The sequence below is a fragment of the Suncus etruscus genome, chromosome 6, assembly GCF_024139225.1.
Source record: "Suncus etruscus isolate mSunEtr1 chromosome 6, mSunEtr1.pri.cur, whole genome shotgun sequence".
Taxonomy (NCBI): Eukaryota; Metazoa; Chordata; class Mammalia; order Eulipotyphla; family Soricidae; genus Suncus; species Suncus etruscus.
In genome coordinates, this window is record NC_064853.1 from 49,313,225 (window position 1) to 49,574,284 (window position 261,060).

General features: G+C 46.2%; 4 protein-coding genes, 2 non-coding genes and 1 pseudogene across 11 annotated transcripts; 3 read left to right on the top strand and 4 right to left on the bottom strand.

The window, feature by feature from the left end:
* Positions 1–2,851: 2,851 nt before the first annotated feature.
* On the bottom strand, positions 2,852–28,277 carry PPP1R8 (protein phosphatase 1 regulatory subunit 8). 4 transcript variants are annotated; one of them, XM_049774919.1, is made up of 7 exons: positions 28,126–28,277; positions 26,398–26,458; positions 18,731–18,806; positions 16,843–17,063; positions 12,584–12,728; positions 7,634–7,698; positions 2,852–3,214 (listed from the first exon to the last, which is right to left on the bottom strand). In XM_049774919.1, the coding sequence occupies exons 1-7, from the start codon at positions 28,179–28,181 to the stop codon at positions 2,861–2,863; spliced, it is 978 nt and encodes a 325-aa protein (XP_049630876.1). In that variant the 5' UTR covers positions 28,182–28,277; the 3' UTR covers positions 2,852–2,860. The 4 variants fall into 4 exon arrangements, with proteins under 4 accessions (XP_049630876.1, XP_049630875.1, XP_049630879.1 ...); XM_049774918.1 differs by having other exon boundaries at positions 18,731–18,884; XM_049774922.1 differs by lacking the exons at positions 12,584–12,728; positions 16,843–17,063; positions 18,731–18,806 and having other exon boundaries at positions 28,126–28,155.
* On the bottom strand, positions 24,307–24,471 carry LOC126012666 (small Cajal body-specific RNA 1). The gene has a single exon (XR_007497095.1). It is a non-coding gene; the product is annotated as a small Cajal body-specific RNA 1 (non-coding RNA).
* Positions 28,278–34,805: 6,528 nt separating the features above from the next.
* STX12 (syntaxin 12) lies at positions 34,806–85,236 on the bottom strand. The gene is made up of 9 exons (XM_049774994.1): positions 85,035–85,236; positions 65,648–65,717; positions 64,479–64,578; positions 53,684–53,821; positions 49,807–49,850; positions 46,982–47,087; positions 41,126–41,198; positions 39,414–39,496; positions 34,806–36,243 (listed from the first exon to the last, which is right to left on the bottom strand). The coding sequence occupies exons 1-9, from the start codon at positions 85,150–85,152 to the stop codon at positions 36,151–36,153; spliced, it is 825 nt and encodes a 274-aa protein (XP_049630951.1). The 5' UTR covers positions 85,153–85,236; the 3' UTR covers positions 34,806–36,150.
* A 13,834-nt stretch (positions 85,237–99,070) lies between these two features.
* Positions 99,071–136,171, bottom strand: FAM76A (family with sequence similarity 76 member A). Of its 3 annotated transcripts, none has more exons than XM_049774970.1 (10): positions 135,968–136,171; positions 134,513–134,577; positions 128,750–128,804; positions 127,064–127,216; positions 119,213–119,370; positions 117,574–117,660; positions 108,383–108,478; positions 107,444–107,579; positions 102,637–102,738; positions 99,071–100,704 (listed from the first exon to the last, which is right to left on the bottom strand). In XM_049774970.1, the coding sequence occupies exons 1-10, from the start codon at positions 136,046–136,048 to the stop codon at positions 100,618–100,620; spliced, it is 1,020 nt and encodes a 339-aa protein (XP_049630927.1). In that variant the 5' UTR covers positions 136,049–136,171; the 3' UTR covers positions 99,071–100,617. The 3 variants fall into 3 exon arrangements, with proteins under 3 accessions (XP_049630927.1, XP_049630925.1, XP_049630926.1); XM_049774969.1 differs by lacking the exon at positions 99,071–100,704 and adding an exon at positions 104,264–104,292 and having other exon boundaries at positions 102,643–102,738; positions 135,968–136,170; XM_049774968.1 differs by lacking the exon at positions 108,383–108,478 and having other exon boundaries at positions 135,968–136,170.
* Positions 109,781–109,913, top strand: LOC126012539 (small nucleolar RNA SNORA51). The gene has a single exon (XR_007496997.1). It is a non-coding gene; the product is annotated as a small nucleolar RNA SNORA51 (small nucleolar RNA).
* LOC126011240 (serine/threonine-protein kinase pim-3-like) lies at positions 110,944–111,803 on the top strand (annotated as a pseudogene).
* Positions 136,172–215,519: 79,348 nt separating the features above from the next.
* Positions 215,520–227,422, top strand: FGR (FGR proto-oncogene, Src family tyrosine kinase). Its single transcript, XM_049775178.1, has 11 exons — positions 215,520–215,730; positions 216,327–216,429; positions 217,171–217,269; positions 223,249–223,352; positions 223,559–223,708; positions 224,275–224,430; positions 224,516–224,695; positions 224,986–225,062; positions 225,226–225,379; positions 226,538–226,669; positions 226,768–227,422. Exons 1-11 carry the CDS (start codon positions 215,520–215,522, stop codon positions 226,974–226,976), a joined length of 1,575 nt encoding a protein of 524 aa, XP_049631135.1. The 3' UTR covers positions 226,977–227,422.
* Positions 227,423–261,060: the final 33,638 nt, after the last annotated feature.

Consider the following 261,060-nt stretch of genomic DNA (forward strand, 5'->3'; position numbering starts at 1 on the left):
ACACTGGAAATCAATCCTGGGTCTGGTCCATCCCAGAGTTGACCACATACAAGGCAAACGCCCTACCGCTGTGCTGTATCTCCAGTCCCAGAATATCCTCTCGAGCTTTTTGAGACCTTTCACTCTGACACTCAAAACTCTGAATCCAATAATGTCTGGTATAAATCTTATTGGGAATGATTTTATGTAGTCTAGACCTAAATCCTTTTATTCCTTCCACAGGGGCAGTGCTCAGTAGACATTTGCCTTGGAGGTGTGAATGTCTTGAGTTCTATTCCTGGCATCAAAAGGTGTGATTGTGGGATTGTCAGGAAGTACAGGGGCTGAGGAGATTCTTCAAAGGTTTGCTGCATACAAGGATTTACCAACCACCTCTTTAGCCCCTAGAAAGTTAAAAAAATATTGTGGGGCCAGTCCTGGTGCTGCTAGGTCAAGAGCCATCGAACCTAAAATCTAGCCATGCTGCAGGGTCTTTCAGTGCTGATGATCAAGATGGGTTTGGAACTTCCAAGGCATGTAACTCTACCACGTGAGCCATATTCCTAGCTTGGGAAACGCAGAACATCTAGGGGGTGGCCAGAGCACAGCAGGTAGGTCCTTATATGTGGCCAACTAGGGTTCATCCCCAACATCCTATATGGTCCCCTGTGTCCACCAGAAGTGAACCCTTAGCACAGCTGGATTATGTCCCCCACCCTAAAAATAATCTAGGTTAACAATAAACAGAACTGGGGACAGAGTGGTGGTGCAAGCGGTAGGGCGTTCACCTTAAGCGCGCTAGGACGAACCGCAGTTTGATGCCCCACGTCCCATATGTTCCCCCAAGCCAGGAGTGATTTCTGAGCGCATAGCCAGGAGTAACACCTCAGCGTCATTGGTGTGGCCCAAAAACCAACCAAACAAACAACAAACAGAACCACAGCCTGCTGAGTAAGGTCACATATGACCTGAGCACACAGCTTTTACCCCAACTCATCCTAGAGATTTTAAGTTTGAACAAATCCAGAATCTGGATTTGTTCTTTTTTGGTTAAAACTTCAACTTCAATTCCGTGCCCCCAACCCCTTTAAGCCACACCTGTAGACGATTGGGGGTTGCTCCTGGCAGTGCTTGAGGACTGCATGGTGCTCAAATCTGAGCCTCCTTCAAGTAATGCTTTGAATTTAGTCTCGTTTCATTCCGGACTTCGGGACAGTGGGTTAACAGGAAACTTGGTCTCAGAGATTTTGACAAAAGAAAGTCAAGAGGAATCTCCTAGTGAGAGCTGTGACTGGTATCTGTTCCTCTGTACGCTGTTCTGCTGCTCTAGGAACATAAGGGGTTTGGACCCAGTGGGCATTGCAATCATAAAGCCACCTATATATGTCTCACCATGCACGAAGTGCACTTAGCACATTAGAGCAAGACATGGCCATTTTATCCAAACTGGCTGAATTTCCTTCAAAGATGACTTGTTTGCTATAGGGTCACCTGAGCTTTAAGAGCAAGTGCACGTAGATGTTACTAAGGTGGGTAACAGACTTACCTCACACCTACCCCAGGACAAATGCTCTAAGCCCAGGCTCCTTTTCTTAGGTTCATGGTTCTGTTCTGATGAAGGGCAACTGATACCTCTTAACCCACTTTGCTTTGTGAGACGCTTTAGTCAGGGGACTGAAATCTCTAATTAGAATTTCCTCATTTACCAGGGGCATGTTTATTTGTGGTAGAAAATGGGGACAGAATATTACCTCTCGAGCCCAACAGCAGCACCTCTGATAGATCACACCCCAACAGCTGCTGTGATGGAGACTGAATGAGACACCCAAATGACAAAAGTTACGTTTAATTTACAATGTAATAAAGGTTACAGGTAAAAAGCTACACATAAAGCTTGAAAAGGCCTATTACACAAATGTACAAATCTCTGTACAAATCTCACGATGGTTCCTACCTTGGTCTCCTGTGTTTGTCAGCCAGGTCTACTCCTGGAGCTCTGTAGAATGAGTTCCTGGCTGAGGGGAAAGAGCCTCCACGACACATCTAAAAGTTTCCTCTTAGAGACATCAGTCACTGGCAGAGTAATTTTTTTTTCCTTTTTAATTAGAATTTCTCTAACTGGTCCTATCCTTAAAATAAATCGCCTTCACAGCATACTTGAAAAAAGATGATATGCCTTAGAGAATAGAGGACAGTATTCTGAAATCAAATGAGAACCTCGGCAAATAGAGTACTTACGTTTGACAAGAAAAACAGGTAAGTTCAAACAACAAGTTCAAAACTATCAACCTGTGTCCACGGTACTGGTCACAGGAGGAAAACCAAAATGTTCTCATTCCAACAGAAAGGACAAAGGAGAAAAGCCTAACTATTGGACCTCAAAACCACTGATCCAGGAAAATATTTTTGAGTTTTAAATCTTGAATCTAAATCCACTTTTTGATCCACTCAGGATCCATGGTGACAATATGCTTCCTGAAACTTGCAGGGAGAGCAAATACAGATAAGACTTGATGCTCCTGTGACAGGATGAACTTCAACCTGAGGGCCTGGAGTCTCTTCTCAGGGTATATGACTTTAACTTAAATGATGCTAGGAAGGACAAAAGAAATGGGAGGTAAAGGGGGCCTGGCAAGAGCTAGGGCAGTCTATTTCAAAGGCTATAGGAAACGTTTCTCTACACTGAAGTGTTCCGGTCAATTCAGGATATTTCAACCCCATCCCATTTTTAATAGTACATGGTTAGGATCCCAGGAGACTTTCTGAAAGACAATACTGCACACATGGAAAATGTTTCTCCCTAGTTCATTAGCTCCCCCTTCACCCTTCACCTTTCCACCCCATTCCCACCCAACCCCACCCCTCCCCAAGAACAAAAATATCAAATCAGTAAGGAAGGTGTTGGCTTCTTGCCCGGCCAGGCCTCCTTTGCATATTTCTTCTTCTTGGGTTCGTTGACAGTTTCAGGGTTGTAGACGGCAGGGTTTGGTGCAGGGTTCATGGTCACTGCTGATGGCACAACTGGAGTTAGGTCCACATCAGGGGCAAGGTTGGGGTATGGCATGGGCAAACCACCGATGAGCGCTGTCCCATGTATGCCATGCGGCTGGGAGCCGGCTTCACTGTGTGTAGGGGGCAGGCCCCCGTAGAGTCCGCCGCTGAATGCAAAGTTCTGCATGCGCCTACCCCCTGTTTCTTCCAGGCCCAGAGAGCCAGGGCCTTCCACCCGCTTCTTCTGTGGTTCACAAGGAGAGGAGAAGCACAAGAGTAAGTAACATTAGCTTTTTCTATACTAGACCTACAAAATATCAGGGAAAGTCCCTGAACTTGGTTCATTTTCCAGACAAACTATTTCGTTGACCTGAAATGTCAGGATTTTTTTTTTTTTTTGGTTTTTGAGCCACATCAGGCGGTGCTCAGGGGTTACTCCTGGCTATGTGCTCAGAATATATATAGCTCCTGGCAGGCACGGGGGGCCATATGGGATACCGGGATTTGAGCCAACCACCTTTGGTCCTGGATCGGCTGCTTGCAAGGCAAACACCGCTGTGCTATCTCTCCAGGCTCGAAATGTCAGGATTTGAGGAGACCCGATAAGCAACTGTCTAGCCAAAGGGTCTCAAACACTGCTCCAGGTAACTGTTTACCATAACATCAAGAAAAATGACGACAGTACTTATGCTTTGTCTTTCATAAACAAAGCATTATCTGGTTTGTTTACTTTAGGATGTGAAGATAATAACAGGTAGTAGTACCTGGTACTTAAATTTCTTCTTTTAGGGGCCGGGAAGGTGGCGCTAGAGATAAGTTGTCTGCCTTGTAAGCGCTACCAAGGAACGGACCGCGGTTCGATCCCCCGGCGTCCCATATGGTCCCCCCAAGCCAGGGGTGATTTCTGAGCACATAGCCAGGAGTAACCCTTGAGCGTCAAACGGGTGTGGCCCAAAAAAACAAACAAAAAAAAAATTTCTTCTTTTAGTATTTGGGCCAGACCTGATGAATATTGGGAGCTATTCTCATCAGTGCTTGGGGGACCATATGCAATGTTGGGGCATAACTGGGGTTACTCCTAGCTCTATGCTCAGAAATTGCTCCTGACAGGCTTGGGGACTATATGGGATGCCAGGATTTGAACCACCATCCTTCTGCATACAAGGCAAACGCCCTACCTCCATGCTATCTCTCCGGTCCCAGCAATAATGTTTTTTATTAAAAAATTTATTTTGGCTTCACTTGGCTCTGCAGTCAAGGATTACTCCTAGAGTGCTCAAGGGACCATACAGAAAGTTAGGGATTGAATTCAGAGTCAGCCACATGTAAGGTCAGTGACCTACTTGATATTTTATCTTTTCAGCTCTTCAGAAATAACTCTTGGTCATACTTGGGAGACCATATCAAGTGTCCAGATTGAACCAGGATTGGTCACATGGAAGACTGAACTTAGATTGGTCACCTTAACTCTTGTGTTTGCCTTGTACCTGTGTGATCTGTTGGGTTTGGTCCCAACATTACATAAGGTCCCCCAAATCCCAGCAAGAACAATCCTGGGCATTACAGAATATAGCTAAAAAACCAAAAACAAAAAGAAAATAAGATCCAAACAAAATAAACCACAACACTATTCAAAGAGCAAAATAACCTATAGGAACTAATTTAATGGTGGCCTTTTTTGTTGTTTTTTGTTTTGGTTTTTGGATCACACCCAGCAACTCTCAGGGGTTATTCCTGGCTATGCGCTCAGAAATCGTTGGGGCGGGGCTGGAGAGATAGCATGGAGGTAAAGCATTTGCCCTGCATGCAGAAGGTCAGTAGTTCGAATCCCGGCATCCCATCTGGTCCCCTGAGCCTGCCAGGAGCGACTTCTGAGCATAGAGCCAGGAGTAACCCCTGAGCGCGACCGGGTGTGACCAAAAAAAAAAAAATCATTAGGGGTGGGGGCGCGGAGAGATAGCATAGAGGTAGGGTGTTTGCCTTGCATGAAGAAGAATGGTTAGAATCCTGGCATCCTATATGGTACCCCGAGCCTGACAGGAGCGATTTCTGAGCGTAGAGCCAGGAGTAATGCCTGAGCGCTACTGGGTGTGACCCACCCCTCCCCAAAGAAAAAGAAAAAGAAAAAAAACTCATTCCTGGAAGGCTCAGGGGACCACATGTGATGTCAAATTCGAACCACTGTCCTGGGTTGGCTGTGTGCAAGACAAATGTCCTACCACTGTGCTATCTCTCCGGCCCCTAATGGTGGCCTTTTAAGAAGAAATGACTATAAAAATATATGAAGGAAACTTCTGGGGAGATGGAAACTTTTTTTTTTTTTTTGGCAGGGAGGGGTTTGGGTTATACCAATGGTGCTCAGGGGTTACTCCTGGCTCTATGCTCAAAATTGCTTCTGGCAGGCTTGGGGACTATATGGGATGCCGGGAATCGAACAGGAGTCTATCTGGGGTTGGCAGTGTGTAAGGCAAATGCCCTACCACTATGCTATAGCTCTGGCCCCTGGAAACTTTTGAGATGCGGGAGTAAGATGCACTCCTGGTGATGTTCATGGAGCTATGTGGTATCCTTTGATTCAAGAAAATAACTATCTCAAAAAGAAAAAAGAAAGGGCCCAGAGAGATAGCACAGCGGCGTTTGCCTTGCAAGCAGCCGATCCAGGACCAAAGGTGGTTGGTTCAAATCCCGGTGTCCCATATGGTCCCCCGTGCCTGCCAGGAGCTATTTCTGAGCAGACAGCCAGGAGTAACCCCTAAGCACTGCCGGGTGTGACCCAAAAACCAAAAACCAAAAAAAGAAAAAATCTATCTCTCAACTGATTAGTTCCAGGTACAAGTTAAGGGAAGTGTGTAGGAGAAGAAGAAAAAAAGGAAAGGAAAGATCACACCATTTCAAGGGTCTCTTAATCTTTTTTTAGGGGGTGGAAGAGATAGTTTGGGGTGCTCCTGGCTATACTCAGGATTCACTTCTAGAGGTGGTTAGGGACCACATGAGGAACTGGGGATGAAATCCAGGTTAATCTGATGTAAAGCAAAAGCCTTACCTGCTATACTATCTTTCTGGGCCCAATAGTCTCTTTTGGATAAACTACACCATCCAGGTAGGTTTACTATATGCTGAGTAATCAGAAATATCTTGTTTGTTTGTTTTCCTGGCCATGTCCGGCTGCACTCAGAAATCACTCCTAGCTTGGGGGACCATATGGGATACCAAGGATCTAACCTGTCTCCATCCTGGGTCAGCTGATTGCAAGGCAAATGTCCTACCACTATGTTACCACTCCAGCCAACTAGAAATATCTTTATCGTCAATCATTTGGTATTTCAACATTTCTAATCTTTAAACCTAATCTAGAACCAGGCTGGTTTTTCACTTTGTGCCATAGAAGGCAGAGGTGCCAATGCAGAAACCAACCCGGGCTCTTTGTTGCAGAGTATCTTATTTTGAGTCAGAAGGGAAAGGAAAGGGCTGGAGTATTAGTACAGCAGGTAAAGCACTTGACTTGCATGTGTTGATTCCCTAGCACCTACATAGAACCCCTAGCATTGCCAGGAATGAGCCCTGAGTATTGCTGTAAAAAGCTTTGAAAACAAAAACCGCATAAAAGTTAAAGGTGAGTGTCTCCCTGTACGCTACTGGGAAAACAGCTCATGGACACATCACAAAATAATTTATATGAAGCATCAAATTGGTACTCTGTGGTCTTCATATGATACTCTGAGATTCTCTAGAGAGGTGGATAAAATATTTAGAGGATATAAAATGAGAAGTAAGAGAGGTCCATTTTTAATTTAAAAACTTTTTTTTTTTTATTTTTGTGGCTCAGGGGACCATATAGAATGCTGGGGATCAAACTTGGTATGGCTACAAACAAGGCAAAGGCTCTACTCACTCGCTATACTATCTATAGCTCTGGCCCTTAAAAAAGGTTTTGTTTGGGAGGCTATATTTGGCAATATTCAAGGGCTACTACTACTGGCTCTCTGAGGAACAAACCTGAACCATCTATATAAAAAAGCATGTACTCCATGGTGGCACTACAGGTAAGGCAACTGCCTTGCAAGCGCTAGCCTAGGATGGACCACGGTTCGATCCCCCGGTGTCCTATATGGTTCCCCCAAGCCAGGAGCGACTTCTGAGCACATAACCAGGAGTGACCCCGAATGTCAAACAGGTGCCCCCCCCCAAAAAAGAAAAAAAAAGTGCACGTACTTAAGCCCATGGAGTTATTGCTCCAGTTCAAGAGTGGTTTTGTTTTTTGTGCCACACCCAGCAATGCTCAGGGCTTATACTACAGGTTCTACTTATACTCAAGAATTACTCCTGCAGGTGCTCAGACCATATAGAATGCAGGGGATCAGATCCATCATGTGAAAGGCAAGATCCCTATTGTGGTACTATCGCTCAGGCTCCAACACCATCGCTATTATTATTTTTACCCCCACACTCTTTTTGGTTTTAGGGCCACACCCAGCGGTACTCAGGTATTACTCCTGACTCTGGCTCAGAAATCACTACTGGCAGGCTTAACCACATAGGATGCTTGGGATTAAGCCCAGGTTGGCCTTATGCAAGGCAAATGCCCTACCCACTGTGCTATCACTCTGGTCCTGAAAAACCCAGTATTATGATATATCAAATATTGTTACAATATCCTTCCTACCTTCACTGGGACCACTGCTGTCTGTACCATATTTCGGAAGCGACCAACTGAAGGATCCACATCCTCTGCAAAAAAAAAAAAATACATGAAAAGATTAGACTGGCTCTGTACTGGGAGGAATTACTGATTAGGACTCACTGTGAATCAGAGTAATCAGAGCTCACATGAAACAGCAAAGAACAGAGAGCCCTTTGGGAAACCCTTATCATCTGAAGAGATTAGTATTACGACTATGAACATGTAACTGTTAAGGAAACACATAGGTCTGGAGGAGTGAAGAATCTAATCTGGCTGTGTCACTTTAGAGGACACAGAACCTGTGTTCAAGCAGCCAGACTGTGCCTGTGCTCAGGATTGCAGTGCATGCTACCTTTTCCAAGCTACCCCATTTTATCTATTTCCTTCTTTCCAGGGGATTACAAAAAATAAAAATGTAGAAATTATCCATTCTGTTAGTGGTAAAACCGTGTGACATGCAAGGAAGTCATACACCACACACCTTGATAAACACCACTTGCTCATTAGCAAGTATCAGAATTAAGATTTAGACCCAGAGCTTTCAAATTATTAATATAATTTTTTGATCTGAACAATTGTACACAACCAAGCAAAAACACATTATTGTGTCCTGAAAATATTTGAATCTAGTTTCATTCACTCTATAAAGATTAGGGGCTGGAGAGATAGCATGGAGGCAAAACGTTTGTCTTGCATGCAGAAGGCCAGTGGTTTAAATCCTGGCATCCCATATGGTCCCCAAAGCCTGCCGGGGGCGAATTTCTGAGCATAGAGCCAGGAGTAACCCCTGAGCGTCCCCAGGTATGACCCCAAAACCAAAAGAAAAAAAAAAGATTAAGAAAAATGCTTGCAGTCACTCACAAGTCTCATGTATTAGCAGTCATCAGGCACAGAAACAAAGAACAGGATCCTGCCCTGTCTCTTGCCTCTAAGGAGCTCATAGTGGTAAAGGAAATAGGCTAGAGCACAATGAAGATAAGTGCAAAACTGTTCCAGGAACACAATAGGGTCAAAAGGGCTGGATTACCCATGTAAATTTTTTTTTTTTTTTTGGTGGGGGGGGTTAAAGATGGGGTGGGAGTACATTACCTCAGTGGTACTTATGGGGTTGGTTACTCATGGCTGTGCTCAGGGGTCACTGCTGGTGATGGTAAAGTACTATATAGTGTTGGGGATCAAACTGGGGTTTGCTGCATGTAAGGCAAATGCTTTAACCACTGTACTGGCCTCTCTTTGGCCCAGTTTTCTTTCTAACGTCTGGGTGTGGAAAAACAGATAAGCACAGACTTATTACTAGGAAAAAATAATAAACTAGTCTCACTCATCTTTTTTTTTTCTTTTTTTTTTTTTGTAGTTTTTGGGTCACACCCGGCAGTGCTCAGGGGTTTTTCCTGGCTCCGTGCTCAGAAATTGCTCCTGGCATGCACGGGGGACCATATGGGATGCCAGGATTCGAACCGATGACCTTCTGCATGAAAGGTAAATGCCTTACCTCCATGCTATCTCTCCGGCCCCGTCTCACTCATCTTAATGTAATGCTAAGAAATATAGTATCTTCCCAAAATGAATGGTTCATCTTACTTTGAATCCACAAGGGCAGCTGCTGAATCCACAAGGGCAGCTGCTAAAGAATGACTAATATTGTACTAGAGAGAATACAGTAGGGAGGGCACTGGTCTTGCAAGTGACTGACCCAGGATGGATCCCTGACATAACATATGGTCATGAGAATCTCACCCCAAAAGTGATTCCTGAGCACAGTCAGGAGTTAACCCTTAACATAGCTAGGTGTGGCCCCCAAACCAAATCAAACAAACATTATGGAGTGGGGGGATAGCCGGCCCCAAATCCAAAACAAACTAAAAGAATCACCATAGAAAACTATATAGGGTGCTAGAGATTGAACCCCGATTCAAGGCAAGCACTCTACCTGCTCTGGCTTCAGTCCTAAAATTCTTAGTAGGTTTCTAGGCTCAGAAATAAGGGGCCCGAGTGATAGCACAGCGGTAGGGTGCAGGTGCTTGCCTTGCACGTGGCTGATCCAGGATGGACAGTGATTTGATTACCCGCATCCCATATGGTCCCCCGAGCCTTCCAGGAGCGATTTCTGAGTGCAGAGCCTGGAGTAACCCCTGAGAGCTGCTGGGTGTGCCCCCCCCCCAAAGGAAAAAAAAAAGTAAGAAATGAACTTACTCTGAGGAGTAAGCCATTCCCATAAACACACCATCAGAAAGAAAACTGTTACTCCTTAGAATAAATGCCTTGCTGGAGAGATAGCATGGAGGTAAGGCGTTTGCCTTTCATGCAGAAGAACGGTGGTTCGAATCCCGGCATCCCATTTGGTCCCCCGTGCCTGCCAGGGGCTATTTCTGAGCATAGAGCTAGGAGTAATCCCTGAGCACTGCCGAGTGTGACCCCCCCACCCAAAAAAAATGGATAAATGCCTTGAGGGCCAAAGTGATAGCATAGCAGTAAGGCACTTGCCTTGCATGCTGCTGATCCGGTTCAATCTCTGGCATCTCATAAGTTCCTCCAAGACTGCCAAGGGCAATTTCTGAGCGCAGAGCCAGGAATAACCTGGAGTGTTGCCAGGTGTGACACAAGCCCATCCCAACCCCCCACCCAAATAAAAGCCTTGATCTTATCACAGGATCCTTTTAATTCTCCTTTTTTTTTTTGCTTTATGGACCACGCCCTGTGATGCTCAGGGGTTATTCCTGGCTCTGCACTCAGAAATTGCTCCTGGCTAGGGGAACCATATGGGACACTGGAGATCAAAACCAAGGTCCGTCCTGGATTGGTTGTGTGCAAGGCAAATGCCCTACCATTGTGCTATTGCTCCGGTCCATAATTCACCTAGCAGCACTTAAGGGCCACTCCTGGCTCTACACTCAGAAATCACCCCCAGCAAGCTCGGGGACCATATGGGATGCCAGGATTCGAATCACCATCCTTCTGCACGCAAGGCAAATGCCTTACCTCCATGCTATCTCTCCGGCCCCCCTAATTCTCCATCTAAATAAAAGTTAAGTACTGGTTGTTTGTGATACAAGGGTTCAAAACCCAGGTCTCAAAACATTTAAAGAAAGTACTCAGTTGCTAAGCTGAGTACTTGTGCCATCTGCAAGTACTATGACAATTCTGACAGTCCTTCTCTAAGGGGTCCATGATGAGAAAGGGCCTAATTTAGAGTACATCATTATTGCTTTCTATGCTGAGCCACATACCACCTACTCAATGGCTCTAATTCTTCCACTCTTCCCTCCCTAAGGTCAGCCTGTGGCCATGCCTTCTCCAATCTTTGCTCCCTGATATATAGTCCTGAAATTCCCAGTATTCAGGGAATCACTTTCCATAGATGCACATCTCCTCCCTCACGACAGCGTAACACATTTCAGGATTAACATACCTGGATGAGTTCTGCTCAGAGCCAGACTGGTTGGGGTTACTGTCCTGAATTGTCTGTGAATGTGATCTGAAACTGCACTTGATTAGTTTTCAAATCCCCCTGAGGACTCAGACTTCATTTCCAATTAACTAATGTTTTTCAATCTTTATTCCCCTTGCCTTTCTTATGAGCTATTGCTGGAGCAGATCCCCATTTGAATAATTGATATTCTGAATCTAAAGTCAGGACTGAAAATCATTCTCACTGCATTTCAATTTGGGAAATAAAAGCAACTTGTCAGTCAGGGATCTTGTGTTTTATCCATTAAGGCTTATTTTCAATGAAGATTTTTAAAATCCCAATTCTATTTTGTGGTTTTACCTTGCTGACATTTCCATAAAAACACTAAGTTACTTTCTTATAGAGGGGAAAGGAGTGGCAGGCTAGCCAATATTTTTATTGTTGTGTTTTTGGGCCACTTCTGGCATTGTTCAGGGACTATCCCCAGCTTTGTGCTCAGGGGTTACTACAGGTAGTACTGAGGGCCATATATGATGATGGGGATCAAACCAAATCCTCTTGCAAACAAATGCACTCCAGTTCACTGTGCTCTCTCTCCAGTCCCTCCCCTACCTTCAGACTTACTAATCTCACTCAAAACCCCCAAGACAGTGATGTTCCATTTTGAGATAGAGACTTTGAGGTAAAGTACTTATACTTAAACCTCCCTATGCAATAACATGCTAGGTTAATGGGAGAACTACAGCTTTGGCCAATAGAAAGAACAGTCTTTACTTTAATTCTTCTTCCTCAAGAAGGACCCCAAGGCACAGTGGTCTGTACCTTCCTAGATGGCAGTGAGGATAATGCCTGCCCCAGGTGCTTTCTAAGTCAGGTCCTTTCTCAACATGGACCTCTTAGAGAAGGACTGCCAGAATTGCCAGTACTTGCAGGTGGCACAAGACTACACTCAGGCAAGAATTTTAAGCTGTTTATTGGATCTATTTGTTCACAGAGTGTCTGGGGGTACTCTACTATTGCAAACTTGAGGTTGAAGCAATAGTAAAGCAGTTAGGGCATTTGTCTAGCACATGGCTAACCATGTTCAAATCCCAAGCATCCTATATGGTCCTCGAAACCCACTAGGAGTGATTCTTGAGCACAGAGCCAGGAGTAAGTCCTGTGCACAGTTGGGTGTGGCTCCAAAACAAACAAGCAAACAAAATAAACTGTCCCCACTCAGTTTAGCATCTGTTATCCTATATCAAGTTAGGAAACATGACAACTGACCTGCAGGTTTTATATACCAATATCCAAGGCCATATCATTTTCATATTAAGAAACTTGAGGACTCTGGAGCCAGAGTGACAGCACAGTAGGTAGGGCGTATGTATTGCGCATGGTCGACCCACGCTGGATCCTTGGCATCCCATATGATACCCCAAACCTGCCATAAGTGATTTCTGAACATAGAGCAAGGAGTAACCCCCGAGCACTGCCAGGTGTGGCCCTTAAACAAAAAACAAACTTGAGGACTGTCTCACCTGGATTGATGATCTCATCATCCTCACTGAAAGTCACCCTGGAGTTCTTCCTCTTCCTCTTTGGTCTCTGAATATCCAGATTTCCCTCCTCAATAGTGAGGGTGGAAATCCGCTTGTTGTGGGCAGTGTTGAATTCTGTCAGGTTCTAAGCCAAGGTTCACACAGGAAAGACGGCAATCAGTACACGAGTAATTTGGAGTATTTAGAATACTAAATAAAGGAGAGGAAAGCATTTGGGACTAATTTTGATCCCCAAAGGCTGATGGGATTCTCTTCTGAATTCAGGAGAGTATTTTCCCTAGTCTGATACTAACACGTTTCACTTGAAAGGATGTGGAATATACACCCTGACTGCTGGGGCATTCAAGAGTTCCATGAGGAGGTGAAGAGTGAGAACAAATCTGTGCAAATATCACTAAATGTTTATTTTGAGAGTAGGGAATGGGAAGGTTGAACTCTACAGGCAGTGCTTAAAATTAACAAAGCCAGGGGCCCAAACAGATCTATGTCCAGCAGTGCATAGGGAACCTTGTGGTCCTGAATTCAAAATTAGGGTGTGTGGGAAATGTGCTCTAATTTTTGGAGCTATCTCCTGCCTGTTTGTTTGTTTATTTATTTATTTATTTATTTATTTATTTTTAAAGAAACACTATCATATCTTCATGCTCAAAATTAAGGACATGTAATGTGGAAGGTATTGCAAGAACTGTTTTTTCTTTTGTTTTGTTTGGCCATACTTGGTTATGCACAGGGGTTACTGCTGGTTTTGTGCTCAGAAATAGCTCCTGGCTTTGGGGGACCATATGGGACGATGGGAATCCAGGTCCGTGCAAGCGTGCAAGGAAAACCCCTATCACTGTGCTATTGCTCCAGCCTCTGAAGAACTGTTTTCAAGTAACAAAATAGAGTGCTATGAGAAAGGTCAATGAATAGTTTCTTTTATAGCAGCTCTTTCCTTTAAAACTTGCAATACACTTAATAGTCAGCACTAGAATTTTCTTATTCTTCCATCCTTATGTCTAGCCCCATTTCTTTTCATAACCAACCGTCCGTCCATTCAGGGGTCCTCAAACTTTTTAAACAGGGGGCCAGTTCACTGTCCCTCAGACCATTGGAGGGTCTGACTATAGTAAAAACAAAACTTATGAACGCTTTTTTTGTTTGTTTGTTTGTTTGTTTTTTGGGCCACACCCATTTGACGCTCAGGGGTTACTCCTGGCTATGCGCTCAGAAATTGCCCCTGGCTTGGGGGGACCATATGGGACACCGGGGGATCAAACCGCGGTCCGTCCTACGCTAGTGCTGCAAGGCAGACACCTTACCTCTAGCGCCACCTTCCCGGCCCCATGAACGAATTCTTATGCACACTGCATATATCTTATTTTGCAATGAAGAAACAAAACAGATACAAATACAATATGTGGCCCACGGGCCATAGTTTGAGGACCACTGATTAACTTGGCCTCAGCACTATTGTCAGCCTGTACCCTGTTCCTGCCAGCCTGTTCCCAACCTCCCAAACTTACTGCAATCTGCACTGCAACTTGAGGCCACACAAAAATCCAGATAAGAACTGAGGGTCAGAACCTATACTAAAAAATAAGGAAACATTGTGGCAGTCTGGAGAAATGAAGAAGGACAGCTACTAAGATACTGGCTATAAGAATACTTCTATACAAAGAAAATTTCCATTTTGTAGCTAAGGTGCATGTGGGGGAGTGATTAGGGTGCTAAGTATGTGTATGTGTGTATAAAAATACTTTTGTACAAAAATGTAGCTTCAATTTTGGGAGGTGTGTGTGTTGAAAAAGGGTCACTGGGGCTGGAGAGATAGCATGGAGGTAAGACATTTGCCTTGCATGCAGAAGGACAGTGGTTCGAATCCTGACATCCCATATGGTCCCCTGTGCCTGCTAAGCACAGAGCCAGGAGTAACCCTTGAGTGCTGCCAGGTGTGACTCAAAAACCAAAAAAAAAAGGATCACACCTGGCAGTACTCAGGAATCACTCCTAAAAGTAACCAGGGTCGACTGCATAAAAGGCAAACAAACAGTGTAACTCCTGTACTATCTAATTCCACAAAAACAACTTTTTTTTGGGGGGAGGGGGGGTTGGATCACACCCAGCAGCGCCCAAGGGTTACACCTGGCTCTGCACTCAGAAATCGCTCCTGGCAGGCTCGGGGGACCATATCGGATGCTGGGATTCGAACCACCGTTCTTCTTCATGCAAGGCAAATGCCTACCTCCATGCTATTTCTCCGGCCCCACAAAACAACTTCTTATTGTGTTCACGTTCCTAAGGGCTAAGAAACAGCCTAGGTGTAAAGAATAGTAAATGTAGCTGAATAAAAGTAGGGTCAGTGGCAGACAGAGCACTTAACTCCTATGTATGAGTACCTGGGTCCAACTATCAATTACTCTTTCTTCCCAACAACAAAAAAAATGGGGCTAGGGAGATTCCTCAAAAGGTTGGAGTTCAAGGTTCCAGAGTCCCCTGAGCAATGCCAGATGACATCCTTCTCCCCAAAAGAGAATAATAAATGGGGCCGGAGAGATAGCATGAAAGTAGGGCATTTGTCTTGCATGCAGAAGGATTGTGGTTCATCCCATATGGCCAGCATCCCATTTGGCCCCCCCCAGTCTGCCAGGAGCGATTTCTGAGCGTAGAGCCAGGAGAAGCCCCTGAGTGCTGCCAGGTGTGACCCAAAAACCACAAGAAAAAAAAGAAAAAAAAAAAAGAGAGAGAATAGTAAATGCCTGCTGGCAATTAAGGACATGTTTGCATACCTAAATAACCTAGTCATAGCAGTGCAGTGAGACATGTGAAGGACTGCAGTCAAATCACAAACTACCAGGGGACAGTCTCTTGAAAAGTAAAATTATAACACTTAGAAACAAAGTCTTGGGGGCAGAGCAATAGCATAGCAGACAAGGCTTTGCCTTGCATGTGGCTGACCTGGGTTAGACACCTGACATCCCAAATGGCCCCCAAGCCTGCAAGGAGTTAACTTCTGAGTGCAGAGCCAGGAGTAACCCCTAACCGCCACCGGGTGTGGCCCAAAACCAAAAAAAGAAACAGTCTTGGCTTAGGGGCTGAGCACTTAATTTCCATTAGTGAGGTTCAATATCAATACTTAACACTGTAAAAACAAAAACAAAAACAAAATCAAGGCCGGTGTGGTGGCGCAAGGGGTAAGGCATCTGCCTTGCCCGCACTAGCCTAGGATGGACCAGGGTTTAATCCCCCAGCGTACAATATGGTCCCCCAAGCCAGGAGCGATTTCTGAGCACATAGCCAGGAGTAACCCCTGAGCATCACCTGGTGTGGCCCAAAACCCAAAAAACCAAAACCAAAATCATCCTCAGAAATCTGGTGCAAGTTATGGCTTTCATGACAGTGAGGCAAAAGACAAAAGCAGTTTAAGTCTATTGAAAAAAATCCCGTGCTGTTCAAATAGAATTTTTTGTTTTGGACCACACCCAGTGACGCTCAGGGATTACTTCTGGCTATATGCTCAGAAATCACTCCTGGCTTGGGAGACCATCTGAGATGCCGGGGATGGAACCAAAGTCCGTCCTGGATCAGCAGCAAGCAAAGCAAATGCCCTATGTCTATGCTATCACTCCGGCCCCTCAAACAGAATTTTTAAAAGCTATGTACAATCAGGGGTCAGAGAGATAGCACAGGGATGGACCTGGGTTCAATTTCTGGCATTCCATATGGTCCCCCGAGCCTTCCAGGAGCGATTTCTGAGTGCAGAGTCAAGAGTCAGGAGTAATCCTAAAGTGTCGCCAGGTGTGGCCCCAAAACCAAAAACCAAAAAAAAAAAAAAAAAAAAAAAGAAAAGCTATGTACAATCAATGAAAGCCCAATTCAACTTTCTGGAATATGGAAGTGCTCTCAGCTTGTGCTACATGGTGGCTACTAGTCCTGTATGATTGTCAGGAACCAGAACTTTAGTTAATGGCCATTACACTGAAAACTGTAAGACTAGAAAAATCTAATTTTAAGACTTGGCTTAACACCAGTGAAGGTATACAAGATAACCACGAGAGCCTACTGGCAGAAGACTCTGTCCTTGTTAAACCTGGTTATAAATAACCAAAGCACACAGTATGACTCTAGGTTATGCATTAAACAACTAGCCAAACCTTACTTTGTAAAGGCCTGGTAATAAGCCTCTATTGTTAAGTCATGGCATTTCAAGCTACATAGCACAGAACTGAGTCACAAAAGACAAAATGACAAGGAATTACATCAAGCTCGGTTTCCTCCTCTGGGAGCCCCAGTAAGCCCTTGAGTTCATCATCCTCTCCACCCATCTTCTCATCTCCTTTCACAGCCGATGGCAATGTCTGAGGCTTCTCTCGTAGAGTGTATGCCCTTGTGGAGGCGCCAAACGAGACCGTGGAATCGATGGGAATTTGCTGAGGTTTGTGAGGTTCCAATCGAATGTGACCCAAGAAAGTGCCGTGTGCTGAGAATAACCAAATCAGAAATGTAAGGGAAAAAAATGAATAAAAATAAAACCACCAACCTGAGTCGTAGAAGGAAGAGCAGCTCCTCCTAGCACATCAGTTTTGACTTTTAAAATGAAAATGGCACTGGGTCCACTTTGCATCACTTGTCATAGGTAACAATAAAAAGAAAAACTCTTTCACTGAGTCTTGAATCTCTTCAGTGGATTTCTTACACATCTTCAGACCTGCTGTTACCCCAAATAACAATACCACTGCTTGCTCTCTGCTGCCAGACAGGCTTGGCTCCAATCTGGGTCCAGCAGGAATGGCTTCAATCCAGCAATAGCCATGCTCCCCAAGGCAGGAGATAGGTATTGCTGAGGTCTGACCTCTCGAGCCCCAAGTCTAAGGAACATAGGCCTCGTGACAGTTATGCTGTACAACAAAGGACGTTGGCCGAAACTGGTGCAATATCAATGTCAAGGCAAGCCAAAATTCTACTGGAGATTCTGAATATTTTTCCATGTCTGCATTCTGCATGTTATGAAATGGAGAAAAAAAGATGAGATAAATTTGAAAGTAAGTATTTGTGAGACATAGCTCTCTGAAACCAATATATAAGCAGATAAAGATGGTGGTGTGTACATATATGTGTGAGTACTCAGAAGGGTAAGGAATTGCCTAGACAGCATAACCCTTTTTGTTATAACACTATTTTTGTTTCGTTTTCTTTTTTATTTTTGGGTCACATCTGGTAGTGCTCAGGGGTTACTTTTGGCTCTGTGCTCAGAAAATGCCCCTGGCAGGCTGGGGGACCATACAGGATGCCAGGAATTGAACCACCGTCTGTTCTGGGTTGGCCTTGTGCAAGGCAAACACACTATTGCTGTGCTATCTCTCCGGCCCCTACACTGTATTTATTGTACATGGGCAAAATGATCAGATTTTTCAGAACTCACTGCAGTCAAAACTTAATTATGTGGTTTATCTTTGGCAAAGTTGGATATTATTAGTATATACTTACAAAAATTAAAATTGATCAATATTAGTAGTCAAGACAAAATGATAGGTGGGATTATATAGAAATTAATTTTGGCTAAAACAAGTATTTAAAAATTAGGCTTATACCACCACTCAACCACATTAATGGAGCTAATCACAGCTTTTGTTTAAACTGGGTCACAATTCATCATACTCCTATAATCATTTGAATACTCACAATTCTTAGTTATGGGATATCAATTTTGTTCTGTGTATATTGAACTCACCCCAGGAAAGTGCTCCCTGATACCCTCTTCTTTCCCTAGTCAATAATTACTTCAGGGGCTGGAGAGATAGCATAGCGGTAGTGCACTTGCCTTGCATGCGGCTGACTCGGGCAGCATACCCAGCATCCCATATGGTCCTCCAGCCTGCCAGGGGCAATTTCTGAGTGCGGAGCTAGAAGTAAATCCTGAATGCCACTGGGTGTGGCCCAAAATCTAATCAATCAATCAATCAAGTTAAAAAATTACTTCAAGAAAATAGGAGATAATCATGTGAACTGAGAAAAGTTGACTTAAAATCAAATGTAAACTTCCTTTGATAATAATAAAACATGGTTTCAAAACTGAGGAACCTAAAGAGCATTTTCACATTGCCCAAAAGGGAATGTGTGAAACAGGATGGAATGTGAGTTACTTACTACTGTTGAGATCTATTAGGAAAACTCTCTTCAGATGCTTGTGGTAGACCAAGGCAGCGTGGACCCGAGAGCAAGACTGGTGATCAATGGTAAAGTCACACAAATCAGGGTTTCTCCCAAATAAGTAATACTTCTTCTCATCAATGATCAGTTTCTAAATAAACAAATTAAGTATTATTTAAGTCTTATTTCAATAGTTTACCAAAAATTCTTTAATCTAATGAGTGATCTCAAGCATAATATTTTTTGCCAATAGACTGGAATGATAGCACAATAGGCAGGGCATTTGCCTTGCATGCATCCAATGCAGGTTCGATCTCCAGCATCCTATATGGACCCCTGAGCCTGCTAGCGTAATTCCTGAGTGCAGAGCCAGGAAGTAACCCCTGAATACCGCTGTGTGTGGCCCAAAAACAAATTTCTTGCCAGCATAAAAGAACTAACTAGTTTCCATTATTTTTTAGAATAGAGACCAGAATACTAACACCTGGGATGATGGTAGTAATTAATCTCTCAAATATAGCAGTCAAAGTTTAGTGCTGGTGTAAGAATCTTTCCTCATTAGATAAAAGTAGTCTGCAAGAGTGATTGCCTTTTTTCCTTTTGAAATTTAAGATTTCACTGGATAGGGGGCCTCGGAGAGATAGCACAGCAGAAGGGCATTTGCCTTGCATGCAGCCAACCAAAGGGGCCAGGTTCAATTTCTGGCATCCCATATGGTTCCCCCAGCCTTTCAGGGGTGATTTCTTTTTTTTTTTTTTTTTTTTTTTGGTTTTTGGGCCACACCCAGTAACGCTCAGGGGTTACTCCTGGCTATGCACTCAGAAGTTGCTCCTGGCTTGGGGGACCATATGGGACACCGGGGGATCGAACCGTGGTCCGTCCAAGACTAGCGCAGGCAAGGCAGGCACCTTACCTTTAGCGCCACCGCCCGGCCCCTCAGGGGTGATTTCTAAGTGAAGAGCCAGGAGTAAGCCCTTTGCTGGGTATGGCCCAAAGACCAATCAATCAATAAAGTTAAAAAAAAAAAAAAAAAGAATTTTAGGAGCCGGAGAGATAGTATGGAGGTAAGGCGTTTGCCTTGCATGCAGAAGAAAGGTGGTTCAAATTCCAGTACCCCATATGGTCCCACGAGCCTGCCAAGAACGATTTCTGAGCGTAGAGCCAGGAGTAACCTCTGAGTGCTGCCGAGTGTGACCCAAAAACCAAAACCAAAAAAAGGAATATAAACTTGAGAGCACTTTATCTAGTATGTGTGTTGTAATACTCCATGGAATGAACGTTGCCGGGTGTGACCCAAAAAAAACAAAACAATTTCACTGGATCTTAATATGGGTAGGAGGAAGGGCTTGGGACTACTCCCCACTCTGATTTAAAGGACCACTCTGTGGTACTAGGGAGACCATGTGACACTAGGGATCAAGCTGGAATCAACATAGGCATGACAGTCCCTGCACTATTTGTCCAATCCCCAAATCTTAAAGTTTAAGTAGAAAACTAGAAGCATAAAGTATTTCTATAAATAATGCTGCTTCTGAAAAAATAAACTGCAAAATTATGACTTGGCTAGGAAATGAAGATAATATTTGCACCTATCTATATTCTAGCCATGCTGCCATAGCCCCAAAGTATTCCCAGAAATGGATTTACACTAGACATTGTATGAATCTCTTATTTTGTCATTATTTTTTGTTTTAGGGGGCCATACCAGGTGATACTCAGGACTTCAAGTTTTGCACAGGGATCACTCCTGGCAGGGCTTAGAAGAATATAGGGTTATCAGGCACTGAATCTGAGTCAGCCCCACGCAAGAATAGTACAGCTGTACCTGATGTCATAAATCCTTTGCTACACAGTGGTTGCAGATATGGCCATTGTAGATGAAAGAATTCCAGTGAACTAATATTAAATTCTAAAAGTCTATAATCTTGGGACCAAAGTGACAGTACAGCAAGCAGGGAGTTTGTCTTGCAGGTGGCCAACCCAGATTCTATCCCTGGCATCCCATATAGTGCCCCATACACCACCAGAAGTCATTTTTTTTGTTTTTTGTTTTGGTGGGCCACATCAGGTGATGCTCAGGGGTTATTCCTGACATGCGCTCAGAAATTGCTCCTGGCTTGGGGAACCATATGGGACACCGGGGATCGAACCCAGGTCCGTCCTGGGTCAGTTGCTTGCAAGGCAAACGCTCCACTGCTGCACTACTGCTCTGGCCCCAGAAGTAATTTCTGAGTGCTGGCTGTGACCAAAAACAAAAAGCAAAACAAAACAAATGAAAAGTCTATAACATGATCACTTTTTGTTGGTTTTGTTTGTTTTTGGGGTCACACCTGGGGCACTCAGGAGTTACTCCCAGCTCTGTACTCAGAAATCGCTCCTGACAGGCATGAGAAACCATATGGAATGTCGGGATTCGAACCACCATCTGTCCTGGATCATCTGCTTGCAAGGTAAATGCCCTACCACTGTGCTATCTCTCCGGCCCCAACATGATCACCTTTACTCATTTGGGTATGTTAAATTTTTTCCTTTGTACACATAAGGTTGCATTAAGCTCCAGCACAATTTACACTATAATCCTATTAGAATTTCATCAATCTGTAGAAAAGACAATCAAGTTAATATGGCACCAATCATGAGGCTTATATTGCATTCCTGGTTGTATCAGACATCTCACCTATGCTTTAGTATTTCCCTTGTAAAACCAAAAACAAGCCTTGTGCACAGGAAATAATAACAACTGTTACACTAAAGAGCCACACATCAGCTATGAATTTATGCTATTTTTTTCCTCTTCACAAGCTCTCCGGAAGGTAGCTAGGTTGGCACATCATTCTTATCTTTATAGATTATAAAATTGAGGTGGGATAGCATGGAGAGATAGCATGGAGGTAAGGCATTTGCCTTTCATGCAGGAGGTCATTGGCTCGAATCCCGGCGTCCCATATGGTCCCCCCGTGCCTACCAGGAGCAATTTCTGAGCATGGAGCCAGGAATAACCCCTGAGCACTGCCGGGTGTGACCCAAAAAACACAAAAATAAATAAATAAATAAATAAAATTGAGGTGGCATAAACAAATTAAACTATTCAAATTTATACAGCTACTTATGTGTAAACTGGATTGGCAAGCCAACTCTGTCTGATTTCAGAGCCCTGATCTTTTAATCATTACATGGCAAGAAACATTTCATTTTTTGGTGATGCACAGGATTAAACCCAGAGCCTCACACATGGAAGACAAAGGTTATACCACTTAACTATATACCCTGGCCTCTAATTTTTTCTTTTTTTTTTTTGATTTTTGTGTCACACCTGGCAGCGCTCAGGGGTTAGACCTGGCTCTACGCTCAGAAATCTCTCCTGGTAGGCTCGGGGGACCATATGAGATGCTGGGATTTGAACCATGCAAGGCAAACACCTTACCTCTATGCTATCTCTCTGGCCCCATAATTTTTATTTAAACAATCACTTTCCTTGTTATTTTCAAGTTCCTGTCAAGTTTAGCCTTAAGGCTCAATTAAATTAATCCAGTGTAGGTATGTGGGTCACCCCTGGAAAACTCTATCAGAGCCCATCTCTGTTGGCAAAAGATTGTTCCAGGTCAATACCACTAGGAAGCACCAAGATTTAATAGCTTGATGGTTTAGACGATCATCCCCATGTCTGCGTAGATTCAAGGTTTTGTTTGTTTTTGGACCATGCCTATTTTGATTAATTAGATCTGGCTTAGCACTCTAGGATCACACTAAGTAGAGTGAAGAACAGGATGTTTAGAATACAACGCAGGTCTGGCCATATGCAAGGCCATGGCCTTGGCCCTACCCTCTGTAATAGCACTATGGCCCTAGATCCAAATGTTAAAACTTGAATTAAAAGTAAGACATACGGGGCCCGAAGAGATAGCACAGCGGCGTTTGCCTTGCAAGCAGCCGATCCAGGACCAAAGGTGGTTGGTTTGAATCCCGGTGTCCCATATGGTCCCCTGTGCCTGCCAGGAGCTATTTCTGAGCAGACAGCCAGGAGTAGCCCCTGAGCACCGCCGGGTGTGGCCCAAAAACAAAAAATACAAAAAAACAAAACAAAAAAAAAAGTAAGACATACTTGGTCTGAGATATGGCTCTGGTAGCGTGCCTGACTTGCATGAGAGACTTTCCATTAAATCTTCAAGGGAAAAAGGAGACATGCTTTATAACTGAGAAAGCTCTGAAAAACCAGCATCTTGTCTCTCCAGGTAATAATCTATGCAAGCTGACTCTCATTGCCATTTTATATTAATAGTAATAATATGATGTTCCCACTTAGTTAAATTTGCAAACAAGAGAATTTAGGAATTGTCTCGAGGAAGACAATACAACTGACCTTTGAACCGTGCAGAAGTTAGGGACACCAATCTGCAGAAGGTGGCTGAAAATCTTTATTTAACATCGACTCCTCCAAAATTTAATAGCTTGGGGCCGGAGAGATAGCATAGAGGTAGGGTGTTTGCCTTGCATGTCCAACCCAGGATGGACCTGAGTTAAGATTCCAGGGATCTTATATGGTCCCCAGAGCCCGCCAGGAGCAATTTCTGAGCACAGAGCCAGGAGTAACCCCAGAATACTGTCGGGTGTTACCCAAAAACAAAACAAATCCCCCCCCAAACACAAAATTTAATAGCTTGGTCTAACAAGAAGTCTTATCAATAACACAGTAGATTAACACATGTTTTTATACTATGTTTTATATGCTCTACTTTGTTTGCATCATACTGACACCAAACCTACCAGTATTTAGGGGCTAAATACTTGGGGAAATCATGTGGTGCTGAGCATTAAACTCAAACCTCCAATTATGCAAAATTCAGTCAGTTGAGCCCCTCTAACTGTTATTTTACATTAAAATAGAAAAAAAGAACAATTTTTTTTTTTTAGTTTTTGGGTCACACTTGGTGGCACTCAAGGGTTACTCCTGGCTCTGCACTCAAGAATCACTTCTGGCAGGTTAAGGGACCATATGGGATGCCAGGGATAGAACCTGGGTTGGCCATATGCAGGCAATTGCCCTACCCACTGTGCTATCGCTCCCACTCCAGAATATGTTTAGAAAACCATGAGCAAACTGAAGACTACTAGTATAAAAATGAACAAACTTCAGGCATTAGGTGGCAAAGTTATACAGAGATTTAAGTGTTTGGAAAGAAAAAGGACAAAAATGGGACTTCAAACTGAATATATACATTCACTATGAAAGGCATGTCAATTATAGAGAGATTAAAACAGAAAAGTGAGGGGCCGGGCGGTGGCGCTGGAGGTAAGGTGTCTGCCTTGCCTGCGCTAGCCTAGGACGGACCGAGGTTCGATCCCCCGGCGTCCCATATGGTCCCCCAAGAAGCCAGGAGCAACTTCTGAGCGCATAGCCAGGAGTAACCCCTGAGCGTCACAGGGTGTGGCCCAAAAACAAACAAACAAAAAAAAAACAGAAAAGTGCATACAGAATTGTTCCATAATACCCTTCTTCTATCCAACTGCATAAAATAACACATTTCTCTTTTGTTACCAAAATCATGATTTAACTATGACTAGTACTGCTAGCCAGTTGTACCTGTGAGTTATAACTCAGTGTGTGTCTTTACACACTGGGCTTAAATGACTCATGGCTTTTGTTTTAATATTGCACTTCTTAAACCCAGCTATCACATCACATCACAAGCCTTTCATCAAGGCTAGGACATAGATAGCTCGGCTAGTATCAAGTGCTACCTACTTAAATCCTTAAAATAAAGCAATCTCAGGTCTATTTGTCTTAGAAATAATAAAGTGATATCTAGAGAACTATAACTTTGACAACTGTGGCAACTCAGCACACCCAGAACACTGAAAGACAAGAGGACATTATCCATTAATGAAAACCAGTAATTAGCAAGATGTTAGAAGCACTTTTTGAAAATACAAATTATTCACAACAGAATATCTTCTGTTGTGTAAGGCTAGGCTAGGCAAGTTTTCCATCATATGCTTCAGATTTACCAAATTGCAACAAAATGATGCCTGTAGTTCTTCAAAGTTTCAAATCATTTTGCAACAGTATTTTATATCTATAAAATAGACAGAGTAAAAAGGGTTTTACAAACATTTTAGCCAAATCATTTCCTTTAATAATCTTGTAAACCTAAGTTTTATAAAGTTTAAAAATGAAAAATTAATGACAAATCTACAGTGAACAAGAAACAACTTATGACTTACGTTTTACACATTTACAGAACATCTATTTCACAAATATCTTTTCAATGGAGTCAAGAGAGGAATCTGATGTTTCTACTATATCTAACAAAATATCACGGTTCTCAATAATAATGGGATTGTAAATGTGGATTCTGAGTAAATGAAGTTTAGTCCAAGACACAAAAATCATAATCATAGTAGCTTAATCTTAGTTTTGGGGAAGAAAAACAAGAAACAGAACAGTCGAACAGCTATTCAAATTTCATTCTCTTAATTTTCTATGGATGTTCATTCTCCTTTATAGTACTGATTTTAATCATAATCGTTTAATTTTGGGGGTGGGTCCATGCCTGGCGATGATCAGGGGTTACTACTGGCTCTGTATTCAGGAATTACTTCTGGCAGGCTCAGGGAACCATATGAAATCAAGCCTGGGTTGGCTGCATACCAGGCAAGCACCTTACCCAGGGCACTATCTCTTAGGCTGCTAACCATGTAATTTTTTTTTTGTTTGTTTGTTTGTTTGTTTGGTCACACCTGGCAGTGCTCAGGGGTTACTCCTGGCTCTGTGCTCAGCAATCGCCCCTGGCAGGCACAGGGGACCATATGGGATGCCGGGATTCGAACCACCATCCTTCTGCATGAAAGGCAAATGCCTTACCACTGTGTTATCTCTTCAGCTGAATTTGCATAAATGTAACTTAAAAGATAAATTCACTCTTTTTTTTGTGTGTGTGTGTGTGGTTTTTGGGTCACACCCGGTTGTGCTCAGGGGTTATTCCTGGCTCCAGGCTCAGAAATTGCTCCTGGCAGGCACGGGGGACCATATGGGTCGCCAGGATTCGAACCGATGACCTCCTGCATGAAAGGCAAACGCCTTACCTCCATGCTATCTCTCCGGCCCCGATAAATTCACTCTTTAACACCCACTTTCTTTTTGAATTATTGCAGTTTGTGTACTTCACACAAGTTCATGTACTCAGAGGGAAATTGACCAAGTTACAGGAATTTCAGTGTGATGGGTAGACCCAGGGCCTATTAAAATTCCTCATTTGAGGAGCCGGGTGATAGAACAGAAGGAAGGGAGTTTGCCTTGCACGCAGCTGACCTGAGTTCTATCCCTGGCATCCCATATGTCCCCCAAGCCGGCCAGGAGTAATTCCTGAGCACAAAGCCAGGAGTAACCCTTGTGCACAGCTGAATATGACCCATAAAAACCAAAGCAAACAAGACTCTCCATTTGAAAGGTGAGGAGGGAAGTCACAAAACACTGTGTGAGGGAGATACGAGGCAGCTACAAGACTTGAATGCATAATATCATCATGAGCTTTTAATAGAAAAATATAAGGATCAACGAAAGTGGCACTGATAGAAAACAAAGCACAAGAGGGGGTGGAAAAGTGAGTCACTGGCAAAAATCTTTAGTGTCATGGGGAAAAAAAGGAAGACATGTATTTCCGTACCTCAATGAGTTTGTCTCCTTTGACTACATCCAGATGTAAACCAGGTGGGGGCTTACCTGCCCTGAAAATTAAGAGCAGAAAGAAGCATTAAGAATAAGTTCATAAATGCCATTTACAATCCCTGCCCCATTCACAATTGCAGATCTATTAGTCTATAATTAGGTTCATGTTCAAGTAGAGATGTCACCTACTTTTCCTATTATAACAGCTACTTTCTCCCTTTGACACTCATTTCTCCAATGACTCACTTGCTCTCAAACTGATTTTAGTGACTGGATTTAGAGAAGAACCAAAGATGCCTGGTCTTTCAACACCGGAGACTACTGAGCTCAGAGAGAAAGCAGTAAGTGTGTACTTTAACCTGTGAGGTCTGGTCATATGGAGACAAAATCAAAGAAACCACTAATAATGTATACTACTACTACTACCACTACTAAGTTAGTAGAGTAAGTGCTAGGAATCATCCATCAGTTTCATCACAGAGGAAGCACTGCAGTCTTGAGACAAAATCAGATGTGCGTAATCAGGCAAGAAATATATAAATCCGGGGCCGGAGAGATAGCATGGAGGTAGGGCGTTTGCCTTGCATGCAGAAATGGTAGTTCGAATCCAAGTATCCCATATGGTCCCCAGTGCCTGCCAGGAGCGATTTCTGAGCTTAGAGCCAGGACTAACCCCTGAGCGCCGCTGGGTGTGACTCTCCCCTCAGAAAAAAAAAAAAAAAAAAGAAAAAAGAAATATATAAATCTATGCCCACCAAAGCAAGTACTAAACAAATACGAGAACTGGCTACCTTGAGCGAGTCTTTCTACAATCTCGTTCCCTACTACCACCCCACTGACAGGGAAACATATGTAAAAGAGTGAGTGCCTTCCACGGTGCAAGAACCATGGCAACGTGAGGAAATGGCAAGGACCTCAGATTCTTCCAACTCTACCATGCTGCTGCTGGTCAAACTCCCGCGAGGCCATGCATGCAGCCAGGGCACGCAGAGGGACAGAGTTGACAAGATGCATCAAATGCAGAGCCCCACATTCCAGACGACTCGTGGTCGGGTACTGTGCGTACTTGGGAGAGACCAGGGTAGCCCCAGTTCGGAGTGAGTATGCAACCCATGCACCCGCCCCCCTCTTCCCGAGCAACCCCCAAAACTCCTCCAAGGCCGGAAGGCCCGTTTTGGCGGGGGGGGGGCAGCGATGCAACGCCCCCCAAGTCGCTCAGGTGCCGGCGAATAGATAAAAGCAAGGCTGCAGCAGCCCGCGTGCCCTTGAGGGCTCCGGGGAAGGAGAGCAGCGGCGACCCGGGGGCCCCGAGGTCGGGCTCCAGCCCCTCGGCCTCCCGCCACCTCGGGAGCCAGGACGCAGAGGCGGGCCGGGGGGCGGGAACGCGGCTCGTGCGCTGCCCGGAAGGACCCGGGGGCCAGGCGCGATGCAGTCCGCGAGCGAGCACCCCGCACTCCGGGCGGAGTTGCAGCAAGTACGGGCCCGGGCCCCCGACGGCGCCCCCGAGCCCCTCGCGCCGTGGAAGCCCCTCAGCGCCTGGGCCCGGCTGCGCCGCGCTCCGGCTCCCCCACACGCCGCCCGGCCCGCCGGCCAGCGCTCGCTCCATCCGCCCGGCGCTGCACTCACTCCCTTCGGCTCGCCGAGAGCGAAGAGCCGCCCGCGCCGCCCGCCTCGTGCAGGCCGCGCCGCTCCCGCCCCGCTCCGGCCCGGCCCGCCCGCCACTCACCAGGTCGGGCAGTCGAACAGCGGGAGGCTGGAGCCGGAGTTCGCGGCTGCCGCCATCTTGCGTCTCCCCCGCCCATTTGGCGCGCCCGGGGCACGCCGGGAAGCTGGAGGACCGCGGCCGGGGCAGCGGCGGACTCCCGGCAGCCCCTGCGGCGTGCGTGCGCCGCTCTCGGACACGCGCGCATGCGCACGCGCGCGTCCGGGGCTCGGCGCTGGAAAAGTTCCTCGGAAGGGCTCGGTGGGGTTCAACTCGAGCCTGCCACGTCCCAGGCAATCGCGACGACTCGGCCCCTTCTCGGGGAGGACTTTGGGAGCTCACGGTCCACCTGAGCTTCCTCCAGCTTTCCCCTGGCGTCCTTTCGCAAATGCAAACATACCCCTAGCGTGGTTTCTCAGAGCTCTCAAGCTGCTCAGTCTCATCACCCTAATGTTTTGGGCCACACCCGTTGACGCTCAGGGGTTCCTCCAGGCTATGTGCTCAGAAATCGCTCCTGGCTTGGGGGGACCCTAAGGGACGCCTGGGGATCGAGCCGTGGTCCGGCCTAGGTTAGAAAGTTCCACTTTCTAGGGGGAACTCCAGAGAGCCCATAATTCCTGATTACAATCTGGGCCTCGAGGGCTTTCAGTGGTCCTCAAACTATGGCCCGCGGGCCACATATTGTATTTGTATCTGTTTTGTTTCTTCATTGCAAAATAAGATATGCAGTGTGCATAAGAATTCGTTCATAAGTTTTGTTTTTACTAGAGTCAGACCCTCCAGTGGTCTGAGGGACAGTGAACTGGCCCCGTTTAAAAAGTTTGAGGACCCCTGGTTGAACCAGTATTGTCTGGGCAGCTGCCCATCACCCATTCGGTTTATGACAACTGGGCAGGCTGGAAGCGGGTGGATCCCATCAACAGTTCAGTCACTGTGCGTGATTGACGGCTCATCAAGTTGACTCCTGGGGAGTTTACTTTCGACCACGCAGGGCCACCTCCCCATGAAAGAGGCTGCGCACACAGAAGTGACTTCATCTCTAGATCGCCACTAGAGACGTTTCACTCGGATCCTCTCAGGCATTGCACACAACACTCGGAATCTGTAGAAGATTCGCTTAGAACAGTTGGTGAGTAAATTCAAACCAATCCTTAGGATTCCAAAGGTCGTCCTTATTTTACCACCACTGTCCCCCCCTCCTTTTTTTTTCTTTTTGGCCTTACCCGTCGCTCAGGGATTACTCCAGGCTCCACCTTAGAAATCGCTCCTGGGGCCCGGAGAGATTTGCAAGCAGGCGATCCAGGACCAAAGGTGGTTGGTTCGAATCCCGGTGTCCCATATGGTCCCCCGTGCCTGCCAGGAGCTATTTCTGAGCAGACAGCCAGGAGTAACCCCTGAGCACCGCCGGGTGTGGCCCAAAAACCAAAAACCAAAAAAAAAAAAAAAAAAAAAAATCGCTCTTGGTAGGCTGTGGGGAGGGAGAGAACTACTATATGGGATGCTGGGTCCATCCCAGGTCGGCCAAGTGCAAAGCGGCGTGCTAAATTTTACTAACAAACATCCATCTGATGCCGAATTATTTCTTTCGTTTTTGCAGGAAATGTAGATGATCTGACTTGCAGTTTTCTAAAAAATAAACTAATTGTAAAATTAACATTCACCCAGAATCAGCATTGCACAGATAAGGAATCCAGGACTTCAAGATTTTGCCCTTTGGCATTTTTTTCCAAGACTCAACACTGAGCCACAGTTTAGTGAGTTGGATTTTAGTATCAAGTCTTTCTTTTGGTTTTGGGTCACACCTGGTGGCGCTCAGGGGTTACGCCTGGCTCTGTGCTCAAAAATCACTCCTGACAGGCTCTGAGGGCCTTATGGGATGCTGGGATTCGAAACACCGTCCGTCCTGGATTGGCTACTTGCAAGGCAAACGCCCTACCGCTATGCTATCTTTCCTGCCTTTAGTATCATGTATTAAGGACAGAGAATCATCTTTAGTAATTAAGCTTTTTTCAGAAACTGTAAATTCCACTCAGCAAGGATGTTTTGGCTTTGGGGCAGTGCTCAGGGGTTACTCAGGGCTATGCGCTCAGAAACCGCTATGAAGGCTGGGGGATAGCCCCGGTTGGGAGGGACGGACATGTAAGGCAAACACCCTAATCACTTGTGCACTGGCCCCAAGATGTTAATTGATCAGATAACTTACCAAATGGCTGTTAACTTCTTCCTTTTGTCTAACTCCAAAGAAAAAGTATGCTGACAAGAATTTTCCTATTTTTGGTTTTAAGAAAACAGGCCAGGGGCTGGAGAGATAGCACAGCAGTAGGACGTTTGCTTTGCATGCAGCCAACCTGAGAGGGACCTAGTTCGATTCCCAGCATCCCATATGGTCCCCCAGCCTGCCAGAGGCGATTTCTGAGTGCAGAGTAAGGAGTAACCCCAGAACAGCGCTGGGTATGACAACCAACCAATCAATAAATAAAGTTTAAAAAAAAATAGAAAGAAAACAGGCCAAAACAGATTGGCGCCCTCCTTTGCATAAGGACATGGTTCTAGAGATGAAATCAGATACTAAAGCCTCTAGGAGGCTGAAGAAATAGTAACAAAAATAGGAAGCTTGCCTTGCATCTGAACAGAACTCAGTCCTCAGCACTCCCATAATGATCCCGTCCCCTGCCATGAGTGATCCCAAAAGCCAGGAGTGATCCCAAGAGCCAGGAGTAAGCCCTAAGCAAAGCTGGCACAAAACAAAAGCAAAAACAAGTTTAGAGCTTGGGGTCGGAGCGGGGCACAAGTGGTAGGGCATTTGCCTTGCACAGGCTAACAACCTAGGACCGACCGCAGTTCGATCACCCAACGTCCCTTATGGTCCCTCAAGCCAGGAGCAATTTGTGAGCATATAGCCAGGAGAAACCCCTGAGCATTATGGTGTGGCCAAAAAGAAAAAAAAAAGTTTAGAGTCTAACAGAAAATACAGATTACTTTCATCTACAGAGACTAGGCCTTTGAGGTTCCATGTCCCTTTCAGACCTGAGGTGGTACTGAAGACCTCTCCAGCCTTCTATGACTAGTTTATCAACTTTACTTTTATCTGCTCTTGTGTATCCATTACCCACTCCCTTCTAGCGCCCATCCAAGAAATTTTAAAACTATATTCTTACCCTGTGTCCAGTCAGCTGATAGACTGGACTCTGATGTAGTACAGGTTACACATACCTAGGGCTTATAAAGCAAAATGCTCTTTGTTTGGGCACCAATGATGTCAGTATAACCCAGTAAAGTGAAGTGCAGCAGCGTAGGTGTTAGTCTTGAGATGGGAAGGTGCTTTTGGGTTTTACTCTTAGCAAAGTTATTTTTGTTTGTTTTTGGGCCACATCCTGTGGCACTTGGGTTATTCTTGGCAGGCTTGGTGGACCATATGGCATGCCAAGGATCAAACGTGAGTTGGCTGTATGCAAGGCAGACACCCTACCCACTATGCTATCTCTCTGGCCCCAAAGGTTAATTGCTTTTCTTTCTTTTTTTTCTTTTTTTGATTTTTGGGTCACACCCGGTGGCATTCAGGGGTTACTCCTGGCTCTATGCTCAGAAATCGCTCCTGGCAGGCTCGGGGGACCATATGGGATGCCGAGATTCGAACCACCGTCCTGCATGCAAGGCAAATGCCTTGCCTCCATGCTATCTCTCTGTCCCTCCTTTCTTTTTTTTTCTTGCTTTGTTGGGCCACACCTGGTGATGCTCAGGGGTTACTCTTTAGGGGCTATATGCTCAGAAATCACTCCTGGCTTGGGGGATCATATGGGACATGTTGGGGGGGGGGGGGAATCGAACTGCAGTCTGTCCTAGGTTAGCACATGCAAGGCAAATGCCCTACCACTTGTGCCACTGCTCTGGCCCAAAGGTTAATTTCTTTTTTTTCTTTTTTTGATTTTTGGGCCACACCCGGCGGTGCTCAGGGACCATAGGGGATGCCAGGATTCGAACCAACCACCTTTGGTCCTGAATCAGCTGCTTACAAGGCAAACGCCGCTGTGCTATCTCTCCGGCCCCAAAGGTTAATTTCTTAAAGACTTTTTTTAGAATGATGTTGTAAGACTCTTGAAATACCTTTAAGTGATCAAATGAAGACAACCAATTTTGTGTTTTTGTACTTGTAGTACAAGCAGGAGTCAGAGAAAGGAATAAAGTAGTTAACAAGATGCTGGTAGAAAATTGGGTAGAAACTGACGTTACTCTAAATATTTAGGGAAAGCGTCATCAAAGGGATGGGTTATGATATTATAGTTGAAATCTGAGTGCTTTTGATTAAATCTTGGCTTGCCTTAGACATTCCTAAATTTGTGCCCATGGGCAGGTTACTTACTGTGACTCGGTTTCCTAATCCATAAAAAGCAAACAAGATGGGGCCAGAATGATAGCACAATGGTAGGGCTTTTGCCTTACACGCGGCTGACCCAGGACTGACCTCGGTTTGACGACCAGCATCCCATACGGTCCCCACAGCCTGCTAGGAGCAATTTCTGACCACAGAGCCAGTAGTAACATAAGTGCCACCAGGTGTGGTGCCTACCCTCCCTCCTATTTCAAGTTTTCTATTTCTTTTTTGTTTTGTTTTGTTTTTGGGTCATACCCGGTGATGCTCAGGGATTACTCCTGGCTCCAGGCTCAGAAATCGCCCCCAGCAGGCACAGGGGACCATATGGGATGCCGGGATTCAAACCACGGTCCTTCTGCATGAAAGGCAAATGCCTTATCTCCATGCTATCTCTCCGGCCCCAAGTTTTCTATTTCTATTTCATGTTTTGCCAGCTTTAGTTGGGGAGGGGGTTGTTTGGGGGCCACGCCCAGCAAGTGCTCAGGCTTACTCCTGGCCCTGTTCTCAGGGATTACTCCTGGCAGGCTCAGGAGACCCAATGAGGCATTGGAATCGAACCCAGATCAGCTTTATGTAAGGCACATGCCCTATCTATTGTACTATTGCTCTGGCCCCAAGTGTTGATCCTGAACACAGCACTAGCAATGTGCTGCTAGTAGAGACTCTTAGGTGCTCTGTTGTGTATGTAAACATTTTATGGGATTATTATGTTACTGACCATACCCTGATCAGTGTGACCTGGCATTCTGCCCCCTCTCTACGGTGGTACCTGATTCTGCTTCCACCATTGGGTGGTACCTGATTCTGGGGGATAAAAACAAGGGTCTGTGGAAGGCGAGAGGCTTTTGGCTGGAACTGATGCTGAGGCTTTGGATTTCAGTCTTGTCCACCAAATAAAGCTAATATTTCCACAAGCCTGACTGTCTGTGAGCTGTTTACCCGCCGTTTCACCTCAGAACCGCCGGTAGACGCTTGCTCCGAGCTGGAGGGAAAAGACCTCATCCTCCATCCGTCCATCAGTCAACCTCTTCAGGGGCTGACTTGCAACAGGGAATCATACCAGTGATGCTTGGGGTGGGATGCACACAGTGATGCTCAGAGGTTACTTCAAACTCTGCACTCAGAAATAGCTCCTAGTGATGTACAGGGCTAGGATGCTGGAACTCAAACTTGGCTTGGATGCATGCTGTACTTTCGCTCCCCTCACCTCAAGTATTTTTTTTTTTTTTTGGGCCACACCCTGTGACGCTCAGGGGTTACTCCTGGCTATGAGCTCAGAAGTTGCTCCTGGCTTCTTGGGGGACCATATGGGACGCCAGGGGATCGAACCGCGGTCCGTCCTAGGCTAGCGCAGGCAAGGCAGGCACCTTACCTCCAGTGCCACCGCCCGGCCCCCTCAAGTATTTTTTAAGTAGCTGATAGAAGACATGTAGTAGATCAGGGTTTCACAAGGGTGAACAAAGCACAGATAAGATTCTGTGAACAAATTTATTAGGTCCATCTAGAAGAAAAATCTCTTGCCAACTACCACAATTCCTAGTCCATTGAAATTCTAATTCACATTTGCTCCCAATGGCTACTTTATGATCACTACATCACACAGAACAGAATTGTGGTAGATTTTACCCAAATGGAATAGTTTCTCACAATTAAGACATTTTTGTGGGCCCGGAGAGATAGCACAGCAAGGCGTTTGCCTTGCAAGCAGCCGATCCAGGACCAAAGGTGGTTGGTTCGAATCCCGGTGTCCCATGTGGTCCCCCGTGCCTGCCAGGAGCTATTTCTGAGCAGACAGCCAGGAGTAACCCCTGAGCACCGCCGGGTGTGGCCCAAAAACAAACAAACAAAAAGACATTTTTGTTTCCTAGAGTACTACAAAAGACATATCCAAGTATAGCTGTAATTTGGAGCTGAAGAAACAGTGCTCATAAACCAAGGAATCAGTCCTGATGCTACTTTAGGGAAGAGTAATACCCAAGGGGGCCGGAGAGATAAATAAATGAGTTAGGTGAGTAAGGTGCTCGCTCACCTTGCATGTAGCCAAACCAGGCACAATCCCTGGCACCTCTTGAGGCCCACCAAGAGTGATCTCAGAACATAAAGCCAGAAGTAGCCCCTGAGCCCTGCTATTTTTGTGCCTCCCCTACAACAAAACAGAGTAATACCCAAATCACTCCATTCAAGTCAAGTATGAAGCAGCACCTCTTCTACTCCCAAACTATTTTCACCTCTTCTCCAGTTTTCATGCAGTCTCAATTTTTCTCAAGACAGTTATTATAGTACCTAATAACTATTACATTTGGATGTTAACTGATAAAAAACTCACTACCAAAGCTTTTAAAAATGTTTATTTATATGAAGTAGGTAGAATAGTGCCAGAAACTTAAGCACTGGGATCCTTCTGTCCCTATTGTTCACATTAGTTAAGTACAAGAAGATTAAGTAACATTAAAGAAAGTAGAAAAAACTTATTCAGGGTAGTTAAATCACTAAGACTGAACTGACAATTTTTGCCAGCTTCACATTTAAGTGAAAGCCTAATAAATTTACATTTCCTTTAGTTGTTCTAGATCTGTGAAAAGGGAAGTGGACAACATTTATATTGCAAGACAACAATATTTACTGAAACATTTCTTTGTCTAAGACTATGCTTGTTCATAAATTAGGATAGGTCTACCATCAGTCACCAAACAATTATTTACAAAAAATGAACCTGTTCTTTGCTTTATCACCAGGTTCACACCACTAAATTTTACACCAACTTAGTGTGGTTTTCTAAATCTTTCTGCCATCAAATTCCCAGTAACCCTTATAGAGTCGGGTGCAGTGTCTGACAGCAATATTCATCATTCACCAGGAATGTAGAACCACAAGTGAAAAAAAAAATTAATTCATTCCAAGCAATTCTGATTTGCTTTCCAAAAGCATGCTTCATCTAATTCTTCCTTTCTATAGAGATAGGTGGAAGACAAACCCCACTCACAGAATATTATAGTGTTAACTAAATTAACCTCCTTAAAAAGTGAAAAGATGGCTTAGTGTATATGGACAAACTGCTAGATGGCACTAGCAAATAAACTTTAAACCCAGATTAACAGATACCACCAACAACTGACCACCTCAAATAGATACTTCTGGGTCACATGTGCAATATTTTCCTCAAATACACTGCAAAATATTTTAAAGCAGTTAGGCTTCTTATATATTCAAATCCAAGTGTTAAATAATAAAAAACTACTGGGTGCGTTATTATACAGTTTCTGACAGACTCCAATATGGTGGATGTCAGTAGGTAACTATTTCAGTTGCTAGTATGGTTAATCTGTATATACATAAAGACAGTATTACAAGACTGGAGTGTCACCTATCAAAACAACATCTAGGATGGAATTCTTAGCAAACACTTGGGATGAAGGGCAATTAGGATACCAGAGAAAGCAAATTTCACATAAATTAATTCCTAATTTGAGAAATCAATAAAATTATACATAAATTGATAAATACTGTCTCCATAGTTCACTAATTCCAAGGAATAATTAGTAGTTAGTTTCTAACTAAATTATTACAGGACATTCTGGAGTATGCTCTTTTCTTGTGATCAGATTGTTCTGGCAAGACTCCAACCCGCATTTACCCTCAAAAACAGCTTCGCAGGAGAAGGCTCTGAGGAAAACACTTCATTTATAAACTAGATACAAAATAAGTGCCAGGATTGTAAGCGTCACTGTCAGGACAAGCACCAGGATACAGATCTTCTTGCGGGATTTTTTCTGAGAAGAGAAATATGTAAACAGGACACTCAGGAAATGAGTAAAATCTTATACCTAAGACTTCAACAAGAGGGTTTCATATAATACATATGTATGTGTATATATATACACTATAGAATATATGAAAAATATATATGAAAAAAATGAAAATATATATAAAATTTATATGCAAATATATAATTGAATATAATTTCATTTATATATGATATTATTATATAGAATGTTACATATATATGAAAAAACATACATAGTTCTCTCTGCAAATCAAAATGAACTCTACCTATGAAGGATTATGCAGGGGCTGGGGAGATAGCACAAAGGTAAGGCATTTGCCTTGCATGTGGCCCAACCCAGGATGAACCGGGTTCAATTCCCAGCATCACTCACACACACACACACACACACACACACACACACACACACACACACACACACACACTTACTTCCTGGCATCCCATATGGTCCCCCAAGCCTGCCAGGAGTCACACACACATACACACACACACACACACACCACCAGCAGTCACACACACATACACACACACACACTTACTCCCTGGCATCCCATATGGTCCCCCAAGCCTGCCAGGGGTGATTTCTGAGTGCAGAGCAAGGATTAACTCCTGAGAGCTGCTAAGTGTGGCCCAAAAAACAAACAAGAAAAGATACATTGCCATATCATTCTTAGAGGCAGGAGAGATAACACAGTGGTGGGGTATTTTCTTGCATGCGGCCAACCCGAGAGGGACCTGGTTTGATTCCCAGCATCCCATATGGTTCCCCAGCCAGCAAGGGGTGATTTCCAAGTGCAGAGCCAGAAGTGGCTCCTGAGCTCTGCTGGGTATGGCCCCAAAAGCAATCGATCACTCAATCAATAAATAAAGTTTTTAAAAAAGATTATGCAGACTTTCTCCACCCCAAAATCTCAAGTTACCTAATTTTAGCTTCCCAATATTTGTATATGTTATTTAAATAAAAGTTGTATGCCTATAATAAACTTACGCTTGTTGTAAAAAATAGAGACAAGCAGAAAGAAAACACCCACAGATAAAATGGCTGAGTTTTTTTAATTGTATTTCTTTCTTTTCAGTTTTTGATTTTTGGGCTATACCCAGTGGCACTCAGGGGTTACTCCTGGCGCTGCACTTAGAAATCACTCCTGGGATGGGCCCGGAGAGATAGCACAGCGGCGTTTGCCTGGCAAGCAGCCGATCCAGGACCAAAGGTGGTTGATTCGAATCCCGGTGTCCCATATGGTCCCTGTGCCTGCCAGGAGCTATTTCTGAGCAGATAACCAGGAGTAACCCCTGAGCACTGACAGGTGTGGCCCAAAAAAACAAACAAACAAAAACAGAAATCACTCCTGGGGTCTGGAGCAATAGCACAACGGTAGGGCATTTGCCTTGCATGCGGCAGACCTGGGATGATTCCTTATTAGATTCCCAGCATCCCATATAGTTCCCCATAATGCCAGAAATGATTTCTGGGTGCAGAGCCAAGAGTAACCCCTGAGCACTCCTGGTTTGGCCCAAAAATAAAATAAAATAAAATAAAAAAATCACTCCTGACAGGTTCAAGGGACTATATGGGATGCCAGGGATCGAACTCAGGTCAGTCTTGAATCAGCAGCATGTGAGGCAAATGCCCTACGCTGTGCTATCACTCGGCCCTATATTTCTTTTTTATCTTTTTTTTTTTTTTGGGTCACACCCAGCAGCGCCCAGGGGTTACTCCTGGCTTCATGCTCAGAAATCGCTCCTGGCAGGCTCGGGGGACCATATGGGACGCCGGGATTCGAACCGATGACCTTCTGCATGAAAGGCAAACGCCTTACCCTCCATGCTATCTCTCCGGCCCCTCTTTTTTATCTTTTATCTATGCAGGATTTGATATAACTGGGCTTATCATTTTTTTACTTTTCCTCACTTAATTTTATGATGTTTTATAATAAATTTCTCAGAAAGCTCTTTTAATTCCTACATAACAATAAGTGGATGTAGAACACTTTATTCTTTATTAACTGACACTATGTCACTGTTTTAAAAAGTAAACAATACTATCGTGTACAAAGTTCTTAAAGAACATTCCCAGTCTATAAGAAATTATAGTCGGGACCGGTGAGGTGGCGCTAGAGGTTAAGGTGTCTGCCTAGCAAGCGCTAGCCAAAGAAGGACCGCGATTCGATCCCCTGGTCCCATATGGTTCCCCAAGCCAGGGGCAATTTCTGAGCGCTTAGCCAGGAGTAACCCCTGAGCATCAAATGGGTGTGGCCCAAAAAAACAAAAGAAAAAAAGAAATTATAGTCATCCTAAAAATTGTAAAATAACTGACATGCTATTTATTTCTGAAAAGCCATGCCATATCACCAAGAGGCAATAGGAATAAGCTTTCATAATACATGTATATTGAAATAAAGATCCAGATCAGAGTAACAAAACTGAGTACAACTAATGCAGAAGAATATCACTTTATAGAAAATAGGATGATGGGAGCCAGGAAGGTGGCACTAGAGGCAAGGTGTCTGCCTTGCAAGCGCTAGCATAGGACGGACAGTGGTTCGATCCCCCGGCATCCCATATGGTCCCCCCAAGCCAGGGGCGATTTCTGAGTGCATAGCCAGGAGTAACCCCTGAGCGTCAAACGGGTGTGGCCCAAAAACCAAAAAAAAAAAAAAGAAAAGAAAAAAAAGAAATAGGATGATGAACATTGACAAAGATAGGTAACCCCAAATGATAAGCACCTATTTACTTGTAAATAGCAATAGGAGTTGATTATATCTCTCCCCACTATTGTTTTTTTTTTTTTTCGGCCACACCCGTTAGATGCTTAGGGGTTACTCCTGGCTATGCGCTCAGAAATTGCCCCTGGCTTGGGGGGACCATATGGGACACCGGGGGATCGAACCGTGGTCCTTTCCTTGGCTAGTGCTTGCAAGGCAGACACCTTACCTCTAGCGCCACCTCGCCGGCCCCTCTCCCCACTATTGTATAGTCAACATAAAGTCCTACTTTGTACATTATATGTACATTTGTATCTCATCCTGAAACAAATTTTAGCTATTTAGGATATAAAATTAGCTCAAGTTTGCAGATGTTCTCAATGTGCCGGTGTGGTCTGATGGCCCATAATGTGTGCAACATAGACTGATTTCCTGTGTTAATTGCTTTTACCTGATAATATGCAGCTCGTTGTAACTGGTCAGTGGCTCTTTCTACATGAACTTCTGAGCTTTCCACATTGGCTTCTATACTATCTGCAATAAAAGGACAGTAGATATTTTACTGCACTTAGCTAATTCAAGGCTGCAAAGTAGATATGGAAAGTTAGGGTTCTGGTTTCACCACCAACATTTCAAATATCCAGGCATGAAATAAAAGTTACTAATTTTTTAAAGTTAACTCTTTTCTCTGGAAATAAACACTGAACATTAGGAGTAAAAGGTTAGAGAGTTTATGAAAGGTTATCTAGAGCTACTCCTAGATTTCTACATGAGAGAGGGGGTACTGCTCCTGGCTATGCTTGGGGAACTGTGTGGGGTTGGGGAAGATAGTTTAAGGGGCTGGAACAATGACTTTGTTGGGTTTTTTTTGGGGGGGGGCTACACCCGTTTGATGCTCAGGGGTTACTCCTGGCTAAGCTCTCAGAAATTGCCCCTGGCTTGGGGGGGACCATGTGGAACACCGGGGATCGAACCGCGGTCCTTCCTTGGCTAGCGCTTGCAAGGCAGACACCTTACCTCTAGCGCCACCTCACCGGCCCCGGAACAATGACTTTGTAAATGGGACCCCTGGGTTTGATTCTTGATACTACATGGTTCCCCAAACACTTGCTAGGAGTGCCTTTTCTCAAAAGAATGCACTACACTTATGGAGCAGGAAAAAAATGAATATATAAAAAATGTATGTACCTACATACATGAAAAGTGGGCGCAAAAATAAAGCAAATGGGGTTGGAGGGGTGTTTCCATGCTTTGCAAGCAAGAAGTCCAGGTTACATCTCTTCCAAGCAAAGCTGAGAAATACCAAGCCTCTCCCCATCACAGATCTAGGAGTAGCCACTGAGCACTATTACCATGTGTGGCCCCAAAATATACACAGTAGAATATGCAACTCTAAAAAGAACGAATATGAATACTATGCAGCTCTACAAAGAACAAAATCATGCAAATTTTCACAACATGGATGAAATTAGAGGATATCATGCTGAGTGAAGTCATTCAGAAGGAAAGGGAGGATACAGAATATTTCTCTCATATACGGGCAAAGATTGCCACAAAGGGCAAAAGGCAACACATAGAACAGATCCACATACTGAATATTTGTTGGGGTCTTTTGGAAGGAAGATGTGTGCACCAGTGATGAGTGTGGTGTTGGGATTACGTACACGAGAAACTGTCATTAACAGTATTGCATATCACAAAAAATAAAAAAATAAAGTTAAAATTCTGAGCAAAGGTTATAAAAGAGATCCTTGTAGTACTTTTACAACTTTAAATTTGAATTTTTTTCCAAATAAAAAGTTTTAAGTGTTATTTTTACCCTAATTCTATAAATTTTGGGGGATAAAATGTGGGAAGCTACGCTATGAAGCCAAAACATACCAAAAACCTACTGCAAGTTAATGGACTGAGTATTCATGGAGGTCTCAATAGGTCTGGGGCCAGAGAGACAGAACGACGCAGGTTCTCCAGTACCATATATCTTGCTCGAACCCTGTCAGATGTTCTTTCTGAGCAATTATATTGATGATTATAAGTTGGTTGTTCAGAAAAATACATTTTATTTTAATGTCATTCACTTCTAAATCCCTAACATCCTTCCGACTTCTTTGCTTTAAAACGCTATTAACTCACCTTGATGTTAAAGGTATAAATAATACATACCAATCAGATCTCCCTGGTCATGGATCATCATGGCCAAATCTTTAAATATCTGATTGACATCCAAAATGTCAGCCTAAGGAATAAAAGAAACCAGAGAGATTAAGCAACAGTTAAAAAAATACTTTCTCTAATTACAGAAAGTTCTGGGTATTACAATGTAACAATGTGTTTAGTCTTATAAATCATGCTTTCTATATAACAAAAAAAATTACATTTTTTACTAATTCTAACCACATCCAGGTGACTCCTAGAGTTTGTTAACTACACAGGTCCTCAATTTTACTGAGTAAACTCGTAAAAGATCCTTGTAAAAATCCTCGACCTTTGAAATGTAGACAATGAAGGAGAACAGGTTAGAGCAGCTGCTTTACATGCAAAATGGTCAGATTTGACCTCTGGCACTGAATACAGCTGGTTCCTAAACACCACTAAGAACACCCCCTGATCAAAGAGCATTCTGGGCATGAACTCCAAAATAAAATAAAATGTGAAGAACAATGAAAGGACCTATCTCATCGACTTTTTAAGAAATATTACAAAGGGGGCTGGAGAGATAGCTTGGAGGTAAAGGCATTTGCCTCGCATGCAGAAGGTCAGTGGTTCGAATCCTAGTGACCCATATGGTCCCCTGAGCCTGCCAGGAGCGATTTCTGAGCGTAGAGCCAGGAGTAGCTCCTGAGCACTGCTGGATGTGACCCAAAAACAAAACAAAACAAAAAAAGAAATATTACACAAATACGAGGCCGGAGCGATAGCACAGTAGTAGGTCATTTGCCTTGCATGCAGCCAACCCAGGACAGACCTAGGTTCGCTCCCTGGTATCCCATAGCCACCGAGCCTTCCAGGAGTGATTTCTGAGCAAAGAACCAGGAGTAACCCCTGAGCACCACTGGGTATGGAAGGAGGGAGGGAGGGAGGGAGGGAGGGAGGGAGGGAGGGAGGGAAGGAAGGAAGGAAGGAAGGAAGGAAGGAAGGAAGGAAGGAAGGAAGGAAGGAAGGAAGGAAGGAAGGAAGGAAGGAAGGAAGGAAGGAAGGGAGGAAGGGAGGGAGGAAGGAAGGGAGGGAGGGAGGGAGGGAGGGAGGGAGGGAGGGAGGGGAGGGGAGGGAGGGAAGGGAGGGGAGGGAGGGGAGGGAGGGAGGGAAGGGAGGGAGGAAGGGAAGGAAAGAGGGAGGGAGGGAGGGAGGAAGGAAGGAAGGAGGGAGGGGAGGGAAGAAGTGAGGACTAAACGGGCCGGAGTGGTGGTGCAGTGGTAGGGCGTCTGCTTTGCAAATGCTAACCTAGGACAGACCGAGCTTAGATCCCCGGCATTCCATATGGTGCCCCCAAGCCAGGATCTATTTCTGAGCACATAACCAGGAGTATGCACCCCCCAAAAAAAAGAAATACTAAACAAATATATTTAAAGTTCTTAAGAACTGTGTTAGTTATTACCAACTATTTTTTTTTTTGGGATGGGGCCGGGAAGGTGGCGCTAGAGGTAAGGTGTCTGCCTTGCAAGCGCTTTCGTAGGACGGACCGTGGTTCGATCCCCTGGTGTCCCATATGGTCCCCCAAAGCCAGAGGCAATTTCTGAGCGCGTAGCCAGGAGTAACCCCTGAGCGTCAAACGGGTGTGGCCCAAAAACCAAAAAAAAAAAAAAAAAATAGATCACACTCCTGGTGGTGCTCAGAGTACTGTATAGGATTGTCAGGGATTAATCCCTGGTAAACTGCGTGCAAGGCAAGCACCTCATCCACTGAAATATCTCGGTGGCCTCTTATCAATTACCATTTAACTTAGTTGATACTCATAACAACTCAAAAAATAATTTTATTCCATTCACAGAGAGGAAAAGAGGGTTCAGAGTGATAGCACAAAATGTTATCCTTGCACTTGGGTTTGATCCCTGGCATCCCTTATGGTTCCCTAAGCCTGTCAGAAAAAAAAAAGAGGCTTCCATAGAAAATGACTAATAGGGACCAGAGAGATAGCATGGAGGTAAGGCGTTTGCCTTTCATGCAGAAGGACGTGGTTCAAATCCTGGCATCCCATATGGTCCCCTGTGCCTGCCAGGAGCGATTTCTGAGCCTGGAGCCAGGAGTAACCCCTGAGCACTTCTGGGTGTGACCCAAAAACCAAAAAAAAAAAAAGACTAATAAATGGAAATGGAATAGAAAATCTTGCAAAAGAGGAAGGACTTGTGTTATCTTCTACAGGGGGGAGGGAAAAAAAAAAAGAGAATATTTTACAGGGGGCCCGGAGAGATAGCACAGCGGTGTTTGCCTTGCAAGCAGCCGATCCAGGACCAAAGGTGGTTGGTTCGAATCCCGGTGTCCCATATGGTCCCCCGTGCCTGCCAGGAGCTATTTCTGAGCAGACAGCCAGGAGTCACCCCTGAGCACCGCCGGGTCTGGCCCAAAAACCAAAAAAAAAAAAAAAAGAATATTTTACAGGGAACATAAGGACCAAAGCAAAAGCACAATGGGCAGGGTTTTGCCTTGCATGTGGCTGACCTGGGTTCAATCCCTGGCATCCCTTATGGTCCCCCAAGACTGCCAGGAGTAATTTCTGAGCACAGAGCCAGAAGTATCCCGAGTGCTACCAGGTATGGCCCAAAAACAAACAAACAAAACCCCCCAATATTTTACTGGGAACAAAGTAATAGTACAGTAGGCAGGGTGCTTGCCTTGCACACAGTTGACCTAAATTCAATCTCTGGCACCCCATATAGTCCCTAGAGCCCAACAGTGATCCCTGAGAACAGCACCAAGAGTATTCCTTGAGCACTGCCAATAGTGGCCCAAAAACAAAACCAATAATTTTTTTTTTCTTTTTGGGCCACACCTGGTGATGTTCAGGGGTTACTCCTGGATATGTGCTACCATATGGGACGCTGGAGGATCGAACTGAGGTCCATCCTAGGTTAGCCAAGTATAAGGCAAATGCCCTATCGCTTAAGCCACTGCTTCAGCCCCCCAAATCAATAATTTTTACAGGTACTGTGCAAAGTTAAAAGTTGGAAATTAGGGGCCGGAGAGAGAACATGGAGGTCGGACATTTGCCTTAAAAAAATGTTGGAAATTCAAGTGATAAAAGACAAGAGACCTCTTGTCCAACCCATAATCTCAAAATCTGTTCTATTGAGGTGCTACCTACAATTTAGGATTATTTTTGGAGTCCACAAAAATAGGAGGAAGTCTTCTGGCCTGCCTTTATTCCAGGCTATCTAAATATTAAAAAGTGACTCTATAGGACCCCTCCTAACCTAGAAGTTAGCCTTGAGATTTAGGGACAAAGTCTTACATATTTCTTTTTTCTTTTTCTTTTTTTTTTTTTGTCTTTGGGACACACCCGGCAGCACTCAGGTTACTCCTGGCTCTACACTCAGAAAACACTCCTAGCAGGCTCAGGGGACCATATGGAATGCTGGGATTCGAACCACTGTCCTTCTGTATGCAAGGCAAATGCATTACCTTCATGCTATCTCTCTGGCCCCTTACATATTTCTTTTTTTTTTTTTTTTTTTTTTTTGGTTTTTCGGGCCATACCCATTTGATGCTCGGGGGTTACTCCTGGCTAAGCGCTCAGAAATTGCCCCTGGCTTGGGGGGACAATATGGGATGCTGGGGGATCGAACCGAGGTCCTTCCTTGGCTAGCGTTTGCAAGGCAGACACCTTACCTCTAGCGCCACCTCATCGGCCCCATATTTCTTAATTTCTTTAAATTTATAATAATATACGTGTAACAAATTTTGTTTATAAATTACATTTAGAAGATTTGGAATGATGACCAAGAGATAACTCAATAGGCTGGTTGTATGCTTTGCCTATGGGAGAATTAAGTTTTGATCCCCAGCTTCACATGATATCCAAGCACAGCCTAGATTCCTATGCACTGTGCCAGAAGTAACCCCTGTTCTGGCAGGTGTGACGCCAAGACAAAAGATAAAAAGAACAACAAAAAGACAGAATGGCTTCACGATTTTATGTCTTCCTTGCACAGAGGTCATGGAAATGATAAAGAATGACCTCAGTCTTTTTGTTATTCTTTATTCTTTTGCTACTATCGTGAGACAGTCTTATTTTCTTTTTTCTTTTTTTTCCCCCACCCCTCCAGACAGTCTTATTTTTTTTTATTTTTCTTTCTTTGTTTTGGGACCATGTCTGGTTTGGTTCCCAGAGGAGACCATGTGGCAACAAGGATCAAAATCAAGTCTCCCTCATGAAAGAAAGCACAGACTTCAGCCCTCTGAGTCATCTTGCTGGACCTGATGTGATATGACGGTCTTTTTTCGTTTTGTTTTGGGGCCACACCTGGTGGTGCCCAGGTGTTACTTCTGGCTCTGCGCTAAGGCATTATTATTGGTGGTGCACAGGGACCATAAGAATACCAGGGTCGAACCCAGGTTGGTCCTGTGCAAAGCAAATGCCAGACCTGCTGTGCTACTACTCAGTCCACTGATAAGACAGTCTTTTTGTTTGTTTGTTTATGGGCCACACCCAGCAGCACTCAGGGGTTACTCTGGCTCTGCGCTTAGAAATCACTCCTGGGGGGCCCAGAGAGATAGCACAGCAAGGCGTTTGCCTTGCAAGCAGCCGACCCAGGACCAAAGGTGGTTGGTTCGAATCCTGGTGTCCCATATGGTCCCCCGTGCCTGCCAGGAGCTATTTCTGAGCAGACAGCCAGGAGTAACCCCTGAGCACCACCGGGTGTGGCCCAAAAACCAAAAAAGAAAAAAAAAAAAAATCACTCCTGGCAGGGGCTGGAGAGATAGCATGGAGGTGAAGCATTTGCCTAGCATGCAGAAAGACACTGCTCGAATCCTGGCATCCATATGGTCCCCTGAGCCTGCCAGGAGGATTTCTGAGCATAGAGCCAGAAGTAACCCCTGAGTGCTGCTGGTGTGATCCAAAAAGGAAAAACAAATAAAACCAACAGAAATCACTCCTGGCAGGCTCAAGGACCATAGGATGCCAGGAATTGAACCTGGGTCAGTAGGATTAACATCATTAAAATGGCAATACTCCCCAAATCATTGCACAGATGCAATCCCCCTAAGGATACCCATGACTTTTCTCAAAGAAGTGTACCAAACACTCCTCAAATTCATTTGGAACAATAAATACCCAGGAATAGCCAGAGTAACCCTTGGCAAAAGGAATACGGGAGGCATTACTTTCCCCAATTTTAAACTGTACTACAAAGCAATAGTTATCAAAACAGCATGGTATTGGAATAAAGACAGACCCTCAGATTAGTGAAATAAACTTGAGTATTCAGAAAATGTTCCCCAGAGATACACTCAATTAATCTGTTTTTTTTTTTTGGGGGGGGGGTCACACGGCAGCACTCAGGGGTTACTCCTGGCTCTACACTGTGCTATCTCTCCGGGCCCCTGATTAGACAATCTTAATGAGCAATCTTTAAGCCCCAAATCTTCCCATAAAGGCTACATAAAATATGGTGATAGAGGAAACGATTAGAGTATTACTGAACACACAGCCAGTATCCTCACAGGTCAAATTCACTGTAACTACATTGATACATAATTGGCAAGTTATAGCAAAACTTATTTCATGTTTTTCCTTTTTTTTTTGGTTTTTGGTTTTTGGTTTTTGGGCCACACCCGGCGGTGCTCAGGGGTTACTCCTGGCTGTCTGCTCAGAAATAGCTCCTGGCAGGCACGGGGGACCGTATGGGACACCGGGATTCGAACCAACCACCTTTGGTCCTGGATCGGCTGCTTGCAAGGCAAACGCTGCTGTGCTATCTCTCCGGGCCCTATTTCATGTTTTTCCATAGTCACTGAGAGAAAACCCAGATGAATTAGAGTTGCAAATATACTGAGTCAAAGATAAAATGACCTAGCTCTCACCTCCAGCTGCCGAATTGCCGTTTCCCGCTCTTTAATAAGTTCCAGATCCTCCTCAGTGATGGCCACTTCATCCTCCTGGCTCTGCATCTGGTTCCAGTCCTCATGGCTGCATGGAGACAAGCACAATAGTTTACTCCTCCTCTGTAATGTATATACAAGGAACAGCTCTATCCTGCTACTAGTAGAGAGGATCCTGTATTTCTCCCAGGGCCCCAACTCCACTGATATCAATACAAAGTCTCTCAGGGCCACATTCTTCATACCCAGAGGCAAAGAAACTAGATGAGTTAATTTTACTCTCAATGAAACAAAATTTGCTTTGCTTTCATGGGAAATGTAAGATTGTAAAGAATGAGACTCCTGATCTTTCCTATCAGGGGACACTCAGCAATTTTGCCAGCACTTGTTAGAAAAGGAAAGAGCACAGAAATCTAAAAAGGTTGAGGTAGAAATATCTTTGTCAAGGTACTCTCAGAACTAGATGCCATGTGGCATCTTGGGAAATAAGTGGGTGGTGGACTAGTATTCAAGTCAATGCTTCAACCATTAGTCCAACAAAATCACATGTCTTGGTCTCCAAGAGTATCCTTAATGTTATACTTTTTGTTGTTGTTTTTTGTTTTTGGGTCACACCTGGCAGCGCTCAGGGGTTACTCCTGGCTCCATGCTCAGAAATGGCTCCTGGCAAGCCCAGGGAACAATGTGGGATGCCACGATTCGAACCAATGACCTTCTGAATGAAAGGCAAACACCTTACCTCCATGCTACACCTCTCTGGTCCCTTAACGTTATACTTTTGAGTTAAACATTTCTTAGCAGAAAAACAAAACCAAAAAACTAGTATAATATTGTAACTCTTCCTTATAGGTGCCATACTTGGAAGAAAGGTACACTACATATTATATGAGACATCAGTACTTTAATTCTCAGTTTTAAATATTTGTCCAACATATACATCATCTCCACAATACTTAACAAATATTCTCCATGTGATAGACATAGAAAACGGCCCGGAGAGATAGCACAGCGGTGTTTGCCTTGCAAGCAGCCGATCAAGGACTAAGGTGGTTGGTTCGAATCCCGGTGTCCCATATGATCCCCCTGTGCCTGCCAGGAGCTATTTCTGAGCAGACAGCCAGGACTAACCCCTGAGCACTGCCGGGTGTGGCCCAAAAACTAAAAAAAAAAAAAAAAAAAAAAAAAAAAAAAGAAAACTGAATAATGGGCCAGAGTGATGCAACAGAGTTAGGCCATTTGCCTTGTACATGGCCGACCCAGGACGAGACCCAGGTTCAATCCCCGGCATTCCATATGGTCACTCAAGCCTGCTAGGAGCAATTTCTGAGTGCAAAGCAAGAAATAAACCCAGAGTGTTGCCAGTATGGTCCAAAACAAAACCAAAAAAAAAAAAAAAAGAGAGAGAGAGAGAGAAAGAAAAATGAATAAGCTATGGTGGTGGGTATGCTGTAGTAGCACTTGAAGCATTAACAATTTTGTAGGGGCCAGTGAGGTGGCGCTAGAGGTAAGGTAAGGTGTCTGCCTTGCAAGCGCTAGCCAAGGAAGGACCGCGGTTCGATCCCCTGGCGTCCCATATGGTCCCCCCAAGCTGGGGCAATTTCTGAGCGCTTAGCAGGAGTAACCCCTGAGCATCAAACGGGTGTGGCCTGAAGAAAAAAAAAAATTTTGTAAATCACGGCATCTAGGGGCCCGAGAGATAGCAATGAGGTAAGGCGTTTGCCTTGCATGCAGAAGGATGGTGGTTCGAATCCCGGCATCCCATATGGTCCCCCGAACCTGCCAGGAGCGATTTCTGAGTAGAGAGCCATGAGTAACCCCTGAGCACTGCCGGGTGTGACCCAAAAAACAAAACATAAATAAATAAATAAATAAATAAAAATAAATAAATAAATAAATAAAATCATGGCATCTAAATGAAAATAACTATGATAACTGTTAGACCTTTGATGTGCTCTTGGCTCTGCACTCAAAATTTACTCCTGGGGAACAGAGTGATAGCACAGCAGGTAGGGCGTTTGTCTTGCATGCTGTGACCCAGGTTCGATCCGCAGAATCCCATATGGTCATCGAGCCAACTTCTGAGGGCAGAGCCAGGAGTAACCCAAGCACCACTGGGAGTGGCCCAAAAACAAACAAACAAAAAAAAACCCTCCAAAAAAAAAGTAAAGAAAAAATTCTCCTTGTCATGAGCATGACTACCATATGAGATCCTGGAGAGTGAACCCAGGTTGGCCACGTACAAAGCAATCAGTTACCATTGCTCTAGCCCAAAAGAGCTTTTGCTTTTAAATTTTACTTGGTGGTTTATATTTTTTAACCTAGACATCTCTTTGTTTTTCTTTTTACTCTTCAAAAATTTATTTTTCTTTTGGTTTTTGGGCCACACCTGGCAGCACTCAGGGGTTACTCCTGGTTCTGCAGTCAGAAATCATTCCTGGCAAGCTTGGGGGACTATATGGGATGCTGGGGATCGAACCCAGGCCTGTCTTTGTGTGGAAGGCAAGCGTCCTATCTCTGTGTTATCACTCCGGACCCTACTCTTCAATTTTTGGTTTGTTTCTTTGTTTTTTGTTTTTGGGCCAGACGCTCAGGGGCTACTCCTGGCTATGCACTCAGAAATCCCTGGCTTGGGGTACCAGGGGATCAAACCGAGGTCTGTCCTACGCTAGCATGGGCAAGGCAGACGTCTTACTGCTTGCGCCACCGCTCTGGCCCCATACCCTTCAATTTCTTAAAACAGAAACTAGGTATAAAGTCTAAAATCCCATTTCCAACTCTCCAGCAAATTTTCTGAATAGCTTCATTACCTGTCAAATGAAACGAGCTGCTCCTCTCTTTGCCTCTCCTCTGCCTAGAAAACAGATTATTATTGCTCTGGTTAGCCACAAACATCTCTCCTCTTTCTTCTTACGCGCACACACACACACCCATCTGCACACACACAACACACACACACACACATACACACACACACACATCTGCTCCCATTATCTGGTGCCAGATAATCTTATTTTTGCATTTTACTCAGTTTTTGTGGTGATGAAAATCAAACCCATGGCACGTACTCTACCACTGAACCAAAGTCAACCTCCAATAGTATTTAGCACTGGCCATCCAGCTCAACAAGGAAATGGGAATGAAGTACTTGAAAGCACATCTTTCAAGTAGGAGAGAGGGGAAATAATAATGATGAGCTATTATTATAAAGTCTGAATGAAAAGACTGGAGAGACTGTACAGTGGGCAGAGCATTTGCCCTGTAAGCAGTCAACCTGGGTCAATTCCTAGCATTACATATGGTCCAAGCCCCCACCCCCACCCCCACTAAAAAAATAAGAAAATAAATTTTAGAACATATAAAAAATGATTTTGGTAATGGACATTTATAGCATATTTAGCACTAAAGCAAGCAACTCATCTAAAAATAAATTTTAAAAATTCAAGCAGGCCAGGGAGATAGTAGAGTGTAAGCACTTGTGCTGCTGCATGTGGCCAACGCTGGTTCAAATCCCCAGCAGCACATACTATCCACCCAAGCACTAACAGGAGTCAATGCTGAACACAGAGCCAAGAATAGCCCTCCCTGAGCACTGCCAGGTGTGGCCCCCAAACAAAAGTCAGTCAAGCATAAACAGCTGGAAATAACTCACAAATACCCATGATTATGGAACAACAATCTCCTACTCAAAATAACATTGCTGAGAATCACTATTCTGGTTTGTTTTTGTTTTGCAGAAATACCTAGCAATGCTCAGAGGCTACTCCTGGCTCAGTGCTTGGGGATTACTCAAAATAGGTCATTCTTTTTTTTTTTTCTTTTTTTTAAATAGGTCATTCTTGTCATTTTTATTGAGTTCATTTATTTTTGAGATACTGGAAATTAAATCTATGGCCTCACACTCAATGCAAAGTAAGTGCTCTTCTGCAGAATTATATATGTCTTTATTCCTTTTTCAGTATTTATTTTTTTTTTTTGAGGGGTGAGAGATTTGGGTCACACCAGCAGTGGTCAGGACTTTTACTCCTGGCTCTATCATTTCTGATAGACTGAGGACCATATGGGATATCAAGCATCAAACCCAGGTTTGACACCCAAACCTATTGTACTATTGTTCTGGCCCCTTTTGGGGTACTTTTAAAATAGTGATATGTAGGGGCTGGAGAGTACAGTGATTAAGGCTAATCGCTGTATCACTGCATGCAGCAGACCCAGGTTTAATCCCCAGCATCCCATATGGTTCCTCAAGCAGTGGAAGAGGTGATTCCTGAGTGCAAAGCCAAGAATAATCCCTGAGAATTGCTATGTGTGGCAAAAAAACAAACAAAAAAAAATCGTGGCCTGTAGGGGCCAGATAGTATAGCAGGTAGAGCATATACCTTGCATGTGCCAATCCAGGTTTAATCCTAAGCATGTGGTATGTTTCCCAAGCACTGCCAGAAGTAATCCATTCAGTGCAGAGCCAGGAGCACCACTTGGTGTGGCCCCAAGATAAAACCAAAAAATCATCTGTAGCTTTTTTGGGGGAACTGACATGATAGCACAGTAATAGCTCATATGCGGCTGACCTGGGTTTGAGGGTTTGATCCCTGACATCCTATATGGTCCCCAGAGTTTGCCAGGAGTGATTTCTGAGTGCAGAGCCAGAAGTAACCCCCGAGTACCGTTGGGTGTGGCCCCAAAACAAAACAAAAATTATAATTATCTTTTTTTTTTTTTTTTTTTTCGTTTTTGGGTCACACCTGGCAGCACTCAGGGGTTACTCCTGGCTCTACGCTCAGAAATCGCTCCTGGCAGGCTCGGAGGACCATATGGGATGCTGGGTTTTGAACCACCGACCTTCTGCATGCAAGGCAAACACCTTACCGCCATGCTATCTCTCCAGCTTCTATATGTATCTTTTAAAATAAATTTTGAATTTGATTTAAATAAAACTATACTTTTGTGCTTTGATGAGATCACTCTGGATTGTAACAGATCTGTGATGGCTGAAAAAAAAGTTTGTTCATTTCCTTTGCAGAATGAGATAGTATGTGATATTTCAGTATATACTTCAATGTATTTTCTTTTACTTTAATTTTATTGGCAGTGCTGGGGATAGAACCCAGGTCTCACGCATACTTTATATTACTGAGTCATTTTATCAGCTCTATCTTTTCTCCCTGATAGATATTTGAATATTCTCAATTTTTGTGTATCATAAACACTAAATGTTCTTTTATATGTATGTTGAGACACAAATATAGCACAGAACTTCTTGGTCACACGACATATATGTGTTTTTTTTGTTTGTTTGTTTGGTTGGTTGGTTTTTGGGCCACACCCAGTAACGCTCAGGGGTTACTCCTGGCTATGCGCTCAGAAGTTGCTCCTGGCTTCTTGGGGGACCATATGGGATGCCGGGGGAATCGAACCGCGGTCCGTCCTAGGCTAGCGCAGGCAAGGCAGGCACCTAACCTTTAGCGCCACCGCCCGGCCCGATATATGTGTGTTTTGAAAATACAACTAACTTGTTTCTTAAGGACTGTCCTAATCCATACTAATGTCAAGCAGAAAAGTTCCCATGGCCGAATTCCCTTTCTTCCCCAATGCTTACTGTGCCAATGCAAAAAAAAAAAAAGTGGGTGGAACGCCAAACCCTACCACTCCAGCACCCATACTTTTTCTTGTTTTGTTTTGATTTGTTCGTTTTTGACATTATTTTCCTTCTCTTTTTTCTTCCACTTTTCTCATTCTTTTTCACTCTTGTGGTTATTATTTAGAGATTTATTTTTATTTGCCGGGTCCATTTTTTTTCTTTTTTCTTCCATTTTTCTTTTCTTTTTTTTTTCTCTCTCTCCTTTCTTTTTTTGGTAGTTGTCACCAAATTTTTTTCTCCCCTTTTCCTTATCCTTTTTATCTTCAATGACAGTGGAATAGATACTCAATCCACAACAAGCTGTAAAGTGGAGACCAGTTGCACTAGCATACTGGGGGGTAGAGGAGGGAGATATGGGATGCATACTGGGAACAGGGGCGGAGGGAGGACAGCACTGGTGGTGGGAATGCCCCTCATTCATTGTCACTATGTACCATAAATGATGCAGTGAAAGATTTGTAATGCACTTTGGTCACAATAAAAATTGAAAAAAAAAAGTTCCCATGGCCACATACAGCAATACTTGGGGAATCATATAAAACTGGGGATTGAACCTGGGCCTCCAGCATGCAAAGTACTGTTCTAGTACTTTTAAGCCATCTTCCCTCCTACACCCATATACTCCAATGAATCCAGGACCTTGAACATGCAAGCCATGTGCTCTACCTCTGAGTCACATTCCTATTTCATTTTTTTTTCACATAGCTTATAACACTATGTTTTTCCTACAGCAGTTAATGACTATGTTTATTATTGGGGAAAAGTAAACAAAGGTTAATTAATAAAAAAAAAACCCTAGCAAAGGGGGCTGAAAAAACAGCACATCGATAGGACATTTGCCTTTCACACAGCCAACCAAAGACAGACCCTAGTTCAATTCCCAGCGTCCCATCTGGTCCCCCAAGCCTGCCAGGAGCAATTTCTGAGCATAGAGCCAGGACCAACCCTGAGCACTGTTCAGTGTGGCCCCAAATCAAAAACAAACAAAAACCTGGCAAAAAAAAAAACCACCCTGAAATGGCAATGATTTCTTTTGAAAATAAACTTACAGAAAGGCGAGATCCAGCTCTTGCTCTGGCAATACTCTCTTTTTCCTTTTCAGATACTCTTCTCTGTACAGCCTGGAAACTGTTTAAGGCTGCAGAGAAGTCATTCATAAGGCGTTCCTTCTGAAGTTTCTGCTGGCGCTAAAAAAAAAAATTTTTTAATTAAATAAGAAATTGACATTTCGTATTACCCCAGATTCATATGGCTTTAATTCCTATTTAAAAAATTATACCTTCAAGATTCCCAACTAAGGTAAGTACTATGAAATACACTCATTAATAAATTTGTTCTTTGTTAACTCTAATCCTTGGGTCAGTACTATAAGCCAAAAATTTTTTCTTACTATATTCTGACAAATCTGGGAAATAGGTGTGGTGCCATTTACCTTGCACAATAATCTCTGAATTGCAGGGGCCTTCAATTCAGAATTTTGGTTCCCAGGAATATCTAAATAAACAGACTAAATACCTTTGTACTCAGATTAAGCACAGAAATTATTTGAGTTTTATTTTTATCCTAAAATGTTAAAACTGGGTTTATCTATACTGGCACAAAGCTGTCCTGAAAAATCATAAATTCTCTATCATATAGCAAGATTTAAAATCTTCAAAAATCCTGGGCTGGAGTGATAGCACAGTGGATAGTTTGCCTTGCATGTGGCTGACCCAGTTTCTATCCCCAGCATCTCAGATTGTCCTCTGAGCCTGCCAGGAATAATTTCTGAGTGCAGTGTCATGAGTAACCCCTGTACCCCACTAGGTATGGTCCTTTCCAAAAAAAGAGGGAGGGAGGGAGGGAGGGAGGGAGAGAAAGAAAAGAAAGAAAGGAAAGAAAGAAAGAAAGAAAGAAAGAAAGAAAGAAAGAAAGAAAGAAAGAAAGAAAGAAAGAGAGAGAGAGAGAGAGAGAGAGAGAGAGAGAGAGAGAAAGAAAGAAAGAAAGAAAGAAAGAAAGAAAGAAAGAAAGAAAGAAAGAAAGAAAGAAAGAAAGAAAGAAAGAAAGAAAGAAAGAAAGAAAGAAAGAAAGAAAGAAAGAAAGAAAGAAAGAAAGAAAGGGAAAGGAAAGAAAAGAAAAGGAAAGGAAAGAAAAGAAAAGAAAAGAAAAGAAAAGAAAAGAAAAGAAAAGAAAAGAAAAGAAAAGAAAAGAAAAGAAGAAAGAAAGGGGAAAAATCTGGAAAGGGTATGTGGTATCTATCTTCACTGAGCTTACTGATCCTGTATCTCAAAAGTACATTAAGTTGTACTTAGTGAAAACACAAAAACGTAAAATCTCCTGACTTCAAGTAACTTAATAACCTACTTGTAGATAAAGGATTAATTATTAACAGCAGCAGCATTATAAGTAATTGTCACAGCCAATCTGTACCACTGGAATACAGAAGCATGAGTAAAGAGAACTTAGGTGGTCATTAAAGCAAGCCTTCAACAGGAAGTGAGCACTGAAGGAAGAGTAGATGGCATTCTCTAGGAACTAATCAGAAGGAAGGGAAAAGGAAATTGGGCAAGGAAACAGTGTAAGGCAACGAAGAAGAGCCGAAATTTGAAGAGCATCTATTAGAAAATGTCTGGCTAAACCATGAGGTTTTCGATGATGATAACTAAAAGATAAAATTGACAAGACTGGGAAGGGGTGAACTATAGGTTTTCAATGACAAGCAAATGAGGTAATATTAGGATTATCTCCAAGAAATAAAAGACAATGAAGAATTCTTTTGTTTTTTTTTTTTTTTTTGGTTTTGGTTTTTGGGTCACACCCGGCAGCGCTCAGGGGTTACTCCTGGCTTTATGCACAGAATTGCTCCTGGCAGGCTCCGGGGACCATATGGGATGCCGGGATTCAAACCACCGTTCTTTTTTGCATGAAAGGCAAACGCCTTACCTCCATGCTATCTCTCCGGCCCCAATGAAGAATTCTTGCAGGAATATAATCAGTACAAAATGACAACTCTGAGAAATTAGTCTGTGATAGTATACAAGATACTATGAAATAAGCAAGAAAGACTACTACAATAGTCTTCGACTTCAGGTTAAGACAATGTGATATGGTATCAGTGATGGGAACATAAAGAAATTAATTTAAGACACATTATTACAAGGACTGTGTGTAAAAGAGGGGCAAAATAAATTAATGGTCCAAATTGGTAGTATTTCAAGTTAGGCACTTCCTTGCCTAGCACACAGCCCACCCAGATTCAAACCTCAGCTCTATAATTGTCCTGAGCTCTGAGTACAGATATAGAATAAGCCCTAAGAACAAACCATGTGTGGTCCCCAAAACACCTAAAAAACACTCCCCCAATCAAGAATGACTTCAACTTCAAAAAATCAGGAAATGATGGTAATACTGTAACAAATCTTAGATGAGAAACCTTTATCCTCCTGGGATTATAATATTTGTATAAGTAAAATTAGAGCTATAAGAATATCATTCCACCAATATCATTATGAAAAACATCTCTCAAGTGTATTATGATCAGGGCCAGAGAGATAGTAGGGTGACTAAGACACTTGCTTTGTGCACAGCCAAGCCAGGTTTAATCCCCAGTGCCTCACTTGGCCTCCCAGTCCCACCAAGAATGATCCCCAAGTATAGACATGGAAGCCCTGGGCAGGGAAGGCCAGGTAAGGCACACAAACCCTCAAAAAAAAAAAATAATTAATAGGGGCCAGAGCAATAGCACAGCAGTAGGGCTTTTGCCTTGCATGTGGCTGACCCAGTACAGACCAAGGTTTGATCCCTGGCAATCCATATGGTTCCCCGAGCCTGCCAGGATTACTTTCTGATTCAGAGCCAGGTATAGCCCCAAAACAAAAACAAATTAATATACCTACCTAATCACCATCAAAGTGGCTAAGACCCTCACCCACTGTCTTTGTGTTACTTGCAGTCCAGCTCCTTATTCTTCCTCCACCTCCATCCCCAACCCCCTGCTTGGTGAGCTCAGTTTTGTAATCCAAGATCAAGGGTTGTCACCATTCAGTACTGAATATTCTAAATGGATAACTCTTTTGTGTATTTGTGGTGGCACACCTCTAGTACTCAGGACTTATTCCTGGCTCTGCAATCAGAGTTCAAGGATTGTATGGGATGTCAGAGGTTGAACAGGCAGGTCAGTCATGTGCAAAGCAAGCACTCTACCACCCTCTCCAGCACCAAAAAGGCCAACTTTTTAATAAAAATGCACTTTGTCAATCAACTTACTTGGGTGAAACAAAGATTTCAGTATAGACATGTTAAAATTTTAGATTATGCCATTATATTCAAGAGATGTCAGAATAGAAATAGACAATATTTCTATTAGACAGTGAGCTGTGGACTTAAAGAGGTGAGAAACCTGTCCTGCATATAGTCAGCTTAGGTTCGATCCCTGACAACTAATATCACCTCCCAAATACCTCAAAAAACTATTGTTGAGCACAAAGCTAAGAGTAAGCCTTGAACACAATTCAAAAAAAAAAAAAAAAACTAATACTACCCACCAAAAAAAGGTTTCACAGAAATAATTAGCAGAAAGAGATATAAAGAGAAAGGAAACTCAAGAAAACTGGTCAAGAAAGCCAGTAGAACTCCTAAGGTTTCAAGCACTGAGTAAGGAAATCAGGCTAAAAAGCAGAGCCCTGGGGCCAGAGAGATAGTACAGCAGTAGGGCATTTGCCTTGCACGCAGCAAACCTAGGACAAACAGTGGTTCGAATCCTGGCATCCCATATGATCCCCTGTGCCTGCTAGGAGTGATTTCTGAGCGCAGAGCCAGAAGAAATGCCTAAGTGCTCCTGGGTGTGACCCAAAAACCAAAAACCAAAAATAAATAAAGCAAAGCCACGGGCCGGAGAGAGCACGGAGATAGGGCATTTGCCTTGCATGCAGAAGGACAGTGGTTCGAATCCTGGCGTCCCAAATGGTACCCCAAGCTTGCCAGGAGCGATTTCTGAGTGTAGAGCCAGGAGTAACCCCTGAACGCTACCGGGTGTGACCCAAAAACCAAAAAAAAAAAGGAGAGTCATGAAGCACATCCACTTTTAAGACACAGGGGAGCCAAAGATAGTCTAATGAGCAAGGTGCTTTACTGTATGCATTTAACCTGAATTTGAATTCCAGCACCACATATGGGACTTTGGGCATAGCCAGGAGTAACCCCCTGAGCACAGAGCCCTAAACATACCCTAGTGTAAGTCAAAATCTGAAAAACTTAAAAAAACTTAAAAAAAAAAAGGATACAAAATAAAAGGGAGGGGCCGGGCAGTGGCCTAAAGGTAAGGTGCCTGCCTTGCCTGCGCTAGCCTTGGACGAACCGCGATTCGATCCCCTGGTGTCCCATATGGTCCCCCAAGCCAGGAGCAACTTCTGAGCACATAGCCAGGAGTAACCCCTGAGCGTTACCGGGTGTGGCCCAAAAACCAAAAAAAATAAAAAATAAATAAAATAAAATAAAAGGGAGTTAAAATTCAATCTAAGAAAACAAATAATAAGTTAGTAAAAGACTGCCACATTAAGTAGAGAATAAAATTTGATGGTGGAAAGAATAAAGTTTCTATGAAGATAATATGGGTTAAGAGTACATTTGAGGGCCCAGAGAGATAGCACAGTGGTGTTTGCCTCGCAAGCAGCCGATCCAGGACCAAAGGTGGTTGGTTCAAATCCCGGTGTCCCATAGAGTCCCCCGGGCCTGCCAGGAGCTATTTCTGAGCAGACAGCCAGGAGTAACCCTTGAGCACCACCAGGTGTGGCCCCCCCCCCCCAAAAAAAAGAGTACCACATGAGGGGCTGGCATGGTGGCACTAGAGATCAGGTATCTGCCTTGCCAGCGCTAGCCTAGGACGGACTGCGGTTTGATCCCCGCCCCCCACCCGGCCGTCCCATATGGTCTCCCAAGCCAGGAGCGACTTCTTAGCGCATAGCCAGAGTAAACCCTGAGCGTCACTGGATGTGACCCAAAAACAAAACAAAACAAACAAACAAAAAAAAGAGTACCATATGAGGGGGCCCAGAATTCTCCAAATGTCGGAGAATAAAGAAGCCGGGTCAGCTACATGCAAGGTAAGTGCTCTACCTGCTATACTATCACTCTAGTCCCAGAATAAAAACTTAAAAAGAGCTGGAGAAGGGGCCGGAGAGCTAGCATAGTGGTAGGGCGTTCACCTTGCACAAGGCCAACCCAGGACAGACAGTGGTTTGGTTCCTAGCATCCCATATGGTCCCGGAGCCTGCCAGGAGAGATTTCTGAGCACAGAGCCAGGAATAAACACTGAGCGATTCGAGGTGTGACCCAAAAACAAAAACAAACAAACAAAAAAAGGATTGGAGAGACAGTGCAGGCAAAGTGCTTATCTTACATGTAGTGACTTAGATTCAATTCCCAGCATCTCATATAGTCCCCTGATCATTGACAGAAGCAATTCGTGAGTATAGGACTAGGAATAGTTCCTGAGCATTGCCAGATATGGCGGCCAAACAAAAAAAATTTTTAAATAAGAGGCCGGCAAGGTGGCGCTGGAGGTAAGGTGTCTGCCTTGCAAGTGCTAGCCAAGGAAGGACTGCGGTTCGATCCCCCGGCGTCCCATATGGTCCCCCCAAGCCAGGGGCAATTTCTGAGCGCTTAGCCAGGAGTAACCCTTGAGCATTGTCAAATGTGTGTGGCCCGAAAAAAGAAAGTTTTTAAATAAATAAAAATCAAAAGGGGGGTGGTAGTCAGGGGAACATGTAATTCAGAGATCCCACATATTTGAGCCCATTCCTTTCAAATAGATTTTTGTTTTGTTTTGTTTTGCTTCTGTAGTAACTCAAACCCCAGCAGATTTAGACTATATACAAAAACCTATAAAAAGTTCAAAAACAGTTCCTCACTGAAAACAGTACATAAGGATGAAAAACTGAAAGTTGAATGTACAACTTGATGTATAAAACAGATGAAGAGTTGAAGAGGAAAAGAGCACAATATTAGAAAGAGAATCAAGAATTATATTTCACAAAAGACATCTTGATATCTATTTCATGTTACTAATGATCTAAGATCATGGAAGTTGGAATAAGCATACATAATCTAAAAATAACTTTTTTCCCTTTTTCTTGGATTTTTGTTTAGGCCACACCCGGTGATGCTCAGGGTTACTCCCGACTTGGCGCTCAGAAATCACTCCTGGCTCCGGGGAACCATATGGGATGCCAGGGATCGAATCCCAGTCCATCCTGAGTCAGCCACATGCAAGGCAAATGCTCTACCACTGTGCTATCTCTCCACTTCCCCAAAATAACCTTTATTTGATTCTGGAATACATTAGATGCATTTCTTGGTCGCTGATTTAACTTTCTATTTATATTTTGCTTAGGTTACTATTTAACATCTTAAGTACTTTCAATAATATTTGATTCACTTAAGACTCCTTTTTTAGTACTATTATCTATGAGTATACTCTCGAAGTGCACTTCTGGGAGGAGAAAGGGGGTGAACTGGAAATAATTATCAAACATTCCATCATAAAGGGAAAATAGCATATAACTGAAATACAAGCATGAGAATAATGAAAACAGTACATCTATGGAAACTAAGACACATTTATGCCATGATTACTTTAGAGCAGGATAACAAACCACCTAGTACCCTGTTCTTACGACTACATTAAGAAAAGATATTGCGGGGCCGGAGAGATAGCATGGAGGTAAGGCATTTTTGCCTTTCATGCCTAAGGTCATTGGTTCAAATCCCGGCATCCCTTATGGTCCCCACCGAACCTGCCAGGAGTGAGCGTGGAGACAGGAGTTACCCCTGAGCGTTGCTGGGTGTGACTCAAAAAAAAAAAAGAAAAGACATTGTGGGGCCAGAGCAATAGCGCAGCTGTACAATTTGCCTTGCACGTGGCTGATCCAGGATGGATCTTGATTCGATCCCTGGCGTCCCATATGGCCCCCCGAGCCAGGAATGATTTCTAAGCATAGCCAGGAGTAACCCCTGAGCGTCACTGGGTGTGGCCCAAATAAAAAAAAAAAAAAGAAAGAAAAAAGAGAAAAGAAAAGACATGGCATAACCCCATGACCCCACTGTATAGGAAAAGGGCAGGGGGCCGGGCGGTGGCGCTGGAGGTAAGGTGCCTGCCTTGCCTGCGCTAGCCTAGGACGGACCGCGGTTCGATCCCCCGGCGTCCCATATGGTCCCCCAAGAAGCCAGGAGCAACTTCTGAGCGCATAGCCAGGAGTAACCGCGGTTCGATCCCCCGGCGTCCCATATGGTCCCCCAAGAAGCCAGGAGCAACTTCTGAGCGCATAGCCAGGAGTAACCCCTGAGCGTCACAGGGTGTGGCCCAAAAACCAAAAAAAAAAAAAAAAAAAAAAAAAAAGAAAAGGGCAGAGAAAAAAAACCTCAAGGGGAAAGCAGATTAAAAGGAAGTAATAAAGGGCAGGAGTTTGGAGGATCCTAGTACATTGGGAGTGTAAAAAAATAGTACAGCTAAATATCCAAATTAGAGCCAACGCACTGAAAACAAGAGATCAAAACTAAAAAACTAACCAAACTAAAAAATCTGCCTGTTAGGGCCAAAGAGATAGCATGGAGGTAAGGCATTTGCCTTGCATGCAGAAGAATGGTGCTTCGAATCCCAGCATCCCATATGGTCCCCAGAGCCTGCCAGGAGCCATTTCTGAGCGTAGAGCCAGGAGTAGTCCCCTGAGCACTGCTGGGTGTGACCCAAAAACCAAAAAAAAAAAAAAAAAAAAAAAATCTGCCTGTCAAGGTGGCAGGCTGAGGATTGGGAGGGTTGGGGTATAAAACTGGGAACCCGGGCCCGGAGAGATAGCACAGCGGCGTTTGCCTTGCAAGCAGCCAATCCAGGACCTAAGGTGGTTGGTTCAAATCCCGGTGTCCCATATGGTCCCCCGTGCCTGCCAGGAGCTATTTCTGAGCAGACAGCCAGGAGTCACCCCTGAGCACCGCCGGGTGTGGCCCAAAAACCAAAAAAATAAATAAATAAGTAAATAAAATAAAATAAAATAAAATAAAATAAAACTGAGAACCCTGTGGAGGGAAAAAACACTGGTGGTGGGATTGATGATGGAGCGTACTATGTATAAAATCCAACTATAAATAATTTTGTAAATCATAGGACTTTAATCAAATTTAAAAAGAAGGGCCAGAGTGATAGCACAGTGGCAGGGTGTTTACCTTGCACATAGCCAACCCAGGACAGACATGAATTTGATTCCCAACATCCCATATGATCCCCTGAGCCTGCCAGGAGCTATTTCTGAGCTCCGCTGGGTGAAACCCAAAAACAAAACAAACAAACAAACAAAAATAGTCGTAATAATAAAAATAAGGTAAGGTGTTGCCTTGCCAGCGCTAGCCTAGGATGAACCATGGTTCGATCTCTCAGCATCCCATATGGTCTCCCAAACCAGGAGCAATTTCTGAGCTCATAGCCAGGAGTAACCCTGAGTGTCATTGGGTGTGGCCCAAAAAACAAAAAACAAAAATAAAATAAAATAAAATAAAATTTAGGGGCTGGAGCAGTGGCACAAGCAGTAAGGCATTTGCCTTGTATGCACTGACCTAGAACAGACTATGGTTTGATCCCCCAGCATCCCATATGGTCTCCCAAGCCAGGAGTGATTTCTTTTTTTTTTTTTTTTTTTTTGGTTTTTGGGCCACACCCGTTTTGATGCTCAGGAGGTTACTCCTGGCTATGCGCTCAGAAATTGTCCCTGGCTTGGGGGGACCATATGGGACACAGGGGATCGAACCGCGGTCTGTCCTACGCTAGCGCTTGCAAGGCAGACACCTTACCTCTAGCGCCACCTTCCCGGCCCCGCCAGGAGTGATTTCTGAGTGCATTGCCAGGAGTAACCCCTGAGCGTCACCAGATGTGGCCCAAAAACCAAAATGATGATAATAATAAAAATAAAATAAAAATTTAAAGGAAATGAATAAGAGGAGTTGGAGTGATAGCACAGTGGGTAGGACATTTTGTTTGCATGTGACCAACCCATGCTTGATCCTTGGCATTCCCTATGGTCCCCTGAGCCTTTCAGGAGTGATTTCTGAGTCCAGAGGCCCAGAAACAAAACAAAAACAAAAATTAAAAAAAAAAAAAAAGAAAGAAAAAATATTTTTAAAAAAGGGCATGGTGTATTAAGAAACAACACATGCCAGGAAAAAAAAATGTTTTAAAAGCTTTAAAGGGTCACTACATAAAATGACGTAAGGGCCCGAAGAGATAACACAGTGGCGTTTGCCTTGCAAGCAGACAATCCAGGACCAAAGGTGGTTGGTTCGAATCCCGGTGTCCTATATGGTAACCCATGCCTGCCAGGAGCTATTTCTGAGCAGACAGCCAGGAGTAACCCCTGAGTACCGCCGGGTGTGACCCAAAAACCAAATAAATAAATAAATAAATAAATAAATAAATAAATAAATAAATAAATAAATAAATAAAAAATGACTTAAGAGCAATCTTTTTTCTGTTTCTGGACCACACCTGGTGGAGCTCAGAGATTACTATGGCTCAATGCTCAGAATCACTCCTGGCAGGCTCAGGGGACTGTATGGGGTACAGGGGAGTGATCCAGGTTGGCCACATACAAGGCAAGAACCCTACCCACTGTGCTATCGCTCCGTCCCCAACAAAAGAAATCTTTTTGTCTATTTTTGGGTCACATTCAGCAATGCTCAGGGGTTTCTACTGGACTTGCAGTCACGAATTATTCTTAGTGGAGCTTGGGGACTTTATGGGATATAGAATCAAATCCAGGTTGGTTATGTACAAGTGTCCTAGCAGCTATATTACAAGATAAATACTTTGTTTTGTTGTTGTTTTTTTGGCCACACTCAGGGGTTACTCCTGGCTATACGCTCAGAAATCGCTTCTAGCTTAGAGGACAACACGGGTGCCGAGGGATCGAACTGCGGTCCATCCTAGTCTAGCTCTGGCAAGGCAGATGCCTTACTGGTTCCATGCCACTGCTCCAGGCCGAGATAAATAATTTTCTTGAGCATTTCCTTAAACTGATTTATGAAAGTGATTGTAAAATATAAATGATGTAAAAGGAAAATATTTATATTAAGTAATAAATATACAACAAATGAGGACCAAGCATAAAAACAAAGCTTCTGGACAAACTCTAGAGATGTAACATTAAAATTCTTCTTCAGTAGAGACCATCTTATTAACATATTAATAATGTTATTACTGGGGCTGGAGAGATAGCACAGCGGCTGACCCAGGACCAACTATGGTTCGAATTCCAGCATCCCATATGGTCCCCATGCCTGCCAGGAGCAATTTCTGAGTGCAGAGCCAGGAGTAATCCCTGAGCGCCACCAGGTGTGGCCCAAAAAAACAAAACAAAAAATAATGTTATTACTACAACAGTTGCAGCCACCACATATTGATTAACTACCAAATACAAGGTACTTTGCTTGATATAATACATACATTTTGTTTATTTTCATAACAAACACTTATCTCCACTTTCGATAGAGAATGTAGTTCAAAGAAGGTCTATACAGGGGTCTCAAACTCGAGGCCTGCGGGCCACAAATGGCTCTCCATACAACATTTTGTGGCCCTGCCCTAGAGGAATCTTTTTGTTTTGTTTTGTTTTGTTTTGTTTTAGTTGTTTGGGTCACACACACCCCAATGTTCAAGGCTTACTACTGACTTTGCACTCAAGGATCACCCCGACTTTGCCTCCTGCGGCCCCCAGGTAAATTGAGTTTGAGACCCTGATCTAGAACCAAAGTTCTTTTTTTTTAAACACTGTTTCCATTAAAGCAAGTCCTTTTCTACTAAAAACAAACTCATAAAATACGAACCTGTTCTGAAGTAGATAAGGGAAGGGGCAAAGACCCCAGTTCCTTTAATAATTCATTTGTATCTTTGGCAAGCTGATTTGTAGAATGCTGTAACTGTTGCCTAAAAGAGAAAAGTTATGTTTCAGATTATTCTCACTATTTGAGAGTTACTATCACTGGGGCCTGAGGGTAAACAGAATATAGGGCATTGCCTTGCATAGGTTCAATGCCTGGTACCCACTATGGTCCCCTGAGCCAGCCAGGAACAACTTCTAAGTGCAGAGCCAGAGTAACCCTTGAGCCTGGTAATGTGATGAATCAATCAAGAGCCTGAATATCCCAGAGAGAAAATATATTTAGGGCTTTTTCCCATCTCCCTGAAAAATGTTCAAAGTAGTAAGCCATTCTCTTACTTTACAATGCTAGGACAGAAAACAAAAAACATTATAGAAGGTGGATAATTTTAAAATTTAAATAGAGGGCCCAGAGAGATAGCATAGCGGCGTTTGCCTTGCAAGCAGCCGATCCAGGACCAAAGGTGGTTGGTTCGAATCCCGGTGTCCCATAAGGTCCCCCGTGCCTGCCAGGAGCTATTTCTGAGCAGACAGCCAGAGTAACCCCTGAGCACCGCCGGGTGTGGCCCAAAACCAAAAAAAAAAAAAAAAAATAGAACTAAAATATGCAGACATGAATTCAAAAAGTATGTAATTAAAGTATGTAGCAGAAGTTCCTTCTATCAGCCCACTTGCTCTCCCTCAAGCTCCATTAGGACATTCCACACAAAATTTTCTAGTACATGTAATATAGTTATAAATCTAACTAGAGTAGTTGAGTTCTGAGGTTACCAGAGTCCTCTGCAAACAGGAGGTTCATTTAGGCAAAAGAAAGAATACACTTTAAAAGTGGTTGTTTCCCCCTCACTATTTCCATATATTATTCTTCTTAACTGCTCCAGGTAAGAAGCAGCAGGCTTCAGGACTTGGACAGGTAGCATCAATCACAATTTATTCATCTGTTTTGTGGCCCTTCTTCCATATCCAGCTATTTCCTCATGATTCACTACCCTCCCATTCTGTCTTCACAGGTCTGAAACAAAATCTGCCATACAGCCAGGATTTTAATGTGCATCCTCAAAGAGTCCTCACAAAACCCAACCTTGTTTAGATTCTCACAGATTCTCCCATACTCACAGATTTTCCTGTAGCTTGCTTGAGTCCTGTTTAGTTCCTAGTTGGCTCATCAAATTCTTTATCTGAGCAGCTAGAGGGAGAGAAAAACAAATAATTCTTTGAAAACACAGAAGAAACAAATACATTAATCATGAGCACCCCACTCCTCAAATCTCTGGTCTCTTGTCATTCTCTAAGTATGTGTGGGGCCGGAGCAATAGCACAGAGGTAGAGCATTTGCCTTGCACTCAGGCGACCCAAGACAGATCCAGATTATTCCCAGGCAGGAGCCTGCCAGGAGCAATTTCTGACACAAAGCCAGAAATAACTCCTGAGTGCTACCGGATGTGGCTCAAAAAAAAAAAAAAAAAAAAAAACACAAATAAATACATACATACAACTAACAGAAAGTGTGCTATCGGCCAACAAGGCAGAACAGTGGGTAAGGCTCTTGCCTTGCACATAGCAACATAGGTTCGATCCTTGGCATCCTATATGGTCCCCAGTGTGGCCATAAAAAAAAAAAAAAAAAAAAGAAAGAAAGAAAGAAAAAAAAAGGGCCAGAGAGATAGCATGGAGGTAGGGCATTTGCTTTGCATGCAGAAGGACGGTGGTTCAAATCCCGGCATCCCATATGGTCCCCTGAGTCTGCCAGGAGCAATTTCTGAGCATAGAGCCAGGTGTAACCCCTGAGTACTGCTGGGTGTGACCCAAAAAAAAAAAAAAAAAGAACAAGAAAGTGTGCTATTACAAATCTTGGCATATACATTCCATTCTGAAATTAATTACAAAGTACCTTCCTCTTATAGAATATGTCACTAAGCAGAGAGCAGTGGTTTTATTCATTACTCCCCCAAAATTCCCAAATATTTCTAGATTTCTCATAGTATTGCTTAACCTTTTCATAACCTTTGGAAGGGTCTTAATCTCAAATTCATAAAATAACATATGCAATAATATTTCTAAAGCAAACGTTTTTTTTAGAAAGAATCTGTATGTCTACAATAACAAGTTATAACTGATTAAACAGCTCTAAGTGCCAGGTACACTATTTTCAGTTTTGTGTACATTTTATTTGGGGGTGGTGGGGCAGGGTACACCCAGCAGTGCTTAGGGCTTACCCCTGGCTCTGCACTATGGAATCAGTCCTTGGCATTGCATATGGGAAACTAAGGATCAAACGCAGGTAAGCTGAGTGCAAGGCAAGCACCCTCCTTACTATACTACCACTCTGGCTCAGTAACTTCATTTTCAAGTGAGAAAATACTTTTACTAAAATACTTATATAAGGCTACACAATAAATAGGGGAAAGTCTTCAATCCCAGGTACAACAGACTCAAGTACCAGTGTTTGTATTTTTTTTTTCAAGTATATTCAGGTAACTTGCACGACTTTCCTATATATTTCTAAGATGTCTAAACACTGCTTTAATCCCTAGTCATGAACTAGGAAAGTCAAAAGCTCAGAGGAGTTGATTTTCTATCAGTAAGAAACTTCCCACTAAATTCTTCCTGCCTGGGAATCTTGAGAGTACCACTAGTTTGTGAATAGGAAGAGTCCTTGGTTTCCTTTGGTTTCTAGTTCCCTTTTCTGGTTTGCAGTAGCATAAGAGACACAATCATTCACCTATCATTGATCTGTAGATTGGAATTATGTTCTATGATTTAAAGAAATATGCTTGCTTGCTTTTTAAGAGCATTTACTGTCTTCGACAAGTAGCTGGAGTAAAGGTTGGAATGAGGAAACAGCAGGTTAAAAAAAAAAGAAAAGAAAAGAAAAGGGCCCGGAGAGATAGCACAGTGGCGTTTGCCTTGCAAGCAGCCAATCCAGGACCAAAGGTAGTTGGTTCGAATCCCAGTGTCCCATATGGTCCCCGGTGCCTGCCAGGAGCTAAGCTATTTCTGAGCAGACAGCCAGGAGTAACCCCTGAGCAACGCTGGGTGTGGCCAAAAAACCAAAAAAAAAAAAAAAAAAAAAAAAAAAAAACCAGCAGGTAGGGCTCTTGCTTTTTCTAGAGGTTTCATTTTATAGTTGATTAAATTCTTGGACATTGGGGATTCCTCATCACTGGAAATTCTGAGATGGTTAGAGGTTGAGACAGAAAGTTCCAACTCTGAGAGAGCACAGTGGTAGGGCATTTGCCTTGCACATGGCCAAACCAGGACATAGGGTGGTTTGATTCCAGGCATCCTATATGGTCCAAGCCTGCCAGGAGCGATTTCTGAGTGCAGAGCCAGGAGTAACCCCTTAGTGCTGCCAGGTGTGACCAAAAACCAATACAAAACAAACAAACAAAAAATCCAACTCGGTAATCACTAGGTAAAGCCTCCTGATAACCAGCCTCCATCCTTAGCTGGGACTCTAGTTACTTTCTATTCTTAGGTAATCCAGGGATTTGAGATCGGGAATTGTGAATGAAGGTCAGAAATATATGTGAGAAAAAAAATATATATATATATACACATATATTTTGGGGGGGGTGGAAGGGGGCCACACCTGGCAGTGCTCAGTTTGCTTCTGGCTCTGCACTCAGAAATCTCTCCTGGACCATACGGGATGGCAGGGATTGAAACTGGGTCAGTCACATGCAAGGCAAATGTCCTACTTGCTTTGCTATCACTCCGGCCCCAAGAAATTTATTTTAATTTAACTAAAAATGTATTTCAGTTATCTGAATGATCAACTACATTTTCTTTCTAAATCACAATATTTCAACTTCTTCTGAGTAGTCACCTGCAATGAGGAGGCTTGTTTTTTGCTTGTTTTGGTGTTTGGACCATGTTTCAGTTGCTTAAAGGCTGCTGCTCCTGGCTCAGTGCTCAGGAGTTCCTTTTGGCAGTGTTTAGGGAAATTTATAGTGCCAGGGATCAAACTTAGGCCTCCTATATACAAAGCATACACTTTAGTCCATACTTTAGCCATGTATTTTTTTACTGATCAATTTGGGATTATGATCAAGATTTGACTCTGACGCCAAAATTTTAAGGTGCACTATAAAAGACAATCTGTTTTTAAAATTCAAAAACCTGAATTTGGGGCCAGAGAGGGTAGCACTAGAGGTAAGGCATCTGCCTTGCAAGTGTTAGCCTAGGACGGACCACAGTTCAATACCCCAGTGTCCTATATGGTCCCCCACAACATAGCGAGGAGTAACCCCTGATCGTCAAATGGGTGTGCCCCCCCAAAGAAAACAAAAAAAAAAAAATCAAAAACCTGAATTTAACCTTGAATTAAAATTCAAGCATTATTTGCATGTATATAATCTAATGTACATAAATGCTATATGTTTTTCTCATCTTCCACTAAGTCAGTTGGCAGTGTGATATTCCATAAGTGAATTATTTTTTTGTTTTGTTTTTGGGTCACACCTGGCAGTGTTCAGGGGTTACTCCTGGCTCTATGCTCAGAAATCGCTCCTGGCAGGCTCGGGGGACCATATGGGATGCTGGGATTCGAACCACTGTCCTTCTGCATGTAAGGCAAACACCCTACATCCATGCTATCTCTCCGGCCCATCCATAAGTGAAATTTTGGCATTAATCTTGAAAGGACAGAAAAGACCCTCAAGGAAAATTTTCCCTTTTGGGGGAGCACACCCAAAAGTGCTCAGAGCTTACTCTTAAATCTATGCTCAGGGATCACTTCCAACAGTGCTCTAAGAATTATATGCCATGTCATGGATCAAACCCAAGTTGTCTCCATACAAAGCAAGAGCCTTACCTGTTGTACTCTGATTCCAGAAAATAGATCTCTCTTTGATTTTTTTTTTTTTTTTTTTTTGGTTTTTGGGCCACACCCAGTGAACTCAGGGGTTACTCCTGGCTTGGTGCTCAGAACTCACTCATGGTTCGGGGAACCATATGGGATGCCAGGGGATCGAACCGCAGTCCATCCTAGGTTAGCGTGTGCAAGGCAAACGGCAAATGCCCTACTGCTTGCGCCACCGTTCCAGCCCTGTATGATCTCTTGAAGTTTTTGTGAAACTTGAAGATAATTATCTTTCTTCTGGACAAGAGTAATCTTTTATTGTGTTCTCTCCAACTACTTTTTGTTTGGAGCCACACCTGCAGTGCTCAGGGGTTATTCCTGGTTTTGCACTCAGGGACCACTCTGGGTAGGATCAAGAACATATGAGATGCCGGGGATTAAATCTGGGTCAGACAGTAAAAGTAGGAGCCTGACCTGCTGTTTTCTCATTCCGACCTTTACTCCAACTACTTGTCAAAGACAGTAAATGCTCTTAAAAAGCAAGCAAGCATATTTCTTTAAATCATAGAACATAATTCCAATCTACAGATCAATGACAGGTGAATGATTGTGTCTCTTATGCAACTGCAAACCAGAAAAGGGAACTAGAAACCAAAGGAAACCAAGGACTCTTCCTATTCACAAACTAGTGGTACTCTCAAGATTCCCAGGCAGGAAGAATTTAGTGGGAAGTTTCTTACTGATAGAAAATCAACTCCTCTGGGCTTCTGACTTTCTTAGTTCATGACTAAGGATTAAAGCAGTGTTTAGACATCTTAGAAATATATAGGAAAGTCATGCAAGTTACCTGAACTATGACTAATATACTTGAAAAAACATCCAAAGGACAGGGTTCAGGGAGCTTCTATGCTGATGTACACCTCAGATGATAAACATGACCTGACTGGAAGGCTTCAGGCCTTGTCCTATGCAGCAATCCTCTCTGGCTGTTCCTGAGTAGCTTCCTTCATTTAGAAAAAAAAAAAAAATAGTAGTGTACTAATAAAATGGATTTCCTGCTGTTATAACCAATTAATAGAACCCAAGGAGAGGTCAGAAACCTTTGACTTGTGGGCACTTGTTCAGAAAACAATCAGGGCTTTAAAAGGCAACAACAATGGAACCAAGAGACTCAAAGTTTAATCATTGAAACTTAAAATGGGCCTGTTATACTGGCAGGCTGGGAGACCAAGAATGGCATGGGATGCACTTGGAGAACATTGGTGGAAGGAGGTGGACACTGGTGGTGGGATTGGCCCTGATTCACTGTGTCTGAAACCCAACAATGAAGGACTTTGTAAATCACAATGGTTTCAATAAAATAAAATAAAAACAATCAGGGTTTTCAAACAGTATTGAAGTAGGCATGGGGAGCAGTTTGTTTTTTCTTTTAAATCGTAGTAATATCTTATTTTTAGATCTTATTTTCTTTTGGTTTGGGCCACACCCGGCAGCGCTCAGGAATAACTCCTGATTGCACTCAGAAATCACTCCTGGCAGGCTCAGGGTACCATATGGGATGACAGAGATTGAACCTGTGTCCATCCCAGATCCTCTGTATGCAAACGCCCTACTGCTGTACTATTGCTCTGGCCCCTTATTTTATTTTTAATAAAATAACTTCTATAATTGAATCACCATGAGATACACAGTTACAAAGTTTTCATGATTGAGTTTCAGTCATACAATGTCCAACACCCTTCACCAATGCCCTTTCCCCACTATCAGTGTTCCTGGTTTCCCTCCTGTCCTTCCTCTGCTCACCTCTGTAGCAGACATTTTTTCTTCTCTTTTGTTTTTGAGCCACACCCATCGGTACTCAGGGTTAGGTTACTCCAAGCTCTGCACTCAGAAATCACTCCTAGCATGCAAAGGGGACCATATGGGATGCCAGGGATCAAACCCAGGTTGCAATTGGCATCTTAAGAGAAGCAAAAAAGGGATTGTCTTAGCACAAATTCAACCCTTAACCTCTGGGATCAGATATATTTTGGGGAGTTCAGATTGAGGTAAATTGCAGAAAATTCAGCTGCTACCTAGAAAACATAAAAAAAAAAATTCTATCCAGAAAAAACTCACATATCTGACACAGAATTGTATAATTAGGAGCTGAAGTGATAGTAAAATGGATAAGGTGCTTGCTTGCCTTGCATTTGGCCAACCCGAATTCAGTCCTTAGCATCCCAGATGGTCTCCCCTCAATCCCCGCTCCAAGCACTGCCAGGAGTAATTCCTGAGGTGCTGAGTGCAGAGTCAGGAGTAATTTCTGAGCAATGCCAGGTGTGGACCCCCCACAAATTGCATGATTAGTTTCGATACTGATGTCAACCAATTATCTGTACTAATATTAGAGAGTACTTTTTCCTTTATACTTGACAAGCATTATTTTACTTGATCCCATCAGCCCTTTACTTATTTGGAAACAATACCCTACAGTACTCAAGGCAATTCCTGGGTCTGTGCTTAGGAGTAACCCCTGGTGCAACTGGGGACCATATGTGTACAGGGATCAAATCAGGGCCTGCCGTAACAAAACAACAACCTGACCAGCCCCTAACCTCCCAATATTACAGATGGGTACATTGAGGCTCATCACTATGTCATGGGAAACAACTGCTCTAAAAAAAATAAATAAATAAATCCATACATTTTGGGACTAGTGACTTAGTACAGCAGGTAGGGTAGTTTGCCCTGCATATGGCAGACTTAAATTTGATCCCCAGCACCGCATATGGTTGAGCAAAGAGCTAAGAGTAAACCTTGAGTACCAATTGGGTTTGTCACAGAAATAAAACAAAACAAATATTTTTTTTCAAAACAATTTTTTTGTTTGTTTTTATTTTTTGGGCCACACCCAGTGACACTCAGGGGTTACTCCTGGCTATGCGCTCAGAAGTCGCTCCTGGCTTGGGGGACCATATGCCGGGGGTTCGATGCCGGGGGATCAAACCGCAGTCCATCCTAGGCTAGCGCTGGCAAGGCAGACACCTTACCTCTAACGCCACCATGCCCACCCCAAAACAAATTTTTTTTAATGAAATGAGAAACTGACTGGTTATGAGCAATGTCACTGCTAATTCCAATAGTTCTATTCTTTGCACTTATCAAGTTATCTCAAGGCAGAAACTTAAAGGAAGTCCCAGTTCCCAGAGTTCCTCCACTTAGCCACACCTTGCTAATCAGCTGCCGCCCAGACTAAATAGCTCTCTGCTCCAGATAGGCCAAAGTCCTTGATCCAACCTGCTCTATTCCACAACTCTCTCCCACTTTGTTTTTTGGTTTTTGTTTTGGTGGCACTCAGTGATTATTTCTTTGAGTTTTGGTTTTTTTTTTTGGGGGGGGGGGCATACCCAAGGACGCTCAGAGATTACTCCTGGCTCTGCACTCTGAAAACACTAGCAGCAGGCTCGGGGGATCATATAGGATGCCACGGATAAAACCCAGGTAGACTGTGTACAAGGCAAATGCCCTACCTGCTGTGCTATCACTCCAGCCCCCTCAGGGGTTACTTCTGGCTCAGCACTCAGAAATCACTTCTGGCAGGCTTGGGGGACCTTTTGGGATGCCAGAGATAGAATCTGGGTTGGCTGCATGCAAGGCAAGTGCTGTACCCACTATGCTAATCACTCAGGCCCTCCCTCTCACTTTCAGGAAAGTCTATCCACTGGAATACAGCAGAATGCCAGGTACTCAAGGGATATATGTGTTGATTTCCCTTTTATAGCATGACATTTTCTGGGGCTTTTTTTGTTTTTTTGTTTTGTTTTGTTTTGTTTTTATTTTTAGGTCGCACCTGGCAGTTCTCAGGGTTATTCCTGGCTCTACACTCAGAAATCACTCCTGACAGGCTCAGGGGACCATATGAGATGCTGGGATTCGAACCACCATCCTTCTGCATGCAAGGCAAACAACCTACCCCCATGCTATCTCTCCGGCCCCCTAGCATGACATTTTCTATAAGGCAGGAATAATAATTTTTGTGTGTGTGGTTTTTGGGTCACACCCGGCAGTGCTCAGGGGTTTTTCCTGGTTCCGTGCTCAGAAATCGCTCCTGGCAGGCACAGGGGACCATATGGGATGCCGGGTTTTGAACCGATGACCTTCTGCATGAAAGGTAAATGCCTTATCTCCATGCTATCTCTCCAGCCCCGAATAATAATTTCTTTAAACGAGAAATAATGAGACCAAAATTTTAAGTCAGATTTGGCCACTAATTAGATAAAGGGTACTTGGCAAGTTCATTTTGCTACTTGTTTCTTTGCTGTTTATGACATAATTATTAACACACACACATATATATATTGAGTACTTACTGTTTTCATAAAACTATTTGTAGATGGCTTTTTTCTCATTAAATCTAGCTATCTGAAGATTAATTATGATGTAAATTATATGATGACAAATAAAGGTCAATCTCAAAAAAGGTCAAGGTAAAATACTTCATCTTATTCCTATGGAAAGGAACTGACAACTCTAGAGATGTCAAAGGCTAGGTTATTAATACATTACAATACAGTCAATATTATTTACAATGAAGATTTTTATAGAATATGAAATATGAAACCAATCAAGGTCAACTGGTTTTTTATTGTTTTATTTTTTATAATTTTTATTTTGACAAGGTCAAAAATTTGTGTGGAATGGTAATGAAGATCAATGCAAGGAAGAAGGTCTTTAAAGGGTAACTTTCTAGCTTAGAACTAGAATCTATCCAAGCCACCATCAACTTCTCCTAAACTTTTTGGAGGGTGCCTCACCTGGCAGTATTCAGGACTTACTTCTGGTTCTATGCTCAAAAAATAAAATCACTGGGCCAGAGAGATAGCACAGCGGTAGCGTGTTTGCCTTGCAAGCGCTGACCCAGGACCAATGGTGGTTCGAATCCCGGCATACCATATGGTCCCCGTGCCTGCCAGGAGTGATTTCTGAGCAGAGAGCCAGGAGTAACCAATGAGCATTGCCAGGTGTGGCCCCAAAAAAAAACAAATAAATAAATAAAATCACTGCTGGAATGTTCAATGGACCAGGGGTCTAAATTGGGTTGGTTGTATGAAACTTAAGTAGCCCAGCTATTGTACTATCTCTCCAGAGCCTAAATTCTTGAATAATAATAGTTTCCTAGGCCTAAGATGCTGCTAGTGGTATAGTACATGTCTCAATTAACAATCTTTATTTAACATTTAAGAATCTTCTATTAAAAGGGGGCCATAGAGAAGTACAATATAGAGTCCTTGCCCTGTATGTAGTCGACCTTGGTCAGATCCCCAGCATCCTCAACCCCTTCAGGAGTGATCCCTAAATGCAGACAGAAATATCCCAATTTATGGGGCCAGCGAGGTGTCTGCCTTGCAAGCGTTTGATTCCCCGGCGTCCTATATGGTCCCCCCAAGCCTGGGGCAATTTCTGAGCGCTTAGCCAGGAGTAACCCCTGAGCATCAAATGGGTGTGGCCGGAAAAACCAAAAAAAGAAATATCCCAATTTAACAGAATGGACATAACAAGAGTTTACTAAAGCTTCTACTATGGCGTTTTTGTTTGTTTGTTTTTGTGGTTTTTGGGTCACACCCGGCAGTGCTCAGGGGAAACTCCTGGCTCCATGCTCAGAAATTGCTCCTGGCAGGCACGGGGGACCATATGGGACCATATGGGATTCGAACCGATGACCTTCTGCATGAAAGGCAAACGCCTTACCTACATGCTATCTCTCCGGCCCCCTGCTATGGTATTAATGACTTCATTGGTGATATAATAATTTTCACAAATGAGGGGCCAGAGAGATAGCATGGAGGTAGGGCATTTGCCTTGCATGCAGAAGGATGGTGGCTCGAATCCCGGCATCCCATAGCCCCTCGAGCCTGCCAGGAGCGATTTCTGAGCATAAAGCTAGGAGTAACCCCTGAGTGCCACCAAAAATACCCAAATAATAATAATAATAATAATAATAATAATAATAATAATAATAATAATAAATTTTCACAAATGAGCTTACTACTGTACCTTTTCTTTTTCCTTTCTTATTTTCCTTTCTTTTCTTTTTTTGTTTTTTTTTTTTTTTGTTTTTGGGCCACACCCAACAGTGCTCAGGGGTTACTCCTGGCTGTCTGCTCAGAAATAGCTCCTGGCAGGCACGGGGGACCATATGGGACACCGGGATCCGAACCAACCACCTTTGGTCCTGGATCGCCTGCTTGCAAGGCAAACGCCGCTGTGCTATCTCTCCGTCCCCTCCTTTCTTATTTTCTACTCTTCCATTTTATCTTTTATTTCCTTTTTTCTTTTTTTCCCCCAACAAATTTGTTTTCACTTATCTGGAAACAAATGTATTATGAAGGCACATAAGAGTGAGAGCAAAGTGGGTAAGGGCATTTGTCTTGCACGCAGACAACCTGGGTTTGATCCCAGGCATCCCATCAGGTTCTTAAGCAGATTGCAGAGAGCAATTTCTGAGTGCAGAGCCAGGAGTAACCTCTGAGCACCACCAGGTGTGACCCAAAAATTAAGAAAAAATTACCCCACCCAAATGTATTATGATCAAATATGTCAACTATGTGATACATTTTAAGTACATTAAAAAATGCATGTGTGTGTATTCAACACAGAAATTATTTATGCCAAATGAAAAAAATAATACTTATGTGGCGATTATAACAATTAAGTCAGTTCAGTGTCTTGGGCTTACTCTTTTTATATAGATTTAATGAAAACAGTATACTCATTAAAATTTAATAAATAAAATTTATTAATTTAATAATTATATGTAAGTCATAATAAGGTCATAATTCACAATAATATTAACAATATTTTACTGTTACAATAGTAAAACAGACAGTAAATTGACAGTGTGTACTAAAAGTAAGAGGCACAATCTACCCTTTACTCGTATCAATCACAGAACATAGTAATGGTTAAGAACACTAACTCTGAATGAAGACTGCCTATCCATTTGTGGTTCTACGTTCTAGATACACCATCTTGAACCAATGGCTCCACTTTTGTAAATTTCCTTACCTAAAAACACAGAATAATAAGAGAACCCTCATACTGGTTGTGAAGATGAAATGATGTAATATAAAGCTAAATTTAGAACAGTGCCTGGCTCTAAAGAGCAATTATGGATAGCTATTATCAAACTCCAAAACCAAAAAATGTAATCTCAGTAATGATAAAATCAATTAAGTACATACTGAATGCCAAGTGCATATCCACTGCTGTGTCAGGCACTGTAACTAAAGAATAATGTAAAATGCATGGCATCTCTATTCTTACAAAAATAACAGAACAGTTGGGAATAAAAGGTCAAATAATAGGGGACTGGAGAGATAGCACAGCAGTAGGGCATTTGCCTTAGATGCAGAAGGATGGTAGTTCGAATCCCAGCATCCCATATGGTCCCCCGAGCCTGCCAGGAGCGATTTCTGAGCATAGAGCCAGGAGTAACCCGAGTGCTGCCGGGTATGACCCAAAACCCAAAATCCCCCCCAAAAGTCAAATAATAATCAACTAATACAAATAAATAACAAGGAGGCTGGAGTAATAGCACAGCAGTAGGGTGTTTGCCTTGCACATGGCCAACCCTGGACAGACCCCAGTTTGATTCCCTGCATCCTAGGTGGTTCCCCAAGTCTGTCAGGAGTGACTTCTGAGTGCAGAGCCAGGAGTAACCCCTGAGCATTGCCAGCTATGGCTCCAAAAAAAAAAGGGATAGTACAATAGGTAAGGTGCTTGCCTTGCACACAACGAACCCAGGTTCAATCTCTGGCACCCCATATGGTCTTCCTAAGCATAGAACCAGAGTAATGAGTAGCAACAGGTATAGCCCCCCCCAAAAAAATTCTGATATAGCAGAAATAGCGGGTCATCAGGCTCTGAATAGGAAAGCATCAAAATAAAAGCATTATTTTAAATATACTGCTGATAGTACTATGAGGATGAACTGGAATGAGGGTGTGACATCAGAGATACTGAGAGTATGTTGCTAGAATAGCGATGTTGAGGTAGAGAAGACTTAATAGGGTGGCAATGAAATTCTAAGTAAGAGGCAAATATAGGGAAGTGTGTGGTGTGGCGGGAAAAAAAAAGAGGCAAATATAACTTACACAGAATACAAAGGACTTCAGGGTAATCAGTTTTAAAGGTTCTATTTTTTCTTTTTGATTTTGGGCCACACCCGGTGATGCTTAGGGGTTACTCTTGGCTATGCGCTCAGAAATCGCTCCTGGCTTGGGAGACCATCATGGGACACCGGGAGATTGAACCAAGGTTCATTCTGTCAGACTCGTGCAAGGCAAATGCCTTACCACTGCATCACCACACTGGCCTCAGTTTTAAAGGTTCTTTTCTCAGTAAAAAAAAAAAAATTCTACCAATAAATGTGGGGGGGCCCTCTGGAGAAAAGTGTAAAGAAGCTTAATTTCTTTTATTTTATATAAAATCTTTATTTAAGTACCATGATCACAAGCATGATTGTAGTTGTTTCAGTCATAAAAAGTTTAATATTTTAGGGGCCGGAGAGATAGCATGGAGGTAAGGCGTTTGCCTTTCATGCAGGAGGTCATCGGTTCAAATCCCGGCACCCCATATGGTCCCCTGTGCCTGCCAGGAGCAATTTCTGAGCCTGGAGCCAGAAATAACCCCTGAGCACTGCCAGGTGTGACCCAAAAACCACAAAAAAAAAAAAAAGTTTAATATTTTGCTTGCCTTACATATGGCAGACCCGGACTCTGCATGGCGCCCTGATCACCACCAGCAGTGACCCCTGAGCACACTAAATGTAGCTCAAAAAAAAAAAAAAAAAAGAAGTAAAAGTTAAAAAAAAATAGGGCCCGAAGAGATAGCACAGCGGTGTTTGCCTTGCAAGCAGCCAATCCAGAACCAAAGGTGGTTGGTTCGAATCCCGGTGTCCCATATGGTCCCCCGTGCCTGCCAGGAGCTATTTCTGAGCAGACAGCCAGCCAGGAGTAACCCCTGAGCAACACCGGGTGTGGCCCAAAAAATATATAAATAAATAAAATTTAAAAAAAAATAAAAAATAAAAATAAAAAAAATAAAAAAAGTTAAAAAAATAAAATAAGTTGGGCTAGAGTGATAGCACAGCTGTAGGGTGTTTGCCTTGCACGCAGCTGACCCAGTACGGATCTGGGTTCGATCCCCAATGTCCCATATGATCCCCTGAGCTAGGAGCAATTTCTGAGCGCATAGCCAGGAGTAACCCCTGAGCATCACTGGGTGTGGCTCAAAAACCAAGTTAGTAATATTAAATAATGTTAAATAATATTAAAGAATAGAAATAGCGTTATTTAATAGTTTCAATTTTAACTTGACGTCTAGGTATTTTTGTGTGTTTGTGTGTGTTTGGGTCACATCTGATGGTGCTCAGAGGTTACTCCTGGCTCTGTGCTCAGAAATTGCTCCTGGCAGACATGGGGGACCATATGGGATGCCAGGATTTGAACCACTGTCCCTCCTGGATCGCTGCTTGCAAGGCAAGGTCCTACTGCTGTGTTATGTCTCTGATCCCTGAAGTCTAGGGTTTTTATTATATCTGCCTCAGCAACAGTTGCCTAGATCCTTTGTTCCATAATAGGCAGAAACAAGTATTTGTTCTGTGCCCCACACAAACTATGACAAGCCTTTGTACTGGGCATTCAACCTTAGCTGTTCCTGTAACAACCCACACAGCCTGCTGTATTTCAGTCTGATATGCTCATCAACTCTCCTATCTATAGCTGAACAACTGAAAAAGAAAAAAGAAAATAAAGAATAGTTATTCTGGGCTAGGGAGATAGCTTAAAGAGCTCCAGTTTATGCTTTGCATCCTGGAGTTCAAGGTTCTGGAACTGCAAGGTTCTTTCCCCACAGCACCTTCAGAAGTGACCCAAGTATTGAGCTGGAATTGCCCCTAGGCACTGCTGGTGGTGGTCAACAAAACAAAAAGAATATGTACTTCCTCAATCTTGCATTTGGTACAGGCTCATACAAGGCTATATGAATGTAGGTATATGCTCGCCATGTCTTTAAAAGATTTGAAGGGGGCCAGAGTGACAGCAAAGCAAGTAGGGTGTAAAAATAGAGAAGAAAAAAAAATAGCAGGCAGAGTGTTTGCCTTGTACATGGCTGATGGGGATTTGATCTGCAGCATCCCATATGGTCCTGAACCTGCCAGGGGTGATTTCTGAGCACAGAGCCAGGAGTAACACTAGTGCTGCCGCGCATGACCCAGAAACCAAAAAAGAAAATTTTTTTTTTTTTTTTTTTTTTTTGGTTTTTGGGCCACACCCATTTGACGCTCAGGGGTTACTCCTGGCTATGTGCTCAGAAATCGCCCCTGGCTTGGGGGGACCATATGGGACGCCGGGGGATCGAACCGCGGTCCGTTCCTTGGTAGCGCTTACAAGGCAGACACCTTATCTCTAGCGCCACCTTCCCGGCCCCAAAAAAGAAAAATTTAATTAAAAAAATATATTAAGGGGCCGGGCGGTGGCGCTGGAGGTAAGGTGCCTGCCTTGCCTGCGCTAGCCTAGGACGGACCGCGGTTCGATCCCCCAGCGTCCCATATGGTCCCCCAAGAAGCCAGGAGCAACTTCTGAGCACATAGCCAGGAGTAACCCCTGAGCGTCACAGGGTGTGGCCCAAAAAAAAAAAAAAAAAAAAAATATATATATATATATATATATATATATATATGGGCCCGGAGAGATAGCACAGCGGCGTTTGCCTTGCAAGCAGCCGATCCAGGACCAAAGGTGGTTGGTTCGAATCCCGGTGTCCCATATGGTCCCCTGTGCCTGCCAGGAGCTATTTCTGAGCAGACAGCCAGGAGAAACCCCTGAGCACCGCCGGGTGTGGCCCAAAAACCAAAATAAATAAATAAATAAATAAAATTATATATATATATATTTGAGGGACCAAAGTGATAGTGCAGTAAGTAGGGTGTTTGCCTTGCACAAGGAAGACCTAGGTTTGATTCTGGCATTGGATTAAGGTCCCAAACCCACCAGGACTGATTCTTGAGTGCAGAGCCTGGAGTTAATGCTGCACGCAGTTGGGTATAACCCCAAAATAAAACAAAACAAAAAAGATTTGAAGGGATCAACACTACCTAATAACTGAATAGGAGCAATGCCATCCTACTGATTTCACACTCCCAGTTTCTCACCAAACAATTCAAGGGGAAAATTCTAATTCACAATGATAAGAGTCAGAGAATGGGTAGGTACCATATAGAATAAAGAAGAATAATCCTAAGACAGTAGCAAACCTTCATTCAAACCTAGACACAACTTATTAAGCATAAGGATACCACTAGATATGATTCTGAGCTATCTTCCTCCTTTTTTTTTTTTTTTTTTTTTTTTTTTTGGTTTTTGGGCCACACCCAGTGACGCTCAGGGGTTACTCCTGGCTATGTGCTCAGAAGTCGCTCCTGGCGTGGGGGACCATATGGGATGCCAGGGGATCGAACCACGGTCCGTCCAAGGCTAGCGCAGGTAAGGCAGGCACCTTACCTCTAGCGCCACCGCCCGGCCCCATGAGCTATCTTCCTAACCTCATTTCCTACTATGCTCCTTTCATTGCAGTTGGTCATACCAGTCTCCTAGCTATTCAGTGAACACACCAACATCTTTGTTCTTGCTTGTACCTCTGCTTAGGCCTTCCCCAAATTAACTGACACAGCTTTACCTCTTCCATCATTGAGGATCTGCTCAAACATTACCTTTTCTTTTTTTCTTTTTTTTGTTTTTTGTTTTTTTGGGTCACACCCGGCGGTGCTCAGGGGTTACTCCTGGCTGTCTGCTCAGAAATAGCTCCTGGCAGGCACGGGGGACCATATGGGACACCGGGATTCGAACCAACCACCTTTGGTCCTGGATCGGCTGCTTGCAAGGCAAACGCCGCTGTGCTATCTCTCTGGGCCCAAACATTACCTTTTCAAGGTTTTCCATGACCAACTCCAGTACACCTACACTCCTTTTCATACTCTTGATCCTGCTTCATTTTTCTTCAGCACTTATTACTCCAATTTTTAGATATGTGTATCTGTGTACATTACATATGTAAACACATGTACACACCTATACAAAAACACATACACACTAAAGAGGTGGGGGTTTGTCTGTCTTGTTCATCACTGCAGGTACTTAAAGATCTGTTGAACAGTGAGTGAAGTCATCATGCAAATGAATTGACATGTACTAGAAATATAAAGATGTAAAGATATGCTCCTTTATTTCCAGAAAACTAACCATCTAGAAAAGAAAAATATCACAAGAACAAGTGAACTCAGTTTCAGGGATTCCTAAGGAAAGTAATAAGCAAATACCAGATCACCACTAGGCAAATGCCCTACCCACTGCGCTATTGCTCCAGCCCTAGAACTATCATTTATTAACTAGGTAATTATTTAAGACTGATTTTCAGACTTTTCTTTAATCCACAAAATGAAAATTACATTTGTAATTCCTTCACTAAGTTCTAATAAAACTAATGTGTGAGATTCTTTTATGTCTAGCAAACAGTACCAAAACGTTAGTAACATTATAAATAATTGACTCCAATAATTCTTTGATCCCAATATCCAATCAATAACTAAATCTTTTTTGTTTTGTTTTGTTTTCTGGTCACACCACGCTCAGAAATCTGCTCCTGGCAGGCTCGGAGGACCCATATATGGGATGCTGGGAATCAAACCCAGGTCTGTCATCAGTTGGCCCCGTGCAAGAGACTGGCCCACTGGGCTATCTCTCCAGCTCAATAACTAAATCTTTTTTTTTTTTTTTTTTTTTTTTTTTGCTTTTTGGGTCACACCCGGCAGTGCTCAGGGGTTACTCCTGGCTCTATGCTCAGAAATTGCTCCTGGCAGACTCGGGGGACCATATGGGATACAGGGATTTGAACCACTGTCCTAATGCATGCAAGGCAAACGACCCCCCTTTTTGTTAAACAACTAAATCTTAATTCTATCATTAAAGAAACTTATACCAGGGGCCGGAGAGATAGCATGAAGGTAAGGCATTTGCCTCGCATGCAGAAGGTTGATGGTTCGAATCCTGGCACCCCATATGGTTCCCTGAGCTTGCCAGAAAAGATTTCTGAGTGCAGAGCCAGGAGTAACCCCTGAGCACTGCTGGGTATGACCCAAAAATCAAAAACCAAAAAAAGAAAAAAAAAGGAAACTTACATCAGTTCTTTCATCTTTATTTTTAGTCCCTACCTGGTGCCTCTATTCTACTCCCTTCCAATTCAATTTTCATATTATTAAAATAATATTAAAAATAAGATAGGCTAGTGGGTAATATTCTTTGCCTTGCAAATAGCAAACCCAGATTTAACCCCTAGTCCTAGTCCTAAATACTACCAGAAGTGATCCCAAGCACGACCAGATGTGGCCCATAAAAAAAAAAAAAAAAAAAAAAAAAAAGGCGAAGAGAGGAGAATAAATCCAAACCCCCTTAATTTATCATTAAAGCCCTTTACATCTGAGTTCTAACTTAGTTTGTCTTTTATTTCCTTTGCTCAGGAGGCCCAGAGCCCTCCCATCATTATTGGCCGATAGGCCTGTGCTTCCATGTCCAATAACTACTTAGCCCTAGGTTAAGTACATCAGTGCTTGGAGAGCCACCGGGTCCTATCACCTAGTGGTATGTGAGAAACCATGTTGTGTCAGGAATTAAACAGCAGCCTACTATATATAAGAGATACACCTTGGGGCCGGGAAGGTGGCGCTAGAGGTAAGGTGTCTGCCTTACAAGCGCTAGCGTAGGACGGACCACGGTTCGATCCCCGGCGTCCCATATGGTCTCCCCAAGCCAGGGGCGATTTCTGAGCACATAGCCAGGAGTAACCCCTGAGCGTCAAACGGGTGTGGCCCAAAAACCAAAAAAAAAGTATAAAAAAAAAAAAAAAGAGATACACCTTAATCCCTGTATTATCTTTCTGGCCCCCTAATCTAGTTTTTCAACCCTATTTTATGGATGCCACCATTCTTACCTAGTTAATTTACCTTTTCTTCATGTTTTGGACCACACACAACTATGCTCAAGGATTGCTCTCATTAGTATTCAGGCTTCCATGCAGAGCAAGGGGATGGAACCAAGGCCTCTGAATTACAAAGCATGCACCTGAGCCCTCAGAGTTATCTCCCCAGACCCTATTCTATTTCTTTTGTTGTTCTGGGGAAGGGGGAGGAGGCACACATGGTGATGCTTAGGGCTTACACCTGGCTTTGCAGATAGGGATTGTTCCTGGCAGTGTTCAGGGAACCATATAGAGTGCCAAGGATCAAACCCAGGTCAGTCATGTGCAAAGCCTGCCTGCCCCAATGTATTATCTCTCCGGGCCCCCTACTCTACTTTTAAAATTACACCTCATGTTTTCCCACCATCAATTTCATTCACTTTTAAATATGCTCTTCCCAGGCAGAAGCGGTAGGGCGCTTGCCTTGCATGTGACCAACCAGGACAGACCCAGTTGGATCCCTGGCATCCAATATGGTCCCTTGAGCCAGGTGTGACCTAAACCACTACCCCCAAAATGCTCTTCTCTTATTATCAAGCAGTTCAAACCCAAGCCTGACAGCTGAGCTGAATATGCTAGAGACCATGCCTTCATGCAAGGGATCAAACCTGATTTCAAGCGCAAGACCATCGCCCTACCCAACAGAGTACTATCAATACTTACTAATGGTACAACCAAGCCCACAAATATTCCAATCATAAACAAGGCTGATTCTTTCACCATTCTTCCAGGTAAAACTGCTGTCAACCTGTTTCTAAGGCTCTGAGCGAATTGTCAGGCACAAGAAAGCGGCTGTATTTGACTCACTCTACTATGGTCTCCCTCCGAACCGAATGCTAGGGGGGAAAGAGTTTTAAGACAAGCAATGGCATTTGGAATTCCAAGGACTCTTCGGTGACTTTTCTGCTTGGTGACCGATGCCAAGTCCTTGAACTTCACTAAATATGCGATTTGTTTTTTTCATCAGAGTAACTTAAAAAGCCTCATCAACCGTAAACATTTTTTTTTAAATACATCACAAAATAATGGGAACAGGAAAACGTGTGCGTGACTTCTCTCCGATGAAACGAAAATGATGTCACCCGTCCAAGACCAATCATGGCAGGTGGATGACAGAACTTCATTCCAGGAAGAGCAGGGAGCGAGGGGGTGAGGGAGTGCCTGGAGTCGCCCCAAAAAAACACAAGCCAGCACTCACCACCACTTCCCGTAATTGAAAATCGCTGACTTCCAAAAGGGCCCGGAGACGGAGCCGACTGAAGCCCCCAAAAAGGGAGTCACCAGGTCTGGGCCCCAAAGTGGCCAGAGAAAGAGTCCAGCAGCGACGTGGGTGGGAGGGAGGGAAGCAGGCGAAATGACAGGCCAGACCGGCCGACCCGCGCGCCTGGGCCATCGCTCCCCGGCCCTCCTCCCACGGGGGGCCGTAGGTCGGGTCGTCGGGGGTGACCCCAACACTCCCCAGAAGCAAAAACTCGAGCTTGATTGAGCTTGGCCGCGGAGCCGGCGTCTGGGGGGTGGCGGATTTGGGGGTGGAAGCCAGGCCTGCCCTGCCTTGCATTGCCCTGTCGGCTCCGGGTCAGCCTCAGGTAAGCGCCCCTCCTTCGGGCCCGTTTCGGGGACCCCCTCCCCGGCCCACCCCCAACTCACTGGCTTGGCTGATCCTCTGGATGTTGCCGCTGCATGTCTGGATGATGCTGTTGAAGTCCCGGAGCGGCGGCCCCGATGGACTCGGATTGCGATACAAGTCCAAAGGACCGTAAGACATGATGGAGAGCGGCGACAAACTCGCACTGTCGGGAAGCAGCGGCCACACCGGACCGGACCAGACCCCTTCAAGACCGGCCGAGGAACCGGGAAGAGAAAGGGCGGGGCAGGAGCGGAGGATGCGCGCGCACCGGCTCCGCCCACCGCGCGCGCGCACCGCGCATGCGTCAGTCCCCGCCCTGTTTTACATCGCGCAGGCGCGGCCCGACCTCCGGAGGGCAACTGTAGCTAAGAGACTGGACGCCCCGGGCGGCGCGGAAAGGGGCGGGGCGATGACGTCATGGTGTTGGGGTTCAGTTAGGAAGAGTTGGAGTGGTAGGGTGGGGCAGCTGGCCCCTGTTTCTCGGCTGGGCTCAGTGACTCGCGGCAGGCAGGAGTTTTTCTATTAGCGTGAAACTGTACCGAATAGGGGCCGGTGCGGTGGAGCAAGGGGTGAGGCGTCTGTCTGCCTGGCCCGCGCTAGCCTAGGACTGACCGCTGTTCGGTTCCCCCCCAGGAGCGATTTCTGAGCGCATAGACAGAAGGAACCCCTGAGCGTCACTGGGTGTGGCCCCAAAACTATAAATAAAAATGAAAAGAAAAAAAAATTGTACCGAATGATCTCAGCCCTGACTTCCTTTTCAGTTCTGTTCTGAGAATTCAGGCCCCAAATAGGGAAGTGTATTCGACCACCTTGAAACTTCAAATTTGTAGTTTCTCACTAGGGAAATTTTTTGTAGTGTTCCCAGAGAAAGTTTATGGTTTACAAAATCCTATCATCTCTCCTTCCACTCCTAATTTAAACAAAATGATATTGATCTTTATTAAGCATGTTCTATGTGTGACTTCCTACAGTTTGCTTGTTAGCACTTTCAGAAGCAAGGATATTCTAGCTATATGTCTTGCCTGCAGAATAGATATGAAATATATATATATTTTTTTTTAATATGGAAGTAAAGTAATTCGGAGAAGTAAATATCGTAAATTTAAAAAGCAAGTCTTGGGGGCCGGTGAGGTGGCGCTAGAGGTAAGGTGTCTGCCTTGCAAGCGCTAGCCAAGGAAGGACCGCTGTTCGATCCCCCGGCGTCCCATATGGTCCCCCAAGCCAGGGGCAATCTCTGAGAACTTAGCCAAAAGTAACCCCTGAGCATCAAATGGGTGTGGCCCAAAAACCAAAAAAAAGAAAAAAAAGAAAAAAAAAGAAATAAAAAAAAATAAAAAGCAAGTCTTGTTTTTGGAGGCCACACCCAAGTGGTGCTCAGAGATTATTTCTGAAGGGAGGGATGGGGGACCATTGTGGGTGCCAGGATCGAAATCTACTTTACTCTATGCAAGAAAAACACTCTATCCACTGAACTACGATTCCAATACCCCTAGAAAGTAAAACTTTAAAGTCTTTTACAGATTAGCAGTTATGGAGGTTCATCTCTTATTTTCCCTAGAAACCATTCTCATAGTCCCAAATTCATTCTCTACTGAAACCCTTGTCAAAAACCCTCTTCCTCTCTGTTCCAAATTAGAATTTCTTGGAGAACTAGAATCTCAAAATGTAAGAAAGCATTTCCTTAAGTAACATGGAATGTATGTTGTCAGTGTTCCTATAAGGGACTTCTTTGTGAGTTTACAATAAAAGGAGAGACAGAGGCAGGATTTTGTTAGAAGAGAAAAATAGGAAGAGGTGAAGGGGAACTGACTTGCTCGGAATGGATATCCACCCCAGCCTGACCCTAGACCCTAGCCTGCTTTTGAAACTCCAGAGAATAAATTGTTGCCTGGGGGAGGGGAACCCAAATGGACAATAAACTACATCATCCAGCCCTAGAATTTTTGTGGACTAACTTTATTTTTTGTTGGCGCATTTGTAAGATTATAAATTATTATTATTATTATTATTATTATTATTGAAATAAACAGATGACATTTATTCTTTTTTTTTCTTTTTTTGGTTTTTGGGTCCCAGCAGCGCTCAGGGGCCACTCCTGGCTCTATAGTCAGAAATTGCTCCTGGCAGGCTCGGGGGACCATATGGGATGCCGAGATTCGAACCACCTCCTTCTGCACGCAAGGCAAATGCCTTACCTTCATGCTATCTCTCCAGCCCCAACAGATGACATTTATCTCATTCTTATACTCATTCTGACCATAAAAACCCAGACTAAATTATGAATAACAACAAGGGGAAGAATAGAGTGGGGGTATGTAAATGAATTAGAATTAACAAAGTCATTGGTGAAGGATCTTGGGCACTTTGGTGGTGGTGAGATGTGATAACTGTATGCATCAAAACCACAAATGTTATAACTACTGTAAAAATTGGGGCCAGAGAGATAGCACAGCGATAGGGCATTTGCCTTGCACGCAGCCGATCCAGGACAGATGGTGGTTTGAATCCCAGCATCCCATATGGTCCCCCATGTCTACCAGGAGTGATTTCTGAGTGCAGAGCAGGAGGAACCCCTGAGTACCACCAGATATAACTAAAAAAAGTAAACAAAAAACACTATTGTAAAAATAAAATTGATTCATGGGGCCGGAGAGATAGCACAGCGGCATTTGCCTTGCAAGCAGCCGACCCAGGACCTAAAGTGGTTGGTTCGAATCCCGGTGTCCCATATGGTCCCCTGTGCCTGCCAGGAGCTATTTCTGAGCAGATAGCCAGGAGTAACCCCTGAGCACCGCTGGGTGTGGCCCCCCAAAAAAAAATTTATTCAGTTGGGGAAAATGTCTGGGCCAGAGGGATAGCTCAGTAGTTTGGAACACATGCTCTTCTGAGCAAGAGCAACTCCCAAATACAGGATCCAGAATGCCCCCTACCCAAGAAAATTTTAAAACCTACCATTGCTGGGGCCGGGCGGTGGCGCAAGAGGTAAGGTGCCTGCCTTACCTGCGCTAGCCTTGGACAGGACCGCGGTTCGATCCCCCGGCGTCCCATATGGTCCCCCAAGCCAGGAGCGACTTCTGAGCACATGGCCAGGAGTAACCCCTGAGCGTCACAGGGTGTGGCCCAAAAACCAAAAAAAAAAAAAAAAACCTACCATTGCTGGTCAATAAGTCAGAGCACATGCTTTGCAGCAAAGCTGTCCCTCAGCACAGAACTGTGAGTAGCCCCAGCACTGCAGGATGTGAACCCAAAAAATCAAACCACAAAAGGCTATTTCTTAGAATCAATAGTTTTCCAATATTTTTTGTCTGGGGATCACAGTGCTCAGGGCTCACTCCTGGCTTAGCACTCAGGTGTCACTCCTGTAGGGTCAGGGAAACCATATAGGGTGCTAGGAATTGAACATGGGTCAACCACATGTAAGACAAGTATCCTGCCCACTGTACAATCGCTCCAGCCTCAGTTTTGTCATTCTTATAGCAAGTTATGTAAATTTTACTTTGGGGGCACCCACACAGTTGCTAAGAGTTCTCTCCCAATGGCTCTGGTGATCCCTCTAAGTTTGGTCCTATACTTTTTCACCTAAGTAGCCTTAAGTGTGTCTATTTATGAAACCTAAAGTTCAGTAAAGGTATTTTTCTTCTAAGGATTGAAGACATAGGGTTGTGTTATTTTATTTATGTCATTCATAGCAGTGCTTATATTAGATTATCAAACAAGTCATGATATTGATACATAATTATTTTATTTGGGTTTTTTTTTTTGGCGGTAGCACTCAGGGGTTACTCCTGGCTCTGTGCTCGGAAATCACTCCAGGGGGCTCAGGGGAACATATGGGATGCCGGAAATCAAACCTGGGTCTGTCCCGGATCTGCCACATACAAGGCAAATTCCCTACTGCTGTGCTATCTCTTCAGGCCTCATGATGCATAATTTTTTAAAATACCATTTCTAAAATTCCTACCCAGGCAATGTGAACACATTTTCGTAAATATTATTGCTAATAATAAGCACATCTGATAAAGCCTACCATTGTCTGACAAAGTTGGGATCATGCCATAAAGGAGACTGCATGCCAAAGTAATGATGGGGCATCTTGCCATGCAAAAAAAGAGATGAGTATTAAAAAAATGAGGGGAAAGATGGAGTGTTGGAGAATTTAAAAGAAGCCCAATTCTAATAGCTTCAAGCACACAAGACTGTGTGAGACTGTATGCAAAAGATTAGTATCTGGCCTGAACTAATAAGAGGATTCAGGGTCCTGTTTCCTGGGAAACGACAACATGAAGATAAATGTGGAATGTTGTATCCTTATCTAAATTTTTGCACCTGGATTGGAAACTTAGGCTACTTTCCTGTATTAAATTAATTCAGTTCCTCCCTCCAGGCAAGAGTGGAATGTTATAATCCTACTGATCTTTCAAAAGGCAAATTTTCTGAAAATCTGTGATTTTTTAGACATTAGTTTCTCAGCATTGTCTTTTGTAAATGACAGAGCAATTTTCATGGTTCACATCCATGAAGGTAATTCATTTCTTGGTAACAGGAAGACTTGTGTTTTCTAGATTTTTTGGATACCTGTTACATGTTATTCAGCTACTAAGTTGAAGAGTAATGAATCATAACCTATGAGCCAGCAATTCTCATAAGTATATACTTAATTATATACTGAACTGATATAAATGCATATATTACAAATACCAGGCACAGGAATGTTCATATCCACATTTTAATGACTAAACAACATTGTTCTGTGTTAATTTTGCTTTATTTTGTTTGGGGGCTATAACCAGCACTCAAGTGCTCTCTCTCAGGGATAACTCCCAGAAGTGCTCAGTGCCAGGGATCAAATCTAGGCCTCTCACATGAAAAACATGCTTTGCATGCCTCGAGTTACTTCTCTGACCCTCTGTATTAATTGGGGGGGTATTTTGTGTGTTTGTTTTCTTGTTTTTGGTTTGGTTTTGTTTTGGGGCCATATCTAGGCTTACTTCTGGCTCTGCACTCAGGAATTATTTCTGTAAAGGCCCAGGTGACCATATGGGATGCAGGAAGTTTAACCCAGGTCAGCCACCAGCTGCTTGCAAAGCAAGTGCCCTACTTGCTGTAGTACTGCACTGGCCCCTACAACAACTTAATTTTATTTTTGTTTTTTAGTCACAGCCGGTGGTGCCCAAGGCCTACTCCTGGCTCTGTGGTCTGAATTGCTCCTGACAGACTCAGGGAGTCATATGGGACCAAATCACCATTGGTCATGAATTGGCTGCGTGCAAGGCAAACACCCTACCATTGTGCTATATTTCTGGCCCCGTAACAACTTAACTTTTATCAAATGAACTGGCATGTAATAAAATATGAAGATATTAGCATAAATGGAATTAATTTTACAGTTTTATATTTCCATGTCACAATCACCCAGACCAAATGAAGAACATCATAGAAAGTTTCCTTAAACTATGCTCCCAGAGCCAAAGAGAGCATATTTAGGTGCTTGCCTTGGGTGCTCACTTGTTGCTCCTAGCACTCAGAGACTCAGGAATCACTTCAGGTGAGCTTGGGGTACCATGTAGGATGCTGGGGATCAAACCTGGCTGTATCAGCCATGTGGTAGGCAAGTACCCAATGTACTGTCTCTCTAGTCTAATACTTGAAGTCTTTTTTTGTTTGTTTGTTTGTTTGTTTGGTTGGTTGGTTTTTGGGCCACACCCGTTTGATGCTCAGGGGTCACTCCTGGCTAAGTGCTCAGAAATTGCCCGTGGCTTGGGGGGACCATATGGGACGCCGGGGGATCGAACTGCGGTCTGTCCTATGGTAGCGCTTGCAAGGTAGACACCTTACCTCTGGCGCCACCTTCCCGGCCCCTGTTTGTTTGTTTTTTGGGTCACACCCGGAAGTGCTCAGGGGTTACTCCTGGCTCTATGCTCAGAAATCGCTCCTGGCCGGCACGGGGGACCATATGGGACGCCAGGATTCGAACCACGGACCTTCTGCATGAAAGGCAAACACCTTACCTCCATGCTATCTCTCTGGCTCCTAATACTTGAAGTCTTAAGCCAACCAGAAGTCAACCTTGAGGCCCTTGTGCTATATATGCAAGGAGGGGTCTCAGGTAGGGTCTCCAGTCAAACTTCACTAAACTTGCAGGGATCCCAGAACTGCTGCTAGATAAACAAGTATAGAGAGCCTTCAGAAAGATAATTCCAGCTCCATCAACCATCCTCAACTTTGGGTGTGGGAGATAATACAGGGACTAAGGTGATCCTGGTTTGATCACAACACTCACATGGTCTGTCCTGAGTACCGTCAAGAGTCACTCCTGAGCACGAGGAAGAGTACCTGAGCAGCACTGGTATACCCATAAAATAAAAGTACATTCAACTTTTGAGTCTTCCCAAGGTAAGACCCTGAATTTCTGAAACAAAGATCATTCTTCCTCAGTGACTACCAAATTGTGTGTGTGTGTATGGTGAAGCAAGCTATTTTTTTTGGGGGGGTGGGGGGAGGTCACACCCAGCAGTGCTCAGGGGCTACTCCTGGCTCTATGCTCAGAAATTGCTCCTGGCGAGGAAGGCTGCAGCTGGACCCAGAAGATCCCACATGCCAGGATTACTGCTCCTCTTCTACTGGCATGGCTGGGAATCTGGACAGACAGCTGGCCAGTGGCCTCCTGGGCTGACCACTTAGTCCAGGAGACGGAGATCCCCCCCATGCCAAACTGATCTTCAGGGCCACGTCTGGCAACTGGGCTCTGGGGGGAGGGGGGAGGAGGGAAACTCCTCCTGTATTCATATTGGACCCCCTGCAGCGGTGTCTTTTCTTACTCATTTTCATAACCACGCGGGCGCAAATATACTTTTTAAGCATTATCTAAAAAATGTTCTTTATTCTAGACGGTTCCTAGGAAAGGAAACGGAATACCAAAGATTTGGAGGATAACACTCAAATAGATCTTTAAAGTCATCAGTCTTTATGGACGTGACTTTCCGTACTGACTCCAAGCCAAAATCACAAACAATTCATATATATATATTGTATATAGCCCCTGTCATGTATTGCCTCTCCCCTACCCTGTGTCTCCTCTATCGCCTCATTTTTCAATCCTGATCCGTTATCTTCCCCTAATTTAACCCTCTTTAGCCTCAGTTCCTAACTCGGTAGGCACCAAGATTGACCTCCTACCCCAACAGACCACCTTCCAGCTCCTCAGTGAAAGACACCCTCTGGGTCCCCATTCTCATGCATTGGCAAAGAACTACAACCAGCACACCTGCTGACTCATGCTTGATGGCCCCTCTCACCCCCACCAAATTGTGAACTGTTGCACGATACAGGAATTGGCCTCAGCAAAACTCCCAGCTCAAAGACACTATATGGTCTCGTAATGCAGCAAAGCATCTCTCAAACTCAATTCCAAGGCCTGTAAATCGAAATGTACCTTGGCTTTTACTCCCCACAAGAATATATCAAAAAAGGGCCCGGAGAGATAGCACAGCGGCGTTTGCCTTGCAAGCAGCCAATCCAGGACCAAAGGTGGTTGGTTCGAATCCCGGTGTCCCATATGGTCCCCTGTGCCTGCCAGGAGCTATTTCTGAGCAGACAGCCAGGAGTAACCCCTGAGCACCGCCAAAAACAAAACAAAACAAAACGAAACAAAACAAAAAAGAATATATCAAAAGACTTAATTGGGAGTCTTAAATTGCCTATGGAAGCTCAATACCTGTATAACAATACATCTTAAGATGTGTATTTCTAAATATACAAGTAGCCTCCTCCACCACTTTGAATACCTTTTCTTTTTAACTCAGTTTTATTTATTTGTTCTTTTTTAATATATACATTTTTTTCTCTATCCTTACCATTTTTGGTGTTGCTTGGTACAAAAAGCCTTGACTGGGATAAAAGCTCAGAACAAAACCAGACGACAGAGACTGTGTGTGCAGCCTGTCATCCTTACCCAGAATAGCACCAGCAACACAGTATTACACCATACGTTTTTGTATGGGCACAGTAAAAAAAGGGGGAAACCATAGACACAGAAACAAGATCTTATCTTCTAGGGATAAAAACTCACTTTTTTTTTGTTGTTGTTGTTGTTTTTGGTTTTTGGGCCACCGGCGGTGCTCAGGGGTTACTCCTGGCTGTCTGCTCAGAAATAGCTCCTGGCAGGCATGGGGGACCATATGGGACACCAGGATTCAAACCAACCACCTTAGGTCCTGGATTGGCTGATTGCAAGGCAAACCCCGCTGTGCTATTTCTCCGGGCCCAGAACTCACTTTTTATAGCAGAAGGGTGCCTCCCATCCTGAACATGTGTCATGTGGATACAACCAGTCTCCAGGAGATTGGACAGTGTTAGTCCAATCCGAAACCCCAGATCCCGATGTAGAAATGATACAGCTCTGGGCAATACCACTAGGAACTAAGCTCCATTGGGAGATTTATAACACTACTCTGGCACCAACTTGTGCCAGTTTTGATATGACAACGAGGAAAGGAAAACTTGACCTAAGACCAGGCTGTCCTATCACATCACCTAACACTAAATGGAAATCAGAAGAGATATCGTCCTTTGAACTGTGAAAAATAAGAGCACCAACAACAGAAAACTGACTTTGACAACCGTGACTGAACAGAGCCTACCTTGGGACTAATAAGGAAAACCCTACCCTAGGCTGTAGTCCAGGACACATAAAAAACAACAACAACAACAAGATGTCTTATTGCAGAGGTCCAACTTGGACAACAAAGACTGAGCAGAACCTTTGGATCCATAATATCCTAGGCTTCGGCTTAGGGACTGAACGAAAACAGGGAGCAAGTGTTATAGAAGACTGAACACCACAACAACAATGGATAGAAACCTCTAGAACCTAGAGACTCTATCCTAGACCCTGCCCTATAACCTGTGCAAATACCAAGATCACTAGCTACAGTGGCTTGATTTTCTCACACACAACTGAGAGGAAACTTTCCTGGCATCACAAAAAAGCCTTTGGGAAGGAGTTAATGAGTATATATGGAGCCAGGGGTTGATCCCATGATTGTATGCTTCAAGGATGGAGAAACCCTGAATCTCCTAGGCCACAGGAATTCCCTTTCTTCCCCAATGCTTACTGTGCCTATGCAAAAAAAAAAAAAAAAGGGGGGGGGAACGCCAAACCCTACCACTCCAGCACCCATACTTTTTCTTGTTTTGATTTGTTAGTTTTTGACTTAATTTTCCTTCTCTTTTTCTTCCACTTTTCTCATTCTTTTTCACTCTTGTGGTTATTATTTAGAGATTTTTATTTTTATTTGCCGGGTCCATTTTTTTTTCTTTTTTCTTCCATTTTTCTTTTCTTTTTCTCTCTCTCTCTTCATTCTTTTTTTGGTAGTTGTCACCAAATTTTTTTCTCCCCTTTTTCTTATCCTTTTTATCTTCAATGACGGTGGAATAGATGCTCAATCCACAACAAGCTGTAAAGTGGAGACCAGTTGCACTAGCATACTGGGGGGTAGAGGAGGGAGATATGGGAGCATACTGGGAACAGGGGCGGAGGGAGGACAGCACTGGTGGTGGGAATGCCCCTCATTCATTGTCACTATGTACCATAAATGATGCAGTGAAAGATTTGTAATGCACTTTGGTCACAATAAAAAAAAGGGGGAGGCTGGAGAGATAGCATGGAGGTAAGGCGTTAAGGTCATCGGTTCAAATCCCGGCGTCCCATATGTTCCCTCGTGCCTGCCAGGAGTGATTTCTGAGCACGGAGCCAGGAAAAACCCCTGAGCACTGCCGGGTGTGATCCAAAAACCACAAAAAAAAAAAAAAAAAAAAAAAAAAAGAAATTGCTCCTGGCAGGCTCTGGGGACTATATGGGATGCCGGGATTTGAACCACCATCCTTCTGCATGCAAGGCAAACACCCTACCGCTGTGCTACTCTCTGGCCCCAGCAAGTTAATTTTTATTGAATCTTATTTAGAAAGATGTGAGAGGAGAGAGAACAATTTTGAGAGAGCACAGGCTTCTCAAGTGAAATAAACAAAGAAATATGGAGATAAGCAAGATTTAAAAATAATAAAAGAGATAATAAAAAGATAATAAAAAATTATTTTTTGCTTGCTTTTTGGGTCACACTCAGCAGCACTCAGGGGCTACTCCTGGCTCTCTGCTCAGAAATCGCTCCTGGCAGGCTCGGGGGACCATATGGGACACCGGGATTTGAACCGATGACCTTCTGCGTGAAAGGTAAACGCCTTTTTTTTTTTTTTTGATCAACAGTGTCTATAGGCATATCAAATGGTCGTTTTGTATTTGGTTTTGCTTTTAGTTTAGGGGTGATATCCATCCAGTGGTGCTCAAAACTTACCACTCAATTTGTGCTCAAGGATCATTCCTGGTAGGACTTGAGATCCATATACATGCTGTACTAGGGATCAAACCCTGGTTGGTCATATACAGGGGCAAGTACCTTACTGGCTGTATTCTCTGGCCCCACACAATCCCCTTTTCGGCAATTATTTTTAGTTCACTGAAATTATAAAATAAGTATTATATCAAAAAACTGGAAATAACTAGTGTTAGCATAAATATGGTTAAAAAGGAAAAACTCTTGGTGGGAATGTTTGGTTCAGCCTCAATGGTAAACAGTACAGAGAATTCTCAAATAAGTTACAACATCTGTATGATGATGCACTGATTTCACTTCTTGGCATCTAGCCCCACCACAAAATCATTAAGTTGCAAACAAAAATTTTTTGCACATTAGGGCCTGATAAATAGTACAGCACAGCAGATAAGGTGCTTGCCTTACATATACCTGTCCTGAGCTGGATCCCCACAACTGAACAGTCTCCTGAGCCCAAGTAGGAATTATTTCTTAGAACAAAATCAAGAATAAGCCCTGAGCACAGTCTGATCTTCACAAGCCCCACTGAAATAAAAAACAACTGGAGAACCATGAAGATAGTTACAGTGGTTAGAGAATGTTTAGGAGTTCCAGCTGGGTTTGATCTCCACCTTATATCTCCAAGCATCACCAGGTGATCCCTGGCATCCTCTGACCCTGGCATTGAACCTTTTGGATTGGCTAAGTGTTGGTGGAAGTGCCCTCGAGCATTATGAGAGGCCCAAAATGAAAATCCTTCTGGCATCATAGTTTCAAATTAACACACTGCCCTTGCTGAGATGGCATCTGAAAAACCTTTCAGGCCAAGGATATGCAGCTAATTCGAGATCAATTTCTAGCACTGTGCATGGCCTTCTAAGCACTCCAAGGAGTAAGTCTTGAGCACCACCAGATATAGCCAAAAAACAAAAACAAAAACCAAAACAGAAAAAAAAAACTCCATAATCCTTCATTTATACCTTATGGAAATTTATCCTGTGTATTGACAATGTTAAGTATAAAATTAAGGAAGTGAAACTGTCTAATTGTCAAACACTTAAGCAAACTTTCTTTTTTAATTTTTCGGGCCACACCTGTTTGATGCTCAGGGGTTACTCCTGGCTAAGTGCTCAGAAATTGCACCTGGCTTGGGGGGACCATATGGGACGCCGGGGGATTGAACCGAGGTCCTGATCCTTGGCTAGCACTTGCAAGGCAGACACCTTACCTCTAGCGCCACCTCGCTGGCCCCTAAGCAAACTTTTTTTTTTTTTTTTTTTTTTTTTTTTTGGTTTTTGGGCCACACCCTGTGACGCTCAGGGGTTACTCCTGGCTATGCGCTCAGAAGTTGCTCCTGGCTTCTTGGGGGACCATATGGGACGCCGGGGGATCGAACCACGGTCCGTCCTAGGCTAGCGCAGGCAAGGCAGGCACCTTACCTCCAGCACCACCGCCCGGCCCCACAAACTCTTAAATAACAAAGCAAGCACGTAAATAAAATCCCAAAAGAATGTATTATTCTGTGATGGGCACAAGACTATTAACAGAGCTAACATAATTTAAAACTTTTTTGGTTCTGGAATATACCTGGAGGTGCTCAGAGTTTATTTACTCTGTATTCAGGGGTCACTCCTGACAGTTTTTTTTTTTTTTGTTTTTTTTTGGTTTTTGGGCCACACCTGGTGACGCTCAGGGGTTACTCCTGGCTATGCGCTCAGAAGTTGCTCCTGGCTTGGGGGACCATATGGGACACCGGGGGATCGAACCTCGGTCCGTCCTAGGCTAGCGCAGGCAAGGCAGGCACCTTACCTCTAGCGCCACCGCCTGGCCCCACTCCTGACAGTTTTTAAGAAATTAAATGCTGGACTAGAGTGAGAGCACAGCAGTAGGGCATTTGTCTTGCATGCAGCAATCCATGGATGGGTATGGGTGCGATTCTTGGAATCCCATATGGTCCCTGAACCTGCAGGAGCAATTTCTGAGTGTAGAGCTAGAAGTAACCCGAGAGCTGCTGGGTGTGGCTCAAAAAAATAAATTATATGCTATATGCAGTATTGGGGATTGAGCCAGGATTGGTCATGTGCAAGGCAAAAACCTTAACCCATGCACTCTTGCTGTAGGCCCTAAATTTTTTTTTTTTTTTTTGCCACACCTGGTGACGCTCAGGAGATATGCCTGGCTATTTGCTCAGAAATCGCTCCTGGCTTGGGAGACCATATAGGATGCTGGGGGATATAACCGCGTCAGTCCTAGGCTACCATGGGTCAGGCAGATGCCTTACAGCTTGCGCCACCACTCTGGCCCAGAGGCCCTAAATTTTTTTTATTTTTTTATATTTTACTTTTTTTTGATTTTTGGATCATACCCAGCAGCACTCAGGGGTTACTCCTGGCTCTCTGCTCATAACATATCATATGGTATGCCGGGAATCAAACCGGGATCTGTCCAGGGTTGGCAGTGTGTGAGGCAAACACTCTACCGCTATGCTATTGCTCAGGCCCCCTTAAATTTTTTCTAAATGTTCCCCTTCCCTTGTTGTCTGAGGTGATTGAGGGTGTGTGTGTGTGTGTGTGTGTGTGTGTGTGTGTGTGACACACTTGACTGGTGGTTGTACACTTCAGGAGCAGCACTCTCACAAATATGGCCGTCATCAATCACAGATCACACTATCTTGTGAGTCCAGGCTCCAAATGGCAGAGCTGCTATGATCATACATGCATGAGGGATGGAACTTATGACCTTACTTAGTCTCACACTTGCAAGACAAGCACTCTAGTGCTCAGTATTCCCAGGCCTGAGCTATTATGAATTTAGGTGGAGGAGCACACTTTGACCAGTGTTCAGGAGCAACAACTTGTTCTGTGCTTGGCAGGTCAATTCTGTTGGTATCCAGGGGGACTGTTTGATGGCAGGAATCAAACCTGCGTCTTATAAATGCACTGTTGCCTGCTGGGCTGTCTCTCTATTCTTTATTCTTATAATTTTTTATGTATATAAGACACTTTTTCAGTTTGGAGAGAATAGTGAGAATATCTATTTATGAATCAGCAAGAAAGAGCTGAAAAATCCATCTGAGATATGACTCAGTGGTAAGGCACTGGTAAAACAAAAGAAAGAAAAGAAACCAACAGTTATACTTGAGTCAATATGAATTTTTATTAACACACATTTGTCAAAGTCTGTACAAACCAAAACATTCCTTATTTTAAAATATCCATTATTACAAACATACAAATAAACAAAAGGTGTTACCAAAAGTTAACTACTCAATTTCATGGTAAAATGGTGTCATGATTTTTAAAAACCAAAATTTTAAGACAGGCTTTAGACTTCCCTTTTTGGAATTTGCAGAAAGTTAGAAAATATGTGGATTTTCTTTATATTAAATGCCAAGACATTAAAAAAAGATACAGTATAAAACTAAATGTTTTTATTTTGTTGCTTTGTGTAACAGATATCTCATCTTTAAAATAAAAAAAAAGACTGTCATTTTTTTTCAATCTTCCCCCCATAGTCAATGTAAATGTATCCAAAAAATAGTCTGACATTTTATCTTTACCTAAAAGTTATTCATTCAAAAAATTACAAAACTATTTAGCACTGCTATTTCCCTTGCTTAGAAGGAAAAATTATACTCCACACTAGAGGGTTATATAAGCAACATGGTCCACTGTTTTTCTTATCAGAAGCCATCCATTTACATATCTTTATTCATTTATGTGCCTGGGTCCATTTGTGAAACTGCATTATAAATTATAAGCACTTGCTTTTAATAAATATATATCAAGTTAAAAACCACTGCTTCAAATTATTTTGTAGACTTAAGTACAAATTTCATCTGTCTTCATAATTACATCTAACTTTACCGTGCTGAATAGTTTCAAGGTAATTGGTTATTCTCTGTTTTGTGGCACACTACGTACCTCCCTATTTATTTTTAAAATATCACACTGGGGATACCTGAGAGTATGGCTTAGTAATGCCAACTTATCCCCTTTCCTAGAAAAGTAAATCCACATGCCTACTGAATCAAGAAGGGAAATGGAGCATTAAACAACTTGCAATTGAGCACACTCTTGTTCTGGACCTGTTTTCGGTATCTTTCCATTAAAGTCTAGGAGTGTATAGGTTGGAGTGGGTGAAGAGAAAAAAACAGTAATATCATTTCTCCCAATCAAACGCAGTCCATACCTGAGAAGCTCATATTGACCCCATATCCTATTAATGTCAACATTATTCCATTGTGAATCTGCTTCTACAAAATAAATCTTTGACAATGATTCATTATGACAACTCATATAAACAACGGTACTTTTAAAAAAAGGCAGTGTAAGTATTTAAAATCAATGACATAACCAGGAAAGGGGTGACAGGAGGGAAGTGTCCAGTACAACCTGGACAACCTTTCTATCTGCCTTTACTTAAAAGACAGACTCTTCGAATTTTGCTACCTCCCTTAAGTATTTTCTTAAATGCTCTTCCAAGGAATCCTCCAAAAGGCACTTAACTCCATACTTACGCACTGAATTATTTTCACCTTACCAATCGGTTTTAAGACTCCAAGGTAAGAAGAAAAAGATCTGGTTCTTTACTAAAAACTACTGAGCAGGATTTTTTTTTAGTGGCATAATTTTTACAAGAACAACAAGCTAGGCTACTATTATTTCTTTATCAAGAAAAAAATTTTGTTTTTGTTTTGTTTTTTAAATAAATAAAATTCTGGTTATACATAGTACAAAGTTCATACATAATATACCTGGAAAAAAACCCAAAAATATACCCTGAAGCGAAAGATATACTGAAGAGAGAAAGCCTCTACCACTATACCAAACTTAAGATGGCAGTTTTCAAAGTTCAAAGGGTGGCAGTGACATGTAATGAATGCCAAACCCTTTGCTCGTGGGAGTGGCAGGACACAATGATCAATACACACAAAAAAATCTTGCTGCACATAGCATTGAGCAGTGAGTGATCCGCATTTAAAAAAGTAGTACCAAAGAAAGACTAAGAGAGAGGGGGAGAAGAGTGAAATTTAAACTCCAAACATCCAAGCATGCAGTCATAATATAGCACAAACCAGGTTTGTTTCCATTCAGTCCATTGCAATCACACAAAGAAGAATAATTATAATAAAATAGAGATTTCTTAAGAAACCTTGCAATTCCCAGAGAACAGCCAGGTCACCAAACCTAACCCAGGAATCCACTGCTTTTGCTGAGAGCTTCCTTGTAATCTCTCATGGAGAGGTTATAGTCCCTGACTTTTCCGACTTCTTGCTCTTGGACAAGGCAGCTGCCTGCTTCAGGAGCTCTCGATTTTTGGCCTAAAAAGAAAAAAATCAGAAAGGTGTTTTAAGGGACAGAGATATAGCACAGCCGGTAAGCTTACTTTGCATGCAGGTTCGATCTGACACCCAATATGGTCCCTTCAACACCACCTAGAGTGATTCCTGAGTGCAGTGCCAGAAGTAACCTAGCATTCCTGGGTATGGTCTCAAAACAAAACAAAAAAGGTGTCTTAATAGGGCAGGACATATTTTTGTTTATTTTATTTTAAATTTTTTGTTTTTGGGCCACACCCAGTGATGCTCAGGGGTTATTCCTGGCTATGCATTCAGAAATCGCTCTTTGAGGGTTGGAGAGATAGCATGGAGGTAGGGTGTTTGCTTTGCATGCAGAAGGATGGTGGTTCGAATTTCTGCATCCTATATGGTCCCCTGAGCGCTGCTGGATGTGACCCAAAAACCAAAAGAATAAGAAAAAGTAATCACTCTTTGGCTTGGGGGACCAGATGAGGGACACAGGGATTCGAACCACTGTCCGTCCTGGATCAGCTTTATGTAAGGCGAACACCTACTGCTGTGCTATCGCTCTGGTCCCAGGATATATATTTTACACAGATACTAATGTCAAGAAGAAGTAAATATTGAGGCTAGAGCAATAGTACAGGACTATTAGTAATAGTAATAGGACTATTGCCTTGTACATGGCCAACCAGGATTCGAAACCCAGCATCCCATATGGTCTCTCAAACACTGGCAGGAATAATTACTGACTACAAAACCAAAAGTGCATTGGTAGATGTGCCTTCCCCACCTCACCCCCCGAAGTTGAAACACCCCCCCCCCTTCACACATACACAAAAGAAGTGAGTGACTAGGGGCCGAAGCCATAGCAGCATAGGTAGGACGTTTGCCTTACACATAGCCGTCTGGAGTTCAATCCCTGGCATCCCATATGGTCATCCGAGCCTGCCAAGAGTGACCTGAGCGCAGAATCAGGAGTAACCCCTGAGTACAGCTAGGTGTGGCCCAAAATTTAAAAATAAAAGTAATTTCTTAGAGGCAGAATACAAAAGTTCTTATCTAGACCTGGTTCAGGGGGAAAGTTGACCTCAATCTCCTGGATTCACTGTTATAAAAGAATACTTTATGCAACAACAAAAAAAACCATGAAGTGCTTTAATATGCTGGATAGAATTTATACTTATTCAAAAAAATTAAAGAAGACTGGAGTGATAGCACAACAGTGGGGCATTTGTCTTGCACACAGCCAACCTGGGACAGGATGGACCCGGGTTCAATTCCCAGCATCCCATATGGTTCCCTGAGCCTGCCAGGAGCAATTTATGAGTGCAGATTCAGGAGTAACCAGGTGTGTCCCCAAAACAAAAACAAATCAAAGAAGTTATTTATACATTCCATTATTTTTTGGAGAAAAATATCAAAAAGTATCCAAGAGTAAAAGAAGTGGGTAGGCAGTTGGCTCAAAGAGCTGGATTCCATGTTTTGCATATAAGAGGCCTAAATTTGATCCCTGGCTCTATATGGCCTGCTGAGCACCCCTGGAAATAACTATTACACCCAGCTTTTGGGTGTGGCACCTAAACAAAATAAGTAAAAAAGTAAAAAAAAAAAAAACTAAAGACAACTTTAAGGTGGATTAATAAAATAAATAAAATGAAGGGCCGGAGCAATTGCACAGTGGAAGGGCATTTGCCTTGCACTCGGCCTACCCAGTACAGACCTGGGTTTGATTCCTGGCATCTCATATGGTCCCCTGAGCCTGCCAGGAACAATTTCTGAGTGCAGAGCCAGGAATAACCCAAGTAACATTGGGTGTGGCCCAAAAACCAAAACAGAAAAAAAAAAAAAAAAAGAAAAGAAAAGGAGATTTGTTAATAATTTAAGAAATCTAAGAGATGATCACTTAAAATACAGTTAATTACATCATGGTTACCACATAAAATAAGTCACCTGCAACTGTTCTGTAACTTCTTTGTGGGTTTTCTCCATCTGATTCATTTTTGCTCTCATCTGAGATTCTTGGTATTGAAAATCAGCCTTCAACTCTGTAATCTGAGGGGGAATAAAAGGCAAAATAAGGAGACAGAGGAAGTAGTTCTCCAAGTGTTGTAATACATGCTTTCATGCCAAAGGCCCAGGTTCAACCCACAACACAAGGACCCCTGAGCATCACTGGAAGTAATCTCCAAGCAATGATTCAGGAGGATCCAGCTGAGTGTGGCCCAACACCACTCCCTGTTACCCTGTCCAAAAAAAAAAAGGCATGGAGGAGTTGGCCCCAAAAGACAAGAAGACATTTCAGCACCAGAGAGCTAGTAAATTAGTTCCCCAAATTATTGAACTCCAGGACATTCACAAGTACCCATGCCCAAATCAAAACCAGAGAAATTCTGCCTTCTGGTTTTATTTATTTTTTTTAAAAGATTTTCCCAAATTTACAGGTAAACCTGAAGTACTTCTGGTTAGAAAATAGCTTTCAGGCACCATATTCTCAGCAGGCCACCTCCACATTTCCTGAGCTACCTACTCTTCCAACCCTCCTGATGATGTTAAACTCCCAGAGTTAACATTCGAGGTTACAGAGATCTTTCTATATTTGGAAGTAGTTTGGGGGGGTACCAGGGATTGAACCTGGGCCAACCCAATGTAAGGCAAGCGCATGCAAGGCAACCTACTGTACTATTGCTCCAGCCCATGTTTTACAAAAATTCTTTTTGTGCCATTCCTTTATTATCCAAGGAAATATACTGGGGCTATTTGCATGAATCATATAGTACATTGGAAAGAGTATTAGTTTCTTCTCAAGACGAGTTTAGGGTGAGGGGCCAGAGTGTGGTGCAAGCAGTAGGGCATTTGCCTTGCATGCACTGACCTAGGATGAGCCGTGGTTCAATCTCCTGGCATCCCATATAATCCCCCAAGCCAGGAGTGATTTCTGAGCGCATAGCCAGGAATAACCCCTGAATGTCACCAGGTGTGGTCCAAAAACCAAAAACCAAAAATCAAAAAAAAGAAGAGCTTAGGATGGCTGGAGACAATATAGTAGGTAAGGCACTTGCCTTGCAGGCAGGCAGCAGACCTGGGTTTAATCCCCAGCATCGATGGCATCCCCAGCACAACCAAGAGTAATTCCTGAATGGAGAGTCAGGAGTAACTGAGTTCTGCCAACGTGGCCCCAAAACAAACCAAAAAATTTCACTTAATGGAAAAAACAAACAGAAACCAAAATATCATTGTATCGTAGAAAGTAAAATAGAAAGACTTGGGTTTATAGCTTTATTTTGCCATTTTCTAACTGTGTAATTGGTACACATCTTTCTGTTTTGGGGTTCCACTTGGCCGTGGAGGTTACTCCTGGCTCAACACTCGGGAATTTTCCTGGTGGTACCCATGGGACCATATGGAATGCAGAAGATCAAACCTGAGTTGACTGCATGCAAGGCAAGCATCGTACCCACTATACTCTCTCTCCAATCCCATTTAATTTCTGAGTCTATTTCCTCATCTATAAAATAGAAATTAGATGGCAAGATTGCATGCAAAAAATAGAAATATCTCTTAATGGCACAGTACTTGCCTTGCATGTGTGAAGGTTTGGGGTCAATTCTTGGCACCACACACATATACACAAAAAGAATACTGGGTCAGAGAGACAGTACAGAGGTAAGGTATTTGCCTTGCATGTGGTTACCTCCAGTTCCATCCTCAGCACTGCATATGATCTGCTGAGTACTGCAAGGGTCACTCCTGAACAGAGAGCCAGAAGTAGCCCCTGAACCTGGTGACTGTGCCTCACCTCCCTGCCCACCCCCAAAAAATAAGAAAGAGGAAAAAATAAAAGAGAGAGCAAGAGCAAGATACTTGAATGTGGGGCTGGAGAACTAGTACAGTGGGTTAGGTGCTTGCCTTGCATGCAGCTGACCTGGGTTTGATGCCCCTGAACACCTCCAGGAGTGATCCCTGAGCACAGAACCAGGAGTAAGCTCTGAGCATAGCTGGTTGTGGCCCAAGAACAAACAAAAATACTTCAATGTTATATCCTCATAGCTGACCAGAGTGAATTTACAACATCTGACTTTGGCATAAAACAACATATAACTTTCAGGGAAAAGACATTTAGGGAAAGAGATAAAAATCCTAAGAGGAAAAATATCAGAGGTACTCTTCATCAATGGAATAATGATAATTCCCTCCTCATAGGACTTTGAAGATACTAAAATTAGAATAATCAAGCACATAGAAAGCATCCAATAAAAATATTAGCTATTATGGGGGGCCAGAGAGATAGTACAGCAGGAAGGATGCTTGCCTTATACGTGGCAGATTCAGATGTGACCCAGACATTCCATATGGTCCCTTGACACTACCAGGAGTAATTACTAAGTTCAGAGCCCCTGACCACCATTGAATGTGGGCCAAAAACAAACAAGAAGAATTAGTTATTATGGTGGCCAGAATCATAGAACAGTAGATAGGGCACTTGGCTTGCATGAAGTCAAACTAGTTCAGTTCCTTAGCACCACGAGAAGTGATTCCGAGTACAAAATCTGGAGTGATCACTGAGCATTGCTGGGTGTGCTTCCTACCCAAATGAGCTAATAATGGTATTACTATATTAAAGAAAAATATTTCAGATAATTTCTAAGAATACAAATATAATAAATAGATAATGAATCAGAGTAAGATGTAAAAAGTACCCATAGAGAGGAAGAATGACTCTTACATAAGAATAAGATCAGGGGGCCCAGAGAGATAGCACAGTGGCGTTTGCCTTGCAAGCAGCCGATCCAGGACCAAAGGTGGTTGGTTCGAATCCTGGTGTCCCATATGGTCCCCCATGCCTGCCAGAAGCTATTTCTGAGCAGACAGCCAGGAGTAACCCCTGAGCACCGCCGGGTGTGGCCCAAAAACCAAAAAAAAAAAAAAAAAAAAAAAAAAAAAAGAGATGAACAAGTTTAGAGAATAGTCACTCAGAACTTCAGTTGTCAGCAATGGAAGCAAAGTGACCTATGAATCATGGAGGAAGGCTGACCTAAAATATTATCCAGGGAGGAAGGTGACCTGGCCTACATACCTTGAATATTATTGTCCATGAACATGGCTACATCAATAATAAAGATGGAGACATCTAGTTCTCTTAGCTTGCGATCATTAAATATTCCAATTACAAAACAACCTCTTGGGGCTGGAGCAATAGTATAGCGGTAGGGTGTTTGCCTTGCACGTAGCCAATACCTGACCGGATTCCCAGCATCCCATATGGTCCCCTGAGCCTGCCAGGGGCAACTCCTGAGCACAAAGCCAGGAGTAATACGAATGCCGCCGCTGGGTGTGACCCCAAAACAAAAACAAAACAAAACAGAACAAAAAAACCTCTTGTCTCCATTCCATGCTCACTTAGAACCTTCTTAAAACAGTTTCCCAAGGTCAAAAAGAGTAAGAAAGGTAGTATTAAATGACTGGTATTATTGAGCTATATGACTCAAAATAAGAGGTGGATAGTATGGGGTTGGAGAGAGAGAGGGTAAGTACGGTACATGTTTGCTTTCCTTGTGGCTGACAAGGTTCAATCCCAGCACCCCAACTTCAACTCCCACCAAGAGTAATTCCTGAGCAGAGTTAGGAGTAAGCCCTGAAGACTACTAGGTGTGGCCCAAAATAAATGAAGTAGATAGGGGTAGATAGTACATCTGGTAGGGCATTTGCTTTGCACATGGCCAATTGGATTTGATACCTGGCATCCTCTTTGGTCCCCTGAGCCTGCCAGGAGTAATTTCTGAGCACAGAATCAGGAGTAGCCCCTAAGAACTGCTGGGTGTGGTCCAAAACCCAACTCCCTCGAAAAAAAAGGTATACAATGACTTTTTGCGGGGAGACCACACCTAGTGGCTCTCAGAAGTTACTCCTGGCTCTTTGCTCAGAAATTGCTTGTGGTAAGCTCAGGGAACCATATGGAATGCTGGGGATTGAACCATGTGCAAGGCAAATGCCCTACCTACTGTGCTATCTCTCCAGCCTCTCACAATGACATTTGGGGGGGGGGGGGTTTGGGCCACACCCGGCGGTGCTCAGGGGTTACTCCTGGCTATCTGCTCAGAAATAGCTCCCACAGGATCGCTTGAGTCCAGGAGTTCTGGGCTGCAGTGCGCTATGCCGATCGGGTGTCCGCACTAAGTTCGGCATCAATATGGTGACCCCCCGGGAGCGGGGGACCACCAGGTTGCCTAAGGAGGGGCGAACCGGCCCAGGTCGGAAACGGAGCAGGTCAAAGCTCCCGTGCTGATCAGTAGTGGGATCGCGCCTGTGAATAGCCACTGCACTCCAGCCTGGGCAACATAGCGAGACCCTGTCTCTAAGAAAAAGCAGATAAAAAAAAAAAAAAAAAAAAGAAATAGCTCCTGGCAGGCACAGGGGACCATATGGGACACCGGGATTCGAACCAACCACCTTTGGTCCTGGATCGGCTGCTTGCAAGGCAAACGCTGCTGTGCTATCTCTCTGGGCCCTCACAATGACATTTTAAACAAAATCTATGTAAGCTTGGTTAATGAGGAGTCTTCCACTGAGAAGTGAAAGTTCCATCCAAGTGCTAAGAAAAATCAAGTTTCTAAATTCATTTGGCTGAGATTGGTTCATCATACTATACCCACCAGTGATCTTGGAAAGCCTCTCTGCAGGCTTTCCCACCCTTGCCAATGGATTTCACTTTCAAATAATTAATGGTTTAGTACTCAAAAACATATGCCACGGATTATACCTTCTTTTCTTTCTCCAAAATCATTTGATCCTTTTGATGTAGCATCTTCTTCAAAGTAGCTACTTCTTCCTTTAATTGGGCAATGATGACAAAGTGGTCAGTGCCTGGTGAATCCAGAGCTAGGTCTGGAGAAAAGCTGTGGGAGAAATGGCCAGAAAAAAAATCTTAGTTTATATATCATACAAAATTTTCACCTTAGTTTAGATATACAAACTTTTTTAGCCTTGGAGTATACTTGATTACAAATTCATGGGCAGTAGCAACTATATGAATTCCCACATCTAGCATAATACCCCCCAATAACTCCAAACTCAACAGCATTTTCTAAATTGCACTTGGGGGGCCATGATTGGTCTGTCTCAGGTTGAGGATCCCCCCCTTTTTTGCTTGTTTTTGGACCATACCTGTCTGTGCTCAGGGCTTACTCCTGGCTTTGTGCTCAGGGATCACTTCTAGCAGGCTTAAGGAACCAAACAAGATACCAGAGACTGAACCTGGGTTAGCTGCAAGCGAGGCAAGCACTCTATTCCCTGTACTATCTCTCTAGCCCCAAATTTTCAATTATTTCCCACCCCATGTCCAGATTCCCAATTATAAATAACTAAAACTCATATTTTTATGGTACTCTAGCAAGAATCTGGATAAATGATCAACTCTAAGCTCATTCACTTTTCTTTTGGTAGGGTGGGGAATCAAACTCAAGGTCCCACACATGCAAAGCAAGTGTTCTATCATTGAGCTACATCCCCAAGTCTTCACTCATTTTCTTTCAAACTCCCCATAAAGCTGGTCTTTTAGCTCTTTGTTTTCCACTTCGAAGCACTATGATGTAGTGCAATTTCTAAGAAGCTGCTGCATTCCATCCCAAGAGCAGTCAGTGCTTTCAAAAATGGTAAAAAAGAGGGACCAGAGAGATAATACAGCAGTTAGGGCACTTGCCTTGCACGCGGCTGACCTGGGTTCGATCCCCGGCACCCCATATGGTCCCCCGAGCCTGGCAGGAGTGATCCCTGAGCACAGAGCCAGGAGTAAGTCCTGAGCAGCACCGGGTGTGAACAACCAAAAAAAAAAGAGGCAAAAAGAAGATGAAATTAATAGAAAGTCAACTTTCCTTATACTACAACTGATCTATTGACTGATTATTTTCAATACTAGAAATTCTGTTTGTGACACTTTAGTTAGGAAAGAAATAGATGGCAAATTCCAAAAACACATCACAACTTGCATTTTAATAGGTTTCAGTAGTCCTCCCACTAATAGTATCTGAGCACTTCATTTTGTCAAAGTGCTAACTGAACTCTGTACTTTAAATGAGTCTCAACTGTTACCATTTTCAGGAATTCTAAAAATCCCTGAAACTGAATGTACAATTCTGTGTGTATGTCCAATGGATGGTTTTGAAAGTAAGGATCCAATTTCAGGGCCGGAGCGGTGGCGCTAGAGGTAAGGTGTCTGCCTTGCAGGCGCTAGCCTAGGACCGACCAAGGTTCGATCCCCCCACATCCCATATGGTCCCCCTCCCCCAAGCCAGGAGCAATTTCTGAGCATCAAAAGGGTGTGCCCCCCCAAAAAATAAAATAAAGGTTGGAAAGAAAAAACCAATTTCACTGGTAAGTCAGAAGTGCCTTAGTCTCAAAACAAGGTGATCAATCAGTAATAGAGAGTAGAGGGTTAAATCCCATCTTTCTCTACAGTTTCTTAAAGGAGCACTTTTTTTTTTTTCCAGAAAAATCTTTAAAGTAAAACTCGGAAACAGTGACTAAGATATCAAGATTGCCACAAAATGAGAGAAACTATTCACTCAATACCCATCTGATAAGGGGTTAATTTCTAAGAAATATAAGGTACTGGTACAGCTTAAAAAATAAACTAGGGGCCGGGCGGTGGCGCTAAAGGTAAGGTGCCTGCCTTGCCTGCGCTAACCTTGGACGGACCGCGGTTCGATCCCCCGGCGTCCCATATGGTCCCCCCCAAGCCAGGGGCGATTTCTGAGCACATAGCCAGGAGTAACCCCTGAGCGTCAAACGGGTGTGGCCCAAAAACCAAAAAAAAAAAAAAAAAAAAAAAGAAGAGCACATGAAAAAATGCTTCACAACATTAATCATCAGGGAGATTTAAATCAAAGCAATAATGAGATATCATCTCATACCACAGAGACTGGCACACATCAAAAAAGAGCAAGAACAAAACTAAATAAATAAATATTTATAAACAGGCCAGTGTGGGATGGGGAGGGAGGACACTTGGGATATTGGTGATGGGAATGTTGCACTGGTGAAGTGTTTTTTTTTTTTTTAACATATATCAAAAAAATCAAAGAAAAAAAAGAAAAGATAAGGCCTCCCAATGCTTACCACAGACTGTGTTCTTTACACTGACTGTATAGAAAGAGGAGGTACAGTAAATGCTCCCCATATACACCTCAGACCAGGCCCTTCGCCTGGTCTGTATTATGAATGGAGGGACTAAATAAATAAATAAATAAATAAATGGGGGGAAAAAAAGAACAAGAACAACCAGTGCTGGCACAGATGCAAGGAGAAAGGAATGATCGTTCACTGCTATTTGGAGTATTGATTGGTCCAGTCCTTTTGGAAAACAATACGGATATTCCTCAAAACTAGAAATTGAGGTTCCATATGACCCAGCAATACTGCTCATAGGAATATATACAAAGGGCCCAAAAACACAATGCAGAAAAGCCCTCTGCACTCCTATCTTCATTGGAGCACTGATCACAATAACTGGAATCTGGAAACAACCCAAGTGCCTGAGAACAGATGAGTGAATAAAGAACTAGGAACTATGCAGCTGTTAGGAAAATATGAAGTCATGAAATTTGCTTAAACATGTATGGATAGTGAGAGTATTATATTGACTGAAATAAGAGGGAAGATAGACAAAGAATGATCAAACTCATTTGTGGGATATATAAAAAAAAGAAAGTATGGCAATCATATCGAGAGACAATAGAGATGAGGGCCAGGAGGACCCGTCCATGGTAGGAAGCATGCCACAAATAGCAGAGAAGTGCAATTAGAGCAGAGAAGGGACCCCTATGACAATGATCGTTGGAAATGATCACTCTGGACAAGAACTGGCTGCTCAAAGGAGATAGTGATATGCATGATACCCCTTCAATAACAATATTGCAAACCAGTGACTAAAAAGAAAGGAATAAAAAGAAGAAAAATGTCTGCCACAGGCAGGAAGGAGGGAGGGCTTTGAGGAGGGCACTGGTGGCATTGGCAATGGGGACATTGGTGGTTGGAAAGGGGCACTGGTGAAGAATGTTGTACGTTGTTATGACTGAAACTCAATCATGAACAACTTTGCAATTGTGTATCTCATACTGATTCAATTAAAGAATTCATAAAACAATGCGGTGTGTGCAGCGCGTAGGGCGCGTCCATGTGGGGCTCGGCCCGGGGCCATCATGGGCACTGCAGGGAGGGAGGGGAGGCGTGGTTGGTCGGTCTGTGCGCTCCAAGGCGAGAGCGATGTTGCTCTCCAAGTTCGGGTCCCTGGCGCACCTGTGCGGGCCGGGCGGCGTGGACCACCTCCCGGGGAAGCTCCTGCAGCCAGCCAAGGCGGACAAGGAGAGCTTCGAGAAGCTGTACCAGGCGGGCGCCGTGCTGGGCAGCGGTGGGTTTCGACAGCGTCTACGCGGGCAGCCGTCTGGCCGACGGGCTCCCGGTGGCCGTGAAGGACGTGGTGAGGGACCGGGTCACCGAGTGGAGCAGCCTCGGCGGCGCGGCGGTGCCCCTCGAGTGGTCCTGCTGCGCAAGGTGGGCGCGGGCGGCGCGCGGCGTCATCCGCCTGCTGGACTGGCTCGAGCGGCCCAGGCTGGCCCAGGACCTCTTCGACTTCATCACGAGCCCCTGGCGCGCCGCTTCTTCGCGCAGGTGCTGGACGCCGTGCGCCACTGCCACGCCTGCGGGGTGGTGCGCCGCGACATCCAGGACGAGAACCTGCCGGTGGACCCGCGCTCCGGCCAGCTCAAGCTCATCCACTCGGCTCGGGCGCGCTCCTCAAGGACGCGGTCTACACGGACTTTGACGGCACGCGCGTGGACAGCCCCCCAGAGTGGATCCGCTACGCCGCTACCACGGGCGCTCGGCCAGTGTGGTTCCTGGGAGTGCTGCTGGGGACATCCCCTTCGAGCAGGACGACGAGATCCTCCGGGGCCGCCTTCTTCCGGAGGAGGGTCTGTCTCACTCGACTGCCGGCGTCCGTCAGAGCGGCCCACCCCTGGATGCTAGGGGCCGAGGCCGGCACCCCCGACAGCTGCCTGCTGCGGCTCTGCGCCCTGGACCCTGATGACGCGGCCAGCATCACCTCCAGAAGCGAGAGCTTGTGAGGGGCCGGCCGGCCTGCCCAGTGCCTTTCCTCACGCCGCTCCTGGGCCGTGGTCTGAGCTCGCCTCGTCCAAAGACCCTCCTGCCCACCCATCTCCCGCTCCTGTGCTGCTGCTGAGGGGGTCCTGGCCTGTCGTCATGGACTCCCAGGCGCCCCAGTGCCCTCCTCCTCCCGGGAGACTTCCGGGCGTGCACAAGCAATGCAACCAGGACTGCCCACACACCCGACCTGGCTGAGTCCTTATTTATGGTGTGACCCCAGGAGGGCCCGGCCTGCTGGACTATTTATTGTTTATTTGTTGAGGTCCCTCCCCCAGTGGCCTGGCCGCCTCCCTGGATGTGACGGGCGGGTGGCTTTGGGGAGGGTCGTGTCCTGCTGCTCCGGGGAGATGGACTTGTATAGTGGCTAATTTAAGGGGAGTGGGCCCTCTGCGCCCCACGGATGGGTTTTAAATTATTGCTCTTGTACAGTTCGCCTGTGGGTTCTGGAGGTGGGGTGGGCTGGGGTAGGGTGGGGCAGGGGGAGTCTCAGGCCTTTAACTTATTCTCACAGTTGCATTTTGGGGGCCTTCTGTGAACCCACGGACAGGGTGGGGGGGTCTTTTGAGTTTCAAGTCCAATGTCGAGATCCTATTTTTTTATAGAGGCATTTCAATTACATTTGTTTTGTACATTAAAAAAAAAAAAGACGTTAGAAAATAACCAGAAGAGGCCGAAGCGATAGCATAGCAGTAGGGCATTTGCCTTGCATGCAGCTGCCCAGGATAGACCTGGGTTCGATTTCTGATGTCCCATATGGTTCCCCAAGCCAGGAGCAATTTCTTTTTTTAAGCTATGTATTTATTTATTTATTTATTTATTTATTTATTTATTTATTTGGGTTTTTTGGTCACACCTGGCCATGCACTCAGGGGTTACTCCTGGCTCTGCTCAGAAATCGCTCCTGGCAAGCTCAGGGGACCATATGGGATGCCAGGAATTGAACCAGGTCCTTCCTGGGTCGGCCGCATGCTTGGCAAATGCCTTACCGCTATGTTATTTCTAAGCGCAAAGCCAGGAGTAACCCCTGAGTGTTACTGGGTGTGGCCCCAAAACAAAACAAACAAACAAACAAACAAACAAAAAAACCAGAAAACCACCACCAAAAATTCTTAGGGTTTTAAAGGGACTGTAGTGGGATTAAAGCACTTGCATTTTGACAACCTTAATTCAATCCCTGACACTACATATGGTTCTCTGAACACTGACGGGTCATTTCTTAGCACAGAACCAGCAGCTGCTCATAACTATCATCACGTATGGTCCAAACTCTCTACCCAAATAAATAAAAATAAAACAAAACAAGAACTTGATGTTCCTAAGTAGACACTGGAATATTTATATCTTTCTTTTTTTTTTTTATATCTTTCTTATATCAATTTAGCAACTACCATCGTTCCTCCTTTCTACATATTAAACCACATATAATAACCCAGCATTTCTCTGTACAGGTAGAAGATGCAAACAGCAGTTAAATCATGGGATACTCTTAGTTACCAAACACTTTTACGACTAGATTGGGATGAACAATTGAACAAATTCTTTCATAACCAATGAATATGCATAATTCTGAGTAACAAAAATAAATGCAAAAAATATAAAAAGCAGCATGAGAAAATACTGAATAGTTGTATCATTGTCTCCACTGGTTTAAATGCCTATTAAGGTATTGTCTTCATTCAACCTAGAGTCTATTTAAACTCAAAAGTGATGAAGAAATATACTAATAGGCTAATATAAATACTATTTTCCTGTTCTCCAAAATCCTAATGTTCTGCTCTACTACTTGAGAGGACATTCTTCTTATATTAGTAGTTGTTCACAATACCAGTGGTGTCTGTCCTATGTCTGATATCTCTAATTTCTTTTTCTTTCTTTCTTTTATTTATTTATTTATTTATTTTTTGGTTTTTGGGCCACCCCCGGCAGCACCCAAGGGACCATATGGGATGCCAGGATTTGAACCACTGTTGGTCCTGGGTTGGCCGCTTGCAAGGCCAACACCCTATCATTGTGCTATCTCTCTGGCCCTGATATCTCTAATTTTTTTTTTTTTTGGGTCACACCCGGCGGTGCTCAGGGGTTACTCCTGGCTGTCTGCTCAGAAATAGCTCCTGGCAGGCACGGGGGACCATATGGGACACCAGGATTTGAACCAACCACCTTTGGTCCTGGATCGGCTGCTTGCAAGGCAAACGCCGCTGTGCTATCTCTCGGGGCCAATATCTCTAATTTCTTTTCTTTTCTTTTTCTTTTTGGTTTTTAGGTCACACCCAGCAGCGCTCAGGGTTTACTCCTGGCTCTAAGCTCAGAAATCACTCCCAGCAGGTTCGAGGGACCATATGGGATGCCGAGATTCAAACCACCAAGCTTCTGCATGCAAAGCAAATGCCTTACTTCCATGCTATCTCTCTGGCCCCCATATCTCTAATTTCTAAGAACTGCTAAACATCTGAAAATAAAAAGCATATAGGCTATCAAGGCAGAAAATTATATCAAGGACCTGCGCAATAGCACAACGGTAGGACATTTGCCTTGCACGCAGCTGACCCAGGACAGACCTCGGTTCAATTCCTGGCATCCCATGTGGTCCCCAGCCTGCCAGGGGCGATTTCTGAGCATAAAGCCAGGAGTAACCTCTGAGCACCACCAGATGTGGCCCAAAAACTAAAACAAAACAAAACAAATTACATCAAGTCTCTTTCCAGATATCTCCAATGACAGGAACTCATTGCTTCTTATCTTTTCCAAAAGGTTTTAATGTTAAGAGCCTCTTGAGGACAGAAATATTGTTAAGAAACTTGTCTTAATTAGATTTGTCAACTCAGATTTGATCCCTTGTACTTCATTAAGGTTCCCTGAGCACCACCAAGAGTGTCCCCTGAACAGAGAACCAGGATAGCCCCTGAGCATCACTAGGTGTGGCCTTTGTTCCATCCCAAAGAACAACAACCTTGCATGGGGGGCTAGAGAGATAACAGTGGTAGGGCATTTGCCTTGCAAGCAGCCGACCCAGGACTGACAGCGGCTCAAATCCTGGCATCCCATAGGTCCCCTGAGCCTGCCAGAAGCGATTTCTGAGTGCAGAGCTAGGAGTGGCCCCTGAGTGCTGCCAGGTGTGACCCAAAAAGAAACAAAAGAGAACAACCTTGCATGAGCAAACTACAACTGCCTATTATTTCTATTCATAACTCTTGGGTCTGCCCTCAAAAGCCACATAAAGCAATAGCATAGTGGGTAGGGCATTTGCCTTACATGCAACCTGGGTTCAATTCCCAGCATCCCATGTGGTATCTCAAGTACCACCAGGTAGGGGCTGGAGTGATAGCACAGTGGGAGGGCATATGACTTGCACACAGCCAGCCCAGGTTCGATTCCCAGCATCCCATATGGTCTCCCGAGACTGCCAGGAGTGATTTCTGAGCACAAAACCAGGAGTGAACCCTGAGATCCTCTGGGAGTGGCCAAAAAACAACAACAAAAACCAAGTGTCACCAGGTATGGCCCAAAACCCAAAAAAAAAAAACAAAACAAAAAAAAAAAACATTTTTTAAATAAAAAAAATGTAACTGGATGGGCCTAGAGTGATTTAGTACAGGGGGTAGGGTACTTGCCTTGAATGCCACCAACCCAGGTTTAATACTAAGCATCCCATATGTTCTCAGAGCTTGACAGAGTGATTCTCCCACAAAGGCAGGATGCAGGGAGGGTAATTGGGAGGGTTAGAAGGGAAACAAGGGACATTGGTGATAGGAAAAGTGCACTGGTAAAGTTGTTGTACATTGTATAAGTAAATTCAACCAGTAACAATCTTGTAACTATGAATTCAATCAGTAACAATCTTGTAACTGTGTATCTCATGGTGATTCAATTGAAGAACTTACTTATTTAAAAAAAAAATTAAAGGTGTCGGAGTGGTGGCACAAGTGGTAAGGAATCTGCCTTGCCCAAGCTAGCCTAGGAAGGACCCCAGTTCGATCCATGGTGACCCATATGGTCCCCCACGCCAGGAGCGATTTCTGAGCACATAGGCAGGAATAACCCAAGTGTCACCAGGTGTGGCCCAAAAACAAACAAACAAACAAACAAACAAATAAATAACAAAGACAAAAACACCCTGCCACTGTGCTATTCCTCTGGTTTCCTATTGTGCTTTCCTTTTTTTTAAAACTTTATTTGTTTTTGGGTCAGACCCAGTGACACTCAGGTTATTCCTGGTTCTGTGCTCAGAAATCACTCCTGGCAGGCTCAGAGGACCATATGGAACACCGTCAGTCCTAGATCAGCTGAGTGCAAGGCAAACTCCCTACTGCTGTGCTATCTCTCTGGCCCCTATTTATTTATCTATTAATTGATTGATTGTTCTTGGGCTACTCCCAACAACAGCACTCAGGGGCTATTTCTGGCATTGAAGAAAACAATCATCACTTATGACTGAATAAAATAAAGTATGCTGAATAAAAAGCTTGGTTTTTGTCTTGATGTGTTCATGGTAATGGAGAGTAAAACTAGTGGTAGCCAATGAAAGGTAAACTTTGAGAACATTTTAAACTAAAGGATATGAATGAAGTCTTCTGAACACAACATGGATCATAAATAGCACAAAGAGTAAAGATGCACCTTAATGCTTTAGCTCTTGGCTTAGGCTTTATATTCAGAAAAGTTCTTCAGAAAGTAGTTGTTGAAGGATTATGAACACTAGCAGAGTTTGAGGAGAGAATGAATACCTTATTCACTTTCTTCAGAATGGCAAGATTCGCTGCTCAGAAAATAGTAATGCTGACTAGAAAGATTGTCTTTATGACAGCTTTTTCTCTCATGTAATCTCTATAGTTAAACAAAGCATTTTCAGAAAATTTAATTCAAGAAGGATAAAGCCAATGGTTAACAGTTTCTTTTTAGGTACCTTGAGTCTGAAATAAAGTTAATAAAATAGGTGAAAGAAAAGAGTCAACTTAATAGATGCTTTGAAACCCCTTTAAATAAATAAAAGTCAGCTCTAGCAAGCAAGTCTGCTCCTATATCAAACACTGGCTTGTAGGGAGAACTGAGTATGTAAGGAGTTCTCAGAATGGAGATGATTCCAATAATTTGGGGGAGTGTGTCAGATGGTCTCACTTCAGGATACCTAGGCCTGGAGAAACAGGAAAATGATTGGCCCCAAGACTCTTTTTGGGAAGCAGCCCACTGCACCAACACGGATGGGACATTCTGGATATTAGGACAAAGCAGCTCATAAGAGGAAGCATCGCTGAGAAGGAGAGAGGAAGCGAGGAATAAAAATATGCAAGTAGACAGACTTAAATGAAACAAAATATTTAAATGCATCTCATTCCTCCTGACCCAGTGTCTGCATGGGCAGACTTTCAGAAATCCAACTTGTATCTGCTTTGCATATGATGACCGATTCAGTCCTGCTTAGAGAAGACTACAAAGATCACAATGAAAGTATCTAGTTCTTTACTTTGAATTAATACAAGGGAGTTATCAGTAGACTGCAGAAATTCAATTGCTCTTAACTCCAGTTATATATCATCTTTTAATGACAATATTAGATTATAAATTATCAGTACTGTTTGTTTATATCAAGTGGCTAATGTAATGACCATAAGAGGTTTATTGACAATCACAGACTAGCTCCAAGATATACCCTAAAATAGATTCCAATTTCAGGAACTGTTTGAATTTCACACAGAACCACACACACAAACACACACTTTCCAGCTGATTTACCTGTCTCCATTGGTCGTGATTGATTCAAACTTGGATTTTTTCTTTGGGATTTCATTTTGAATCGAAGATGTAGAAAGTGTTTTCTGGCTTTTAAATGGCAAAAACAGGAAATATTAGAAGTCACATATAAATAAACTACAATAAAGCCTATCAATAAGAATAACACAATATTCAAGTTCCTCTAATGCAAGAACTAGTAATTCTTGAAGTCAGAAAGTGAATAAAGAATTTAAGCACGTGCCTTGCATCCTACCAACCCTTGTTTGCATATAGTCTCCAAAGAAGAGCCAGGAATAGCTCCTGGGCATTACTGTGTGTGTGGCCCCATCCCTTGCCCCAAATTAATAGTTTTTGTGCAGTGCTGGGAAAGATATATGGGTCTTACATATGGAAGGTAAATTCTTCTTCCTTTTTTTTTTTTTTGTTGTTGTTTTTTGTTTTTGGGTCACACCTGTTCCTTTCTGATTTATTAAGAATTAAGGAGGGGGGCCGGAGAGATAGCATAGAGGTAAGGCATTTGCCTTTCATGCAGAAGGATGGTGACTCGAATCCCGGCAGCCCATATGGTCCCCTGTGCCTGCCAGGGACGATTTCTGAGCATAGAGCCAGGAATAACCCCTGAGTGCTGCCGGGTGTGACCCAAAAACCAAAAACCAAAAAAAAAAAAAAAAAAAAAAAAAAAAGAATTAAGGAGAAAAGAAAGAAAAAAAACAGGAACAGCTATAAAGGCCATATAATACAAAGGTGAAGACACTTGCCTAGCATGTGGTGGACCCCAGTTCTAAAAGGATTTTTGGGAGGGAAGGAGTACCTGGCAGTATTCAGGGATCACTCCTGAAGGGGCTCAGGTGATCATATAGGGTGCTAAGAAGTGTACCCAGGTTGGCCCGTGCAAGGCAGCATTCTATTCACTGTACTATTGCTCCAGTTCCTGAAAGAATATATATTTTTTACTGGATCCTACATAGAGTATCTAAAAACTTCCTGGATAATGTGCATAAAAATAAACAACACTCTGGCACTATAGAGATAGTACAGGGGGTAAGGTGCTTGGGCTTAATCTCAAGCACTGCATATAGTCCCCCAAGCAACTGCAGGAATAATACAGGAGCACAGAGCCAAATCATCACCCATTCTAATGGTGAGTGGAATGTTACATTGTGAAACTGGAGTTAGTTCCACGAACTTTCAAAAAACACAATGAAATATATATCATAAAATTCTTATGCCTCCCAGAAGTTTCTCTGGCACTGTAAGATACATAAATTATAAAATATGATAAAAGGGATTCTGCCTACAGACTAGTAACAAGAGCAAAAGAAATAGAAATATTTATACTCGGGCCCGGAGAGATAGCACAGCGGCGTTTGCCTTGCAAGCAGCCGATCCAGGACCAAAGGTGGTTGGTTCGAATCCCGGTGTCCCATATGGTCCCCCGTGCCTGCCAGGAGCTATTTCTGAGCAGACAGCCAGGAGTAACCCCTGAGCACTGCCGGGTGTGACCCAAAAACCAAAAAAAAAAAAAAAAAAAAAAAAAAAAAAAAAAGAAATATTTATACTCAATGGCATCTCCCATGGCTAACTGTGAGTTACATCTAACTTCTGGCCTCTAGTTCTGCCATATGTATCTAGAGTTTACCTGTTATAATGACCTCCGCCACTCAGTCGGCTATACTGCTCCTTCTCCTGGTGGCTGGCACGGGAAGAGCTGCTCAAGTGTTTTCTTTGCTCTTTGGTTTTCTGAAGGACCCGTTTATATGAAAGTGTGCACAGCCAGCACAGCAATTTCCCATCAACCTGAAGGGTGAAGAGACAAAGATAAAGAAAAGGGAACTTAGTGCAGTTGGGTATCTACTTAACAAGGCAAGAATTTTTTTTTGTTTGTTTTTTGTTTTGGGGCCACACCAGGCTGCACTCAGGGGTTATTCCTGACTCCTGGCTCTGCATTCAGAAATCGCTCCTAGCAGGCTTGGGGAACCATATGGGATGCTGGGGATCAAACCTGGGTAGATCCCGGCCTGGCCACAAGAAAGGCAAACATCCTATGGCTGTGCTATCACTCTGACCCCAAGGCAGGGGTCTCAAACTCGAGGCCCACGAGCCATTTCCGGCCCTCCGTACAACATTTTGTGGCCCTGCCCTAGAGGAATCTTTTTTTGTTGTTTTGTTTTGTTTTAGTTGTTTGGGTCACACCCCCCAATATTCAAGGCTTACTACTGACTTTGCACTCAAGAATCACCCCGACTTTGCCTCCTGCTGCCCCCAGGTAAAATGAGTTTGAGACCCCCTACCCCAAGGCAAGAATTTAAAGACAACATGGGGCTGGATCGATAGCATAGTGATAAAGTAGGGCGTTTGCCTTGCATGCAGCCAAACCTGGACTGACCCGGTTCAATTCTCGGCATATTGTCAACGGAGGCTGCTAGGAGTGATTTCTTAGTGCTGAGCACCACCAGGTATGACTCAAAAAACAAAGTAAAATAAAATAAAAATAAAGACACAATGCATGATACTTAGATTAAAAAAAAACTGCTTAATAAAAATGAGCTGCTTGAAGGGAGAAATAGAGAAACAGTATAGCAGATAAGGGTCTTGCACATAGTCATATACATAGCCTATTTGGTTCAACCCCCAGTGCCACATACAGTCCCTCCCTAAGGACCATCAGGAGTGATCCCTGAACACCGAGCCAAGAATAACCCCTGAGGGGCTGGAGAAACAGGGCATTGTGCCTTATACTTGGATTTGATCACCAGCATCCCAACCCCTGCCAGGAGTGATCCCTGCGCAGAATCAGGGTAAATCCTGAGCATCACTGGGTGCTGCCCCTACCCTGCCACCACCAAAAAAGGAATAACCTGAGCACCGATAGGTGTGGACCCAAAACAAATAAAATAAAAACGAACTATTAGGGCCTAGAAAGATGGTTCCATAGGTGGTGTGCATGCTTTGCCTGAAGAATGCCTGGTGGGTTCAATCCTTCGAAATGCATGTTCATACCCAAGTACCATCAGGGTAACCCCTGAGCACAGTCAGTAGTTTTCACTCAACACTACTGTGTGTGACCCCAAAATAAAATATGAACTAATTTGAAAATGTTTGGGTCAAATTGGGCTCATGCAGGAAAAACAAGCCCTGTCCCTTATTGCTAATTTTATGTTATCATTTTGTTTTGTTTTCTTCAATTTAACACACAGAGCAGAGAGAAATTCCCATAAGAATTTTAAGACACAAATATCTCCATGGTGCTCATTAAGGAAAATTCATCAGGGAGAAGGCAGAAAGTGAAATATAATTTTCATTTGTTTTATTACATTATAAATGCTCACAAATTAATATGCTGGATATCTTTTCTTAGATGGAAAAAGCATTCCTAGAATCTCATGGGAAAATAGCTTCCAGGAGCCCAGTCATTGCTGGTGGACTGGTGGTAGCCTGAAATGGCAGTACATTTGTAGTTAGAAAAAGTTGATCCCTTGGACAGAAGCAGCTTGCACTGGGGAGTAGGATACCAAAGCCCTGAAAGCAGAATGTGGTTTCCACCATCCAGTGAAACTGGGGTATCCCTGTGATGCACTTAGATTACAAAAAAACTTGTGTGATAGTCTAGTATAGTGACAGAACTGATAGAAATTAATCAGGTTAAAAAAAAAAAAAAAGACCAACTATAACTAAAGTGTGCAAAAGTTTCACCGGGATCTTGAGAATGACTGGAGTTAGATAGACTGGTATGCCTGGAACCCAGAGTCTGTCTTATGCCAATAAACTTCTGGGGTGAGGCCTTTTTGTAATCAGGTCAAGGACTTTTTTTCCATTTTCTCCATTTTTCTGGACCTATGCAAACATTGGCGATTGCCACTATCACACCTTTACTATATTTTTTTTTTACTCTTTCTTTAAGGAAAAAAATACAACTTACTGAACTTAAAAACAAATTACTGTAGTAGAATGCCTGTCTTGAATACAGGTAGGGGATGGGAAGGGGGGAGGGGGTAATGTTGCATTGGTGAAGGGGGGTGTTCTGGTTATGACTGTAACCCAAATATGATCATGTTACTTAAATAAAATAATGTATTTAATGAAAAATTTTTTTTAAAAAAAGAAGAAATTACTCAGGTTAGGGATGAAGTGTGCTGGTATCTCATGGAATTTTCTCATCTTTAGATATCTTGGGTCATATCCAGTGATGCTCATGAGCTACCCCAACTCAGTGCTCAGGAATGCTTTGGAAAGTACTCTAGGAACCATGTAGTGTTGAAGATCAAACCTAAGAAGTCCTCATGCAAATCAAGTACACCAGTCCTTAAGTTAACTCCCTGGCCACCTAGTTTTCATCTTTTTTTTTTTTTTTTTTTGGTTTTTGGGCCACATCCGGCAGTGCTCAGGGGTTACTCCTGCTCAGAAATAGCTCCTGGCAGGCACGGGGGACCATATAGGACACCGGGATTTGCACCAACCACCTTTGGTCCTGCTTGCAAGGCAAACGCCGCTGTGCTATCTCTCCGGGCCCTAGTTTTCATCTTTTATCCCTGAAATTAGTCCCACTGTCTTTTATTAATTGTTGTGGGAGCCATATTGACAACTGGGAATCCAGGACACTCCATGTGGTATTAGGAGCCACCAGAGTGACATCAGTGTTCTCGGAAGAGCATAAGGGATCAAATTCAAGGTCTTAGAGAGCATCTGCTCTACCACATTCTTGGAGCTTAACCTTGAAATTAGATCTTGGGCCTAGAGTACAGCTGGTTGAATACTTGCCTTGCATGCTGCCAACCCAGGTTTCCCTGGCATCTTATATGGTCCCTTGTACCCCACCAGGATTAATTCCTGTGCACAGAGCCAGGAGAAACTCCTGATCACTGCTGGGTAAAGCCTCCCTCCAAATAAAAAAAAATTTACGGGGCAAGAGAGATAGCGTGGAGGTAAGGTATTTGCCTTGCATGCAGGACGGTGGTTCAAATCCCGGCATCCCATATGATCCCCTGAGTCTGCCAGGAGTGATTTCTGAGTGAAGAGCCAGAAGTAACCCCTCAGTGCTGCCGGTTGTGACCCAAAAACCAAAAAAAATAAAATAAAAAATAAAAAAATTTACATCTTTTGTTCCATCTTTAATGTAAGTAATACATATATCATCATTTACATTTTGGGGGAGCATACCAGAAACACTAAGGGGTTATTTCTAGCTTGGTGTTGGGAATCACTCCCAGTGGTACCTGCAGGATAATAAGGTGCCAGATATTGAATCTGGGCCTCTGGCATAAAACCACATTCTCCAGGGATTAGAATGACTATACAGTAGGGAGGGCACTTGTCTTATACATGGCTGACCTTGATTCATTCCCTAGAATCCCACATTGTCCCCTACATACTACCAGGTGTAGTGCAGAGACTAGTAAGTCCTGAGTATTGCCAGATGTGCCCTCCCCAAACATCCAAAAAAAAGAAAAAAAGAAGCATGTACTCCAGATTGAGCTAGCTCTCTGGCCCCACCAATCTTTTATCTAAAAAGAAATTTTAAGTTTTGGGGCCTCAGCTGGTAATGCTTGGGGGACATGTGGCACCAGGAACTGAAACCAAGTCTCCCACAGGCAAAGCATGCTGTTCTAGTCCTTTGAACCCTAAAATATTCATATCTTATTACCATAAAACTCTTTGCAATCTTCCAAATCCATTAGCCTATCCTCCACAATCCATTAAGTAGTCCATTATTCTGAATCTATATACTTAATCCTCTGCATACACACAGGTATTGCTATTTTCTTTTTTGCTATTCTTTTTTTTTTTTTTTTTGGTTTTTCGGGCCACACCCGTTTGATGTTCAGGGGTTACTCCTGGCTAAGTGCTCAGAAATTGCCCCTGGCTTGTGGGGGGACCACATGGGACGACGGGAGATGGAACCGCGGTCACGATCTTTCCTTGGCTAGCGCTTGCAAGGCAGATACCTTACCTCAAGCGCCACCTCGCCGGCCCCAATCCCAACATTTTTTTTGTGTGTGTGGTTTTTGGGTCACACCTAGCAGTGCTCCTGACTCCATGCTCAGAAATCGCTCCTGGCAGGCACGGGGGACCATATGGGACTCCGGGATTCGAACTGATGACCTTCTGCATGAAAGGCAAATGCCTTACCTCCATGCTATCTCTCCGGCCCTATTTTTATTTCTTACAACTGTAAAAACCAGCAAATGATCTCCCTTCTTCCAGTTGTAGACCTTTATAAACTATTGCTATGCAACCACATAGTTGCAAAGAGAGCTTTCTAAATGTAAATCGAATCATCTCCCCTCTTCTTAAACCAATTATTTTTCACTTTCATATAAAATCCACATCTTTTATCATGACCTATAATGACTTAAATGTAACTTCTACTTTCATCTGTAATTTCATTCCTTTTCTCTTTTCTTTGTTCACTCTGCCATCTCTCTATTCTTCCCATGTGCCAAACTCATGATTGCATTTAAGGATTTCAAGGCTGATTTGTCTTCTGGGAAATTTTGCCTACCAGAGCTTTCTTCCATTAAATGGCTCCTTTTCATTATTCTAATTCCAGCTCAAATATTATCCTCTTGGAGGATCTCCTGATTTGAACCTCCAATCAAAATAGACCTTCCCAGTCATTCTGTACCATGTAGTTGTTTCTTTAGAGCACTTACACATGTCTTATTTATTTGTTTGACTGACTCTTGTTCAACCCCCAGTACCACATGATATCCAGAGCACTGCAGGAAGTAGAACTGGCAACTCCTGCACATAATAACTAGGGTGATCTGGATAATCCCCAGCTCCAGAGCCCAAGCAATATTGCATCCTTAGGTCCTTGCATTTCCCTGAACTACCTGCCCACTTGGCCAAGAATCACCAGCAGCAACCCCCAAAAATAAAATAACGAAAAACAAACAAAAAAGAATTGTAAGAAAGAAGGAACTTAATAACTTCTAACATAATCCATTAAGTCCATTTAATGAACTACATTGTATGCTAAATTCAAAATTAAAAGTTTCCTGGGCCAGAGAGATAGCATGGAGTTAGGGCATCTGCCTTGCATGCAGAAGGATGGTGGTTTGAATCTCAGCATCCCATTTGGTCCCCCGAGCGATTTCTGAGTGTAGAACCAGAAGTAATCCCTGAGTGCAGCCGGGTATGACTCAAAAACTAAAACAAAATGAAACTAAAGTTTCTTACTCCTATTCTTTTTTTTTTTTTTTGGTTTTTGGGTCACACCTGGCAGCGCTCAGGGGCTACTCCTGGCTCTATGCTCAGAAATTGCCCCCAGCAGGCTCCCGGGACCATATGGGATGCTGGGATTCGAAACACCGTCCTTCTGCATGCAAGGCAAACGCCCAACCTCCATACTACCTCCGGCCCTCTTACTCCTATTCTCAATCAAATGTCTTTGTCATTGAGAAGTAGCCAGTTATTCCCATTGGAAAGATGAAACTGATGCATATTGGAGGTTCCTATTTTGTCCAGGATCAGTTAGCTAACCCAAAGTGAGATGGGACTAAGGTCTGTGGAACTACAAAGTTTATGTTCCTACTATTATTATATGCTATTTCATCATTATTAATTTAACTTCTCCTATATATTAAATTTGGGAAAGAGGTGCCTGGCTGGCAGGAGCATTTTGGTCACTAGAAATCTATGCTCTAGCAATGCAAATTAATGAATTTGATGACATATATCAGCTCTTTAGAACTTTAATATCTCTGAAAAAAAAACTCTGAAAACTGAAAAAATTCTGTACGGAACTTTTTCCATTCAAAAAATACTTACTGGGCCGGGCGGTGGCGCTGGAGGTAAGGTGCCTGCCTTGCCTGCGCTAGCCTAGGACGGACCGCGGTTCGATCCCCCGGTGTCCCATATGGTCCCCTAAGAAGCCAGGAGCAACTTCTGAGCGCATAGCCAGGAGTAACCCCTGAGCGTCACAGGGTGTGGCCCAAAAACCAAAAAAAAAAACAAAAAAAAAAAACAAAAACTTACTGAGCACCTACTCTGTGCCAAATTTCTGAAATTACAATGGAAAATAAGGTGGAAAATTCTAGTGGGAGTAGATCAATATATAAACATGTAAAATAAAATCATAAGACTGCATACTTGGGAAGCAATAAACAGGATAATATGCTAAAGAAGGACAGAGAAACTAGTGAAAGAAGGTCTCTGAGAGGATGTGAGAATGAACATGAGGAAGCAGTTTATACTTTATCTATTTGATAAAAGGTTAGTTAGCACAAAAGTGGCAATGAAACTAGACTTTCTGAAGTATAGGAAAGTGGCTAATTTGGCTGGAACAATGTGAGAGGTGGGGAGGTGACGGAAGATGAGATTGAGTCAGGCAGTCAGGCAATGGCTTTGACAACAACCATGAAGGTTTGGGGCTGGAGAGATAGCATGGAGGTAGGGCGATTGTCTTGCATGCAGAAGGACGACGGTTAGAATCCTGCCATCCCATATGGTTTCCCGTGCCTGCCAGGGGCGATTTCTGAGCTTACAGCAAGGAGTAACCTCTGAGCGTTACCGGGTGTGACCCAAACCCCTGCCCTGCTCCAAAAGAAAAAAGGAAAAAACAAAACAAAACAAAACAAAACAAGGATGGTGGTTCGAGCCTGCCAGAAGCAATTTCTGAGCGTAGAGCCAGGAGTAACCTCTGAGTGCTGCCAAGTGTGACCCAAAAATCAAAAAAAAAAAACAAAAACAAAAACTAAATCTAAATCTAAGTTACTTTGATCCCACCAAGATATTATTTCACACAATTTGTGTTATCTTCTTCTGATTTACTGTAAATCACAGTACCTCAATCATAAAAAAAGATTTTAGGACCAGAGCAATAGCACGATGGGTAAGGCATTTGCTTTGCCAACCCGGGTTTGATCCCTGGCATCCTATATGGTCTCGAGAGCCTGCCAGAAGTTATTCTGAGCACAGAGACTGAGTGTGTGGCTCTGGGTTTGGTCAAAAATTTTTTAGAGTTAGACCAATAGTACAGCAAGTAGGGCCTTGAAAGGCTGACCTAGGTTCAATCCCTGGCATCCCATAAGGTCTCTGGGCCTGCCAGAAATAATTCCTGAATATGGAACAGTAGTAACCCTTATACACTACTAGGTATAGCCCCCAAACCAAGAATTTTTGTTTTGTTTTGGACCACACCTGGAAGCACTTAGGGGTTACTCAGGCTCTGAACTCAGAAATTGCTCCTGACAGGCTTCGGGACGTAAGGGATGCTGGAGATCAAACCCAGGTCAGTTTCGGTTTGGCCAAATGCAAGGCAAACACCCTACCCATTGTACTATCGCTCCAGTCCCCCCAAAAGAAAATTTAAAAGCTATTCAAAAGCCAAAAATTATTGGTAGGATATATACTACAGTGATACAGTAAGATAAAGTATGGTAAAGACTGCTTTATTAGTGGGAGTTAAGTACAAGTCAATAAATGTTAATTCACAAAGGACTCAGAATTAAAGAAAAATGAACAAAATAAAAACTACACAAAGATTTACCTTCTTTCTGTCATCTTTCCTGTCAAATGCACACTGCTGCTTGCACTGTTCACAAGAATATGGTGGTCCATATTTCTTTTCTGAATTAGTACAGCGCTGGCATTTGTTACCTATAAATGCTGCAATAATGTTGCAATACTGACAAGGTTTGGGCTTAAAGAGAAAAAAAATGGACACATTATTATAAAATAGTTTTTAGAATAAAAGTACATTTAAATCATTTTGCAGAGTCAAGGATTAAACCTAGGGCCTCATACATGGAAAGCAAACACTCTTCCACTGGCTACATCCCCAATCTTCAAAGTACACTTTCTTTTTTTTTTTTTTTTTGGTGGTTTTTTGGGTCACACCCGGCAGTGCTCAGGGGAAACTCCTGGCTCCATGCTCAGAAATTGCTCCTGGCAGGCACGGGGGACCATATGAGAAGCCGGATTCTAACTGATGACCTTCTGCATGAAAGGCAAACGCCTTACCTTCATGCTATTTCTCCAGCCCCCAAAGTGCACTTTCTAAAGTAATGATTTCTAATATCTAGTCTATTAATCAGGGAATTAACATGGTGAATTCCATAAATTAACTTTTACATTGAGTAAATGAATCCATAATACCATAATACCATGTAAACGTTTTCCTTTACAGGACTATTAATTTAAAATTAAGAAAACAACAAAAATCGGGGCCGGAGAGATAGCATGGAGGTAAGGCATTTGCCTTTCATGCAGGAGGTCATCGGTTCGAATCCCGGTGCCCCATATGGTCCGTGCCTGCCAGGAGCAATTTCTGAGCCTGGAGCCAGGAATAACCCCTGAGCACTGCCGGGTGTGACCCCCAAAAACCACCAAAAAAACAAAAAAAAACAACAAAAAAAAAAACAAAAAACAATCTGTATATATTGATGCAAGAAGTTTAAGAGCACTTGTCTTGCATGTGGCTAATATGCATCCAAGCACAACATTACACTTGAGCACTCCTGAATACATAGCCAGGAACTTCTCTGAATACTGCCAGGAAGGATATTCTCAAAAAAAGAAAAAAAAAATCTTGGTGTCGGAGTAATAGCACAGCAGAGGTCATTTGCCTTGCAGACTGCCGACCTGGGACGGACCCCATATGGTCCCTCAAACCTGCCAGGAGCAATTTATGAGTGCAGACCCAGGAGTAACCCACTGAAAGCTGCTGGGGATGGCCTCAAAACAACAACAACAACAACAACAACAACAACAAAATAACAAACCTCTAAAACGAACAAAAAATAAAATGAACAGAGATAGCTCAACTGAGCATAAGCGTTACATTCAGGAGCACCAGATTCAAACTCTAGCACTACATAATCCCCTGAGTATCCCAAAAATGCTTTCCCAAGTATGGACAAAAAAAGAAAACAAAACAAAATGAAGAGTTAACTGGTATAAATAAAGATGTCAGCCTACTGGATTAATCTTTCCCTCCTTTACGTATACAGAATGGTTACTCAAGTGTCTCAAGAAAAATTTAACAATCTTTCCATAAATGCAGAATTCCCAAATACTAGAAATCAGCTAAATTTTAAAGGTAAAATACTAGGGAAATTAGCTAAAATGTACGGATTTCTAATTAGCATAGTAAAATATTATAATTATACTAATTATACTTATATTAATAACTCCAAAAGAGCTAAACTCATTGGGAAAACGAAGCCCTACTTACCGTTCCATATAACTGCACATTCTGAGCACATTTCTTGCATATTGTATTGGTTTTACTGTTAAGAAAGAGACGAAAATGTTTATAAGAAAAAACCTATTTTACTTAGAACATCTGAAAGCTGATTTTCTCATGGCTAAGTGCTGATATAAAATATTGTCTATTACTTCATTAACTTAGTTGAGTTTATGGCAAATAATCTTAATCACTTTGTGGTTTTTAGTTTGTTAGTACACAAAAAGTTGGAAAGTGTGTTACTTCTGATTATGACACCTTTAAGACTTACTAAGCAAAATAATCAGATAAAGAGCTCACCAAAGAAGACAGAAATGGACTATCAGAAAACAATTATTAGGGGCCGGGTAGGTGGCGCTGGAGGTAAGGTGTCTGCCTTGCAAGCGCTAGCCAAGGAAGGACCGCGGTTCGATCCCCCGGTGTCCCATATGGTCCCCCGTGCCTGCCAGGAGCTATTTCTGAGCAGACAGCCAGGAGTAACCCCTGAGCACTGCTGGGTGTGGCCCAAAAACCAATAATAATAATAATAATAATAATAATAATAATAGCTGAGAAATTTGAAGTGTGGCATAGAGTAAATGTATTAGAAATATAAAATCAAAGTACAGCAAGTGCTTACCCTGCAGGAAGCCAACCCAGGTTTGATCCCCGGCAACCCATATAGTCCCCCGAACATCGCCAGGAGTAATTCCTTAGTGTAGAGCCAGTAGTAACCCATGAGCATCACCAGATATGGCCCAAAAACAAAAACAAAATAATGAAGCAAGCAAGCAAACAAACAGGAAACAAAACTTCAAAGTAAAAAACAAAAAAATGCTCAAAGTAGAAAACATTTCCACTAAAATAAAATATTCCAGGGTTGGAGCAATAGCACAGTGGGTAGGGCATTTGTCTTGTATGCGGTGGACTGGGTTAGACTCCCGGCATCCCTTATGGTCTCCCAAGCCTGTCAGGAGTAACCCCTGAGCGCTGCCAGGTATGGCATCCCCAAAAAACCTCCAACAAAATAACTCTCAGACAACCTGTAATTTTTTTTTGTTTGTTTTTGGCCAACCTGTGGCGCTCAGGGGTTACTCATGGCTCTGCGCTCAGAAATCACTCTTGGCAGGCTCTGGGGACCATATGGGATGCCTGGGACCGAACCCAGGTCCATTCCGGGTCACCAGATGTAAGACAAATTCCCTATTGCTGTGCTATCACTCCGGTCCCAACGTCTAAAAGAGCATTATGAAAGAGATAGCTAAAAAGAGTTAGCATCAGTAATTCTGAGACATTAAACATTTTGGTTTATGTATAGATTAATAAACAATATGTATATTTGCATATATATGCACAGACACACACACATCTTAGAAACATATGACAATGGACCAGAGCACTTGCCCATCAATGCGTTATAAAAGGAAAATATATTATCTGTGTATTCTACTTGAGTTTATTCTGAAACACAGCCAATTTAAGATTCTAAGGGACTAGATAGTATAGCAGGGAAGGCACTTGCCTTACACATGGGTGACCTGGGTACCATTCCAGAAAACCCAAATGGTCCCTCCGACTCTGCCAGGAATAATTCTTGAGCTCAGCCAGGTATGGCCCCAAAACAAAATTAATCAAAACAAAACAGAAAATACACCGGTGAATGGATTAATGTAGGAACATTTATTCCTGAAACTCAATCATGAATAACTTAATAATATGAAAAACTTTGTAACTCATAGTAATCCTATTTAAAACAAACAAAACAGAAAACAAAGGACTGGAAAGATAATACAGCTGGTAGGATGCTTGCCTTGCATACGCCCAACCTGAATTCTATCCCTGGCACTGCATATGGTCCCCTCAAGCCCCTCCAGGAATGATCATCTCTAAGCAGAGAGTCAGGAGTAATGAGTACTACTAAAAGTGGGTCCCCCTCCTCCAAGAAAAACAAAAAACATGAAGAGGGTTGGAAAGAGTAGTGGATAGGTACTTGCCTTGCATGCAGCCAAGCTGAGTTTGACCACCAATACTCCTATGGTTCCCTCAAACCCCACAGCACAGAGCTAGAAGCCCTGAGTAGAGCCTAATGCAACCCAAATGCCTCCTTTAAAATAAAAATAGAAGGGGCCGGTGAGGTGGTGCTAGAGGTAAAGTGTTTGCCTTGTAAGCGCTAGCCAAGGAAGGACCTTGGTTCGATCCCCCGGCGTCCCATATGGTCCCCCCAAGCCAGGGGCAATTTCTGAGCGCTTAGCCAGGAGTAACCCCTGAGCATCAAATGGGTGTGGCCCCCCCAATATAAATAAAAATAAAACAACATGTTTGTTTATAATCATGGTGCTTAAATGAAAATATTATTTTAAAAAATAGAAAATATGAAGAACTGTTTTGTTGTGGTTTTGTTTTGTTTTGTTTTGCCACACCCAAAGGTGTTCAGGGGTTATTCTTGTCTCTATACTTAGGAATTTCTCCTAGTGGGCTAAGGAGTATTGAATAACTGAGATGGACCTGGTTGGATATGTGCAAGGCAAGTGCCCTCTCCCACTGTACTCTCTCTCCATGCCCGAAAAAGTCTGTTGTTTTTTTCTTTTGGGGGGGGGGGGTTGGGCCACACCTGGTGCCACTCAGGGATTACTTCTGGCTCTGCACTCAGAAATTACTCCTGGCTTGGGGAACTATATGGGATGCAGGGATTCAAACCACCGTCTGTCCTGGATCAGCTACGTGTAAAATAAACACCCTACTACTGTGCTATGGCTCCGGCCCCTGAAAAATTCTGTTTCTATAATCCAAATTGAGTTAGTTTTAATGTGTGATATAAAATGACATTAAAACATTGTATCACACATATAAACACAAAAAGATGGATCATAGGCTTAAATGTAAAGCCAAAAAAGAGTTCTGAAAGTATATTCTGTATGTTTCTGATCATATGAAGTTCTAAAACAGTAAATCTAATCTATGGTGGGAGGTGGAGACAGTACAGCAGATAGGGAGCTTTATATTGTACATTACTGACCTTGGTCCCATCCCCAGCACCCTATGTGGTGGTGCCCTGTGTAATTCCTTATTCAAGAGCCAAGAGTAACCCCAAAGCATCTCTGGTTGTGGTCCAAAAACAAACCAAAAAAGTAATCTATGATGGAAAGAAAAACCAAAACAGTGACTGGGATAAATGATGGGTTGGAAACTAACTGGGATGCAACATTAAAAGACTGGGAACATTTTATACTTTACAAGGGCTTGGAATTACACAGAGTTTAATTTATTTATTTATTTTAAAACTTTATTTATTGGTTGTTGGGCCACACCCAGCGATGCTCAGGAGTTCTGCATTCAGAAATTAGGGGCCAAAGTGGTGGCACAAGCAGTAGGGTGTTTGCCTTGCATGTGCTAACCTAGGACAGACAATGGTTCGATCCCCTGGCATCCCATATTGTCCCCCAAGCCAAGAGCGATTTCTGAGCACATAGCCAGGAGTAACTGCTGAGTGTCCCTGGGTGTGGCCCCAAAAGCAAAAAAAAAAAAAAAGAAAAAAAAGAAATCACCCCTGACATTCTGGGGGACCACATGGGTACAGGGTATCAAACCAGGTCCCTTCCGGGCCGACTGCATGCAAACACCCTACCACTGTGCTATCACTCTGGCCCCTACACAGAGTTTTGCAATGCTTGTAAAACTCATCAAATTATAGAGGCCAAAGTGGTAGCACAGTGGTAGAGCATTTGCCTTGCACATGACTGACCCAGGACTGACCTGGATTCAATCTTCGGTGTCCCATATGGTCCCCTGAGCCAGGAGCAATTTCTGAGCACATAGCCAGGAATAACCCCTGAGCATCACCGGGTGTGCCCCCCCCAAAACAAAAAACAAATAAAAGTAAAACAAATAAGAAACACTCATCAAATTATATACTTAAAATCTGAGCATTTTACTACATAAATTTTTTTTTTTTTTTTTTTGCTTTTGGGCCACACCTGGTGGCATTTAGGGATTACTCCTGGCTCTGTGCTCAGAAATTGCTCCCTGCAGGCTCAGAGGACTACATGTGATAACAGGGATTGAACCCACGTAGGCCAAATGCAAACACTACCCACTGACCCACTGTGCTACTGCGCCAGCCCCTCCTATGTGAAATTTTACTCATCTTTTTGTTTTGTTTTTCTGGCCATACCCTGTATGCACTGGGGCTATAACCAGTACAGTGCGCCAGAATGCTCCTGAAGTACCTAGCACTGAACCCTGGGCTGCCACATGCAAAGCATATGTTCTAACCTGTAGAATCATTTCCCCTGCAGAAGCATTTTACTCTTTTTTTTTTTTTTTGCATTTTACTCTTAAGACCTGCAATATACTAAATGTTAGTTGATATACATGTAAAAGTGTTCAGTGTGAAGTATATTGATGTTCACAATTTAAAATGCATTAAATGAAGCCAGAAAGAGTTAAGCAGAAGGGTGTGTGCATTACATTAGGCTGGCCAGGGTTTGATCCCCAGTAGCCCATATGGTCCCCCAGCACTACTAGGATTGATCCCTAAGTGCAGAGCTAAGGGTAACCCCTGAGCATCGCTGGGTGTGGTCCAAATAAATATATAAATAAATAAATGGCATCAAAAAAACCTTGAGAAAAAGTAAAGTGACTTAAAGCACTTGCTCAACAAGCAAATGGTCATGAGTTCAAATGTTCAATGTCCCACACATATCAAGTTTGATCTTTATAGCTCTGCTGTCTTTGATCCCTCACTACCAAAAGCAGTTTGTGATTGCATCATAGGCAGGTGTGTGCGACCCAGGACCAGAGAGATAACAGTCACTTGCCTTGCATGTGGCTAACCTGGGTTTGATCTCTTGTACCATATATGGTCAGTACCCTGAGCACAACCAGGAGTGAGTGATCTCTGAGCAGTTAGGTGTGGCCTAAAATTACAGACAGGGGCCGGAGTGATAGCACATTGGTCGGGCATTTTACTTGTACACAGCCAACCTGGGAACCTGGGTTCAATCCCTGGCATCCCATATGGTCCAACGAGCCTGTCAGGAGTGATTTTTGAACACAGAGCCAGGAGTAACCCGTGAGCATTGCCGAGAACGATTTCTGAACACAGAGCCAAGAGTAACCCGTGAGCATTGCGGGTGTGGCCCCAAAATAAAACAAAACAAAGAAACCAAAATTACAGACAAACATTAAATGTGTCTAGGGTAAACCAAAACTTTAACAGGATTGTAACATTTTCTTTTCTTTTTTCTTTTTGGGCCATACCCAGTGACATTCAGGGGTTACTCCTGGCTAAACATTCAGAAACTGCTCCTGGCTTGGGGGACCATATGGGACACCAGGGGATCGAACCACAGTCCACCCTAGGTTAGCCGTGTACAAGGAAAATAAATGCCCTACCACTTGTGCCATTGTTCCGGCCCCTGGCTCTGCACTCAGAAATAACTCCTGGTAGCCTGGTGGTGGAGGAGACAGACGAACCATTTGAGATGCCAGGATTGAAACCATGCCAGTCGCATGCAAGGCAAATGCATTGCCTGCTGTGGTATACTCTGGCCCCAAACAAAATAAAAAATTTTAAGAGGCGATATTGTTTTTGGGTCACACCTGGCAGTGCTCAGGGGTTACTCCTGGCTCTATGCTCAGAAATTGAATTCGAACCGATGACCTTCTACATGAAAGGCAAACACCTTACCTCCATGCTATCTCTCCGGCCCCAAGAGGCGATATCTTAATAATATCTTAATAGTATCTTTCGTGGGCAACAAAAACTATTACCTCTCCTGCTGGTACTCAGTCCTGCAGTAGGTGCACTTCACAACAGGGTGTGCAATCCGACATTCCTAAAATGAAAGAAGATTGCTTTAAAAGGCAGTCAGAAATGGATATTGCTTTCAGCAGGAGACAGAGGCCTGGAAGATCTGAAAAAATTCTGGGCCTAATTTTTTCCCCTTTGTAATAGTGACATCACTATCCTGCATTGATAGAGTTCAGTAAAAATGAATATGAACCTAGTTATTGATTGCAACAAAATTTGTATGAATAAGCCTTTGGGAATCAGAATCCTTAAATACTAATCCATGTTTGGTTCTTGTCACTGTATAATTTTTTAACCAAGTTCACTTAGGAAATGAAAATGTTGATTAAGGGACCAGAGGGATAGTGCAGTGGGTAGAACATTTGTCTTGCATGCAGCTGACCCAGGTTCAATCTCTGGCATCCCATATGGCCCTCTGATCATGCCAGGAGTAATTTATGAGTGCAGAACCAGAAGTAACCCCTGAGTGCTGGTGGGTGTGGCCCAAACAAAAAAAAAACACAAACAAAACAAAAAGTAGGTTGAAATCTATTATTACTTACGTATCTAAAATTTCCTTAATGGATGAGTATGTGCATAAATATGTATTCATAATGTTTAAGGCCCAAAATTACAGTCTGACACCCGATAAAGAATGAGAGACATGATCATTTGAGGAAACAGTGACATCCACATGGAACACAAACTGGATCATCTTGAGACTGTCTCCACACCACTTTCAAGGAGCTTGGTGACTCATTCACTTCAATAGGTGAAGCAGGATGAAGTGACTTAAAAATAAAAAGGAGAACTTGGACCTGGGTGGTATCTTGTGGGGGGTGGAGAAACCTGGTCGACAACTGACTAGGGTGAGGAGCGAAGGTCCCCCCAACTGGATACTGAAAAAAATCATCCTTTGCCTACAAGGATACTGGACCCTAGATCATGGGGGTGGGGGTGGGGATTTCTTCTAAGGCTCCCCGTGGGCTGCAAATGGTTCGCGAGTTCGACTCTCACCACGAGCCCCCAACTCAAGAGGAGTTCAGCTCCAGCGGGTTCCGGGTCCCCCCTCGATCCGAAAAATGCACCCGCACGGTGCATCATCAGGTGCAAAGCAAGCGAGCGAGCAAGCAAGCAGGGGGACTAGCAGTTCCCCACCCTCCGTAATCCCGGGTCCGAGAACAACCCCCCCCCCCCGCGGTTGCTAAGCACCAGGCCACGCCAGATAGCCAGCCCAGAGGTGCTAGGACTGGGAGGTCCGGAAACACCCCCACGTTGCAGGCCGGGCCTAGAATATGGCTCCTTCCCTGGGCGGACCTGCCTGCCACGCCCTACCCTGGAGGGGGACCCTCATTGGGCGTTTCCGGATCCCCGCGAGCGCGGGGTCGCGCGCTTCCCAGGCCCCGATATCCAGGCCGCCACCCCAGCCCGCGCACCTTGCACAGCTGCTGCCCCTGAGACAGCGCCTCGAAGGGGAAGCGCTGGTGGCACTTGGTGCAGGCGTAGAGCGCCGCCATGTCCAGCCAGGGCCGCGCAGGCCGGCCCGCCGCGTTAGCTGTCAGACAGTCGGAGGTACAACCCAGCGATTGCGGCGGCGGCAGAGGCTGAGGGCAGCGGCAGGCGGGCGGGCGGACGGGCAGGCGGGCGGGCGGACGGGCAGGCGGGCGGGCCCGGTAGGTAGCTAGGTAGGTACAGACGGGCGTCCCACCAGGACGGACGCGGTGGCTGTGGGTGCCCGTTCATTGGTTCATTTCTACGTCCATCAAGATCAAGGGGCGGGACTACGGAGCTCCCGACGACGTTGATTGGTTCCCGACCGGAGGACGCCGCTTATGACGTGCCAGGCCTGGATTATGTAAAGCGCAGTCACGCGGGGGCGCCCTCGGAAGACACAAGGTCTCCCGCCCGGTAACTACGCGACGCTCAGGCTCCGCCCACTGAGAGTCTTTTGTTCCCGCCCTTGCCCCGCCTTTCCACACTTCCGGGGCCGCCGGAACTCTCGCGATACTTCCGCGGCGTTGTGAGGGCTCGGTTACCATGGAGCTGCCTTCTGGGAAAGGGAGGGGCTGTGTATGTGTGGAGCGGAGTGTTTTTGAACTTGAACTTGGCCTCCAGCCTAGCCCTAAAAAAAAAAAAAAAAATCGGGTGGTCTAGTGGGTGCTTGTGAGAGACGCTCGCTCCATTACCGGAGAGGGAACAAACGAAACCATTTAGAGAAGTGGTTTCTACTGTGGTCTGAGCTCTTAGGAGAAGGGAGAGCAGAGTACTCTTGGTCTTTAAGCACTAGAGAGAGAAATGTGGTGGAAAATGAGTGCTAGAGTGATGACAGCGGCACATGTGTGTTGCAGTTCCATGCACATGATGCCAGAGCACATGTTGGCCACATCTCCCCTCTTGAGATGTGGACTTTCATGCTAAACTGTTTTCAGGCTGTGTTGTGCCTTTGAAGAAGCCCATTCTCTCTCTCTCTCTCTTTCTCTCTCTCTCTCTCTCTCTCTCTCTCTCTCTCTCTCTCTCTCTCTCTCTCTCTCTCGTGTATTATTACTCTTTCTTATCCTCTTTCCCTCCCCTGTCTCATAATTTCCAAATAAAAACGATTATTACCTTAAAAAAAAAGTGATGACAGTCCCTCAGGTAGAGAGAAGACTGACGTGGGATGCAGTTGGCCTGAGGTTTAGACTCTAACTTCTTTCTGGACCGCCCTCCTTGGTGTTTCTTGACAAAGTCAGGCTCCAGAGACTCTGCTGCACCCTTCAGCTTCCTGCCTGATACCTATAGCCTGTGCAAGGAAATATAGGCTTCTTGATGCTTTGGCAAAGCTTCCTGTAAAACGGACCTGTCCAAGTCTCTGCACTATAGTTGATAGCTCTTGAGCTTAGATTACATTTGTCTCTGCCAGCCACCTGTGCAGTTCGAATTGCAGTTTTAAATTTTTTTTAACTTTATTTGTTGAGTAATTGATTAATAGGTTGTTGGGCCATACTCAGCAGTGCTCAGAGGTACTCCTGGCTCTGCACTCAGAAATCTGACCCTGGCAGGCTGAAGGACCATATGGGTGCCAGGAATCGAACCGGGTTTTTGCCAGGTCAGCCACATGCAAGGCAAATGCCCTACCACTGTGTTATCTCTCTGTCCTGCAGGGTTTTTTTTCTTTTTCTTTCTTTTTTTTTTTTTTTTTGGTGGTTTTGGGTCACACCCGGCAGTGCTCAGGGGTTATTCCTGGCTCCAGGCTCAGAAATTGCTCCTGGCAGGCACGGGGGACCATATGGGATGCAGGGATTCGAACTGATGACCTCTTGCATGAAAGGCAAACGCCTTACCTCCGTGCTATCTCTCCGGCCCCAATCCGTCCAGCAGGTTTTTTTTTTTTTAATAGTTGAGAGCACCTTGATTCCTGTACCAACATACTTTGTTTAGTCAGAAATCAAAAGACATCCTCTCTTTCTGGATTAGCCTAAAAATGTCTGTCAACAAAGGTCTGGGTTCTGAAGTCAGGAAACTTAGGTCCAAAGTCACTGTTCAACATCTACTAGCTATGCAGCCTTGAACTTCTGAGCTTTTCAGATTGTCATTTCCTATCACCACTGAACTTCTTAGTACCTCACTTCCTCAATTGTACAACTGAGTTGTTGTGAGGATCAAAATAGTACATGAAGAGTAAGAGAGGAAAATGCTTGAGGGAAAAGAAAAATGTATTGGCACTAAATATAAGTGGTAGTTGTATCAACTTATTAATGTACCGATGAATTAATATATTAATTAATATACCACTGAATTATGCACTGTTTTTGTTATGTTTTGTTTATGAACCACATATGGTGGGGCTCCAGACTTACACCTGGCTCTACTTTCTGGGATCACTCCTGGTAGGATTGGGCTACCATTTGGGATACCAGTGAGCAAACCCAGGTTGGTCACATGCAAGGCGAAAACCCAATGCACTATATTATTTCTCCCACTTCAATAGAATCTTTCATTTTTAAGTGATTAATTATATATGAATTTGGAGTGGGGCACACCCAGCAATACTCAGGGGTTACTCCTGGCTCTGCACTCAGTAATTACTCCTTGTAGGACTTATAGTCTATATGGAGGGCTGGGGGTCAAACCCAGGTCTACCACATGCAAAACAAGTGCCTTACCTGCTGTACTATATCCCCAGCCACAATATTTTATGGATTTTACTCAAATTATTAAAACAAATTTAGGTTTAGGGACTAAACTCCCATTTTGAATTCCTGTGATGTCAATTATAAATTATATGCTCTGAGCATATTAAAACAAATGAGTGCCAGAGAGATAGCACAGTGGTAGGGTATTTGCCTTGCATGTGGCCGACCCAGGACAGACCCGGGTTCGAATTCGGCATTCCATATGGTCCCCTGAGCCTGCCAAGAGCAATTACTGAGCCCAGAGCGGGGAATAACTCGAGTGCTGCCGGATGTGGCCCAACCCCCCCCCCCAAATAAAAGTAAATAAATGGGACTAGAGAGATAGTACAGTGGGGAGGATACTTGCTTTGCATGTAGTTAACATGGGGTTAATGGTCCCCTGAGATCTTCTAGGAGTGATTCTTTTGTTTTGGGGCCACATCTGGTGACACTCAGTGCAGGGTAATTCCATCCAATATGTCAATCATATTTTTATTTCCTGTATAAGAATCTGTAGAAGGTTCATAGCAATAGTATTGAAGTATTGCCTTGCATGCTGTTGACCCAGATTCAGTTCTCAGCCCTCTACACAGTTTCCTGAGTCTGCCAGGAGTGATCCCTGAGTGCAGAATCAGGAATAAGCCCTGAGCACTGCTGCTCTACCTTTATAATCTCCTCAGTATCTCTGTAGGAATAGAGACCAGGCACAACCTCCTGTGTGTATTCAGAGGAGATGATACCTCACATGTGTAGCACTGCACAAGCCAGCATCCACTTCATGACTTGTCAAGTGAGTTGCTTTGTTACATGGATGGCAGTTCCATATAGCACAGTGAGGGTCTATGTTATTTATACAAAGCCATAAGGCAGGTTACATAGGATGCTTCTGTGAGAGGTGGGTGGTAAGCACAGAAATTTCAGCTCCTATAAAGCTGCCTGGATCTGGTTGGTGAAAATCCATGAGTGAAGAGGCAACAATGGAAGTGGATACAGTGGCAGCAGCACTTAACACAGCACTCTCGCCAGTATTGCTGGACAAAAACACACTGATATCATGGCAACAATGACATGAGCTGCAGAACCAGTTTCTCTCAGGTTCTCTCCAGATTTATAATGCAGATGCCATCACCTTTCCTTACAGATGTACACTGTTTCATTTGGAAGTCAAAGTTGTGCCACTAAGTGGACTGCTGAGAGGAAACTGAAGACCGCCTCCTCCTTCATCAGAGGCTCTGCGCATTGTCAAAGCTTCCCTTTAAGTACAAAGGGAACATACATACAATAATACATACAATAATGCTATATGGATCCTGCTTTGGGTAGTGCAGAGGACTGTTTTCTTTTCCTTTTTTTTTTTTTTTTTTGCCACACCTGGTGGTGCTCAGGGGTTACTCCTAGCTCTAAACTCAGAAACCACTCCTGACAGGCTCAGGGAACCATATAGGATGCCAGGGATTGAACCTGGATCCATCCCAGCTCAGTTGCATGCAAGGCCAATGCCCTACCACTTTGCTATGGCTCCAGCACCTAAGTTTTGGATTTTTTTTTGGGGGGGGGGAATGGGTCACACCTGGCAGTGCTCAAGGGCTACTCCTGGCTATATGCTCAGAAATTGCTCAATCATATGGAATGTCAGGATTCGAACCACAGTCCTTCTGCTTGCAAGGCAAATGCCCTACATCCATGCTATCTCTCCGGCCCTAAATTTTGAATTTTTTTTGGTTACATTCCACAGTGCTTTGAGGTTACTCCTGTTCTGTAATTAAGAATCAACCTGGGCCCGGAGAGATAGCACAGCAAGCAGCCGATCCAGGACCAAAGGTGGTTGGTTCAAATCCCGGTGTCCCATATGGTCCCCCGTGCCTGCCAGGAGCTATTTCTGAGCAGACAGCCAGGAGTAAACTCTGAGCAACGCCGGGTGTGGCCCAAAAACCAAAAAATAAAATAAAATAAAATAAAATAAAAATAAAAGAATCAACCTGCATACCCTGAGGTACCAAGGATTAAACTGAGGCCTCTTGCATATGTTTCTGTGTGAATTAAACAATATTGCTCACCTTCCTGTTTTCCAAAAAATAACAGTCATATATGTCAGGGCTTTCTCTTGGCTCTGCATTCAGGGATCACTCTATCACTTATGACAATGCACAGGGTACTATATAGTGCTAAGTATTGAACCAGGTCAGCTACATATAAGGTTGCCTGCTGTACTATCTATCTCTATTCTAGGCTCCCTTTTGTTTTGTTTTGTTTTGTTTTTGTTTTTGTTTTTGTTTTTAGGCCACACCCCGCAGTGCTCAGGGGTTACTCCTGGCTGTCTGCTCAGAAATAGCTCCTGGCAGGCATGAGGGACCATATGGGACACTGGGATTCGAACCAACCACTTTTGGTCCTGGATCGGCTGCTTGCGAGGCAAATGCCGCTGTGCTAGCTCTCTGGGCCCCAGGCTCCCATTTTAAAAATGATTATTTGCTATGCCCATTTTCTGGGCCAGAGTGATAGCACAGCGGTAGGGTGTTTGTTTTGCATGCAGCTGACCTGGGGCAGACTCGGGTTTGATTCCTGGAATCCCATATGGTTCCCTGAGCCTGCCAACAGCGATTTCTGAGTGCAGAGCCAGGAGTGTGTGGCCCAAAAAACAAAGAAACCCCCCAAACATAAAGCCAGAAGTAGTACTTGAACACCTGTTCTTGAGCACCCAAAATAAACATGAAGAAACAAAAATCAAAAAAGCCAAATAGAAGGGCCCTGAGTGATAGCACAGTAGGTAGACCACTTACCTTGCAAGTGGCTAATCTGGGTTCAATCCCATATGGTTTCTTTGAACACTACCAAAAGTGATTTCTTAGTACAAAGCCAGAAAACATTCTGATCATAGCTGGGTTGACCCAAAAACCAAAAAATAATAAATAAAATGGAAAAACTAGGAGGTTCTGTGGATAAAAAGGTATGTTTCAGGCATAGAGAAACAAGTTGAGTTGGGGAGAAGGCTGAGGGAACCTGCCAGGTAAGGAAGTCAGAGATATATATTCTTTTTTGTTTGTTTGGTTTTGGTTTTTGGGTCACACCCTACAGCGCTCAGGAGTTACTCCTGGCTCTACGCTCAGAAATTGCTCCTGGCAGGCTTGGGGGACCATATAGGATACCCAGAGAAATATATTCTAAGGAGATGCCAAGACCTGAAGACTCAGTCACCTGATTTAGCCAAGGACATTCTGGGCAGAAGGAAAGCAAAGCCTTGGAAGTAGAATAGTGCTTGGCATGTTTAAAAAACAGAGGAGAGACCATAAAGCTGGGACTGAGTTGAGCAGAAAGTGAGGGAAGAGGCTGGCTTCATGTAGGGTCTATATGTGTGTAGAGACAAAAGTCTGTTATTGATTGTCCTCTGGATTCATCTGATATTGCACACACTGTGATGCCAGAATCACAACAATAGTTCTGGGGATCACATACAGTCATGTCAAGTGACCCAAAAAAATTGAAGTCAGGTCCTCATACAGGCTAGAAAGGTGCTTTACCATTGAGTCACAGCTCCAGGCTCTTAAGAGTTCTATTTTAGGGCCGGAGCAATAGCACAATAGTAGGGCATTTGCCTTGCACACGGCCGAACTGGGTTCGATTCCTGGCATCCCATATGGCCCCCATAGCCTGCCAGGAGCAATTTCTGAGCACAGAGCCAGGAGTAACCCCTAAGCATTGCCGGGTGTGCCCTCCCCCCAAAAATACCAAAATTAAAAAAAAAGGGTTCAGGGCCGGAGTGGTAGCACATCGGTAGAGCATTTGCCTTGCAAGTAGCTGACCCAGAGTGGACACATGTTCAATTTCCGGCATCCCATATGGTCTCCTGAGCCAGGAGCAATTTCTGAGCAAAGAGACAGGAGTAACCCCTAAGCACCACTGGGTGTGGCCCAAAAACAAAAATAAGGAAAAGAGTTCTATTTTACTTACTAGCTTTTAGGTCAAACCTAATGGTATTCAGGGGCTATTCCCAGCTCTGTAACCCAAAGATCACTCCCAAAGATGGTTTAGGGACCACGGTGTACCAGAGATTTGAACCAGGCCTCCCACTTGCAATGTATGCACTCAGTCTGTTGCGTTAACTCTCTGGTTCCAAAAGTTTTATTTATTTATTTATTTATTTATTTATTTATTTATTTATTTATTTATACATGCAAGGTAAACAAAATGCTTACCTCCATGCTATCTCTTCGGCCCCCAAGAGTTTTATTTTTATTTATTAAAATTTTGGGTTTTTTTGTTTTGTTTTTGTTACCTCCTGTAATACTTAGGCAGGGGTCTCAAACTCAATTTACCTGGGGGCCGCAGGAGGCAAAATCGGGGTGATTCTTGAGTGCAAAGTCAGTAGTAAGCCTTGAACATTGGGGGTGTGTGACCCAAACAACTAAAACAAAACAAAACAAAAAAAGATTCCTCTAGGGCAGGACCACAAAATGTTGTACGGAGGGCCGCAAAGCCGCAAGTTTGAGACCCCTGACTTAGAGTTTATTCCTGCCTCTGTGCTCAGGAATCACTCCTGGTCAACACTGGGTATCAAAAGTGAATTGGCCACATGCAGGGAAGCACCATATTGACTATTATTTATCTGTCCCTGATTCATCCAGTATTTTATTTTATCTTTGTTTTTGTTTTTGGTTTCTGACCACACTCAACTGTGTTCAGGGCTCACTCCTGACTCTGCACTTAGGATCTAGGCAGGCTTGAAGGATTTCATGGGGTGTTTGAGATTGAACCAAGGTCAGCTATGTACAAGGAAGTGCATTACCACTAAACTATATTTCCAACCCCTCAGTCACATTTTAAAAAATCTTTCTGGCTGAAGCGACAAACAATGAGAAGGCTAACAGGGAGACCAGTGAGAAGACCATTGGTGCCTCTGACCAGAACTAGGAAGGAAAAGGTAGAAATAGTGAAAGATGGCCAAATTAGGGAAGTTTGGGGAGAGCTTTGGTAAGGGGAAATGGTTGGTGGTACTCACCTCTACCAAGGTAGCTTCTGGCAGTGCTTGGGGGACCAGGTGATACCAGGGATTGAACCTAAATTAGCACTGCAACTAAACAGATGTGTGGGTACCAGGAGGTGAACCCTGGTACCATATACAAACACCCAAGCAATATTTGAGGAGCACTGTAAACAGGACATGCACAAACTCTACATCTAAGTGAATGTACTTCCTACCAGCATTGTGCAAGCACTGAAACTAAAGGTCCAAACCCTGTGAACCCACCACTAGATTTGCAAGCATCACAGCCAGCCATGTGCAACCCCCAGCCATCACAACAGCAATAACAAAGGGAAGGAAATTGGGGAAAGTGCATAAATTTAACTGCCACCTATAACAATGGAGTGGGTTGCCTTTAGAAAGGAAAGAAGTGACCAGCTGTGTTAGAAGCTGCTAAAAGCTTTGGCAGGGAGCATTGTTCAGTGAACCCCGAAAGAGTGGTTTCACTGGGTTGGCATAAGAAAAAGGTGGACTGGGATGGATTAAAGCAGCATAGGGGGCTGGAGAGAGAATGGGAAAATCATTTAAAGAAATTGGAAACAGCAATCAGATGCTGTGGGAGCCAGGGAAGGTTTTCCTTTGGTTCAGGTGATTTTCAAATGGAGGTCATTACAGTGAAAGGAAAAATTGATGATGCAGGAGAATGAGAAGAAATTTGCAGGGACAAAGTCTTTGAGTAGGTGAGTAGGGACTAGATCCTGCATATAAGTTGAAAGCTGACTGTGGTAGTGGCAGCAGGAATAATTTAAGGTTGCCCCCACACATTCCCCAGGGAGTATGTCATGTCTGCTCTGCTCTAGGCCATTGGAGTAAAAGGTCATTTACTCTCCCTGTGCCCCTCAAGCAGAAAGATTCATGTTCTTTGGGGCTAGATTGATAGTATAGGGAATAAGGCATTTGCCTTGTACTTGACACATAGGTGGCATCCTGGGTACTGTATAAGGTCCCCAGCACTGCAAGGAGTGACCCCTGAGCTCAGGGTCCAGAATAGTCCTTGAGCAGAAAAAAAAGAATAAAATAAATAACACCATCAAACAAAAAGATACACAGACATTTAGTGGCTTAAATAAGATGCCTACTTTCCACCATTTTTTTTTTTTTTTTGCCACATCTAGAGATGCTCAGAGGCTATACCTAGTCCTGTGTTTGGGGTCACTCAGGAGACTATGTAGTGCCAGTGATTGAACTAGGGGGCCACATGCATTAACCCTTTTGTTATCTCTCCAGCTTCAAATGGAAGGGTTTCTGGGAAGAAGGGTTTGGACTACACCCAGTGGTGCAGGTGTTGCTGAAGATCATGCACTTAAGCTAGTGCCTTCACTCGTATACTATATCACTCTAACTCTGTTTTGTTTTTTGTTTTTGTTTATTTTGGGTCACACCTGGTGACACTCAGGGTTTACTCCTGGCTCTACGCTCAGAAATCATTCCTGGCAGGCACAGGGGACCATGTGGAATGTCGAGATCTGAACCATTGTCCTGGATTGGCTGCATGCAAGGCAAATGCCCTACTGTTGTGCTATCTCTCCGGCCCATCACTCTGACTCTTATTTTGCCCCAAACATAATTTGTATTGAGCTCAATGTTTATTTCCTTCCAAAATTCATGTGTAGACTGAATCCTCAATCTGAGAGATTAGGATCAATTGGGAACTTTGAGAAATGGAAGACTAAGCCCTCACAAATGGGATCTGTGTCATAGCAGAGCAATAGAGCATAGAATTTGCTTGTGTGAAGCACTGAGTTCAGTTTCTAACACGAAAAAAATGAACTCATAAAGGTTCTAGTGAGTACCTTTCTGACCTTCACTGTATGAGAACACAGTGGTAAATCAGGAGCAAGAAAGCAGATCTTCGGAGCTGGAGAGACAGGACAGTAAAAAGGCATTTGCTTTTATTTGGGAGAGGACTTGAGTCACACCTTACAGCACTAGCTGGTGTGGGCAATGGCTGCTATGACCCCCAGCATCTCAATAAAACACTAACGAAAAGAATCTCTTGGGCTGGAGCAGTGGCACAAGTGGTAGGGTGTTTGCCTTGCATGCGCTAACCTAGGATGGACCGTAGTTCGATCCCCTGGCGTCCCATATGGTCCCCCAAGTCAGGAGCAATTTTTGAGTGCATAGCCAGCCTCTGAGTATCATCGGGTATGGCCCCAAAACAAAACAAAGAATCCCTTTATGGGCCAGAGCCATGGCACAGCAGTAGGGCATTTGCCTTGCACGTGGCTGACCTAGGACAGACCGGATCACCTAGATTCCCCTGGTGTCTCATATGGTCCCCCAAGCCAGGAGCAATTTCTGAGCACATAGCCAGGAATAACTCCTGAGTATCACCAGGTATGGCCAAAACAAAACAAAACAAAAAGAAAAATAACAGAATCTCTTTAATGGCATGAATATAATTAATTCTTTATGATAAAGTTCATATAAAAATACTTATACATGGGGCCGGGAAGGTGGCGCTACAGGTTAGGTGTCTGCCTTGCAAGCGGATGGACCGTGGTTTGATCCCCCGGTGTCCCATATGGTCCCCCCAAGCCAGGGGTGATTTCTGAGCGCATAGCCAGGAGTAACCCTGAGTGTCAAACGGGTGTGGCCCAAAAACCAAAAAAAAAAAAAAAAAAACTTATACTTGGGCCAGAGAGATAGCATGGAGCTAAGGCGCTTGCTTTTCATGCAGGAGGTCATCGATTCAAATCCTGGCGTCCCATATGGTCCCCCATGCCTGCCAGGAGCAATTTCTGAGCCTGGAGCCAGGAATAACCCAAAAACCACAAAAAATAAAAATTAAAAAATTAAAAATAAAAATACTTATACTTGTTGCCCAGTGTTCACTTTCCTGCTCTTTTAGTATCAGTTACAAATTGGGAGTAATTGAGTTTTCCTAATGTCCTTAACATTCATATAGGGTAACTAAGTAATGTTTTCCAACTTAACAAGATTTACTATTTATCTGTGTATAAATATAGGTCTAGGTGTAACTTTCAAAACAAAGTATCAAATATTTTTACATTTTCTTTTATTTTGGGGGGGCTTTTGGGCCACACCCTGTGATGCTCAGAAGTCCCTCCTGGCTATACACTCATAAATTGCTCCTGGCTTGGGGGACCACATGGGACCCTGGGGAATCAAACCGTGGTTCGTTGTCCTATGTCAACACCCTACTGGTTGTGCCACCTTTCTGGCCCTTTTTTTACATTTTCATTTGAAGTAATACTGTATATATGTACAATATATACAACATATAAGGTGAATAAATATCACAATCACCATATCCTTTATTATGATCTCCACCATAAGTCTTATTTTCTTGTTTTTTTTTGGGGGGGGGGCCACATCCATTTGACGCTCAGGGGTTACTTCTGGCTATGAGCTCAGAAATTGCTCCTGGCTTGGGGGGACCATATGGGACACCGGGGGATCGAACTGCAAGGCAGACACCTTACCTCTAGCGCCACCTTCCCGGCCCCCATAAGTCTTATTTTCTTCTCCACCAAACAACTGACTTCATATGAAGACTTCTCAGAAAATGAACAGGAGCCAGAGCACTGGTGCAAGCAATAATGCTTTTGCCTTGCACGCACTAACCTAAGACAGACCTCGGTTTGATCCCCCGGAGTCCCATATAGTCCCCCAAAGGCAAGGAGTGATTTTTGAGCACATAGCCAGGAGTAAACCCTGAGCGTCACCAGGTGTGGGCCCCCCACAAAACAACAACAACAACAACAAAAGAACAGAGATTCCATAGGACTCATCAATTTCGCTTTTTGGCATTTATCTCAAGGGCCAGAAACATTAGTTTATAAATATTTTTTCACTTCACATTCACTAAAGCACTATTCACAGTAGCCTAAATCTGGAAACAATCCAAGCAACCCAGAACAGATTCCTGGATAAAGAAGCTCTGATAAATATGCACAATGGAATACTACTCAATTATAAGCAATGATGAAATCATGCAGTTGACAGCTATGTAGATGGAACTAGAGAATATCATGGAAGAAGTCAAAGAGGGAAGAATAAATAAAATAATTATTCCACTCATAGAGTATAAAAAAACACAGTGGTCTGGAGATTACAATCAGGTAAGGCATTTGCCTTGTACACAGCTTATCTAGGTGTGATTTTCTGTGCCTTAGATGGTTCCTCGAGCCTGCCAGGACTGATCCTTGAGCTTAGAGCCAGGAATAAATCCTGAACACTACTGGGTATGTCCTAAAAAAAAAAAAAAAAAAAAGAACACCATAGTAAGGGAATTAAAAAATGATCAATGACGACAGAGTCCATAAAATTGAGTTTGCGAAAGTAAGGGGAAGGGATCTGTAGATAGTGGGGAAGGGAAATTAGTAATGGGATATTAGATGTGGTCTAGCAGCATTGTATGCCTGAAATATTAATGTTAACAGTATTGTGAAGCACCATGTCTAAAAAATTATTGGGGAACACCCAATGGTAGTCAGAGCCACTCTGGGCAGTACTTGGGAATTCGAAATGCTGATTATGAAACCCAAGGCTCTCATATAAAGCATGTTTGTACCATGTCCCTCATCTTAAATTTTGTTGTTTGATAGACTTCAGTCATATAAATACTATAGGTCAAGACCAGAGATATGGCTTGATGGTAAGGCCCTGGGTCCAATCCCTGCACAACATAGCCTCAGAGCGCTGTCAAGTCAAGAGACAAAAATCAAAATTGTGATTATGAAAAAGTGATTTTTGTGGTGTTAGTAATTATGGTGAAATAAAGTGAGGAAAAACATATGCTAGGTATCAATGCCTTTTAGCCAAAGAATGTCTCCAACATACCTGGAGTGAAGCAAGTAGGTTCTTTGCCGATTGCCATGAAAAAACCACTAGGAATTAGGTTCGATCCCCCAGTGTCTCAAATGGTCCTCCCAGCCAGGAGTGATTTCTGAGCGCATAGCCAGGAGCATCGTCTGAGTGTCACCGGTGTGGCCCAAAAACCAAAAAAATAAAATAAAATAAAATAAAATAAAATAAAATAAAAGAGGAAGATGAGCATAGGAGAAAAAGTATTAGTGGGATGTAGCAGCAAATCATTGAAGCTAAGGGAGATTGTTTGATATGAGTGGTTGAGAAAGGGGCCTTACTGTCATCTACACTTAGACAAAATAGTCTCGGCTTTTCTGGCAAGTTTGTATTCTGTGAGATCATTTATGTTAAATAACAAGGCCTATTTTTTTTGTTTTGTTTTGTTTTTGGGTCACAGTCGGCAGCGCTCAGGGGTTACTCCTGGCTCCACACTCAGAAATCGCTCCTGGCAGGCTCTGGGGACCATATGGGATGCCAGGATTCAAACCAATGACCTTCTGCATGAAAGGCAAACGTCTTACCTTCATGCTATCTCTCCGGCCCCAACAAGGCCTATTTTAAGAGCTAGGCCATCTACTTTTTCTTCTTATTAGGTGTAATAGATCTGTAATCATGGATTGATTATGAAAATATTTTTGGGGGGCCGGAGAGATGGCGCTAGAGGTAGGGTGTCTGCCTTGCAAGCGCTAGCCAAGGAAGGACTTCGGTTCAATCCCCCCGGCATCCCATATGGTCCCCCAAGCCTGGGGCAATTTCTGAGCACTTAGCCAGGAGTATTCCCTGAGCATCAAATGGGTGTGGCCCGAAAAACCAAAAAAAAAAAAAATTTTTTTTTATTTCACATACCAAAATTTTTAGTCTATCAACTGGAGAAAGTGTAGTCATAATACAGAAGGTAGGGCAAAATTTGCCTTGCACATGGCTAGCCTGGGTTCAATCCCCAGAGCCCTATATAATGCCCCAAGGCTCCACAAAAAGTGTTCCCTGAGAGCAGAGCAGAGCTGGGAATAACACTACTGGAATGTGGCTCAAAAATACGAAAACAAGCAAACAAACAAAACATTAAGTTGGGGCCCTGAGTGATAGCATAGCAGGTAGAACACTCTTGCCTTGCACACACCCCAACCCTGATTCAATCCCCACCACCTCATATGGTCCCCCAGCACCACCAGGAGTAATTTCTGAGCACAAGTCCAGAAGTAATCTCTGACTACTGCAGAGTGTGGTCCCCCTCAAAAAAAAAAAAAATTAAATTGGAGATCTAGAGAGTTAGTACAGTGAATATTAACTCTTGCCTGTATTCAGCCAATTTGGGCTTTCAGGAATGAGCCCTGATCAAAGAGCCAGGAGTAATCCCTGAGCAGATGTACCTCCCCCCGCCAAAAAAATTTATATGGAGCCAGAGAGATAGTATAGAGATTCAGGTACTTGCCTTCATGTAGCTGACCCAATTTGATCCTTGCCACCACATTGTCTCCTAATCACCGCAGAGCAGCGAGTAACTCCTGAATATTGAGCTGGGAGTGGCCCCTGAACACTGCTAATTGTGGTCCCAAAACAAAGGCAAAAGTTAAATTCCTAGCACCTTCATGAATGGTCCTTGAGCATAGAACAAGGAGTAGCCTCCAATCATCACCAGGTGCTGGTGCTCCACCTGGAGGTGCACCATCCAGTGGTGCTCAGGCCTTGCTTCTTGCTCTGCAGTTAGGAATTACTCCTGGAATGCTTTGGGAACCATATAGGAACCTGGGGATTAAACATGGGTTAGCCACAAGCAAGGCAAATGGTCTCCCTGCTGTACTATCATTCCAGCCCTATTCCAGCCATTTTAATTCTTAAACTGCTCTATGTGGTTAACTGCTTACTTAAAAAGTTAATTTGGGTCAGACAGTATGGTGGTTCTAATATCTTTTCACTGATCTGATTCTTCCCTCACTGATGTAAGGCAGTGGCTCAGCAAAAGTCCCTCTACCTACCTCCTCTCCCCTCCATCCTCAGTTTTTTTCAACTGCAGGATTGGAGGCATGTTGATAAAGGCCATCAGAGGTCCCTGCTAATTACCGCCAAAGTGGGAGGCTTAGGAGTGAGGAGAGATCAGTGTGAGATATAGTTAGTTTATCCTCATGAGTTCTGATTCATCTTCACACAAGCTAGTTTAATCTTCCTCTCTACCACTCATATCCATCTTTCATAGCTGACCCGATAGCTTCCAGTCCAACATCAGCTGCATAAGTTACAAGTCTTTGTCTATAAACCACATAACCTGCATCTAATCTTCAAATCCTACTCCTAAAATGGCACACAGATCCTTAAAAAAACACACAGTCTCTTCAGTCCTCATGGTCTTCTGCTTTTACAGAACACTGACATTCCCAGATATGGCAATTGACTTCAAAATGGTCCCTTTGCTTTTTGTTTCTGCCCTCCTTGGTAAACCGGAATGATTCTGTTCAAGGTCACTTCTCAGATCCCTCCAATAGCTTCCCATCTCTTTCTAAGCAAATGCCAGAATTGGCACTTGAACTGGGCCAGATTCAATGTTCATGTTTCCCAGAAGTCCACATCCTTCCTTGCCACTTCTCCAGACATTACTGGCTGCTTCTGCATCATCAGTATGTGCTATTTTTTGGCACGAACCCCATTAAGCCTGCTAGAGTGGGAACTGCAGCAGCTTTGGCACTCTCCTCTGACCCAACTGGACCTATGAAGACTCTGGTTTCCCCAGCAACAGCCCAGTGGAACAAATTAACACACTTCCAAAGTGCAGGCTGCTAAGACCCTATTGGCGCCCATGAGACTAGACAATGAAAAATTGCTGACAGATAAATTCCTCACCCTTCTTCCTTATTATCAACTCTCCCAAGATATAGTGGTCTATATGACCTCGCTGAAGAGATTCCATGACTGAGCAACTGACTTTGACTTTTGTGGGACTCCGGCCAGCTAAGTAATGTGTCAGCTTGTATTTCTTTCCTTCCTTTTCTACTTCATTTCTCTTCCCCCCTCACTTTTGCTTCCTTGGGATTGCTATCTCCAAGAAAGCATTAGCATTCAGCCTTTGATTCAGGCTCCATTTTCCAGGGAAGCTAGATTAGTATTTAGTCCCAAAAGAAGTTCTTAAAACAGTGTTTCATGGGCTAGAGAGACAATGCAAGAGGTAAGGTACTTGTCTTGTTTACAACTACAACTATTGCAACCCTGGTTTGAATTACCTGCACTACCTAAGATCCCCTGAGCACCACAAGGGGTCACCCCTGAACACAGAGGCAGGAATAACCTCCAAACACTGCTAGGTATGGCCTCAAATAGCAAAATCAAACAGGTTTTCGGGGGCCAGGGAGAGAGCTCGGAGGACTGGAGTATATGTTTTGCATGTGTAAGTTCTGAGTTTTATTGAGTACCACGGGTGTGACCCAAAAACATAACAAAAACAAAAATATCCAGATTTTCATGATGTGACTTTTGTGTTTAGATGTTTCATGTGTGTGAAGGCAAAAGAAACTCATGGTTAGTAATAGGTGGAGGGATATAACCTTGGCTCTTAGAAGGCATCACCATCAACGCATTCACTTGTGAGAGTTGAAAGTGTATCTCAGGGCCTGGAGAGATAGCACAGCGGCATTTGCCTTGCAAGCAGCCTATCCAGGACCAAAGGTGGTTGGTTCGAATCCCGGTGTCCCATATGGTCCCCTGTGCCTGCCAGGAGCTATTTCTGAGCAGACAGCCAGGAGTAACCCCTGAGCACTGCCAGGTGTGGCCCAAAAACCAAAAAAAAAGTGTATCTCAGTGGTACACAGAGAGCATGACATAAATATCTAAGGCCCTGAGTTTGTTCCTAACACCAAATGAAACTTTCTTGTGGGGAAAAAATTAGGCAGAAAAAAAAATGAGACAGAAAATCATATCTAGCATCAGGGAGGTTGAGTTGCAAAGGATTCTAAATACACAGTTTCAGTCTTTGTTAGCATCAAGGTCCTGCTAATCAAAGAAATACATTGAGACCTGTGAAAGGGTCAGTAGGGAAGACAAATCTAAGACTCTAGCTCAGGATTGAAGAGTTAGCACAGTGGGTAGAAGCTTGCTTTGTACACGGCCAACTTGGGTTCCACCATCAGCACTATATATGGCTATTGAGCACTGCCAAGAGTGATCCTTGAGGGGGTCAGCAATAACACAAAGGGTAGGGCATTTGCCTTGTACACAACTGACCTGGGTTCAACCCCCCAGCATCCAATATGGTCCCCCAAACCTGCCCTGAGTGATTTCAGAGTACAGAACCAGGAGTTACTCCTGAGCTCCGCGGGTTTGATTCCCCCATTCCAAAAAGAAAAAGAGTGATCCCTTCGCCAAAGCCAGGAGAAAGCTCAAGTATAGTTGGGTGTAACCCAAACAACAGTTCCACTCACCAAAAAAGAATCATTAGCTCATAAATTCTCCCAAGTTCTTCTGCATGTGGCAGTAATCCCTTGTTAAAGGACAGTCTACATTTTTGGGCCTCTGCTGTGATCTCGCACAAAGCAGGTACTTCCTCAGCTGTTGTTTTCTCTTTAAGACATGCTTACCTAATTACAGTTCCTAACACATCTGGCAGAGGAAATGAGGTCCTTACCTGGAGTGATAAGCTTGACATCAATAGAATCTAAAGACCTGGCTCATGGAGGTGACCTTGGGGATCAGGAGATATGTGTGGCTGACATGGAATCTTGTCTAAGATGATGATCCACCAACTCAGAAATCAATACCCCCCCCATTTCTCTCTCTCTTTCTTTCTCCTTTTCTCTCATGGCTGCGGGAGGTTTGGCCACATCCAGTGGTGCTCAGGTTTTGCTACTACTCTAATTATGAAACTACAGGCAGGGATTAGAGAACTATATGCAATGCTGGAATGAAACCAGGATTGTATGTATATAAGGCAAGCACCTTACTCTCTAGGCCATCAGACTTAGATGCTCATGTAAGGATGTCTAGAGCTGATCTCTGACAGATAGTTTCCAGAGAACAACACCCTCAACTCCTTCCCTCCCTCTGTGTAGATGTCAACTCATCATATCAGAAGACCAGTCTATGTCTCGACACCCCCTCCCACCCTGCGCCAGTCTGGACTGGCTTTATAACTTGCCTTAACTAATAACATGGTAGAAGCAATATGCTTCTAATTCCAGATAGAGCCTTGAAGAATCAGCTTCTGTTTTCTGCCTCTTGGATACCAGCCATCATGGAAGAAACAGCCATACTGAGACCCTCATACTGTGAGGAAATGAGGATACAATCACATGGAGACCCTCTGGCTGAAAGAACGTGAGAGCTGCCGTGTGGAGACTCCATATTGAGAAAGAAGGATGCCCAGCTAGCCCCCAGGTTTTCTGCTAGTCCCAGCTGAGGTGCCTTGTGTATAAGGGAAAGAGACGTCTTGGACATCTCACCTCCTGTAAGCTCCACATGAAGTAGTCAAACTCCCAAACCTCCATAGAAGAATGGCGAGAAACAATTAATTTCTGTTGTTTTAAAACATTATGTTGTGGGTGGTTTCTGCTCTGCAGTAGGTCAGTAAATGATGGTCTTCATAGCTTGCAAGAATAGTTTCTTAAAGCAGGGTGGCCTACAATGAGTAAGGTCAAAAAACTAGAACTGGGGGCCAGAGAGACAGCACAGCAGTAGGGCATTTGCCTTGCATGCAGATGGATGGTGGTTCAAATCCCGGCATCTTATATGGTACCCTGAGCCTGCCGGGGCAATTTCTGAGCATAGAGCCAGGAATAGCCCCGGAGTGCTGCCGTGTGTGACCCCCCCAATAAACAACCCAAAAAAAACAAAAAGAAAAGAAACTAGAACTGCCATGGAGAAGTGTTTAAGAGATCTGAGTTGATAGAAAAAGGACCCTCAGATCCGAGAACTTAGCATCCAACTGTGCTTTCTAGGAAGTCCCAGAGGACATTCTTTTCAAGATGATAGGTTTTGTCAGGCAATAAGAAACTCACAGATGAAGCCAAAGAGATAGCATGGAGGTAGGGCGTTTGCCTTGCATGCAGAAGGATGGTGGTCCGAATCCTGGCATCCCATATGGTCCCCCGAGCCTGCCAGGAGCGGTTTCTGAGCATAGAGCTAGGAGTAACCCCTGAGTGCTGCCAGGTATGACTCAAAAAACAAACAAACAAAAACAAACAAAAGAAAGAAACTCACAGGAAAAAAAAAACTCACAGATAAAGGGCTGGGAAATCCTGGAGGCTTGTGGGTTTGGGTTTAACTTTTGGTAGTTTGGGTTAACATAAGATACACTACTGTAGAACTGGAATCCCTAATATCAACAGTAATTTGGGGCTCTCAGAATGTGAGACATAACATCCAAGCCAAGTGAAACTGCTGTTCTGAGCAGCAAGATCAGAATAAGTGGATACTTAAACCTGCTGGATTCTTTTTCTTTTTTTTAAAGGAGAAGAAACTACTTTTTTTTAATATTCTTTTTTTTTTTTTTTTTTTGGTTTTTGGGCCACACCCGGTGGTGCTCAGGGGTTACTCCTGGCTGTCTGCTCAGAAATAGTTCCTGGCAGGCACAGGGGACCATATGGGACACGGAGATTCGAACCAACTACTTTTGGTCCTGGATCAGCTGCTTGGAAGGCAAACGCCACTGTGCTATCTCTCCGGCCCTTTTTTTAATAGTCTTATTATTATTTGTTTTGTTTTGTTTTTGGGCCACACCCGGCGTTGTTCAGGGGTTACTCCTGCTGTCTGCTCAGAAATAGCTCCTGGCAGGCACGGGGGACCATATGGGACACCGGGATTCGAACCTTTGGTCCTGAATCAGCTGCTTGCAAGGCAAACGCCACTGTGCTCTCTCCGGGCCCAATATTCTTATTTTTTACTTTTATTTTTATTTATTTATTTTTTGATTTTTGGGTCACACCTGGCAGTGCTCAGGGATTACTCCTGGCTCTATGCTCAGAAATCGCTCCTGACAGGCTTGGGGAATCATATGGGATGCTGGGATTCGAACCACCGTCCTTCTGCATGCAAGGCAAATGCCTTACCTCCATGCTATCTCTCCAGCCCCAAGAAACTACTTTTTATTTACCTCATTTTGGAGGGGGTGGTGTAGAGGCACACCTGGCAGTGCTCACTCCTGAAGGGGCCACAGTGAACTATATGTGGTGCTGTGAAACTAACAGCCGTGCGTAAGGAAAGTGCCCTACCAACTATACTACGTCTCATGCCCTAGACAGCTGGACTCGATGGTGAGTTGATTATGTAGATGGGATAGGTGCACAACTGACTAGGTGACTTGAATTTTATACTAAAATTTAAAAATCAGGGGCTAGAGATATAGTACAGGAAGTAAGGGAAATCCCTTGCATGCAGTGTTTCTGCCACAACGCTGATTTGATTCCTGAAACTCATATGGTCTCCCAAGCACCATCAGGAATAATTTTTAAGTGCAGAGCTAGGAGTAAGCCAGGAACATCATTGGGTGTGAAGAAAAGAAGAAAGAAAAAATAAGTAATTCTAGGAGACTATAGAGATATTATAAGGCTTCGAGGTACATACTTTGCATGTGTGGGACTTCAATTTTATTCATTGATACTGCACGTCTCCCATCCTCAGAATTTCCAATGTATTTCTGGTGATTCCTGAGCATCACTGGTGGTCCTGGTGGTCTTTGGCACTGCAAGACCATTAAATCGAGTAACACACACACACACACACATACACACACACACACACACACACACACACACCTTTAGATCCCAGATGTGGCTCAGGTGCAGAAAATATGTCTAACATGTTCATGGTTCCCTTTATGGTTCCAGATACCCTAGCGCTGTTGGGTGTGGTCCAGATTAAAAAGAAAAAATCTGGGATTGGAGAAATAGTACAGGGACTTTCTTTGCATGTGGCCATATGGTTCCCTGAGCACTGCAGGAGTGTGATTCCTGAGTACAGAGCCAGAAGTAAGTTCTGCCAGTTGTGGATCATAAATAAGCAAACAAAAAGGAAAAATGAAAGGAAGAATAAAAAAAAAGACAGCCTTATGTGATTATATATATTAAATATATTTTCAATATTTTCCAAAAGAAATCTGTTGTCATTTTCAGGAATAACTGCATGAGATAATAGAGAAAATTCAGAATTTTCTAACATTGTTAAAGATCTGCAGTCTGAGCTGAGGTGCCAGAAACTGAGATACAGAATCTTTCCTGATGAGAGCAGAGCCTAAAGTAGTATATGGGATTGAGTTTAATTGTAGTTGGTCCTATAGAAACTGGAAGAATTTTCCCATTGACTCCCTGTGTGCAATAAAGGCTACTATTAATAGCAGTAAGGGAAGAACCAAGCCAAAACTCTTGAAGCTATTTGTTATCAGGGTTCTCCAAAAAAAGAAAACCGAATGAGTGTATATATGTACAGGTATATATATATATGATTTATTTTAAGATATTACCTTGGAGCAGAGAGATAGTACAGCTGGTAAGGTGCTTGCCTTGCACACAGTTGGTCCAGGTTTGATTCCTGGCACCACATATGTTCCCCCAATCTCTACCAGAAGTAATCCCTGAACACAGAGACAGGAATAAGTCCTGGCATAGCCAGGTGTGCCCCCCTCACCTCCTCTGGAAAAGGATATTTCCTCAGATAATTGTGGAGATCAACATGTTCATGCTCTATAGGAGAGGCCAGTAAGTGGCAAATTCTTTTTTTTTTTTTTTTTTTTTTTGGGCCACACCTGGTGGTGCTCAGGGGTTACTCTGGCTGTCTGCTCAGAAATAGCTCCTGGCAGGCACGGGGAACCATATGGGACACCAGGATTCGAACCAACCACCTTAGGTCCTGGATCGGCTGCTTGCAAGGCAAACACCGCTGTGCTATCTCTCCGGGCCCGTAAGTGGCAAATTCTAAAGTGAATTTATAAGCTGATTTATAAGCTGAATTCCCTTTCTGAAGTCAGTCATTTTTTCTGAAGGCTTTTAACCCATTGCTTGAGGCCCACCCACATGATGGATGTTCATCTGCTTTATTTAAATCTATTGATTTAAATGTAGATATCATATAAAAACAACCTTCACGGCAGTATCTACATTAGTATTTGACCAATATCTGGGTACTGAAGCTTTGTCAAGTTAACACATTACAACAAACCATCAACCTGTCCTACAGTATTATTGGTGTATTTGCCTGAAGTTTTGTTCCCTGTCATTTACTCACTCTGTTCCCTGGCCTTCAGAAAGACAGATGATCCATGGTGTTTGATGGATAGATCACTGTAAATTTAATCCCATGATAGTTCCAATCAAAGCTGTTCCACTGGGTGAGGTACATTTTATTGCTTGTTTTTTGGGTCACACCTGGTAGTGAACTACTGGCAGCTCAGTGCTTGAGGGTTGTTCCCCAAGTTGTTCAGGAAATCGTGCAATATTGGAGATCAAAACTGGACTTCCCACATATAAGCATGCATTCCAGCCCACTGAGCCATCTCTCCAGCCTCTGGATGAAGTATCTTTACTGGAGCATATCAACAACCCCTAGTACTTGTGTGCTTTTTTGTTTGTTTGTTTATTTGTTTGTTTTTGGGCCACATCTGTTGACGCTCAGGGGTTACTCCTGGCCAGAAATCGCTCCTGGCTTGGGAGACCATATGGGATGCCAGGGGAATTGAAGCACAGTTCGTCCTATGTTAGCACAGGCAAGGCAGATGCCTTACCGTTTGCGCCACTGCTCTGGCCCCATTGTGTGCTTATTGATCTAGAAAAATCTTTCTTTTCAATACTGTGAGAAGAAATAATCACAATATCACAATGAAAGCACCTTCAGGGGCCGGAGAGATAGCATGGAGGTAAGGCATTTGCCTTTGATGCAGAAGGTCATTGGTTCAAATCCCGGCATCCCATATGGTCCCCCGAGCCTGCCAGGAGTGATTTCTGAGTCTGGAGCCAGGAGTAACCCCTGAGCGCTGCCGGGTGTGACCAAACACCAAAAGAAAAAGAAAAAAGAAAAAAGAAAGCACTTTCATTCTTTTTCCTAAAGGCTTTTTTTAACTTTTCATCTTTTGTTTGTTTGTTTAGTTGTCACATGGGGTGGCGCTCAGGGGTTCCTCCTGGTTCTGCACTTAGAAGTCGCTCCTGCAAAAAAAAAAAGGGGGGGGGCGGCTAGGTGGCGCTAGAGGTAAGGTGTCTGCCTTGCAAGCGCGGTTCGATCCCCTGGCTTCCCATATGGTTCCCCCAAGCCAGGGGCAATTTCTGAGTGCTTAGCCAGGAGTAACCCGGCCCAAAACAAAACAAAACAAAACAAAACAAATCAAAACAAAAAAGAAGTCGCTCCGGCAGGCTCAGGGGACCATAGGGGACGTCGGGATTCAAACCTCTTTCTGTCTGTCTGTTTGGGTCAACTGTGTACAGGGCAGGCACCTTAACCTTTAGACCATTAATTACCCTTTGTGCTTTGTTAACTTTTCAACTGTGTTAGAATGTAATTTTTTTGTTTGTTTTGGGGTCATACCTGGCTATACTCAAGGTTTACTCCTGACTCTGAGCTCAGGGAGCACTCCTGGTAGATTCAGGGAATCCTATGGGATGCCAGAGATCAACCTGGGCCCAGCCAATGCAAATCAAATGTCTTACCACTGTCTGTCTCTCTGGCTTCATAACCTTCATTCTTCTATGTAATATAAGGATTGAACATGGTAATGGTACAAGAACTGGAGAGAAATGGTGTGTGTAGAACACTAAGAGCAGGCCTGGCACAAGGACATACTCATAAAAGGTTGGCCTAATTCTTTTTTTTTTTTTTTTTGTTTTTGGTTTTTGGGTCACACCCAGTGGTGCTCAGGGGTTACTCCTGGCTGTCTGCTCAGAAATAGCTCCTGGCAGGCATGGGGACCATATGGGACACCGGGATTCGAACCAACCACCTTAGGTCCTGGATTGGCTGCTTGCAAGGCAAACGCCGCTGTGCTATCTCTCCGGGCCCTGGCCTAATTCTTATTAATTCAACTGTAATTTGGTGTGCACCAAACTTGCCATCTTTGCTCTTCTATCCCGGGAGCCAAGATTCCCATTCCAGAGAGGCTAATGCCAGTATTGTGCCCTAATTGGGACTGCCTGGTCTAATGAATAGTCCAAAACTTTGGGATCTTCTGTTTTTGTATCTCTAACCCATAGTTGAAAACAGTGGCACTTACTTCATGAAGTGGTTATGGTAAAAATTACCTTGGGCTGGACCGGAGAGATAGCATGGAGGTAGGGTGCTTGCCTTGCATGCAGAAGGACGGTGGTTTGAATCCCGGCATCCCCCGGGCCTGCCAGGAGCGATTTCTGAGCGTAGAGCCAGGAGTAACCCCTGAGCGTTGCTGGGTGTGACCCACAAAAACAAAACAAATCAAAAATTACCTTGGGCCCTAACGTACATAGTCCAAGCTCCAAAACTGAGAGGCTATATGTTTGCTTTCTGTAACAGGACAATACACCAAGCTGGCAAAGATAACAGCAGAGGTGAGTTGGGCACTAACAAAAGTTAACAAAAGTTTCCTATTTTGTAGTAAGATGAAAAGAGCCCAGGTTTTGGTTTCTGATAATCTTGGATGTGTATCTAGGTCACACAATTTGCTGTGTGAACATGGAAAAGCCCCTCTGTACTTGATTTCTGAAAAGGGAGTTGAGTTGATCAGAGGCTACTGTTTAGTTCCTGTAAATGTTCAATGCATTTGTAAGCTACTTTCAAGAAAATTGTGAGACCAAAGAAATAGTACAATAGAGTGTTTGCCTTGCAGGTGGCCACTTCATATCCGATCTCTATTGAACTGCCACGAGTGATCCCTAAGCAAAGACCCAGGAGTAAGCCCTGAACACAACAAGTTTTGGCTCCCACCAACCCTCAACTTCTAGGTGGCAGGCACTGTTCTAAAAGCTAGGGACAGGGGCCGGAGCGATGGCGCTAGAGGTAAGGGTCTGCCTTGCAAGCACTAACCTAGGATGGACTGCGGTTCTATCCCCTTGCCAATCCCCCGGTGTCCCATATGGTCTCCCCAAGCCAGGAGCTATTTCTGAGCGCATAGCCAGGAGTAACCCCAAGTGTCAATGGGTGTGACCCAAAAACAAAACAAAAACAAAACAAAACAAGAAAACAATAAAAGCTAGGGACAGAATTGCGACCTGCTTCAAAACTCACAAAAAGCGACACTCTGAAAGAGGGGGTTCACACAATTCCAGAGAATGGTAAACTGAGACCTCGAGAAGGGCTCACATTTTGTTTAGTCACCTGGCCAGACAAGTGATGACACTCTCCATCATTCATGGGGTGTCTGCCAGGTGCCAGAGCCTCCTAGGAGAAATTCCTTGGCTGAGTTCTCACAACAGTCAAGGGAAGCAGGAACATCCCCAATACCAGGAAATGGAAATCCAGCTAGGTGCAAAGTACTACGAGATTGCTCATGGGCTCATTCTGTCTTGCAAGCAAAAAACAACCTTCAGGTGTAGATTGACAAAAGGCTCTGAGGACTAGCTCTCTATCTGGCCATAGGTGACCAAACTTGGGCGCAGCGCCCACAAGCGGGAAGAGGTGGGATTGCTCTGCTCTTGCTACCTGCTCCACACAGGAAGCCAGATAAGGGAGTAAGGGAGTGAGGAAGATTGGGGAAAAGCAACTGAGGGCTCAGGGTCCCTGGTGTAGAGATCCAAGAGTTCCTCGGAGACAATTCTTGGAGCCAGTCTCATATTCAAGGATGGAGCCCCACTGATGCTTCAGCCCAGTCAAATCAGCAACGTTTTCTCACCTGTTCATGTGGTCTCATCCATCATCTGACAATCTGTGGATCTGCTTTATGAAAGCCAAAAAGGCAAAGAAAAGTGTTGGAGAAACCCAAGTACCTCTCCCAGCCTCATCTTAACTTACATTTCTTTCCTTGGGGGAAATGGAATTTGGGCCACACCTGGTGGTATCTTTGCTCCTGGGTCACTCACTTCCAAGTGCTAAGGAAACCAAGAGGTGACTGTGGGCTAAATCTATCTATCTATCTATCTATCTATCTATCTATCTATCTATCTATCTATCTATCTATCTATCTATCTATCTATCTATCTATCATCAATAGCAAGTGCCTTATACCCTGTTTTCCTTTCTCTTTCTACCTCCCTTCCTTTCTTCTCTCTCTCTCTCTCTTTTTTTTTGTTTTTTGTTTTTTGGGTCACACCCGGCAGTGCTAAGGGGTTACTCCTGGCTTTAGGCTCAGAAATCGCTCCTGGCAGACTCAGGGGACCATATAGAATGCCGGGATTCGAACCACCGTCCTTCTGCATGCAAGGCAAATGCCCTGCCTCTCCATGCTATCTCTCCGGCCCCCTTTCTACTTCCCTTCCTCTCTTTCTCTCTTTCTTTCTCTCTTCCTTCTTTCCTTCCTTCCTTTCTGCTTTTTTTTTTTTTTTTTTTTTTTTTTTTTTTTTTGGTCTTTGGGTTACACCCAGCAGCACCCAGGGGCTACTCCTGGCTCTATGCTCAGAAATCGCTCCTGGCAGGCTCGGGGGACCTTGTGGGATGCCGGGATTTGAACCATCATCCTTCTGCATGCAAGGCAAATGCCCTATCTCCATACTATCTCTCAGGCCCCTTTTTCTGCCCCTTGTTTTTTTGGAAGGTGGGGTGGACCATCCCTGGTAGTACTCAAGGTTTACTCCTGGCTCTGTGATCAGAGGTCCCTTCTGGTGGTGTTCTGTGAACTATGTACAGTGCTGGGGATCAAACCAGGGTCAGCTGAATGCAAAACTTACCTTATCTTCTGTACTCTCTCTCTCTCTCTGGTCTTCCAGCTTGTATTTCTTATTTATTTATTTTTGGTTTTTGGGTCACACACGGCAGCGCTCAGGGGTTACTCCTGGCTCTATGCTCAGAAATCACTCCTGGCAGGCTCGGGGGACCATATGGGATGCCGGGATTTGAACCACCATCCTTCTGTATGCAAGGCAAATGCCTTACCTCCATGCTATCTCTCCAGCACCCAGCTTGCATTTCTTAAACACTATGACCCTTTTAAAATGATCCTTCCAAGTGAGGAATACAACTCAAAGAGCTGGGGCACATGCCTGGCATGCAGAGGGTCCTAGATTTGATCCTTAGAACCACATGACTCTCAAACCTTGCTAGGAGGTTCCCCTAAGAAAGAACAACAGGGGCCAGAGAGATAGCATAGTGGTAGGGAGTTTGCCTTGCAAGCAGCCTACCCAGGAGCAAAGGTGGTTCAAATCCCGCCACCCATTTGGTCCCCCGTGCCCACCAGGAGCAATTTCTGATCAGAGAGCCAGGAGTAACCCCCGAGCACTACTGGGTGTGTGTCCCCAAAAAAGAAAGAAAGAAAGAACAACAACTATATTTTAAATGTGCACTCATCTCTCTCTCTCTCTCTCTCTCTCTCTCTCTCTCTCTCTCTCTCTCTCTCTCTCTCTCTCATTTCCCCTCCACAATCCTTGAGCCAAATGGCACCCTGATAAATTTTTCCATCTGTCTTTCTAAAAGCTCTCAATTCTTCTCCCCATCTTCTCTCAATTCTGAGTAACAAACCCCCCAAAGAATAGGGAACTAGTACAGCAGGTAGGGCACCTGTCTTGCATGTAGCTGCTCTAGGTCGGACTCCCGAGCATCATATATGATCCCCCAAACACCACCAGAAGTAATCCTGAGTGCAGAGCCAGGAGTAAACCCTGAGCACCACCTGGAGTAGTTAAAAACAAAAAATAAGGGGCCGGAGAGATAGCATGGAGGTAAGGTGTTTGCCTTTCATGCAGGAGGTCATCAGTTCGAATCCCGGTGTCCCATATGGTCCCCCAGGCCTGCCAGGAGCAATTTCTAAGCCTGGAGCCAGGAATAACCCCTGAGCACTGCCGGGTGTGTCCCAAAAACCACAAAAACAAACAAACAAACAAACAAAAAACCCTTAAAGAACAGAGAGCCCTTCTTGGGAATAGAGAGAAGCCTGCGTCAGGCCACAGCTTCATGGGAAGAGAACAGGGGTGCATTTCCTCTTCCTGGTACAGGGCTGGGACAGAATGAAGTGAGATTGTCCCTGCCAAGCCCAGGTCTCCTGCTCCATTAAGGGAGTTGTCATCAGTATTATTAATGACACAATGTATTTCTTGCTACAAGAAGTGAATGAGCTATTATTTTGGTCTTTGTCATCTCTGAACCACATCTTTGATTTGAGATGGCATATTGGGGGTGGGTAGATAGGTTCACTTGGCAGAAGTCCCATCACCCCTCAGGGCTACCTCCATCTGGAAAAGGAGATGTTGGACTTTGTCAATGGTTTCCAGATGCTTGAGTTCTCAGGCACATTGCCTGCCCCAAGAGATCTGGTTGGATCCGCTTTACCAGGACTGTCAGTGGCAGAATCCTGGTGACCAACACAAGGGTGGCTATAGTGTACACAAACAGTGGACAGTGTAAACAGTGGAAGAGGGGCTGGGGGAGCACAGTCAGCTGAGTTCATGCTTTGCATGCAGGAAGTCTTGGTTTGATCTCTAGCACTGCATAGTTCCCTCCTTTCCTCCAAGTGACTATCAGGAGTTGCCTTTGAGCACTACCAGTTGAAGGCACAAATGAGAAGGAAAACAGGAATCTGTTCTTCCAGCTTTCCTTCTCCTCATTGTAATTCAGAGTTTTTATATTTATCAGCAGCCTGGATTAAACTACAGAATTGCCTTGTCTATCTATCTGTCTGTCTGTCTATCTGTCTGTCTGTCTGTCTGTCTGTCTATCTCTCTTTTTCTCTGTCCCTAGGGGTTGGAAAGATAGTCCAGGGTTTAGGGTACTTGCCTAGTACTGTAACCTACCCTGGTTTGATCCTGACAGTGATGTAGTCTCCTGGGTATTGACAGTGGTCACTCCTGAGCACAGAGCCAGGGATAGCCCCTGAGTATTGCCGGATGTGGCCCAACACACACATTCCCTCCTGCAAAACAGCAACAACAACATTTTTCTTGGCCAGAGCGAGAGCTAATACATGCTTTGAATGACAGAGGCCTGAGTTTGATTCCCAGAACTGCATGGCTCTCTGAGCACTGGGGTGAGCAGCTCCTGAGCTGAATCAATCCCTGATCATTAAGTGTGCAACCCTCGCCACCCCCACTTATCCCAAATCCCCAACAACAAAGCATTCTTCCAAGAGTCTTCCTCTCTGTGGAGCCCACCAGGATCTGGCTGTGGTCCGGAGCTATGCGGCCTCCAGCACACCCACTCTCAGCTCACAGCTTCTGGAACACAGCCAGTTGGTTCCATCTCTGGGCCTGAGCTATTCCCATGGCCTAGAATGTCCTTGTGACACTCCCGTTCCACTGCGACCTCCCTTCCTCCGGGACTCCTGCCCAGAACCTCCTCCTTGGCGACCCAGCCTGAGGGCTCGGCCTCCATTTCACAGGCCGCCTAGGGAGACTGAGCTGTTTGTTCTCAGCCAGAGAAGCTTCCAGCTACTTCTCTGCTGAGGCAGAGCTCCATTCTCTGGAGATCTCCCTCAGAGGCAGATGGTGAAGCTGGTCATGCTTCAGGGAAAAGGTGTGGGCAGAGTCTGGGGGAGCTCACAAGGTCCCTCTACTGAAAGCTCTGGGGACAGGGTGGGCAATTCACGCCTGGAGCCATGGGGAGGCTGGTACAGGGAGGTGCGGAGTGCAAAAGCACTGGATAATAAAGACAGGGTCAGCCCCAGTGAATCTTGGGGTGGGGAGCCCCAGAGGCAGCTGTTCACCAGGACCAGATAGCTGATCTCATCCCCTTTGCTATTGTCTCAAGGTCCAATGCCACCTCCACAGATGGCAACTGTCTGCTTGACTCCTCGCTTAGAACACTACAGCAGTGCCACGGGGACCTTGCCTCGTGGCAAGGAAGCCAGAGGCCCTGGGACTCACTGTACACCCAGCATTGTTTCCATAGCATGGGGACTCCTCATGGAGGTATTCCCTGTACCTTCTTCCTGTAACTCTTCTTCCAAGGCCACAGGGATCCCCTGTACTTCCAGCACTGCCTCCATGGCTATGCTCGAGCATAGATGCTTACTGAGACGCCAATGGAACAGGCACTGCACAAGTCCCAGCATATACCCTCTGCTCACAGCATCTCCTCTGACATTTCTCCCCAACTTGTCTGAAGGGTTTGGCACACCCAGGGACATTAGTGTGGATCTCTCAACCTCTTCAGGAGGGCATTCAAATGTTTAGTCTTCCCCCACAGGACTCAAGAGAGGTTTGATAGACAGAATCTGGGGTCATTTTCTTCCCTTCTGCCTGTCTCCTCACCCTCTCCAATTTCACCTACCTCTATATGAATCTGCAGAGTAGCTTCAGCCTAGTCCCCAACTCAGGGACTCACCTGTGTTCTCAGTCCTGCTTAAACCTTGCCCACTCCTTTTGCTTCATGTACTCAGTCTTCTCTTCTGTATGCTAAGGAGGATAATAAACCTTGGGCAGATTTCTAGGGATAAAAGCTAGCACCCTGCCTGACCCTTAAAAGTCAGTCATGGAAAGCAGAGGAAATGGCTTGTCCAGCAGCCATGAGGGGCTGGAGTGATAGTACAGTGGGTATGTTGCTTGTTTTGCATGTGGCCAACCAAGCAATGGTCAAGCAAGGTTTGATCCTGAGTGCAGAATCAGAAGTAATCCCTGAACACCATCAGATGTGACAGGGGAAGAGAAAGAGGGAGAGGAGGAGGAAGAGGAGGAAGGGGAGGTGGAGGCGTGGGGCCACATCCAGTGGTGCTCTGGGTTTACTCCTGGCTCTGCACTCAGGAATTATTCCTGGTAGGCTTGGGGGACCATATGGAATGCTGAGAATTGAACCCAGGTGCTGTGTGCAAGGTAAACACCCTACCCACTGTATGATAGATAGCTCCTGCCCCGGACTTTATTTTTGGAAGCTGCCAAAAGCCACTTTGTGGTGCCAACTTTGGTGACTAAGGTGGGTGATATGTGGAGATGCCATGTTTGGTCACAAAGGAGGGTGGCTCAAAGCCAGAAGGCGGTTCCACATTCTGGGACCACACCCTGAGATGCATCCCGAAATAGATCCCATCTGCGGCTGACTTAGTGGAAAACAAGGCTGTGGTCCAATAGGGTCCTCCTGGCCGCAAATCCTAGTCTTGAATTGAAGAGGGGGAAAATTGGACTCTCATCTAGTCCCATAAAGCCTCTCAAAAGTGTTCAAGTTATATGTGTTCTGTTCTTTAACAACAAATTTTTCGTTTAGGAATTTCTCTCTCTTTTTTTTTTTTTTTTTTTTTGCCACACCCAGCGACTCTAGGGACTTACTCCTGGCTCTGCACTTTGGAATCACTCTTGGCTGGACTTGGGGGACAAAATCAGTGCCCTTATTAAACCTTGGCTGCATGCAAGTTGAGCTCTCTACCTGTGCTATCTCTTCAGTCCCCAAATTTCTCCCATTCTCTCAGGGCCTCCTGGCCCCCCAAATTGCAGGGCAAGTCGCACCATTCCACGATGTAACCACCAGGTGGCAGGACAGTCCCACACTAAGATCAAGCTGACGCTGAGTTGCTCCGTAGATTCCCCACAGCCCTCGCTGGGGCAAGCCCCATGAGCAAGCTAGAGACAAATGCAGGAACTCCTGAGTCCTACAGGAGGGATTCTCCCAAGAATCCCTGCCCCTTCCTCTCCTTTCCTATGTCTAGCAGTGTTGGGATCACAAAATCCCTGAACACAAGACTCAGAATTTTGTATTCAGTTCTCACCTTCAGGATCCAGGAATTTCTGGAAATGAGCCTAAGGGATTTGAGGAAATTAGACAATGACTCCACACACTCATTTTTTTGGCTGGGTGGTAGTGTGATGGTCAGAACAGGACATCCCTGGGCCCAGCCTTGAAAGGGAACCCAGGCCTAGAGAGGAGGACCTGGATCAGCAGTTGCTGCAAGGGAGGTGAGACTGACAGGCCTGTGGCTTCCTGTGAAGAACTGAAGAGCCACTTCCTTTAAGCAGATGGCTGGGGGGAGGGGCAGAAGATTAGGGAACATGGGCTTCCTTCTTAAGAGTGGGAGGGAGCCCCAGGAAGCACCCACGAGAAGGATCCTTGCAGCCTTCTTGTTCCCTTCCCTCTGGGTGTCCACATTGCTGACAGCATGAACAGGTGGGGGGTCATACCCTTCCTGGGTTCTGTGAGGCCTTGGAGAGTCCAGTCAAGTTCTGGGCTGTTCATCTATGTCAGGTCAGGAAAAGAAATGGAGTCTTAGGTTTGAGGATGTGGTTCAAAGGAAAAGCAGATGCCTAACATGCTTGAGACCTGGGTTCCAGCCCAGCACCACAAGCAAAATGGAGCATTGGTTACTCCAAGAAGCATACCCAAGCACCCAGCCCCAAGTCCAAGAGACGCTGCTGCAAGGACTGGGTATCAAATATCCGCCCCTTGTTCCCACTTCGGGCATAAGCTCTTCGGGCATAAGCTCCTCGTGCAGCGGCCAGTGGCCAGAGTCTGGCAGGGAACCAGTGGCCCAGGGCTCCAGTTGTATGTGGGAATGGTTCCATGGGAAAGTTTATCCCAAATCATTCTCCCTGAATTTATTTACTGGACTGACCCTTCCCCAATAGCCAGACAAAGGGAATGTTAATCTCACCATGATGAATAAGGACAAGAGCCAAATTGGCTCAAATTTACTGCTTTTGTTTTATTCAGACACTTTTTTTTTTTTTTTTTTTTTGGTCTTAGGTGCTGCTCTGTCCCCCACCCTCACTCAGTAGAGAAGCAGATTCTTCAAGGCAAGTTAGAGCAAAACCTGCTCTCAGGCCCGGCACCATAGCACGGTTCTGCCAAGATCACCTCATTTCCTCTGGGGAGTGGACAGCCCATTCCTCCCTCTTTGAAGATAGACATGGAAGGACAGAATACCTGTAGCTCACCTAGGTCTCCTGTGGTTCAGTTACTCCAGGTGAACTGGGTCACCAGAGGAAGGAGTGGTATTCATGCAGACAATGTCTTTTCTTTTTTTTTGGTTTTTGGATGGTGCTCAGGGATTACTCCTGGCTCTGCGTTCTCAGAAATTGCTCCTGGCAGGCTTGAGGGATCATATGGAATGCCAGGAATTGAACCCGGGTCTGTCCCAGGTCGGCTGCATGCAAGGCAAATACCTGCCGCTGTGCTATTGCTTCAGCCCCTTCTTTTTTTTTTCTTTTTTTTCTTTTTTTTTTTGTTTTTGTTTTTTGGGTCACACCCAGCAGCACTCAGGGGTTACTACTGGCTTTATGCTCAGAAATTGCTCCTGCAAGCTCGGGGGACCATATGGGATGGCAGGATTCGAACCACCGATGTTCTGCATGCAAGGCAAACGCCTTACCTACATGCTATCTCTCTGACCCTATTTTATTTGGTTTTGGTTTATGAGTCACACCCGGTAGTGCTCAGGGGTTACTACTGGCTCTACACTCAGAAATCACTCCTGGCAGGCTCAGGGGGACCATATGGGATGCCGGGATTCGAACCATGTCCTTCTGCATGAAAGGCAAATGCCCTACCTCCATGCTATCTCTCCGACCCTATTTTTTGTTTTTATTTTTGGATTTTGGGCCACACCCGGTGGTGCTCAGGGGTTACTCCTGACTGCTCAGAAATAGCTCCTGGCAGGCACGGGGGACCATATGGGACACTGGGATTCGAACCAACCACCTTTGGTCCTGATCGGCTGCTTGCAAGGCAAATGCTGCTGTGCTATCTCTCCGGGCCCTCTATTATTTTTTTATTAATATTTTTTCTCCTCATCTAATTTCTTAGAACTTTGCAGCACAAACCCCAGTTTTTCCCATGAGGCAAAGGCACCCTGATCATGAAGTTATACAGGCAGATATCTTCCAGGTTTCCCTACCTAGCAGCTTTCTAATGATAAGCTTTCTCCCCTCTTGGGTCCCTACTCATAAGTAGCTACCTCAGAGAAGAACCCCCCCCCCCCACTAACCTTCTTGTTCATCTTGACTACAATGATCTCCAAACTTACCTATACCTGGAAATTGCCTGGGGCTTCAAAACAGACCTGATTCTCACCCATAGAGATCAAGGTTTAATTGGTCTGGGGTGCAGCCTGGGCTTTGGAATGTTATTTTTAAAAATCTCCAGATGATTCTAATGTGCAGACAAGTGTGGGAACCGCGGTGCTGGCACATCATGCTCATTTTCTGGGTAGGGCCTGTGAAGCAATGAGGTCGAGGTCACTCTGAGAAGCACATCTGAGAGCTCAGCTACAACTTCCCAAGTACAATCCCAAATGCCCAGATCCAAAGTTTTAAATACATTACTCATTTCATTCTTTCAACTATCCTCTTAAGCACACATGATCCATCTCATTTTACAAATGGAGCACCCAGGACAGAGAGAGATTAAATTACTTCCCTAAAGAAAACATCAAGTGATGGTACCAGGATTTGGACCCACATTCTGTCTAGGACAGTGTCTAGTATTCAGAGAGGGATCTTTAAATTAGTGCCCAACAAAGAACTTCATCTTACCCTTCCACACCATCATCCTCCCCCAACTGGTAATTCAGACAGCCAAACAGCCAGACAGCCAGCATCTTCTCATGATTTGAAGGAGGTTGCACACTTCTCCCCACCCATTGGCCCTCTTCTCATCATTCAACTTCCTACCCTAAGGCTTGGAGATTGCCTACTGAGATCCTCCTAATGGGTTTCTCTGTGTCCACTTTTGTTTATAGTCCACACTGAGCCAGGGAGATCTTAAAATAAGATAGATCAAATAACACTCCCCAGGTTTCCCAGAGGCTACCCACCACACTTAGAATAAAATTCTTCGAACCGGAGAGATGGCATGAAGGTAAGGCATTTGCCTTTCATGCAGGAGGTCATCGGTTCGAATCCTGGAGTCCCATATGGTCCCCCGTGCCTGCCAGGAGCAATTTCTGAGACTGGAGCCAGGAATAACCCCTGAGCACTGCCGGGTGTGACCCAAAAACCACAAAAAAAAAAAAAAAAAAAAGGAATAAAATTCTTCTTGAACCAGAAAGCTAGCAGAGGGGTTAAGGTACTTGCCTAGCACATAGCCAACCAGGTTCAATCTCAACATTACATACAGATCCTGGAGCATCACCCGAAATGATTCCTGAGTAGAGAGCCAGAAGCCCTGAACACCGCCGGGTGTGGTCCAAAAACAAAACAAAACAAAATCAAAGTCTGAAATAATCTGCTTCCCTAAACCTCCAGAGTCCATCTTGCTTTGCTTCTCCTCCCCCAGCTCTTCCCATCCCCACACTGGCCTCATTTTCCTTCCCAGAACCCTCCAGTGCCTGCCAACCTCAAGGCCTTTCCATGGCCTCTTCCCTCTGCCTGGAACGCTTTTGTTGCTTCAGGAGTCAGCTCAAATGTAACTGCTCCAGAGACCTGAGCCCCCAATCTAAATTAAACACTCCGTTTTTCCTGCAGCCTGTACCTTATGTTCCCAGAATTGATCACGATTGTAATAAAAGCAGGATTGGTGTAAGCATTTGTTACTGTCAGACTTCCTCACTAGACTCTGAGCTCCCTGAGTGCAAACACGGGGTTCATTAGTATTTCTCTCCAGCACCCAGCTCGGCACCTGACACACAATAGGGGGCTGCCCAATTGCTTGGGCTGCATGGATGGACAGACAGGTGAATGAATGGGCGGATGAGGAGCGATGAAGTGAATTAATACGTTAGAAAAGGAGGGACCTAGTCACCCTACCTATAGTTCTCCAGAACAATTAAAATGTGCGTGGTGGTTCGAGAGGGATTTATTGTCACCCTTCCAGAAGACAAGCAACACTACTGCACCCCCATGGCCTTTCCCAGGCAAGGCCATGGGGCGGGGCTTCTGGGACTGTGGCGTGACGTCACTAAAGGGCGTGGCCCAAAGCCTCCTCCCGCTTTGTGATTGGCGGGCGCGGGCGGTGACCACGCCCAGCGCCACTGCCGTCGGAGTTGACCGGGCGGCTGGAATACCATGCGTAGGAGTGGGGCTGGAGAGAGAGTACAGCGGTAGGGCGTTTGTTTGCCTTGCATGCAGAAAGACGGTGGTTCGAATCCCGGCGTCCCATATGGTCCCCCGAGCCTGCCAGGAGCGATTTCTGAGCGTAGAGCCAGGAGGAACCCCTGAGCGCTGCCGGGTGTGACCCAAAAACCAAAAAAATAAAAGAAGGCGTGGGAGTCGGGCTAGGGGCCCTGGTGGGCCCTGCATGTTGTCGTAGCGTTTGGCCAGGCTCAGGTCATTCTACTGGTAGATGAGATGAGATGGGATGGTGGAGGGGACGCGCGCTGTGGCTGGAGTGCGACCAAACCGGGCCCCTCACCGAGCGCAGCTATTTCGAGTCTCTGACCTCAGCGAGGAAAGTCCCAGAGACACTGTCCGGCCCTCCTTCTCACACTCCTGGACTTGCTCCGCCTCTTCCCCAAACCCCAAACTCAGACCTGGGGGAACCGAGGAGGTGTGTGCGTGCAAAGCTGGTTTCTAGCGGTCCTCGAGACCAGAGTCCTATCTTCTGCTCATCTGCAAATTGAAGTCGTGTCTGCCTCGGACAGGCACATGCGAGGGGTTCAGACCACACATTTTTCTCTCCCCGGAGCCTGACCTTAGTCTGGCCTGGAACAATTTCGCTAAGCCTCTGGGAGTCTCGTTTTTCCTCATCCTAGGCTGAGAGAATCATGCTTCTAGTCCAGAGGTCCTGGGAGCAAAGATTTCTGAGTCACTGAGTGAGTGATGAGCCTGGACATGCCCCCCTGGCGTCATGGACACCTGTATCTCTTTACTGAACCCTTATTTCTTCTTTCCCCACCATCTCCACACTGCCACCTCCTCTAGGCTCTTCCAGGGTGTCCCTTGACTTGTAATGACAACTGAGCTCCCTAGCCCTACCAACCCTAATGAAGTGGTGCCTTAGAAGGCTGCTCCCATCCCAATTCTGCTGAGGTTTAGGGTATACAGAATCTTAAAGTGTATTTTGGTTTTGATTTGGTGGGGATGATAGACCATACCTGGTGGTGCTCAGGAATTACTCCTGGCTCTGCACTTAGAAATCACTCCTAGCGGGTTCAGGGACCATATGGGATTATGGGATGCTGAGAATCGAACCTGGGCGAGCCACATGCAAGGCAAACACCTTACCTACTGTGCTATAGCTCCAACCCCTTATTTTTGATTTTGAGATCACTCCTGGTGGTACTGGGAAGGGGATGGATCACAATGCTTAGACATGGCTCTAGAGGTGCTAGAGAAGCATGTGGTGCCAGGTTTGGAACCTAGGGTTCGCATACGCAAAGTAGGCTTTCTGGCTCTTTGAGCTATATTCAGTTAAATTTTATTTATTCAGACAAACATACTACTCTTTCTTTCTTTCTTCTTTCCTTTTTTTGTTTGTTTTTGTTTTGTTTTTGTTTTTTGTTTTTTTTTGGGGGGGGGCCACACCCGGCGGCGCTCAGGGCTTACTCCTGGCTATCTGCTCAGAAATAGCTCCTGGCAGGCACGGGGGACCATATGGGACACTGGGATTCTAACCAACCACCTGGATCAGCTGCTTGCAAGGCAAACACCGCTGTGCTATCTCTCCGGGCCTTCTTTCTTCTTCCTTCCTTCCTTCCTTCCTTCCTTCCTTCCTTCCTTCCTTCCTTCCTTCCTTCCTTCCTTCCTTCCTTCCTTCCTTCCTTCCTTCCTTCCTTCCTTTTGGTTTTGGTATTTTGGGTCACACCCGGCAGTGCTTAGGGGTTACTCCTGGCTCTACGCTCAGAAATCAATTGCTCCTGACCGATTCAGGGGACTGAGATGCCGGGATTCAAACCACCATCCTTCTGGATGCAAGACAAATGCCCTACCTCCATGCCAACTCTCCAGCTCCCAGACACAAATATATCTCTCCTGCTGTTTCTAATGAGGTAGGGTCCCTTCCTTGAGTTAATTCTTGCTGGCTCCTGTCTTCCTTGTTGAGGTCCTCAACAAGACCTATCAGAGTCATCCAGGAATCTGAATTCAGCCCTTGTCTCCTCTCCCTGCACTCCCAGACAGGCTCCTACCAGACTGAGCTGCTTTTAGCTTTTCTGTTCCCTCCAGTGTATTCATAGATTCCCTTCTTGCCTGATCCTTGGTTGACATCTTACCCTTGGCTGTCCTGGAACAGGGTAGATCCTGATTCTTTAAAGCAGTTGAACCTGGGTGAGTAACTCCAACTCCCTCAGCTCTGCTCATGATCCTTTTGCTTCCTGCCCTCTCGCCTTGTTGAACTTGCTTCTTCTTGGAAATTCAGGGCTCTCTGAACATTTGTGTCTTTTTCTTTCAGGCCTAGATACTTTTTTCATCCCTCCCTTTTATTTTGATTTTGGGGTCCGACTCTGTTCAGAGGTTATTCCTGGCAGGCTTGGGAAACCATATGGGGTGCCAGATTCAAATCCAGGTCAGCTGCATGCAAGGCAAGCATCCTACCTGCTGTGCTATCTCTCTGGCCCCATTCTCTTCCCTTCTTAACTTACATTTCTATTCCACCTCAAAAGTTACTTCCTGGGGTCGGGCGGTGGCGCTGGAGGTAAGGTGCCTGCCTTGCCTGCGCTAGCCTAGGACGGACCGCGGTTCGATCCCCCGGCATCCCATATGGTCCCCCAAGAAGCCAGGAGCAACTTCTGAGCGCATAGCCAGGAGTAACCCCTGAGCGTCACAGGGTGTGGCCCAAAAACCAAAAAAAAAAAAAAAAAGTTACTTCCTTTAGAGCCCAGGGAATTTTCTTTTTTGTCTGTGTTTGGGCCACACCCAGTTGTGCTCAGGGATTATTCCTGGTTCTATTCTCAGGAAGCACTCCTGGCTGAGCTGGGGGACCATATGGGATACCCGGATCATCCTGGAATGCCCAGGTTATCCACTTGCAAAGCAAATGTTTTGCCCACTGTCCTATCATTCTGGCCTCCTGGGAGATTTTCTTGACCAGTTTTTACTATATCAAATACACACTTTCTTGACATTTATTTGGGGGGAAGGGGAGGTGTCCAAGCAATGCTCAGGGGCCACAACAATAGCCCAGCAGATAGGGTGCTTGCCTTGCATGTGGCTAATCTGGGTTGATCCCCACTATCACATATTGTCCCTTGAGGCCCACCAGCTGTGATCCCTGAGCACAGAGGAAGGAATAAATCCTGAACATTTCATGTAGGGTCTAAAAAGCAGTGCTCAAGAGACCTGGGGGCCCTAACAGTGATTTCAGCCATCTGTGTAGTTGGTTAAATGCAAGGGCTTAAATGATGATGCTACTTAAATGTGATGCTATTCAGGCTCTGCAGTGCCAGAGATATCTAGACACCTTGGCAGTGCTGGAGACTTCCAGGGCTTACCCAGGGATTCTTGAGAGGCCATGTGGTACTGGAAATCAAACCCAGTTCAGGAACATCTCTCAGCCTCTATAGCCACAATTTAACATCTCTCTTTGTTAAAAATGTAAGATATAGGGGCCGGAGAGATAACATGGAGGTAAGGCGTTTGCCTTGCATGCAGAAAGTTGGTGGTTCGAATCCCGGCATCCCATATGGTCCCCTGAGCCTGCCAGGAACCATGTCTGAGTGTGGAGCCAGGAGTAACCCCTGACCGCTGCCGGGTGTGACCCAACCCCCCCCCCAAAGTAAGATAGAGAGGTGTAAGGACATATATAAGGACTATATCCTCAGCAGTGGACACAGTCTGGTCTAAAGGAGTTTTTCAATGAAAGTTGATTGACTGAAAAACAGAATCCTAGTCCAGGCCTGGTCTAATCTTACATGCTTTAGAGGCAGGGAGCAGCCTGTACCTTCTGCATGTCCTGCCAACATGATGTTCTTCAGTGAATCCCTGGGTGGGTACGGTTCATTAAGAGCCAGGACGCTACGCTCCCACACCCACACCCATCCCAAGGATTTTACAGGCTCCTGACAGACTCTCAAAGGCACCAGCTTTAGCCAGATAACAGATGAACAGAATTTTCCTAAGTGGGTGATCCTGGACCCTTGGGGACTCCAGAGGAATGATAATTTCCTCAGGTCCAACTGGAGCATGTTTTGCTTATTTACTTAAAAAAAGTAGATGGGGGGTAGAAGTTGGAGAGGGTACTGAGTAATTTTTTTTACTCTGAAAAGGGGGTGGTAGATCAAGTTTCACAACCTCTGCTATAGGAAGCACTTACAGGCCTGGAATTTGAGTCCCCTCTCAACTCAAGTCATCCTTTACCTGGGAGCAGCTTGATTAACCTTTGCTGGGGTTAGGACACCAGCAACCTAATGCGTGGGTTGTGGGGTCAGGAAGGAAGTACTCTCAGCTAGACTCCTGTTGTCACCTTCAGCCTTCTAGCTAGCCCAATAAGTGGATGTTTGGTTTTGGTTTTGGTTTTTGAGCCACTCCAGACCTTGCTTAGGGATTACTCCTGGCTCTACACTCAGGAATCACTCCTAGAGAGGGAGTCTGAGGACCAAATGGGATGTTGAAAATTGAACTCAGATTGGCCTGTGCAAGGTAAGAGCTCTCGCCCCCAGAAGAATCCACTTGATAGATGAAGACTAAAGTTTCAACATCAATGTTCTTTACCTAAGATCTCCCAGTGAGATAGGGACATAGCCAGACCACATTTCAAAGCCCCCCTCTTTTTCTTTGCATTATTCCTTGGGGCCTTCTGATCTGTCTGCCCTACTCCCGGCTTCATTCTGCCTGAAGCCCCATGAAGGGCACCCCAACTCCTGTTCCTCGATGCTGGGTCGCACCCACCTGAGGCCTGTGCTGGCACAGCAACTAAGACACAAGTGAAAGCAGGAGATTTTTTTCTTCTTCATACTTCTCAGCCCACAACTATGGATCAAAATGGACTATGGCCTAGGAACTGTCCTGTGCACACAGAGCCCTCAAAACTGGGTCGGCCACTCACTGCTATGTGACCTCAGCGGCTGCTATGTGACTGCAGCTTGTACTTCCTGCAGCCTCTGCTGATCCTTTTTGCCACCGGCAATGTGCCCTTTCCAGGCCTTCGTGTGCCAGAATTCTAGAGAACGTCCTTCTCTCTTTCTGGTCATCCACCTCTCCCTCAGCCTCTTAGCTTGTGCTCCACCCTGACAGAACTATGGTGGCACATGACAGCTACATGGCATCTAGCCAAGTCCTTAATGGGGGTGGCAGATGAGAAGCTGAGCTGGTGTGGGGTGAAGTGGGAACAGCCCTCTGAGCTTTTGCCCTGTTAAGGAAAGTGGCTCCCAGTCTCCCCTCCATTGTCTGTGCCCATGGCCTTTGCAGTCATTCCCAAGAGACCCTGCTGCCTGCCTCCTCCTGTCTGCTCCCGCCCACCTTCCTCCCACAAATGTCTATCCAGGCCCACTCACTGCAACAGCTCTGTGCCTATCCTTACAAAGATCCCCATCAGCAGGAAGACAGAGTAGGAAACCAGGTTACAATTCATCCCCCCCCCCACACACACACATCCTCCCAGTCTTAATTCCCTCCGGCCACCCTCATCCAGGGCCTGCAGCCTGTGCCATCCTGATAAACAGAGGTCAGAGCTCCTCACTTCTCCCTCTCTGCCTCTCTTAGAGCTCCCCATCTGGGAGGAGAAGCCAGTGTCCTTGCCGTGACCTATGGGCCTGCTTGATCTACCTCATTGCTTCCCACTCTCTCTCTGAACACTATAGCCAGCTGTACTGGTGGCCTTGCTGGCTCTCAACATGCCAGGCATGCACCTGCCTCCGGCCTTTGTATTTGTCCTTGGTCCTTATAAGAACGTCTTCCCCCAGGTCTCCACACAATCTCCCTTCCATCACCCCCAGTCTTCCACCTCAGCCCAATGCTTTCCTGTCTGCCCCCTAAATGGTCCTCCCATTTGCTTCTGTCCTTTAATCCACTTCTTTTTCTTTTCACTACCAAGTAATATGGAATTATATATTTCCTGCCTGTTCCTACAGCAGCCATAAATCCTGGAATATCCTCTATCATTCCCCAACCTCAGGAAGAGGAGAGAAAGAATTCCAGGAAGCCTGGAAAAAGGGAAAAGGCAGCATTAAGTTGACAGATAATAGAGTCTTGTATAAAGCCTCAATAACTGTGAACAACTTAATTGAGGTGCAGGCGGAGAAAGCGGTCTATGGGCCAGTACAGAAAGTGCAAAAACAAGGGCCAGATTTATAGTACAGTGATTAGAGCACTTGCCTTTCACACAGCTAACCTGGGTTTAATCACCACTGTTCCATATGGTCCTCTGCGTCCGCCAGGAGTGATTTCTATGTGCAGAGTCAAGAATAACCCCCTTGGTGCCAGAGAGATAGCACAGTGGTAAGGCATTTGCCTTGCACGCGGCCGACCCAAGACAGACCTGGGCTCAATTCCCGGCATCTCATATGGTCCCCTGAGCCAGGAGTAACTGCTGAGCGCCACTGGGTCCAAAAACCAAAAAAAAAGAAAAACCCGGGGCCGGGAAGGTGGCACTACAGGTTAGGTGTCTGCCTTGCAAGCGGATGGACCGCAGTTTGATCGCCCGTGTCCTATATGGTCCCCCAAGCCAGGGGTGATTTCTGAGCGCATAGCCAGGAGTAACCCCTGAGCGTCAAACGGGTGTGGCCCAAAAACCAAAAAAAAAAAAAAAAAAAAAACCCTGAGCACCAACAGGCATGACCTCTCCCTCCCCAAAAAAAAGTGGAGCAATAGAGTCTTGCCCAGGAGATATGAGTATTTGATAAAGGGGCATATCAAGAGGCAGGATGGACTGACTCCTCAGTAGACAGACTTAGGACCACTTGGGAGGCCCCTAGAGAAGAACTGAAACTATCTCTCACATCAGGCACCAGAAGCTCTATAAAGATTTTAAAAATGTGGGGCTGGAGAGATAGCATGGAGGTAAGGCGTTTGCCTTTCATGCAGGAGGTCATCGATTCGAATCCCGGCGTCCCATATGGTTTCCCGTGCCTGCCAGGAGCAATTTCTGAGCATGGAGCCAGAGTAACCCCTGAGCACTGCCGGGTGTGACCCAAAAACGACAAAAAAAAAAAAAAGATTTTAAAAATGTGAATACTTAAAGATGAAAATTAGAACACTAGAGGAGAACATGGGAGAACCTCTCATAGTGAGGAAAGCCTAATCATGACTCAAAACCCAAAAAGTCTTCTTTTGTGTTTGTTTATTTTATTTTTGGGCCAACCAGCAGTATTCAGAGGTTACTACTGGCTCTGCACTCAGGAATTATTCCTGGCAATGCTCAGGAATATAAGATATAAGATGCTGGGGGGGGGGGGAGAGGGTCAAACTAGGATTGGCTTGCACACAAAGCAAGTGCTTTATCTACTTTACTTTACTTTATAGCCCTGGCCTCAAGTCTTCATATTTTAGGGGCCATACTAGATAGTGCTTAGAAGTGCCTGGGTGCCCTGGCATTGAACTCAGTACCTCAGAACATCCAGGAGTTATCTGTTGTCACTTGAACTATCTCCCTTGCTCCCAACATATACATGTTTTGGTTTTTGGGGTCACACCCAGCAGTGCTCAGGGGCCACTCCTGGCTCTACACTCAGAAATTGTCCTGGTAGGCTCAAGGGACCACATGGGATGCCGGGACTCGAACCACCATCCCTCTGCATGCAAGGCAAATGCCCTAACTCCATGCTATCTCTCTGGCCCCCCAAAATATATTTTTATAAAAGAATGAGAAACCTGGGGCTTGAGCAATAGCATAGTAGAGGAGAGTTTGCCTTGTGCGTGGCCAACCCTGGACAAACTCTGGTTCAATTCCCGGCATCCCATATGGTCCCCTGAGCCTGCCAGGAGCGACTTCTGAATGTAGAGCCAGGCGTATCCCCTGAGCACTGCCAGGTGTGACCTCTCCCCAAAAAATAAAAGAATGAGAAACCTTTGGGGGCTGGAGTGATTACACAGTGGTAGGTTGTTTGCCTTGCATGTGGCCAACCCTGGATGGAGCTGGGTTTATTCCCAGCATCTCATATGGTCCTTTGAGCTGAGAGGAGTGATTTCTGAGCACAGAGCCAGGAGTAACCCTTGAGCACCACTGGGTGAGACCCAAAAACTAAAAAAAAAAAAAGAAAAAAAAAAGAAAGAAAGAAAAAATAAAGACTGAGAATCCATTACATAAACATAAAAAGTTTATGTTTTATTTACTGTAGTCTTGGGGATTGTACCCAGTGGTGCCTGAGTGATCTGAGGCCATCAGGCCCACATCAGGAGTCACCAAGGCAATACCTACCATGTGAGCCCCAGGGCATGAGGATGGAACTTAGTGTCTCCCTCATGCAAGGCATGCTCAAGTCACTTTCTTGGCCCTCCAAACTGAAAACCATTAAAAGGAAAACACTAAGCCAAGTCATATGATAAGGATAACATGGAGGGGAAAATATTTGCAATGCTCGTCACAGCCGAAGGCTTATCTCTCTAATTCATAGAAAATTCCTGTGATTCAGAGAGAAACTATAGGTATTAAGCTTGGTTTTTTTTTTTGTTTGTTTGTTTTTTTGTTTTTTGTTTTTGGTTTTTGAGTCACACCCGGCAATGCTCAGGGGTTGCTCCTGGCTCTATGCTCAGAAATCACCCCCGGCAGGCACAGGGGACCATATGGGATGCCGGGATTTGAACCAACAACCTTCTGCATGAAAGGCAAATGCCTTACCTCCATGCTATCTCTCCGGTCCCGTATTAAGCTTGTTTTGCATCTCACACATCCTAGTTTGAATCTTCAGCATCACATATGGTCCCCTGAGTACCTTCATGGATCACCCCTGAGCCAGTGATAGTTCCTGACCACTGCTGAATGTGGCTAAACCACCACCTCACCACCTGCGCTCTCTCTCTCTCTCTCTCTCACACACACACACACCCACCATTTTTTTCTGGAGATTCATCAAAAGAACAATATCTAATGGAAATAACATAGGATAATCTGATAATTCCTAAATACAAATGAATTTTCAGCTTATAAAAAATTCAAACTCACTGGAAATAAATGAAAATCGGGGTCCAGGAGATAGCTCAAAGTTTTTTTTTTTTTTGGAGGGGGCACACCCGTTTGACGCTCAGGGGTTACTCCTGGCTATGCGCTCAGAAATCGCCCTTGGCTTGGGGGGACCATATGGGACACCGGGGGATCAAGCTGCGGTTCGTTCTACGCTAGCACTTGCAAGACAGACACCTTACCTCTAGCGCCACCTTTCCGGCCCCAATAGCTCAAAGGTTTAGTGTGTATGTTTTGCATGTTGGAGTCCCAGGTTTGTTCTCTAATACTGCATAGATCCCTGAGTACTGCCAGGAATGACCCCAAGCATCAAGCTGAAAGTATTTTCTGAGTACTGCCCACTAAGACCCCAACTTATTTTTGAAAATGAAGAATATCAGGAAAAATACATTTGAGTTCCATTTCTTATCAGCCTGGCAAAAAAATCCAAACGTTTAATAATATTCTCTGTGGGCAATTCTGTAAGGAAACAGCATTCTCACACATGTTCTCAGAGTACTCACACATATGAATAAAAAGTGGTACAAGCTCCCCAAAGAGCATTTTGGCAAAACCTATCAAAATTACAAAATGCGTCCAGATATCCTATTTCTGGAAACTTATCTTTCAGATATAGTTGCACAGTAAGAAATTATGTATGTATAAAGTTATTTCCTGCAGTCTGTTTGCCTTAGTGAAAGACTGCAAACTGGGGCCAGAGTGATAGTACTGTGGGTATATGTACCTTGCATGCAAAAAACCCGGGTTCTGTCTCTGATATTTCATATGATCCCTGAGACACCCTAGGAATGCTATCCAAGTGCAGAGCCAGAAGTAAGCCCTTAGTACCATTAGGTGTGGCTCTTGATGAAATAAAAGAAAGAAAAGAGGAAGAAAGGAATGAAAGAAGAGAGAGAAAGAAAGAAAGAAAGAAAGAAAGAAAGAAGAAAGAAAGAAAGAAAGAAAGAAAGAAAGAAAGAAAGAAAGAAAGAAAGAAAGAAAGAAAGAAGAAAAGAAAGAAGAAAAGAAAGAAGAAAGAAAGAATGAATGAAAGACTCCAAATTGCTCTCCAGTAGTGAGAAGTTAGATGAAATAACACCCCAGTAGGTCCAACATTCAAAGGAAGATGGTGCACCTACACTAAAGGATGAGAGGAAGTAGTGTGTATTGCTGGGAAAGTTGTGAAGAATGTAGGTTTTATACTCTAGGTGCAGTGCAGCACAGAGGACATTCCACCTTGTTTTTGGTTTTGGGCCATACCTGGCAGTGCTCAGAGATTCCTGTCTCTACACTTGGGAATTTCTCCTGGCCATATGCAGGGAACCATATGGGATGCTGGGAATCAAACACAGGTCCACCACATGCAAGGTAAATGCCCTACCCACTGATTTAGCTCTCTGGCCCTGAAAATCCATTTTTGATAGAAAAAAAAAAAGAGGATTATATAGAGATCCATAATTGGTATGTAGGGGGCACAACCAGTAGTGCCCAGATGCTATTTCTGGTTCCTGACTTGTGGCTGGTTCCTGAAGTGCATGGTGGACCATATAGTTCCAGAGATCAAACCTGGAGTTCTCTAATGTGCTCTAGTCTTTTGTTTGTTTGGTTGGTTTTGGTCACATTCGGCGTTGTTCAGGGGTTACTCCTGGCTCTGCACTTAGAAATCACTCCTGGCAGGCAGGGGGGACCATATGGGATGCCGGGATTCAAACCACCATCCCTCCTGAATCAGCTGCATGCAAGGCAAACATCGCTGTACTATCTCTCCAGCCCTGTGCTCTAGTCCTTTTGAGTCACTTCTTCAGCCCTACATTCACGATAATACAGAGAGGCAGATCATCTATGATTAAGAGTATAATTAAAAGCCAGTCTACCTGAGTTCCAATACAAATTCTGGAATGATACTGTGTTGAAGAGGGTCCCGCTGAGACACATGCACCCCTAGAATCTGTGGATGTGACTTTCTATGGAAATGGTGTTTGCAGCTATAGCTAACCCAGAACAGAAAATGGACAAAAGCAGACACAAAGGAGGGAAGGCCGCGTGAAGACAGAGGCAAGGGGGAGAGTGATGATCTACAGGTCAAGGATCTCTGGCAAGTACCTGAGGCGAGGAGACAGGCCCAAAAAAAAAACCTCCCCAGAGAGCCTCTGGGGGAACAAATGTTTTGACCTTTTAGTTTGGGACTTCTGGCTTCTCGAGGTGTTAGAGGATACATTTCTGCTGCCTGAAGTGACCTGGTTTGTAGGGAGCCTGGTTTGTAAAGGCAGCCCTGGGAAACAGTCCAACCACCTAGACACAGTGCAACCTTGAGCCAGTTTTCCAGCCTCTGCCCTCATCTCCTCATCCATAAAACCAGGGATGGTTGTTCTTTTTTTTTTTTTAGGCCACACCTGGCCATGCTTTGGGGTTACTTCTGGCTCTGTGCTCAGAAATCACTCCTGGCAGGCTCGGGGGACCATATGAGATGCCAGGAATTGAACTCAGGTCTATCCTGGGTTGGCTGTGCAAGGCCAACGCCCTACAGTTGTGTTAACTCTCCAGCCTGGACATTCTTTTTTTTTTTTTTTTTTTGGTTTTTGGGTCACACCCGGCGGTGCTCAGGGGTTACTCCTGGCTGTCTGCTCAGAAATAGCTCCTGGCAGGCACAGGGGACCATATGGGACACCGGGATTCGAACCAACCACCTTTGGTCCTGGATCGGCTGCTTGCAAGGCAAACGCCGCTGTGCTATCTCTCCGGGCCCCTGGACATTCTTTTAATTTGTTTTTGTGGGTTCTTTTTTTTTTTTTTTTTTTTTTTTTTTTTTACTTTTTGGGTCACACCCGGCGATACTCGGGTTTTTTGTTTGTTTGTTTGTTTTGGCTTCTGGGCCACACCCAGTGGTGCTCAGGGGTTACTCCTGGCTAACTGCTCAGAAATAGCTCCTGGCAGGCACAGGGGACCATATGGACACCGGGATTCGAACCAACCACCTTAGGTCCTGGGCTGGCTCTTGCAAGGCAAGCGCCACTGTGCTATCTCTCCGGCCCCACTTGGGGGTTACTCCTGGCTCTGCACTCAGAAATCACTTCTCTGGGGCCGGAGAGATAGTATGGAGATAAGGCATTGGCCTTGCATACAGAAGGAAGTGGTTCAAATCCCGGCATCCCATATGGTCCCCCGTGCCTGCCTGGAGCAATTTCTGAGCGTAAAGCCAGGAGTAACTCCTGAGTGCTGCCGGGTGTGACCCAAAAAACAAAACAAAACAAAAGAAAAAGAAATCGCGGGGGCCGGAGAGATAGCATGGAGGTAAGGCATTTGCCTTTCATGCAGGAGGTCATTGGTTCGAATCCCGGCATCCCATATGGTCCCCCGTGCCTGCCAGAAGCAACTTCTGAGCCTGGAGCCAGGAATAACCCCTGAGCACTGCCGGGTGTGACCCAAAAACCACACACACACACACACACACACACACACACACACACACACAAGAAATCACTTCTGGCAGGCTCGGGGACCATATGAGATCTGGAAATTGAACCTGGGTCTGCCCCGATTGGCCATGTGCAAGGCAAACACCCTACAGCTGTGCTATTGCTCTAGCCCTGTTTTGTTTTTTTGAACCACACCTGGTGGTACTCAGGGCTTACTCCTGGCTCTATGTTCAGGAATCACTTCCAGCAGAACTTAGGAGACTATGCATGTACAGGGGTCAGCCATGTGCAAAGCAAGTACTTAAACCCTGGTGGTCTTTCTCCAGCCTCAGAAATAATCATTCTTTTTTTTTTGTAGTTTTTGGGTCACACCTGGCAGTGCTCCTGGCAGGCACGGGGGACCATATGGGATGCCGGGATTCGAAATGATGACCTCCTGCATGAAAGGCAAACGCCTTACCTCCGTGCTATCTCTCCGGCCCAGAAATAATCATTCTTACACATAGCAATAGGTTTGGATTTCGAGGATTAAGTGAGTTAATCTTTTAAAGATGTTAAAAGAAGGTCTGACACATAGTAAGTGCTATATAAATGTTAACTAAATATGTGATTGTCTTTGCACAAAGAAATCTTGGAAGGACAACCAAGAAACTAATATGAGTGTCTGAGAGGAGGGGGAATAGACGAGGCACAGATGGAACCAAGACTTCGCAGAGCCTCTGCATGTTGCAGGCTTTTTATATATTTTTCTTTGGAACCATATGGATGTATTATCTATTTAAAAATTAAATTAAAAATTATCTTAAAACGCATATCCTATTACTCTCTAGTTCAGTGGTTTCCCACCACATTCATATCAAAATCAAATATCCACCCTGGGGCTGACAAATGCCACCAGAATGTGAACAGCCCTCTCCAGACTCTCCCTCTGCTCCTTCTCTTCACACTCTTCTGGCCTATTCTCCGGGTCTGCCAAGCTCACTTCCATCTCAGTGCCTGGTGCCCTGGCTGTTCTGTTGCTTCCTTCTGGTTTCTGCTAAATGTCACCTCTGCAGAGAAGTCTTCTCTTGCCTGAAGAAGAAGAAAAAAACTTTAATAACAAACAGTAAAGGCTCCCCTGACTCCTAGTGGCCCCAGGCTGGATCCCCTGGTCTGCTTTACATCCATGCAAGTCTCCCCCTGACATTCCAGGACTGCTGAATGGCTACTCCCAGCCAGAGGGTTGGGCTTCTGTAGTCTGCTCACAGCTGGATCTCAGTCCCTAGCATGGCCTGGCACACACGTAAACATTTGTTGAATGAATGGGTGAGACAAGACGTCCCATGGAAAGAGCTCAAGGTCTTCCATGGACACCTTCACTCCCTTCTCAGCACCGCTGCTCCTTCACCACCACACACAACCCCCCCCCCCCCCGCAGCTTCCCATGTGACCATATGTTGGAGGCCCCTCTCTCCCCCAGCTCTCCTCTCCTCCCAAAGCAGACCTCACATTCAGTGGTTGACCTAGAGGTGTGACTCGGCTCCTTCAACAGACAATGGCTCCCCTGTGCAGGGGCTGTGGGAACTGGGGTTCCGCCTGGCTCTAGCTCCCTCCTTTCCCAGGGCTTCAGAGTGTGGAGCTACCCACAGGGACTGCCTGTGTCATTTCCTGACTTGTCAGGAATTCCAGCCGGCTCCTTGTCAGCGAGTCCCCTCTGTGGTGGAACTGAAATCATTCTTGCTACAATGCAGAAGTTTGCTAGTTGCTCTCCCCAGGGGGCTGGAGAGAGCAGCTGGGCCCATTTCCCCCCTGGTGCCTTTTGTTGGTTGTCAGGGGTTTGGGGGTGGGCCTTTGCTATGGAGTCTTCAGCCCAGGCTCTCAGGCACTCATACTGGCCAGCTGCTTGGCAGGAGAGGGTTTGCCTTTGTTCAGCTCAGAGGAGCTCTGCAGCCTGCAGACTGCCAGCTCTCCAGCCTGTGGCCCATCAGGGGCCCAGGTCAGGAGAGAGAGGGGTCCTCCAGCTGCAATAGTTATGCATTTGGAGGAGGAGAGAAACACAGGACCTTTGATTCCTCATCCCTTCTTAATTCATCCATCCATCCAGGCAAGGGCAAGTGAGGAGTCTACTCTGGGCCCTTTCCCTCCTCTAAGCCTCACTTGCCCTGTCTGTCAAATGGGGCTGCTAGCACCCTGGCATATATAGGCACCAGTGAAGATAAATGCATTAATGTGGGAGAATACCCAATAGGTAGAGTACAGGCTTTGCATATAGGAATCCTGAGTTTCACCTCTGTCACTACAGCACCAAGGAATGACTCCTGATCATCAATCTAGGAGAAGCCTCTGAACACCACCGAGTGTGGCCCCCAGTACTGTCATGAGTGGCCTCCTGTGTGACTCCCTAAAACACAAACTAAAAAAATTGATATGGGGCTGGAATCATGGTAAGATGAGCAGGACATTTGCCTTCATGCAGCCAATCTGGATTTGATCCCTGGTACTCTGTATGGTTCCCCCAGCACTGTCAGGAGTGACCCTGAGTGTAGAACAAGGAACTATGCCCTACATACTCCTGGGTGTGGTCCAAAATGCAAAATAAATAAAAATTTAAAACGGGCTGGAAAAAAATAATGAAATAAAGAGGGGCCGGAGAGATAGCATGGAGGTAAGGCGTTGGCCTTTCATGCAGAAGGTCATTGGTTCAAATCCCGGCATCCCATATGGTCCCCCATGCCTGCCAGGAGCAATTTCTGAGCATGGAGCCAGGAGTAACCCCTGAGCACTGATGGGTGTGACCCAAAAACCACAAAAAAAAAAAAAAAGAAAGAAAGAAAGAAAGAAAAAGAGGGGCTGGAGTGATAGCACAGCGGTAAGGCTTTTGCCTTGTACACAGCCAACACAGGACGGACCGCAGTTTTCAGTATTCCATATGGTCCTCCGAGCCTGCCAGGAGCGACTTCTGAGCCAGGAGTAACCCCTGAGCACTGCTGGGTGTGACCCCCTAAAAAAACAAAAAATAAAATTTAAAAGAAACAATATACAGGGGCCCGGAGAGATAGCACAGCGGCATTTGCCTTGCAAGCAGCCAATCCAGGACCAAAGGTGGTTGGTTCGAATCCCGGTGTCCCATATGGTCCCCTGTGCCTGCCAGGAGCTGTTTCTGAGCAGACAGCCAGGAGTAACCCCTGAGCGCCGCCGGGTGTGGCCCAAAAAACCAAAACAAACAAACAAACAAAAAAAAAACAATATATGATCTAATGAATACATTCCTTTTAACATAATATTCAATAAGATGTGAAGTTTTTTTGTTTGTTTGTTTGGTTTTTTTTGGGGGGGGGGCCACACCCGGCGGTGCTCAGGGGTTACTCCTGGCTATCTGCTCAGAAATAGCTCCTGGCAGGCACGGGGGACCATATGGGACACCGGGATTCGAACCAACCACCTTAGGTCCTGGATCGGCTGCTTGCAAGGCAAACGCCACTGTGCTATCTCTCCGGGTTCAAGATTTGAAGTTTTATTGTTGTTGTTTTCTTTTGGGTTCACATCTGTTGGTTTTCAGAGTCTATTTCTGGCTTGTTGCTTGGGGTTCTTCCTAATCGTGCTGGCCCAGAAACGTGCCAGGAATTGAACCCAGGCTACCTGCATGCAAAGCATACTCTCCAACCAGGGGTCCTCAAACTTTTTCAACAGGGGGCCAGTTCACTGTCCCTCAGACCATTGGAGGGTCTGACTATAGTAAAAACAAAACTTAAGAACGAATTCTTATGCACACTGCATATATCTTATTTTGCAATGAAGAAACAAAACAGATACAAATACAATATGTGGCCCTCGGGCCATAGTTTGAGGACCACTGCTCCAAACCATTGAACCATTTCTCCAGCACTGGTTTTCAATTTAATCAGCATTGAGAGAAGACAGCTTTGTACCAGTGGAAAAGACTCATAAAAACAAAAACAAAAAACAAAAAAAAACACAACATTATGAAATAAAGCCCAAGTAACCATGTTCTTAGAGCTGTGAGCCCACCTGCAGAGACTCTGTTGGGGGCACTTGGGTGAGGGAGGTGCACTCTCCCTGGTCCTGGAGAAGAAAGGAGTTAGGTTGCAGACTGAAGCTTGAGAGTAGAATAAATATGAGGACTTGGGAGGACAGAGAGATAGCACAGTGGTAGGGTGTTTGCCTTGCATGTGGCCGACCTAGGAAGGACCCAGTTTGATTCCTAGCATCCCATAAGGTACCCCAGCCTGTCAGGGGTAATTTCTGAGCACAGAGCCAGGAGTAACCCCTGAGCACTGCAGGGTGTGGTCTCAAAACTAACAAACAAATAAATAAAGTTTTTTTTAAAAAGAATGAGGACTTGGGGAGGTTTGCTAGAGAGATAGTACAGAGGATAGGGTGTTTGCCTTGCCTGCTGCAGACCCAGATTCGATCCCCAGCATCCTGTATGATCCCCTGAGCACTACCAGGAGTGTGAAGCCAAATAACTCCTGAGTAATCTCTGGCATGGTCCAAACCACCCCCCAAAAGAAAAAGAACTTGGGGGTGAGCTGCTGAACTTGCATTTGCCAAACACCTCAAATCTTGCCTCTTGCCTGATCTTAGGTAATCCCTCTTTCCCTTTGAACCTCAGTCTCTTCTTCAAAACAAGAGGTTGAGAGGTCATCACATTAGGGATTGTTCACTTTGGGCAAGAAGGAATATAAGAAACAGATACTAAACTTGGGGAATGAGCTCTGTGGATCATCATGTGGGCCACAGCCCACAAGAGTCTGAGGAGGACTGACTCCTTCCTGGCAAGGGCCTGAGGCAGAAGCCGCCTGGTCCCTGTAAGCACTTCTCCTTCCATGGTTGGAGACCCAAGTCCCACCATCTCTTCTGAAGTCAGCCAGGGGTCCCTAGGATTTGATGCTGTCCCTTGGGGATCACATCTTCAAATGGAGTGTAAGGGATGTCCTATCACTCCAGCTAGGCAAAAGGGCTTGGATAGTAAGTGCTGACCTGGTTCCAAACCAGTCAAGACAGAGGCTGGAGCAATAATATAGTAGGTAAGGTGCTTGTCTTGCATGTAGTCAACATGAATTCTATCCCCTGCATCCCTTATGGTCCCCTGAGCACTACCAGAAGTAATTCCTTAGTATGGAGCCAGGAGTGACCTCTGAATATTGCTTGGTGTAGCCCAAAAGTAAAACAAAACCAAACAAACTAGTCAGAACACTCTTTTTTTTTTTGGGGGGGGGGTGTCACACCCGGTAGCGCTCAGGGGTTACTCCTGGCTCTATGCTCAGAAATCACTGGCAGGCTCGGGGGACCATATGGGATGCTGGGATTCTAACCAATGACCTTCTGCATGAAAGGCAAACGCCTTACCTCCATGCTATCTCTCCGGCCCCATCAGGACACTCTTAGGCAAGTAAATCAACCTCTTCTGGCCTCAGTTTCCCTAGCTGTAAGGAAGATTGACCTGTTTGGTCAATCTCCATTCCCTATGCCCTCTCCTCTGCTAGCCCTGGTGGACCAAGTAGGATGATTTCTGCCATTTTGTTTAGTATGTTTTTCAGACTTAGTGTGTTTTTTCAGACTTCACAATTTTCTTAGGTCTGCAGGACTTCTGGGAACCCTAGGGTGTCCCTTTAAGTTCTGTGTTTCTCTCTTCAAACTGGGAGCAGGACTATGCCTCTTTCAGGTGTTCCAAATGTGGCCATTATCCAACATGAACAACTGTGCACAATAATATAAGATGGTGGGTTGGTTGTATGCATCAGATAATCAATTCACTAGTATGACAATCTTATAGGTGAGGAGACTTAGTCTAAGGAAATTGAGTCAAGATCATCAAGCTAGTAGAAAAAGGTCAGAGCTTGTCCAGAGATCTGGACAGGATCAGGGAGAGAAGGCAGGATTTTATGTAAGAAGATCCTGGACTTTTCCACTCATTCATTAATTAGTGTGGCCAGGAACTAGTCTTGAAACTCATGCATGTGGTAGGTCTAGAAAAGGACTAGGCATATAGTAAGTTCTCAATAAAAAGTGCTACCTCCTGTCCTCTGGCCTTCAGGACAGAGCACACAGTTAGCCAGGCTAACCTCATTGTCTCAGGGACTTCACAATTTCCTTAGGTCTGCAGGACTTCTGGGATCACCAACCCACAAAGGTCCTTTTCATTTTTGAATCTGCTGACAGCAGAGAGGACACTTCCAGTCATTTAGTGACACAGCCCAGTCAGAGAGGGGAAACAGGAGGCTCAGGGCTGACACTGAGTAAGAAACCACAGTATTATGCCATCTAATTGCACAGGACAGTGGCTGAGCTTGTGAGGCCCAGGGGTAGAAGCTTGGTGTTCTGGTACCATTGGTGTCTGTAGAGGGAGTGAGGTGAACAGCTAGGCTTGTCCTGAGCAAAGGCGGCTATGTGCTGTCTTAGTCTGTCTGGTATCTTGGCACAGAGAGCCCAGAAGGTAGCTATGCTGCATGTGGAGCAAACAGGAACTCCCCTTTGAGCCTGAGACCACCCAGAGTTGGCACACGCCTTTCACCTACCCCCAGTGCCACCTTTTTCAGCCTAAAGGGAGTCTAGATCTCACAGGCTGTAGGAGAGAGCAGAGAAATCTCCCCCAGCCCAACTGGGGTCCCATATTCAGGAGATAAGCAACCCCAGCCTTCACAGCAGGAGGCATGGCAGGCAGACTGCCAGGAGGCTGAGAGGAAATCGTGGGCTCTGTCCCCAGCAACTCCTCGCCTTAGTCTGGAGGCCCACTCAGGAGGAGGTTGCTGAGCAGAAGGGAGACTTGCCCAGAGGCACAAGGATGGCCATGCAGGAGGTCCTGCTCTCAGCAGGATATTGTCAGCTGTTTCCATTTGTAGCCCACCTTCAAGATCTGCTTATGACTAACTGGAGGAAGAGAACCTGGCTAGGCCAGTGCCTGGCTAGGGCACTTGTTGGCTAACAAACCCCTGACCCCAAAGTCTGTGTGGATGGAAATTTGCAAACATGAACTCTGTAAGTAGAAGCAAGTAGGTTCCAGGTCCAAATTCTCCTGTGTTACTTTCGCCATATCACTTTCCTTCTCTGACCTGCAGTGTTTTCACCTTTGTATTTTTTTTGGGGGGGGGTCACACCCAGCAGTGCTCAGGGGTTACTCCTGGCTGTCTGCTGAGAAATAGCTCCTGGCAAGTACGGGGGACCATATGGGACACCGGGATTCGAACCAACCACCTTAGGTCCTGGATCGGCTGCTTGCAAGGCAAACGCCGCTGTGCTATTTCTCCGGGCCCTGTTTTCACCTTTGAATCTGACTTTAAAAAGTAGAAAAGCCGGGGCCGGAGATATAGCACAGCGGTAGGGCATTTGCCTTGCATGCAGATGGATGGTGGTTTGAATTCCGGCATCCCATATGGTCCCCAGAGCCTGCCAGGAGCGATTTCTGAGCGTAGAGCCAGGAATACCCCTGAGCGTTGCTGAGTGCGACCCCCCAAAAAAAGTAGGAAAGCCATTTGTACCTGACCAAGTATTGCCAGGAGTGATCTTGAGCACAGAGCACTGCCAAAAATAAATAAAATAAAAAGCAAGTAATCAACAAAAACCAAAACAAAGAAAGAACAAAAACCCTGTCTTTGGCTAGACATAACTCAAAGGGTTGGAGTGGCTTGCTTTGCATGCTAGTTTGATCCCTGGTATGTCATGATATTCTGAATAGTGATTCCCACACCAAGTCAGGAGTAGTTCCAGAGCACTACCAAGTCTGTATCTGTCTACTCCTGCCAAAAATCCAAAACAAAATAAAGCAAGAACCACCAAACCCCTGTGTTGCCTATCCTTGTTGAAACACAATGGAGATAATGATTCTGACAAAATTTCTCATTCAGAAATAGTTGTTGATACATCTACACAATGGAATACCATGCAGCAGTTGGGAAAAAATGAAGTCACAAAACTTGCTTCTACATGGATGGATATGGAAATTATTATGCTAAGTGAAATGAGTCAGAAGGAGAGTGATAGACATAGAATAATCTCACTAATTTGTGGAGTATAAGAAAGGTAAATGGAGGGGCCGGGTAGGTGGCGCTGGAGGTAAGGTGTCTGCCTTGCAAGCGCTAGCCAAGGAAGGACCGCGGTTCGATCCCCCGGCGTCCCATATGGTCCACCCAAGCCAGGGGTGATTTCTGAGCACATAGCCAGGAGTAACCCCTGAGCGTCAAACGGGTGTGGCCCAAAAAAAAAAAAAAAAAAAAAAAAGAAAGGTAAATGGTAATAATATCCAGAGACAATAAAGATGGAAGTCAGGAGAATGAGTCCATGGTAGAAAACTTGTTTGTTTGTTTGTTTTTTTGGGTCACACCCGGCAGTGCTCAGGGGTTACTCCTGGCTCTATGCTCAGAAGTCCAGAAATCGCTCCTGGCAGCCTCAGGGGACCATATGGGATGCCGGGTTTCGAACCACCATCCTTCTGCATGCAAGGCAAATGTCCTACCTCCATGCTATCTCTCCGGCCCCGATGGTAGGAAACTTGGTACAAATAGTGGGCCAGTACAGTTTGGATAGAGAAGGAAAGTTGGAATTGATCACTCTAAACAAAAGTGGTATGCTAAAAGGGGGTAAAGCAAGGGTTTCAAACTCACGTCCCGTGGGCTGCAAACGGCCTTCTGTACAACATTTTGTGGCCCTGCCCTAGAGGAATCTTTTTTTTTGTTTTGTTTTGTTTTAGTTGTTTGGGTCACACCCCCCAATGTTCAAGGCTTACTACTGACTTTGCACTCAAGGATCACCCCACTTTGCCTCCTGAGGCCCCCAGATAAATTGAGTTGAGACCCCTGGGGTAAAGTGATGTTCATGATACATACTCTTTCATCAACAGTGTCAAAAAGGGGAGAATAATATAATGAGAGAGAGAGAGAGAGAGGTAAAATGTCTGCTAAGAGGCAGGCAGTGAGGAAGGTGGGAAGGAAATTAGGGACAGTGGTGGTGTGAAATGTGTACTGGTGAAGGGTGCTATACATTGTTTGGTTGAAACTCGATCATGAAAAATGTTGTAAACACAGAGTTTAAATAAAATAATAAAATAAATAGGAATAGTTGTTGAAGACCCACTCTGTGTCAGGCCTGCTTTAGATATATAAAGATTTTATTCTTTTTCTCTGTCAATCAGCTTACAAGGATCAAGGCATCAGGCTGTGTGTGGAGTGGTGCTGGAAAGATTCTAGAACCCTGTCCCCGGCTCAGCTCTCCCTCTCTGACTCCTCCTGCTTCTATAACTTCCAATGAGGCTTTTGAAGCCATCATGGCCTTTGTGCCTCATCCTGGGAGACAAATACCACTGTGCTGGTTTTACTGATGTGGAAAACCCATGTTTGTTAAGTCTCGTGCCTGAGTTAACACAGCTACTGACTTCTGAAGCTTAAATTTGCACCAGGCCTTTGACAAGGAAGCAGGTGAGCAAAGTCACACCACCCACCGCCTGCTGTTCATACAGCCCAGCCACACAGCCTATCCTGCTTGCTCATCCTGGGTTATCCATCCTGGTACATCCTATTACAAATGTAGTTTGTAGCTGAAGTTCTCCTAGCTCCACCTCTGAGAATTGGGCAGAAGTCAGTTGTCCACGCCCTCAGGTTGAGAGTCATTTCTGGCCCCTAGACCCTGAAGAGAGGTTGCAACTATGAGTCATCTCCTCATTGTCCTGCTGCATCCACTCATACACTCCCTTCTCCAGAAGTCAGGCCTCCCCATACATCACACCCCACCATCTCCCACCTACCCCTACCCATCCCCACAAAGTTTATTACTGCTTTCATTTGGGGGGCTTTGTTGTTGTTGTTATTGTTGGATTTTTTGTTTGTTTGTTTGTTTGGGAACCACACCTGGCAATGATCAGGTTTACTCCTGGCTCTGTAGTCAGGGATTACTCCTGGTGGGCTCGAGGGACATTATGTGGGGGGGGGGGGTGTGCCAGGGACTGAATCCAGGTTGGTTATGTGCAAGGCCTTATCCACTAAACTATCACTCTGGCCCCTATTCTTTGTTTTCTACACCACACCTGATGGTGATCAGGACTTACTCCTAGCTCTGTGCTCAGAGAAGACTTTTGGCAAATTCAGGGGACCATAGGGGGTACCAGTGATTGAACCCAGTTGTACTATCTATTCAACCCCTCATTCTAGTTTCTTATCCTCTTTTTTTTTAGAGGAGGGGGTACAACTCATAGTGCTCAGGGGACACTCTCATTTCAGTGCTCAATAGTCATTCTCAGCAGTGATCAAACTCTGCGTTCTGCATGCAAAGCTTGGACTTATTCCATTGACTCTAGCCCTCATTCTTGTTTTTAAACAGTATTGATCAATCACCTTCTAGATGTCAGACATTTACAAGGTGCTGGGCAGATGAACTGACAAACTCCAGCCCCAGCTTAAATGGAGCTTAAAGTCTAGAAAGCAGAGATAAAATACTTCACTAGTATAAATAATGATGGATTTTTCTTACCAAAAAAAAAAAAGTGTTGAAATAAGAATTATGCATCAGGTCTAGAGATAGCACAGCAGACTAAGCACATGCTTTGCATGCAGGGGGCTCAGATTCAACCCCTAGCTTCCTCCACATGTCACCCAAGAACCTCCAAGAATGATCTATGAACACCACTGACTATGATCTCCAAATAAACAAACAGAAGAGATACTTGCTACATTTGGTAGAGATATCTCTAGGCTTTCATTATAAAACAGTTACTCTTGTTCTTCCAGTCTTTTTTCTTTAAGATAATATTGAATCAAAAAAGAAGATAATATTGGGGCCGGGAAGGTGGCGCTGGAGGTAAGGTGTCTGCCTTACAAGCGCTAGCCAAGGAACGGACCGCGGTTCGATCCCCCGGCGTCCCGTGTGGTCCCCCCAAGCCAGGGGCGATTTCTGAGCACATAGCTAGGAGTAACCCCTGAGCGTCAAACGGGTGTGGCCCAAAAAAACCAAAAAAAAAAAAAAAAAGATAATATTGAATCATAATACTGATATAGGTTTCAGGTATCTAGTCTTTGAAATCAGCATATCTGCCACCTTATATTCATCACTAAAATCCAAGTTTCTCTTCAATCCAATATAGTTAATTACTCATTTTATATAATTTCCTCAACTTCTCCTATTTCCTAAAACTCTTGTTTTTATACTTTTATTTTATTTGTTGTTTGGTTTGGTTTTTTGGGTCACACCGGGCTGCACTCAGAGGTTGTTCCTGGCTCTGAGCTCAGAAATCGCTTCTGGCAGGTTTGAGGGACCATATGGGATGCCAGGATTCGAACCACCATTGGTTCAGGATCAAACGCCTTACCACTGTACTATCTCTCCAGCTTCCTTTTTTTTTTTTATACTTTTAAATTTGATTTTTAGCTTTTTTTGTGGAGTGATGGAAGGTGGGAGTTGGACCACATCCAGTCCTGCTGAGGCCTTATTCTGACTCTGTGCTCTGGAGTGACCCTTGGTGATGCTCAAGTGACCATATATGGTGCTGTGGAGCTGGAGCTGGAACTGGGTTGGCTGCATACAAGGTAAGTGCAGCCTTCAAGGTCTTCCCCTTATTCCTCTGAATTCTGTTTCTCTTGTAACTGGAAGTTAGGTGGCAAACAGTGGTTGGCAAATTTCCTATAAAGGGTCAGAATGTAAATCTTTTTGGCTTTGAAGATCATACATTTGCTGTTGCAGTCACTCAACTCTCTCACTGTGGCGTGAAAGCTGCCATACATGATTCATAAATGGAGCGTGACTGTGTTTCGATACAACTTTATTTATGGACATTGAGATTTGCATTTGGCATAATTTTCATGTTATGCAATATTAATCTTCCTTTGGTATTTTGAGTCACTCTAAGGTGTAAAAGCCAGTCTCAGTTAATGATTTGTACATAAACAGGCTGAGGGTCCTGCCTACCCCCAGCTCTAGCAACTTCTTAGTTGGAATTAGTTAGGACTTTGTAGCAAGAACTCTTCATAGCAGGAGCAGACACTTACTAGTTATTTCAGGAGGAGGTGCAAGCAGAGGCTTTCTGGTGACCACTAGCTCCTCCACTGCAGAAGGGAAGGATAAATACAAAGCAGCTATGTAGTGCCCCATCCATACCTCATGTGGACATTCTGTCCTTAAAAATCTTCTCCAGGGCCCGGAGAGATAGCACCAGCGGCGCTTGCCTTGCAAGCAGCCGATCCAGGACCAAAGGTGGTTGGTTCGAATCCCGGTGTCCCATATGGTCTACCGTGCCTGCCAGGAGCTATTTCTGAGCAGACAGCTAGGAGTAACCCCTGAGCACCGCTGGGTGTGGCCCAAAAAACAAAACAAAACAAAAAAAATCTTCCCCAAGGTGGGCTGGAGAGATAGCATAGCGATAGGGTGTTTGCCTTAGACCAGGGGTCTCAAACTCAATTTACCTGGGGCCGCAGGAGGCAAAGTCAGGGTGAGGCAGGGCCGCATAAAGGATTTCGCTTACTAATGCGATTTTTATTGCGATTATTCGGTAAGCGAATAATCGCGAATACTGCAATATTTGAAGGCCTGCCGCGGGCCAAAAAATGTTGTATGGAGGGCCGCAAATGACCCGCGGGCCGAGAGTTTGAGACCCCTGCCTTAGACACAGTCTATCCAGGACAGACAGACGGTGGTTCAAATCCTGGCATCCCATATGGTCCTCCATGCCTGCCAGAAGCGATTTCTGAGCATAGAGCCAGAAAGTAACCAGAGTGCCGCTGGGCGCTGGGTGTGGCCCCCACCAAAAAAATAAATAATAACTTCCTCCTGGTGGTTTTGGCATCTGCTGTGGACTGAATTGTGTCTCCTCTTATCCTAAAATTCTTTTCTTTTTTTTTTTTTTTTGGGGGGGGGGTTGGGTCACACCCGGCAGCACTCAAAGGTTACTCCTGGCTCTACACTCAGAAATCACTCCTGGCAGGCTCGGGGGACCATATAGGATGCTGGGATTCAAACCACCATCCTTCTGCATGCAAGGCAAACACCCTATTACTATGCCATCTTTCTGACACTCATCCTAAAATTCTTTTTTAGGGGGGTTTTGGGTCGCACCTGGAAGCGCTCAGAGGTCACTCCTATCTCTGTGCTCAGAAATCGCTCCTGGCAGGCTTGGGGACCACATGGAATGCTGGGATTCGAACCACTGACTTTCTGCATGCAAGCAAATGCCTTACCTCCATGCTATCTCTCCGGCCCCCATACTAAAATTCTTTTTTTTTGTTTTTTGGTTTTTGGTTTTTGGGCCACACCCGGCGGTGCTCAGGGGTTACTCCTGGCTATCTGCTCAGAAATAGTTCCTGGCAGGCACGGGGGACCATATGGGACACCGGGATTCGAGCCAACCACCTTTGGTCCTGTATCGGCTGCTTGCAAGGCAAACGCCGCTGTGCTATCTCTCCGGGCCCCCATACTAAAATTCTTAAGTTGAGTTCCTACCCCCAGGATCTTTGGATAGGGCCCTTATAGAGTCTTGGACTGTGAGATTGTAAGAGTGGAGCTTCATTCCAGCAGAACTGTATATATTCTCTCTCTCTCTCTCTCTCTCTCTCTCTCTCTCTCTCTCTCTCTCTCTCTCTCTCTCTCTCTGTTTTTGGGCCACACCTCCAATCAGGCTTGGGAGACCATATGAGATTATGAGATGCTGAGAACTGAACCTGAGTTGGCCGCATGCAAAGTAAATACTCTACCTGCTGTACTATTGCTTCATCCCCCTGTGTTTTTATTTTTTAAATTTATTTTTAAATATTTATTTAGGGATTGGATTCACAATGCTGTTAATGATAGTTTCATGTACACATCAGTTCAACACTATACCCACCCTAGGTTGGGTACCTTTTCATTTCCCTTCACCAGTATCCCAAAGGCCTCTCCTATTCTATACCCCTTACTCTGCACTTACCTATAAACTCATTTCTGTAGATAAAATTCCCCATTTCTGTTGCCTTTGGCTATTTGTTGCTTCCTTGTTGTGTGTCTTTAAATCCCACATTTAAGAAAGATCACTCTCTATCCCTTTCTTTCTGGCTTCACTCAGCATGATACCCTCTAATTCCATCCATGTAGTGGCAACTTGCATGACTTTGTCCTTTCTTACTGCTGCAACTTATTTTACTGTGTATATGTTTTGGTTTTTAGTTTTTGGACCACATCCAGTGACACTCAGGGGTTACTCCTGGCTATATGCTCAGAAATTGCTCCTGGCTTGAGGGACCATATGGGATGCTGGGGGATCGAACCGCAGTTTGGTTTGTCCTAGGTCAGCAGTGTGCAAGGCAAACACTCTACCGCTGTGCCACTGCTCCGGCCCCATATTACAATTTGTTTTATCCATTCATCTGTAGTTGGGCATTTGTGTTGTTCTCGTATCTTGGGTGTTGTACTAAGTGCTGCACGGAATATAGGTGTGCAATGTCCTTTCAAATTAATGTTTTTATACTGAGGGGGTAGATGCCAAGAAGTTGTACCACTGAGTAGTTTCTTTTTCTTTTTCTTTTTTTGGCGGGTGTCACACCTGTCAGTGCTCAGGAGTTACTCCTGGATCTATGCTCAGAAATTGCTCCTGGCAGGCTTGGGGGACCATATGGGATTCCGTGATTTGAACCACTGTTCTTCTGCATGCAAGACAAAAGCTCTACCTCCAAGCTATCTCTCTACCCCCTCCCCTTTCTTGAGAGAGAGCTCCATGTTTCCTTTTCATGGAGGTTATGCTGAATGTCATTCCTACTAACATGAGTGCTCCTTTCTTTTTTTTTTTTTTTTTGGTTTTTGGGTCTCACCCGGCAGTGCTCAGGGGTTACTCCTGGCTCCAGGCTCAGAAGTCGCTCCTGGCAAGCATGGGGGACCATATGGGACGCCGGGATTCGAACCGATGACCTTCTGCATGAGAGGCAAACGCCTTACCTCCATGCTATCTCTCCGGCCCCATGAGTGCTCCTTTCTCACAAGAGAAATTACAAGAGATTACTTCAGTGATCATCTTATTGAAGACACCTCTGAGGTCCATTTATTGGAGTTTTGTGCCTATGTTTTTCTTCAATGTATTTAATGGATTCTAGTTTAATCCTGATGACTTTAAATTTACTTTTGTTAATGGTGTAGGCACAGGGGTCTTCAAACTACGGCCCGCGGGCCACATATTGTATTTGTTCCCGTTTTGTTTCTTCACTTCAAAATAAGATATATGCAGTGTGCATAGGAATTTGTTCATAGTTTTTATTTTCACTATAGTCCGGTCCTTCAATGGTCTGAGGGACAGTGAACTGACCCCCTGTTTAAAAAGTTTGAGGACCACTGTAGGGTATGGTTCCAATTGCATTTTCTTACATGTAGATATCCAGTTTTCCCAAAACTATTTTTTTATTTTAAGAAATAAAAATGGGATGAAGGCACATGCCTTGCATCCCACCAGTTTCAAACCCAGTTAGAATCCCTAGCATTGGGGCCAGAGAGATAGCATGGAGATAAGACGTTTGCCTTTCATGCAGAAGGTCGGTGGTTGGAATCCCGGCATTCCATATGGTCCCCCAAGCCTGCCAGGAGCGATTTCTGAGTGTAAAGCCAGGAGTAACCCCTGAGCCATGCCGGGTGTGGACCCCCCCCAAAAAAAAAAAGAATTCCTAGCATTCCATATAGTTGCCCCAAGTACCACTAGGAGTAAACCTTGAGCACTGCTGGACATACCCTCCCCAGACCCCACCCCTAAAAATGTGACAACAGAGAATTAATTCTTTCTCTGCCATATGAAGATGCTTCCAGAAGTTCATTTGAAAGCCAGGAAAAGTCTTTGCCAGAACCCAACCTTGCGTGATTTGGGATGTCTCACTGCCGGGACAGTGAGAAATAACTGTTTATTGTTGAAACCACCTGTCTATAGTATGTTGTTATGGCTGCCCGAACAGAGTAATGCATCATTGATGAGTCTTGCCTAAATCGATGATCTTAGAATGGGATTGCAAATAGGGTTTTTCTAGTTCTCTTTAGTACATTAGCATTTTTTTTTATCTACAAAGAAAATGGGTTTGGTTATCATCTGGAAATGAGCAGTAGTTCTTTCTAAAAAGCAAGATAAATGCTGAATTCTCTAAGGGAAGGTTTTGTTTTTACTTTTTAAATAGAAACATTTTAAGAATTGTTTGTAGGCAGAAGCTAGTTCTGTGATGATGAAGAGAAGATGGTGGAGTGGGAGGGGAACACAGGAGGAGAGAGGATTTACAGGCCAGTGGGGTTGTGGGGAGGCCTGGGGAGTTAGAGAACAAAAGAAAAGGTGTGAATAAGTTGATTGGAACTAAGGGCCAGCTAACTGAGAGGTGCCCAAAGCCTCAGAGAGGACCTGGCTTGAGTCCTTTGAGGCAGAGAGTCTGTCTGCCTGGCAGGTGGCTGCCTGCTTCCCTTCCAGAGAAAATGGCTGGCTAGAATCCCACAGGCCTCTTCTTTCCAGGCAAGTACATAGAGGGAGGGAGCAGGAGGCAAGAAGTACTGGGGCCTAGCACAGGAGGACTCAGGCCTACCACAGATGCCAAACTAGTTGAAAACAGACAGAAAGGAGAAAAGGAGTAATGGCTGGATGAGAAATGGATGGGGGGGAGGCCCTTCAGCTGACCCCGCCATGGACTCCTCAATATCTCTAGCAGCCATCTGGCACAGAGTAGTGGTCTGGTGGGGAAGGCTTGAGGTTTGGTGGAATGAATGAATCATAGCAAATACTTCTGTATCACTTGCTGTGGCCAAGCTCTAGTCTAATAGTTCACAAATTTCTCCCAAGACCCTTGTGAGTGGGGCTTACTTTTGTTTGTTTGTTTTTGCTTTGGGGGCCTTACCCAGCAATGCTCAGGGGTTACTCCTGGCTCTGCTCTCATGATTATTCCTGGTGGTGCTCAGGGGACCATATTGGATGCCAGGAATAGAACCCAGGTTGACTAAGGCAAGCTACTATCTCTTGGCCTCCTACAGAGTTTATTTCCACTTTTTGTTTTGTTTTCTTTTGGTTTGGGGCCACACTCAGCACTCTTCAGGGGCTATCCTTACTCTGTGCTCCAGTGTTGCTCACGGCCTGCCCTATGCAAAGCCTGGAATCAAATTGAACCTTTTAAGCAAAAAGCATGTTGAGCCACTTCTCCAGTCCCCATTGCAATAACCATTTTACAGAAAACTGAGGCCCAGAGAGAGGTAAAATAATATGTCCAAGGTCATGGAATAGGAAGAGGCATATTTGCTCCAAAAGCCAGTCTAGTCCTTGAGACTATTTTTTAACTGATAGATTCCTCTCAAGGAATGAACAGCAGGTACTAAACTCTGATGAGTAAGACCAGGTAGCTCTTAAGGCCAGAGTACCCATATGGTCAAGAGAGCCTGAGACAAAAAGATTGCACTGAGAAATACATGAGTCTAGATTATGACAACTGCCACCAAGGAGACAAGCTAGGTGCAAACATAACAGGGGTCTCTCAGAAGGGTGACAAGGGAGGAACTTCTCAGAGCAGGTAGCACTGCAGGTCCAGAAGAAAAAGAAGCCAGAATGCTGCGGAGCAGGAAGAATATTAGAAAGATGAAATAGCATCTGAGAAATCCCTGATGCCAAAACACAAAGAATTTTAAGAATTGAAAAGTATTGCAGGGGCCAGAGTGATAATACAGCAGTTAGAACATTTATCTTGTATGCGCTTGACCAGGGTTTGATCCCATATGGTTTCCTAATCATAGCTAGAAGTAATTTCTTTCTTTCTTTGTTGTTGTTGTTGTTTTGGGTCACACCCGGCAGAGCTCAGGGTTTACTCCTGGCTCTACACTCAGAAATTGCTCCTGGCAGGCTCGGGGGACCATATGGGATGCCAGGATTCGAACCACTGTCCTTCTGCATCTAAGGCAAACGTCAGGATTTGAACCACTGTCCTGCGTCTAAGGCAAACGCCCTACTGCTGTGCAATCTCTTTGGCCCTAGAAGTAATTTCTTAGTGCAGAACCAGGTGTAAGTCCTAGTACCTCAGGATGTGCCCTTCCACGAAGGAAGGAAGGAAGGAAGGAAGGAAGGAAGGAAGGAAGGAAGGAAGGAAGGAAGGAAGGAAGGAAGGAAGGAAGGAAGGAAGGAAGGAGGGAAGGAGGGAGGGAGGGAGGGAGGGAGGGAGGGAGGGAGGAGAGGGAGGGAGGGGAGGGAGGGAGGGGAGGGAGGGAGGAAGGAGGAAGGAAGGAAGGAAGGAAGGAAGGAAGGAAGGAAGGAAGGAAGGAAGGAAGGAAGGAAGGAAGAAGGAAGGAAGGAAGGAAGGAGGAAGGAAGGAAGGAAGGAAGGAAGGAAGGAAAGAAAGAAAGAAAGAAAGAAAGAAAGAAAGAAAGAAAGAAAGAAAGAAAGAAAGAAAGAAAGAAAGAAAGAAAGAAAGAAAGAAAGAAAGAAAGAAAGAAAGAAAGAAAGAAGAAAGAGAAAGAAAGAAAAAGATAGAAATCAAAGGAGGTCAACATGGATGGCCTGCAGACAATCACAACCCCAGGCCTGCAGCTGGAAGGTCTTCGGAAATGGTACAACACCTCAAGGTTCAACAAACTGAGGCATATGCACAATGACAGGATATGAGAATGAGGATGTAAATGAAGCCATAAGGAGGATCCCCAAGAACCTTTACAAAGACAGGATGTTCTGTCTGCATCAAGAGTGGAGAGCCTTGGACGACTGGAGTGATAGCTTAGCAGTAGGACATTTGCTTGCATGCTGCTGACCTGGGAGGGACCCAGGTTTGATCTCCGTCATCCCAAATGATCCCCCAAGCCTGCAGGGAGTGATTTCTGAGCATAGAGCCTGGAGTAACCCTTGAACACTAGCGAGTGTGCGCCCGCCCTCAAAAAAAAAAATGAGTCCTGCACCTGACCATTCAGGTGCAGATCTTGCTCAAGGAACAGTGGACAAAATACAAAGAGGATACATTCTCTCTTGAGCAATATCAGAAAGAAGTTATTTGGGAAAGAAAAGAGAGAGAAGAATGGGTATAGAAATAATCATGAACTCTGGATACAACTGGCCTCGGCATATTTTGGCGAAATTAGTCAAAGCTAAAATGTGTACAACTTTTGAGTTTATTTGAGCTGCAAATGTATGACTTTAAATAAATATATTTTATTTATTAAAAAAAAAAGAAAAAGTAAAGAAAAGAAAAGGATAGCAGTGTGACTGAAGAGAAAGGTTCAAGATAGTCCTGGAGATGTGGACAGGAGTAAGTAAGACTCTGGAAACCATGACAAGGCATTTGTTTGTTAATTTTATTTATTTATTTATTTATTTTTGGTTTTTCGGGCCACACTTGTTTGATGCTCAGGGGTTACTCCTGACTAAGCGCTCAGAAATTGCCCCTGGCTTGGGGGGACCATGTGGGATGCCGGGGGATCGAACCTCGGTCCTTCCTTGGCTAGTGTTTGCAAGGCAGACACCTTACCTCTAGTGCCACCTCGCCGGCCCCGTTAATTTTATTTTTTGATGAAGCAAGATAGTTCTTATTGAAAATTATTTAGAAATATGTGAGGGAAAGTGAGAGAAGTAAGTGTTCAAGAGAGAGCACAGGCTTCCCTAGAGTGGAAAAAAAAGCAAAGAAACAGAGAGGCAAGCAAGTGAGAAATGGGTTCAAGGGAGAACTGGACTAGCAAGCCTTGATTTTCCTTCCTTCCTTCCTTCCTTCCTTCCTTCCTTCCTTCCTTCCTTCCTTCCTTCCTTCCTTCCTTCCTTCCTTCCTTCCTTTCCTTTCCTTTTCTTTTTTTGTTTTTGGGTCATATCCGGCAGTACTCAGGGGTTACTCCTGGCTCTACGCTCAGAAATCGCCCCTGGCAGGCACAAGGGACCATATGGAATGACAGGATTTGAACCACTGTCCTTCCGCATGCAAGGCAAAAGCTTTACCTCCATGCTATCTCTCCGGCCCCTTTTCTTTCTTTTTTATTTTATGTATTATTATTTTGTTGCTTTGTTTTTGGGCCCCACCCAATGGTGCTCAGGACTTATTCCTGGTTCTATGTCTAGCGATCAGTCCTGACAGGCTTGGGGGACCATATGAATTACCAGGATCAAACCCAGGTTAGCCATATGTGAGGCAAACACCCTAGCCCTACATTATTGTTCTGGCCCCTATTCTTTAATTTTAATTTTTAATTTTTTTTTTTTGGCTTTTCGTCTAAGGGGCTTACTTCTGGCTCTGTGCTTAGGGTTTATTCCTGCCAGTGCTGAGAAGGGGAATAGGAAGGTGATCATAGGTAGGATGCCACGAATTGAACCCTGGTTGGTCACGTGCAAGGCAATTGTCCTAATGGCTCTACTCTCTCTCCAGCCCCTATTCTTTAACTCTTACCTTCAATAACTTTTTTTTATTGGATTTTCATTTATCTACTTGTTGAGTCTGATGTTTCATGCTTCCATAGGCTACTCTAGCCAGACCATGCATGGAGACTAGGGATACACAGATAAGTCAGATCTTGTCCTTGGTCTTGAGGAAAATGTAGTCACACCCCCATATCTCAGAAACCAACCGTGTGGCACCATGTGACATGCTGTGTGCTCTGCTAGAAACAGGGCACAATACACAAAGAACTTCTGAGGAGCCAGACCTTGAATATGACAGAGCCTGAGAGACTGAAGACCCCTGAGAATCAGTCTCATTTTCCTTCATCTCTCTCTTCTCAGTGGCCAGACCTGACCATGATAAATGTTTGTTTGCTTGTTAATTAGAAAAGTGAGCCAAGGGGCCCGAAGAGATAGCACAGCGGCGTTTGCCTTGCAAGCAGCTGATCCAGGACCAAAGGTGGTTGGTTCGAATCCCGGTGTCCCATATGGTCCCTCGTGCCTGCCAGGAGCTACTTCTGAGCAGACAGCCAGGAGTAACCCCTGAGCATCGCTGGGTGTGGCCCAAAAACAAAACAAAACAAAACAAAACAAAAAAAAGTGAGCCATGGACCCACCAATCAGAAAAAGCTGCTGGTGGTAGGGTGATGCTGCCTAGCGGAGCCCCTCCAGAGTCCCTGCATCTCCATCCCTTCCCACCTTCCTAAGGGAAAAACACTCTTATCTGTTACCTTCTAATCACACTGAGATCAATCTGACACAATGACATGAAACCAGAGAAGAGCAAGCATCCCTGAGTCACCCCCTCCATACAGATACATATACACATTCATTCACACACATTTACATTAACATTCATTCACACACACATACACACACGTACAGACACACTGAGACTCAGACACAGACATTTGCCCACTTCCCTGTTTATGGAAATACACATAGAAATATACATGTTGACAAGCTGTCTCAGCTGTTGATTCCAGAATTGTAGTCACTGGGGCAGGGCAAGCTCTGTGGTGGAGCATTTGCTTTGCCAGGTATGAAACCATGGGTTCAACTTTTGGTGCAAAAAAAAAAAAAAAAAAAAAAAGAAAGAAAAAATTTTAGGCAAAATTACAGTCACATCAGGCTTACTGTCTTCAACCTCTCTCTCTCTCTCTCTCTCTCTCTCTCTCTCTCTCTCTCTCTCTCACACACACACACACACACACACACACACATTCACACATACAGTCACACACACACAGGCATTCGCCCACTTCCCTGCTTATGGAAATATACATGGAAACATGTTTACAAGGTGCCTAAGTTGTTGATCCTTGGATTGCAGTCACTGACTGGGGCAGGGCAAGAAGCTCAGTGGTGGAAACAATTGTTTTGCCAGGTGTGAAACCTCGAGTTCAATTTCTAGCACAGCAAAAAGAAAAAAATTTAAGGCAAAAGTAGTCACTATTCTTATTGTCTCAGCCTACCAACCCCCCTTTGCTGTGCTTAAACTCTCCCTGCCTTCTCTTCTTTTGATTCAAATATTTCCCAAATAACCCTCCCTATGTGGGCCTTTCTCCCCAGGAGGGGAAGCTTTTCTAGGCTTTGGTTTAATGAAGTCTGAGTGGTAGGGAGAACTGAAACCAAAATTGGGGGACTCAGGGGATAGGAAGGGCTGGACTGGAGCCGTGAGAGTAGGTGACACCCAACTTTTCTAAAATGCGGATGTATGGAGTTGGGCACACGGCTCACTACCCCAGCACTGCAGCTCCTAACAAACACCTCAAGACCGTAAACCTGGTGGCCCCCAGTTCCACTGGGGCCCAGCAGAATAGCACACACACTGACAGGCATCTGTCTGAGAATCTGTCAAAGCTTTGGGTGTCCTGCCTGATGGCCTAGTATGGCAGGGAGCCGTGGTCCCTGACCATTGCTTGGGAGTCCCCCAAATAAGATAAAAAAAAAAAAGTGTGGGAAGCAGACCTCGCCCGCCCCTCCTACCGTGGCTGAGTGGGCTGAAGAGCAGTAACTTAAGGGAAGGGTCTTTGCTGCTGCCCACCATGGAAGCAGAGGTGTGTGGACCTGCAGTGGCAACAGTGACAACTGACTGGGTCATAGAGAAGTCGTCCTGTCCTTAGAGCGATGGTTTTAAAGGACCATGGACGCCAGCCCGTTCCGAAGGCCAAAGGCCAGTGAGATTGGGGGTTCAGGTGCTATGAGGCCTCAGACAGAGAGAGTGCTTCCCCAGAGGAGGGGAGGCCGGTGCGGCACTCCAGAAGAGGGAGGCAGGAGAGACATCCAGGGGAGGGGAGGCACCCCAGAGGAGGGGAGGCACCCCAGAGGAGGGAGACACCCAGAGGAGGGGAGGCGGGGGCCCGGGCAGCCAGGGATTTGAGGGCCCCTCCCCACTGGGGGCAGCTGGCTCGGGGCCAGGGCGTGACTGCGAGCGAGCGAGCGGGTTCTAGTTCTGGTTCACGCTCCAGAGAGTGCCAGCAGGGCAGCTTCCTCTGCCTGGGCAGAGGTGGGGGCAGCAGCACCCCAGTTTTCTGTACCCCCATCCCCATCCCCGGCACTCGTGGCGTGGCGGCAGGGAGCCCGGGTGCCTCACTTGGGGCCAGGTATGTAGTGGTAGGCAAGGTGGGCCCGGGCCTGGCCCAGAGTGGGGTTTGGAGGGGACCTGGATTTGGGGAAAGAGAAGTGGGAGGTTCCAAGAGCCCAGACCCGACGCTAGAATTTGGGGAAGGCCGTCGGAGAAAGTGGGAGACAGGAGGAACCTGTGGAGCGAGTTTGATGGGATGGGGAAGGGGCGAGGCTGGGGAGGGCTGAAGGGGGAGCCCGACGGGGTCTCCGGGATGGTGCACCTAGACTGCCGAGGGCTGGGGGACTGACTGGTCCGTCGGGTGTGGAGTCTGCAGGGAAGCGGTCGTGGAGACCCGTTTCTGGGGAGCGCAGAATGTAGGGCGCTGCGCCCGGGATCCAACCCCAGACTGCAGTAGGGGGAAAGCGGGTAGAGCCCGGAGCAGGCAAGAACCCCCAGTTCCGAAGGCGCCCCGGTCGAGTGGGCGGGCCGGGGCGCTAAGTGGACCCCGCGGGGTGCGCAGGCGGGCCGGGCTTCCTGGGGAAGTCTCCGCCCTTCTCGGGGGCCTGGCCTCCTGCGGTCCCTCCCCGGGGGTCCCGCCCTGCCCCTGCCCGCATCCGCGGCTCTCCGGGATCCGGGAATTGCCGCCCGCCCCGACGGAAATCCGGCCTTTGACCGCGGGGCCGGGGCTGCGACCACGGCGACGAGGGCGGCGCGCCCCTTCCCCTCCACCCCGCGAGGGGTAGGGCTACCGTCCAGGTCTCCCTGTTTCCCTGACAGGTGGAGAAGGGAGGAGCGGAGGCCGAGACCCCTTTCCCCGTTAACCCCCACCCATACAGCCCTCTGAGAGGGGAGGCGAGGAGGGGACGTGGGTCAGGGCCTGTCCTGGGAGTGACTCGGGGTTGTCAGAAACTTTGGGCTCTGTGTGTGGGTGTGGGTGTCTGTGTGTGTCTGTGTCTGTTTGGGGGGAGTGTATTCTCTACTGTCAGCTGGGGCTGAAGTGGCAAAGGAAGTGGCCAGACCTTGGAGATTAAATAGGGCATGCCCACTCAGGACCTCTGGGGGACCCCGGAATTGAGGAAGGAGGAACCAGGGTCCTTCCTGCACTGAGCAGACTGGGTTGGCCTAATGTGAATCTTCCCACCTGCACCATGTGGCCTCCACACTCAGCCCAAGGAAATGACTTTCTCTTTCCCTTCAGTAAATACTGCAATAAATCAGCTCTTTACTCTCAGCTTCCCTATGACCTCCCATGACTCCCAAGGCCCTAAAGTCCCTGTTTTAGTGGCTGGTGAGCTGAATGTTGTTTGTTTTGTGGTACTGCTGGCCGATGAAACCCAGGACTTAATTTATGCAAGGCATGGGACCTACCACACAGTCACATCCCCAGCCCTGGTGAGATTTTGCAGTAGTTGAGAAAATACTTGCCCACAAGAGAAAATTCCACTGATGTCTCAGGATCATATGGAGACTAAAGCTAATAGACGAAGACAAAGACCAGCACCTCCCACAGCAGCCTCCTTGTCCTGCTCTGTCTCTTCACTCACAAGAAACCCCTCTTCTCCTTGCTCACATGTACCCCCTTACCTCTCTGTCACACTTACACCTTCCCCTCAGTCACATGTAAACCCCTTTCCCCTCACTCAAATAACATCCCTTTCTTACCCACATGTGCACAAGCCCATGCACATGTAGGGCCCCACCAAGACAGTAGAATCCGATTAAGGTACACTTTAACCCCTGCTATTCAGGAGAGAAGTGGTAAGACCTCAAGAAAAGCTAAGGTAGCCAGAAGATCGTTCAAAGGGCTGGAGCACATACCTTGCACATATATAAAACCTCAGTTCCAGGGCCTGGAGAGATAGCACAGCGGCGTTTGCCTTGCAAGCAGCCGATCCAGGACCAAAGGTGGTTGGTTCGAATCCCGGTGCCCCATATGGTCCCCTGTGCCTGCCAGGAGCTATTTCTGAGCAGACAGCCAGGAGTAACCCCTGAGCACCGCTGGGTGTGGCCCAAAAACAAACAAACAAAAAAAAAACCTCAGTTCCAATCCCACCATTACATGGTTCCCTGAGTACCACTGGTGACGCCCAGCTTCACTGGTGTCAGGTGGCATTGACTCCCAAGGCCATTGTTTCAGGCTTTTTTTGTTTGTTTTGTTTTGGGGTCACACCGGGCAATGCTCAGGAGTTACTCCTGGCTCTGTACTCAGGCCGTGCTTGATGGATCATATGTGATGGCCGGGATTGAACCCAGCCAGGTTGGCCTGGAGCAAGGCAAACACACTACCGCTGTACTCTTTCTAAGACCATATAGCCACATATTGTGAGGAATGCCCCATTCCCACTAAGCATTGCTTGGGAGCCCATAGAAATAAAGAATGGGCTTAGGAAGTGGGACGTAGTTCTCAGATCAATTAGAGGTGGGGCTTCAGTGAAAGGAATGAGGGCTCAGTGAGGGTCCCTGAGTATGGGGTGAGGCAAGTGGAAGTCTTCAGTCAGGGCAGAGTTTTATGAGAGGTGGTGCTGTGGGCTGGAACTGTACTCTGCCTCAGTCATCCTAGGTTTTGAGGAGAAGCCGGAACTCTTGCAGGATGGTGGTTTCCTGCTGCTGTCCCAAGTACAGTTCCCTTTCGTGAAATCCCCTTCTACTAGGTCAATTCTCCCACCTCACCCTGGGAACTTCTTCCTCTCAGCCTTGCCCAGCCCTGCCACACCCCTCCCTGAGCCTTTCTCAGAGAAAAGGAGCCAAAGTGAAGTGCCCTCAAGACCTTGGTACATTTGAAGTCCAGAAGCAAATGCATGGAGTTCTGACCTGTGTTGTGTGTGTATGTGTGTGTGTGTGTGTGTGTGTTTCTAATTTCTAAACAAAAATACCACTGGCACTCAGGGGTAGGGCTAGGGCTCAAATGATAGAGCTCATGGCTGGCATGTATGAGCCCCTAAATTCAATCTCTGGTACCATATGGTCCCCCAACACTTTTAGGAACAAAAGAAGAAACTGCAGCTCAGAGTGGTGAACTGACTTTCCCAGTGCTCAAGCTAACTGTCAGGCTAGGTAGAACCTTCAGAGTCCACAGATACTTAGTAGGGTGAGGGGGACAGGAGATCCTGGGTCTCCATCAAAGCCCTGACATGGCTTCAGCCAGTGGGGATCTCAGGAAAGAATGAGGGGCCTGGGGTCCTCCATCCAGGCACAGAGATGGGTGTGGTGGACATCCTGCTGCATGGCCTGCTGCCATATGGCAGGAATGATGTGTTCAGTTGGCCCTGGGCTAGGGAGGAAATAATGACGCTCACCATCAGGGACAGCATGACCTCCTGCTCTAGCTTTGGAGAACACAGCCACAGTTTGGGGACAGATTCCTGGACCTGAATTAAAAGGTTCTGGCTTAAAATCTGCTTTCCAACTCTCTGACCTCTAGCCAGTCATTTCCTCCCTACACTGCTGGGGGGGGGGGGAAGGGGGATGGAATGAGAAATGATCTCTGGGGCCCATTCTGGTTTTTCTGACTGTGGTTCTCAGCCATACTTGGTCACTGCACACTGGGCAGAATCCACAGCTCAAGTCTTCCGCCCAAATAGCTCAGAAGATACAAATGTGAAAAAGAGGCTCAGAGTGCTTAAGCCAAGATCCCAGGGCTGGGCAAGGCCACATGGAAGGCAGTACTTGGAGGTTTGGGGGAAGGAGCACTGAGGCCCAAAGGGAGAACCTCAGCACTTAGAGACTCACCTAATTTTGACCCGAATGATGATCTGGAAGTCAACTTCTGCCTGCCAGCAGATCGAGAGGCAGTCAAGTTCCTACACTGAGATTTCCCACACCTAATTTGCTTACCATTCTTGTTTTTTTGGGGGGGGGGATGATCAGGGCCTGAGCAAGAACCCCTGGTTCTGCAAGAATGATCCCTGAATACAGAGCCCAGGACTAAGCCCTGAACTTACTGCCACGTTTGCCTCTCCACCCCACAAAAATGCAATGCTTATGGTGGCCCTTCAAGCCAAGGTGATTATAGAAGCATTTCAGTCCTCCTTACATGCCGTGCCATTTTGGGGAAGTTTACTTAGCATTTCTACGACTCTTTTTCCTTATTTGTAAATTGAAGGTAAGAATAAAACCTACTTCATAGGATCCCTAAATGAGATCCTGTGTGGAAATTGCCAGCCATAGTGTCAGGAAAACTGAATAGGGACTTGATAAATGAGCAATTTTTGTTCTAATAGATCTTGCCACCCAGACTTCTAGAAGTTAAACCACTCCCTGAAGGCATTTGGGCTCAGAGCATAAGAAGCTGGGATTGGAGTCCTAAGGGCGATTTCCAGGCAGATCTAAGCGGACATCACCCTGTTGCAGACCCTTCTCTCTGCCTTTCTGTTTTCCCGTCTCTGTTCTGTCTTTTTACTTCCCATATCTGTCTCTCTTTGTTTCTTTCTGGCCATGATGTGCTGGTGCTGCGGAGCTCTGGGGAGCTGATGTGAATCTCCTCCCAGCCTAGCATCACGTAGCCGCTTGCTTCCTTCTGTGACTTGAAATGGGCATGGTGGGAGTCTTTACACCATGGAAATCAGCGAGTGCCACAAATCAGGCTTTTTTCTCTCCTCTCCTTTCCGGATTCTGTACCAGCACACCACATGATGCTTCTCTTTGGCTCTGTCTTTTCTCTTGTCTCTGCATTCTTCATCTCTGTCTCTGTTTCTGCCTCTTGATTTTCTCTCTCCCCATCTCTTTCCTCTGACAAAGCCACAAGGCATGGGCATTTGCATAGCTGCCTCCTCACTGCTGTGGATAATGATGATGCCAGAGTCCTTGTCCCACACTCACATTCCCCCCACCATCCAGCTCCCCTCCCCCTTCCCAGCATCCTGATGCCAGAGAGCCAGACCTCACCCAGTGCTGTAGTTTGCATTAGGTCTGGGAGCTGCCCACTGCCACCAGGCTGCCAGCTCTTCCTCTGCTGGCAGAGCTCTCTGCCTCCTTCCGAAAGGCTGTCAGTCTCTGACACCCACCCCCCGCCATTCCTTTTCCCTTAGATGTATCTGGAAATACTGTGACAACATGCGCTCAGGTATTATGGCAAGTGGCAATATCACAAAGCCATGGAACCAAGGCTTATAGAAATCTGTGTCCTCTTACAGAGGGGATTCTGTGACGGGGTGGGGTGGGGAGAGGTTGCTGTGCATATCTCTGTCTCCATGGGGCTCAAGCATCTGGGTATGCTTGCAGAAATGACTATCATTACTGGTAACAAGGTGTAGAGAAAAGTGGCTTCGATTCTAGAGCCAAATACCAGGATATATCATCTCTGACCTTGGGCAAGTTTCTAAACCTCTTTGTGCCTCATGCGTTTATTGTCAATAATAATAATAATTTTTACCTCGAGGGACAAGAGATAACTTTACAGCTGATGCACATTGCATGTAGGATGCTTGGTGGTTTCCCACACCACATAGTCCCCTGCACACAAAGCTCTGAGGAGATCCTGGTCACCATCAAGTGTGATCTCCCAAGTAAACTAACTCACTGACTAACTTACCTCATGTTCTGGGGATGAAAAGAGATAATAGGACTGAAGTGATAGCACAGGGGTTAGGGTTTGACTTGCATGCAGCTGACCCAGGTTCGTTCCCCAGAATCCCATAAGGCTCCCTGAGCTGGCCTGGAGTATTTCTGAGCATAGAGCCAGGAGAAACCCAGTTGCCACCAGTTGTGACCAGAAACCAAGAAAAAAAAAAATATGTAAAGTTTCCATGCATGTCAGTGCTATCAATTTGGTAAATGCGATTGTAAAGAACAAGACCGTATACGTGTGTGCATGGAAATATGCTTATTCCTGCACACAAATGAGGTAAGGGCTGCAGAGGGGGATTGTCCTTGAGATGTGTGTGGGAACTATATGGAGGAACTCAGCATCTGTGTGAGGTGAGCATGGAGGAGAGGCAGTGACTTGCCCAGTGGTGTTGGGGGATGTGTGGGGTTGTGTCCTCCGTGACGCTTGCCAACCTCATATGTTGCCCTTGCTTTCATCTTCTCCACCAGCCCTCTTCACGCCTGAAGTGTCTTTCCTGTACCCTGCAGCATCTCCCTGACCCTAACCTTCTCTGCAGCATCCTGGAGCTTTTCAGACTTATGGTTGCAGCCCCGAGGAGGGGGTGGGGGTCCTGGGTGCAGACCACAGCCTGCTGTGGCTATTTTCAGGCAGGCCTTTCACCACAGTCCGCCTCATGATTTGCCACAGGAGTGTCACCTTCCCCACCAACACACATGGGAGCATAGTCACAGTGACCCATGAGAGCAGCTGGTAGGGTTGCAGTGGGGGTCAGGACACCAATCCATACAGTCATCGGCGAGGTTGTTGGACGTGTCCGAACTGGGAAGGCTTTCTGGAGAGGTGAGTAGGGTTGGGTAGGAGGGACAGTAGAAGAAAAAAAAAAAAAAAGAGAAGAATCCTCTTCATGGGGAACTTGGGGATTGAGAAAGGCAGCGCAGGGGTCAGAGGTGTCATTCAGCAGTAGGGCACTTGCCTCCTGTGTGAGGCTGAAAGGTTTAGTCCCCATGACCACAAAGTGGAAGGCAGTGCAGAGCAGACTCCCAAGGAGCCGAGTCCCTGTGGGAAAATCGGGTTCACTTATCCCACCTCGTAACTCTCCATTCTGCTCATCTCAGGAAACCAAACCTTGTCCCCAATAGTTCCTCTCTGGATGTTGCAATGACAGAATTTCTGGCTGGGTGTGGGGAAACCTTGCTCAACGCCACCCCCCTCCCTGCCTTGTTGCTCAGAAAAGCTTGGCTCATTTGGGGGACCTCCCCGAGGATCCCCGCTGGCATTACCTTCTGACTTGAGCTTTTTCCTGATGTGGAGCTAGGAGCAGAGCCCTGGAGGTAGGTGTCCCGCTGCACTGCACGCTCTGCCGCTCTGCCGTGAATGCAGCCCTGAAGCTGCTGGGGGGAAGGGAGGCCCCTTGGGCAGGGAGTAGAGGCAGAGTCTGGTGATGAAGGGCCCATTTAGGAGACGGTCACTGGCACTGGTGGCTTATGAGTGGGCTGAGCGCAGCAGGAGAGAAATTCAATTAGGGAAATGGGTCTAAGGAGAACGTGAGTGGCCTAATGTGAGCGTGTGAGTTTGCGCAGCATTGCACTTGGCCCATGCAGGAGTCAATTTGTGTTGGTGTGTGCTGACAAACATGTCTAGAGTGTCATGAGGGTGAGTGCATGCTGGAGTGTGTTCCTGAGTGTTGGAGTGTCGGGTGGGTATTGTGTAAGATCAGGCAGGGACAGTGTATCTGGTGTGAGGAGATGTGTATGCGTTCCAGGGGTGCTGGGAGGAAAGTGAAGGCAGAAGGCGTGCTGGGGCAGAGCCTGGGTGTCTGGCTTCCTGATGAGGGCAGGAGCTGGGCAGCTGGCTGGCAGGCAGAGCCTTATCTCCGTCCTCCTGTCGCCTCTTAGGTCTCCGGCCCCTCCCAAGGATCATGCCACAGCCCCACTGACCCAGGACTACGGGCCTGAGGGGTGAGTGGTGAATGTTTCTTTCAGGGTCAGGAAATGGGTGGGGGCGGCCTTCCTCGGCCCCACAACTCCTCACAGCCCCCTCTTCCTCCAAGGGTCCTGTTGCTAGGTAACAGATGGGGGAGCCAGAATGAGGCAGCTTGAGAGGCCAAAGGCTGGACCCATGACAGGAAATGGCCTTGATCCCCCTCTGCAGGGAATCTCCAGGTGCAGGCACACAGCACTCACTATACAACATGCCTGCTGCACACACATTTACAGACTCACCTACTCACTACACACCGATGTACATGGATACACACAGATACAAAGATTCATATTGCATCTCAAAGATACATCACACAGAGACACATCACACACATCATATAGAGAAACGTTACACATAGCTACAAAGATGCATATTGCATCCCATAGATACATCACAGTTGCATTACACAGAGATACAAATACAAAACACACAGACACATTCCACACCGATACACACAGATACATAACGGATACAAACAGGTGCATAACACAATTACACAGAGATTTAAAGGAGATATATATATTCATAAGGTCTCCATGTACAGAGAACTCAGGAAGGCAGCGCACACACATACACATAGACATGAACACACACACACACAGCTGTCACTTTGGGGGTTACATGGACACATTTCCATACACATATGCAGATGTTCACAAAAAATTGCATATTGACATGCACACAGAAATATTTCAAGTCTAGGGCCCGGAGAGATAGCACAGCGGCGTTTGCCTTGCAAGCAGCCGATCCAGGACCAAAGGTGGTTGGTTCGAATCTCGGTGTCCCATATGGTCCCCCGTGCCTGCCAGGAGCTATTTCTGAGCAGACAGCCAGGAGTCACCCCTGAGCACCGCCGGGTGTGACCCAAAAACAAACAAACAAAAAAAAATATTTCAAGTCCTACAAAAGACACACTCACACACACAGTCTCACACACACACACACACACATACACACACACACATACACACACACACAGTCACACTATCACACTGAGGGAGCCATAGGAACAGCTTAAGGAACAGCTTATTGAAGAAACAGAAGGCAAGAGTGTTGGGAACCAGAGCCTTGTGCTGAAGCAGAAATCCAGCCCCAGGAGACAGTCACATTCTCTTTCCACTGCACAAGGGCAGCTGGGCACAGACCCTGAACCCTGCCCACCCTTTCTCAAGGGAGGCCCCCACACCAGGCTGAGGACCACATGTAGTGTAGGTGTGTGCTTGGGGTGATGCCATTAGCAGAGAACCCCTTGAGGCTCACCCTGCTCTATACCAGGGCACCCGGAATGGGCTGTGTGTTCTGCAAGAAGCTGGAGACGGAATCCAAGCAGGATGCCAGCCTGGAAGGGGACTTCAGGGACTATGGGGCTGCCTACCGCTATGGCCCTGACCCTACTCAGGCCCGGCCTGTGTCCTCCTTTACCCATACCGCCAACAGCTTCTCTCAGTCTACCGGCCCCACATTCCTTGATGGGGGCACCCTCAGGGATGTATCAGGTGAGTCCAGTGGGCTGGGGGCAGGCTGCAGACCAGACCCAAGAGTGCCTGGGGGAGAGGAAGGCTTGGAACACAGCCCTGTATTTTGCATGCAGTTTGAGGGAGCAGGTGCGCTGTCCCCGCAGAGTCCCCAGTCTGAGGGGCAGACAGCACCGTTTCCAGAGAGGACTCTGCTGCCAGAGAACCTGGCATTCACTCCAGTAGCAGTAGGCAGTCGGCTTGATGGGGGTAACCTGGGGACTCCCTGTGGGAGGAATGACAGAAGGGGGATGTCCTGAGCCTGTAGGGGCTGAGCTGTGAAGAGTGAATCAGAACCCATCTGAGTGCAGAGGCTTCTGGGAGCCCAGCATTTCACCTACTTATTTATTTGATTTTGGGGCCATATCTAATGATGCTCAGAGGTTACTCCTTGCCGTGTTCTCAGGAATCATTCCTGGCAGGTTGGGGACCATCATGGGATATCAGGGATCAAACCCAGGTTTGCTATATGCAAGGCACATAGAGTACTTCAGTCAGGGGTGGCCCAGCACCTCACCATGGCACAGGATAGTGCTCTCTGTCCCATACCCTACTCAATGGTGTTCCTGACTCTGCAGGGACTGGGGTGACCCTGTTCATCGCACTCTTTGACTATGAGGCCCGGACAGAGGATGACCTTACCTTCACCAAAGGAGATAAGTTCCACATCCTCAACAGCACGTAAGAGACTGGCCAGCAGCAACAGAGAGGAATCCTACCTGGTTTCTGTTTTCAGTCAGCTCTACCCAAGTTGGGGACCCAGATACAGAACAAAAACAATCCTGGGGCTTTCTACTCTGTGGGGGTGACACAAGGAACCGTGGGCACACAAAGAACACCAAACCTGGACCCCAAAGTAGTGGCAATTAGGGCAGTCTATCTGCAGGAAGCGATTTCTAAGCCCAGACTAGAAAAATGAATTATGTGAGTAGCGAAAAGGTGAAAAGAATTGGGAGAGAGAATGAAAATAAAAGACGACCCTTTTGAAAACCACTGAGCGGCTCAGTCAAGGTGGATCATAAAGCATGAGGTTTAGCACAGGGACTGGAATCTGGAGAAGTGGGTGGGAACAGACTGCAGAGCTTTTTAAGGAATTAAGGAGTCTGGGTTTTATTCAGAAGGAAATATGCAGCCATTGGGGAGTTTTCAATGAGGGAAGTGACCCAGTTATCTGGCCAGCCCAGCTGAGGGGCCCAAGGAGGAAGCTGAGGCGCCTGAGTCCCCAGACATAGACTTTTTGCAGGATGTGCCCTGGGCAGCCAGAGATGGAGCAGAACAGACGCAGCCTGGGGATACATGTGTGGGAGATACAGGGATCAGGAGGGCTACACTCTACCTGATCCTGCATGTGACTGGGCTCCAAGGTGCCCAAGGGGCTGAGTTGCTGTTGATATCCTCCTCACCCCCTTTTTATGTCTGCAGTGAGGGTGACTGGTGGGAGGCACGATCCCTCAGCTCTGGAGAGACCGGCTTTATTCCCAGCAACTATGTGGCGCCTGTGGACTCCATCCAGGCTGAAGAGTGAGTAGGGGTTGGGGGGAGGCCAGCCTAGTGGTCAGAACCCTGGAGTCCCAGATGCTGGGCTACCTCTTGGTCACATCATAGCTCCACTCTGAGCTTGTCTCCAAGTCTGTAACCTAGTAAGGTAAATAGAAGATCATGATGAGAATCAGCAAAGCACACTCTTTAGCATATTTATCCTGGGCACTATTCTGTATATTAAGGGAGGAACTAATAGTACTGCTCTATAAATGAGGTGACTGAGGCACAGAAAAATAAACTATTCTGCTGGCGTTCACATGGTTACTAAGTAGAAGGAGTTGGTGTTTGAATCCAGATAGAAGGGGCTGCATTTGCAAACATTCTTCTGCCTCTCAGTGACAAGGTGTATGAGATTTAAAGTAAGTGTAAGGGGCCCGGAGGCACAGTGGGGCACAGTGGGAACAGCGTTCGCCTTGCACATGGATAACCAGGGTTCAATCGCTGGCATCCCATATAGGTCTGCCAGGAGTGATTACTGAGTGCATAGACAGGAGTAACTTCTAAATGCCACTGGGTATGGCCCAAAAATAAAACAAAAGAAAATAATAAGTGTAAGGTTTAGAGAGAACTCAATAGGCTGAGTGCAGGCTTTGCATACAGAAAACGGGGGTTTGATCTTCCCCCAAACCAAATAATCAAGTGCTAAGAGAATGCAAGGGAACAGTAAAATGAACTCTAATAAGGAGAGAGAATAATGGGGCTGGAGAGGTGTTTGCCTTGCACGTGGTAAATCCAGGATGGACCCTGGTTTGATTCCTGGCATCCCATATGGTCTCCTGAGCCTGCCAGGAGTAACCCCTGAGCATCGTTGCATGTGACCCAAACCCCCACCCCAAAAAAGAAGAGAGAATCATTATTCAGAGCATCTTTTTGTTTCTGAGAAATGACCAGGGTTCCTTGTCTCTCTTAGTTCCGGTCATTCTCACCACCACACGGCTGAAGCCAGTAATAGCCTCATGCGCTGATGTTACCAATTCTGTGTATCCTCATGTCTACACATGTGAGGAAAGGAACCACCCCAAAGACTGCAGAGTGTGTGTGTGTGTGTGTGTGGAAATCTCCAGGACGTGTGACTGGTCTTCTGTGGGGCTCTAGGGAATTTGAGAACGGGGTGCCCCCTTCTTGAGAAACTAAGGGTGACGAGGCCTATGCTAAAGTGGGGAACACAGGAACAGGTTCAGAAATGTGGGCTCAGTGGAAGGCGATAGATTGAAGTTCATGGAGCAGAACTCTGGGGTGTGGTGGGGTTGGGGGAGACCACTTGCCCTCTGAGCAGGTTGTGTTTGTACACAAATGCTCAGACCAGGCCATTTGTACACAAATGCTGATTTAGCTCAGAGGAAGAGGCACCTTTCCCTGGAGGGCATCAAGGCTCTGAGCTTGTTGTTAAGGCTTTGCAGTGGGCACACCTGGTGGACTCTTCTGGGCAGAGAAGGGGGAGAAGGGAATGAGAGAAAGATTGGCTCCACCACCCAACCTCAGGACATCCAGGGAGGAGAGGAAGCTGGTAGCAGAGTGAGGATGAGCAGGCCAGGCCTAGTCAGAGCAGCCAAGAGCAGAGAGAAGTGGTTTCAGGGAAGAAGGGGTGGGGAGGAGGCAGTGGAGGCTGTCACTGATTTTGGCAATGGAGGTGACCTTGGTAAGAGAGCTTTCCTTGAGAAGAGGAGGTGGAGGGCAGACCGTGGAGCCTGGGAGGAAGGAGGAGGTGAGGAAGTGGGGACCAAGTGTGAAGCGCTTTTTCAAGTGAAGAGAAGGTGAGAGATGGAGCAGAATGTTGATGGCAAGCTAGGGCTGCCACGGCTTCCTTTGGGGAAGGGAGAAACAGGGCAGATGTAGAGGTTGGTGGATGGAGGAGCTGCAGATGGAGGCTCTTAGTACGGGGAGCCAAATCTCCAAGCAGAGGGGGATTGAAGAGGTCTGGAAGGCAGGTGGGAGGCATGGAGGTAAGGAGGGGTGAGTATGCAGAGCACAGGAAGCTTGGGGGTTCTTGCTGGTGTCCACATTTGGAGCAGGATGTGAGGCTCTGAATCAGCTGACTGAGGGTAGTGGTGAAGAACAGGGTTGTGTGCTGTGAAAGGCTCTGAGTAGACAGTGTGGGTTCCTATTCTGGCTGTACTGCTTAGAACTGAGGGCCTCAGGCATGTTGCTTAACCACTAGGTACCTCAATTTCCTCATCTACCTAATGGTACTCGCTAGGTACCTCAATTTCCTCATCGGTCTAATAATAGTACTTACCTCACAGCATTGCTCTAAAAATTAAATGAATGCTTATGTGCATTCAAGCAAAGTCTGACAAAATAGGTGTTGTAATTATATTAATTTTTTTGTTTGTTTGGTGGGGGTCAAACCTGGACTGGAAGTACTCAGCACTTGCTCCTGGCTGCACTCAGGGATTCTAGAATTAAGCCTCAGTTTCTAAAGCCAGGACACTGGAGAGACGCGGGTCTGGAAGCAAAGGAGGTGGGAATCTCAGTAAAGTCTGTATGGTCTATCAATCCATGTTGATCTAAGAAAAAATCCACACACACAAACATAAGGGAGAGGATTCAGGAATTCCAAAATTTAAGCCTTCGGCCTCTAAGAAGCAGCAAGCTTTGTGGGAAGTCCTGAAATCCAAGAGTGTTTTTTCTGAAACTCACAACCACACCCAGAGGTGGGATTAGGTGGTCTGAACACCAATCCAAGGTGCTACATTCAAAGATGTTTCCAACCAATGAGTGTATACTGAGTGGGATGGGATCCAATTAATTCCACGAGGATAACTTCTGGCAGAGGATAACTTCTGGCAGGGCTTGGGATCAAATGGGGTGCCAAGGATCGGACCAGTTGCAAGTAAGTAAGTTGCAAGGCAAGCAATTTACTTGCTATACTATCATTCCAGGCAATACTAATTTTTGGGCCACACCCAGTGATGCTCAGGGGTTACTTCTGGCTACGCGTTCAGAAATTCCTCTGGCTTGGGGTACCATATAGGACACTGGGGATCGAATTGAGGTCTGTCATGGATCAACTGAGTGAAAGGCAAACTACCGCTGCTATTGCTCTGGTCCCAAGGCAATACTAATTTTTAAGGAAGTCAGTCATTAAGTATAGGGGTGGGTGAGAGCAGGGCTTTGAAAAATTTGAGAATGGCTACTCTATATAGACCTTTATTAGTGCATCCCTCCTGGTCCTGCCAGCTCTTTGGGCACTCCTCTTGCTAGCGTCTTCTCTGTTCCCCAGATTGTGCCTAGTGCCCAACATGGATTAACAGACCATACAGACTTCACTGAGATTCCCACCTCCTTTGATTTGAAATCTTTGCTGCTTTAAATTCAGCTCAAGAATATCATGGGCCAATTTAGTGATAATTGACACCTAAGTCTTCTGTAGTACATGTGATCACATCATCTCTCCCACTTTCACAGTACACTGTATGTTTACAGTTGGTGTAAGACTATAATTCAGTTCCAGGAAGAATATTTGAGAGCAAAGAGCTAGAGGGGTAATACAGGAGTTAAGGACCTTGCCTTGCAATACGGCTGTCTCTGATACTGCATATGGTTCCCCCAAGTATGAATTTGGTTTTTTGGCTTTGGTTTTGGTTTTCCGGCTACATCTGGTGGCACTTGGGCTACTGCTGGCTCTGCGCTCAGAAATCACTCCTGGGGGCTAGAGAGCTAGCACAGCTGTAGGGCATTTCCCTTGCACATAGCCGATCCAGGATTAATGGTGGTTCGAATCCTGGCATCTTATATGGTTCACTGTGCCTGCCAGGAACGATTTCTGAGCACAGAGCCAGGAGTAACCCCTGAGCGCCACTGGATGTGACCCAAAAACCAAAAACAAGAAAAAGAAAAAGAAAATCACTCCTGGCAAGCTTGGGCAACCAAGTGGGATATAAGAGATTGAACCTGGTCCATCTTGGGTTGGCTGTGTGCAAGGCAAATGCCCTACTGCTGAGTTATCGCTCCAGTCCTCCAACTATGAATTTGGAAGTCAGAAAGGAACTCTGAACATAGAGCCATGAATAGCCTTTAACCACTGCCTGGCATGCTGTGAGAGCATACAAGAGAGAGTGAGAGTAAAGGGTTAAGTGCAACCTGGGAATCACTGAATTGCAAAACTGTGAGGCTTGGCCCTTGTGCCCAAATGCAATTATAGCAGCTCAGCTATTTGGGGTCTCTGGTGCTACCTAACTGTGGCAGGCCAGAATCTGCAGACTACTGTAGCACAAGAGACCCCAAACAGCTGAGCGGCTGTGGCACCTAGTAAGCGCTGCAGCCCAAATGTGTGAACACCACACCCAAAAAGTTAGGCTCTAGGTCAGGGGTGGCAAACAAGTTCAACACAAAGAGACAAAATTTTAAACTGTGAGAGTCAGAGAGCCACACCACGCAGTGACCTGCCAAAACAGACACTCACACAAAAGCATATAATTTTAACAATAATCTATTAAACACATATTGCATTTTGCCATTTTGAGTAAGGGTAAAAATCCTGCAGTGATGGTGAGGGTGTGCTGAGTCCTCCACACTAAGAACTAACGGCAAGATATGACCCACTTGCTGGCCTATGCAGTTGTTTCCGAGGGATGGGAGATGGGATGCCGCAGCCTGGGGACGGGACTATGCACTCGGAGATCTCTCCTCAGAGGTCCCTCCTCAGAAGCAGCAGAACAAAATCCAAACTTGGCAAAGAACCACAGTATACAAAATAATGATAAGAGGCAAAGAGCCGCAGTCATTTTGGCCAGGAGCCACGTGCGGCACGAGAGCCGCATGTTCACCATCCTTGCTCTACATTGAGCACACATTACAGTCATTACAGCAAGGCTGACAAAAGCAAAGGGAAGAGGATTTAAAAATAAGAGTAAAGGGAGCCAGAGTGAGAAGGGTATTTGCCTTGCACATGGCTAACTCAAGTTCAATCCCCAGCATCCCATATGATTCCTCGAGTACAAACGGGAAGGACACCTGAACACCGCCAGTTGTGGCCCAAAAATCAAAAATAGAGTGAAGGGTTTGGAGAGAGAATACAGTATAAAGGAGTATGCCTTGCATTCATCCAGCTCGAGTTCAATCCCTGACACCCTATATTGTCCCCTTAGCCTCCTTAGGAGTGATCCCTAAGCATATAACCAGGAGTAAGCCCTGAGCATCACTGGGTATGTATGGATGGCTCTATCCTCATTTAAGTAAGAGTGAAGCAGTCAAAGCCAAGCATAAGCTGTGGGAAAGAGGAAGAGAGAAGTTGGAATGAATCTGGAAGCCAAAGGAACTAAGAGTTGGAAATAGATGTGGAAGAAGGATTTGAGTAGTTTCCTGGGATGGTGGGAAAAGAACTAGGCAGGTGTGAAAGATTGCAGGTGAAGGGATATGGAGGCAGCTCAGAGGTTTGGAGTGCATATCTTGTATGCATTGACCCTGGGTGCGGTCCCCAAGATCTGTTGTGTGTGAGCCCAGTAACCTCCCTCCCGAAGACTTCAGTTGGAGCTCAGCAGGCCTTGTGGGCAGGTTGCTGATCTTCAGTGTACCTTCCTGTAAAATGAGCCCATGGAGGAGATGAACTAAAGGACCCCTGACAAGGTGCTGGTGACTGAGATTCTAGAAATATTCATTCAAGGTGAACCCAGAAAGTGAAAAGAAGCATTGATTGGGCACTACTGTGTACTAGGATTCAACAATCTCTAGTCCTCTCCCTATGAAACTGGTGCGAGGCCCCACTTCCACACGAGGATGTTGCATCTTAACTTCTGGAATGACTTTTCCCGAAAGGCGGAGTTGAGGTTGCTCTGGGACTAACATTTGCTGGCCCTGGGGCACAGCAGGAAGGGCACTTACCTTGCACACAGCCTACTTGGGTTTGATTTCTGATATCTCATATCATCACCTGAACACCACCAGGAGTAATTTCTGGATGTAGTGTTAGGACTAACCAGGTGTGCCCCCATTTTTTTTGTTTGACCTTCCTAACAGGTGGTACTTTGGAAAGATCGGCAGGAAGGATGCTGAGAGGCAGCTGCTCACCTCAGGCAATCCCCAGGGAGCCTTTCTCATTCGAGAGAGTGAGACCACCAAAGGTAGGGGCTGCTTCAGGGCCCCATGACTGGGAGGGGTATCTGAGAAGACTACCCATTAGGGCTGGAGGCAGAGCACAGACTTTTGAGTGGGTTTGAAGGAAGCAGCCATCCAGCTGCTCTGACCCCAGCCTTTGGGGCTTCTCCTGCCTCCTTGATGTGGCCTGGGGGACAGGAGGTGAGCAAGCCTGAGTTGAACCTCCCCACAGGCGCCTACTCCCTGTCTATCCTGGATTGGGATGAAACCAGGGGCGAACATGTGAAGCATTACAAGATCCGCAAGTTGGACATGGGTGGCTACTACATCACCACGCGGGCACAGTTCGACACGGTTCAGGAGTTGGTGCAGCACTACATGGGTGAGAGCGGGCCGCAGAGCTCTGAGTCCACCCTGGACATCCAGGCCCAACAAGAAGAGGAGATGGGAAGGGATGTCCTGGCCCAAACTAGAATCCAAGTCTCTGAGCGCAGGTCCCTGCTGTGGAGGATTCCCAGGTAAACTGGGCGTGGCCCCCCACGCATGAATTAGTTGCACATGAGACCTTGAGCGACAGTGGATTTGCAGGGAAGGTGGTAGAAATGCCAGATTTTCGCTGTTGGTCAAGTGAAGGACAAGGGCTATTGAGAGAGAAGTATGTGGGTCTGGTGTCCACACCTCTGGAATCCACACCGCACTGATACCTGTCTAAATCTCAACTGTCTTTGAAGGCCACCAGGAAGTTACTTCGAGGACGTCCCTGGTCTTTGCAGGGGCTCATCTCTTCCTCTAGGCACCAACCATCAACATGCTCATCTGTCCACTGGGCCTTCTGTCCTGTCACCTCACCTGTGGCCCCTGGTCTTGGGGGGCCCCAGAAGGATGAAGAGTGTTGGGGTATCCTGGCCCATCAATGATCAGTGACCCCCATTTGCCCTCTCTCCTCAGAGGTGAATGACGGTCTGTGCTACCTGCTAACGGTCCCCTGCATCACCATGAAGCCACAGACGCTGGGTCTGGCCAAGGACGCCTGGGAAATCAGTCGTGATTCCATCGCTCTGGAGCGCCGCCTGGGCACTGGCTGCTTTGGGGACGTGTGGCTTGGTATGGAGGACCCGGGGACTCAGGATCGGTATCCAAGGCAGGGCTGGGGGGTTCCTGATGAGCTGCTGCTGCTGCCCACATGCAGGCACATGGAACGGCACCACGAAGGTGGCAGTGAAGACGCTGAAGACGGGCACCATGGCCCCGAAGGCCTTCCTGGAAGAGGCACAGATCATGAAGCTGCTGCGGCATGACAAGCTGGTGCAGCTGTACGCGGTGGTGTCCGATGAGCCCATCTACATCGTGACCGAGTTCATGTGCAAAGGTGAGGGGTGGGTGGGAGTCCGAGGAGTGCAGCAGAAGCGGGGTGGAGTGGGGTGGGTCTGGCTGGGGCGGAGCCTCCAGGAGGGGCATGGCCTGCTGGTAAGTGGAGTGGGTCTGAAGGGGGGGGGGTTGAGGGGGAAGAAAGATAAAGGTAGTCAGATCTTTAAGAGTGGGGTTTCTGACAAAGTGTAGGTGGGCTTGAGGCACCTGGCCGGGTTCTGAATGCGGTCAGGTGGAAATATGAGAGGCCTGGCTGGTCTTGCTGCTGATTCTCCGGCTTCCTCTTTGCAGGTAGCTTGCTGGATTTCCTCAAGGACCAAGAAGGTCAGAGTTTGAGCCTGCCCCACTTGGTGGACATGGCAGCCCAGGTAAACTGAGACTCAGACCTTCCCCCCTTTTCTAACTTTTCCCCTAAGCCCTGGGTTCTCAGAGCCTGGCACGTGCTGGCCCAGGAAGTGCAGCTTTATGTGCTCCTCATCTGAAAAGTAGGTTTTTCAAAGGTGTTCCCATCTCTCCAACTCTAACTCCCAGGTAGCAGAGGGCATGGCCTACATGGAACTCATGAACTACATCCACCGAGACCTGAGGGCTGCCAACATCCTGGTGGGGGAACGACTGGTGTGCAAGATCGCAGATTTCGGACTGGCCCGTCTCATTGAAGATGATGAGTACAATCCACGACAAGGTACCCAACCTCACCCCACCTTCCAAGAGTCGTCCACCCCACCCAAGTCCACCCCACCCAATGCATCAAAGGACAGCCATGGGATCCCACCTACTGGGAAACCTTTCCCTGTCCTAGTCTGTTGGTACAGTCCCATCCCGATAAAGTATAAGAGGCAACTCTGGGTTCATCTCTCCATTCATTCACCTGTATAGCTTTGGGAAAATCTCTATGATCTAATCTCTATGATCTGCCATTTTTTAATGGTTTAGAGCAGGGGTCCTCAAACTTTCTAAACAGGGGGCCAGTTCACTGTCCCTCAGACCATTGGAGGGTCTGACTATAGTAAAAACAAAACTTATGAACAAATTCTTTTTTTTTTTAATTTTTATTTATTTTTTTGATTTTTGGGCCACACCCGGCGGTGCTCAGGGGTTACTCCTGGCTGTCTGCTCAGAAATAGCTCCTGGCAGGCACGGGGGACCATATGGGACACCGGGATTCGAACCAACCACCTTTGGTCCTGGATCGGCTGCTTGCAAGGCAAACGCTGCTCTGCTATCTCTCCGGGCCCATGAACGAATTCTTATGCACACTGCATATATCTTATTTTGCAATGAAGAAACAAAACAAATACAAATACAATATGTGGCCCATGGGCCATAGTTTGAGGACCACTGGTTTAGAGGAAATTATTTTCACACTTACCAAATACCACCATTGTTCCTATTTTCTAATGAAACCCCTAGAATGTACCTGAACTCCAAACACCAGTCAGCCCTGAGTCCCAGCACTGAATTCCAGGTTATTACAGCCTGTGTGGTCAGGACAAGTTATTTCTTGGTGCCTCCTGAAATTCATTTATGCAATGAGAATGCTAATGATATCTACCTTATGGGTTCTCATGAAAGTTACAGGAGTAAAATCAAGTACATCACTAAAACAGTGCCTTTGCAAATGTTACTTTTACTATATTGAGAAATATTAACATTATTTGCCAAGAACTTAGCACTATACTAGAAACATAGTAAGTGCTGACTAGATACCAGGCCCTCTCAAAGACCTTTGTGCTTAAGGTTCCCAATCCTAAAGACCCCGATGTCTTCATCCAGTTATTCTTTAAGATACCTTCCCCCCACAACACACACTCAAATTTCCCATCTCCCTCAATCTCTCCAGGAGCCAAGTTCCCCATCAAGTGGACCGCTCCAGAGGCTGCCCTCTTTGGCAGATTCACCATTAAGTCGGATGTATGGTCTTTTGGGATCCTGCTCACTGAGCTCATCAGCAAGGGCCGAGTCCCCTACCCAGGTTTGCTGGATGGTGAAGAGATGGGAGGGGGATAGAGGAAGGAAGGTATTTCTTCTGTCCTAAAGGCTGACTGACCCCTGAGTGACCCCATCTTCCAGGCATGAATAACCGAGAAGTATTGGAACAAGTGGAACATGGCTATCATATGCCATGCCCCCATGGCTGCCCAGAATCTCTATACGAGATCATGGAACAGACATGGCGCCTGGAACCCGAGGAGAGGCCGACCTTTGAGTATCTGCAGTCGTTCCTGGAAGACTACTTCACCTCCACAGAACCCCAGTACCAACCTGGAGATCAGACATAGCCTGTCTAGCACCAACCACCTCTCTGAGGGCGTCCTTAAGTCCAGACTCTGGTCTCCAGGCCCCTAGGCTTAGAATCCTATTGAGTCTTGACTAGGACTTCATCAAACAACCTGCTCTCTTTTTTGGGGGGAGGAGGACATATTCAGTGGTGCTCGGGCTACTCCCAGTTTTATACTCAGGGGTTGCTCCTGGCATGGTCTAGGTACCATGCAGAACCAGAAGTCAAATCCAGGAGGCCTCCCATGCAAAACTTGTGCTCTAGCTCATTGAACTATCTCTCCAGCCCAAACTATTTGTCTCAAAAATGGACCAAACCAAGACCCAGAGACCCATCTCTTCTTTATTTCGACCCAAAGCATTGTCTGTCTCCTTTCAATTTGGACCTGTATATGCCTCTTGCCTGTCTGAGCCATATCCCTCTCCCCTCACATCAAAAAAAAAAAAAAAAGAGAGAGAGAGAGAAATGCTCAGATTTTGTTCAATTATTTATGATATTGTTTAGGGGATGGAATGATAATACAGAGGATAGGATGCTTGCCTTGTATGCAGCTGGCCCAGGTTTGATCTCTTGTTCCACATAGAGGTCCCAAGAACCAGTCAGGAGTGATCCCTGAGCATAGACCCAGGAGTAAAGCCTGAGTACCAATAGAAGTGGCCTCAAAACAAACAAAAAATAATATTTCTTTCTCTTCACTATGTCTGGTATCTTCTTTCCTACCCATTATCAAGACCCCCTGAAGTTTATCTCCTACCCCACACTCCTGAGCCTGTTTCATTCTTGCTATGCCTGTGGGGAGGGTGTTTCCAAGACAGTGGAGCACCTTGCTTATGCCTCTCTGAATCATGTGTTACTGATTTTGTAAATAAGAAAAATGACAGTATGACTCCTTGTGCCATAAAATTTCCTCCCTTTGGGATGGAGGTGGGCACTGGAACTACTTTTTGGCTGTTGACAGCAGGAGAGGGAGGTGGGAATACCCTAATACTTAGCACAGGAGACATGAGTGTGCTTCAGGACACCCCAGAGTCCTCATGCTTATCCCCACAAGGCCTTGGGACTTGATGTGAGGGGGTCCTGGAAGCAAGATCCCTAAATCAGAATGCCTGGGTCTCACTGAAGTGGATTTTAGCTGTGTGCTGAGGCCCTTTGCCCCTTCTTTCATGTCATCACTTCCACCCCTCAGCATTCCCATCAGCATCACACAAGGCCTTCTTTCATGGGAGAAGACTTTATGAACCCATGGAGCCACAGCATTAACACAGCAGATAGGGTGTATGCCTTGTTTGTGGTCCACTGGGTTCAATCCCCAGCATCCCATGTGGTCCCTGAAGGAGTAATTTCTGAGTGAGAGCCAGGAGTAACAACACCACCGGATGTGGCCCCAAAACAAAAAAAACTACAGGCCCCTACAAAGAGGTAGAGGGAGGGGAAGCAGAGGCCTGAGAATTAGCCTTACTCTATATCACTGGGGGCAGGCCTGATCCACCTGGTTTTTGGGTGGAGGTTTGAGGCAATTTCTTTTGGGGTGTGCTCTCTTGGCAGTGGGAGGTGGGTAAGGCAATGCTGGGTTCCTCCCAAGAGCCTCACACATGTCTACCATTTAAGCCTCTTCTCTGGACCCTGGAGGGCGTTTCCTTGTGGTCACACCTAGAGGCTTAGATGGTGTTTGTGGGCTTGGGGTGATGAACAAGAACATACCTTAATCCTGTCCACCCCCATACGTACTACCACTCAGAGACTCTGGCAGTGAATTTGCTTTCTGGAAAAACCAGAAGAACTTGGAACTAGAATCCCACCTCTTCCACCAGGAGACTTGACCCCTAACTGACCATGAGGCTAAGAATGACCAGAACCGAGAACGATTGTGGGTAGCAAACATTCCCAAGTGTAAATCTCACGAGGGACCCTTGCCAGGCAGAACCCCAGGATCACACACATGAAGAAGGCCTGACTCATCTCATTTACCAATCAGGTTCAGGGAAAGAAATAATATTAATAACCCACTAATTAAACTACACTAATGGGCTGATTGGTAGCTCAACCAACTGAGCACATGCTTTGTAGGTAGAAGGAAGCCTGGGTTTAACTCAAAAGTTCCCAGACCACTGGGAGTGACCCCAGCAAAGTGCCATGAGTTGCCTGAGAGCAACCCCAGGTGTGGGTCAAAAACAAAAAGTTGAGGCTGGAGTGATAGTACAGTATTAGGGCATTTGCCTTGCATGCTGCCAAACCATGGCGAACCTAGGTTTGATCCCCAGCATCCCATATGGTCTCCTGAGTCTACCAGGAGCAATTTCAGAGTGCAGAGCCACAGTAACCCATGAATGCCGCCGAGTGTGACGCAAAAACCAAAACAAATAAAAAAAATAGTCTACTGGGGGTGAATTATATTCATTAAGTTAGCCAGCCCAACTCACAAAAGGCTGGAATATAAGCAGAGGTCCAGTGCTTCTACTTGCCATGGGTAAAGAGGGTAAAAAGATAAAGTTCAGTTCTGAAGCCACAATACTTGGCATGAATAGTCCCTCTCCACTCACTGCCTATGTGGTTTTGTGTTCATTACTTTAAACCTCCAGCTCCTCGTCTGTGAAATGGCAACAAAACATGCCGAGAAAATGCTAGCTCTCTTCCCTATTATCATTTATATGTAACTTAGTCTGGGCCAGGCATCCTCATCAACACCTGATGTTACCATCCAGTCCTCACAGAACCCCCGGAGAAGACTCTTGAATCCTCATGTCACTGATAAGGAAATAGAAGTGAGTGAAATAAATAGGTTACTGAACAAGTATCAGAGCATGGGTTTGAATGGGGTGGCTGATTCCAAAATCTTAGCGTTCTGGGTTGAGTCTATGTGGTCTTTTCCTGTTTTTGTCTGCCTTTTGGGGGTCAGCCTGCCATCTGGTTACCTGCTGAGTACAAGTGGAAGCCCAGAAGCAAGGGAGTCTCCTGGAGTTTTTCTAGGTGGCCCACAGTTTCTCTCTAAAGACCAGCACCCCTTCAGCCCAAGCTCCTACATCTCTGGCTCCCTGTGCCCCCTCTGGTGCAGCTGGATAAATTCTCCCTGCACCCCTTTTTTGAGCATCCTTCTGTTCCCTTCAGATAGAGCACAATGCAATTGATTAGGCTTGTGTTTTCTCCGTTTCAATCACATCCTCCTCGCCCTGCCTCCCTGAGATTACAGGCGGGTCACCTTGATTGCAGCTTCCACTGTTCACAAAACTCTTCAGTCGTTTACAAAACCATCTCTCGCCTCATTCACTCCCCCACCTGGCTCGTCTCCTCTGTGATGCGTAGATTTTACTGGCTTAAGACTCAGAGGGCAATTTTATTTCCAAGTTCATGGGAGGGGAGGACACCTAATTGATTAATGCTGGAGGGGGTTCGCAGCCATCATCTCATTTGATCCTCATCATGAGGCAGCCAGCACCCCAGTGTGTTGTTCCCAACTGATGGAGAGGAAACACCTGAGAGGCTGCCAGTCTGCCCAAGGTCACAGAGCTACATGGTAACGTCCAAACTGGAGCACAGGTCTGTGTGACCTCACACTGTTGTGCAGCCCACTGGCTTACGTGCTGCCATTGGACAGCGCAGTCTGAGAAAGAAGATTTACCTAGAGTCTGGCCAGGGAGGGCCCGGTGCAGAAGGAAATGTGAGGATTCTTGTCTTCAAAGAACTAGGTTGTTGACTTCACACACATTTGCTGCTGGCTCTGTAGGTTGGTCCGGGAATAAAGATCTATAATACTTAGGGACAAGATCAATCTAGAAATCTCTAGAATGTGAAGGAGGGAAAAATGGTCTGGGGTTAGAGAACTAGTATAGGATGTTAAAGCACCTACTTTGCTAACCCTGGTTCTTCGAGTATGACTCAGAACACAGCTAGGTGTGACCCACAGTATGACCTTTATCCCCCCACCCTCTAAAAATAGGCAGAGCATTTGCCTACTAAAGGAACAGCATGTGCAAAGGCCCAGAGGTATTGATAGAGCAAATACAAATAATTAATTATGTATGAAATGTCAGAAGAGACAGATAATGCACATAAAAAGATTGGAAGGTTGAAGGCAAGAAGAGGTCAGAGGTTTTAAAACCAAGGGATAAGGCCCTCTGAGTTGTGGAGAAAAGTCAGAGAAGGAATCCTACTCTGTCTGTCTGTCTGTCTGTCACACGCACACATACACACACACACACACACACACACGCACGCACACACACATGCACATGCACGCTCAATAGTCCTTCAGTGAGGTCCACACTCTCTCTAGTGGTTGTTCTGGGTACTACAATTCAAGGCAGCAGGAAACTTGCTTCAGAACTCCAAGACCATTAAGAACTGTCCCTCCACAGGGCAGGATGAAGGGGACAGATGGAAAATGACAATAGAGTATGTGTGAGAGAGCAAGGAAGGTGCTGAGTCAATTGGGCACTGGAATGTCTAGAGCACTTCCCTAGAGACTTAGAGAAGAAGAGTAGGAATAAGAGAAAAGAAGCAAGACAAGGTGTTCAGGACTCAGAGAATCAGGTGGGCTCGGAGATAGGAAATAGGACTGTGCTGGGAGTTACAATTAGGATTGGAGAGGGACACCCCTCTTGTACACAAAGACCCTCCTTAAGTCACTTATAAGACAAATAACCTTGAATAGGTCTATGTTGCTACACATCTCAATACATGTGATGACACCTATGGACATGTGAGTGGTGAACACCTATGGACAGTTAGATGCATACTGATAGACCTAACATGGGTCCACCAACTGAAAGGAAGCTGAGGACACATGTGTAGCCCTAAACTAGCTGGCAGTGAGGACCAGGAGCACTCTGATGGACACAAGAATTTACACACATGCCGTGTGGCTGTCAAAGGCTCTATCCTGCCCCCTCTATCTCCCAGGGTCCCTCACCACCTCCGGCAGGAACAAAGCTGACCTTTGCCCTGTGGCCTCTGGCCTCTCCTCCCACACCCCCTACCCAGAGGGAGGAGCTGTTTGAAGTCTGGGCTGCAGCTGGGGTTTCCTGTTGCCTGGAGGAATGTGGGAGGGCTTGCAGAGGTGGGGGTGGAGTGGAGAGGGGCCAGCCTATGAGGCAGGATAATGGGGACCTGGGGGCCTTAGTCTCCACTATACTACAGGGAGGAGTGGGGGCTTCTTGTTTTCCTGATCTATGGCGTCCCAGCTCTGAGTAGTTCCCTTCCAGAGAAGGGGATCCACCACCTCTCTATAGAGGTTATATTGGCTTTGTCCAGTGACCCTCTTACCTGGGTTACAATTTCATGGTTCAGGATAGGCCTCTCAAACTCAGTTTTCCCTTCTGTGGAGTGGGTTGAACTATTCTTGAGCAATCCACACCTCTCCCATAGCAGCCCCACAAGGGGCTCAAGTTAGCACTTTTGTAACCCAGTGATGTCCCAAACCAAAGCTTACTTCACGCTACCTTTCTCCTAAGTCCCAGGGACCTGGCCCTGAGCCACAGTGACATTCACCCAGTCACTGTTCTGACTCTGTAATCCCTCAGCAAGTCCTGGTCAGTTTTTGAATCACTTCCATTTCTGTGTGTTCAAAGTACATCTTCTCACAACTCTGCCTGTACAGGGGATGTGGTTCCTCCTCTGTTGTACTTTCCAGAAGGTCAGGGCTTAGAAGTTCCAAACACAAGTAAAAGCAGGGTAGAAGCAAGTATGTCTGGCTCTGTCCCACGTAAGCCCCCTTAGGCCTGAGACTTTATCTCTACCCTCACCTGTATTTCCTAGAAGGCCTAGCTCTCTATCTCGTGCTTGCATGGAAACAATAACAAACTGAGTCCATGGAGGGAATGATGCATCTGCTTCCAGAATCTGGATCTACATTCCCTCAGAGTTTACAGCAATCTTTTCAGTCTGTGGGAACCCCACCACTTATTTTCAAGGTGGGTCTTTTCCTAGAGCTGCCATTGCATACATGAGAATCAGACACTAGGTGGCAGCAGCAGTCCATAAAATGACTTTCTTGAGTTTGGGGAGGACCCCCCCCCAGTTCCCCACCCTACACAATTTTGAATAGGATTCAAGAAAGAGAGGAGCCCCCAAAGAGCAGGGAAGTTCTGGAATACTTGGTTTCTAGAAATTGCTAATCTTGGGGGTTAATAACACTCACTGCCTCTGGAGAGATGGGAGCTGGGTCAGCCAGGCCTGGGAGGGGCATGCTCAGAAATTCCTGCCTAAATTTTATTCCTTTTACTCATGGAGCCTTGGATTTTCCTAGCCTCGCCTTTCATCTCCATCTACCTGAGGGCTCCCTGTCTCCTGAAAGTCACGCTATATTATTCTACCCATCTTTTTGAAACTTGATTCAGACCTGAGTAGATCTTCTTGTCCTGGGGCAGAGCTCTAAAGATAACAATATTTCCTGAGCTGGAAATAAGGAGCTTCTACTATCCCCAATGCTAGCATCTCATCTGTGGGGACCAAGCAGACAGCAGCCAACAACACCTCATGTATTTCTGATAACTTCAGACTAGGACTTTGGCACTGCAGAGGACACCCAGCAACTTAAACCACAACGTCCATCAATGTCTGACCTCACGATATTTCCTATCCAATGAGTAACATCTTTTCCTGCAAGGAAAAATGCTCCCTCACGGAGGCTTTTCCAGCTAGCTTAGCCAGCCCCCCACTATGCCAAATCAAAAGGAGCACTGTTTCAAGTCCTTGACCTCTCCACTACCAATGCCACCTCACTCTTAGGAAGGGGACAATAGAGTGTCCCCCAGGTGCCCTTCTTGCCCTTTGGGGTTTTAAGAATGCCATAGAAGAGAGGCCTGGGAGGGGTGGAGGCGTAGGGAAGGTTAAGCAAGACACTGAATGCAGCAAAAAAGGTCATCCCCTGCCTTTGTAACACACTGGCCATTGCTCCACAGGGCACAAGAAGTCTGAAACAGGTGGACGAGGGCAAAGGCTCTGTCAGAGGGACTTCAGACCTGGGGCGGGAGAGACACAACCAGCCTGGGTGAAAAAAATCTCAGACACACAGAAGAGGGACTAGGACAGGACTCATCAGGCCAGTGTTGGACACATGGAAGACAGGACATGTGTTATTCAACTTTGTCCCCTGCGCGTCCCCCATTCTCAGTGAACATTTGTCAAATTAGCGTCAAGGGAGGACACACAGACTCTGGGAAAGATGGTCCGAGACCTGGGGAATTGCAATTCCCTAACAGGGTCCAGAGACGAAGCAGCAGCGAGCTTCTGAGCTTTAGAATGAGCCCGCCCGACTGAGCTCTAGGACTTCCTAATGAAGAACTTGGCCTCAGTGCCCTCGTCTCTAAATGGAAATGAGACAGTGCCATTTTATCAGGGCTTCACAGGACTCTTGAGCCCTGCAGTGTTCAGTAAATGGTGGCAGCAGCAGCAGCGGCAGCAGTTCTTCCCAAGCTGTCCAGCTACCTCTCCTTGTAACCAGTTCCTGGCCCAGCACATTCCCATCTGTGGGGATAGGCCAGGCAGGGGGCCCGGAGCTGGGGGCTGCATAACAGATGTGACCTGCCAAGGAGGTAGGTGAAAGTGCTGAGCCCAGCCCCCAGGCCGCAGCAGGAGCTCTGAACTGTTGAATCTGAATCTTGCTTCCCTTCCTGACACAAGGAAAAAAAAAATGCTGGTGGACTCAGGAAAGAGGGAATGTGCATGTTGGGGAGGGAGGGGAGGTGGAGGAGAGTGAATTATCCAGGACTTTGGGGGCCGTCACCGCCCTTGGACTTCGTGAAGAACTAGGCGTTGGAAGGGATTAAACTCTCCAGAATCTGGGGGTCCCTGGGTCACCGAGTCACGTGAGGGATTTAGGGTTTTAGGAGACGTTCTCCCACCAATTAAAAAAAAAAATCCCGGGGCCGGAGAGATAGCATGGAGGTAAGGCGTTTGCCTTTCATGCAGAAGGTCATCGGTTCGAATCCCGGCGTCCCATATGGTTCTCCGTGCCTGCCAGGAGTGATTTCTGAGTGTAGAGCCAGGAGTAACCCCTGAGCACTGCCGGGTGTGACCCAAAAACCACACACACACACACACGCACACACACAAAAAGAATCCCCAGATTCAGAGACCCAGTTTTTCTCTCGCTCCACTTCCTCGGGCTATTTAATTGGGGTGCCCCCCCTAAAGTCGCAGACCTTTTTTGGCCTCAACCCCTCGATTCCCCAATTCGACTCTCATTCCATTCTCAGACCCCGCCCCTTCACTCCCACCCGCAACCTCCCCGCGAGCCAGCAGACCGCCCCCCAAAGCCCAGTCCCCGCACAGAGGGGGCCAAGGAGCAGGCGGAACATTCTCTCCAAGCAGCGTCCTTTGCAAATAGCGCATCACGCGCCCTTTCCTCATCGAGGGGTCCTCGGGGGCCACAGGCTGGCTGGCTGGCAGCGGCCGCACCGTCGGAGCCCGCGGGCTCGGCCCCGCCCGCCCCACGCGCCGAGCGGAGCGTCCGCGCCCGAAAACTACAAGTCCCGGCGTGCCCCGCGCGCGCGCTCCCCCCCGCCCGGGGTTCCGGATGGTGAGCGGCGAAGGTAAGGCTCGCTCGCTCGCAGAGGCGGCGGCGGCGGCGGCGGAGACGGGAGCGAGAGGCGAGGCAGGCAGGCAGGCGGGCGGGCAGGGCGAGGGCGAGAGACGGAGGGAGGGAGAGCGAGCAGACAGACAGACAGGCGGGCGGGCGGGCGGGCGGGCAGAGCGAAGCCAGCCACCCGCCAGGCTGCGCTCAGCCCCGCTCGCTTGCAGAGAGAGGAGAGAGAGAGGAGAGAGAGAGAGAGAGAGCAGAAGGCAGGAGGAGGAGGGAGGGAGGAGGGGAGGAGAGAGAGAGGGAATCCAGCTTACCACCACCCAAAGCCAGCGTCTGCTTTTCTGTCCTCATTTCCTTTTCCCACCCAGCCCGGAGCGCCTCGCTTAGAGAGGGGCAGAGAGCGAGAGAGAGAGAGACAGACAGAGACAGACGGTCAGGGGGACGGACGGACGGACAGGCAGACGGACGGACAGGGCGAGCAGGAGGGAGGAGCAGGCGCTGTGGAGCAGGAGCAGGAGCAGGAGGACTACGCGGGGCGCGTTCCCTCTGTCCCAGGTTTGCCATCCGGGGGGCCGGGGGCGGGGGTGTCCGGGCCCCGGAGAGTGTCTGTGTGTGTGTGTCTGTGTGTGTGCGCGAGCGAGGAGCGCGAGCCCAGGGGCGATCGCGGCGGGGGGCGCCGCGGGCTGACTGCACGGGGGGCCGCGGCGTCCGTCCGGCGGAGTTGGCGGCGGGGGACGGGAGCCGCCGAGGCGCGAGCCATGCTGTCAGCCGCGGCGGGCGGCTCAGGCTCCAGGCTCCTTCCTCCGCGACTCCTCCTCTCCCCCAGCAGCCGGGCGCCCGCGTCGCTGCTGCTGCTGCTGCTGCTGCTGCCACCGCCGCCGCTGCCGCTGCCGCTGCTGCTGCTGCTGCTGCTGGAAGACTGACGCCCCCCGAAGCCCTTCGCCCGGCTCGAACCCGCGGAGCCCGGCAGGCAGCCCGCCCAGCACTCCGGTGAGTGGCGCCTCCTTCCTGCCTCGCCTGCCTGCCTGCCCGCACCTAAGCCCCCCGCTGGGGACCGCCGATCGGGCTCTTTTGTGCGGCGCGCCCGCGGGGGGCCCGCGCCCCTTCTTGCGTGCCCGGGTCCGGTCCGCCGGACCCCTCGGCGGCGGTGCCCGCGGTGCGATCGGTCTTTGTTTCTCTCCACCGGGGCCCGCGGCTCGGCTGGGCTCGGCTCGGAGCCTGGCAGGCAGCGCCGCGGAGGGGGAGGGGGCGGGGGTGCGGGGCAGGGGGGGTTCTCGGGTTTCCTGGCCGCCCCGCGGGCTCCCCCGGGCTCGGGGGGCGAGGTGCGCGGCCAGGGCCCCCTCCTCCCTTCCCCTCCCTCCCTCTGTCCTCGGATTTAAAAACTGCAATTTGCTCTCTCGCTCTCTCCCTCTCTCTCTCTTCCCCCAGCTTGCGGGGAAGGTGGGGGGCTGGGGGGAGGAAGGGGGGCACCGTGGGAGCGGGGAGAACAAGGCTGGATTTTTTAGGAGGAGCGGCGCTGGGGAGAGGGGGGGCGGAGAGACTGCGGAGGAGCCCCTCCCCGCCCCTGCAGCCCCCCAAATCCCCAAAGGTTCCGCGGGTGCCCTGGGAGTTGAGGGGCGGGGACCTCCTGACCCGGAGGGGGTGTGAGGTGGAGGAGGAGGAGGGATCTGGGGGGCGGCCGGGGGGCCGGAGGGGTTGGGCCGCGTGCCCGGTTACCTGGCTGAACAAAGTCGGCTCACTTTTGCATAAATAAATAAATAATCGCCTATCAATGCGTTGGTTTCCTCCGGGGCTCTGATGGACTCGGGCCCCTCTCCCCCCAGGGGGTGCGGTGCTGAGTGACAGCTGTCAGCCCCCCTGGGCCCGGGCTTGCTGGGCTGGAGACGCCAAATCCTCCGCCTGCCTTTCTGCCCTGGGCGCCTCTGCCCCTGCTGGTCCTGGCCGGCCGGTCGGTCGGTCGGTCGGTCGCGGGGCAGCGCCTGCCTGCCTGCCTGCCTGCCGGAGGGGCACGGGGGGCTGGCTGCGAGTCTAGGAAATAACCTTGTTTCCTGCTCGACAGGAAAAGGGACAGCAACCCAGAGTTTGGGGGCTGGGGGTGAGGACTGATAGGAGCTGGAGGGGTTCCCCGGCAGCCTGACCCCCCAGCCTCCAGCCGAGGGAGGAAGGATGTGGGCCTTGCTGGCCGGAGGCGGGAGCCGGGGCTGTCCCTGAGGCGGGCAGCGGGCACCGAGCGGGCGGGCGGGCGGGCAGGCAGGGAGGAGGGAGAGAAGCAGCAAGCGGGGGCGGGAATTCTCTACCGCAGACCCTGGGGGCCAGGGCCAGATGTAGAGGGGTGAGGAGGCCCCCCTCCCTCCGAGCTTGGGGGCCCTGGGGCTGGGCTGGGAGGGGCTGCGCCGGGTGCCCTCCGTTCTGCACCAGCGCCAGACTGGCAAGGCCAGCTGAATGGGGGCCCAGGCGGCACCCTGGGAGGCCGGGCCCCGGAGGGACAGGGACCGCCGGTGGAACCCAGCGCACCAGGAGGGACCCTTGGGGGGCCTGCGCCCGGCCGGCTGGGCAGGCGTTTCCCGCCGGACCAGTTGGTGTCAGGCGGGACTTGGCCCCAGCTCCCAGGGCAGAGCTCAGGGTGTGAGGACAAGCTTTGCCTCCGGGTCAGGGTGGCCACATTTGCCTGCTGCCGCTGCTGTGGGGCCAGGGCATGTGCCTGCGCCCGGGCAGAGTCCTGCCAGGAGCACGGGGGTGTTTTCTATTGTTGGCTGGTTCCTGTTCCGTGTGGCCAGGTGTGTGGGGCTGCGCATGGGATACCAGCTTCCCGGTATTCCAGCCTTTCCCCAGCCCCACTGCCTGCTGTGGGGAGGAAGCTGTGGGGGACCCCCCCCCCAGGTGGCATGTGCATGCTGCTTGCCGGCTCCCTCCTTTGAGCAGATGTATATTTATTTTTATAGTAATGGAAAATCAAACTGAATAGTAAGTTGAATTCATTTTTTTTCTCCGTCGTGTCAATAGTTGGAGTAAGCCCCAGAGGCAGGTGAAGTTCTTGCCCCAGAGCGCCCACCCCTTAGAGGTGGCAAAGATAAGAAAGAGAGAGGGGGTGAACTGGGCTCATTGTTGGGTAAAACCAATCCAGATGGGGGGCTCAGTCCCTCTTTGCCTGGCTCTGGGGCAGGTGGGTGGGTCTTGCCCCCTCCCTGAGTAACCCCCCCCAGTGCAATCTGGCCTCTCAGCCACTCCCTTTGGTCAGTGCCTAAACTGTGCCCAAGTCCTTAGGGGCGTTCTCTTGGTGGGCTCTCTCCCCCTTCCTGGGCTCCCGGCCCACGTGCTGATATTTATTTTCTGTAGTAAAATCCATTTTTAATGCCGTTACTTTTGAAATAATATAGAGAGAAACAAATGTGATGTGTTTAAGTTGCCCTCTGTGAGTTTTTAATGTGATCTATGGCTGAGGCGGTGATGGAATGGAGCTGTTGGGCTTGGAGAAATTTGGTGTCATAAAGAGGAGCTGACTGAGTATTCGGGTTGTGGCGATGGGGGGTCTGGAATGGGGTCATGGGGGGCAGGGAACCCCAGCACCCCAGGTGGTAAGGATGGACTGCAGAGCTTCCTGCTTTGGGAGGAGGAGGGCTCTCCGGGACTATTTTGCATTGCCTCCCAGGTCTTGATGAGGTCTTTGGTGAAGGAATTTGGAAACTGGGGGGCTTTGTTCTGCCCCTCACACTCCACCTGCTCAGATCTGGTGGAGCTGCTTCTGGCCCCCTGCTGAGCTAAGTGGAGGTGTTCTGTGGGGAGGCTGGGCTGTGATTCTAAGGGGGGGGGGAATGTGCTCTCACTCTGGGGGCTGTGCTGGAGGCTTGAGGGGCAAACTGTCCCTAGCAGATTTATGGGGGGTGTGCTGCTCTGGTCTGGCGGTTCCCTGGAAAGACACTGCTTCTTAGATCAGCCTGGTGCTCTGCTTTGCACCCACTCCCTCCTCTTCCTCTCCTGCCTGTCCTTTGACAGGGGCTTTCTGGGGACAAGACTGAGGTCCCCCTTTTTCTCCCTGCACCCCTAGCCCCCCCCCCAGGTCAGTTGCTTGCCTTCATTTTTGTAGAGTTTTGAGCTCTGTGTCTTATGCCAGCTAGCTACCAAGGCCAGGAGGTGTCATGCCTTCCTACCAGCCGCTCAGGTCCTGCTGGTCCACTTGGGTGAGGTCAAACAGACTTGCTATTATGGGATGGAACCTAGCTCTGTCATTGGGTCTCCTGGGTCTCTTGGGACTAAGGGGGGTGATCCAGAATGGGGTGGAGCTGGGGACTGTGGGAGGGAGCAAGGGTGACTTTGTTGCTAATGCCAGCAGATGGCCCCCCCAGGGAGATAGATGGGGGGTGGGGAGGAAAGAGCTTCAGTCCACCACATGCTAGATGGAGAGAGGGAGGGATGGTGACCAGTCAGGGATGCAGGGCAGAGAAAACAGGCTGAGAGGAATGGGGATCCAATCCCGGGAGGGTGGGTCCTGTGTCTGAGAAGGGCCTGGTACCCCATAACCTAAACAGAGTCCTGACCTCTCACCCCAATTCAAATGCTGGGATTGTTTTTTTGGAGGAGAGACAAATAAATGTCTCTGAGAAGAGGGAGGACAGGTGTGTGAAAGAGGAGTGAGGGAAGGAAAAGTATATGAGGGGGGACTTGGGGAGGACAATTCCTGGGGTCACTTGACTTATACTCCCCAGCCTATAATGGGGCCTCAGGGCTCTGTCTTACCTCACAGAGAAGTGAGATCTCTGGATCTGGAAGAGGCCTGGGGCAGGTATAGGGTTCTCTCCCCCCCCCCACACACACACACAGTTTCTATACATAGATGCACTGGTGTGAGAGATCTTAGGGTTCCAGAGTGTCACTCAGTTGAGCCCCCCTGCTTCAGTGGAAACACCTTTAGAGAGAGGGGGCAGCTTGCCCTGGCCACAGACTCTTGGCAGGCCTGGTCTGAGACTCAGGCTCTTGGCTCTCTCTGTCTCTGTCTGTAGTCAGAGAACTGGAACAGCTGCTGGGGGCCTCCTGGGTGCAGAGGGGGGCCAGGGGCTGGGGAAAGGAGCAGGCGGGCACCCTTGTGGCCAGAGCCCCCCCAGGGGAGGGGGAGGTGCCGCTGCCGGGAGAGGGAGGGAGGAGAGAGAGAGAGAGGAGGGAAACAGTGAGTCAGGCTTCCAAGAGCTGAGGATGAGCGTGCCAGCCAGCCAGCCCTGGGAGGGAGAGGGCAGGGAGGGCTGCTGTGCAGAAAGGGAGGGGGCCCAGCTAGGCCAGGCAAGCTTGCAGGGAGGGAGCCAGCCCCTGGCCCAGACCCAGCTGAGGGCTGTGGGGAGCTGCAGTCAATACGGACTTTGCCCATGGCAGGTCAGGAAGGAGCCAGCCTCTACCCCTTCCTCCCTTAGATTGTCCCCATCCTCTCTTCTACTCCTAGAGACCGTTCTATGAGGGGGAGGTTGTGTCCACTTATCTCTTCCTCAGTTTCCCTATCCAGGTGATATGTATAAGGAGCAAGTCAGTGGAGGCTGGTTTTGTACTGAGGGCTCTGTTGGAGACACCCTCAGACCAGGAATAGTGCAGGTCTCCACAGTCAGATTCCTCTTGGACCCTGTGAGAGGCCAGGTGGAATGGGGCGAGGGTGGGGGTGAGGGAGATGGGACTGTGTGCTTGTGTATACATGTGGGTCTGTCTGGTGTTCTCTGGCCATGATAGGTGGCTGGTTTATAGACAAGGGACAAGTTCTGGTTTCTACATGTTGGGTTGATCTCTGCATCTCTCTAGTTCAAAGGAGCCTCAAGGGGCTGCCAGAGTAATATGTGCCTCTAGCCCCTCAAGCCTGGAGCCATGACCCTAACTGGCCTGCTCCCCAGAGACTGCCTGGGAGAGGAGGGAAGGAGCCCCCACACCCCCAGACAGGAAGCTATGGCTCCCAGCCCCTTCTTCTCCCAAGGCCCTGCCCCTCCCTCCTGGCTCCCCAATGACTCTCTCCCATTGGCTGGGGGAAAGGAAGGTGGGCACTTAGGAGCCTGCCAGCTTAGAGGGGAGGCAAAGTGAGGTCCTGCCACCCCTCAAGCACATACACCAGCTTAGGGGGGTATGTGCTTTCGCTTCTCTTTCTGCTCTGGGGTCCTTGGGCTAGGAGCCCAGGGAGGGGCCGCATCTGCAGCTGGCTGGCCCCTGAACTCCCAGCACAGCCCAGCTGCTACTGAAGCTTCCAGAAGCTGTAGCTCTGCACCCCGTCCTTACCCCTAAGCCAGGAGAGGTCTTTGCTGACCTGGAGGGGAGGGTGCCTTGGTGAGCGAGTGGGCACCTTTAGCAGGACTAGCACAGACAGATGGGGTGTGGAACAGATGGACAGAAGCACCCACGCACAGACCGATGCAGAGAGACGGACAGATGGACCAGGACAGGGAGAGACGGACAGACAGAGCTGCAGTTAAGAGAGGAATCAGAAAAATGGAATGATCTGGCGGGGGGGAAAACATACTCAGAGATGAGATGGAAGAAGGGTGAGGTGACAGGATGACTTATGGGGGAGCCACTGAGAGACATGAGAATGAAGAAAGGGGAAAACCCAGATGGGCAGCAGGAACTAGAGCAAAGAGATTGGAGGGTACAAACCACAAACAGGGATTTGCTGAGAATCTGGAAGGTGTTTCCTCCCGCTTCCCTTCCCAAACCCCCAGGCCAGCCAAGTCTCCATTCCTTCCACCCCCGGCTCCTTTTTCCCAGCTGCTAAAGAGGTCAGGGAGAAAGCAGGAGAGAAGCTTCCAGAGACCCTTTCCTCCCTGCTCCTTCCGCAGTGGGAGGGAGGTGCGGGCGCTCTCCCAGCCCTGACCTCTGGTTGCAGATGTCCCTAACCATCTCTGCTCTTCCAGAGAACACCCCAACCCCCCTCCAGGCGTGTTTCCTGTAAGAACACCCCTGGCCTCACACCTGCCCCTAGGGCATGTCTCACAAGTCCCGTGACACACTGACCTGTACCCTCACATACCCAGATACTCACAGGGCTGTGAGTGGGGTAGCTAGTGAATGTGTGGTCGTCCTACCCCTGCAGGTGGGGGTGCACAGGCCACAACAGGTGGTCTCAGGCCATATCACACAGGGCAGAGGGAAGTTCTGCACCCTGGAGTAAAGACCAGGGTTCTCTGGAGCACAAGTGTCTAGGCAGGCAGAACAGGATGCAGGTAGCCCTCTTACTTGGCTGACCCCCGCCTGGGAAGTGGGAAGCAGCAGGACCTGGCATGGCCTGGCATGGCAAATTGGTGTGGGTTGGATGGTCAAGCTGAGAGGGGGTGAGGCCTGTGTGCATGCAAGAAAGCCCCTGGACCTGGGGAGGGGGTGCGGGTGTCTGGCCTGGTGTGTGTGAGGCAAATACCTGAGACATGGGGGAACCTGGGAGAGTCAGATCTGTGGGATGTGGGGTGACTGCTGCAGCTCCTTGTCGGGACGCTTGGGTATGTGACAGATATGTCACTGTCCCTGGTTTTGAGGAATGTGTGTGTCAACTTGTGTATGTGTTGGGAATGTCATGAAGGGCACATGCACATATGAAGGTCTCGCCCCAGGGTAAGGGGCACACATGTGTGAGGGTGCAGTGGGCTGTGTGCATGCAGGTAGGAGAGCTGCCTGTTAGGTGGGGTCTGCCTAGGTGTTAGAGCAGTTCTCCAAGGCCAGACCCATTAGCATAGATGTAGAGAAGGGGTTCAGTTCCCCATTGGACCCTGACCTCCCCATCCCACTCCACCTCTACCCTATGCCTAAGGACTGGCTCATCCTCCCTCTGCCGCTGCTCCTGGCATCAGTGATTTTCAAAGGAGCCTCCAGCCTCAGTGAGGACTGTGGGCTCTGCCGCTCCCCCACCCCTCAGCCCGGGCTCTTCAAACACAGTGATGCCCTCCAGGCAGCTTTGTAGAGGCTCCTGCCTCAACCATCTGAAGGCAGATGGGTGGGCTGGGACTCGCTGCCGCCCCCCAGGGAGCGAGGAGGCGGCTCTGCTCCTCAGGCCTGGGCACAGGCTGAGCCAGATGGACAGCCTGTCTCCACACCCCCGCACAGGGTCTGGGAGTGGGCAGGCTCCCCCTGCAGAGGCTGGTCAGGCACCAGTTGGGCTCCTGAGCAAAGGTCCGGGTGCTACCCTTCCCCTTCCTTAGGAGAGGAGAGCGCCCCCATCTGATGGACATGGGAACCCAAGCTCTGCCACATCCCTAACTCCTCCTAGTGGAGGGTACGAGAGTTTGGCCAGTGTACCCCCCACAGCTCCAGCACCCCTAAACAGCTGCCCCACCTAAAGCACACTGTTCTAACCCCTCCACAAATACCACTCTTCTTCCGCATACCCACACCTCACTGCATGCATCTGTCCCACACACACAGAGAGCCTCAGTGGGCACCAAACACAACCAACACACACCTGCAGAGCTGATAGTTTGTACACCCCTACTCCCTAACCAGACCCCCACTGTAACCCAGATACCGCAGTGTGCACACATATACACCCACACCAGCTCTTTTTACATGCCAATTCCCTCCTACCTCAATACCTTCCCAAATCTCCCCAGATTTCCCAAGATCCCACTTGAACTCTAGACCCCTGTTCACACACCCAGACTTAGGACCTCAACAGTGGGGCTGGAGAGATAGCACAGCAGTAGGATGTTTGCCTTGCATGCGCCATACCCGGGAGGGACCTGGGCATCCCATATGGTCCCCCAGCCTGCCAGGTCTCTGAGTGCAGAGCCAGGATTACCCCTGAGCGCTGCTGGGTGTGGCCCAGAAACCAATCAATCAGTCATGAATTAATAAATAAATAAATAACGCTAAAAAAAATAAGAAGAACCTCAACAGTATACCGACTCCCCAAATTCCCCACAGCCACAACATCTCCTCAAACTTACAGTGTCCCCTCTACGTGACACAGAGACGTTGCCTCAGCCCCAATTACACAGCGCTGCCTGCTGCCCACCACTTCCCTCATCACACATAGTGCTTCAGTTCTAGTAGTTCTGGAAATCCATGCCGCCCCCCCCCACCCCAGCCTCTCTTCTCTTCCCAGGCATGCATGTGTGTATGAGCGTCTGCACACACACACACACACACACACACACACACACACACACACACACACACACACACACACACACACACTCACTCACTCACTCTCCCTCAGCTCTCTCCCACAAGCTCCTGTTCTGCCCTGAGCCATCCAACGAGACAGCCCCTCCACCTCTTCGAACACCCACTCTGGTCCTCCTGAACCCCTCTCCCCATCCAGTCCAGGCAGAGTTCAGGCCTGGCCTGGATTCCCCTCAGCCCTGGACACACCCAGCAGCTCCTGGATACGCCCCCACCTCACCCTGTCACATATCCCGCCTCAGTTCTCCCACAGCCCTCACTCCCACCATCACAAATTCCTGCACACCCTCCCTCAGACTATCCACCCCTCCCACCTGGCTCCCCCCCCAAAGCCTCAGCCTTGCACGCACAGCACACTTGCAGGCTCCCAGGAGCGCTGTCCTCCCCCACTGGGGCATATCTCCACCCCCGCTCCCTGGCCTCTCATTCCTGGACAGTGAGGCTGTGCATCTGGCTGGAAGCTGCCCCGCTGAGACCCTGTGCTCTGGGCACCCTAGTCTGGGCTTTGGGGGCTTGGGGCCTCTTTGGGGGCCTCTTGGCACCCAGTCACCTTGGCCTCTTAGCCAAGAACTTAGAGTACCCAGCTCTGATGAGAGAGAGAGAGAGAGAGAGAGAGAGAGAGAGAGAGAGAGAGAGAGAGAGAGAGAGAGAGAGAGAGAGAGAGAGAGAGAGAGAGAGTGTGTGTGTGTGTGTGTGTGTGTGTGTGTGACGCAGGGGGTGGGGTTTCTCTCTAGCCCACACTTTCCTCAGGTGCTTGCCAACCCCTCTCCCTGAAGCCCACCTGAGCACACTGGAGGCCCTCAGGGAGCACTGGGAAGAGCTGGCTTGCCATGCTCCTGCCCTCCCACCCCCAAGCTGGGCTTCAGGGCCTGGTCTCCCTGGGAGCCAGCTCCGACAGTGAAGGTTACTTTACTAGATGCATGATTTTAAACGGAATCTCCGCCATCTGTTCCACCCCCTAATTACAGATGCACAGAATCCGCCTCAGAGGGCAGCGTGAGGGGAGTGATTTAGAGTCTGAGCTGCTTCTGCCTGCATTAGGGCCCGGGAGATTGTGGGGGGGCCCTAAGTATTGCCCCCCTCTTTCCCAGGGATCCCTGGGGCCTCTTCTCTTGCTGGAGGAAGACTCCTAGAAAGGGTCCCTGACCCCTGAAGCCTGAAAGAGGATGGCACTGCAGTGTTTAGGGAGGGGTCCCCCGACATTGCCTGTCCCCAGGCCCCCAGTTCTGGGATGCAGGCTCCATTAGAGCCTGAAAACATTCAGTACATCCATCTCCTGCCTGCCCCTTGGGCTCTGTGAAGCCCCCCACCCTGCCCAGTTCTCTGCCCACTCCAGGGAGATAAGGAGGGGGTTAGGGCAGAGGTGGAGGCAACCAGATTCTGGCAGAAGCCCTAGGAGGCAGCCCATGACCCCCCCAGATGTGTTTGTACAAATGTCCCTGTGCCCCCCACCAGGTACCACTGGCATTCCTGGCCCTCCACTTGGCTATATTCTGCAGGACCGACCAGTGGGCACATGGGTACCAGCAGGTGGTCTAGGGCCTGGACCTCAGAGGGCTCTGAGGGACTCTGGGTTCCATCCACCCTGAGGACCGCTGTCCCTTTGCATGGTGCACCAGCATGGGCACACTGCGGTAGACGTGGGTGCCTCATTGCTCACTGCAGGAGAAAAGGAGCCAGGTTGGGCTGGAGGAATTTTAAAGATCACTGCAGGCAGGAGGGTCTCTGGCACCCCGCAGAGTGGGCAGTCATGCAGAAGTAATCCTATCCAGCCTGCCTGGAGGAGTGGAGGCAGTGTGTAGGGAGGGACTGGGGCTGGCACCTTCACCCACCTCAGTCCTTGGCTCAGCCAGCTGCAGAGGGCACTGGAGACCCCAGGGACCTTCCTTGAGGAAGCACCTTGTCTTTTCTTTTCTGCTGTGGCATGTGCCCCCTAGAGGGGCAGCACTGCAGCTGTTGCTTCGTGCTGGGCTTGGGGTTTTATAAATAATGTAGCTTGGAGATGGGGGCCAACTCAGCCATCGGTCACTCTGGGTCACCCAGGATGGCTTCACCAGCTGGCAGTCCTGGGCCAGAGCCCCTCTGCCTTCTAGCTGGACCCTCTTCTTTGCTGTGTGAGAGCTTGGGCCAGAGGCCCAGCATGTCTGAGCTGGACCTGGACAGAATAGGGCGGAAGGCAGAACCCCCTGTGCTTCAGGGCCCCTCCCCAGCCCTCAATGATGAACTGGTAGCTTTCTCAGCCAATCCAGGCAGGAGAGGGAGGGCTCACTGTGTGGGAATTTCATTCATTTGGGCCCCTCCATTTTGCAGATGGGTTAACTGAGTCCAGAGAGGAAAGGAAAACCAGGGGTGGCCAGCTGATGAACCCATCTTCCTGTCCCAGCCTGCTGCCACTCAGGCTCTTCTCAGCCTTAGCTCAGCTAAGAGCTGGGTTGGGGGGGGTTGGGTGGGCGGGGGATGTTTGGGAAAGTGGTTGCGGCTGAGAGGTTGCCATGGCGATGCTGCAAGATGCTGAGCTGAAGTGGGGGTCCTACAGGGTCTCTGGGGCCCCCAGTTCTACACCCTTATGGTCTTCCCCTGTCTCTGGTACCCCACCCAAATGCCTGTCAGGCAGCCCCAGTGACAGGTGGTGCAGGTGACGAGCTGGGTGGGTGACAGGTGGTGCGGGTGCGAGGCAGGCAGGTGACAAGCTGGGTGGTGACGGGCCCTGCCGATGACAGGCAGGGGGTGTGGTTGGCGGGGATGCTGTCTCCTGGCTGGTGGCCTCTTGCAGCCCCCACCCTCACGCATGTGCACACATAGACTTGGGGCTCAGAGTTGGGACAAAAGTACTCAGGAGCTGGAGGCTCATGATGGTCTGAGGGACAGGTGCTGGGCGCACTAAAGATAGGGGAGACAGAAAGCAAAGGCGGGACAGAGGGCTTAGGGGACTTTGTCTTTCCTGGATGGACCTTCCTCTAGCCAGGTTGGGGTCTTCCCTTACCTCAGCCTCTCTGCCATCACCAGCCACAATCATGAAGGCCACCATTGAAGCACTTCATCCACAAATCCCTTCCCCTTTCATGGTCTTAGAAGGACTATCCCCCCCCCCCCCCCGCCCCAATTTCCCAAATGAGGAGTCCAAGACTTAGCAAAGCCAGAGCGTTTCCATAGAGGAGATCATGGTTCCTCTCACCTCTCCCCAGGACCCTTGAACCACCTGTCCAGTAAAATACATATCCCAGTGTCCCCCTCCCCCAACAGTCTCACCCCCTGGGGAGTGGATTCAGAGTGGAGTAGCCATCACAGGTTTTTTGGTTCTGAGTGGCATTCCCAGTAGCTACTCAGCCCCTTCCTCTTTGGTTCTAATGTGGGGGATACCCCCAGGCTGAAGGGGCCTCATGTCTGAGCCACTTTCTGCAGTGTGGCAGGAGACAAGGGCTGGACAGCATCCCACTGATGGCCCCCTCTCATGGGCCCACTGATCAGCTCAGCTTCTTCCCTGAGGCTGTGAACCCCTAGTTCAGGAGGGTGTAGGGGGGTTGCTGGCTGCCTCCATAGGGCTCACCCCCCCCCCAATCAAGTCCCTTCCTTTGGAGCCCATTAGGGTGAAAATTCCTGGTGCCAGCTGATAGATGGGTGGGTCTGTCACACTGGCGGGGGCCACAGCCTGACTGCAGGGTTTGGGCTGGAACTGGGGGCTTGGGGGAGGAATTTAGTGGAGATGAATCAAGCTTATAACTGAGCTTTCCTCCTCAGCCTTAATCTTACGGAACTTGCCCTATTCTACCTGCTCATCCACAGGGATGGGGGGGGGGGGTGGCGGGGGCAATGAGAATTATCCACCTACCTGCCTATTTCCTGCTTTTTCCCCTAGAGGTTTCCCATCCTAAACATGCTTCCCAGTGAGCAAGATGTGTGTGTCCAGATGGAGGCTGTGTATGTCTAGACTAGAGTATAGATGTGACCTAGTTCATTGTGATCAGGCAGGGCAGAGGGCTCCAGTACCTCAGTTTCCCCAGCCTGGGCTTGAGTCCCTCTGGTGCCAGTCTGTTTATTTGGTCAGAAAGGAGTACCAAGATCTACAGAGTCGGGGCTACAGAGTTGGGGGCTACATCCTCAGGAGTCCCATTGGAGGCGGGGGAGCCTAGCCCTTTCCCTCCTACCCCCAGAGCCTCCAGCCAGGACATAAGGTCCCAGACTCCAGAACCAGGCTATGTGCTTTGAGTTTGAGGGCCAGGCTGGGAGTATATGGGTCTGGCTAGTGAGAGGGCTTCGGGGAGCCAAGATTGGGGCTGAGGGGCCTGAGAGGGGGGCTGGTGTGTCTAATAGGGAAGGCGCTGCAACTGGGGAGCCATTTTTGCTTGGGGGGGGGCATGCGGAGCCCGGAAGGGTATGGCTTTCCCACAGACCCTGGCAACAGTTGGCTGGAGTTCTGGGGCCCTCCTAGCTCCCCAGGGAACCCGTGGTGCCTGGCCCTGGGGACCCAGGCATCCTGGCGGGTGAGGGTGGGTCTCCAGCAGGCGCCCTGCCAAACCCCGCAGCCTGCTCACCAGGAATCTTGTTGCTGAGAGATGGAAAATCCCGGCCAGGCCTGCAGCTCATCCCTCCCCTCTGGGAGGAGGAGGGGCACAAAGATTCCTTCCTGCACATAACCCCCCCATCTGGGGTAGGGCCCTCCTTGCCAGTGGGTGGGGCTGGGGGCCCAAGACAGGCTTCGGAGGCTCAGTCACATGTCCTGGAGCCCAGCCCAGCCCGCATTGGGCACCAGGGCACTCTGGAGGCAGAATGGGCCTGGTACAGGAGAGGAAGGGTGGGGGTGGGTATTGAGGCCAGAAGGGGCCTGGATGGGGGCCCGTGCCTGGCCCTGGCCCCACTGGCTCCCCCAGGGCGGAGGGTGAAGAGTTGATTCTCTCCTTGGACAGGAAGACGAATGATCCCATTATGGGAGCGTGATTTTATTCCACGTGTCACGGAGTCTGAGATTAACTTGCTCACCAGTCTGTGACAAACCCCTCACACCCAACACACACACGCACACACACGCACAGGCACAGAGACACACACATATCCTTGGTCTCTCAAATGCACATTCCACAGTCCAGCCTTTTCAGACCACAGTGCATGGCAGCGTCTCATCATCCATTTCTATACCCCAAGATGGGGACCTGCAGCCTCCAAAGTACATTCCCTTTATCATAAGGCCACAGTGACCAATAGATCCCTAAATAGACTGCCCTGCAGTGCCCAGGGCCCTGCTGAGCCAGGTACACAGCAAGGACATGTGGTGCCCCTGAGACACAGGTATATGTAGGCACACAGGCCCACAGCCATGTGGCTGGGCACAGACCAACATGCACCCTGAGACAAAGGCCCAGATAGAGACAAAGACAGGCGCAGACACACAGCCGGCAGAGTACACAAGTACAGGCGTGCACACCCGGACACAGACAAAGACAAATAAATGCCCAGAGGTTTTGCTGTGGACAGATGTAAGGCACGCACACATCTGGGCCTCCTCCTCCGCCTCCCTGCCTGGGGACTTGGTAATCTGGTGCAGCGGCTCCAAGGAGAACTCTGAGAAATCTTCTGCTTAGTCAGAGCCCCTTGTCCTAGGCCCTGGGGCCACCCCCACCTCTGGCACCTGATCTGTGGCCAAGGCCAGGATGGCCACACCCTCCGCACTGTGCTGACACTTCTTTTCCTTGCCCATTGAACACACCCACACAACCCAGTTTTGTACAGCGCCCCCTTTCACACACTTGGATTTCTCTCACACACAGCCCCTCAGCAAACAGCCTTCTTTTACATTGACCACCCCCTCACTCTGATCTATCCCATGGGCTCTTCTTCACCTCCATTCTCCCCCCCTCACAAACACACATGTACACCCACCTTTTACATGCCTCCTCACCTCCTCTCACAGACTAATTCACACATGCCACACACACACCCTCACACACACACACATACCCATGTCAATCCTCACCACTTTCACACACGAGTGCTTGCACATAGCGCTCTTTCTCTCTCTTTCTCTTTCTCTCTCTCTCTCTCTTTCTCTCTCTCTCTCTCCCTCTCCCTTTCTCATACCATCACTTCCCTTCCTCTGTCTCTCATAAACACTCCCTCTGCCAAGACTAGAGCTGTGATGCAGAGCGGCCCTGATAGGATTTGTCACTGTTCTCTACCGTGTCCTTGGCCTTCCCAGCCTCAGTCTCTTTCCCTCCACCCCGGCCCCACGTGCTGTGTGGCCTTGTTGTTTCTCAGCTTGGTCAATGTGACATATGGAGTCATGTATTCCACAAATGGTGATGGCACACGGATTATGGGCAGAGCATTGGGACATTGTGACACTAGTCCTTCCTGGAGGACTCTATTTCATGATCAACCGTTTGTTGCTTGTCTCATCTGACTAAGATTGGGAGATAACCCTTGAACTTAGTAGTTGAGGAGTGTGTAGGAATTTGCAAGAAGAAAAGATGTGGGAAAGGTGTGGCAAGTAGAGGGCGAAGCATTCGCAAAAGCTGGAAGCAAATTACAATCATGAACACAGAAGTGGAGTGCTGCTTGGAGAAAAGAGGCCTGGCACACAAAAGTCAGCAACGTCCTTGGGACCTGTGCTGGGTGGGACTTTGCCCAGCGGTCCACAGAAAGTCATGGGGACATGGAGAGTCTGGGACAGGGAGGCCAGTTGTGAGACTTGAGAAGTATGGGGGTGTGGAACAAGGGCATGGTGGTGATGTGATGTGGCAGAGGACAATAAGGAAAGTCCTTAAGAGCAAAGGCTGGCGGGGTTCCTGAGCTGTGTGACTTAAGGACAGCCACACTCTCTGAGCTGGGCCTTCATTAGAGGAAGTACAGGCTAGGAGTGCAGCAGGCTGGCAAGAGAGGCTTTGGGAAGTGATTGTCATGTGGTCAGGTACCAGCTGGACTTGAGGGGCAACAAACTATAGGACAATTCTGAGCATCATGTGTGTTAGATGCTTCACCAGAGGGGTTCTGTGACTTGCAGAATTTCCCAGTTCTGGTGACCTCAGCTCATACGGATGACCAAGGTGGGGGTGGGCCTTGGGGTGAATGAGGATGGAGTGTCCTGTACCAGAGCTCTGAGTAACCCAGAGGAAGCTGGCACAGAACTGGACCCTAAACATGCTCATCAACCCCAGTGGGGAGGGCAGCTTTACGTAGAGGGTGTCACGTACAAACCCTTAAGAGAGAAGGTCAAGGAGTCTGGCTGTTGTGTGGCACACAAGAAGGGGCAGTTGAGGCTCTGGTGGCCAAGCTGAGGGGACGTGCTGAGTGCACCTGAGAAAACCAAGTTTCGGCGCCTTATGGAACGTGCTCTTCCATGATGCAGCTCCAACTTTTTTTTCCTAAATCATGAAATAACCACAGACATGCCTTTCTGTCCTTGGTTTCTCCCTCTGGAATTTAATTCATGTGCCTTGCATTGAAGGGAATTCAAGCCATGAGTTGGGACAGTGCTGGTCATGTTTTATCCTGGAATTCTGGGTTCCAATGTTTTTGTGGGAGCACTTGGAATGAAAGAAAGGAGCCAAATGAGGGATTCCTTAGAGATGGATGTGAGGCTTTCCAAATGAGGGGCCAGCGCCTTGGCCTGGAAGAGTGGGGTCTCTGCTAACATCTGCCTCAAGCCCCTCTAGGGTCCTGGGTGAGAATCCCGTCTACTCCCTCATGCTGGCCCAGTGTTGCAGCTGCTACACCAGAGACCTAGTAGGCCGTGTTCACCAGGTCCTGGCCCTGGGGGTGTCAGGGTCCTTTCTGCCTACTGAAAGGGGGATCAGGGCTTGAGCTCAGACATGTAACCCCTGGTTCAAGAGGCAGAGGCCAATCCAAATGTGGCAGATCAGGTAAATAAATGCCTGTGGACGGCCAGGTTCTGCCACTGATGTTTGGGAGTGTCTAAAGCTGTGGTGTCAGGCAGGTTCTGGTGACCTTCCAGCTGCCCTGGATCCTGGCTGCAAAGGGACCTTTAAGCATCTCACCTGTGAGGTGGGGCTTTGAGAGAATTAATTTCCTGTGCTATTTTAATTTTGCTGTATTTAATTTGCTGTTTATTTTAATTAATTAACGGCAGGTAATCATCTAGCCTAACTTGTAGCTGCTGGCTCTCCTCTCCCCTTTTAGAGGGGTGGAAGGCAGGCAATTGCTGAGTTAGCTGTTGGGAAGCAGAGGGCCGAGGGCCAAGGCCATCTTCTGCCCTGTCCCCTTAACCAGGGGTCTTTTCCACTCTACCATAGTTACTCCCAAAGGGCCCTCTACCCCATTCCCATGGTCCCACCTGCTCCTCCTTTCTCTTCCCCAGGCCTGGTTTCCCTTTGCTTCCAGGGTCAGAGGCAGGGAGGGGTTTGGTGAAAGGGAGCTTGAGCTGAGGCTTCTACCTACTTCCAGCAACCAATATTTTAAGGTCATAGGGTTTGGTGTCAAGGACCAAAAGCTTGACAACATGTGTTGGGGAAACTCTCAAAGAAGGGTGTTGGATTTTATGTTTGTTTTTGTTTTGGAGACCACACCCAGCACCATTCAAGGCTTATTTTTGGTTCAGGGCTTAGAAATTACTTCTGGCAGGCTTACAGGACCATATAGGATGCCAGGGATAGAATCCGGGTCTGCCCTGTGTAGGATGAACGCCCAACCTGCTGTGCTACTCCTCCAGCCCCAAGTATTGGCTTTTAAAGATAGTCCCCTGCTCCACAGCCCACCCATCAGAGCAGATAGGCCCGTAGATGTGACCACGTCCACGGGCAGGATGTCAGCAAGTCACATCTAGGACCAGCCTCTAGGGGTCAATTAGCTCTGTAGAGATGAGACTGTGAGGCACCAGTGGGCCCACAGCAACCCAGAAGCAGACTTTTGGATCTTAAGAGTAAGCTGGCTCTGTGGACAGGTGGGTGGGCACAGAAGGCAGAAGAAAAGGTTTGCTGCACAGGAGATGCCATTCTGTCTGAAGCCTTTGTCTCTGGATAGCATGAGGTGAGTTATTGCCACCAGGGGCTTCTGAGGCATAAGGTTTCTGTCACCTGCTTCCATTTCCCAGTGTCATCTTCACTCCTTCTCTCTGGACCTGAGCTGGTTTCATCACTTGTACTCTATTGGAGACCCTTCTGTAGCATTTTACTAGACCCTTCTACTTTTTATTAAAAATATATCCTCCTCTTCTCCCTTCTCTCCTTCCTCCTCCGCTTCCTCCTCTTCTCCCTTCTCTTCCTCTTTCCTCCTCCTCCTTCCTCCTCCTCTCCTCCCCCTCTTCTTCTTCCTCTTCTTCTGCTCCTCCTTCCTCCTCTTCTTCCTCTTCTTCTCCCTTCTCCTCCTTCCTCCCCCCACTTCTTATTCTCCTTCTTTTCTTCTTCTCTTCCTCTTCCTCCTCTTCTTCCTCTTCTTCCTCCTCCTTCTTCCTTCTCCTCTTCCTCCCTCTTTTTCCTCCTTCAGGTCGGAAACGAGTCCCTCAGCATCCTCTAAATTTAAGAAAAAGAAAAGAAGAAAAAAAATATATATTTATATATGTTATATATAGTTGTATACATAAACATATATGTATATGTTTATGGGCCATACCCTGTTGTGCTCAGGTTATACTCTTTCTTGGCTTTGCATTTAGGAATCACTCCTGGTAGACTCAGAGGACCATATGGGATGCTGGGGATCAAACCTGAGTTTGCCGCATGCAAGGCAAGTGCTCTATCCACTAAATTATTGCTCCAGTCTTAAAAAACCATACTTTTTATTGTAATAAATGCATATCATTTACCACACCCACGCACTCTTCCAGCTTTGTAAATGGATGTAAAGAAAGAAGAAAAGACCAAAAATAGGGCCCGGAGAGATAGCACAATGTCGTTTGCCTTGCAAGCAACCGATCCAGGACCAAAGGTGGTTGGTTCGAATCCCGGTGTCCCATATGGTCCCCCGTGCCTGCCAGGAGCTATTTCTGAGCAGATAGCCAGGAATAACCCCTGAGCACAGCCTGGTGTGGCCCAAAAACCAAAAAAAAAAAAAAAAAAAAAGACCAAAAATAAAAAGGGGGAGCTGGAGAGATAGCATGTAGATAAGGTGTTTGCCTTGCATGCAGAAGGACTGTGGTTTGAATTTGGCATCCCATATGGTCCCCTGAGCCTCCCAAGAGTTATTTCTGAGCATAGAGCCAGGAGTAACCCCTGAGTGCTGCCGGGTGTGACCCAAAATCCAAAAAAAAAGAAAAAGAAAAGAGAACTGATGCTTAGGTTAAGTGATCTACCCAGGGTAATGCAGCCAGTACCTAGAGGAATCAGCATTTGAACTTGAACCCTGGTATCCACAGGTTAGCCCTTAGCCCAGCCCCCTGCAACCCAAGCTTGACAGAGGAGACACAGCCCACCACACAGCAGGACCACTTTATGGGACACAGGTAGCTCATCCATGGGAGCCTGAATTGGAGCACAGTCCAACAGTCGGAGGCCTCTGTAGAGCCAGGACATGTGCCACAAAGTTGGCAGCCAGATTGGCATGCAGGAGGCTGGCCTAGCCTTATACCCTCAGAGAGCTGGAAAAACCAGGTTGATGTGAGGGAACAGTTATTGACAGAACTAAACAATAGGAAAGGACTGGGAGAAGGCTCCGAGGGCTAGAGCACATATTTTGCATACAAGAGACCTGGGTTTGATTCCCAACCTTGATCGCATGATCAACTGAGCACTACCCAGATAGAGGCCCCAGCATGCTGAGGGTATTGCCTCAGACCTCCCTCACCAAAATAAAATAAAATGAAATAAAATTAAATTGAAAGAGTTTGGGGCTGGAGAAATAGCACAGTGGCGTTTGCCTTGCAGGCAGCCCTCCCAGGACCAAAGGTGGTTGGTTCAAATCCCTGCATCCCATATGGTCCCCCGTGCATGCCAGGAGCTATTCCTGAGCAGATAGCCAGGAGTAAGCCCTTGAGCACCGCTGGGTGTGGCCCAAAAACCACAAAAAAAAAAAAAAAAAAAAAAGAAGAGTTTGTGCTTTGAATCCTGTGTGACCTATTACTTGACATTTCACCAAGCCTCAGTTTCTCTACCTTGTTAAGTACAAATCATGGCACTAAATCTATAGAGTTTTGTGATGCTCAAATGAGGGGAAATAAGGGTTTGAGCTCTGGAGAGCTTAATCCACATATGTAGATCACAGTAGTACTACTGCCTTCCAGGGGTGGGGTGGAGTGGGGATATGCTGTACTGATCCAGGGGGTCTCAGGTATAGTTGGAGAAATGGTGCTTTCTGTTTTTACTTAAATACTTTTCTTCTGAGAAAAGGAAAACAGTAACTTTTTTTTTTCTGAGTAGGGAGTAGTAGGTCAAGTAAGTTTGGATACCTGGTTTAGATGTTGGAGTCCAACATCTGAAAAGAGAGGAAGTGTCTGTCCCCAGGGGCTAGCCTGGGAGCAGATGGAGATGATGATCTAGAGTAGTGAAGGTGAGGAAGGCAAGGAAAGTTCTCATCACCCTTGTTTCATTTATTTATTTTGGGACCTCCTATGTGGTGGTCAGGGGGGCCCAGAGACTATTCCCTCTGATTCTGTCTCAGACAACAAGGCTGGTAGTTCAATACCAGGATCCACCTCTGCATTGCTGCTCTGACCTACAGTGCCAGGACCTCAGAGACCAAATCTTGTGGTAATGGATAGGGGTCAAACTAAAGTCTTTGGTTTTTTGGGCCACACCCGTTTGATGCTCAGGGGTTTCTCCTGGCTAAGCGCTCAGAAATTGCCCCTGGCTTGGGGGACCATATGGGAGGCTGGTGGATCTAACCAAGGTCCTTCCTTGGCTAGCGCTTGCAAAGCAGACACCTTATCTCTAGCGCCACCTCGCCGGCCCCCAAACTAAAGTCTTCGTAGTCATTTGCATGCACCCTAACCTCCAGACTCTCTTCCTAGAATTCAAATTTCTCACCTCCAAAGTTAGATTGCTCTTATTTTAATTCTTTTTTTTTTTTTGGTTTTTCGGGCCACACCCGTTAGATGCTCAGGGGTTACTCCTGGCTACCCACTCAGAAATTGCCCCTGGCTTGGGGGGACCACATGGGACGCCGGGGGATCGAACCGTGGTCCTTTCCTTGGCTAGCGCTTGCAAGGCAGACACCTTACCTCTAGAGCCATCTCGCCGGCCCCCTTATTTTAATTCTAAGCATTTAAAATATAAAGTCACTTGCCCTTTTCGGACCTCCATTTTCTTGTCTGTAAAATGGGTGTACTAATGGTACTAACAGTTAATTTGAATTAACATATTTGAAACCACTGCAAGTGGTCAATACTCGATGATCCTACTATTATCATCAATTATATTGTGGAGTGAAGGAGGGAGAAAGGAAGTTGAGGCTTTTAGAAAGAGGATAAAGTACTGTTGAGGTAATAATGGGCTATTGTTTGCAGAGTGCATACTATGGCCTGGGTACATTAGCTCAGGATCTTAGAGGTCACATTATTCCCATTTTGCAGAGAGCAAACACTATTTAGGGAAGAGAGTGACATGCCAAACAAAAACAAAAACCAAAAAAACTGGACTAGCAATGGGTAGAGCTGGAGTTGGAGTAATTCAGAAGCCAGGCTCTGGGCAGCAGCCCTAGAACAGTGGGTAGAGGGTAGTGTTTGCCTTGTATGTGGTCAACCCGGTTGGATCCCTGGTATCCCATATGATCCTTAGCCTGCCAGAAGTGATTTCTGAGTGCAGAGCCAGGAGTAGCTCAAGTGCAGTCAGGTGTGGCCCCCACCAAAAAAAAGTCAGGCTCTTAACCACAATACTTTAAACTTGTTCAAAGTAATTTAACGGGGGTTGGAGCGATAGTACAGTCGGCAGGGCATTTGCTTTACACCCAGCTGACCCAGGTTCAATCCCTGGCATCCCATAGGGTCCTCCAAGCTTGCCAAGAGTGATTTCTGAGTGCAGAGCCAGGAGTATCCCCTGAGCGCTGCTGGGTGTGGCCCAGAAACAAAAAAAGCACTCAACACAGAGGCATGTTTTGCATAAGGAAGACCTGGATTGAGTCCTCAGCATTACATGGACCCCCAATTCCCTCAAGGGTCAGTGGAAATGACCCCCAGAACATATCTGGGAGTAGCTCCTGAATACTGTGGGGTGTGCTCATCAGACCAAAAATATAATAAACTTGGGCTGGAGTGATAGTATAGCAAGTAGATGTATTTCTTGCATGCAGCACACCCAGGTTTGATCCCCAGCAGCCTGTGTGGTCCCCCTTATTACCTATAAGAAGTGTTTTGGGGGTACCACAACCAGCGGGCTCAGAGGTTCCTCCTGACTCTGTGCTCAGAAATAGCTCCTGGCAGGCTCAGGGAATCATATGGGATGCTGGGGATCAAACCGGGATCTGTCCCGGGTAGGGTATGCCGCATGCAAGGCAAATGTCCTACGGCTGTGCTATCACTTTGACCCCATGAAATAATTCTTGAGTGCAGAGCCCGGGGTAGCATATCGTTCAAGGTCTGGCCCCAAAACAAACGAAAAGTAAAAAATATATATTAAATAAATTTGGGGCCAGATAAATAGCTCATACAGCGGATAGGGCATTTGCTTTACCTGTACTCTAGATTTAACTACTGGAACCCCAAATGGTTCCATGAGCTCACCAGGAGTGATCACTGAGCCAGAGCCAGGAGTAAGTCCTGAACATAGTGAGGAAAGCCCAAAAACCAAAATGATAATAATTTACCTGATTAATAATGGGGGATTATTAATCCCACGTGTGATTGTGATCCAGCAGTTGGGTAGTGTTCCAGCAGAGAAAGGAGGGAGAGACTTGACCAGGAAAGGAACTAAATGGGCAGGTGAGAGGTTGAACCAAGTCAACAAATGTGCTGCTTTTCCCCAGGAGCAAATAAGTCTTGAGCTCAGGGAAGGTAGTGTGTAAAGACACATTCAGTGAAAGGAAGGCATTGTGGAAGAGGTGGGTCTTGAAAAAGTTGCAGAGTTGAAGACAAGCAGCCAGGACATTGCAGGCACAAGGCCCATGGTATCTGCAAAGGCCCAGAGTGAAAAAATGTGGCTGACGGCTGAGAAGTAGAAAGAAATGGCTGAGAGAAGTCGTGAGGGTTGGAAGGGCTGGCGGCCTCAGGGGCAGAGGGAGAGCGACAGTCCCAGGGAGATAGGGATGGTGACAGATTCAAGAGGCCTAGCTAATGTAGAAATAGAAATAACCTCCCATCTGGACAGGAAATAGAGCATAGTGATCAAGAGGGCAGGCACTGCAGTCCAGGCCTAGCTAGCCAGGCTGTTTCCTAGCATGTGACCAGGGTGTGACTTGAGGTCTTCTTTTGAGAATGAGGGACAACAAAAGCACCTATCTCCTGAGATGAGATGGTCTTCGAGTCTTCGGTTCAGCACAGTGCCCAAACCCAATAGGTGTTTGGTTCATCTCTCAATGCCAGTTGCACATGGGCTTCTCTGCTCAGTGGCAGAGAGCAGAGAACAGAGGCAGATCAAAATCCAGTACCCTCAGAGTTTACAGTCAGAGGTGAAATGGACAGTCAGGACAAAAATAAATAATCGTATCACTTGTTACATGCTAATAAGTGCCAGGAGAAATAAAACCAGGAAAGGTTGAGGGTGTGCCGAGGTTTTGGAGTTGTTGGCATTTTGAGTAAACTTTTTTTTTTTTTTTTTTTTTTGGTTTTTGGGTCACGCCAGGCAATGCTCAGGGTTACTCCTGGCTCTATGCTCAGAAATCGCCCCTGGCAGGCACAGAGGACCATATGGGATGCCGGGATTCGAACCATTGACCTTCTGCACGAAAGGCAAACGCCTTACCTCCATGCTATCTCTCCGGCCCTTGAGTAAACTTCTAAAGGAAGGTGACTGTCAGTGGTGTTCTATGTATATTAGGTTTTAGTAGAAAAAGAATGTGCCAGTATAGAAAGCTGTTGGCCTTCATGAGAAGCATTCAAAGTATGGAGATTGCTGTTTCAGGATGGTTGAGGAAAATGAGGGTCCTGGAGAAAATCTGACCCTGGGGTTTAAGATTACATAGGATTACACTAAGTTTGGGACAACCTCTGGTCCTCACCACTACCCTATCACCAGAGCAATGCTGCTTTTTTGGGTTTGAAGGACTGGAGGAGGTAGTGGGCTGAGCTGGACAGCAGGGACAGAAGCTGCTTCTTGGGGCCAGAACCACTGCCACCATCCACCCCCCAGGTTGGCCTGGTCAGAGTTCCAAGGGTGGCTGGACCTAGGGGCAACCCCAAGGGCAGAGCAGAGACAGCAGATTCGGCCTGAGACACTGTGTGATTGAGCCAAGGAACAGGAGCTGTCCAGAACTGAGTGTGTGTGGGGGTGGGAGATCATGGGTAGCTAGCAGGGAGAGAAGAGGAAGAATTCAACTCCACTGACCAATGGAGAGATGCAAGAGTGAGTGGGTGTCGGGGCCCACACATACACTGGGAAGGTCCTTCAGTGCCTGGCGCAAGACCTCAGTGATATTATCACCAGCAGCTGGCAGCTAGGAAAGGATGGGGAGAGGGGACATGTTGTTTTGATAGTGACCGGAAAGAAAGAAATGATGAGGTCAGATCAGACATACCTTGGACTTATAGAAAGAGGAGGGCCTGGGAGATGGTACCCTTTGGTGCTAGCCTCAGGTCTGCCCCAGATTTTCTGAGGTATTTCAGGCTAGTCCCTTCCTTTCTGTGTATCTGTTTCCCAAATTGGATTAAATTAAACTTCCTACCCCCTTATTATTTTATTATTTGGGATAAAGATAATTTTGAGATGATGATGAGTATTACTAGTAGGCCTTTCTCTTTGGAAAAATTTAAAAAAAAGAATTTCTGTTAAAATTTTGTGAGGGTGAGGGCTAGGGGGCTAGTATAGCTGATAGAGCCACTTGCCTTGCATGCCATTGACCTGGGTTTAATCTCTGGCATCACATATGATCCCTTGAGCACAACTAAGTGTGGCCCCAAAACAAAAGCAAACATTTTGTGAGGGGATTATAGTGATAGTGAGGGGTTAAGGCACTTGTCTTACACTAGCTGACTCCAGTTCAATTCCTAGCTTCAGATATGGATCCCCCAATCACCATAAGTAACCTTTAAGTCCAGCACCAGGAGTAAGCCCTGAGCACAGGTGGATCTATCCCAAGAAACAAACAAACAAAAAATATATAAAAGTACATTTATAAATATATATTGTTGTGAGGTTGGACCCGTGCATAATGGATAGGGCACTTGCCTTGCATCCTGCCAATCCCAATTTGATCCCAGCACTGAATATGGTCCTCCAAATATCACTAGGAGTCATCTCTGAGTATGGAGTCAGGAATAAGTAAGTACACTACCAAGTGTGACCCCCACAAATAAATAAATAAATAAATAAACAAATAAATAAATAAAATTTTGTAGGTCTGGAGAGAATACAGAAGGTAGGTACTTTCTTGCATACAATCAAACTGAGCAATACCAGGAGTGACTCCT

Excerpts from the sequence above, each read along its gene's own strand:
- PPP1R8 (XM_049774918.1), bottom strand. The coding sequence starts at position 28,181 with ATGGCGGCAGCCGCGAACTCCGGCTCCAGCCTCCCGCTGTTCGACTGC. Across the intron at positions 18,885-26,397 it reads AAGGAGACAAACTCATTGAG|AAACTGATCATTGATGAGAA; the intron begins GTACGGAAATAC and ends TTGTTTATTTAG. Across the intron at positions 12,729-16,842 it reads AGGAGGAAACCGAGCTTGAT|AACCTGACAGAATTCAACAC; the intron begins GTAATTCCTTGT and ends ACCTTGGCTTAG.
- STX12 (XM_049774994.1), bottom strand. The coding sequence starts at position 85,152 with ATGTCTTACGGTCCTTTGGACTTGTATCGCAATCCGAGTCCATCGGGG. Across the intron at positions 64,579-65,647 it reads AGCAAGCTACAGGAAAATCT|GCAACAGTTACAGCATTCTA; the intron begins GTGAGTATGGGA and ends TTTCTCTTTTAG. Across the intron at positions 36,244-39,413 it reads AACGAGCTGCATATTATCAG|AAAAAATCCCGCAAGAAGAT; the intron begins GTAAAAGCAATT and ends TTCTCTTCTCAG.
- FAM76A (XM_049774970.1), bottom strand. The coding sequence starts at position 136,048 with ATGGCGGCGCTCTACGCCTGCACCAAGTGCCACCAGCGCTTCCCCTTC. Across the intron at positions 117,661-119,212 it reads GGCGGAGGTCATTATAACAG|CCAGAAAACACTTTCTACAT; the intron begins GTAAACTCTAGA and ends GCCATTTAAAAG. Across the intron at positions 107,580-108,382 it reads CCAGGTCAGCCGCGTGCAAG|CTTTTCTCCAGACCTAGCTC; the intron begins GCAAGTGCCCTA and ends TTTCTCCCACAG.
- FGR (XM_049775178.1), top strand. The coding sequence starts at position 215,520 with ATGGGCTGTGTGTTCTGCAAGAAGCTGGAGACGGAATCCAAGCAGGAT. Across the intron at positions 216,430-217,170 it reads TTCCACATCCTCAACAGCAC|TGAGGGTGACTGGTGGGAGG; the intron begins GTAAGAGACTGG and ends TTATGTCTGCAG. Across the intron at positions 224,431-224,515 it reads CTTTGGGGACGTGTGGCTTG|GCACATGGAACGGCACCACG; the intron begins GTATGGAGGACC and ends GCCCACATGCAG.